At 41.8% G+C, this 288,358-nt stretch overlaps 1 protein-coding gene across 2 annotated transcripts; it reads left to right on the top strand.

Annotated features, from left to right (window-relative positions):
• Nucleotides 1–64,217: 64,217 nt before the first annotated feature.
• On the top strand, nucleotides 64,218–215,809 carry CNR1 (cannabinoid receptor 1). 2 transcript variants are annotated; one of them, XM_073675689.1, is made up of 2 exons: nucleotides 64,218–64,969; nucleotides 211,809–215,809. In XM_073675689.1, the coding sequence occupies exon 2, from the start codon at nucleotides 211,867–211,869 to the stop codon at nucleotides 213,253–213,255; it is 1,389 nt and encodes a 462-aa protein (XP_073531790.1). In that variant the 5' UTR covers nucleotides 64,218–64,969; nucleotides 211,809–211,866; the 3' UTR covers nucleotides 213,256–215,809. The 2 variants fall into 2 exon arrangements, with proteins under 2 accessions (XP_073531790.1, XP_073531791.1); XM_073675690.1 differs by lacking the exon at nucleotides 64,218–64,969 and adding an exon at nucleotides 65,673–65,803.
• Nucleotides 215,810–288,358: the final 72,549 nt, after the last annotated feature.

The following is a 288,358-nucleotide window of genomic DNA, read 5'->3' as shown; positions in this document are numbered from 1 at the left end:
GTGTATTTGCAGATTCATGGTTGAGGAATGTGCGGATCCGGGAGATATTTTGAAGTTGAAGTAGGCAGCAAGTGGAAAGGACTTGGACCTCAGGTTTGAAGGAGAGATCAGAGTCAAGCATGCAAGAGAGAGTAGGCAGCCATTGACTTTGATGAATGAGTCAGTTGGGGGGGTTGAATGAGATGGTGGAAAGATGATGACTTTGGTTTTATCCATGTTAAGTTTTTGAAATCTAGCAGAGAAGAAAGATGACATAGAGGACAGACATTGTGGGATTCTGGTAAGGAGGTGATATCAGGTCCAGAGCGGTAGATCTGTGTGTCATCAGCATAGAGGTAAAATTGAAAGCCATGAGACTCTATGAGCTGTCCCAGGACAAAGGTGTTGATGGAGAAGAGCAGGGGTCCTACAGTAGAACTGAACCTTGGAGGATACCGACAGATAGAGGGTGAGGTGAGGAGGTGGAGTATGAGTGGGAGACACTGAATGTCCGGTCTGTTAGGTATGAGGAGATCCAAAAGAGGGCCAAGTCTGTGATGCCAGGAGGTAGTCTGTAGTAAAAGGCTATGGCCACTTTATTGAAAGCAGATGACAGGTCCTCCAGGAGGAGGACAAAGTAGTGTTGCTTGGATTTGGTGGTTAGTAGGTCGCTGGTGACTTTAGTGAGGGCAGTTTCAGTGGAATGGTATGGTCGGAAGCAAGATTACAAGAGGTCAAAGAGGGAGCAGGTGGAGAGGTAGAAGGACAGAAGGACAGTTCAAAATGGACATGTTGTTCCAGTAATTTTGAGGCTTATGGGAGAAGTGATATCAGGTGATAGCTAGACAAAGAGGATGGGTCAAGAGAGGGCTTCATGAGGTTGGGTGTGATTGAGGTATGTTTGAAGCATGAGGGGAAGACACCTGTTGTTAGTGACAGGTTGAAAAGGTGGGTTAGAATGAAGACTGTGGTAAGGTTTGGAATGAGGTGGGATGGGATTGGGGCAAGTTCACAGGTGGTAAGATGTGATTTGGAGAGTAAAGAGGAAAGTTGATCTTCCGTGATGATGGTTGTGGAGGAGAAGAGTTGAGTAGTTATGAGATGGGTGTGTGGAGACTTTAGGAAAAAGCTTTGCCTTATGTTGTCGACCTTCTGCTTGAAGAATAAGGCAAAGTCTACAGCTGAGATGAGTGGAGAGGAAGGGGAACTGGGGGATGGAGGAAAGAATTGAAAGTACTGAACAGCTGTTTAGGGATGTGAGACAGGGATGATATGAGAGATGAGAAGTAGGTTTGTTTTTCTGCAGTTAGTAATTGTGCAGCATTTTGACAAATTCTGTTACTGGACAGGCTACTCGACTCCCTCGCTTTGGCAGCAGCACAGCGGTACGCCTTGTAGATGAGGGCCAGGAAGAGCAAGTGCTCCAGTGGATGGCAAGGTTACATCAAGTGGCCTCTCCTCCTCTTCCTCCACCTTAACATCACACACAGTACAGTCCTCAGACGTGGAACCCCAATTACCCTTGTTTCCACCTGCGTAACAACTCTCCAACATGACTGAGAGGAACCACAGATGGACGAGTCTGCAGAGCTGTTCAGATATTATATTCCATGGACCTCAGAGGTGTGCTCCAAAGATTCACTGACTCAAGAGAAAGAAAGCATTTGCACAGATGGCCAAAATTTTTTTCAGTTAGATTCAGGGCCGGACGAAGTAGGGTCCAAACAGAATCCAGACCCTCCTCACCAGACGTTAACCCCCAGGTGTGCAGGTGATCCTGATGAGACTCAGATAAATGAGGTGCACGTGGACTATAGTGTGCTGTCAGGGCAGGAAGACGAGGAGGGTGACTCTCAGGGCGTGGAGTGGGAGAACAGAGAGGATGATGATGAGGTTGTAGATCCCACTTGATGTCATCCCAGAGTCATGCAGCTGAGTTGCTCACCAGAGGAGGTGGAGGAAGAAGACAAGGAGGTTACGTAGTGGCTTCCCGCACAGACACGGATTTATGCAACCATGATAAGCACTTTACCTCAGCGACAACTATGGCTGTGGCCAGAGCGGTCGTGGGTCTGCAGTTTGCAGGGGCGGCAAGGGTTGCCTAGTCTGGGCCTTTTTTGAGACGGCAACTCACGTTATCTGCCAACTTTGCAAAAAATGACTCAGTAGAGGCAAAAAAGCCAATAAATTTACTAGGACCTGAATTAACTGGCACATGCGCAATCAACATGTGTTAGTCTGGGAATCTCACTGCGCTAAAATACGGACTAGCGGCCTTGCCAACCAACGACTGCTCTATCAACCACATATACTGCATCTTCCTCCTCTGTCACTGTGGCAAGTGTTTTCACACACAACCTCCACTTGTTTACCCGGTACAGTCGGGATGAGTGAGAGCCCATCAGCTGTTGCGAAAGTGGACATGCCTACTGTTTTTGACTGATCTCAGACACTGAGCTCATCACATCATCCTCAATCCACCATAACATCTCCATTAACATCTCCGCCTGCAACTCTCTCACAGTCCAGCAGTTTGTTGTGTTCACCCTACTCCACCCTCTCTCAGTACAGGAGCCAGCCCTCGGTCCCACAGTTTTGGTCACATAAAATATTGTTTACTCCTACACATGCCAAAGCAAAGAGCTTGAACTTCACCATCTCCAATCTGTTGGCAACGGAAATGCTTCTTTTCTGCCTGATGGATACAGACAATTTCTGAAAGCTGATGGCTGTGGCAGTACCTCAGAACCAGTTGCCCAGTCGCCATTACTTCTGTAAGAAAGATGTGCCTGCACTACACCATCATATTGCAGACATCACCCGCTCCTTGAAAAAGCTATGTCTGAAATTGCTTTTTTTATATTTTACTCACTTATATAGTGCCATTAATTCCACAGCACTTTACAGACATTTACAGACATTATTGACACTGTCCCCATTAGGGTTCACAATCTAAATTTCCTATCATTATGTCTTTGGAGTGTGGGAGGAAAACAGAGTACCCGGAGGAAACCCACACAGACACTACCAGCTCTACCCTCACTTACTATATCCTCACCCATCCCTTGTAGATTGTGAGCCCTCGTGGGCAGGGTCCTGTCTCTTCCTGTGACTCATTTTTGTTCAAGATTATTGTACTTGTTGATTGCTGTGCATACCCCTTTTTACATGTAAAGCGCTATGGAATAAATGGTGCTACAATAATAAATAATAATAATTATACTGTTTGTACTCTGAGTCAATTGATGCCACTTTTCCTTGTATCTGCCCCTAATTTGAGCTATTTTGTCAGCTGTTGGGCCCCTTTGAAGGTGTTGTCTATGCGTTTGGTTTTGCCTCCCATTGAATCCAATGGGATTTGGATATGTTTGACGAACCGTTCTTCTAACTGCTCATCTCTAGTCATCCGCACCGGTGTTAGCAGAGAATAGTTTTTATGCTTACAGCAGACTCATGGTTAACTGTAGGGCATCAATGAAGAAATTACATATTGCAGAGGAGATTACAGACTTTTGTAACTTAGTTGTTTTAACTAAACTAATATTAGCAGAGAAAAGCTTTTTATACTTGCAGCAGGCAAATAGTTAACCACAGGTGTGAGCTAAGAAGTAAATGCAGATACTTGATAAAGATGCAGGAGTTTGCTGAAGAAATTATTAGCTAGCTCAGTGGAGTAAAGAGTGAGAAAAACTCCTAATTATGGTAACTCAATGCCATGCTTACTTCTTTAAAAGACCTTAGTTGATTACATCAAAGGAGGTGTTGACTTGCACAAAGAAAACTGGCCATAGGAGATATAATCAAGAACTGGTGCCTGACCAAAGCATGTGAATAACAACAAGGCAGGTGTCACAACAGAGGGCGTCTGTAACCTAATGAATGTCAGCAGTCGATACTCAGTAACTGTAAGTAGGCTTCAGGAGTGTGCAAGAGAAGGCAGTGCGCTATTCTAGTGTATTGCTGTCAATAAAGAGAACATTCAGCGTTGAAAGTCAGCGTGCTGGGCTGTAACAGAATTAATACAGAGACTATGAAAAATGAATAAGGTACTGATGAGTCTGACAGCATTTTATGTGAAGTGTCATTAGTGCAAGCCCACTGTTGGTATTACTGCCAATCATATACCTCTGTTTAATCTTGTGAGAATATCTGAAACCATCAAGCATGTTAACCTTTAATAGATTCTGTAACTATCCAACATGTTGCTTCTTTACGAGTAAAGTTATTTTGAATTGTCTCCTATCTACGTTTGTATCCCTTCTACCATCCTTGAGTGAGGACACAAGCCTCATTCTATCAACAAAAGTGACAGCATCCTGTACATTTTGAAAATGACACACCACTGGAAAAGCACATCTTACAAACTGAAAAGTGTTCATGATAGTTCTGAACATATTAAAGTTTTATCCAACATAAGAAATCCAACAGCTCACCACACGTGTAGTGGCTTCATCCAGGGTGCTCGGCAGCTTTATTAAAGCGTGTCAATGTAATCAAGTAAGAGAAAAGCCGTCACTTAGCTATGAATAAGGAAGTTTTCTTCTGAAACACGTCTGCTGTTTGAGGACCTCTGTTCAGTGGTTTTAGCATGTATAGAATAAATTTACAATATCATAACATCTCCATTAACACAGTTTTGTTTTGTCAGGATGGCTTTTCTATTACTTGATTATATTATAGATATTTATTACGGTATATATTATTATATATAGTATTATATATTATATCATGCAGCAAATATTATTTTATAACTGGCATAACAAATATACCCAAAAGCAACCTTACATTCTATTTTCTATTATTAAACATGTCTAGTGGTTTGAAACTTAGAATTCTTCCAACAAATATTAAGCCACTAATGGAGCCATCAATCCTTTTTTTATATCTTAGTATTAAAAGCGATGTCTAAAACTTTAATACTGATAAACTATCCTTAGGATAAGTAATTGATATAAAATCGGTTATTGTCTGACACCCGACGCTAAAACTTATCAGCTGTTATTGGCTCCGGTGGTGGCCAGATGTTAACAGTGTGTGGCGCAAAGCTGTACACTCTTTAGTGGCCGCAGCCAAGAACTGCATCTAAGCTCTTGTCCAATTAAATATTCTTGGTATAGGTCATCAATATCAGATTAGCAGGGGTCTGTAAACCCTTTTGAACAGGTTATACTGTTGTGAGGGATATGTGCCAGCTGGCAATCTTTGAAACTTGGATTCACAATACACTTTATAATAAGAGAATTACAGAAGCGATGGTATGATCTAGATATATTGAAAATAAATATAAACATCAGTGATATCATTTCCATTTAACTCTCATTCGTACACTTGTGATATCACAGAAGCCGAAAGCTGTTTCCATGACACAAACACACAATTGATGTTATAGCACCTAAATTAGAATATCATCAAAAAGTTAATTTATTTCAGTTCTTCAAAACATTTTTCAAGATGTTGTTATAAAGTATTCCAATTTACTGAGATAATTACTTTTGTGGTTTCATTGGCTGTAAGCCATAATCTTCATCATTAACAGAAATAAACACTTGAAATAGAGCACTCTGTTTGTAATGACTCTATATAATATATGAGTTTCACTTTTTGTATTGAAGAACTGAAATAAATTTACTTTTTAATGATATTCTAATTTAGTGAGATGCACCAATATATAGGTCCCAAATCATACAAACACTTAAAAATCTATATACAATTTATTTGATAAATGTTAAAAAGGGGGGAAATTGAGCAGAGGTTAGTCAAAGGGATGGGTGGGCAGGGTATTGACCCTAATTATGGTCTAATGGTCTCCCTGCCTTACTGCGGAGGCTGGCACCCTACGGGGAATGAAGTAGCATCCCCGCTCGACATTTGCTCACCCTCACTGACACTAGTAAACCCTGCAAAGGAATAGCACCACCGTGAAAAAACAGCAAGCACACAAATAGACACATATGAGGGTCATGAAATGGACTTCTTGATAAGTAATGCACATATATCTAATTAGATGGATAAAGTCATGGGTGTAAGAAAGCCACCAAAAAAGGAGGGGGGAGGGGAGAGATATTGCTATATACACGGATAAGTGATCGTGAATACTCTGGACACTGACCCTAATTCAGAGCCTAGTGGTTTCCCTACCTAGCCACGGAGGTTGGCATCCTAACAGTCGATATAGTGCCCCCACTCGACGTCAGCTAGCCCTCAGTGACCCAGGCAAGAACCTACACGCGAGTGACCCCACAGATATTCAAAATGTAACATACAGATAAATGTGGCAAAAAAGTAACTCAAATAAGAAGTCCAAACCAGTCCCAAAAGTAAAAATGTACATATACTAATGTCAGAAGACTCTCAATGTGTCCTTATAGGTATAACCAATAGGTATAGTGAAAGTGGTTTGGTGACCAGTAGAGATGAGCGTTGTTCTACTCGAACTGTTCGCCAATCTCAAATTCGAGCTGTTTTGGGCGGTGTTCGAGCCGGTCGGCGAACACGAACAATTTGAGAAAAATTCGGCTGTTCGAGGTTATGTTCGATAACTGTTCGTGCACCAAAATCATAACTGGATTTTTTCTCAGTAATGATGAAAATTAATGTTAATACGCAGTTTGAGTGTACAGCGGGGCGGGGGGAGGGGCAGGGGATGGATCTCTGCAGGAACAATGAAGATCTCCATTTTTTTTTCTCTTTCCCGCATTTGCAGTGGGGAGGTGCAATCTGTCAGCCTATCAGCAGCGCACACACGGAGCGAAGTGCTTTTTTTCACACAAGCAAGGGCATGTGTGATTGGCAGTGTATGTCACATGTCCTTGCCCTATAAGACCAAGCCATTTTCCCCGTCGCCACCATTTTCTCACTGCTGCAGCTGCGTGTTAGACGGCACCGCTGTTGCTGTGTGCGCTATACCTTGTTAATTTCAAGCCAATTTTCACACAAATATACAGATAGCTTGGGAGTAGGGAATAGTTGTGATTGCAGTCCTTTTAAGGACTAGGTTACAGCATTTCCTACGACTTTTATCAGGCAGGTCTGTGCTCTTAAATAGATAGATTGTGGGAGTAAAGACTAATTGTAATTGGAGTCCTTTTCAGGACTAGATTACATCAGTTCCTATCAGTTTTTGCCAGGCAGGTCTGTGCCAGTGCTGTGCAAGTTTTTTTCACAGCATTTGGCTGAATCTAGCAAAGCTAATCCTTTTTGGCCTATTGCAGAGTGTGTTAGTCAGTGGAGTAGCCTATCTGTGTTGCAAGATATACCACCTGTGTATAGAATACCATTTTTTTTACTGCACCTAGTGAAGTAAAATCTTTTGGGCATAGCATCATTCTATTAGTCCATCTATACTGACCTCCATCAGGTTGCAAACTGAATATAATTTTTTTCTGCATCTAGCTCTGAAAAAATATTTGGGCTTCTAGCAGTGTGTGGGACTTGGTCTATTAGTCCATCTATACTGACCTCCATCAGGTTGCAAATTAAAAATAATTTTTTTCTTCATTTAGCTCTGAAAAAATATTTGGGCTTCTAGCAGTGTGTGGGACTTGTTCTATTAGTCCTTCTATACTGACCTCCAGCAGGTTGCAAATTGAATATAATTTTTTTCTGCATCTAGCTCTGAAAAAATATTTGGGCTTCTAGCGGTGTGTGGGACTTGGTCTATTAGTCCATCTATACTGACCTCCATCAGGTTGCAAATTAAAAATAATTTTTTTCTGCATCTAGCTCTGAAAAAATATTTGGGCTTCTAGCAGTGTGTGGGACTTGGTCTATTAGTCCATCTATACTGACCTCCATCAGGTTGCAAATTAAAAATAATTTTTTTCTTCATTTATCTCTGAAAAAATATTTGGGCTTCTAGCAGCGTGTGGGACTTGTTCTATTAGTCCATCTATACTGACCTCCATCAGGTTGCAAATTAAAAATAATTTTTTCTGCATCTAGCTCTGAAAAAATATTTGGGCTTCTAGCAGTGTGTGGGACTTGGTCTATTAGTCCATCTATATTGACCTCCATCAGGTTGCAAATTAAAAATAATTTTTTTCTGCATCTAGCTCTGAAAAAATATTTGGGCTTCTAGCAGGGTGTGTGACTTGGTCTATTAGTCCATCTATACTGACCTCCATCAGGTTGCAAATTGAATAAAAAAAATTTCTGCATCTAGCTCTGAAAAAATATTTGGGCTTCTAGCGGTGTGTGGGACTTGGTCTATTAGTCCATCTATACTGACCTCCATCAGGTTGCAAATTAAAAATAATTTTTTTCTGCATCTAGCTCTGAAAAAATATTTGGGCTTCTAGCAGTGTGTGGGACTTGGTCTATTAGTCCATCTATACTGACCTCCATCAGGTTGCAAATTAAAAATAATTTTTTTCTTCATTTAGCTCTGAAAAAATATTTGGGCTTCTAGCAGTGTGTGGGACTTGTTCTATTAGTCCTTCTATACTGACGTCCAGCAGGTTGCAAATTGAATATAATTTTTTTCTGCATCTAGCTCTGAAAAAATATTTGGGCTTCTAGCGGTGTGTGGGACTTGGTCTATTAGTCCATCTATACTGACCTCCATCAGGTTGCAAATTAAAAATAATTTTTTTCTGCATCTAGCTCTGAAAAAATATTTGGGCTTCTAGCAGTGTGTGGGACTTGGTCTATTAGTCCATCTATACTGACCTCCATCAGGTTGCAAACTGAATAAAAAAATTTTCTGCATCTAGCTCTGAAAAAATATTTGGGCTTCTAGCGGTGTGTGGGACTTGGTCTATTAGTCCATCTATACTGACCTCCATCAGGTTGCAAATTAAAAATAATTTTTTTCTGCATCTAACCCAGCCAATAGTTTTGGCCTAATACCACAGTTTGGCCACTCAGCTCTGCTCGGTTACCATCCATTGTTTTTTTGTGCAAACAACTCCAGAGTTGTGAATTAGTTAACCACCAAAATGAGTGGAAAAAGGCCTGCTGCTGGTGGAAAGGGGAATAGGCGTGTTGGGAAGGGGAAAAAAGGTTGTGTCCGTGGGGTAGGTGCAGAAGAAAGACCATCTTCCAGCCAAACTAAAATGTCTACTTCTTTTAGCGGACAATGTGATAAGATCCCTTTCTTACGGCCACGCCAATCGCTACAAATTCCAGATGAGGCACAAAAACAGCAGGTGCTTCAACGGATATCAAGTGCTCCTTTAAGTGGGCTCTCCTCCACATCAACTTCAACATCACAAATACTCCAGTCCTCAAAGGTGTCACCCAAATCGCACTTGCTTCCTCACAGCTCCCAAATCTCCAGCTGCCCGTCTGAGTATGAGGTAGAACAGATGGTTGAGTCTGCAGAGCTGTTTACTCATACTATAGCCTGGGAATCAGAGGTCGACTCCAGCGCTTCTGTGAATCCAGACGAGGAAATGATCTGCACTGATGCCCAGAATCTTTATGAGTCGGATCCAGGACCAGACGCAGAAGGTTCTGACCATAATGTAGACCCTCATTCCCAAACTGTAACTCCTGTTGGTGGAGACAATGAGGAAGACGATGATAAGACTCAAATACCTGATTGGAGCGACAACTTTAGTTTTTTGTCAGGGCAGGAACAGGTTGGCTCTGAGGACGACGGGTGTGATAACGCACAGGGTGATGATGATGAGGTCGGAGATCCCACTTACTGTCAACCCACAGTCAGCCAAGAGATGAGGTCAGCAGAGGAGGTGGAGGAAGATGCTAGTGACGACGAGGTCAGGTTGCGCCTTCCTGGACAGAGACGTAGTACTGGAAGCACGTCAACAACTGCAAACACACAACTCTGCCTCTCACCACAAGTCGTGGTGGCTCTTCAAGTCGCATGGGTGCTAAGCCTTGCATAGCCTGGGCATTTTTTCAGATCGATAAAGATGACCCAACTCGTGTTATCTGTAACATTTGTCAGCAAAAGCTAAGTAGAGGCCAAAAAATACATAGTTTGAGTACTTCATGCATGAACCGGCACATGGACATGAAGCATAAGTTGCAGTGGGAAGCTCAGTGTGCTACAATGCGGTCTAGCCGGCCGGGCCAACCACCGTCTGCCATATCTTGTGCATCCGCGGCCTCTTCATCCTCTGTGACTGGGGGGACAGCAGTCACAACTGTTTTGGGGCGCAGACCTGCCACCTCTTTACCCGCAACAGCCAGCGTGATGGCAGGTCATCATTTTCTTTGGAGGTGGTAACACCAGCTGGTCTTGAGCGCTGTCCGACATCGATAGCACCACCTTTGGATCAAGGCAACCTAACATGTCCGCCTGCATCTTCCTCACAGACCGGCAGTTTGCCGGGGACACCCTTATCAACCCCGTCTAAGCACAATAGCCAGCCCTCGGTCCCTCAGATGTGGACAAGTAAAAGACCATTTCTTCCTAGCCATGAGAAAGCTAAGAGGTTGAATTTCACCATCTGCAAGCTCTTGGCTACAGAAATGCTGCCTTTCCGCCTGGTGGACACAGAGGATTTTCGAGACCTTATGTCCGTCGCAGTGCCCCAGTACCAGATGCCCAGTCGGCACTACTTCTCAAAGAAAGGTGTGCCTGCGCTCCACCAGCATGTCGCACACAACATCACCGCTTCTTTGAGAAACTCTGTGTGTGACAGGGTGCATTTCACCACAGACACTTGGACGAGTAGGCATGGACAGGGGCGTTACATGTCGCTGACTGGGCACTGGGTAACTATGGTGACAGCAGGACAAGGGGCTGCTGTCCAAGTCTTGCCGTCCCCACGAGTTGTGCGTCAATCCTCTTTATGTCATTTTTCCTCCACTGCTTCTGCCTCCTCAACCTCCTCTCGGTCTTCCACCTGCACCCAAAGCCTGTCTGGTCATGCCACAAGCTTTCTAACTGCGCAGAAGGGATCCTGCACACCTCCTTACTATGCTGGCAGTAGGGCTCAACGTCATCAGGCGGTTTTTACATTGAAATGTCTGGGAAATGTGAGTCACACAGCTGAGGAGTTGTGGTCAGCTCTGGAGAACCAATTTCATGAATGGTTGTCTCCACTGGACCTGAAACCAGGGAAGGCCGTGTGCGACAATGCTGCAAACCTGGGTGCGGCCCTTCGCCGGGGCAATGTCACACACGTGCCTTGTATGGCTCACGTGTTGAACCTGGTTGTCCAGCAATTTTTAGCCCACTATCCCAGACTAGATGGCCTTCTGCAGAGGGCACGGTCGCTGTGTGCTCACTTCCGCCGTTCGCATCCCGCAGCTCAGCGACTTACATCTCTACAGAAGTCGTTGGGCCTGCCACTTCACCGGCTAAAATGCGATGTGCCTACCCGGTGGAATTCAACTCTGCACATGTTGCAGCGACTGTGGCAGCACCGACAAGCCCTGGTGCAATACGTTCTGACGTATAGCCTGGGCCAACGAGATTCAGAGGTGGGGCAAATCACGCTGGAGGAGTGGTCTCAGGTCAGGGACCTATGCACCCTTCTGCACAGTTTTGAAATGGCGACGAAGATGTTTAGTGCTGACGATGCCATTATCAGCATGACTATTCCGGTGATTTACATGCTGGAGCACATGTTAAACAGAATTCGGAGTCAGGTGGTGGCACAAGAGGAGGTGGAGGAAGTAGAGGAGGAGGAGTTGTATGCGGAAGGGCTAACATCTGCAAGGTCCAGACGGTCGGCAGCACCAGGGCGGCAGGCATGTGAGGGTGGGGGAGATGATTTTACCAGGGCGCATGGTAGCAGCCAAACTAGTGAGGAAGGTGCAGGAGCCCAGGAAGAAGTGGAGGACGAACTGATGGAAGACTCGTCAGATGAGGGAGACCTTGATCACATTTCTGTTGTGCGAGGTTGGGGGGAGAGGACAGAGGAAGGAAGCATGATTGTTACCTCGCCACCAACACAACAGGGACTTGGTGCTCCTGGATGCGCAACACACATGAGTGCCTTCTTGCTGCACTACCTGCAACATGACCCTCGAATTGTGAGAATTAGAAATAATCCTGACTACTGGGTTGCCACACTGTTAGATCCCCGGTACAAAAGTAAATTTGCAGAAATTATTCCTGCCATAGAAAGGGATGCACGCATGCAGGAGTATCAGCAGAGACTGTTGCAGAATCTTACATGTGCTTTTCCACAAAATACCAGTGGTGCACGTAGTGAATCTCACAGTTCCAACTTGCCAACCGTGGGACCGTCAAGTGTTCAGCACTCAAACCGTAACAGAACCACAGTATCTGCTGGTAACATCAATTTTGCGGAATCATTTCACCACTTTTTTAGCCCATCCTTTGCAAGGCCACAGGAGACAAGAAGTCTGACACATAGTCAACGCCTAGAGACGATGGTACAGGAGTATCTCCAAGTAAACATTGAAGCCACGACTGTGTCACTGGACCCTTGCTCTTTTTGGGCTTCCAATCTGGATAAATGGCCGGAGCTAGCCACTTACGCCTTGGAGATCTTGTCATGCCCCGCAGCCAGCGTTCTGTCTGAACGTGTGTTCAGCGCTGCTGGTGGTGTGCTGACAGATAAGCGCACGCGGCTCTCCACTGATAATGTAGACAGACTCACGTTCATAAAGATGAACAAATCATGGATCCGAAACGACTTTTCTACCCCTGTGTCATCCTGGGGAGAGTAAAAGCTTGATGATTGGTTAAAATCACCCTACCAACCGTTTTAAGCTTTCAAATTACTAATCATGTTTATCTGTATCTTGACTGGAAAATAATTTGGGCTTTGTAGCAGTGTGCAGCACTGATCCTATTAGGCCATCTATAATAAGCTTCACCAGATTTAAAATTAAAAATAATTTTTAGCTGCATCTAGCCCGGAAAATAATTTTGGGGCTCCGAGATGCGCAAGACATATAAGTGCCTTCTTGCTGCACTACCTGCAGCATGACCCTCATATTGTCAGAATTCGAAGTAATCATGACTACTGGGTTGCCACACTCTTAGATCCCCCAAACTTTTCGATCAACCTTTTCATTTTAATAAAGACCAAAAAAATGGTCATTTTTGAAATTATAAGCATTAGCAGGTTGTTAGAAACTGAAATCAAACAGTTTTCAACTCAAAACTTTATTCTAGGTGATGTTACATTTTCACATAGGACCCCTTGTTCGAAAGGAGCTTCTGAACTCTCTCGTCCATTGAATTTGTCAGGTTTTGGATGGTTTCTGCTTCAATTGTTTTGCATGAGGACAGAATACCCTCCCAGAGCTGTTGCTTAGATGTGAACTGCCTCCCGCCATCATAGACACTCCTTTTAATGATGCTCCAAAGGTTCTGAATGGGGTAGAGGTCAGGGGAGCATGGGGGTCACACCATAAGTTTGTCCCCTTTTATGCCCATATCAGCCAGAGATGCAGATGTTTTATGTGCAGCATGAGATGGTGCATTATCATGCAGAAAAATGATCTTGCTGTGAAATACACGGTTCTTCTTCTTGAACCATGGCAGGAAGTGCTGTTTGAGAAAATCCACATACATTATGGAGTTCATCTTTAGCGCCTTCAGGGATCCTAAAGGGGCCGACAATCTCTCTCCCCATGATTCCAGCCCAAAACATTACTCCACCTCCTCCTTGTTGGCGCTGTAGCCGTGTTTGCGTGGGGTGTCCATCAACGAGCCATCCTCCACTCCATTCATCTGGACCATCGAGCGCTGCACGGCACTCATCCGTGAACAAAACAGTTTTGAAATCAGTCTTCATGTAATGTTTGGCCCACTGGAGCCGTTTCTGCTTGTGTGAAGTGGATAGAGGAGGTCGACAGGATGGCGTATGCACAGCTGCAAACCTCTGAAGGACCCTGCATCTTGTTGTTCGGGGGACGTTGGAGGCACAAGCAGCTTCAAAAACTTGTCTGCTGCTATGACAAGGCTTTTTTGCCGCTGCTCTTTCAACCTGACGTAATTGCCTGTAGGAAAGAGTCCTCAATTTGCCCTTATCAGCACGCACACGTGTGTACTGTGAATCAGCTACATACTTCTTGATTGCCAAGACACTTCATCCTGATCATCGCACAATGTTGATTGTAGTCATGCCTTGACCTAAACACTCCACAATTTGTTGCTTCTCAGCAGCCGACACATCCTTTTTCTTTCCCATTTTGGCAGAAAATGTAGGCTGCTTAATAATGTGAGAGAGCCTTCTTAAGTAGTCTTGCCTTTCATTGGACACACCTGCCAAACTAATTAGCACAGGTGTCTGCAATTGCTTACAGTGATATAAAGAGCCCTGACACACATCACCATCAATGAGTTTAACTGACAAACAAACAAATTCTTCCCTTATCACTCCTAAACACTTTTTGCATAATAATTTGGAACGCGGTGTACATGTGCTTTTCCACAAAACACCAGTGGTTCACGTAGTGAATCTTACAGTTCTAACTTGCCAACCGTGGTCTGTATGGAATTGTTCAATAAAGGGCCCAAAATTAAGATAACATAGATGGGAGAGGTCTCTATGAATAGGAATTCCTAAGTATTTGATACCCTGTGAGGGCCAGGCAAAGGGAAAGTTGGACTGGATGGAATCCTATATGGATTTAGGGAGGGAGACATCGAGGGCCTCAGACTTCGCTGCATTGATTTTAAAATTTTACCATGTAACAAAGTGATCTATTTCAGCCATAACAGCAGGGATGGATATATGTGATTGAGTGATATATACTAGGACATCATCAGCAAATAGACAGCACTTGTACTCGGTGCCTCCCACCTCAATCCACCTAATATTGGGGTTATGGCGAATTGATGAGAGCAGGTGCTCCGTCACTAGGATGTATAAGAGAGGGGACAGAGGACATCCCTGCCTTGTCCCATTGGTGATTGTGAAAGGTGATGAAAATGTTCTGACGCACCCCCTGGGCCTTGGGACACCCGGAGCCGGACCCTTTTTGGTGGATGCTGGTGGTTGTAGTCTTCGTGGCGGCGATCCGGTTCCGTGGCTCAGGGCGGTCAAACCAGTGGCGGAACTATTTATGTGGTTTTGATGTTTAAATGTCCGACTACGCCACCCGTGGATTGCGGTCAGAGTGAACCACCGCTACAGGGCAGACCGCTAAGGCTGGTGTTGTGGGTGCAGCAGAGCGTAGCATAACTCCCCACGGGAGGAGTATAGCCTCAGGGCAGTGTATGCGGAGGATGGGGGTGATGGTGCAGGGCAGCAGCAGTAACGACACGGAGTCAGTGATGCAGTTCAGGGCCTTTACTCACAGTTCTTATTATCCAGACCACGTCTGCAGGTAACGGCTGCCCACGTCGTACTGTGCTCACCAGGTGAGGGGCTCAGACAACTCCCAGATAACTTTGGAGCGCTTCACAGGACCCCCTTTGTGTGTCCTTTGTCTGGCCTTTCTTACCAACACTTCTGTCCGGCTGCCTCGGGCCTCCTCTTGGTAAACTTGGCGCCAGTTTCCCTGACCCTATGTGGTGCCTTCCTAGCGGGTGGAGCAAGGGGCTGCGCCACATAAAATGTCAGAGCCTCCGGTTTCTAGCTGAGGGTCGTTTCCTGCCTCCACTAGTTCGGGGACCGGTCTCCCCCTTTGGCCTGACCCCTCCACGCAGGTGGATTCGGGCGTGCGGTGGCGACTCGCCCGTCCGCACCCCTGGGATCCCTTCATTCCTCGTTCCTGGAGCCTTCTCCGCTCCTCTTCCTTCCTTCTCCCTCTTGCAGGCCTGGGCCTCTGTTACTAGGCCTGCCTCCGGAGCAGAGCTCATGCAGAGCCCCTGCTCCCTGCCACTTCTGCTCAGACTTCTCTGCACTGAACTAAGATGGTGCCCACCTTTTATACTCCCTTCTCAATGCACTCAGGAACTGCTTCCTCCCTGCTCCTGCACTGCAGGGTTCCCCTTCCTCAGTGTTCCCTCCCCCCACTCCAGCCAGGGACAGGGACTGTCGTGCCCATCTCAGGGGCATATTGGTCGCCCTGCCCCACGGCAATGTGGTGTAATGCATGCAGGTGTCGGGTCCTGATCCACACTCCATCCTTATCTGAGAGTGAGATATCACACCTCTGGGTGAGGTGCAATACGTCTGTAGCAACCGAGCCCTCGGTGCTACAGTTCCATTTATCTTCAGCCTAGGTGACGTATTGTGATACAGGGCCGTGATTTTGGCTATAAAAGGGTCCCCTAGACCCCTACCCCAAGCTTTTTAAGAGAATCATATATGGCGTGCCAGGAGACTCTATGGAATGCTTTCTCAGCATCCAACGAGAGTATCTACTTACAAATTTTTAACTGCATCTAGCCCAGGAAATACTTTGTGCCTAGTAGCAGTGTCTGCTAGTCAGCGGATTATCCCGGCTGTTAAGCAAGCTACACCACCTGTAGTTTGGACACTTAATTTTTTCAAAGGAAATGCTTCGGGACCACGGGATACTTAGTGAAGAGCATCAGGAGGCACCCCAAGGCATAGGGGCTGGGACTGGCACTAGGATGCCTTGCGGTGGACAGCCGAGCTCGATCCTTATAAAAGCTTTTTAACTGCAGCAGCTTTAGTGGACGCTACTGGAGCTGGAATTACGCGGCTGCTGGCATGAGACTTGCCCTCCAATAGATCCTTGTAAATGGATTTAAAGTGTATTCATTCAAATTAGAGGGACAATTTAAATTAAAAAGCTTAGAGCTGCCTCCACCACAGGGGGGCTCTCTCGACCCACCAGCGGACAGGCACCAGTATTGGGAGAGGGGGGCTGGCCGTCAGGGTTCACCGCGGCTCTGGCACAAACCCGGCGACACGGAGGTGGCACGGGCAGGAGCGGACTGGCCGTCTCGGCTTCTCACTTTTTGGATTTTAGAAGGGCATGACATGCCTATATCTGTGTCTCCCCCTCCTTTTACTCCTCCACCTCTTTTCTTTTCGCATGACTATATGTACTTGTCACTTTTCCATGTGTTAGTTGTGTCTTCTGAGCAGTTTGTCAGCTTTTGGACACCTTTGAAGGTGTTTTCTATGTGTTTCTATGTGTTTTTGTTTGCCTGCCATTGGTTTTAACGGTGTTCGAAGGTGTTCGACGAACAGTTCGACGAACAGTTCGGCGAACACACGGGTGTTCGACGAACCGAACCGAACTCGAACACTACGGGGGTGGCTCAACACTAGTGACCAGATCAAAATAATGTTAAGGATCCCTAAAAAAGTATAGCACCTATAGGGGTATATTGCACAATCCCTATGGCCTTGAAACACCCCAGAATAAACTTAAAACATCTTGCCCATTATTCTGAAGGTATTAGAGGAAATATACCTTTACACGGACTATGTCCATATTATCATGCTGTATAGTTCCTCGATAACACGTATAATCCTATTGCACATGCCCAATGGCCTCAAGAAGGTAGATATAGTAAATGTATCCTGCAATGCAGACGAATCAGACCTGGATAATCAGGTTAGTACAGAGGTGCTCTTATCCAACAGACTTATATGCCCAAGGAAATATATATGTATTCAGGGAGTTAGAAAAACAAGCTCATGATCAGACCACCACATTGGTCATACATAGACACAGGAACATCTTAAAGAATGATGGCCCAAAATAAGGCATAAAAATAAATGTCTACAAAGTACTTATCCTCATTAGTGTTCTCATTTTCATCCCTACGTGTTTCCCCCTTCTAATGATAGGGGTTCATCAGGGGATCCATAGGCGGATTATAATGAGGGCAATCTGGGCTATCGCCCGATGCCCGGGTCTCAGGGGCTCCTATAGCCATATTGCCCTCATTATAATGTTTTGTGCCCCTTCCAAATGACAATGTAGCAGACGCGAACATGCAGCACACTCTGCGTGGCCACGTCTGCTTTACTCACATCACACAGAGCCCCTGGTGTTCCCAGCTGTCTTCTCCTGCAGCTCAGGACCTATGCGGTGCTCGGTGCTGGCTCCGCCTCTCTGCTGATCTTGTGCTGCCTTTCAATGCTTCCCATTCCCGCCTGCTGGCAACTCCTGCTGATGGTAAGATGCAAACAGCATCCTGTGCTGTGAGAGAGGGAATTGGGCATGTTACCCTGGGAGCTGCAGGGCATGTTACCCTGGGAGCTGCAGGGCATGTTACCCTGGGGGCTGCAGGACATGTTACCCTGAGGGCTGCAAGGCATGTTACCCTGGGGGCTGCAGGGCATGTTACCCTGGGGGCTGCAGGGCATGTTACCCTGGTGGCTGCAGGGCATGTTACCTTGGGGGCTGCAGGGCATTTTACCCTGGGGCTACAGGGTATTTTACCCTGGGGGCTGTAGGGCAATTTCCCCTAGGGGCTGTAGGGTATGTTATCTTGGGGGCTGCTAGTGGCTGCATAGTATATTATTCTGGGGACTACAGATTAATGTTATCCTGTGGGGTTCGGGGCTGCAGGGAGCTATGTGCGAGCTCATACTGTATATAGAAGGCTATATGGGGATTCATACTGTATATAGGGAGCTATGTGCGGGCTTCATACTGTATATAATGAGCTATTTGTGGGCTCCATACTGTATATAGGGAGCTAGGCAGAGGTGTATCTAGGCTTTCTGGCACCCGGGGCAAGAATTCAGTTTGGCATATAAGATTTCCACACTTAGTCATGTGCACACTTAGTCATGTGCCGACAAGCTGCTCTCTCTAATTCTCTCAATGTTCAGTAAAAACTGAGAGAAGCAGTAAGAGAAGCTCGTTGCCACATGACCGTAAGTATGAAAATCGCATATGAGTGAAGTGACCATGTGATGCAAGCAGAGCTGAATCCTGACAGTGAGTATATTACACACTGTTAGGATTGGCTACCGGGCTTCATTTTATAATTAAAGGGCTTTTCCAGGTTTGAGATTAAAGTCTGCAGTCAGTATGTGACTGTAGGCCTCTGAATTCTCACAGCGCATGCACTGCAGACTTTTAGGATTCTCCCTTGCACAAGTATGAGATTTGTATCCTTCTGGCCACATTCCAACTAGATGTGTCCAGCTTTGCTCAATTCATTGTCATTGAGTGAGGTCACGCATGTCTAGACGGCACGTGATCACATGTGTGCAAATCGCTGGCACCAGAGAATCCTGACAGTGTGCAGTGCACACTGTGAGAATTCAGAAGTCTACAGTCACATAGAATGACTGCAGACTCATCACAATCTTGGACAACCCCTTTAATGCTCCTAACAAATAAAAACTTGAGAATCAGTCAGTGTCACAAAAAACATTTACATCCAGGTACCGTATAGATGACGTTGTCTCTGGAGTCGTACTCTTTCTTTTCTTCTTCATCTTGTCCAGACTCCATGATGAAATGTTCTCATCCACAGCTCCGTCTCCGCAGACTTCCATCTTCTCTGGTCTTCTGGAGGACATTTCAACACGATGCCCTTAAAGATAGCAGTGTCAATATAATGATCCTAAATAAAAATATCTGCCCTACACTGAGCCCCTGTATAAATAATTGACGCTCACTATATTCCCTGCACAAAATATGACCCCCACACGGTCCCTCTTATGGTACATGCTTTCCACACTGCCCTATCCTTTCCATACTGGCCCCCTCTTCACAGTGTCCTCTCACACTGTATTCCCCCTATAGAGCCCAGTTTCTGTACTATGGTCCCTCGTCTCACTCCCTTCCTTGGCTTACTGTCCCCTCCTAGCTGTGCCCTTGCACTGTCCCCCCATACTACACCCCCAGCACTACTCAGTCTCTATTCTGTGCCCACTCACACTTTTCTCCCCCTATTATTTCCCCCTCCACTCCTCCTCCTCATACTGTCTTCTCTCACATCCCCCCTGATAACCATACTGTCTCCTCACATATTTACTTCCTCACACATACCCCCAATTCCCAATACTGTGTCTGCACACATCACATCACCCTCGCTCCCCATACTGTGTCTGTATACATTCCCCTGCTTCGCTCCCCATATTGCGTACTCACCCATTCTCCCCATTCTATGTCCGCACCAATCATCCACACACAAAATCTCTCCCACCCCTCTCCCCACACTAAATCTCCCCCCAGCCATACAATAAATCTCCCCCTCACTAAATCTCCCCCTGGCCATGCAATAAATCTATCCCCCAGCCATACAATAAATTACCCCCCATAGCAAATCACCCCCCATAATAAATCACCCCCCAGCCATACCATAAATCACCCCCATAGTAAATCTCCCCCCAGCAATACAAAAAATCTCCCCTGGCAACATCATAAATCACACCCCTTAGTAAATCTCCACCAGCAAAACAATAAATCACCCCCCAGCCATACCATAAATTACCCCCACAATGAATCTACTCCTCCGTTACATTTTCGGTGTCTTCAGCTCTGGAGCACAGAGCACTTTCCACCAATGTGCGTCTCTGCAGCGCCGGTGAGTGACGTCAGCAGTGTGATCACATGACCTGATCACGATGTTGGTGTTGCTCTGACTTGGAGGTCAGAGCATCAATTGTACTCGCGTCTGAGAGACGCGAGTACAATTGATCACTGGAAGCCGACACGCTGCAGCTTCTCTGATCCGGGTGTCAGATTGACACTCAGCTCAGAGAATGGCCGACTCTCAGTCCGGGAGGGGCGGGAATTCTGCTGCCGCCAGGGGAGACACCTCGGACCGCCACATTAGACGGCCCAACTGTGCCCCTCTGCCGGCTGCACCCGGGGCACATGCCCCAGCTGTCCCTCCCTAGATACGCCTATGGAGCTATGAGCGAGCTCATACTGTATATAGGGAGCTATGTGCATGCTCATACTGTATATAGGAGGCTATATGGGGGCTCATATTATATATTGGGGGTATGTGAGCACTCGGATTGTATGTAGGAGCCGTGTGGGGGCTCATATTGTATGTGCGGGGCTATGTGTTGGGCTCATACTGTATATAGGAGGCTATGTGGGGGTTCATACTCTATATAGGGGGACTTTGTGGTGTCATATTGTATGTAGGGGGTTGTGTGTGGATTCACACTGTATAAAAGGAGTTATGTGGGGGCTCATACTGTATCTATGGGGCTATGTGAGGGCTCTTACTGTATCTAGGTAGCTATGTAAGGGCTCATACTGTATATTGAGGCAATATGAGGGCTCATACTATATGTACAGGGCTATGTGGGGGCTCATACTGTATATAGGAGGCTGTGTCGGGCTCATATTGTATTTGGGGGCATATTGCTTGGGTCTGTGTGCTGTTATTCATTGCAGTACGGCTTATGTTCCCCTTTTCTTGTCCTGATTGAAGAAATTCCCTGATGAACCCTTGAATGACCAAAAGAGGGGGAAAACGCATCGGAAGAAGATTCCATTAAGGTAAGTACACAACTGTTCTGGCCATATAGGGTCTATACATATATAGGATAGTCCATGTTCATAGAAACATTACTATGAGGTATATGGATTTTTTGTGGTGTTAATTGCACTGCTACTTGACCGGCCTTTTATGATCAGAAGGGTTATTCTTTGTTTCACAAGGACATCATATACAGTTAGGTCCATATATATTTGGACAGAGACAACATTTTTCTAATTTTGGTTCTAGACATTACCACAATGAATTTTAAACAAAACAATTCAGATGCAGTTGAAGTTCAGACTTTCAGCTTTCATTTGAGGGTATCCACATTAAAATTGGATGAAGGGTTTAGGAGTTTCAGCTCCTTAACATGTGCCACCCTGTTTCTAAAGGGACCAAAAATAATTGGACAATTTACTCCAAGGCTATTTCATGGACAGGTGTGGGCAATCCCTTTGTTATGTCATTCTCAATTAAGGAGATAAAAGGCCTCGAGTTGATTTGAGGTGTGGTGCTTGCATTTGGAAGGTTTTGCTGTGAAGTAAACATGTGGTCAAAGGAGCTCTCCATGCAGGTGAAACAAGCCATCCTTAAGCTGCAAAAACAGAAAAAACCCATCCGAGAAATTGCTACAATATTAGGAGTGGCAAAATCTACAGTTTGGTACATCCTGAGAAAGAAAGAAAGCACAGGTGAACTCATCAATGCAAAAAGACCTGGGCGCCCACGGAAGACGACAGTGGTGGATGATCGCAGAATAATCTCCATGGTGAAGAGAAACCCCTTCACAACAGCCAACCAAGTGAACAACAGTCTCCAGGAGGTAGGCGTATCAATATCCAAATCTACCATAAAGAGAAGACTGCATGAAAGTAAATACAGAGGGTTCACTGAACGGTGCAAGCCACTCATAAGCATCAAGAATAAAAAGGCTAGACTGGACTTTGCTAAAAAACATCTAAAAAAGCCAGCACAGTTCTGGAAAAAATTCTTTGGACAGATGAAACCAAGATCAACATCTACCAGAATGATGGAAAGAGAAAAGTATGGCGAAGGTGTGGTACAGCTCATGATCCAAAGCATACCACATCATCTCTAAAACACGGCAGAGGCAGTGTGATGGCTTGGGCATGCATGGCTGCAAGTGGCACTGGGTCACTAGTGTTTATTGATGATGTGACACAGGACAGAAGCAGCTGAATGAATTCTGATGTATTCGGAGCCATACTGTGTGCTCAGATCCAGCCAAATGCAGCCAAACTGATTGGTCGTCGTTTCATACTACAGATGGACAATGACCCAAAACATAAAGCCAAAGCAACCCAGGAGTTTATTAAAGCAAAGAAGTGGAATATTCTTGAATGGCCAAGTCAGTGACCTGATCTCAACCCAATTGAGCATGCATTTCACTAGTTAAAGACTAAACTTCAGACAGAAAGGCCCACAAACAAGCATCAACTGAAAACCACCGCAGTGAAGGCCTGGCAGAGCATCAAAAAGGAGGAAACACAGCATCTGTTGATGTCCATGAGTTCAAGACTTCAGGCAGTCATTGCCAACAAAGGGTTTTCAACCAAGTACTAGAAATGAACATCTTATTTACAATTATTTAATCTGTCCAATTAATTTTGTCCCTTTAAAAACAGGGTGGCACATGTTAAGGAGCTGAAACACCTAAACCCTTCATCCAATTTTAATGTGGATACTAGTGTTGAGCCACCCCCGTAGTGTTCGAGTTCGGTTCGGTTCGTCGAACACCCGTGTGTTCGCCGAACTGTTCGTCGAACTGTTCGTCGAACACCTTCGAACACCGTTAAAACCAATGGCAGGCAAACAAAAACACATAGAAACACATAGAAAACACCTTCAAAGGTGTCCAAAAGCTGACAAACTGCTCAGAAGACATAACTAACACATGGAAAAGTGACAAGTACATATAGTCATGCGAAAATAAAAGAGGTGGAGGAGTAAAAGGAGGGGGAGACACAGATATAGGCATGTCATGCCCTTCTAAAATCCAAAAAGTGAGAAGCCGACATGGCCAGTCCGCTCCTGCCCGTGCCACCTCCGTGTCGCCGGGTTTGTGCCAGAGCCGCGGTGAACCCTGACGGCCAGCCCCCCTCTCCCAATACTGGTGCCTGTCCGCTGGTGGGTCGAGCGAGCCCCCCTGTGGTGGAGGCAGCTCTAAGCTTTTTAATTTAAATTGTCTCTCTAATTTGAATGAATACACTTTAAATCCATTTACAAGGATCTATTGGAGGGCAAGTCTCATGCCAGCAGCCGCGGTAATTCCAGCTCCAGTAGCGTCCACTAAAGCTGCTGCAGTTAAAAAGCTTTTATAAGGATCGAGCTCGGCTGTCCACCGCAAGGCATCCTACTGCCAGTCCCAGCCCCTATGCCTTGGGGTGCCTCCTGATGCTCTTCACTAAGTATCCCATGGTCCCGAAGCATTTCCTTTGAAAAAATTAAGTGTCTAAACTACAGGTGGTGCAGCTTGCTTAACAGCCGGGATAATCCGCTGACTAGCAGACACTGCTACTAGGCACAAAGTATTTCCTGGGCTAGATGCAGTTAAAAATTTGTAATTAGATACTCTCGTTGGATGCTGAGAAAGCATTCCATAGAGTCTCCTGGCACGCCATATATGATTCTCTTAAAAAGCTTGGGGTAGGGGTCTAGGGGACCCTTTTATAGCCAAAATCACGGCCCTGTATCGCAATACGTCACCTAGGCTGAAGATAAATGGAACTGTAGCACCCTGAGGGCTCGGTTGCTACAGACGTATTGCACCTCACCCAGAGGTGTGATATCTCACTCTCAGGTAAGGATGGAGTGTGGATCAGGACCCGACACCTGCATGCATTACACCACATTGCCGTGGGGCAGGGCGACCAATATGCCCCTGAAATGGGCACGACAGTCCCTGTCCCTGGCTGGAGTGGGGGGAGGGAACACTGAGGAAGGGGAACCCTGTAGTGTAGGAGCAGGGAGGAAGCAGTTCCTGGGTGCATTGAGAAGGGAGTATAAAAGGTGGGCACCATCTTAGTTCAGTGCAGAGAAGTCTGAGCAGAAGTGGCAGGGAGCAGGGGCTCTGCATGAGCTCTGCTCCGGAGGCGGGCCTAGTAACAGAGGCCCAGGCCTGGAAGAGGGAGAAGGAAGGAAGAGGAGCGGAGAAGGCTCCAGGAACGAGGAATGAAGGGATCCCAGGGGTGCGGACGGGCGAGTCGCCACCGCACGCCCGAATCCACCTGCGTGGAGGGGTCAGGCCAAAGGGGGAGACCGGTCCCCGAACTAGTGGAGGCAGGAAACGACCCTCAGCTAGAAACCGGAGGCTCTGACATTTTATGTGGCGCAGCCCCTCGCTACACCCGCTAGGAAGGCACCACATAGGATCAGGGAAACTGGCGCCAAGTTTACCAAGAGGAGGCCCGAGGCAGCCGGACAGAAGTGTTGGTAAGAAAGGCCAGACAAAGGACACACAAAGGGGGTCCTGTGAAGTGCTCCAAAGTTATCTGGGAGTTGTCTGAGCCCCTCACCTGGTGAGCACAGTACGACGTGGGCAGCCGTTACCTGCAGACGTGGTCTGGATAATTAATAAGAACTGTGAGTAAAGGCCCTGAACTGCATCACTGACTCCGTGTCATTACTGCTGCTGCCCTGCACCATCACCCCCATCCTCCGCATACACTGCCCTGAGGCTATACTCCTCCCGTGGGGAGTTATGCTACGCTCTGCTGCACCCACAACACCAGCCTCACTCTGACTGCAATCCACGGGTGGCGTAGTCGGACATTTAAACATCAAAACCACATAAATAGTTCCGCCACTGGTTTGATCGCCCTGAGCCACGGAACCGGGTCGCCGCCACGAAGACTACAACCACCAGCATCCACCAAAAAGGGTCCGGCTCCGGGTGTCCCAAGGCCCAGGGGGTGCGTCAGAACATTTTCATCACCTTTCACAATCACCAATGGGACAAGGCAGTGATGTCCTCTGTCCGCTCTCTTATACATCCTAGTGACGGAGCACCTGCTCTCATCAATTCGCCATAACCCCAATATTAGGTGGATTGAGGTGGGAGGCACCGAGTACAAGTGCTCTCTATTTGCTGATGATGTCCTAGTATATATCACTCAATCACATATATCCATCCATGCTGTTATGGCTGAAATAGATCACTTTGTTACATGGTAAAATTTTAAAATCAATGCAGCGAAGTCTGAGGCCCTCGATGTCTCCCTCCCCAAATCCATATAGGATTCCATCCAGTCCAACTTTCCCTTTGCCTGGCCCTCACAGGGTATCAAATACTTAGGAATTCCTATTCATAGAGACCTCTCCCATCTATGTTATCTTAATTTTGGGCCCTTTATTGAACAACTCCATACAGACCACGGTTGGCAAGTTAGAACTGTAAGATTCACTACGTGAACCACTGGTGTTTTGTGGAAAAGCAAATGTACACTGCGTTCCAAATTATTATGCAAAAAGTGTTTAGGAGTGATAAGGGAAGAATTTGTTTGTTTGTCAGTTAAACTCATTGATGGTGATGTGTGTCAGGGCTCTTTATATCACTGTAAGCAATTGCAGACACCTGTGCTAATTAGTTTGGCAGGTGTGTCCAATGAAAGGCAAGACTACTTAAGAAGACTCTCTCACATTATTAAGCAGCCTACATTTTCTGCCAAAATGGGAAAGAAAAAGGATGTGTCGGCTGCTGAGAAGCAACAAATTGTAGAGTGTTTAGGTCAAGGCATGACTACAATCAACATTGTGCGATGATCAGGATGAAGTGTCTTGGCAATCAAGAAGTATGTAGCTGATTCACAGTACACACGTGTGCGTGCTGATAAGGGCAAATTGAGGACTCTTTCCTACAGGCAATTACGTCAGGTTGAAAGAGCAGCGGCAAAAAAGCCTTGTCATAGCAGCAGACAAGTTTTTGAAGCTGCTTGTGCCTCCAACGTCCCCCGAACAACAAGATGCAGGGTCCTTTAGAGGTTTGCAGCTGTGCATGCGCCATCCTGTCGACCTCCTCTATCCACTTCACACAAGCAGAAACGGCTCCAGTGGGCCAAACATTACATGAAGACTGATTTCAAAACTGTTTTGTTCACGGATGAGTGCCGTGCAGCGCTCGATGGTCCAGATGGATGGAGTGGAGGATGGCTGGTTGATGGACACCCCACGCAAACACGGCTACAGCGCCAACAAGGAGGAGGTGGAGTAATGTTTTGGGCTGGAATCATGGGGAGAGAGATTGTCGGTCCCTTTAGGATCCCTGAAGGCGCTAAAGTTGAACTCCATAATGTATGTGGATTTTCTCAAACAGCACTTCCTGCCATGGTTCAAGAAGAAGAACCGTGTATTTCACAGCAAGATCATTTTTCTGCATGATAATGCACCATCTCATGCTGCACATAAAACATCTGCATCTCTGGCTGATATGGGCATAAAAGGGGACAAACTTATGGTGTGACCCCCATGCTCCCCTGACCTCTACCCCATTCAGAACCTTTGGAGCATCATTAAAAGGAGTGTCTATGATGGCGGGAGGCAGTTCACATCTAAGCAACAGCTCTGGGAGGGTATTGTGTCCTCATGCAAAACAATTGAAGCAGAAACCATCCAAAACCTGACAAATTCAATGGACGAGAGAGTTCAGAAGCTCCTTTCGAACAAGGGGTCCTATGTGAAAATGTAACATCACCTAGAATAAAGTTTTGAGTTGAAAACTGTTTGATTTCAGTTTCTAACAACCTGCTAATGCTTATAATTTCAAAAATGACCATTTTTTTGGTCTTTATTAAAATGAAAAGGTTGATCGAAAAGTTTGGGGGATCTAAGAGTGTGGCAACCCAGTAGTCATGATTACTTCGAATTCTGACAATATGAGGGTCATGCTGCAGGTAGTGCAGCAAGAAGGCACTTATGTGCCTTGCGCATCTCGGAGCCCCAAAATTATTTTCCGGGCTAGATGCAGCTAAAAATTATTTTTAATTTAAAATCTGGTGAAGCTTTAGTATAGATGGCCTAATAGGATCAGTGCTGCACACTGCTACAAAGCCCAAATTATTTTCCAGTCAAGATACAGATAAACATGATTAGTAATTTGAAAGCTTAAAACGGTTGGTAGGGTGATTTTAACCAATCATCAAGCTTTTACTCTCCCCAGGATGACACAGGGGTAGAAAAGTCGTTTCGGATCCATGATTTGTTCATCTTTATGAACGTGAGTCTGTCTACATTATCAGTGGAGAGCCGCGTGCGCTTATCTGTCAGCACACCACCAGCAGCGCTGAACACACGTTCAGACAGAACGCTGGCTGCGGGGCATGACAAGATCTCCAAGGTGTAAGTGGCTTGCTCCGGCCATTTATCCAGATTGGAAGCCCAAAAAGAGCAAGGGTCCAGTGACACAGTCGTGGCTTCAATGTTTACTTGGAGATACTCCTGTACCATCGTCTCTAGGCGTTGACTATGTGTCAGACTTCTTGTCTCCTGTGGCCTTGCAAAGGATGGGCTAAAAAAGTGGTGAAATGATTCCGCAAAATTGATGTTACCAGCAGATACTGTGGTTCTGTTACGGTTTGAGTGCTGAACACTTGACGGTCCCACGGTTGGCAAGTTGGAACTGTGAGATTCACTACGTGCACCACTGGTATTTTGTGGAAAAGCACATGTAAGATTCTGCAACAGTCTCTGCTGATACTCCTGCATGCGTGCATCCCTTTCTATGGCAGGAATAATTTCTGCAAATTTACTTTTGTACCGGGGATCTAACAGTGTGGCAACCCAGTAGTCAGGATTATTTCTAATTCTCACAATTCGAGGGTCATATTGCAGGTAGTGCAGCAAGAAGGCACTCATGTGTGTTGCGCATCCAGGAGCACCAAGTCCCTATTGTGTTGGTGGCGAGGTAACAATCATGCTTCCTTCCTCTGTCCTCTCCCCCCAACCTCGCACAACAGAAATGTGATCAAGGTCTCCCTCATCTGATGAGTCTTCCATCAGTTCGTCCTCCACTTCTTCCTGGGCTCCTGCACCTTCCTCACTAGTTTGGCTGCTACCATGCGCCCTGGTAAAACCATCTCCCCCACCCTCACATGCCTGCCGCCTTGGTGCTGCCGACCGTCTGGACCTTGCAGATGTTAGCCCTTCCGCATACAACTCCTCCTCTTCTACTTCCTCCACCTCCTCTTGTGCCACCACCTGACTCCGAATTCTGTTTAACATGTGCTCCAGCATGTAAATCACCGGAATAGTCATGCTGATAATGGCATCGTCAGCACTAAACATCTTCGTCGCCATTTCAAAACTGTGCAGAAGGGTGCATAGGTCCCTGATCTGAGACCACTCCTCCAGCGTGATTTGCCCCACCTCTGAATCTCGTTGGCCCAGGCTATACGTCAGAACGTATTGCACCAGGGCTTGTCGGTGCTGCCACAGTCGCTGCAACATGTGCAGAGTTGAATTCCACCGGGTAGGCACATCGCATTTTAGCCGGTGAAGTGGCAGGCCCAACGACTTCTGTAGAGATGAAAGTCGCTGAGCTGCGGGATGCGAACGGCGGAAGTGAGCACACAGCGACCGTGCCCTCTGCAGAAGGCCATCTAGTCTGGGATAGTGGGCTAAAAATTGCTGGACAACCAGGTTCAACACGTGAGCCATACAAGGCACGTGTGTGACATTGCCCCGGCGAAGGGCCGCACCCAGGTTTGCAGCATTGTCTCACACGGCCTTCCCTGGTTTCAGGTCCAGTGGAGACAACCATTCATGAAATTGGTTCTCCAGAGCTGACCACAACTCCTCAGCTGTGTGACTCACATTTCCCAGACATTTCAATGTAAAAACCGCCTGATGACGTTGAGCCCTACTGCCAGCATAGTAAGGAGGTGTGCAGGATCCCTTCTGCGCAGTTAGAAAGCTTGTGGCATGACCAGACAGGCTTTGGGTGCAGGTGGAAGTCCGAGAGGAGGTTGAGGAGGCAGAAGCAGTGGAGGAACTTTGACATAAAGAGGATTGACGCACAACTCGTGGGGACGGCAAGACTTGGACAGCAGCCCCTTGTCCTGCTGTCACCATAGTTACCCAGTGCCCAGTCAGCGACATGTAACGCCCCTGTCCATGCCTACTCGTCCAAGTGTCTGTGGTGAAATGCACCCTGTCACACACAGAGTTTCTCAAAGAAGCGGTGATGTTATGTGCGACATGCTGGTGGAGCGCAGGCACACCTTTCTTTGAGAAGTAGTGCCGACTGGGCATCTGGTACTGGGGCACTGCGACGGACATAAGGTCTCGAAAATCCTCTGTGTCCACCAGGCGGAAAGGCAGCATTTCTGTAGCCAAGAGCTTGCAGATGGTGAAATTCAACCTCTTAGCTTTCTCATGGCTAGGAGGAAATGGTCTTTTACTTGTCCACATCTGAGGGACCGAGGGCTGGCTATTGTGCTTAGACGGGGTTGATAAGGGTGTCCCCGGCAAACTGCCGGTCTGTGAGGAAGATGCAGGCGGACATGTTAGGTTGCCTTGATCCAAAGGTGGTGCTATCGATGTCGGACAGCGCTCAACACCAGCTGGTGTTACCACCTCCAAAGAAAATGATGACCTGCCAATCACGCTGGCTGTTGCGGGTAAAGAGGTGGCAGGTCTGCGCCCCAAAACAGGTGTGACTGCTGTCCCCCCAGTCACAGAGGATGAAGAGGCCGCGGATGCACAAGATATGGCAGACGGTGGTTGGCCCGGCCGGCTAGACCGCATTGTAGCACACTGAGCTTCCCACTGCAACTTATGCTTCATGTCCATGTGCCGGTTCATGCATGAAGTACTCAAACTATGAATTTTTTGGCCTCTACTTAGCTTTTGCTGACAAATGTTACAGATAACACGAGTTGGGTCATCTTTATCGATCTGAAAAAATGCCCAGGCTATGCAAGGCTTAGCACCCATGCGACCTGAAGAGCCACCACGACTTGTGGTGAGAGGCAGAGTTGTGTTTGAGGATGCAGTTGTTGACGTGCTTCCAGTACTACGTCTCTGTCCAGGAAGGCGCAACCTGACCTCGTCGTCACTAGCATCTTCCTCCACCTCCTCTGCTGACCTCATCTCTTGGCTGACTGTGGGTTGACAGTAAGTGGGATCTCCGACCTCATCATCATCACCCTGTGCGTTATCACACCCGTCGTCCTCAGAGCCAACCTGTTCCTGCCCTGACAAAAAACTAAAGTTGTCGCTCCAATCAGGTATTTGAGTCTTATCATCGTCTTCCTCATTGTCTCCACCAACAGGAGTTACAGTTTGGGAATGAGGGTCTACATTATGGTCAGAACCTTCTGCGTCTGGTCCTGGATCCGACTCATAAAGATTCTGGGCATCAGTGCAGATCATTTCCTCGTCTGGATTCACAGAAGCGCTGGAGTCGACCTCTGATTCCCAGGCTATAGTATGAGTAAACAGCTCTGCAGACTCAACCATCTGTTCTACCTCATACTCAGACGGGCAGCTGGAGATTTGGGAGCTGTGAGGAAGCAAGTGCGATTTGGGTGACACCTTTGAGGACTGGAGTATTTGTGATGTTGAAGTTGATGTGGAGGAGAGCCCACTTAAAGGAGCACTTGATATCCGTTGAAGCACCTGCTGTTTTTGTGCCTCATCTGGAATTTGTAGCGATTGGCGTGGCCGTAAGAAAGGGATCTTATCACATTGTCCGCTAAAAGAAGTAGACATTTTAGTTTGGCTGGAAGATGGTCTTTCTTCTGCAGATGTTACTGTTGCTTTAACACCTACCCCACGGACACAACCTTTTTTCCCCTTCCCAACACGCCTATTCCCCTTTCCACCAGCAGCAGGCCTTTTTCCACTCATTTTGGTGGTTAACTAATTCACAACTCTGGAGTAGTTTGCACAAAAAAACAATGGATGGTAACCGAGCAGAGGTGAGTGGCCAAACTGTGGTATTAGGCCAAAACTATTGGCTGGGATAGATGCAGAAAAAAATTATTTTGAATTTGCAACCTGATGGAGGTCAGTATAGATGGATTAATAGAACAAGACCCACACACAGCTAGAAGCCCAATATTTTTTCAGAGGTAGATGCAGGAAAAAAATATATTCAGTTTGCAACCTGATGGAGGTCAGTATAGATGGACTAATACAACAAGTCCCACACACAGCTAGAAGCCCAAATATTTTTTCAGAGGTACTGTAGATGCAGATAAAAATTAGTTTTAATTTGCAACCTGATGGAGGTCAGTATAGATGGACTAATAGAGAAAGTCCGACACACTACTAGAAGGCCAAATATTTTTTCAGAGCTAGATGCAGAAAAAAATTATATTCAGTTTGCAACCTGATGGAGGTCAGTATAGATGGATTAATAGAACAAGACCCACACACAGCTAGAAGCCCAATATTTTTTCAGAGGTAGATGCAGGAAAAAAATATATTCAGTTTGCAACCTGATGGAGGTCAGTATAGATGGACTAATACAACAAGTCCCACACACAGCTAGAAGCCCAAATATTTTTTCAGAGGTACTGTAGATGCAGATAAAAATTAGTTTTAATTTGCAACCTGATGGAGGTCAGTATAGATGGACTAATAGAGAAAGTCCGACACACTACTAGACGGCCAAATATTTTTTCAGAGGTAGATGCAGAAAAAAATATATTCAGTTTGCAACCTGATGGAGGTCAGTATAGATGGACTAATAGAGAATGTCCGACACACTACTAGAAGGCCAAATATTTTTTCAGAGCTAGATGCAGAAAAAAATTATATTCAGTTTGCAACCTGATGGAGGTCAGTATAGATGGATTAATAGAACAAGACCCACACACAGCTAGAAGCCCAATATTTTTTCAGAGGTAGATGCAGAAAAAAATATATTCAGTTTGCAACCTGATGGAGGTCAGTATAGATGGACTAATACAACAAGTCCCACACACAGCTAGAAGCCCAATATTTTTTCAGAGGTAGATGCAGAAAAAAATATATTCAGTTTGCAACCTGATGGAGGTCAGTATAGATGGACTAATACAACAAGTCCCACACACAGCTAGAAGCCCAAATATTTTTTCAGAGGTACTGTAGATGCAGATAAAAATTAGTTTTAATTTGCAACCTGATGGAGGTCAGTATAGATGGACTAATAGAGAAAGTCCGACACACTACTAGAAGGCCAAATATTTTTTCAGAGCTAGATGCAGAAAAAAATTATATTCAGTTTGCAACCTGATGGAGGTCAGTATAGATGGATTAATAGAACAAGACCCACACACAGCTAGAAGCCCAATATTTTTTCAGAGGTAGATGCAGAAAAAAATATATTCAGTTTGCAACCTGATGGAGGTCAGTATAGATGGACTAATACAACAAGTCCCACACACAGCTAGAAGCCCAATATTTTTTCAGAGGTAGATGCAGAAAAAAATATATTCAGTTTGCAACCTGATGGAGGTAAGTATAGATGGACTAATACAACAAGTCCCACACACAGCTAGAAGCCCAAATATTTTTTCAGAGGTACTGTAGATGCAGATAAAAATTTGTTTTAATTTGCAACCTGATGGAGGTCAGTATAGATGGACTAATAGAGAGAGTCCGACACACTACTAGAAGGCCAAATATTTTTTCAGAGCTAGATGCAGAAAAAAATTATATTCAGTTTGCAACCTGATGGAGGTCAGTATAGATGGACTAATAGAGAAAGTCCGACACACTACTAGAAGGCCAAATATTTTTTCAGAGCTAGATGCAGAAAAAAATTATATTCAGTTTGCAACCTGATGGAGGTCAGTATAGATGGATTAATAGAACAAGACCCACACACAGGTAGAAGCCCAATATTTTTTCAGAGGTAGATGCAGGAAAAAATATATTCAGTTTGCAACCTGATGGAGGTCAGTATAGATGGACTAATACAACAAGTCCCACACACAGGTAGAAGCCCAAATATTTTTTCAGAGGTACTGTAGATGCAGATAAAAATTAGTTTTAATTTGCAACCTGATGGAGGTCAGTATAGATGGACTAATAGAATGATTCTATGCCCAAAAGATTTTACTTCACTAGGTGCAGTAAAAAAATTGGTATTCTATACACAGGTGGTATATCTTGCAACACAGATAGGCTACTCCACTGACTAACACACTCTGCAATAGGCCAAAAAGGATTAGCTTTGCTAGATTCAGCCAAATGCTGTGAAAAAAACTTGCACAGCACTGGCACAGACCTGCCTGGCAAAAACTGATAGGAACTGATGTAACCTAGTCCTGAAAAGGACTCCAATTACAATTAGTCTTTACTCCCACAACCTATCTATTTAAGAGCACAGACCTCCCTGGTAAAAGTCGTAGGAAATGCTGTAACCTAGTCCTTAAAAGGACTGCAATCACAACTATTCCCTACTCCCAAGCTATCTGTATATTTGTGCGAAAATTGGCTTGAAATTAACAAGGTATAGCGCACACAGCAACAGCGGTGCCGTCTAACACGCAGCTGCAGCAGTGAGAAAATGGTGGCGACGGGGAAAATGGCTTGGTCTTATAGGGCAAGGACATGTGACATACACTACCAATGACACATGCCCTTGCTTGTGTGAAAAAAAGCACTTCGCTCCGTGTGTGCGCTGCTGATAGGCTGACATATTGCACCTCCCCACTGCAAATGCGGGAAAGAGAAAAAAAAATGGAGATCTTCATTGTTCCTGCAGAGATCCATCCCCTGCCCCTCCCCCCACCCCGCTGTACACTCAAACTGCGTATTAACATTAATTTTCATCATTACTGAGAAAAAATCCAGTTATGATTTTGGTGCACGAACAGTTATAGAACATAACCTCGAACAGCCGAATTTTTCTCAAATTGTTCGTGTTCGCCGAACGGCTCGAACACCGCCCAAAACAGCTCGAATTTGAGATTGGCGAACAGTTCGAGTAGAACAGCGCTCATCTCTAGTGGATACCCTCAAATGAAAGCTGAAAGTCTGAACTTCAACTGCATCTGAATTGTTTTGTTTAAAATTCATTGTGGTAATGTCTAGAACCAAAATTAGAAAAATGTTGTCTCTGTCCAAATATATATGGACCTAACTGTATGTTTCTTCTTGGACTTTGTTAGGGTTTTTTCTGGTCATATTGTTGAAAAATAATAAGGGGATATATATTTATACCCCCGAGCCCACTAGTATCTATATTGTGAGTATAGAGGAGCTGGGGTGCCATACCATTAAAAACTTAGGGTGCCAATCTCTACTGGCAGGAAGGGAATTGTGAAGGGAAAAACTAGTCCACAACTCCCCCCATTTCTGCTCTTTTTTTATATCAGTGTTTTGATGTGCAAATGTGTGTGTATGTATGTCTTTTAGTGATGAGCGAGCGTGTTCGGATAACATGCTATCCCTGCATGCCTGGATATTATCCGAGTATCTTGTCGTGCTTGCATAATATGTTCGAATCCTTACAATTTCAAGTTTTGCTGTTAGACAGCCGCAACACATGCGGGGATTGCCTGTTTGTTAGACAGCTGCAAAACATGAGAAGATTGCCTAACAGCCACAAAACATGCAGCCGCAGGGACTCGAACATATTATACAAGCATGACAAGATACTCGGATAACACCCGAGCATGCAGGAATAACACGTTATCCGAGCACGTTCACTCATCACTAATGTCTTTATGTATTGAGCTTTTTAAGTAATTAAAGAAATAATTTTTTAGGATTTTTTTTGTTATGGTTTACATGTACAGTATAAGGGCCCTGTAGGTTGATTGCTTTGGTTGTTGGGGTCTAGGTGAGGGCTCATATTTTATATACGGGGATGTTAGCATACTTAATTCTGCTCAATATTAAGTGATACTATTAATGTAAAAAATAATTATAATTAATATGTTAATATTGAGCAGAATTAATTTCAGCCTATTGAGTCAGCCTCCACAATAGTCATGATCTATCATGTAGACCAGGGTTCCCCAACTCCAGTCCTCAAGGCCCACCAACAGGTCATGTTTTCAGGATTTCCTTAGTATTACACAGGTGATAATTGCATCACCTGCACAGGCAATAATTCCATCACCTGTGCAATACTAAGGAAATCCTGAAAACATGACCTGTTGGTGGGCCTTGAGGACTGGAGTTGGGGAACCCTGATGTAGACCATTGTGAAAATTAATTGCCCACCCCTGCTCTATTATGTATAGCGCTATGTTATGTATAATTCTGTACATAAGGGAAAAGTGTGCTACGCGCACCACTATCTCTTTGAGGGGGGGGGGCACGCCTTCTAAACTGCCCGAGGCCCTGGCTACTCTTAATACACCCCTGAGGGGATCCATACAAGTGGAGGAGGTTTCATAAATGGGCACTCTTCTCAATGGAGGTGATGGTGCGCTGGTCTGGAACACACTCAGCATTCAACATTTATATTACCCAGGAGGCTCACCATTTCCAGGTTAATGCCCACCCCCTAAGTATAGTTTGGCATTAAAACCCGGCCCTTTATCATCCATGAAATCTACACGTGGTGCAGATACAATATAGTACATACTTCCATCCTGATGATCATCATGGGGCCAATCGCCGGAACACCAATCCAGACATACTGGAGCACAAATGCGCTCCACATCCTGGTCACATGACCATAACACCGCCGGTCATGTGACCGGAAGTACACACAGCACAATAAAATCTCCTGTGCTCCACACAGGAGCGTAAGTGGGGGTCATGCTACTGGAAATGTGCAGAAGTCTTCCCTGGACAACACTAAACACCGCAACATGTTACAGCACCTTACCTATCAAAAACAAAGTTGTGATGTCCCAGCAGCTTGTTTGCCTAAATTCCACTGGCAATTTCATGATAATTTACCAGATTAGACCATTTTTTTAAATTTAGTAATGGAAAATTCCTAAGTGTTGTACGAAGATTGTCATTTTTCACATTAGTCATTGCCCTTTTTTGGGCACAAGATTTAAATTCCAAATTAACTTATTATTTAATTTTGGGCATGCCAGAAAAATGGCAGTAGAAGAAGGAAACTCAAAAAAATAGGGATACTATACAAACTCTGTGTAAATTTTGCCCTGAGTTAATTTTGAACTCAGAACCACGGTGCTAATTACTGACAATCATGCTCTCAAGTGTGATTTTACAGCAATTACCTGGCTTGTGGTGTCACAGATGCCTACCAGTCTGAAACACTGTAAATTCCTTCACTTCATATACTGAACAAATGCATATAGACATATGGACCCTACAAAAGAGAAGATATATACATAAATATATTTAGGACCTATGATTGAGTATGCAATTGTATACAGTGTGTTGAGCCTTTACATTCATCACGTATATAGGGAGATTTTCCAATGTGCACTCTTAATAAAAAGGGGAAATGAGATGAACAAATCAGGGCGGGTGCCTAGGGCGGCAGGCTGTGGGGGGCGGCGCCATCATGAAGGAAATTTTTTTTTTTTAAACCCCCTTCCCTGTCCCCAGGCCAAGTAGCAAAACCAGTATTTTTTTAAGGAAGGAAGGGGAATTTTGATATGTGAGCGCACATCAGCTCCCTGCAACGAAAAAGTGGACTATTAATAGCCCATGTGGAGTTGCGATGTTTCAATTACAAATAACCTTTCTCAAGCCACTCCACATGGGTTACTAAAAGTCCACTTTTCTTTGCATAATTTGGAGTCCTGAATGCTTTTCATTTTTTATTCATCCTACAGCTGGACAATTGTTTGGAAGGCTTTGCACCCACCTTTTGATCTTATTGTGCTGTTCCATTTTTTTCTATAGATACATAGATGATACATGGAGAGATAGACATTAGATAGATAGTAGATAAAAATAATGGAAGCAACACTTCCTGACTCCTTTTGTTTTTTTTATCTGTATCTATGGTCTATAAACCAGTAGTAGATCCAGAGGTTTGCACCAGAATCTGGTGGCCTTAGTGCTGCTTTACTTTTTCTGGATAGACAGTAGATACTGTAATAGGACACTGGAGGGGGGAGGGGAGTACAGTATTCGGGGCAGTGAGGATAAGGAGAAAAGCAAAGTCCATAACAAAGAAGAGTTCATAAGTGCTCTTGAGGAGGAGACAAGATCCAAATCCAGGGCCCTTCACCTCACTAGAAGACAAGACTATGTCTGCTTCCTTGTATTGCCGGCCCCCACACTGCCATACAGCCAAGTCTACAGTGCCGCAGGGGGATAGCTGACTGCTGTGTCTCAGGAGACAGGAGGAAACAGTAACTGTTGGAGAAGCTGATTGGTCAGTTGTGCTGCACTCCTGATCTCCTCTCCCTCTGCTGATTGGCATGGCAGTGGAAACAGGGAGGCAGAGCTGCAGGGAGTCGGAGCTACAGAGGTATGTAGTTATAAATACCACCTGTTGGGGAAGCCCTTAGTGTGTGACTGTGTGCAGCTGGCTAGACATTCGGGGCAGAATGCTTATGATGGTAGTGCCTAGTGACGCCCCTGCCTGCTGTTCTGTAGACAGCAGGCTTAGTGCCACCTGCTGTCTACAGAACAGAGGCAGTAGTGCAGGGAGATTGTGTCTCCCTTCTCTACCACAGAGGTTAACTATATAGGCGTGCTAATATAGTTTATAGAAAAGGTAGCTCCTGGTGGGCCCCTCAGATCGCGGAGCCTGGGTAAACCGCCCCATCTGCTCCCCCAGTACCAAAGTTCCTGGGCAGCTTATCTCCAGAAGAACAATGTGATCCGCAGTCCAAAATCAGACATGCAGAAATTGACATCTTCCATGATGCACTGATCTCTTGGGGGCCAGTGGCAGTGGCCTGAGGTGAAGGTTGCAGACAAGGAAGCATGAGAGACTATTATATTTATGCACAGGATTTTGTTTACTGTTGTTTTGAAAGATGAGCAAACTTAACGGACAGTAGGTACAGTGCTACTTGATATTTCTCACTTATGACATTGCAAGAGCTTTTGACTTGATGGTTAAACACGCCGGCACAATACATGGTTTATTCAGTATGATTTTACAGTGAAATTACATTTCTTTCTTTCTACTTCCAGCAATATGGATTCAGCAGCTACTTCCTCAGATGCTCCTATAAGGTAAGACTAGAATTCTTTTCCTAAATCTTCCATACTTGGTTTGCACCTATCAGTCCATCACCGGTACAAGACAACACTCTCAGCCAACAGCAGTCTCAGGACACCTCGCAGATCTGCTCCATCGCTGCTCCCTCTGTGGCTTCTCCTCACTTCCCACTGAGCTGTACTCACTTTCTCCTGGATCAGTACTTCTGCCATTTTTGAATCTCTCTGTTTCTCCAGGACTTGCTGTCACTGACACAAACTGTACTTCAGTTATTGGCACTCTGGTTCTCCAAGCCTTTACAACCCTCTAAATAACCCCACAGATTAAGAACTAGCTATTAACTCTTCTCTGTCCAGATGCCTATTATCCCTTAGGGTATTTTCACATTGCGTTCGTGGGTCCCGTCGGGGCATACGTTCGAAATCCCATGGGGTCCGGACGTATGCACTGGTGGGGCCATAGACTGTAATGGTGACAGCAGAGCGAATGTGCACTCTGATGTGCACCATTTTCGGGAGCGTACGCATAGAGGAGGAAGAGATTTAGCATGTAGTTGACTATGTCTGGGTGTCCCCTTCTTGTAGGCGTACACTCCCAAAAATTGTGCACGTCAGAGCACACGATCACTCTGCCATCACCATTACAGTCTATGGCCCCGCCGGTGCATACGTTCGGACCCCATTTTGCAAGGGTTTTGGACGTATGCCCCGATGGGAACAAAGAGCGCAATATGAAAGCACCTTTAAATTCACATGAAAAGGTACTACAATTTAAAGAAAACATCATACGCTACATTAATATGCTGTGAATACATCAGAGTTACTGTATATAGCATAAAAGAACATAGTATGAGATCAACACCAGCAGATCTTCAGGGAGTGTCAACTATCTTCCACTCCTTTACACAACCTCTACTGATCCTGAGAATGAAGGATCAACAGCGCTACTGTTCTGCTCTGAGCGCAGTTTTGTAGGTAAAATAGTGCAGGAGATGCAACACTGCAGTTCCTTCATTCTCAGGATCAGCGTAGATCCCAGAGGTCAGAGGACGGTAAAGTTATGTCAAATATTTGTTATAAGGTAGGAAAACTCTTTAACCCTCCGTCACATACAATATCGGTTCTAACGAGTTCACATACAATGTGACTGTCAGGCGCAGGCTAGAAAAATACCTATAATATCTAATGTTTGCAATTTCAGTGCTCTAAAAGTGATCAGTGACCTTCATAGGGATGTAATAAAAGAGACTACACATAATCAGGTGCAAAAAAAACCCATTTACTTAACATAAAACTAATAACTCTGAAATACAAACATTTCAAAACTCCCGCCAAATAGTCCCCAGTTCGACTCTGTCAAAAAACTCTACAAAGAAAATTTATGGAAACAAACTTAATTTTAAGGTACCTTAAGTACTATTAAACACATATTCAATCAGAATTAGATCCTGAAGTTTCCCCAGAAAAATTACACTTGCAGAGCAAAGAGCAAGAATTACACATCATTTTTGCATGTGTCAGGCAGATTGCATTATGATATTTGTGACATTCATAATAAGAAAGCCTTCTGATTCCGCTTTCCATGGTGCAGGTGGTGCATCTCCTTCTTTTGGGAGGTGGTGCAGGTGGTGAATTTTCACTATCATCCTCTGGGCGGAATCTTTTGAGCTGAACTTGAAGGCGAGAGGGGATACCGATTGTTTTCATACTTCTCCTGCGTAGCTCTCCAAGCACTAGTTCATGGGCCAATTTTTCAGATAGAATCGTCTACGGAGTGGTTCAAGCTTGTTTTCAAGGTAAATGACTTGTGAATTTATACCACCCAAATTCAACATAGCAAAAAATATGACCATTGGCCAACGTTTGGCATTTCTGCTGACGTTGAAAGTTGAGCACATCTGATCAGCTGTATCAAGACCCCCTTTGGTAGCATTATAAAATGTAATTATCTCCGGGGTTTTTTGTGCCTCAGTCCCAGGATCGATGGCATCATGATCATGAAGTGTTGATAGAAGAAGTACAATTTTTTTTTGTTTGTGGTACATAGGAAACCAAAACCTTTCCATTATGGAATGCAAACATACTGCTGTACTGTTGTCTCCCTTTCACACTTACAAACTGTGTAGGCAATTATTTTTTATTTTTTCTTACAGTTCCGACATATGAAAGCTTCTGCATTTTCAGATAATCAATCAAATCACAATTTGAAAACCAATTGTCAGCTGATATATTATGACACGATCCAAATAAGGGCTCGGCCAGTCTTTTTACAACATCACTGGGTTTGTTGCTGACACAGTAAGGACCTTCTGGTTGTTTTCCTGCATAAACTTCCAGGTTGTAAGTGTAGGTCTTACTGGCATCAACAAGGGCATACATTTTTATTCCATATTTGTTAGGCTTTGATGGAATATATTGACGAAAGGCACATTTACCACGAAAACCAGGGAGCATTTCGTCAATAGTGAGATTCTCCCCAGGGCAATAGCTTTTTTTACAGTTTTCAACAAATTTTTGGAACATATCACGAATTGGAGCAAGTCGGTCATGTGTTTTACGTTCGGTTCGGGTAGTTCTGTCGTCAAACCGAAAGCAACGAATTAGAAGCTTGAATCTGTTTATGGACATAACTAGGCCAAATTTTTCAACTCCATGCCCATCTTTACTCCAAAGTTCCTCCAAACTTTGTCTATTTGCCCTATAAGCTCCTGCAAGGTATAATAATCCAAAAAAAGCACGCAGTTCTATTTCATCTGTGGCCTTGATGGTTCTGTTGCAGATGAGCTTGCCCTTTATAATGTCAATATATTGGTTGGTATATGTGACAATAGAGTCCAGAATGTCATCTGTGAATAAACTATTCCAGCATTCAACTGCAGTTTTTGCATTACTTGCAGTTCCTATAACTGCAGGAAGGTGAGTAATAATGTTTTGAGGTTCCCTACGTTTTTTCTGGAGTGGCTTCTTGTTCCATTGTTTTTTTTTATCTTTTCCCATATAATAAGATTCTACATCTTCATCCTCATCACTGTCACCATCTTGCTCTGTTTCAGAATCCACTTCACATACTTCCACCTCATCATGAGAATCAATCTCACTTTCCTCTCCTAAATCCTCATTCAGTGTGGGGTCTGCATCATCTAACAGCATGTTTGTTACTTCCTCAACATCAAGGTTTTTTGATAAATTGTACATTTTCCTCTCCATTTCAGCAGATAATCTGAAGCAAGAGAAGGAATATGTGTTAGGGAACTACTGTATATGCCTGAGCAGCACACTTTCTTTTTTAATCTGCCTTATTTCTATGAAATATCCTCACACTTTGTGCTATACATGCATAAAACAAGCTAAATAAACAATTGTGATGAATAAAAACATAAAATACCAACCTTATTGAGTGTGACGTGTTCACATACAATGAGCCTAAGAGATTAGCGCAGTTATATCTGTACTCCTGAAGCTCTGCAATCCAACTGTGGTATGAGGTTTCACAGAGCTGCTAGAGACAGGAGACTACCTGGAGGGAGGGGATTTCCTCACAATCTGGTGAGAAGGAGAATTGAAAGTAAAAGAGATGTGCCTGTCAGGCCTATTGTATGTGACGGAGAGTTAAAAGTATTACTCCACATTAGCTATCAGTAATGTATTTTCAGTGAAAACATTAAAATACTTACCGGTCGCTGTCTTCTGTTGCTTGCAGCGCTACGCTGGTCCCTCTCCTGCGTAAGGGTGTATACACTGTGTTCCAAATTATTATGCAAATAATATTTTCTCAGATTTTCCCAAATTACCTATATGAATTGCAGTCATTGTAATTTTCCAGTAAAATAACTATTAGAGTACAATTGAAAGGTTTTTGTACAAACTGCCTATGATAACAGTATATTTTTAAAAAAATAAAAAACTCAAACTGCACTCAAAATGCATGTTCCAAATTATTATGCACAGCAGAGTTTTCAACCTTTTCATTTTAATAAAGAACAAAAAAATTGTCATTTTTGAAATTATAAGCATTAGCAGGTTATTACAAACTGAAATCAAACAGTTTTCAACTCAAAACTTTATTCTAGGTGATGTTACATTTGCACATAGGACCCCTTGTTCGAAAGGAGATTCTGAACTCTCTCGTCCATTGAATTTGTCAGGTTTTGGATGGTTTCTGCTTTAATTGTTTTGCATGAGGACAGAATACCCTCCCAGAGCTGTTGCTTAGATGTGAACTGCCTCCCGCCATCATAGACACTCCTTTTGATGATGCTCCAGAGGTTCTCAATGGGGTTGAGGTCAGGGGAGCATGGGTGCCACACCATAAGTTTGTCCCCTTTTATGCCCATAGCAGCCAGAGATGCAGATGTGTTATGTGCAGCATGAGACGGGGCATTATCATGCATGAAATTATTTCGATGGTCCAGATGGATGGAGTGGAGGATGGCTGGTTGATGGACACCCCATGCAAACACGGCTACAGAGCTAACAAGGAGGAGGTGGAATAATGTTTTGGCTGGAATCATGGGGAGAGAGATTGTCGGCCCTTTTAGGATCCCTGAAGGGGTAAAGATGAACTCCATAATGTATGTTGAGTTTCTCAAACAGCACTTCCTTCCATGGTTCAAGAAGAAGAACCGTGCACTCCGTAGCAAGATCATTTTCATGCATGATAATGCCTCGTCTCATGCTGCACTAACACATCTGCATCTCTGGCTGCTATGGGCATAAGAGGGGACAAACTTAATGTGTGGCACCCATGCTCCCCTGACCTCAACCCCATTTAGAACCTCTGGAGCATCATCAAAAGGAGTGTCTATGATGGCGGGAGGCAGTTCACATCTAAGCAACAGCTCTGGGAGGGTATTCTGTCCTCATGCAAAACAATTGAAGCAGAAACCATCCAAAACCTGACAAATTCAAAGGACGAGAGAGTTCAGAAGCTCCTTTCAAACAAGGGGTCCTATGTGCAAATGTAACATCACCTAGAATAAAGTTTTGAGTTGAAAACTGTTTGATTTCAGTTTGTAATAACCTGCTAATGCTTATAATTTCAAAAATGTCATTTTTTTTATTCTTTATTAAAATGAAAAGGTTGAAAACTCTGCTGTGCATAATAATTTGGAACATGCATTTTGAGTGCAGTTTGAGCTTTTTATTTTTTTAAAAATATACTGTGATCATAGGCAGTTTGTACAAAAACCTTTCAATTGTACTCTAATAGTTATTTAACTGGAAAATTACAATGACTGCAATTCATATAGGTAATTTGGGAAAATTTGAGAAAATATTATTTGCATAATAATTTGGAACACAGTGTAGAGATATGTGTGTTGGTGATGACTGTGAGTGGAGGCCACACCTGTAACAATGACATCAGTGACATCTGACCACTAGATGTCAGTGACACTCACTGTTGATCTAAATTTTATTAAGTGTTAGCAAAACAATACTTGAATAATTTTATGAATGCTGCAATGCAAATAATAGACAAACTGTGCAGTGAAAATGCAATTTTGCTGCTTGAGTTATAAAATACTTTCATTGCATCATTGCTCTGCCACTCAAGCTGAGGATGGATAAAGTTTGTTTGGTGGAGAGGGGTTGGGATGCCAGGGAGACGGAGCTGGGACGTGATGCACGTGGTCTGGGAGCTGCTGGTTAGTGTTGAGCCACCCCTGTAGTGTTCGAATTCGGTTCGGTTCGTCGAACACCCGTATGTTCGCCGAACTGTTCGTCGAACTGTTCGTCGAACACCTTCGAACACCGTTAAAACCAATGGTGGGCAAGCAAAACACATAGAAACACATAGAAAACACCTTCAAAGGTGTCCAAAAGCTGACAAACTGCTCAGAAGACACAACTAACACACGGAAAAGTGACAAGAACATATAGTCATGCGAAAAGAAAAGAGGTGGAGGAGTAAAAGGAGGGGGAGACACAGATATAGGCATGTCATGCCCTTCTAAAACTAAAAAAGTGCGAAGCCGACATGGCCAGTCCGTTCCTGCCCGTGCGACCTCCGTGTCACCGGGTTTGTGCCAGAGCCGCGGTGGACCCTGACGGCCAGCCCCCCTCTCCCAATACTGGTGCCTGTCCGCTGGTGGGTCGAGCCTCCCCGCGGATAGTGGGGGAGTAACATCTGCAGAAGAAAGACCATCTTCCAGCCAAACTAAGATGTCTACTTCTTTTCGTGGACAATGTGATACGATCCCTTTCTTACGGACACGCCCATCGCTACAAATTCCAGATGAGGCACAAAAACAGCAGGTGCTTCAACAGATATCAAGTGCTCTTTCAAGTGGGCTCTCCTCCACCTCAACTTCAACATCACAAATACTCCAGTCCTCAGAGGTGTCACCCCAATCGCACTTGCTTCCTCACAGCTCCCAAGTCTCCAGCTGCCCGTCTGAGTATGGGGTAACACAGATGGTTGAGTCTGCACAGCTGTTTACTCATACTATAGCCTGGGAAACGGAGGTCTGCTCCAGAGCTTCTGTTAATCCAGACGAGGAAATGATCTGCACTGATGCCCAGAATCTTTATAAGTCGGATCCAGGACCAGATGAAGAAGGTTCTGAGCATAATGTAGACCCTCGTTCCCAAACTGTAACTCCTGTTGGTGGAGACAATGAAGAAGACGATGATGAGACTCAAATACCTGATTGGAGCGACAACTTGACATTTCGGTCAGGGCAGGAAGAGGTTGGCTCTGAGGACGACGGGTGTGAGAACACACAGGGTGATGATGACGAGGTTGGAGATCCCACTTACTGTCAACCCACAGTCAGCCAGTCGATGAGGTCAGCAGAGGAGGTGGAGGAGGATGTGACTAGCCCAGGGGATGGGGATGACTCGGTACCCGGGCCTTTGCCTGGCCTTGGGGATGTCGCGGTGGTCGGCTCCCGGGCCCGTACCCTGGGGTCACTCTTTAAAAGGGTGTATAATTAATTTTATAAGAGTTCGTGACGCCACCTGTGGTATCTGGTGAGAAGCACCAGCGCTGCAGCAGTCCACTGACGCCGGTGATAAGGCAGCTTGAAGGTATAGCTCCCCACAGGTGGAGCTAGGCCTCAGAAAAGCATATGCAGGGGGAATGCAGGACAGGCAAGACCCAGCTGGGTCAGAGCAAGAATGGGAACGGACATGGTAGTCACTTCAGTACCTTTTACTGGTGGAAATTCAGGCACATCCCGGAGCACTGTAGGGTGAAGGGTGCATATCAGGATCCTCCCCAATGAGCGTGTGTAGGGCCTCCTGTTTCTTGCCTCTGCGTAGTAAGTTTCTGACCTGCCTGGAGCTAGGCCTAACTTTGTCTCTGTCCAGCGCTGGCTGACCTTGTGGTAGGGCCTTGTCTTGGAGTTCATGCTCCCAGAAAGCGGGGTCTAAGCATCTCCTGGCTCTGTTACGTATCATCACCTTAGTGATCCTGGGACTTGTAGTTCTCCAGAGATTCTGGTTATGCCTTACCGGGTCATAGAGATCCCGGTAAGCTCGGATCCGGTGTCCGGTAAATGCTTCGGGGTGAGCTGGTTAAGCTCCTCTGCCCCTTATGTACTAACTCGCCACTCGCCTTTGGCCTACTCGGGCCCTCACTAGGCTATACACACTAATGGCAGCTTGCCGTGCTTCACCGATCTTATGACACCGGCACACCTTAAGCTCTAACTGGGCTCCCTGAATCTAGCTAGCAGGAGCCTTGTGCTCCACTGCTGAACTATTAACTGAGTTCTGTAGACTAGACTGAGCTCCACTGCAGACTGACCTCTCTTAGGCTTCTCTACTGCAGGAACTCTTCAGAGGAACTGAACTGCCTAGCTCCACCTTCCCTATTTATATCCCTAACGGGCTCCTCTGCTGGTCTGAGGTGGAAGGTGGAGATGTGTGAATATTTATGGGGGCCTCTTGAGGAGGATTCCATCAATGCACTCTTCTAGGATCTGTGATACCAAGCGCAGTGGGGCGTCACAGATGCTATTGACGACGAGGTTAGGTTGCGCCTTCCTGGACAGAGACGGAGTACTGGAAGCACGTCAACAACTGCATCCTCAACCACAACTCTGCCTCTGACCACAAGTCGTAGTGGCTCTTCAGGTCGCATGGGCTCTAAGCCTTGCATAGCCTGGGCATTTTTTCAGATCAATAAGGATGACCCAACTCGTGTTATCTGTAATATTTGTCACCAAAAGCTAAGTAGAGGCCAAAAAATCCATAGTTTGAGTACTTCATGCATGAACCGTCACATGGATATGAAGCATAAGTTGCAATGGGAAGCTCACCCTTGCTACAATGCGGCCTAGCGGGCCGGGCCAACCACCGTCTGCCCCATCTTGTGCATCCGCGGCCTCTTCATCCTCTGTGACTGGGGGGACAGCAGTCACACATGTTTTTGGACGCAGACCTGCCACCTCTTTACCCGCAACAGCCAGTTTGATTGGCAGGTCGTCAGTTCATTTGGAAGTGGAAACATCTGCTGGTGTTGAGCGCTCTCTGACATCGAGGGCACCACCTTTGGATCAAGGCAACCTATCATGTCCGCCTGCATCTTCCTCACAGACCGGCAGTTTGCCGGGGACACCCTACTCAACCCCTTCTAAGCACAACAGCCAGCCCTCGGTCCCTCAGTTGTGGATAAGTAAAAGACCATTTCCTCCTAGCTAAGAGGTTGAATTTCACCATCTGCAAGCTCTTGGCTACAGAAATGCTGCCTTTCCGCCTGGTGGACACAGAGGATTTTCGATACCTTATGTCCATCGCAGTGCCCCAGTACCAGATGCCCATTCGGCACTACTTCTCAAAGAAAGGTGTGCCTGAGCTCCACCAGAATGTCGCACACAACATCACCGCTTCTTTGAGAAACTCTGTGTGTGACAGGGTGCATTTCACCACAGACACTTGGACGAGTAGGCATGGACAGGGGTGTTACATGTCGCTGACTGGGCACTGGGTAACTATGGTGACAGCAGGACAAGGGGCTGCTGTCCAAGTCTTACCGTCCCCACGAGTTGTGCGTCAATCCTCTTTATCTCGAAGTTCCTCCACTGCTTCTGCCTCCTCAACCTCCTCTCGGTCCTCCACCTGCACCCAAAGCCTGTCTGGTAATGCTACCTGCTTTCTAACTGCACAGAAGGAATCCTGCACACCTCGTTACTATGCTGGCAGCAGGGCTCAACGGCATCAGTGTTTACTTTGAAATGTCTGGGAAATGTGAGACACACAGCTGAGGAGTTGTGGTCAGCTCTGGAGACCCAGTTTCATGAATGGTTGTCTCCACTGGAACTGCAACCAGGGAAGGCCGTGTGCGACAATGCTGCAAACCTCGGTGCGGCCCTTCGCCAGGGCAATGTCACACATGTGCCTTGCATGGCTCACGTGTTGAACCTGGTTGTCCAGCAATTTTTAGCCCACTATCCCGGAATAGATGGCCTTCTACAGAGGGCACTGTCGCTGTGTGCTCACTTTCGCCGTTCGCATCCCGTAGCTCAACGACTTACATCTCTACAGAAGTCGTTGGGCCTGCCAGTTCACCGGCTGAAATGCGATGTGCCGACACGGTGGAAATCAACTCTGCACATGTTGCAGCGACTGTGGCAGCACCGACAAGCCCTGGTGCAATACATTCTGACGTATAGCCTGGGCCAACGAGATCCAGAGGTGGGGCAAATCACGCTGCAGGAGTGGTCTCAGATCAGGGACCTATGAAGTTGACGCGCCCCCTGGACCGTGGGGTACCCAGAGCCGAGCTGGTAGACGCTGGGGGTTGTAGTCACTGTGGCGGTGACCCTGTCCGTGACCCAGGGCAGTCAATCCAAGGGTAATTTGTGAATATGGGTTTTATAATGTCCGACTACGCCACCTGTGGAGTGCGGCCAAAGGGGCCGCCGCTGCGGAACAGTCCTCTGCAGCTGGTGGTTTTGCAGCAATGGTATTATTACTCCCCACAGGAAGAGTGTAGCTTCAGGGCAGTGTGGGTGGATGATGGTGGTTGTAGTGCAGGGAGTCAGTAATGAACACAGAGTCCGTGTGATGCAGTCTCAAGATCTTTACTCACAGTTGTTGCAGTCCAGATTACAGGTACCAGAGCAATCTACCACGTCGTGCTGTGCGTACTCAGTGAGGGGCTCAGTCCACCCCCAGATAGCTCCGGAGTACTTAGCAGGACCCCCTTCTTTGTGTCCTTTCTCTGGACTTCTCCCTGCACCTCACACCCAGTGACACTTCTATCCGGTATCCTCGGGCCTTGGCGGGCGACGTATGTTCCGTCCCCTGGGTCCTATGTGGCTACCTTCTTAGTGAGACTGGTGTGGACTTTGGCCTGCAGTACATGAAATGCTGCAGCCTCCGGTTTCTAGTTGAGCCTTGCTGTTTCTCCGCTAGTTGAGGGACCGGTTCCCCTTATCTGGCCTGACCCCTGTACCTCCTCGTAGCAGCGGGCGTACGGGTGGCCTTCTGCAAGGCCCGTACCCCTAGGGTCCCTTCGGTTCCTGGAGCCTTCCTGCTCCCACTCCTCTCTTCGCTCCTTCAGTCCTGGGCCTCCCAGGCTAGGCCCGCCTCCGGAGCAGAGCTCATGCAGAGCCTCTGCTCCTGTCACTTCTCCTCCTCTGACTGGCTTGCTCTTTCTAAGATGTCTTCCTATTTATACTCTCCCTGTCATGTGCTCCCCTAAGCTGCTCCCCTAAGCACCCACTACATAGGACCCTCCCGCCAGCTAGGGACCTGGGACTGTGCTCTCCCTTAGGAGCAATCTCGCCCTACCCCCACTGAGGGTATGTGTTGGATGCAGGTGTTAGGGTAACGACCCATACGCCTTTCTTACCTGAGGGTGAGATACCACACCTCTGGGTGAGATGCAGTAACTCTGTGGCGACTGAACCCTCAGGGGCGCCACACACACTTCTGCACAGTTTTGAAATGGCGACGACAATGTTTAGTGCTGACGACGATGCCATTATCAGCATGACTATTTTGGTGATTTACATGCTGGAGCACACATTAAATAGAATTCAGAGTCAGGTGGTGGGACAAGAGGAGGTGGAGTAAGTAGAGGAGGAGTCTTATGCGGAAGGGATAACATCTCCAAGGTCCAGACGGTCGGCAGCACCAAGGCGGCAGGCATGGGAGGGTGGGGGAGAGGGATTAACCAGGGCGCATGGTAGCAGCCAAACTGTTGAGGAAGGTGCAGGAGCCGAGGAAGAAGTAGAGGACGAACTGGCGATGGGCATGGAAGACTCATCAGGTTGGGGGAGAGGGCAGAGGAAGGAAGCATGATTCTTACCTCACTACCAACACAACAAGGACTTGGTCCTCCTGGATGCGCAACACACAAGAGTGCCTTCTTGCTGCACTACCTGCAACATGACCCTCAGATTGTCAGAATTCGAAGTAATTCCGACTACTGGGTTGCCACACTCTTAGATCCCCGGTACAAAAGTAAATTTGCCGATATAATTCCTGCCATAGAAAGGGATTCACACATGCAGGAGTATCTGCAGACACTGTTGCAGAATCTTACATGTGCTTTTCCACAAAACACCAGTGGTGCACGTAGTGAATCTCACAGTTCTAACTTGCCAACCGTGGGACTGTCGAGTCTTCATCACTCAAACCGTAACAGTAACACAGTATCTGCTGGTAACAGCAATTTTGTAGAATCGTTTCACCAATTTTTTAGACCATGCTTTGCAAGACCACAGGAGACATGAAGTCTGACACATAGTCAACGCCTAGAGAGGATGGTACAGGAGTATCTCCAAGTGAACATCGAAGCCATGACTGTGTCACTGGACCCTTGCTTATTTTGGGATTCCAATCTGGAAATATGGCCGTAGCTCACCACTCACGCCTTGGAGATCTTGTCATGCCCTGCAGCCAGCGTTCTCTCTGAACGTGTGTTCAGCGCTGCTGGTGGTGTGCTGACAGATAAGTGCACGTGGCTGTCCACTGATAATGTAGACAGACTCACGTTCATAAAGATGAACAAATCATGGATTCGCAAGGACTTTTCTACCCCTGTGTCATCCTGGGGAGACTAAAAACTTGAGGATTTGGTAAAATCACCTCACCAACATTTTAAGCAACTGTGGGGCAATTGATGCCACTTAACCCTAGAACGCATGACCATAAAAATCTACACTTTCACATACCTGGGGCCTTTTAGGCCTGTGTGCAAATATCATGGAATAACTCAAACTCATAGAATCATAGAATCATAGAATCATAGAATGGTAGAGTTGGAAGGGACCTCCTGGGTCATCTGGTCCAACCCCCTGCTCAAAGCAGGATTCACTAGATCATCTCAGACAGATGTCTGTCCAGCCTCTGTTTGAAGACGTCCATTGAAGGGGAACTCACCACCTCTCGTGGCAGCCTGTTCCACTCATTAATCACCCTAACTGTCAAAAAGTTTTTTCTAATATCTAATCTGTGTCTCCTCCCATTTAGTTTCATCCCATTGCTTCTAGTCTTTCCTTGTGCAAATGAGAATAAAGATGATCCTTCTACAATGTGACAGCCCTTGACATATTTGTAGACAGCTATTAAGTCTCCTCTAAGTCTTCTTTTTTGCAAGCTAAACATTCCCAAATCCTGCAACCGTTCCTCATAGGACATGGTTTGCAGACCAGTCACCATTCTGGTCGCTCTTCTCTGAACTTGCTCCAGTTTGTCTATGTCTTTTTTAAAATGTGGTGCCCAAAACTGTACACAGTATTCCAGATGAGGTCTGACCAAAGAGGAGTAAAGACCGATAATGACTTCACGTGATCTAGACTGTATGCTTCTGTTAATACATCCCAGAATTGTATTTGCCTTTTTTGCTGCTGCATCACACTGTTGACTCATCTTCAGTCTATGATCTATTAGTATACCTAAGTCTTTTTCACATGTACTGTTGCTTAGCTCTATTCCTCCCATTCTGTATATGCTTTTTTCATTTTTATTGCCCAGATGTAGTACTTTGCATTTTTCCCTGTTAAAAACCATTCTGTTGGTTGCTGCCCACTGCTCCAGTTTATTTAGGTCTTTTTGAATCCTCTCTCTCTCTTCTCTAGTATTAGCTATCCCTCCTAGCTTTGTGTCATCAGCAAATTTAATCAGTTTACCCTCAATTCCTTCATCTAAATCATTGATAAAGATGTTGAACAATACAGGTCCCAGGACGGAGCCCTGTGGTACCCCACTTGAGACATTCATCCAGCTGGATGTGAAGCCATTTACAACCACCCTTTGAGTCCGATCACTAAGCCAGTTATGAATCCACCTAACAGTTGCCTGGTCCATTGCATACTTGGTCATTTTTTCAATAAGGATGGTGTGAGATACTTTGTCAAATGCTTTGCTGAAGTCAAGATATACTATATCTACAGCATTTCCCTGATCCACCCAGTCAGTGATTCTGTCATAGAAGGAAATTAAGTTAGTCTGACATGACTTGTTAGTTACAAACCCATGCTGACTCTGGTTAATCACTTCATTCTTATCCATGTACTTACATACATGTTGTTTAATAATTTGTTCAAAGATCTTTCCTGGTATAGAAGTCAGACTCACCGGCCTATAGTTCCCTGGGTCCACCTTCTTCCCCTTTTTGAAGATAGGAACAACATTTGCTCTTCTCCAGTCTTCTGGGACTTCTCCTGTTCTCCAAGAATTTTCAAAGATTATGGAGAGTGGTTCTAAAATTTCTTCTACGATCTCCTTCAGTACTCTGGGGTGTAATTCATCTTGACCTGGAGACTTGAACTCATTTATGTTAGCTAAATATTCCCTCACAATCTTTCTGTTTACAGATAACTTGGATTCCTCTATTCCTTTAAAAGGACAGTGAAGATCAGTTGATGTTACATTTTCTTTCTGAGAGAAAACAGATGCAAAATAGGAATTAAAAAGTTCGGCCTTCTCAAAATCCTCTCTTACCATTTCTCCATTTTCATCCTGTAAAAATCCTATAGCATCTTTGACTTTTCTTTTACTTTTGACATACCCCCAAAATCCTTTTTTATTGCTTTTGACATCTCTTGCAAGCCTTAATTCATTGTCAGCTTTAGCTAACCTGATACGTGCCCTGCAGGATCTGCAGACTGCATTATAATCTTCTTTAGATATGCCTCCCTCTTTCCATTTAATAAACATTTCTTTCTTTCTTTTTAGCATGTGTTTAAGTTCTGTGTTCATCCATCCTGGTTTCCTTAAATGCTTCCCATTCTTCCTACTTTTCGGGATTGTTAACGATTGTGCTTTGAGAATCTCATTTTTAAAAATTTCCCATCCTTCCTGGACATTTTTGTCCTTAAGGACATCCAGCCATTGGATCCCTCCTATTCTCTTTCTGAGTCTCTTAAAATCTGCCTTTCTAAAATCTAACCTTGAAGTTTGAGTCTTCACATGTCTTCCTCCTCTAGTTATCCAAAATTCTATAATAGCATGATCGCTGCCTCCTAGGGTCCCAGCCACCTTTACCTCCTCAACCATTTCCTCCCTGTTTATAAGGATTAGATCCAAAGTAGCAGATCCCCTCAAATGACAAACAACTATATACATGAATAATACCCAGAGTTTCAAAATTCGAACTAAAGTAATCTTGCAGAAAATAGAAAACAATTAACAGGGCGGGCCTGCGAGGCCCCAGGTATGCGTTCTAGGGTTAAGTGGTGTCTGTGCCACAATTTTGGGAAAAAACGGAGACTCTTTTTGGAGTCCCCTTGCTGTGTCTTACGTGACGTTGGCATCATCAATTCCAGGTGGGTTTGGTCGCCCCCCCCCCCCCTTTTAACTGTAAGAAACTACATGCACTATGGCTTGGGGTAGCACAGATGGTTGAGTCTGAAGAGCTGTTTACTCAGAGGTCTGCTCCAAAGCTTCAGTGTCTGCTAGTCAGCGTAGAATTTTTAACTGCATCTAGCCTAGGCAATACTTTGGGCGTAGTAGCCCAGCTGCGAAGCTAGCTGCACCGCCTGTGTATCTAATAAGAATTTTTAAATGCATTTAGCCTAGGCAGACTGTAAGGACCCCCAACCAAACCCAGACTCTGAGCCCCCCTACCGCCCCCCTTTCCTTGACAATACAATAATGAAACTCTTACAACTAGATGGGTGAGGATCGGTCACAGCTTTATTAACCCTTTATACTCATTCCATTAGAAAGGCATTTTATTTCTAAAATAATTCAGCTTGTTGCAGCATGCCCTGGGTCTCCACTCCGGCAAGTTGGCCAACAAGTGTAACTCTCCAACATGTCCTTTCTATTTCCAGGCCGCGGAGGATCCTGCATACTAGTATGCAGGACTCTGACCCCCACTCATCACTCTTAACGCTTGTTCCACTCCGTCCTGGAGTCCTGACAGGAATATGTCCAGTCCAATATCCATTAAGTGAACACCGTCGTGCCGTATGAGGCCTGCTTTATCTCCTTCTAGTTGTCTGTGTCGTACCACTACGCCGCCTCTGTCTCTTCTAAATTTTGCCATCCGAATCTTTATTACCTTGTCCGTTTGATGGCCGTGATTGTCTCGCGCACCTTGCCATACCGCTATCAGCACAATCTCTGACCATACTATAGTTAGTTTTGTGAAAAATTCTCTGAAGCGCTCAGTGTCTAGTTTCATTACTGCCATTAGTTATGCGCTCTTGTGATGACCTAGGTTGTTTCCCCCGGCCTGTATAACTAAGATGACCAGACCTCTTGCTTCTCTCCCTACCTTGATAACCTCCATTAGTACCTGTGGCCATAGCAGGCCTCTAATACCTCTCCAGTTGAAATATGTGTTATGAAACTCTAATTTCCTCCCGCCTGGGCGGACTTTCGCCCTTTTTTCTGCCCAATATATATACCAGTGGCCTATCACCCACACTGTTGGCTTAGCGTCACCTGTAAAAGAAACAAACCACGTTAGGATAACAAGTCCGGTCTTATGTATCTCGCCAAACACGTGGATCGCCATCTCCCTATCCGTTTCTGACAGTCCTGCTCTTGCTGCTTCCGTGGCCGTGCCTATGCGGAATGAGTGTGTCTCGTAATCTTTGGGGTGGTTCCCTGCCGATGTTATGCATTTATTAAATATAGCTTGGAACTGGTATTTTGATAATGGCGTTCCATCAATGTGTGATAGAAAGAAATTACTTTGTGATCTGATGGTTATATATATTTTTACTATTGTTACCCGACTCAGTGTACCGTTTGTGGGTTGTAGAAGTACCCAAGTGCCCCTGCCCGCTGGAACCGTTTTCGATTGGTGTATGCATAGACGTATTGCATTATTGGCTATGACTACGTCCTGGTGTAATAAGCCTCCACTGGTGGTAATTTTGGATTGAGGGACTAATTCGCTTATGCATAGCACCCCGAAGAAGGCGATCGCAAATGCAGTAGACAGTAGTGTTGCTTCAAATTGTGGGTGTCATGTTAATGGTGTTAGGGATATGATGTGAGAAATCAGTTTTAGTGACATGGGACGGGACGTCTACACTCCTGACTTGGCTGACCCCTTTTCCACCCTTTTATGGATTGTCTGATGATGAATCTTTGTCACATCTCCCCAATTCAGTAGTTGGAAGTGAAATGCTCCTCCGGTCAGACACCGCTGCGCTGACGCCCCTGATATGCCCCTCATCATTAGCTGGTGGAGAAATTCTATGGTGACTTGTGATCTGGCTTGTTCACATTGGTCAACCCGTCTGCCTGCTACTAGTCATGTCCACTCTTCCCATGCCTTACCGTAAGCTTGCCACGTCGACGGGGCAACTGACGCTCTGATTAATGGCATCAACTATTCGCCACTAGATCACATAGGGAGGGTGGGCAACTGTTGCCCGATGGGTGGGCGTTGGGGAAGAGCTCTGCGAAAATCTGCCAATTGAACTGTGATAAAGCGATAGCAGCAGCTTTAGACCCCTCAGCGTCGTGGCTAGCGCGGACCCATACATTGTGTTTTAGGCACAGGAATGCTAGCTGGCGTAGTAGGCCTAGCACTGGGAGAGACGATGATGCCATCTTATTAATGCAGTGCGCTAGGCTGGTGTTTTTTGTTATGAAGCGTATATTTTTGTTAGCCAGGCGCGCGCCCCATATTTCTATTGCTACCACTATTGGGAAGAAAAATTATTTTCAGGGCTAGATGCAGCTAAAAATTATTATTAATTTCAAAGCTGGTGGAGCTTGGTATAGATGGCCTAATACAATGAGTACCACACACTGCTACAAGCCAAACTTTTTTTCAGAGCTAGATGCAGAAAAAAATTATATTGAATTTGCAACCTGGTGGAGGTTAGTAGAGATGGACTAATAGAACAAGTCTCACACACTGCTACAAGCCGAAATATTTTTTCAGAGCTAGATGCAGAAAAAAATTATATTGAATTTGCAACCTGGTGGAGGTTAGTATAGATGGACTAATAGAACAAGTCCCACACACTGCTACAAGCCGAAGCCCAAATATTTTTTCAGAGCTAGATGCAGAAAAAAATTATATTGAATTTGCAACCTGATGGAGGTTAGTATAGATGGACTAATAGAACAAGTCCCACACACTTCTAGAAGCCTAAATATTTTTTCAGAGCTAGATGCAGAAAAAAATTATATTGAATTTGCAACCGGATGGAGGTCAGTATAGGTGGACTAATAGAACAAGTCCCACACACTGCTAGAAGCGGAAATATTTTTTCAGAGCTAGATGCAGAAAAAAATTATATTGAATTTGCAACCTGATGGAGGTTAGTATAGATGCACTAATAGAACAAGTCCCACACACTGCTAGAAGCCTAAATATTTTTTTCAGAGCTAGATGCAGAAAAAAATTATATTGAATTTGCAACCTGATGGAGGTCAGTATAGATGGACTAATAGAACAAGTCCCACACACTGCTAGAAGCCTAAATATTTTTTCAGAGCTAGATGCAGAAAAATTATATTGAAATTGCAACCTGATGGAGGTTAGTATAGATGGACTAATAGAACAAGTCCCACACACTGCCAGAAGCCTAAATATTTTTTCAGAGCTAGATGCAGAAAAAAATTATTTTGAATTTGCAACCTGATGGAGGTCAGTATAGATGGACTAATAGAACAAGTCCCACACACTGCTAGAAGCTGAAATATTTTTTCAGAGCTAGATGCAGAAAAAAATTATATTGAATTTGCAACCTGATGGAGGTTAGTATAGATGGACTAATAGAACAAGTCCCACACACTGCTAGAAGCCTAAATATTTTTTCAGAGCTAGATGCAGAAAAATTATATTGAATTTGCAACCTGATGGAGGTTAGTATAGATGGACTAATAGAACAAGTCCCACACACTGCCAGAAGCCTAAATATTTTTTCAGAGCTAGATGCAGAAAAAAATTATTTTGAATTTGCAACCTGATGGAGGTCAGTATAGATGGACTAATAGAACAAGTCCCACACACTGCTAGAAGCTGAAATATTTTTTCAGAGCTAGATGTAGAAAAAAATTATATTGAATTTGCAACCTGATGGAGGTTAGTATAGATGGACTAATAGAACAAGCCCCACACACTGCTAGAAGCCTAAATATTTTTTTAGAGCTAGATGCAGAAAAAAAATATATTGAATTTGCAACCTGATGGAGGTCAGTATAGATGGACTAATTGAACAAGTCCCACACACTGCTAGAAGCTGAAATATTTTTTCAGAGCTAGATGCAGAAAAAAAATTATATTGAATTTGCAACCTGATGGAGGTTAGTATAGATGGACTAATAGAACATGTCCCACACACTGCTAGAAGCCTAAATATTTTTTCAGAGCTAGATGCAGAAAAAAATTATATTGAATTTGCAACCTGATGGAGGTCAGTATAGATGGACTAATAGAACAAGTCCCACACACTGCTAGAAGCCTAAATATTTTTTCAGAGCTCAATGCAGGAAAAAATTATATTGAATTTGCAACCTGATGGAGGTTAGTATAGATGGACTAATAGAACGATGCTATGCTCAAAAGGTTTTACTTCACTAGGTGCAGTGAAAAAATTGTATTCTATACACAGGTGGTGTAGCTTGCAACACAGATAGGCTACTCCACTGACTAACACACACTGCAAGAGGACAAAAAGGATTAGCTTTGCTAGATTTAGCCAAATGCTGTGAAAAAAACTTGCACAACACTGGCACAGACCTGCCTTGCAAAAAGTGATAGGAACTGATGTAACCTAGCCCTGAAAAGTACTGCAATTACAATTAGTCTTTACTACCAACCTATCTATTTAAGAGCAGAGACCAGCCTGATAAAAGTCGTAGGAAATGATGTAACCTAGTCCTTAAAAGGACTGCAATCACAACTCTACCCTACTCCCAAGTTATCTGTAGATTTGTGCAAAAATTGGCTTGAAATTAACAAAGTATAGCGCACACAGCAACAGAGGTCCCGTCTAACACGCAGCTGCAGCAGTGAGAAAATGGTGGCGATGGGGAAAATGGCTGGGTCTTATAGGGCAAGGACATGAGACATACACTGCCAATGACACATGCCCTTGCTTGTGTGAAAAAAAGCAGTTCGCTCCGTGTGTGCGCTGCTGATAGGCTGACAGATTGCACCTCCCCATTGTAAATGCGGGAAAGAGAAAAAAAATGGAGATCTTCATTATTTCTGCAGAGATCCATCCCCTGCCCCCCCCCCGCCCCGCTGTACACTCAAACTGTGTATTAACATTCATTTTCAGCATTACTGAGAAAAAATCCAGTTATGATTTTGGTGCACGAACAGTTATCGAACATAACCTCGAAGAGTCTAATTTTTTTCAAATCGTTCGTGTTCGCCGAACGGCTCGAACACCGCCCAAAACAGCTCGAATTTGAGATTGGCGAACAGTTCGAGTCAAACACCGCTCATCTCTACTCCTGGTGGATGAGAAAAAAAGGAAGGTAGGCGCAGCGGTTTCATGCTCCTGTGATTGGTGACGTCTGGGACAATAATCTTCTGTTTCTGTTCAATGAAAAGCGTGGGGAAGTGCAACAATGGGATAACATTAAAAAGAGCCGGCCATCTTGTGAAGTGTGACATGGCGCCCGTGAAGGGTAAAGCACCCTATGTTTTAAACAAGGATAAGGTACCTCATCTTCTTCTTCTTATTTTAAATTCTCCCTGACCAGTCCAACGAGTTAGTTAGGGTCTGCTAGGTGCTGAGACCAATCTAAATGACTAGTCTCTATGGGACGGTGTCAGTGAGGCACGAACTGTGTTCATCTTGTCAACGACTGTTGATAGCGCGGTGCGAAGTTCAGAAAGGCCACAGTCCGTGGTGAACCTCCCAAGTCACCCACATGTCTGGATTGAATTTCCCGCAGAGCATGCTAATCAAATTAATTTGCTATCATCTGTGTTCTTGTAAATGGGAATTGAAAATGGTTGTTTATCTTATATGTTATTCTTGTTAGTTTAATTTGGGTTGCAATACGCCTAGCTGTACAGCTAAGTTTGGTCATTTTGGGATCCTCGAAAGTTTATTGATTGGGAATAGTATTTAGATTGTGAACCACGAGAAAAGATACATATTACGGCTTCCCCTTAGGAACTAGCCCTGTTTAAGTCCGGACACATTTAGGGGAGAGGGGTGGCATTATTGGCCCAAGGGAAGACATCCCCTTACTGGGACCAGGGATATGTGTCTATTCTCCTGGTAAGAAAAATAAAACACAATTCTTTTTGTACGAGTTGTTGGATTCAAAATTTTAGTGTTTATTTTATTCACTTTTCTTCTCCATACAAACAGGGGCGAGTTTTGTTACAATAAATCTTGTTATTGTTTTACCACCATTTTTTTTTCTTTTGAAGCTCATCTGTTCTGTCAGTGGCATCACTGTATCAAAACGGAATCTTACCCCCGCCGTTAGTAGTCAGGGCCTTTTACACCTGCATCAAGTGACCGCAGCCCTTTCTTGCTGGCTCACACAGTGGACCATTGTTTTCTTACTTAATGTAAGTGTATGAGAGCCTCACTTTGAATCCCATAGATTACATTAAGAAAGTGACTTCTGGTCCCCACAGAAATGTTGCGTGAGCCGACTGGTCACAGCTGTGCTCACATGATGTAGAAGAGGACGGCTGCAGCACTGGAAATGACTAAAGACAGCAAATGGTAAGAATTTTAATGTATACACTGAATGTACATTATTGATATATAATGGATGGAGAAGTAAAAAGAAATGCTGTAGCTGTACTTTAACTGTAGCTTAGTTAGTTTTAACGAACTAAAAAGACCCGTCACCAGGTCAAGGTTTTGCTGTTATTTTTTCCTAGAGTATTTAATTTTTTTTTAAGCCATCATGTGATTCCAGTGTTACACCTCAAAGAATCTGTGAGATCTGTATGGTGGACTTATAGATAGATAGATAGATAGATAGATAGATAGATAGATAGATAGATAGATAGATAGATAGATAAATAGATATTGTTGCTCAGGGGAGAAGCAGGAATAAAACAAGAGCTAAAACTGGTGACAGGTTCTCTTTATTATTAAATCACTATCTTTGCATACCTGTGAATAAACCTGTAAATCCTACTGAAGGTACCAATATCATGAAGAACTGGGCTTACATGAATGATGGGTCACAGGAATCCCCAGGTGCTACACTCATTTTCCCAAGTTTATTGAACGTGCTCTGATCATAAATTTCTCATGTGTATGGCCAGCTTAAGCCCCAGAAGGTATGATCCAATATACTTTAAAAATAACAAACATCCTTTTTCACCCAAGGTGGTGATCACACTGAATCTGTATGGGAGTTACAGAAACAGTTGAGCAGGCAAACACCTCTCTAAGTCCTTGTCCTCTTGTGGCAGCTAGTAAACGCCACATCAGATGAGACAAAGTTTAAAGGGCTTGTCCACCACTCGACAAGCCTTATGAATCCACCCTAGTTTGCTTAATGAAATAAGAAAAGAATACTTCCCATTCTGGAGTAGGTGTGGGTTCTACACCTACTGTATCTGACCTTTATGGCATAAGCTACGGGAAAAATGTCTAAAAGTAGAATACCATTTTAAAGTGAAACTTTAGAATCCAAGTAAGTTTTATATAAAAATATCATTGTTTGGTTAATTACAAGTTATTATGATATGACTACTAGTTTGTGAAACTGCCTAATTCCAATCACTTGCTTGCAATGCAGCAATATATTGAAGAATGGTTCATAAAAATATTAGTAGATTAGGAAAATATTTGGGTAATCCTAAAGAGATGTGCCCTCTGTCAGTTTTGTGGTGAACTGCACAGCCAGCCTGCGTCAGTTTTCTGGGAACCTAATAGCTGGGGTCGTTTTTATTGCAGCTTCACATGTCCACTGTAATCGGAATGTTACTGTTATGACACAGTGTGGGGTTTTTAATGTAGAACTGAGTAAACAGATGTGATCAATTATAGGACATGACAAACTTCCGACCTAATTCTGTTTCAGAGAAACTAGGTGATCAATGTCATGAAGGGGCAAATTGGAAAAGAATCAGTATCACCGGATGGAGAATTAACATCTCCCTATAAGAGCTCCTTTTGGAGATTGGACTTTTGAAACTGATTTTGTGAAGATGTATTATATTCCTGAAACCTGTAGGCACAATATTGCTAGATACTACAGCTCTTTTAGCCACAATTCTGTTGCAAAAAAGAGCTATAGTATCCACTCATCTTCTGACTACAGGTTTCAGGAATATAATACATCTTCATAGAAATATCAATTAAAAAAAGCATACACTGTGTAACAGGTGTAAGGTACTACTGTAACAAAAACACAATATCAACACATATAAGGAAGGACCCAAAATCACACACTAAACATACTGGTCTCTGGCATGATGAGCTCTGAGAGGTCGGTGTGTCTGGGGAACTATGTGTATAGGTCATACCCTAGTCATGATGAGCTCTGAGAGGTCAGAGTGTTTGGGGAACTATGTGTATAGGTCATACCCTAGTCATGATCAGCTCTGAGAGGTCGGAGTGTTTGGGGAACTATGTGTATAGGTCATACCCTAGTCATGATCAGCTCTGAGAGGTCGGAGTGTTTGGGGAACTATGTGTATAGATCATACCCTAGTCATAATCAGCTCTGAAAGGTTGATGTGTATGGGGAACTATGGGTGTAGGTCATACCCTTGTCATGATCAGCTGTGAGAGGTCAGTGTGTATGTGGAGCTATGTGTATAGGTCATACCCTAGTCATGATCAGCTCTGAGAGGTCGGTGTTTATGGGTAACTATGTGTATAGGTCATACCCTAGTCATGATTAGCTCTGAGAAGTCAGTGTGTATGGGGAAATATGTGTATAGGTCATACCCTAGTCATGATCAGTTCTGAGATGTCAGTGTGTATGGGGAACTATGTGTATAGGTCATACGTTAGTCATGATCAGCACTGAGAGGTCGGTGTGTCTGGGGAACTATGTGTATAGGTCATACCCTAGTCATGATGAGCTCTGAGAGGTCGGAGTGTTTGGGGAACTACGTGTATAGGTTATACCCTAGTCATGATGAGCTCTGAGAGGTCGGAGTGTTTTGGGAACTATGTGTATAGGTTATACCCTAGTCATGATGAGCTCTGAGAGACCGGTATGTCTGAGGAACTATGTGGATAGGTCATACCCTAGTCATGATCAGCTCTGAGAGGTCAGTGTGTATGAGGAACTATGTATATAGGTCATACCCTAGTCATGATCAGCTCTGAAAGGTTGGTGTGTATGAGGAACTATGTATATAGGTCATACCATGTCATGATCAGCTCTGAAAGGTTGGTGTGTATGGGGAAATATGTGTATAGGTCATACCCTAGTCAAGATCAGCTCTGAGAGGTCAGTGTGTATGGGGAACTATGTGTATAGGTCATATCCTAGTCATGCACAGCTCTGAGAGGTCAGTGTGTATGGGGAACTATGTGTATAGGTCATACCGTTGTCATGATCAGATCTGAGAGGTTGGATTGTTTGGGGAACGACTGTTATGATCTGCAACATGAACTAAGGAAAGATAGGGGAAAGCTGTCCCTACAGTAAGACTAAGCTGAATCCCTACGATGTAGCGGGCTGCCTGTTCCTAGCGAACAGACCCGCCTTAGTCCTCGGCTAGTCTGAAAGAAGACCTATAGCATTAAGGGTCCCTAAAAAGAACTAAGGTCTGGGACAAAAATAGGACACCTCCTAAACAGAGAAGTTGTTGCAGAAAACAAAAAGACAAACTGACAAAAAGTACTAGAGGTCCCCGAAGGACCAAGCGAACTGACAAAGAAAGGCACCAAAGCACCAGGCTAGAGAAACAGTCAAACACTGAAGTCCAGCACAGCCAGAAGGGCGGAGCTGGAATATAAAGGCAGATGGTCACGTGACCGCAAAACAATAGATGGAAAAAACAAACAGGAGGGTTCTAACAACTACGTGTATAGGTTATACCCTAGTCATGATCAGCTCTGAGAGGTCGGAGTGTTTGGGGAACTATGTGTATAGGTCATACCCTAGTTATGATCAGCTCTGAGAGGTCAGTGTGTATGGGGAACTATGTGTATAGATCATACCCTAGTCATAATCAGCTCTGAAAGGTTGGTGTGTATGGGGAACTATGGGTATAGGTCATATCCTTGTCATGATCACCTTTGAGAGGTCGGTGTGTATGGGGAACTATGTGTATAGGTCATACCCTAGTCATGATCAGCTCTGAGAGGTCAGTGTGTATGGGGAAATATGTGTATAGGCCATACCCTAGTCATGATCAGCTCTGAGAGGTCACTGTGTATGGGGAACTATGTGTATGGGTCATACCCTAGTCATGATCAGATCTGGGAGGTCAGTGTGTATGGGGAACTATGTGTATAGGTCATACCTTAGTCATGATCAGCACTGAGAGGTCAGAGTGTTTCGGGAACTACGTGTATAGGTTATACCCTAGTCATGATGAGCTCTGAGAGGTCGGAGTATTTTGGGGAACTATGTGTATAGGTTATACCCTAGCCATGATGAGCTCTAAGAGATCGGTATGTCTGAGGTACTATGTGTATATGTCATACCCTAGACATGATCAGCTGTGAGAGGTCAGTGTGTATGGGGAGCTATGGGTATAGGTCATACCCTTGTCATGATCAGCTCTGAGAGGTCAGTGTGTATGGGGAACTATGTGTATAGGTCATACCCTTGTTATGATCAGCTCTGAGAGGTCGGTGTGTATGGGGAACTATGTGTATAGGTCATATCCTAGTCATGATCAGCTGTGAGAGGTCACTGTGTATAGGGAACTATGTGTATAGGTTATACCCTAGTCATGATCAGCTCTGAGATGTCGATGTGTATGGGGAACTATGTATATAGGTCATACCCTAGTCATGATCAGCTCTGAGAAGTCCGTGTGTATGGGGAACTATGTGTATAGGTCATACCCTAGTCATGATCAGCTCTGAGAGGTCAGTGTGTATGGGGAACTATGTGTATAGGTCATGTCCTAGTCATGCTCAGCTCTGAGAGGTCAGTGTGTATGAGGAAATATGTGTATAGGTCATACCCTAGTCATGATCAGCTCTGAGGGGTCACTATGTATGGGGAACTATGTGTATAGGTCATTCCCTAGTCATGATCAGCTCTGAGAGGTCAGTGTGTATGGGGAACTATGTGTATAGGTCATACTCTACTATCCCTATGAAATGTTCTGTCAGCTCATGTGTGATGAGGACTGGAGGAGGAGATGCTTACTTTAGCATGCACTAGTAGATCACTGCCAGTGATGGGTGGGATGTGTGGGAGTAATGAGAACACTTGTGCACTGCATCCTATAGAAGGCAATAAATGAAGCGTAGTGCCTAGAAGAATGACTATCCCTCCTGTAAGTATACATGGCCTTATATTCCCATCTATGGTCCTTGCGACCCTTAGTCTTCTTGGTTGGCTTGTATCTGATGGAATTATGTACAGGGTAAATAGAAAAGAGCACTCCTGCAAAGAAGGGCATGACAACTTCAGGGTGTGGGAGCTGATAATTGGAGGCTGCTTTGGGATGGGTGTTACTGTTGTGTAGTGCTGTGACTGTACAGGCTCCTCTTCTCCCATGCCTCACACATCTCCTAGAGTAGTTGGTATTGCAGTCTGCGCTAGGGATTGTTCCGGTGCCAGGACTAAAACAGATTAACACGTGATGAAGAGCAGCTTGATAAATGGGACCTGAGAGCACTGGGACCAAAAGGAAAAACACAAAGCAGAGGAGAGGAGCTGGGAGTGAAGGAGGGAGCTGGCTGAGCAGAGGGGAGCAAATCAGCTGCAAGCAAACAGCAGACAAGCACAAAGACAAGTGTCAGTGACACAGGCGACTCTCTTTTTTACAGGGTGGCAGAACATGAATGCCAGTAAGTACCAGGCAATCCCACATAGCAGGGTGTGTGACTTGAGCTGAACAAGATCTCCAGTACAGATACATGAAGTGGATAACGACGCCTTATCTTTTCCCCAGAGCTGTGGGCATCTTTTGCTTTCAGCCAGTGAGGTGTGAGCAGGCAGTGTTTGTGCATACCCGGCTATAACTAAGGTCTGTGCCCGGGGCACTGCTCTGTGGCATTAGCTTCCAGTGCTCCCTCTGGGGGGCAGCAGTTCAGCACCACATTAGTGGACAGCGCAAAAGCACAAGCATAGTGCCTGCAAGTAGATCAGAGCCCTGCTGGAAGGAGAGCTGGATCCTGAACCGAGGGACAGGAGCTTCATACATGGAGAAAGGCTCCAGACACTGACATGTGAACAGGGGTAAGAGCTGCTCTACCATTCATCTAGCCATCTATCACATCCATATCCATGTGCTGCTGTTTGGACTATGGTTTATCTCAGATTGCTGTTGTATGATTATCTTTTAGGAAGCATGTTACAAATTAGAAACTTTTATCCTAGATAGATTTTCATTAAAATTCTATTCAGCTGGATGGAAATAACAAGCAGAATGCCACCAGCAGCAGAAGAGCTGGATGAAAATCAGCCCATTAATATTAGATTAAAAAGATATTCCCTCACATTCCTTTTATCTGGGAATGATTTCACCCCATGTGTTTCTTCTATATGTATATATATATACACATATATACACACATATATATATATATATATATATATATACACACACAGATACACACAAATATAAATATATATGTGCATGTATATACATACACATATTAGTAGATTATAAATATATATATATGCATATATATATATATATATATATATATATATATATATATATATATATACACACACACACACACACACACATATTGGTAAGGATTCTGTTATGTAATCTTATGCGCCTAATATAAATATGTATCATTCTAAACAATCAAAAGAGTACATTTATTTATTTGGGTTTGATATATTTTGTATATCTAGAACCTAAGCCACGATATCAGATATTATTAGGTAGATTTTGGACTTCTTTTTCCAGAAAAAAAACCAACAGTTTGGGTTATCCAAGATATCTTGCATTATTAATATGACACATAATGAAGGAGTCAAGGACAAGACAAGCAGAGAGAACTGCAGACATCACTTGAGTACAATTATTACTGTCATATGTGGATTACAAGGGAAAAGGTAAAGGTTCCTGTTACATTTAAGGCTATAATTTACTATGATATATTTAATACTAATCCCTAATATGCATAGAGCTCAGTGATCAAGTTTGAAGCAATCTTATAACACATTCACAAGAGTTTGGCATGTTTTCCTCCTGACAGATTGGAATATTGTAGATTTAGCTGAAATGTCTCGATTGGGCATCTGTTAGTAACTGGTGAATGGGAGGTTTCAGAAAGGAGTCTTGCTTCTACTGTGAAGTCTGTGGAGTTCATCCTATTCTATTCACACCTCTAGAAGCTGAGAACTGACATTAATGTTTGATCAAGGCTGTGGGGCTGGATTCTAGAAGGGATAGGGGTTTAAGAGGATTTAAGAGCCACATACTTTGAAACTAAAAGACAAGGAGAATTCTCGAATTCACCTTTAGAAATATATAGATATATATACTTTTATGGTTTTTAGGTATTTATGTTTTCACGGGAACCTTTACACTCATTGGATTCTAAGTAATTGCCATAATTTAGAGATATCTATAGAGGTATATAATGACCTGCATTGCTGGGTTTTCTAAACTATGCTCTTTGACATGATATATTATTTGAGGGTTGATCACTATGAAGCCATGCTATTAATACCATCAGTAACACTTGGTTCTGAAATGTTAAAGTTAAACATACAAATTCAGTATATATGTTATGTAAAGTAGAACCTTGCTTTGCCCTGCTGTTATTACATATACAGTAGTATGTGTATTGCTTGACATTGGAAACATTATTAAGTTTTGTATTTGTGTAATAACCACATTTTTGTCCTTTTTTTATTTATTTTTTATTTCTTTTACATACAATTTGTGTTCAATTATTATAAACTGATCTGTTTGGTTAAAATATAATCCATATCCTCTGAGGGTTTAAATGCTTCCTTAGAAAAAATGGCATAAGCCTTTGCTTTACCTTGGTTAACTACTGTTTGGAATATAAATGATAAGCTAATGATAATGTTATAGTGAGCTATGGTATTTTACGCTGCATGACAATAAATGGCATCTGATGAGGCTAAAATCTATCACGATATAGTCAATTCACATAGTTATTCATATAACATAGCTTTCAATTTGTATATATATTTTGTTGGTGTTGATGGTACATAGACTCATACTGTTAATTCACTGTTTTCCTATACTGTCATCCAGCTTAATACATAATAGATTGAATTAATTCCATGCCTTTACCACCTTGTATATATTGCTATGTAATATATATCTGATATAAAATACATTCTTCGCCCCCTTGTAAATCCTGTATACGGTAGCTGTGTTGATCATCTTTAGCAGAGTATGCTTTTGATGTTCCTGTGTGATGAATGTGATAATTAGTTTTTTGCATAACATGTAAATACATGGTGCAGCTGTTGTGATCTAGTTGGACACATATTGACGAAGATGCTCTTCATTATCTACTGTTAAGAGAAATGTTAGTTTTTGGGAAGGGGAGTTGACACAGTGCTTGTCTCATTTAAGATCATTACTTGGTTCTCTATTTTACGATTATTTCAAGTGCAACCTTTGCCATATGTGCCTTAGAGTCTATGTTATCTATATGGTCACTGGAGTATAAATCTACTCCAGAATAAGCTGCCAATAAATTTACACTTCAATGTATATTAGATTTTTTAACATGAATTGCGAGATACTCTGTGTATGTGGTTTTTCCAAACTTGCCTAACCATCACCATACAATAAAACTAGTTGCTATGTGTCCTATATCAATACTGATGTGTAAAATTGCTGAATAGCCCCAATATTGCAATACCAGATATACAAATAGTTATTAGATATCAATTGCTTTCTTTACATATATCAAATTAACAGCAAATGGAAAACCCTTTGTAGTAAATAAAAAGAAAACTGAAGGATAAATTTATAAATAAGTCAGTATTTCATGATTAAAAAATAAGAGTATAAGAGTCTATGGGACTATTCCTTTGCCAAATGCAAAAAGTTGTTTAAAGTGGTAAATTGTTTTATATGGAAATGAAGCTCAACTTAGTTTATGTGATATTAATTTCACATATTGGGTCCTAAAATGTCTTATTTAAAAGATATGTTGAGTGTTTGTGCTACTTCCTATGAAATGTAGGATTTTTAAAATGTTACTATAGTGTAGATTATTAGGAACCTGTATTTATTTGGATGTTCTTTGCTCTAAAAAAGGGTTTATGCAGTTATGTGCCAGTAGACAATAAATTAGACCCATCTACTTACTCGTGATGGTAGGAATAGCTGCAGTAGTATATAGTGGACTCCCCATAACATAGGCTTTCCAGGACATAGGTTGGATAATAAACATGTAGTTACTAAAAACTAACTAGTCATTCAAATTGAAAATTCAATTTGCAAATAAACAGAACCATTACATCAATACTGTCAAATATTTTCTGATACATATTGTATGTGGGAGTGTTATTACCTTTACCTTTTACTTCCCAGAGAGTGTTGCCTGTACTATAAGAGTCCCTTTGCCATCCGGTACCTCCACAAGGAAAAACAGTACCATACCCCCTGCCTGACCTATTAAGTTCTACAACTTTAACTTACTAGAACTGCATGGTAACTACAAAAAGGCAAAATAAACCATTTACTTTTGTGAGTTTTTTCCTAAATCATTATTAAATGATAGTTTTATAATGACTCTCTGGGGCAAGATAATGCATTTGGTTTACAGCCATCGCTATGTAAAATTAGAGACAATACTTTGTGATTTAATACCTTTCTAAGCAACATCTGTTTTTTTTACCTGTTATTCTAGGAGAGTCCACAATATCTTATGGTCAAGATAAAATAATCCATGAGGTTTCCATATCATTCGTAACCATTTATATTTATCCTGTAGCTCCAACACTTTTTATGGTGCTTTCCAAATAGTAAATCCAAAAGACGAATCAGGGAAAGCAAAGTACATATTGAATGACAGACATTGCGGGCAATGTTAACTACTATTTTGTTAGACGAGGAGGCACAAGGTTTGAAGGCCTCTCTCTTTAGTACTCTAATCTAATCATTGCAATAAAAAGTCTCCCTTTATATAGAGGAGTTTGTCGAACCTATGAATATGTTCTTTTTTTTATTCAGGAGCATTTATACTTTGTATAGTATAGTTCCTTCTATCTTACCTATCAGTCATAGCTTTCCTAATTTCTTGATCACTATAATTTTACATATTGTTTTGAAACTGCCAGAAGAAGAAGCAGTAATAGTCCCTGTGGATTTTGCCATGACAATGCCTATGGGAAGAGTGAATAATACACATAGTGGGTGTGAGAGATTATCTTGCTGTTAGAAGAAATACAATAATGAGTATGACATGAATTTTTAATTATCAATATTTTTGTTTACAAATACCAATTTTGCTACTTTGTTTGTTGCGACTTACAAGGAGATTATGATCACACGATGATATAGATTATAAGTCAATAAAATCAAGATGCTAAAGAATGATGTTTTATGGACTTGTGTTATAAAAAAAACTGATAGGTAAATAGATACAACTATTATCGTATCAACCTATACTAATATATATGTATATATGCAAGTTTAGTAGTCATAGTAATACAAACACCTAGAGCTCACACGCAGGAAACAAGGGATTATGTGTCTGCTTAATAATTACTGCACCCTGCATCAGGGGAGCGAGCATTGGATGCTCTATGTATGTTTGTATGTATGTGACAATATATTGCTTTTGAAACCTGAAATCATTGTAACGCAATATCAACAGTCATTTGATCCAACAATTCGACTTCAGTCATATATTATGGCGAGTAAACAATATCTCTTTTATGAGCATATTTTTACTTAAAGAACATATTTGCGAATCAATAAGCAAAACAGATATTCCTATATATAGATCATTTACAGTAATGTAATTGGGCACATCAACAATAAAGGCATTTAACTACAGGTATCATGGATCTTCCCTGACTGATGATCATTTTCAAGATGTATGCTAAAGACATTAGTGATTTATAGGGGACATTTTCTCTATGGATTTCTGGTTTTATAAGTGGCATGTGTTCTCAGTTAACTGGTGCCTTACATACCAATCAGGCATTTAATTGAGCTATTAACATAGCATATAATAATCCATCATAGCCCTTATCACATTTTTTGCCATTATCAGAAACTATTTAGCTTTTTCTATATTAACGTCATTCTTTATAATTCCTATGTCTGCATATGGAAACTGCAAAATAGAAATAATAAGGTCTGGTTATAATATACAATATATGAGTATAATCAATGTTTTTCTTGAAAATATTTTTTTCTATCAATTTTTTTTTAAAATATATGTTTTGTTAGTATTAGAACATTAGAATACTTTATTTTCACAGATGAGTAACAGCTTTGGAAGTATAATAGAACTTGAAATACTTCTAGTAAAAGAGCAATGTAACCAATAACATTAAAAGCAATAGCCTAATATTTAAAGGTCACATTGTACCATGAAAACATGTGGGACCCATGAAGGTGTTTTGTGGTATCTACACCCAAGATATTAGCTGCACATCCTTCTTGTTAGTTGTAAAATGTGGCCTCCATGGATTGGATGCACGTTAATGAGCTATGAGTTCTCTTGACCTTGTTGCTGGTTCACTGGCTGTCCTTCCTTGTACCACTATGATAAGTGCTAAATAGAGTTGATCAAAAAGTTTCAAATTTGAATATGTCAACTTCGCCAAATCTTCCCAAAAAATTTGATTCTCAATACTGCAAAAGCTCTAGTTGCCCTGAGAATAGGTGTAGAACACTAGAAGGTCTCCTAGGATTGTATTGGACCCATTTTGAGCTCTTTAATGCAAACTACTTTATTAAACCTGTGTCAGCAGGTTTTTGCTATGTAGTCTGAAGACAACAGAACATAGAGGCTGAGACACAGAGTTCAATGATGTGTTGTTTATTACCCAGTGTGGTGGTGTTTACTTATAGCGTAGCTTTTATCATCCTTGTGATTAGTATTGCCTGGACTACACTAGTCTGACCATGCCTCCTCCCCTGTGATAAACAGCTCACTGTCTATAGAGTATGTACTCAGAGAGCCTGGTGTGGGCGGGGTTAGCTTTCTCAGCTCTGCTGCATTCTACATCTAAAAGCTCTGATTGTGTCAGAACTGCTGCACACAGTAAACTACATGGTTGGAATCAGGGTCTCTTTTCCTACATTATTCTGCTCTTAGATTATATAGCAAAAACTTGATGACAGACTCCCTTTAATCAAATTGACCCTAACCTATCTGCATAGGAGAACACAGATGGTAACTGGTGGTAAATAACTGAATTCAGGCAGCATGCATGTGTCTAATATTATTATACTACATCAAAGAAGTGTGTTAAAGGAAAGGATTTTTTTAACAGCCACACTTTGTGAGATAACCAGTTGCATTTAAATTTCTGGATTCTGGAAATTTAAAAAAAAAAAAAAATTATATATATATATATATATATATATATATATATATATATATATATATACAGTACAGACCAAAAGTTTGGACACACCTTCTCATTTAAAGATTTTTCTGTATTTTCATGACTTTGAAAATTGTACATTCACACTGAAGGCATCAAAACTATGAATTAACATATGTGGAATTATATACTTAACAAAAAAATGTGAAACAACTGAAAATATGTCTTATATTCTAGGTTCTTCAAAGTAGCCACCTTTTGCTTGGATGACTGCTTTGCACACTCTTGGCATTCTCTTGAAGCTTCAAGAGGTAGTCAACCAGAAATGGTCTTCCAACCATCTTGAAGGAGTTCCCAGAGATGCTTAGCACCTGTTGGCCCTTTTGCCTTCACTCTGCGGTCCAGCTCACCCCAAACCATCTCGATTGGGTTCAGGCCTGGTGACTGTGGAGGCCAGGTCATCTGGCGTAGCACCCCATCACTCTCCTTCTTGGTCAAATAGCCGTTACACAGCCTGGAGGTGTGTTTGGGGTCATTGTCCTGTTGAAAAATAAATGATGGTCCAACTAAACGCAAACCGGATGGAATAGCATGCCGCTGCAAGATGCTGTGATAGCCATGCTGGTTCAGTATGCCTTCAATTTTGAATAAATCCCCAACAGTGTCACCAGCAAAGCACTCCCACACCATCACACCTCCTCCTCCATGCTTCCCGGTGGGAACCAGGCATGTAGAGTCCATCCGTTCACCTTTTCTGCGTCGCACAATGACACGGTGGTTGGAACCAAAGATCTCAAATTTGGACTCATCAGACCAAAGCACAGATTTCCACTGGTCTAATGTCCATTCCTTCTGTTCTTTAACCCAAACAAGTCTCTTCTGCTTGTTGCCTGTCCTTAGCAGTGGTTTCTTATCAGATATTTTACCATGAAGGCCTGCTGCACAAAGTCTCCTCTTAACAGTTGTTGTAGAGATGTGTCTGCTGCTAGAACTCTGTGTGGCAGTGACCTGGTCTCTAATCTGAGCTGCTGTTAACCTGCGATTTCTGAGGCTGGTGACTCAGATAAACTTATCCTCAGAAGCAGCGGTGACTCTTGGTCTTCCTTTCCTGGGGCGGTCCTCATGTGAGCCAGTTTCTTTGTAGCGCTTGATGGTTTTTGCAACTGCACTTGGGGACACTTTCAAAGTTTGCCCAATTTTTCAGACTGACTGACCTTCATTTCTTAAAGTAATGATGGCCACTCGTTTTTCTTTACTTAGCTGCTTTTTTCTTGCCATAATACAAATTCTAACAGTCTATTCAGTAGGACTATCAGCTGTGTATCCACCTGACTTCTGCACAACACAACTGATGGTCCCAACCCCATTTATAAGGCAAGAAATCCCACTTATTAAACCTGACAGGGCACACCTGTGAAGTGAAAACCATTTCCGGTAACTACCTCTTGAAGCTCATCAAGAGAATGCCAAGAGTGTGCAAAGCAGTCATTAAAGCAAAAGGTGGCTACTTTGAAGAACCCAGAATATAAGACATATTTTCAGTTGTTTCACACTTTTTTGTTAAGCATATAATTCCACATGTGTTAATTCATAGTTTTGATGCCTTCAATGTGAATGTACACTTTTCAAAGTCATGAAAATACAGAAAAATCTTTAAATGAGAAGGTGTGTCCAAACTTTTGGTCTGTACTGTATATATATATATATATATATATATATATATATATATATATATATATATATATATGGCTTCCCTACCTGTGACACACAAGCCTAGGTTTCAAGACTAATCTTTAGTAGTGAAATTAGGGGACAGTGTATTAAACTGTCTACCTGGTTTGCAATTGCAGTGTGTGAAGATTGAAAAAATACTGCTATTAAGGTGCTGAGCTGTGATTTTACTGCAATGTATCTCAAATCAATAAATTCACAGTCATGCTAATTATGCAGATACAGTATCTCTATAACACTGGGAATCTTTGGGTTAGTATTCACAGATTAACAATCACTCACATATTCCATGTGCTTCAACACTAATGCAGTAGTACAACACAATCTAATTTGGCCCTTTTTTAGCCCTTATGTGGAATTAGTTGTGCGCACTGACCTCCTATCTTTACATTGTAAAAGCATAAAATGGTGCTGGTGACTGGCTCTCATCTTTTATACTGGCTGCGATAGTCTGCCCTGATTGGCTGCCCTAGACTATGTGATATGATAGCTGATGGGCATTATGGGGAAGCCAGCCTGGCAACGTTAGACTTCTTTAGCCAGCCCAGTGACTCTTCAGCAACGTGTGGCACATTTTTTTGTGGATGATATGTGCAAATCGGAACTGTTCAAGTTTGTGGGAATCTGCAAGTTTCAGGAAATTTGACTCAAAATTGATTCTCTATGGATTGCTTTGATAATTTCTGGTACTAACCACTACACAACAGGATCGCCCCACATGACCTGCCATTTTAAAACATTTTCTGACCTAGTTATCTAGCCATCCCAATTTATCCCTTGTCAAAAAAACACAGATCTTTATGTTTTCCTACTTTTCTCCTTCAATATATCAAGAACAAACAGTCCATTTGCTGCCTAATAAATCCCACCTCTTAACAGATGGAAATTTAACTAGATAATCAATGCGATACATCTGTCATTGGTTATAGACATATAGAATGTTTGTCTATTTTCCTTACTTAATTCAAGGAAGTAGCACCACAATCTCTAGTGGGTGCTAGATCCTTTAAGGGTAACCAGTAAAGATTAACAGATTTATTAGAGTAGATTTGAATTCTACTGGATTATATATAAAATCAGCATTTTTGATAATATGAATTTTTGTAAATTTGCTGGTTGTGGATTCACCAAATTGGTGGCTGGTTGGCCGCCACTTTGCTGAACAACAGATGGCTGGCAAAAGATTAAAAAACTATACTTACCTCACTGCTCACTTGTCTTACCCCTCCGCTGCTTTGTCAGGTTCTTCTTTCCCTTATCACAAGCAAGCCGTATTTCTTGGCCTTTTCACTCCAGAGCATAATAAGGGATATTCAATTCACAGAAAATATCTTTACTGAAAATCAAATTTTCTGGGAAAATTTGCATGATTTGTTGAATTTGAATTTTGGCAGATCCTCGTATCATTAATACCCATCTTATTAATCTCTACAAAAATATCCAAAGCAAAGATGAGGCAGCACATCCAATTGGTGAAAAAGATTAAAGCATACTGTATTCACCTATTCAAACTAAGTTTCTACTCTCCCTATGAAGCCTTTTCACCAATTGTATGTTGCGGCCTCAACTGTTTTTTCATAACATATGTTTTCTGGATATTGTGTGCAAAAGGTTAGGCAGGTGTGAACAAAATGCAGCAAAGTAAGAATGCTTTCAAAAATAGAAATGCTAATAGTTTATTTTTATCAATTAAAAAAATGCAAAGTGAATAAACAGAAGAGAAATCTAACCATAGATCTTCTGTGGATGTGGATTTGCGGAAATTTTTCTTTCTCTTCATGTAATCCCAAAACAGTCTTGATAATATTGAGATATGGCTCCTTTTTCTTCTTTACACTGGAGATATTTTTTAATGACATTGGATGTATGCTTGGGGTCAATATTCTGTTGCTGAATAAATTTGGAGCCAATAAGATGCCTTCCTGGTGGTATTGCATGATGGATAAGTATCTACCTGTATTTCTCAGCATTTAGGACACCATTAGTCATGACCAAATTGCTAACTCCATTCGCTGAAACGCAGCTCAAAGTTTGCAAGGGACCTCCACCATGCTTCACTGCTGCCTGCAAACACAATATTGTACTTCTCTCCAGCCCTCTGCAATATTGTACTGCTCTCCAACTACCTTCTGTTACGGCCAAATATTTCAAAATTTGACCCATCAGGTCAGAGAACCTGCTGACATTTTTAGGTACCCAGTTTTTGTGTTTTCATGCATAGTTGAGTCACTTGGCCTTGTTTCTATATCAAAGGTATGCTTTTTTGGCCACAATTCTCCCATGGAGACCACTTCTGGCAAGAGTTCTCTGAACAATAGATGGATGTAACTTTGTCCCACTAATTGCTTGGTACTTATGGACATATTTTGACTTCCAAGGAAAGTAAGCATAGTATGTCTTTCTCTTTCTGCACTAAGTTTTCATGGCCGACCACTCCATCTATGGTCCACAACAATGCTCTTTTCCTGGTATTCTGCATCTTATTATCTCAAATTTCATTCTGCAACAGCACAATAAACCAAAACATACAGGTAATGTCATTAAGAACTGTCTTTAGATTAAAGAAGAACAAGGTGTCCTGGAAGTGATGATGTGGTCCTCAAAGAGCCCTGATCTGAACATCATTGAGCCTGTCTTGGATTTCATGGAGTGACAGAAGGATTTGCACAAGCCTACATACATATCCACATATCTGTGGTTTTCCAAGATGTTTGAAACACTCTCCCTGCCAAGTTCCTTCAAAACGTATCTGCAAGTGTACCCAGAAGAATTGATGCTTTGATGCTGGTTTGAAGGCAAATATTGATTTGATTCATAATTCTTTGTTATTCATTCACTTTGCTTTGTTAATTGATAAAATAGACTATTAAAACTTCTATTTTTAAAAGCATTCTTACCTATAGGTATATATATATATACCCACGTGGTCAAAATTATTGGTACCCCTCGTTTAATGAAAGAAAAACTCACAATGGTCAGACAAATAACTTGAATCTGACAAAAGTAATAATAAATTAAAAATCTATTAAAATGAGCAAATGAAAATCAGACATTGATTTTCAACCCTACTTCGACAGAATTTTTAAAAAAAATTAAACTCGTGAAATAGGCCTGGAAATAAATAATGGTACCCCTGAAAATAATGTGACGAAAGGGACATGTTAAATCAAGTTGTGTCCACTAATTAGCATCACAGGTGTCTACAATCTTGTAACCAGTCAGTGGGCCTGTATATAGGGCTACAGATACTCACTGTGCTGCTTGGTGACATGGTATGTACCACACTCAGCATGGACCAGAGGAAGCAAAGGAAAGAGTTGTTTCAGGAGATTAGAAAAAAATTATAGACAAGCATGTTAAAGGTAAAGGTTATAAGACCATCTCCAAGCGGCTTGATGTTCCTGTGACTACAGTTGCACATATTATTCAGAAATTTAAGATCCATGGGACTGTAGCAAACCTCCCTGGACGTGGCCGAAGGAGGAAAATTGATGACAAATCAAAGAGACGGATAATACAAAGGGTAACAAAAGAGCCTAGGATAACTTCTAAAGAGATTAAAGGTGAACTTCAAGCTCAAGGAACATCAGTGTCAGATCGCACCATCCGTCGTTGTTTGATCTAAAGTGGACCTCATGGGAGACGACCAAGGAGAACACCATTGTTGAAAAAAAATCATAAAAAAACTAGACTGGAATCTGCCAAACTACATGTTGACAAGTCACAAAGCTTCTGGGAGAATGACCTATGGACAGATGAGACAAAAATGGAAGTTTTTGGCAAGGCACATCAGCTCTATGTTCACAGATGGAAAAATGAAGCATATCAAGAAAAGAACACTGTCCCTACTGTGAAACATGGAGGAGGCTCTGTTATGTTCTGGGGCTGCTTTACTGCATCCGGCACAGGGTGTCTTGAATCTGTGCAGAGTACAATGACATCTCAAGACTATCAAGGGATTCTAGAGAGAGATGTGCTGCCCAGTGTCAGAAAGCTTGGTTTCAGTCGCAGGTCATGGGTCTTGCAACAGGATAATGACCCAAAACACACAGCTAAAAACACCCAAGAATGGCTAAAACATTGGACTATTCTGAAGTGGCCTTCTATGAGCCCTGACCTAAATCCTATTGAGCATCTTTGGAAAGAGCTGAAACATGCCGTCTGGAAAAGGCAACCTTCAAACACGAGACAACTGGAGCAGTTTGCTCATGAGGAGTGGGCCAAAATACCTGTCGAGAGGTGCAGAAGTCTCATTGATAGTTACAGGAATCGTTTGATTGCAGTGATTGCCTCAAAAGGTTGTTCAACAAAATATTAAGTTAAGAGTACCATTATTTCTGTTCAGGCCTATTTCATGAGTTTAATTTTTTTTTTAATTCTGTGGAAGCAGGGTGGAAAAGCAAGGTCTGACTTTCATTTGTTCATTTTCAAAGATTTTTAATTTATTATTACTTTTGTCAGATTCAAGTTATTTCTGTGACCATTGTGGGTTTTTCTTTCATTAATCGACGGGTACCAACAATTTTGACCATGTGTGTAAACCTTTGAACAATGCTGTATGTATCTATCTATAGATAGCTATATATCTACAGTATAATATATATATATATATGTATATATTGATATATACAGTACTTTGCAAAAGTTTAAATATTTGATATATACAGTTTATACCGTAACAACAGAATATAACTACAAGTAAATCAAACTTCTGTGAAATCCAACTGTCCACTTAGGAAGCAACACTGATTGACAATCAATTTCACATGCTGTTGTGCAAATGGAATATACAATAGATGGAAATTATTGGCAATTATCAAGACACACTCAATAAAGGAGTGGTTCTGCAGGTGGGGACCACAGACCACATCTCAGTACCAATGCTTTCTGGCTGATGTTTTGGTCACTTTTGAATGTTGGTTGTGCTTTCACACTCGTGGTAGCATGAGACGGACTCTACAACCCACAGAAGTTTCTCAGGTAGTGCAGCTCATCCAGGATGGCACATCATTGTGAGCTGTGGCAAGAAGGTTTGCTGTGTCTGTCAGCGTAGTGTCCAGAGGCTGGAGGCGCTACCAGGAGACAGGTCAGTACACCAGGAGACGTGGAGGGGGTCGTAGGAGGGCAACAACCCAGCAGCAGGACCGCTACCTCCGCCTTTGTGCAAGGAGGAACAGGAGGAGCACTGCCAGAGTCCTGCAAAATGACCTCCAGCAGGCCACAAATGTGCATGTATCTGCACAAACGGTTAGAAACAGACTCCATGAGGGTGGTATGAGGGCCCGACATCCACAGATGGGGGTTGTGCTCACAGCCCAACACCGTGCAGGATGCTTGGCATTTGCCACAGAACACCAGGATCGGCAAAGTCGCCACTGTGCTCTTCACAGATGAAAGCAGGTTCACACTGAGCACATGTGACAGATGTGACAGAGTCTGGAGACGTCGTGGAGAGCGATCTGCTGCCTGCAACATCCTTCAGCATGACTGGTTTGGCAGTGGGTCAGTAATGGTGTGGGGTGGCATTTCTTTGGAGGGCCACACAGCCCTCCATGTGCTCGCCAGAGGTAGCCTGACTGCCATTAGGTACCGAGATGAGATCCTCAGACCCCTTGTCAGACCATATGCTGATGCAGTTGGCCCTGGGTTCCTCCTAATGCAGTACAATGCCAGATCTCATGTGGCTGAAGTGTGTCCGCAGTTCCTGCAAGATGAAGGCATTGAAGCTATGGACTGGCCCGCTCGTTCCCCATACCTGAATCCGATTGAGCACATCTGGGACATCATGTCTCGCTCCATCCACCAACGTCACGTTGCACCACAGACTGTCCAGTAGTTGGCGGATGCTTTAGTCCAGATCTGGGAGGAGATCCCACAGGAGACCATCCGCAACCTCATCAGGAGCTTGCCCGGGAGTTGTAGGGAGGTCATACAGGCACGTGGAGGCCATACACAATACTGAGCCTCATTTTGACTTGTTTTAAGGACATTACATCAAAGTTGGATCAGCCTGTGGTGTGTTTTTCCACTTTAATTTTGGGGGTGACTCCAAATCCAGGCCTCCATTGGTTAATAAATTTGATTTCCATTGATGATTTTTGTGTGATTTTGTTGTCAGCACATTCAACTTTGTACAGAACGAAGTATTCAATGATAATATTTTATTCATTCAGATCTAGGATGTGTTATTTGAGTGTTCCCTTTATTTTTTTGAGCAGTGTATATATATATATATATATATATATATATATATATATATATATATATATACACAGTTGTGCTTAAAAGTTTACAAGTTTACATACCCCGGCAGAATTTTTGCTTTCTTGGCCTTGTTTCAGAGAATATGAATGATAACAAAAAAACTTTTTCTCCACTCATGGTTATTGATTGGGTGAAGCCATTTATTCTCAACCTACTGTGTTTTCTCTTTTTAAATCTTAATGTCATCCAAAAACATCCAAATGACCCTGATTAAAAGTTCACATACCCTGGTGATTTTGGCCTGATAGCATGCACAGAATTTGACACAAATGGGTTTGAATGGCTACTAAAGGTAACATCCTCACCTGTGACCTGTTTTCTTGTAATCAGTGTGTGCATAAAAGCTGAGTGAGTTTCTGGGATCCAGACAGACTCTTGCATCTTTAATCCAGCCACTGACGTTTCTAGATTGTAAGTCATAGGGAAAGCAAAAGAATTGTCGACGGATCTACGGGAAAAGGTAGTTGAACTATATAACACAGGAAAGGGATACAAAAAGATATCCAAGGAATTGATAATGCCAGTCAGCAGCAATCAAGCTGTGATTAACAATAGGAAAATCAGGGGCTCTGTAAAAACCAAACAACGGTCAAGTAGACCATCAAAAATTTCGGACACAACTGTCAGGAAAATTGTTTGGGATGCAAAGAAAAAACCCCAAATAACATCAGCTGAAATTCAGAACTCTCTGAAAACTATCAGTGTGGCTGTTTCGAGATGCAAAATAAGGAGGCACTTGAAGAAAAATGGGCTGCATGGTCGAGTCGCCAGAAGAAAGTCATTACTGCGCAAATGCCACAAAGTATCTTGCCTACAATACGCCAAACAGCACAGAGACAAGCCTCAAAACTTCTGGAACAAGGTAATTTGGAGTGATGAGACCAAAATTGAACTTTTTTCCACAACCATAAACGTTACATTTGGAGAGAGGTCAACAAGGCCTATGATAAAAGGAACACCATTCCTACAGTAAAGCATGGAGGTGGATCACTGATGTTTTTGGGATGTGTGAGCTACAAAGTCACAGGAAACTTGATAAAAGTTGAAGGAAAGATGAATGCAGCACATTATCATCAATTACTGGAGGCAAATTTGCACACATCAGCCCGGAAGCTGCGCATTGCACGTACTTGGACGTTCGAACATGACAACGATCCAAAACACAAGGCCAATTCGACCTGTCATTGGCTACAGCAGAATAAATTAAAGGTTCTGGAGTGGCCATCTCAGTCTCCTGACCTCAATGTCATTGAGACACTCTGGGGAGATCTCAAGCGCGCAGTTCATGCTAGACAGCCCAGGAATTTACAAGAACTGGAGGCTTTTTGCCAAGAAGAATGGGCAGCTTTACCATCTGAGAAAATAAAGAACCTCATCCACAACTACCACAAAAGACTTCAAGCTGTCATTGATGTTAAAGGGGGCAATACATGGTATTAAGAACTGGGGTATGTGAACTTTTGATTAGGGTCATTTGGATGTTTTTAGTTGTCATTAAGATTTAACAAGAGAAAACACAGTAGTTTGACAATAAATGGCTTCACCCAAACAATAACCATGAGTGGAGAAAAAGTTTTTCTGTTATCATTCATATTTCCTGAAACAAGGCCAAGAAAGCAAAAATTCTTCCGGGGTATGTAAACTTTTGAGCACAACTGTAATAGAAATTGGAAAAGCACATCACAAAAAGGTATAATATGGGTGCAAGGCCTCCCATACAAAACATCCGATTTTTGTAAAAATGTATATAAAAATAGAAAAAGTAGGCAGCACTCCAATATTTACCAAAAGCAAGAGGACTTTATTTAGCCTAAATGGCGTGGCGACGTTTCAGTTCAAGTGAACCTTTCACAAGCTTGTATTTGCTCTTCACCTTCATACATTTTCTCTTTCAATTACTTACTATCATTGTCTAAAACAACACTTGGCAGGCAGTCAGACTACTGTTAACAATTTGAGAAAAAAATATACTTTATATGCATTAGTTGCTAATATATAAATATAAATATATATATATATATATATATATATATATATAGTAAGGCAGCGCTCGTCATCATACTGGGGGTAACTGGCTTCGCTGCGTCAATCAATGCACACATGCAATGTCTTTACGTTTTTCACACAGTGTTGCAGTTTATTATGGCACTTCATAAACCGCTGTTCACACACAGTTCATCTTAGTCCGCCACCGGCAGGTTTACACACATAAACAATTCATGAGCCAAGTGGCACACCGGCCCACTTGCTCCAGGGTACAGCTTACGGCAAGGTAATAAAGTAGCAATGTTCATATCACAATGTCCATATAGCACCGGGTATTACCTTTGCCGGGTATAGCTGTCTCAGTCCGTTACTCTGCCACCACTGTGGCTCTGCGGCTTCCCAGGTAGGGGTCTCCAGCCGTCGTTCCCTCAAAGGCCACTGACATCCACACAGGATCCAGGCTCTGCCTTCCAGGACTCTTACTCAAGCCGGCTCTCCCTCAAAGGCCACTGACATCCGCACAGGATCCAGGCTCGACCTTTCAGGTACCAGGCTTCACTTCAAAGCCGCTGCCTTCCAAGGCCACTAGCATCCGCACAGGATCTAGTCTTTGCCTTCAGGCTGCCAGGCTTCACGGTATCACGGTATCCCACACACATGGGGATCAGGCCTCACGCCTCTCACACCGAACACACCTGTTTCAAATTAAGCAGGTTTATATATGCTGTGCACAGACAGCCACATACCGACAGGACCTTGCTGATGTCACAGTCATGTGATCAGTCAGCTGTGTGTATAGGTCCTGTGTGCTGTCCCAGTCATGTATACAGAGCTTTACTGTGCATGCAGGACCTGGGTGATGTCACAGTCATGTGACCAGTCAGATAAAGGGGAAGGTACATGGTCCGGTAAGCACATCCTGGACCATTTACAGTAATGCTAGCAACCTGCTGCATTACAATATATATGTATATATATATACAGTACAGACCAAAAGTTTGGACACAACTTCTCATTTAAAGATTTTTCTGTTTTTTCATGACTATGAAAATTGTACATTCACACTGAAGGCATCAAAACTATGAATTAACACATGTGGAATTATATACTTAACAAAAAAGTGTGAAACAGCTGAAAATATGTCTTATATTCTTGGTTCTTCAAAGTAGCCACCTTTTGCTTTGATGACGGCTATGCACACTCTTGGCATTCTCTTGATGAGCTTCAAGAGGTAGTCACTGGAAATGGTTTTCACTTCACAGTTGTGCCCTGTCAGGTTTAATAAGTGGGATTTCTTGCCTTATATATGGGGTTGGGACCATCAGTTGTGTTGTGCAAAAGTCTGGTGGATACACAGCTGATAGTCCTACTGAATAGACTGTTAGAATTTGTATTATGGCAAGAAAAAATCAGCTAAGTAAAGAAAAACGAGTGGCCATCGTTACTTTAAGAAATGAAGGTCAGTCAGTGCGAAAAATTGGGAAAATTTTGAAAGTGTCCCCAAGTGCAGTTGCAAAAACGATCTAGCGCTACAAAGAAACTGACTCACATGAGGACTGCCCCAGGAAAGGAAGACCAAGAGTCACCTCTGCTTCTGAGGATAAGTTTATCCAAGTCACCAGCCTCAGAAATCGCAGGCTAACAGCAGCTCAGATTAGTGACCAGGTCAGTGCCACACAGAGTTCTAGCAGCAGACACATCTCTTCAACAACTGTTAAGAGGAGACTTTATGCAGCAGGCCTTCATGGTAAAATAGCTGCAAGGAAACCACTGCTAAGGACAGGCAACAAGCAGAAGAGACTTGTTTGGGCTAAAGAACACAAGGAATGGACATTAGACCAGTGGAAATCTGTGCTTTGGTCTGATGAGTCCAAATTTGAGATCTTTGGTTCCAACCACCGTGTCTTTGTGCGACGCAGAAAAGGTGAACGGATGGACTCTACATGCCTGGTTCCCACCGTGAAGCATGGAGGAGGAGGTGTGATGGTGTGGGGGTTCTTTGCTGGTGACACTGTTGGGGATTTGTTCAAAATTGAAGGCATACTGAACCAGCATGGTTACCACAGCATCTTGCAGCGGCATGCTATTCCATCCGTTTTGCGTTTAGTTGGACCATCATTTATTTTTCAACAGGACAATGACCCCAAACACACCTCCAGGTTGTGTAAGGGCTATTTGGTTTTTACTTGAACATAGACATGATCGCTAAAGAAATTACTCTATAGCCTGTAAAATGGCTGAAGACTTCTGCAACAGTATGTCTCAACTTACAGTAGGAATTAGTAGGAATTACAGGTTTATTGACAAAACTGCTTTTCTTATTGAAAAAAGATAAATATTCAAGAACTCTATATAAGTGTTATATTTTGAGTCAAGGTGCTTTATAAGCATTCTGTCAGACTGTGGTCTACACTGAAATGAATGGAAGTGTTTCTATTATGAGTATCCAGTATACATGTGACTTGTGAATTTCTTGTTCAGCATAAAAGTGTATTCAAGTGAGTGTATTAATCCAAGTAGCAAAGAAGACAAATGAGGAGTAGCATCATAGGCTAAATTATTTAAAGGAGGAGAGTGATAAGAAAGCAGACAACTATTTGTGTACTGTATACTTGTGTTCAGGTGTGGTGATTGAGATACCAAGCATAGCTCTCCATATGCTCCAAAATGCCTAAAGTTGCAACTTAATTTAGAAAATAAGTTACATTTCATGCAGACTTCCAAAAATAAAATGTTAGAAAGGTTGTCTGATCACTAAGGGTTCGAGACCTGGCAAATGCACCAATGAGCTGTTCCCCGTGCCAGCAGTGTCCGGAACTGCTCAGTTACAGACTTTTGCAGCACAACTCCGTCAACTCTATAGGGTCCACGGTCGGGTACTGTAGATCTGTCACCTATTCAAATCAGGGGGTGGATCTGCAGTACCCGGCCATGGCCACTATTCTATCAATTGAACTTCGCTGTGCAGCTCTGTAATTGAGCAATTTCCGCTGCTGTTGACTCTAATAACAGCTGATCGGCAGGGGCACCAAATGTTGCACCCCCACAGAGCAGAAATAGATGAGCTTTCCTAGGACAACCTAGTAGTGGACAACCTCTTTAAGATTCAATTTGAGTTAGAACATGCTGGCACTAGAGTGTCTTAATACAAAATGATACACAAAAGATATTGTAATCATTAATAAAAAAAATATATTGCAATTCATGTTACATGCCACAACAAATTTATTTTCGGTCTAAACACACGTTCCACTATAACCACTATATTCCACTATAACAGCAGAAATAATAAATCATAATAAACCATAAAGACTGTGATCACAGAACAATAATTCCCTCCTTGTAAATATACTCACATTGCAGTTCACCCACACACCAACATTTAAACAGAGTTAGATAAGCAAACTAGGGTCATATAGAAGATTGTCCCCATTTGGCATTAATTTAGTTCCTACAGTGCCAAATATTAGAGTTTGTAGAGTCCAGCTACATGATACCCACACAGTAGCCACATTATCCTGTCCACATGTGAGAGGGTGGAAGAGAGGTAAGGAAGATGCAGGAACAAAATGAAGATAAGGCAGAGAGACACATACAGACTGTGCTGTTACTTTCTGCTAAGTGTTTTATGTCCCTTCAGTGCTGTATTTCTGGATTCACATTTTTACTGCTCAATACTCCTATTTGATGTCTTCCATGTTGCTGCTGAATATACACTACATGGAGATAGAAGAGCAGGAATTTCTCATGTCTCGTTTTGTGTTGTATGGGAGACTTCATCGCAGCTATTCTCCACACACTAGCTCAGAGACAATTTTATATTAGAGATAGAGTGGAAAATGGTGAGAAATACAGTTTGTAGGTCATATACAGTAATGGATGGATTTTTAATATTACAAAGCCCAAAATATTAATATAAATAGATCGGATAGTATTTAGAGTAAAAGTAAATTATATCTAATGCATAATGCATATATCTATTTTAAAATAAGAGAGAGTTAAAAAGTGATCAGCTGCCTTGGCTGTAGTAAAGGTCTCATCCCAAAATTGTACCCATAGTTTGAGTTGACAGGTATATACAAGGAATATGTACTTATTTCATGAGCGTCAATTGCAGAAAAAATAAATAAATTGAAACAAATTTAATCAATAACCATAACTCATATTAAAAGGCATTTGTCAGTAGGATCAACCCTTCTAAACTGTCTATATGGGCATGTAGGTCATGTGAAGTTGAATAAGGTGATACCTTGATATGTGAAATCTGATATCTTATTCTAGAGCAGGGGTGGGGAATTAATTTTCCAGAGGGGCCACATGAGAGACTGTGACTGTTTTGGAGGGCCGAACCAGTAGGCTGAAATTAATTCTGCTCAATATTAATATTAACATATTAATTATTATTACTTTATATTAATATTAATTGTATCACTTAATATTGAGCAGAATTAAGTATGCAGACATCACCCTATATACCGTAAGAGCCTCCACACAGCCTCCCCATGTCCAGCAGGAGACCCCCATAGCCTCCCCATGTCCAGCAGTAGACCCCCATAGCCTCCCCGTATCCAGCAGGAGACCCCCATAGCCTCCCCATGTCCAGCAGGAGACCCCTATAGCCTCTCTGTGTGCAGCAGGAGACCCCTATAGCCTCCCCATGTGCAGCAGGAGCCCCCCATAACCTCCACATGTCCAGCAGGAGACCCCCATAGCCTCCCCATGTCCTGCAACAGACCCCCATAGCCTCCCCATGTCCAGTAACAGACCCTCATAGCCTCCCCATGTCCTGCAACTGACCCCCATAGCCTCCCCATGTCCAGCAGGGGACCCCCATAGCCTCCCCATGTCCTGCAACTGACCCCCATAGCCTCCCCATGTCCAGGAACTGACCCCCATAGCCTCCCCATGTACTGCAACTGACCCCCAAAGCCTCCCCATGTCCTGCAACTAGCCCCAACAGCCTCCCCATGTCCTGCAACTGACCCCCATAGCCTCCCCATGTCCAGGAACTGACCCCCATAGCCTCCCCATGTACTGCAACTGACCCCATAACCTCCCCATGTCCAGCAACTGACCCCATAACCTCCACATGTCCTGCAACTTACCCCCATAGCCTCCCCATGTCCAGCAGGGGACCCCCATAGCCTCCCCATGTCCTGCAACTCACCCCCATAGCCTCCCCATGTCCAGCAGGGGACCTCCATAGCCTTCCCATGTCCTGCAACTGACCCCCATAGCCTCCCCATGTCCAGGAACTGACCCCCATAGCCTCCCCATGTACTGCAACTGACCCCCAAAGCCTCCCCATGTCCTGCAACTAGCCCCAACAGCCTCCCCATGTTCTGCAACTGACCCCCATAGCCTCCCCATGTCCAGGAACTGACTCCCATAGCCTCCCCATGTACTGCAACTGACCCCCAAAGCCTCCCCATGTCCTGCAGCAGACCCCTATAGCCTCCCCGTGTCCTGCAACAGACCCCCATAGCCTCCCCATGTCCAGCAACTGACCCCCATAGCCTCCTCATGTCCTGCAACTGACCCCAATAGCCTCCCCATGTCCTGCAACAGAACCCCATAGCCTGCCCATGTCCTGCAACTCACCCCCAAAGCCTTCCATGTCCTGAAACTGACCCCCAAAGCCTCCCCATGTCGAGCAACTGACCCCCATATCCTCCTCATATCCTGTAACTGACACCAATAGCCTCCCCATGTCCTGCAACTGACCCCCAAAGCCTCCCCATGTCCTGCAGCAGACCCCTATAGCCTCCCCGTGTCCTGCAACAGACCCCCATAGCCTCCCCATGTCCAGCAACTGACCCCCATAGCCTCCTCATGTCCTGCAACTGACCCCAATAGCCTCCCCATGTCCTGCAACAGAACCCCATAGCCTCCCCATGTCCTGCAACTCACCCCCATAGCCTCCCCATGTCCAGCAGGGGACCCCCATAGCCTCCCCATGTCCTGCAACGGACCACCAAAGCCTTCCATGTCCTGAAACTGACCCCCATAGCCTCCCCATGTCCAGCAACTGACCCTCATATCCTCCTCATATCCTGTAACTGACACCAATAGCCTCCCCATGTCCTGCAACAGAACCCCATAGCCTCCCCATGTCCTGCATCTGACCCCCATAGCCTCCCCATGTCCTGCAACTGACCCCCATAGCCTCCCCATGTCCAGGAACTGACCCCCATAGCCTCCCCATGTACTGCAACTGACCCCCAAAGCCTCCCCATGTCCTGCAGCAGACCCCTATAGCCTCCCCGTGTCCTGCAACAGACCCCCATAGCCTCCCCATGTCCAGCAACTGACCCCCATAGCCTCCTCATGTCCTGCAACTGACCCCAATAGCCTCCCCATGTCCTGCAACAGAACCCCATAGCCTCCCCATGTCCTGCAACTCACCCCCAAAGCCTTCCATGTCCTGAAACTGACCCCCATAGCCTCCCCATGTCGAGCAACTGACCCCCATATCCTCATATCCTGTAACTGACACCAATAGCCTCCACATGTCCTGCAACTGACCCCCAAAGCCTCCCCATGTCCTGCAGCAGACCCCTATAGCCTCCCCGTGTCCTGCAACAGACCCCCATAGCCTCCCCATGTCCAGCAACTGACCCCCATAGCCTCCTCATGTGCTGCAACTGACCCCAATAGCCTCCCCATGTCCTGCAACAGAACCCCATAGCCTCCCCATGTCCTGCAACTCACCCCCATAGCATCCCCATGTCCAGCAGGGGACCCCCATAGCCTCCCCATGTCCTGCAACAGACCCCCAAAGCCTTCTATGTCCTGAAACTGACCCCCATAGCCTCCCCATGTCCAGCAACTGACCCCCATATCCTCCTCATATCCTGTAACTGACACCAATAGCCTCCCCGTGTCCTGCAACAGAACCCCATAGCCTCCCGATGTCCTGCATCTGACCCCCATAGCCTCCCCATGTCCTGCAACTGACCCCCCATAGCCTCCCCATGTTCTGCAACTGACCCCATAGCCTCCCCATGTCAAGGATCTGACCCCCATAGCCAACCCATGTACTGCAGCTGCCCCCTATAGCCTCCCCATGTCCAGCAACTGACCCCATAACCTCCACATGTCCTGCAACTTACCCCAAAGCCTCCCATGTCCTGCAACAGACCCCCATCGCCTACCATGTCCAGTAACTGACCCCATAGCCTCCTCATGTCCTGCAACTGACCCCAATAGCTTCCCCATGTCCTGCAACAGAATCCCATAGCCCCCCATGTCCTGCAACTGACCCCCATAGCCTCCCCATGTCCTGCAACTGACCCCCATAGCCTCCCCATGGCCTGCAACTGACCCACATAGCCTCCCCATGTCTTGCAACTGACCCCCATAGCCTCCCCATGTCCAGGAACTGACCACCATAGCCTTCCCATGTCCTGCAACTGACCCCCATAGCCTCCCCATGTCCTGCAACTGACCCCATAGCCTCCCCATGTCCTGCAACTTACCCCCAAAGCCTCCCATGTCCTGCAACAGACCCCCATAGCCTACCCATGTCCGGAAACTGACTTCCATAGCCTCCCCATGTCCAGCAACTGACCCCCATAGCCTCCTCATGTCCTGCAACTGACCCCAATAGCCTCCCCATGTGCTGCAACTGACTCCCATAGCCTCCTCATGTCCTACAACTGACCTCCATAGCCTCCCCATGTCCAGGAACTGACCCCCATAGCCTCCTCATGTCCTGCAACTGACCCCAATAGCCTCCCCATGTGCTGCAACTGACCCCCATAGCCTCCTCATGTCCTACAACTGACCCCCAAAGCCTCCCCATGTCCAGGAACTGACCCCCATAGCCTCCTCATGTCCTGCAACTGACCCCCATAGCCTCTCCATGTCCAGCAACTGACCCCATAGCCTCCCCATGTCCAGCAACTGACCCCCATAGCCATGAAAAAAAAAACACCTCACTCCCGTTCCTGTTGCCATTGCCCCGGCACTGTGACTTTTCTCCTGTCTCCGGTGCACAGCTCAGCTGAGCTGATGCGATGACATGAAGTCATTGCGTCAGCTGTCTCACTCGCTGATTGGTGGAAGAAGAAGCCGGGGATGCCATCTTCCACCAATGCAATCACCGCTGTCTGCATCCTGAGAATGCTCATAGCGGTGACAGTGGGCGGCAGTGACGGACAGGAGGGGGAGGTTAAGGTGCGGCCAATGGGCCACTGTTTTCAGCCCACGGCTGTCTCGGTCAGCGGGCCGGACAGGGACAGTCACAGGGCTGGATGTGGCCCACGAGCCGCACTTTGCTCCGGCCTGTTGTAGAGAAATCTAGATTTTTCTTAATATGTAAATGACCTTTTTAAGATCCATGGGCCGGACATAGATCTCCCTGAGAATCTGCGTCTAGAGCTTATTTTAAATGAGAGGGGAGTTTACCAGTGGGAGACATGTAGATCAGGAAAGCAGACAACCAGTCATTACATGTCTCACACTAGCAATGCCCTCTTTCATTTAAAATAAATGGAATAAGACATCGGATTATAGACATCAGGGTATCATTTTATTCAACCTTCACGCCCTTATAGAAGGCTTGAGAGGGTTGATCCTACTGACAGATGCCCTTTAATAGGATGAAGCATGAGAATAACTGAAGCCATAGTATCCATATAATGGATGGAACTTGTGTTATACCGTACCTCATGTACACACACACATAGCAGCATATTCTGAAAAGTAACTGGAAATTATAGGTACCTTTTAACAATCTGGTTTTAATAAACCTCTTGTTCCCAACTCTCTGTGAAATGCTCAGTTCCACTTCTCTTCAGTCATTGCTGATTTTTTAAAAGATAATTTGACTTGGAAAGAACAAAAAAAAACACAAAAAATCCAAGTGTCGACTTTCCAGTCATATTTAAACCCGTGTAATACTGCTAGTTATCTACAATAACGTCACGGTATTGCCAGTCACAGTTAGCGGCTCTATAACATTACTGCCATGTGTGTACAAAGACGTGGCAGAATAGCTTTCAACTATGGACTGAGACTCTGACTAAGCTCTGTAGACTGTGTGCGTCAATACTAGTGAAAATATATTTGCCATGCATCAATAAATAGACTATTCTGGACATGTAGAAAAAGAAGATATATTATTGAAAAAAATAAATGAATATGTAATTATGGGAGTAGAAGAAAAAATAAAGGACCCAAATGTATTTCTATGGTCAGTAAGCAGGTCTGAGTACAGATGTAATGAGTATGACATTATTACACAGAGGCTTAATCTAAGAAGTAAAAGACCAATTTTTAACTATAATTACAATAATGTATGGTATTGGAGTAATGGTTGCATTGCAAATAATAATAGAAGGAAACAGCACAAAAATCTCAGTCTGGAGTATATAATATTCCAGGAATAGAGAAGATATGTCAGAGGAATTAAGTAAAAGTCTGTGTTATTCAAGAGAACAGGAGAGATTTCATGGAAACTGCAGTATTGTTGGTTGTGTTTTCTAGTGAGGTTTTTCAAAGAGATACAAGTGGGGGCCTTGCATTGATTTACAAAGAACCAAGGAGTAGTAAAAGATAAAGTAGAATACATTTCAGTAAAAAGTAAAAAACCTAAGAATACTAAAGAGAAAGGAAATATTTATAGAAAAGAAATCAAGGAGAATGAGTTATTAGTATTGACTCTTTGACTTGTCAATGATGAGCTTTGTGAGATTGACTTAGTGAAAGTTAAATCATAACAACCAATGAATATGACTTACCCAATGACTTATAAGAATGGAAAGAGAAGAAGACATATTTGAAGACAGATTGAACCACTCGGTTTTGAGAATTTGAATAAACAGGGTGTTCTTTAATGTGAACCTGACAGTTGATACATGATGCTGCCCAAACCGTGGTCTGATTTCAGACGTATGTATGTTTGACTCTCAGATGCTGCCGAGTTTCAGGGAAAAACATACTGTAAAAGTCATTGAGGACCAAGCAGCGTTGAAGACTAATTGGACAGGAGGGTCCCCAGTGGCTTCTTCCCTCACGCTGGCCCAGATTGACAGGTCTCTGCTTATACGCTCTGTAAGGTTTACTTTAAAGAAAAGTGATAATTATAATTAATGCTCTAAAAAGAGAAGAGGGACATTTTGTAAAATAGAAGAACTAACAAAATGTATTAGCAACTCAACAACTGTGATCAGTGACTACAGTCTTGTGCATTGTTGAATGTTTTTTTGAAAGCTTCTTTTTATTACAGTGGCTTTCAAAATGATTCACGATCATTGGTATTTTTCATGTTTTACTACCTCACAACCTGTAATTTCTCTGTTTTTTGAGGGTTTGCATCAGTTCATGTAAAGAACATTCCTACAACTGTGAGCATTTGGTTTTCTTTTTATTGTGAATCAAACAACAAATAAGGCAAAATAACTCAAAACTTCAGTGTGCCTAATTATTCACCCCCTTTAAAGTCAGTACCTTGTAGAGCCTTCTTTTATGGCCATTACAGCTGCAAGTCGCTTTGCATAAGTCTTTATGAGCTTTCCATATCTTGCCACTGGGATTTTTGCCCATTCCTCAAGGCTGAAGTGTTCCAGCTCCTTCAAGTGAGATGGTTTCGTCTGGTGAACAGCAATCTTCAAGTCTGACCACAGATACTCAATTGGATTAAGTTCTGGACTTTTACTAGGCAACACCAAACCATTTACACATTTCCCTTTAAACCACTCGAGTGTTGCTTTAGCAGTATGCTTTGGGTCATTGTCTTGATGGAAGGTGAACCTCCGTTCCAGTCTCAAATCACTGACAGACTGAAACAGGTTTTACTCAAGAATATCCCTGTATTTTTCACCATCCTCCCCATCAACTCTGACCTTTTTCCCTGCCCATGCTGCCAGAAAACATCCCTACAGCATCATGCTTCCACCACCATATTTCACTGTGGGGATTGTGTTTTTGGGGCTATGATCTGTGTTGGTTTGGCGCCAGACATAGCGTTTACCTTGGTGGCCAAAAGATTCAATTTTGGTCTTATCTGACCACAGCACCTTCCTCCATACATTTGGGGAGTCTCCCTCGTGTCTATTGCCAAACTCAAAACAAGCCTTACAATTTTTGTGTGTAAGTTAAGGCTTTTTTCTGCCCACCCTTCCATAAAGGCCACCTCTATGGAGTGTATGGCATATTGTGTTCATATGGACAGATACTCTAGTCTCTGCTTGAAAACTCTGTTAGTGTCAGGGTTACCTTAGGCCTCTGTGCTGCCTCTCTGATTAATGCCCTCCTTGCATGGGCTTAGAGTTTTGGTGGACGTCCCTCTCTTGGCAGGTTTGTTGTGGTACCATTTTCTTTCCATTTGATGATAATGGATTTGATGGTGCTCTGGGGGATCATCAGAGATTGGGATATTTTTTTAAAACACAACCCTGACTTGTTCTTCTGAACAACTTTGTCCCTGACTTGTTTGGAGATCTCCCTGGTCTTCATGGTGATGTTTGGTAAGTGGTGCCTCTTGCTTAATGGCTTGCAGCTTCTCTGGCCTTTCAGAAAAGTGTGAATATACTGACAGACCATGTGACACATGTTGCACACAGGTGGACCTCCTTTCACTAAGCATGTGACTCATGAAGGTAATTGCTAGCAACAGAAATTTTTAGGGGCTTCATAGCAAAAGGAGTGAAATACATATGCACATGACAATTTTTAGTTATTTGATTCCATAAATTAAATTTATGCCCATATTTTTATCACTTTACTTCACCAACTTAGACTATTTAGTGCTCTTGCATCACACACAAGTCGATTACAAAATTATTTAAACATAGGTTGTAATTAGTGATGAGCGAGTATGTTCGGTTAACCCTATGGCGAGTATGCTCGGGCGAGTACCGAGTATCTTCAGTGTGCTCGGTGATATGTTTAAATCACTCTCGTGTACATGATTTGTGACTGTTTGACAGCTTTAATACATGTGAGGAATGCTTGCACGCGGGAGTGATTCAAACATACTGAGCACGCTGACGATACTCGGTACTCGCCCGAGCATACTCGCCGAAAGGGTTAACCGAACATACTCGCTCATCACTAGTTGCAATGTAACAAAATCGGTAAAAATCCATAGGGGGTGAATACTTTCGCAAGCCACTGTACATATTCTGATGACTGCTGTTCCTCCCCAACGTTTGCACAATAGCTCTAGTTATTCTGATTAGTTTCCAGATATAAGGACAAGCTCACCAGGAATTCAGGGCATGCAAGGACTGAATGTTTATAAAATGCAATCAAATATCCTACCATTTTTGTCTATATCCTCCTATATAAATGTATGTGCCTCCATATTTGCAGTCTACACATAAACATTGTGTTGTCTGATTCTTCAGTCATATTTCCTTTAATCTATCCCTTGTATTATACTACAAAATATACAGTACAGACCAAAAGTTTGGACACACCTTCTCATTTAAAGATTTTTCTGTATTTTCATGACTATGAAAATTGTACATTCACACTGAAGGCATCAAAACTATGAATTAACGCATGTGGAATTATATACTTAACAAAAAAGTGTGAAACAACTGAAAATATGTCTTATATTCTAGGTTCTTCAAAGTAGCCACCTTTTGCTTTGATGACTGCTTTGCACACTCTTGGTATTCTCTTGATGAGCTTCAAGAGGTAGTCACCGGAAATGGTTTTCACTTCACAGGTGTGCCCTGTCAGGTTTAATAAGTGGGATTTCTTGCCTTATAAATGGGGTTGGGACCATCAGTTGTGTTGTGCAGAAGTCTGGTGGATACACAGCTGATAGTCCTACTGAATAGACTGTTAGAATTTGTATTATGGCAAGAAAAAAGCAGCTAAGTAAAGAAAAATGAGTGGCCATCATTACTTTAAGAAATGAAGGTCAGTCAGTCCGAAAAATTGGGAAAACTTTGAAAGTGTCCCCAAGTGCAGATGCAAAAACCATCAAGCACTACAAAGAAACTGGCTCACATGAGGACCGCCCCAGGAAAGGAAGACCAAGAGTCACCTCTGCTTCTGAGGATAAGTTTATCCGAGTCACCAGCCTCACAAATCGCAGGTTAACAGCAGCTCAGATTAGAGACCAGGTCAATGCCACACAGAGTTCTAGCAGCAGACACATCTCTTCAATAACTGTTAAGAGGAGACTTTGTGCAGCAGGCCTTCATGGTAAAATAGCTGCTAGGAAACCACTGCTAAGGACAGGCAACAAGCAGAAGAGACTTGTTTGGGCTAAAGAACACAAGGAAGGGACATTAGACCAGTGGAAATTTGTGCTTTGGTCTGATGAGTCCAAATTTGAGGTCTTTGGTTCCAACCACCGTGTCTTTGTGCGACGCAGAAAAGGTGAACGGATGGACTCTACATGCCTGGTTCCCACCGTGAAGCATGGAGGAGGAGGTGTGATGGTGTGGGGATGCTTTGCTGGTGACACTGTTGGGGATTTATTCAAAATTGAAGGCATACAGAACCAGCATGGCTACCACAGCATCTTGCAGCGGCATGCTATTCCATCCGGTTTGCGCTTAGTTGGACCATCATTTATTTTTCAACAGGACAATGATCCCAAACACATCTCCAGGCTGTGTAAGGGCTATTTGACCAAGAGGGAGAGTGATGTGGTGCGACGCCAGATGACCTGGCCTCCACAGTCACCAGACCTGAACCCAATCAAGATGGTTTGGGGTGAGCTGGACCGCAGAGTGAAGGCAAAAGGGCCAACAAGTGCTAAGCATCTCTAGGAACTCCTTCAAGATTGTTGGAAGACCATTTCCGGTGACTACCTCTTGAAACTCATCAAGAGAATCTCAAGAGTGTGCAAAGCAGTCATCAAAGCAAAAGGTGGCTACTTTGAAGAACCTAGAATATAAGACATATTTTCAGTTGTTTCACACTTTTTTGTTAAGTATATAATTCCACATGTGTTAATTCATAGTTTTGATGCCTTCAGTGTGAATGTACAATTTTCATAGTCATGAAAATACAGAAAAATCTTCAAATGAGAAGGTGTGTCCAAACTTTTGGTCTGTACTGTATATTAGTAAGAAGTGAAGAGAGGATGGAAGGGAATATTACTATGGAGATTTTGACTACTGCGTACAATGGGGAAAATAAGTATTTGATACACTGACGATTTTGCAAGTTTTCCCACCTACAAAGAATGGAGAGGTCTGTAATTTTTATCGTATGTACACTTCAACTGTGAGAGACAAAATCTAAAAAAAAATCCAGAAAAGCACATTTGCATTTGATTGCTTGAAATAAGTATTTGATACAATAGAAAAACAGAACTTAATATTTGGTACAGAAACCTTTGTTTGCAATTACAGAGGTCAGAGACGTTTCCTGTGGTTCTTGACCAAGTTTGCACACACTGCAGCAGGGATTTTGGCCCACTCCTCTATACAGATCTTTTCCAGATCTTTCAGGTTTCCCAGCTGTCTCTGGGCAACAATGAGTTTCAGCTCCCTCCAAAGATTTTCTGTTGGGTCTGGAGACTGACCAAGCCACTCCAGGACCTAGAAATGCTTCTTATGGAGCCACTCCTTAGTTGCCCTGGCTGTGTGTTTTAGGGCATTGTCATGCTGGAAGACCCAGTCATGACCCATCTTCAATGCTCTTACTGAGGGAAGGAGGTTGTTGTTCAAAATCTCGCGATACATGACCCCATTCATCCTCCCTTCAATATGATGCAGTCATCCTTTCTCCTTTGCAGAAAAGCATGATGTTTCCCCCACCATGCTTCACGGTTGGGACGGTGTTCTTGGGGTTGTACTCATCCTTCTTCTTCCTCCAAACACGGCGAGTGGAGTTGATACCAAAAGTTCTATTTTGGTCTCATCTCACCACATGACCTCCCATGCCTCCTCTGCATCATCCGGATTTTCATTGGCAAGCTTCAAATGGGCCTGGCCTGTGCTGGCATGGGCAGGGGGACCTTGCGTGCCCTGCAGGATTTTAATCCATGACGGCTTAGTGTGATACGGTAATATTTGAGACTGTGGTCCCAGCTCTCTTCAGGTCATTGATCAGGTCCTCCCGTGTAGTTCTGGGCTGATTCCTGACCTTTCTCAGAATCATTCTTACCTAACGAGGTGAGCTCTTGCATGGAGCCCCATACCAATGAAGAGTGACAGTCATCTTGTGTTTCTTCCGTTTTCTAATAATTTCACCAACAGTTGTTGACTTCTCAACAAGCTGCTTATATATTGTCCTGTAGCCCATCCCAGCCTTGTGCTGGTCTAAAATATGTCCTGGTATCCTTAGACAGCTCTTTGGTCTTGGCAATGGTGGAGAGGTTGGAGTGTGATTGATTGAGTATGTGAGCAAGTGTCTTTTATACAGGTAATGAGTTCAAACAGGTGCATTTAATACAGGTAATGAGTGTAGAGTAGGAGGGCTTCTTAAAGAAAAACTATGAGCGCCAGAATTCTTGCTGGTTGGTAGGTGATCAAATATTTATTTCATGCAATAAAATGCAATTTAGTTATTTAAAAATCATACAATGTGATTTTCTGGATTTTTTTTTAGATTCTGTCTCTCACAGTTGAAATGTACCTACGATGAAAATTACAGACCTCTCCATGTTTTGTAAGTGGGAAAACTTGCAAAATCGGCATTCTATCAAATACTTATTTTCCCCACTGTAGATGCTGTAAACACATAAGATAATTTGGATGGGTGCACTGAAGATCCGCCTTACATAAAATTATGCGTTACACACCAGCCTTTCTTATTTAATAAAAATGGTGCTTTCAGGGATGTGAAAAATATTATGTTAGGCAGTGATTGCCATAAAATAGCAAAACATCTATTACCTTGGAATCCTGTCATTCCAGTGTTGCTGCTCTGGTTTTCCTCACCTGTCTCAGTTAATGTCTCTGCAATTGACATAAAGTGTATGTTTGTATATTGGCGTTTTTATGCACTTGCATATTAATTTCATACTTAAGGTGTGCTGGCCCTTTTATTTTTTATATCTCTGCAATTGTCATGTGCTGTCTACACACATGACCACTGTAGCCAACTATTGGCTGTTGAGATAGATGGTTTGAAACCTCAGAGGCTAGTTATTGGCTAAAGTGATGATATGTGTAGATGGCATATGACATTTGTAGAACTGTAAGGGGTGCACTGGCAGATACATGTAACAGCACCCTAAAACATCAGTGAAAACAGAGCTCTCAAGTGTGTGTATAGTGTTTGCTTGTAACTGTCCCGTAGGCTGCTGTAAACCTCTGAATGGTACATATTTTGGAAAACCTTGGTTACAGAATGAAAATAATGACTATGGGCTTAAAAAATAAAACTTCCTTTACTAATAACAATGAGTATTGATCTTAACATTCACAGTTCTAGGTATTTACAGATTCTATTTGCAACAGATGTATCTCCATTCTGTTTGCAGGTGGCAACACATTACATAACAATTGCCGTTTGGCTTCACAGTATAGCACATCTGGTCCCAGGGACGGCTCCAGGTTATTGTTTGTTCCTGAGTGAAAGAGTCTCAGAGAGACCCTTTAACACATACCACAATTCATGATAAACAGATATGGCAGAGAAATATAGCTATAGTACAATCACACCCCCAGGGTCTAGCCTGCGGCCTCATTCTTCACATATTGCAGTCCCCCATGACCCAACCTGCCCCCTTATCCTTAACATATATCTACCCCCCAGGGTGTAGCCTGCCCCCTCTTTCACATATATCACCCCCACTTCATCCTTTAGCTTACAGTCAGAAAAGTTGGGCACACTGGAAGAAGAAATTATAAACACCATGAGCCCAGGACGTCGCCGAGCTACTGCCTGAGCTGAGGCGTAAGGGGATCCTCCATGCTACTTCCTTGTTGAAATCTCACAGCATGGCCCACCCCCCGATGCTGCTGTATGTCCATAAGGAGGAAGTGATGGGTGGCAGCAGCAGGATGAGTCTTCCCCCAAGAGCAGGACCGGACCCAGCGAAAAATGGATTCCGGCGCGTAGCGACTTGCAAGTGACGCGGATGGTGTCCCCAACGGCGAGTGGGCTCCCTGTTTGTCCAGGGTCCTTGCACTTGCCTGGGTGTGCTGGGTGGTGAAGCCAGCCCTCCAATCTTTCTCTCACTATGTCTTCAATATGGCTTCATCATAGTCCCGCAGGGCCCCTGTGCTAGTCCAGCATTTCTTCACTATCTCCTTAAACACGGCAAACACTTGGTTCCCAGTCCCACTTTACCAAAGGTGCTACTTCCAATCCACAGTAGCAATTGGACTCTTCTTTTCTTAACTGAACCAATCCCTTCTCTCATTCTCTGTTCTAGGGAATACTGGATTTTCTCTCCTTTTCTCTCTTTGTGCTGTAACATCTCCGAAGCTCCAATTTTTCCTTTACAAATTTTGCCACTTTAAAATCCAATTGCTTCTCTCTTCCTATTACAGATGTCTCTCTCACACACACTAAGACCTATGCTGAAATTCTCAACTATACTCCCCCCTATATTAACTAAACTCCTTCTCGTTTCTTTCTGCATCTTAATTAGCTATTAACTCCTTCTTAGCTAGTGTGTTATACATATAGGTACCATATGCAGACCATAACAGGCAAATAAATCCATGCACTGCGATTAGTTAAAGGGAAGACATATACTGTAATACAATTCTGTATTTAAAACAATTTTATACTTCTAATCCTTTGAGGGTGCTGGTTCATCTGCCGCTCTTTTACAAAAGTAAGCAAAGTTTAGCCGGAGCAGTAGACTGGTAGTGCTTGAGTGACAGTGCATTCATTAAGAATGTATTGCATTTAGTTTTTTATTTATAACATTTACTGCCTTTGGAACACCCAAGGCAACACTACAACAAAAGAATGTTGCTAAATAGTTTCAGAAAACCATAGAATTTGTTGTCATTGAAATCTCATTGCATTTTAGAATTGTTTTTTTCCCACCCTTTTTCTCAATCTTTAAGTTTAATTCTATCACAGAATGCAGCAACATCTCATCTATCTACTTAGCTGTAATATTTAGCATGAAATACGGTTTGTGTAAGCAGCAGCATACATATGATTGACATTGCCTTTTTTTTAGTTTAATAAAATATTTACAAGACTGAACCAATACCAAGAAAGAAGATTTGAACAGAAATCAAGAGGAGGCACTTTGTGGTCACCCGCAGTACACAGCTTGTGCTCTTTGGATGCCCTTCAGATGCTGTTAAAGCTTCTGACTTTCTACAATCCTAAATGTGCTGAGGGATTTGAATATATCGGCTGCAGAAGAAAGTGAGATTTAAGTATAAATGAAATCCTTTCTATCCAGTCACATATCAACTGATCAAATTACAAATAATATTTTTCCTAATTATTTTATTGCAATTTGTTCTATGGATTGAAGTGCATTATAAGTGGTCAGCAAGTAATCTATGTTTATATACCAGGCATGACTATTTTGGCAAACTTAAATTAGTCACAAGCTTAGCTCCAAACCTATGAACCTACTCAACATTTGTGGCTTAGCTTTTAAGAACCTTTCTTATACTGTGGGGAAAATAAGTATTTGATACACTGAATAGATAGACAGAATCTAAAAATAAAAACCTGAATATCACATTGTATGATTTTTAAATAATTAAATTGCATTTTATTGCATGAAGTAAGTATTTGATCAACTACCAACCATCAAGAATTATGGTTCCCACAGACCTTTTAGTTTTTCTTTAAGAAGCCCATCTACTCTGCACTCATTACCTGTATAAAAGACACCTGTCCACACACTCAGTCAATCACACTCCAACCTCTCCACCATGGCCAAGACCAAATAGCTGTCTAAAGACACCAGGGACAAATTTGTAGACCTGCACAAGGTTTGGATGGGCTACAGGACAATAGGCAAGCACCTTGTTGAGAAGTCAACAACTGTTGGCGCAATTATTAGAAAATGGAAGAAACACAAGATGACTGTCAATCTTCCTCGGTCTGGGGCTCCATGGAACATCTCTCTTCGTGGGATAAGGATGATTCTGAGAAAGGTCAGGAATCTGCCCAGAACTACATGGGAGGACCTGATGAATGACCTAAAGAGAGCTCGGACCACAGTCTAAAACCATTAGTAGCACACTACGCTGTCATGGATTAAAATCCTGCAAAGCACAAGTACCCCCCGCTCACGCCAGCACATGTCCAGGCCTTTTTAAAGTTCGCCAATGACCATCTGGATGATCCATAGGAGACAAGGAAGAAGGTCATGTGGTCAGATGAGACCAAAATAGAACTCACCGTGTTTGAAGGAAGAAGAAGTATGAGTAGTACAACCCCAATAAAAGTGTCCCATCATGAAGCATGGTGCGGGAAACATCATACTTTTGGGGTGCTTTCCTGCAAAGAGGACAGGGCGACTGCATCGTATTTAAGGGAAGATGGATGAGGTCATGTATCATGAGACTTTGTCCAACAACCTCCTTTCCTCAGTAAGAGCATTGAATATGGGTCTTGGATGGGTCTTGCAGCATGACAATGACCCAAAACACACAGCCAGGGCAACTAAGGAGTGGTTCCATAATAAGCATTTCAATATCCTGGAGTGGCCTAGCTAGTCTCCAGACCTGAACTTTGGAGGGAGCTGAAACTCAATGCTGCCCAGCAACAGTCCCGAAACCTGAAAGATCTGGAGAAGATATGTATGGAGGAGTGGGCCAAAATCTCTGCTGCAGTATGTGCACACCTGACCTTTGTAATTTCAAACAAAGGTTTCTGTACCAAATATTAAGTTCTATTTTTCTATTGTATCATATACTTATTTCATGCTATAAAGTGCAAATTAATTATGTTAAAATCATACAATGTGATTTTCTGGATTTTTTTTAGATTCTGTCTCTCACAGTTGAAGTGTACCTACGATAAAAATTACAGACCTCTCCATTCTTTGTAGGTGGGAAAACTGGCAAAATCGGCAGTGTATTAGATACTTATTTTCCATACTGTATAGTAAAGCACAAATTAATGGCTATGCAAGTTTTGGACAACTTTTCAAATTGTGATTGTCCTGGACCCCCATAATTCACTGCTCTCACGATAAGAATTACAGTGTGAATGCTCATATCAAACATTTACATAAAGCTGCATTCACATCTATGTGACTAGATTTTATTATTATTTATTTCTTTTTAGAGCACCATTGATTCCATGGTGCTGTAGATGTGAAAAGGGTTTACATACAAAATACAAGTATAAATTACAATGAACAAACTAACATTGACGGTTTGAAACAGAGTGGGAGAGGGTCCTGCCCATGCGAGCTTACAGTCTACAGGATAATGGGGAAAAAGACTGTAGATTGGTGGTTTGCAGCAGCTCCGAAGGTGGTCAGGTGGCTGCGGTGTCATTTTAGACTGTAAGCTTTCATGAAGAGATGAGTTTTCAAGTTTCATCTGAAAGTTCCAAATGTGGTGGATAATCGAACTTGTTAGGTCACGTAATTCCAGACGATGGGGAATACTCAGGAGAAGTCTTGGATGTGATTGGGTGAGGATTGTATGAGTGTGGAACAGAGAACAAGGTCTTGGGAGGACAGGAGCAGAGATTATGTGTGGGAAATTATCGGGAGATTAGTTCAGAGATATATGGAGGAGACAGATTTTGGACGGCTTGGTAGATCAATGTTTGTAGTTTGAATTGGATACGTGGGGGAATTGAGAGCCAATGAAGGGATTTTCAGAGGAGTAGCAAGGAGAGAGGTGGAGTTAAGGCTGAACTGGTGAGGTGTAAGAGTGTTAGCAGAGAGGCTAGGAGGATATTGCAGTAGTCGAAGTGGGAGATGATCAGGGCATTCACTAACATTTTAGTAAATTCAGGAAAGGACGGATTCTGGGAATATTTTTGAGCTGGAGGCGACAGGAAGTGGCAAGAGCTTGAATGTGTGATTTGATGGACAAGACAGAGTCAAGTGTTACTGTGAGGCAGCAGACTGCCGGTACAGGGGAAAGTGTGATGTCATTTATTGTGATAGATAGATTGGGTAGGGGAATTAGGTGAAATGGAGGAAAGATGTTGAGTTTGATGAGTTGATCGGAGAGCACAAGGAACCATTGAGTTGAATGGATTGATTCACACATCTGTGAAAATCACAGATCTGAGTGTAAGGTTACATTCCCACGATGAGCTGTTGGTGATTTTTTGATGATGTAGATTTTCTGAACCATTTCTGCACACATTAAGAAAGATAGGTTACTTGCATTTTTTTTTGAAAATCTGCAACATCAAAAGCTCACCAATAGCTCATCATGGCAACATAGCCTAAGATCGGTAATACTCAGAGCATGTGTTATTCTGACTTGCCTTTTCTGATCAGACTCAGTCATACAAGGTACTGGATATCCATAAAAAATTGGAAGACTTTCGATTTGCTGCTGCTTTGCTTTCATGTCCAACAGATCTATGGCTTAATGATAATAAGTAAAAACATGACCTTCCAGAAGTCTTTTTATTGGCTTGGCGGCAAGCATGCCTCTTCAGTGAATAAAAAAAGGAAAATAAAAAATTGGAAGCAACTAGGATGCAGCTAGAATGACACCTGAGAAAAAAATCAGTCTGTTTCTTTCAGAGGACTCTCACAGGGGTGTGTGAATATAGCCTTAAACTTATCAAAACTACAGAGAGATAACTACCTACGTAATAACCAACAAAAATGAACTAGTTATTGTTAATCAGCTTAACATTCCCAATTGTTTTCTAAACAAGATAACTGCTGATAGAAATACACTTGTTGTTTATGAAATTATTGCATAACTGGTGCAACATCATTCATTCATTTTGTTGAAGATCATATTTTGGATGTTATATTCTACAACAATTAATGATATATTTAATGCAAAAAACTATTTTATAGCAAATGTGAACAGAACCAGGATGGATATTATTATTGCATATTGTTTTATGAGTACATTTACATACAAAGTAACTGCATATATGCTATGTATGTGTCATACCAATATTTTATTATATAAAAACCGTACCAAATGTTTATGACATAATTTGAAGCGAGCTTTTATGAGATCACAAAAAATTTATATTCTAAATGTGTGCTTTTAGCTGTGAAGGAGAACACTAACTGTGAATTTAACGCCTGAGCAATCTTAGTAATAATGAATAAACAAGCATAACACGGCATATGTAGTCAGAAACATTGTTTTTTTAGAAAAGCACAATGCTTAATGATAAAGATGTCTTCTTACAAGACAGCAGCATCGTAAATTGTCACTTTACTCTAGGGTTGGGATTATTTAGGGGTTTACTAGGAAATCCCCAAAATGACATAGGTACCCCATCAAATTAAGCTTGCAGCAAAGCTTGTGCATACTATGTAGATTGGTACCTCTTATGCTCATATCTGAGGGAGTATGTGTCATGGAGGTACACCATACAGGTTCTATATGTCATATTAAAGTGGGAAAGCCAATGCATGTTTTTCTTCATGAATAGTATGCACCCACTGTATATAATGCTCCTTGTATTCATTAAGTAGGACTCAGAGAATTGTTAGTATTAGTATAGGGATATAGTGGCATTACTGAGAAGGTTCCCAATAGAATGTTTGAAAAGGGACACACTCTCTTCTATGTATCTGCCTCTGTTATCAACTCTACAAATGAAAGAAAAAATTGTTCAAAAATGGTTAATGGCTGCAAGGGCATAGATTCCAAGTTGGAATGCTACAGTAACCTATTCTACATGTCAGCATTACTATAAATACACAAAAGAGTAGCCTATATCGGATCCATTTCTATGACAAGAAAACAAAACTCCTGATTCAATATGCAGACAAAAGACTGGGTGCCACCCCATTGAACAAAGGAAGCATGATGTTTTCAATAAAAACAAGTTTTATTAAAAAAATAATTAAAACATGATCACATGTAAATAAACAAACATGGTAGCTAAACTATAACTGATGGGTAATACAAAGTATGAGCAATAGTGAATTATATACAGTGCATTGTGAAAGTATTTGGCCCCCTTGAACTTTTCTACCTTTTGCCACATTTCTGGCTTCAAACATAAAGATATAAAATTCTATTTTTGGGGGGGAAGAATCAACAACAAGTGAGACACAATCGTGAACTGGAACAAAATTTATTGGATATTTTAAACTGAAAAGTGGGGCGTGCAATATTATTCGGCCCCTTTACTTTCAGTGCAGCAAACTCCAGAAGTTCAGTGAGGATCTCTGAATGATCCAATGTTGTCCTAAATGACTGGTAATGATAAATAGAATCCACCTGTGTGTAATCAAGTCTCCATATAAATGCACCTGCTCTGTGATAGTCTCAGGGTTCTGTTTCAAGTGCAGAGAGCATCATGAAGACCAAGGAACACACCAGGCAGGTCCGAGATACTGTTGTGGCGAAGTTTAAAGCCGGATTTGGATACAAAAAGATTTCCCAAGTTTTAAAGGAGCACTGTGCAAGCAATCATATTGAAATGGAAGGAGTATCAGACCACAGCAAATCTACCAAGACCCGGCCGTTCCTCTAAACTTTCATCTCTAACAAGGAGAAGACTGATCAGAGATGCAGTCAAAAGGCCCATGATCACTCTGGATGAACTGCAGAGATCTACAGCTGAAGTGGGAGAGTCTGTCCATAGGACAACAATCAGTCGTAGACTGCACAAATCTGGCCTTTATGGAAGAGTGGCAAGAAGAAAGCCATTTCTCAAAGATGTCCATAAAAAATCTCGTTTGAAGTTTGCCACAAGCCACCTGGGAGACACACCAAACATGTGGAATAAGGTGCTCTGGTCAGATGAAACCAAAATCGAACTTTTTGGCCACAATGCAAAACGATATGTTTGGCATAAAAGCAACACAACTCAACACCCTCAAAACACCATCCCCACTGTCATAAATGGTGGTGGCAGAATCATGGTTTGAGCCTTCTTTTCTTCAGCAGGGACAGGGAAGATGGTAAAAATTGATGGGAAGATGGACGGAGCCAAATACTGGACCATTCTGGAAGAAAACCTGTTGGAGTCTGCAAAAGACCTGAGACTGGGATGGAGATTTATCTTCCAACCAGACAAATGATCCCAAACATAAAGCAAAATCTACAATGAAATGGTTAAAAAACAAATCTACAATGAAAAACAAAAAAAGGGCTTTCGGTAAACTTAAACAAGAAGGCAGCGAGGAAGCGCTAATATCTTATAGGGAAAAAAACAAAATCTGTAAGAAACAAATAAGAATAGCAAAAGAGGAGACAGAGAGACTAATTGCCAAGGAAAGTAAAACGAATCCCAAACTGTTCTTCAACTATATAAACAGTAAAAGGATTAAAACTGATGGAGTTCGCCCATTGAAGAATAACCTGGGTAAAATCATAGAGGGCGATGAGGGTAAAGCAAACCTACTCAATAGCTTCTTCTCCACTGTTTTCACAAAAGAAAACAATTTATCGGAGGAAATGCAGAGTGATAAAGTAAACCCTCCGCTAAATATCACCCACCTAACCCAGGAGGAAGTTCAGAAGCCCCTAAATAATATCAAAATAGACAAGTCACCAGGCCCGGATGGCATACACCCCCGGGTACTAAAAGAATTAAGTAATGTGATAGACAGACCGCTGTATCTTATATTCAAGCACTCTTTATGGACAGGGACTGTCCCACTAGACTGGCGCCAAGCAAATGTGGTACCAATAATCAAAAAGGGGTCTAAAAGTGACCCTAGGAACTATAGACCAGTCAGCTTAACGTCTGTTGTGGGTAAATTGTTTGAAGGATTTCTTAGAGATGCTATTGTAGAATATCTTAATGATAATAACTGTCTAACTCCATATCAACATGGATTCATGAGGGATCGTTCCTGCCAAACAAACCTGATCGCCTTCTACGAGGAGGTGAGCTCACAGCTGGACCGGGGAGAGTCAGTGGATGTTGTATACCTTGACTTCTCCAAAGCGTTTGATACCGTGCCACACAAAAGGTTGGTATATAAAATGAGAATGCTTGGTCTGGGGGATAATGTGTGCAAGTGGGTAAATAGCTGGCTGAGTGATAGAAAGCAGAGGGTGGTTATCAATGGAGTAAGCTCAGGGTGTGTCAGGGTTACTAGCGGGGTGCCTCAAGGGTCTGTCTTGGGCCCTATATTATTTAATATATTTATTAATGATCTAGTGGAAGGGTTGCATAGTAAAATAGCAATATTTGCAGATGATACTAAACTTTGTAAAGTAGTTAATACACATGAGGATAGGGCACAGCTACAGGAGGATTTAGATAAATTGGGGAGTTTGGCCAAAAAGTGGCAAATGGGGTTCAATGCCGATAAATGTAAGGTCATGCACATGGGAAAGAAAAACAGCAGTCACCCATACATATTAAATGGGAAACCGTTGGGGAAATCTGACATGGAGAAGGACCTGGGCGTCTTGGTTAAAAGCAAATTAAATTGGAGTGCCCAGTGTCAGGCAGCAGCTGCGAAGGCAAATAGAGTCATGGCATGCATCAGAAGAGGAATAGGGGCATATGATGAGAACATTGTTCTTCCTCTGTATAAAGCGCTGGTAAGGCCGCACTTAGAATATTGTGCACAGTTCTGGTCTCCGGTGCTCAGGAAAGACATATTGGAGCTAAAGAGGGTACAAAGGAGGGCGACTAAGGTAATAAAGGGAATGGAGGGACTAGAATACCCAGAGAGGTTGTCAAAATTAGGCCTATTTATGTTGGAAAAGAGAAGGCTTAGGCGAGACCTCATAAACATGTATAAATACATCAGGGGGCAGTACAGAGATCTCTCCCATGACCAGTTTATACCAAGGATGGTGACAAAGACGAGGGGGCACACTATGCGTCTGGAGGAAAGGAGGTTCCTGCACCAGCATAGAAGGGGATTCTTTACGGTCAGAGCCGTGAGACTCTGGAACTCTCTGGGAGAGGAAGTGGTGATGTCCAACTCACTTAATGAGTTCAAGAGAGGCCTGGACGCCTTTCTTGAGAACAATAAAATTACATCTTATGCTTAGTTAATTAATCCAGGGATTTAATCTGACTGCCAGATTGGTGTCGGGAAGTGAATTTTTCGTCAATGATGTAAATTGGCCTATACCGCATGGTTTTTATTTGCCTTCCCCTGGATCAACGCTGCGGAATAGCTGCAGTGCACAAGAAATAGGCTGAACTGGATGGACGCTTGTCTTTTTTCGGCCTTATAAACTATGTAACTATGTAACTATGTAAACGTATCCAGGTGTTAGAATGGCCAAGTCAAAGTCCAGACCTGAATCCAATCGAGAATCTGTGGAAAGAACTGAAAACTGCTGTTCACATGTGTCCTCCATCCAACCTCAATGAGCTCGAGCTGTTTTGCAAGGAAGAATGGGCAAGAACTTCAGCCTCTCGATGTGCAAAACTGATAGAGACATACCCCAAGCGACTTGCAGCTGTAATCGCAGCAAAAGGTGGCGCTACAAAGCATTAACTCAAGGGGGCCGAATAATATTGCACGCCCCACTTTTCAGTTTTTAATTTGTTAAAAAAGTTTAAAATATCCAATAAATTTCGTTCCACTTCACGATTGTGTCCCACTTGTTGTTGATTCTTCCCCCAAAAAATAGAATCTTTATGTTTGAAGCCAGAAATGTGGCAAAAGGTAGAAAAGTTCAAGGGGGCCAAATACTTTCACAATGCACTGTATGGATATATATCAGAACAGGCAAAAAAATATATATACAGCCAATATTTATAAATACAGCAAGGTAAGTAACCCTTTATAGTAATCCCTATCTCTGCATGTACAACCGGGTCATGTAATTCTCACTCAAACAACTGCCCATGTGAGCTAGCCTAAGACATGAGAACCATGCACCTGAAAGTGCAAAATGCATGCAGATAGCACGTGCAAGGGAAAAAGAACCTCAGTGCCTGTAAAGACCTGATATGACATGACATAGCCAAACTAATACATACCCAGCTCAAGTAAACCATCCATGAACAACGCCTTATGACATGTGACATACAGTTATGTCATATGTCATGTCCCTGCCATTGATGTGAGCATCTGATTTATTCAGCCATCACCTGCTTCTAACAGCCGTGTTGGAACAGAGCGGAGCAATTTCTCTTGCGGGTACGCTGAGTTTTCTGTACAGATTTTTTCCTTAGTCTCGCATTAGATGCAGACAATCCACAAGTAAAAACCAAACATGCGTTTTCAGTGTGTTTCCATGGCGTAAATGCACTAAAAAATGCAATGAGAAATCGCAAGTAACCTAATTTACATAATAGGAGCAGAAATGGTGCATCAAAAACTCACCAAAGGCTCATTGTGGGAATGTAGCCTAAAAAATTGTGTTTTAGCACCAAGAACAAGAGAAGTATGTTACATTTACAGAGTAACTCACTATTTCGGTAGATTATGATGAAAGCAAACAATATTATCACTGTAAAAAGAATAAAGTTGCAATATGGCTTTGCAGTATAAGGCATAACTAACTCATATTTTTCAGATATACTGAGCGTAGTTCTAAGATTATCTTCTGTTGAGTTGTGAAAAACAGAAGAGAATAACTTTGGCTTTCTCTTTTCTCTTGAAAACATCTAACATTAATTGGAGCTGCTTAAGTGTTTCTTCCCATTGAGAAAAAAAATGAAAAAAGGTTACAAGATCTGTAATGATGTAATGTGTTAAATTGGGAGGAGAGCTGATCTTTTCCTGAAAGGAAATTCAGTAAAGTAATAATTGAATTGCTTTCCTGTTTTAGCATTAGTATAATATGACAAGATTTATATACAGTATAATTTGGAAGGAGAAAAGGATTGCGTGGTGCTCTATTTTTCCATTTCTGTCCCCCCCTTTCTGACTTCTTATGAAATTTTATTTATAGATCATGTGGAACAAAGTCCTTCAATTCTCAGCATATTCAGCAATGTCCATTTGTGCAGGGTATATATCAGACAGTAATTACCTTTCTTCCCCATCTTGCTGGTATCAGCAAAAATTATTTTTTCACCAATGGATAAAGTTAGCCAATGATAAAGGTAGCAATATCTAAATAATATGTATAATAGCTGTAATACACTGTATCGTTTATATATTCATAAGCAAAGTCCAATGAACTCTGGAGAGATTTGTATAGAAACGTATACATGACAAAATGCTGCATGCTCAGTCAGGAATTTTATGACTTTAAGGATGTACCAAGGCAAATTAGTCCCTATAGGTTTGTACCATAGAGCTGTAGGCACTTTGTGTGCCACCATATGGTGTCTTAAAACAGTTCTATTAGGGAGATATTCTGCTCCAATAGCAGTGTTTCTAGAGTAGAATAACCATGTAATATGGATTTTTAGGAAACAAATTTTTTTTATGTTGGATTCATAAAAAAGTCTTACAACGAAGACACTATGTATGGAATTTGGGGCATACAGATGTAACATATGGCCTTGTAGGCTATGGATTATGAGCAGTCTATAACAGCCATAATGCGGTACTGAGCTTGAGGCCGTTAGGACTTATAATAGATCATTTAGTACACTGTATAAATGTACAGCCAATGTTGCTTACGGAAGAATTGCTATCACTCCTGCTAAGTCCTGGAATCGATGAACGTTCTTCACTCTGTTCTTTTTATTACAGATACAAGCCATTTCCTGTCTTAATATCTAATGGTTTGTGGTTTATTATGGCTGCCATTGTCAATAATGAGACAGGGGTTTTGAATTTGATATTTTAACCTATTGTGATATTTTGAGAGATTTAAGAAAAGGGTACTTCGATCTTGACTTCCATTCCCTGCACATGTATAACCTGTTTTAATTAATATTTCACTACTTGTTCGTTGAATCATCTAGTAGCATCTTGAATAGATACGCTGGGGATAGAGAAGATGTCAGTAATGAAACATACTGTTTAGTAAGGTATGAAATCAAGTGAAAAATGAAAAACATGATATAATGGTATATGAAAACTGGTAATAGTAATAACATATGGCAGAACACATTTTAAGTGAAATGCTAGATACAGGTGAAAAGGTCTAACCATAAAAATACTATTACGGTATATTATATCTTGCCCTAGGGCCTTATGTATCACAATTAGCTCTCCCTGGGTGCAACCTATTAATTAGTATATAATTAGTATATTTATGAATTGATTTGTGACAGTTTTGTGGCATAAAAAAGTTGCAAATGATAATGCTTGCCTTATTTGTGCAATACTTTGCAGCTATTCTCACCTCTATACAGAATTGGGTTGAGTATGGCCAAACATTTAAAGCACCACTCCAGCATTTTTTTTTATTGTAGCATTGGATTAGTGCTACTGATTAAAGTTCCCTGTCCCTAGTCTTGTATTTACCAGCCGTCGTCTTCATCTGTTCCTGGCACCCCTCCAGTCGGTCTTCAGCTGTTTGTGACCTGCTGGATCACTCTCAGGTGTTTGCAACTCAATGTAAGTCTATGAGAGTGAGAACGAGGCCAGAATGAGACTCTCATAGACTTACATCGAGAGCTTGTGACCATTAACTCTGACTTTGGGTCAGTCAGAAGTAGAGATGAGCGGTGTTCGACTAGAACTGTTCGCCAATCTCAAATTCGAGCTGTTTTGGGCGGTGTTCGAGTTGTTCGACGAACCCGAACGATTTGCAAAAAATTTGGCTGTTCGAGGTTATGTTCGATAACTGTTCGTGCACCAAAAGCGTGTCCTGCATGTCTGGCGCTATTTAGAGCACCAATCATGCAGGGATTGTCTGCCACTCACTGTAATGTCACAGCCATGGTGGTTGTGGCATTAGAGTGATTGCCCAAATCGATGGGAACTGTGCTCACAGTGAAACATGAAAAGCCGGCAATTCAGCAGCGGCATACACCGGTACCCGACAATTTAGAACTGAAAGAATAGAGTTTCACACATAGATTAGATAGATAGAAACATGTCAGTCACATATATAAGAAGTACAGTGACAGTGTTGATTACTGTACTTGTCATTTAGTGTAAAGGATTTATAAAAAAAAATATTAGTGTTTTCATGCACTGTCTCTTTAAAAAAGCCGGCCGGCAATTTAGCAGCGGTACCCGACAATTTAGAATGGAAGGAATAGAGAATCAGACATAAATTAGATAGATAGAAACATGTCAGTCACATATATAAGAAGTACAGTGACAGTGTTGATTACTGTACTTGCCATTTAGTGTAAAGGATTTATTAAAAAAAATATTAGTGTTTTCATGCACCGTCTCTTTAAAAAAGCCGGCCGGCAATTCAGCAGCGGTACCCGACAATTTAGAATGGAAGGAATAGAGCATCACACATAGATTAGATAGATAGAAACATGTCAGTCACATATATATGAAGTACAGTGACAGTGTTGATTACTGTACTTGTCATTTAGTGTTAAAATAAAGGATTTATTTAAAAAAAAATTAGCGTGGGGTTCCCCTTAATTTTAGGCTCTAGCGGAGGTTAAGCAGACGGCTGGGGCAGATGTTTGAAGCCTGGGAAGGGGGTAATACCCATGGAGCTTCCCAGGCTACTAATATCAGCCCCCAGCTGAATGCCTAGCCTTTACTAGCTATTAAAATGGGGGACCCCCCAAAAAATTGACGTGGGGTCCCCCCTATTTTAATAGCTAGCAAAGGCTAGGCAGACAGCTGGGGGCTGATATTAATAGCCCAGGAAGGGTGCCATGAATATTGGCCCCCTCCCAGGCTAGAAACACCAGCCGTCAGCCGCCCCAGAAATGGCACATCCATAGGATGCGCCAATTCTGGCACTTAGCCTCGCTCTTCCCACTGCCCTGTAGCGGTGGCAGTGGGGTAATAGGGCTGGGGTTGATGTCAGCTTATAATGCCAGCTGACATCAAGCCCAGGTTAGTAATGGAGAGGCGTCTATAAGACACCCCCATTACTAACCCCATAGTCAAAGTTAAAAAAAAACACAAACACCCAGAATAAAGTCCTTTAATTGAAATAAAGACACAATTCTTTATTGTTCTAAATTAAACCATACTTACCGTCACGCCCATTCCAGCTGAAGCCAACGATCCCCTGCAATAAAAGAAAAATAATAAAGCAACATCATCCTTACCTTTCCATGGTTCCCACGACAGCTTCAGCTCTGCTACATCGAGATGACAGGCTGGACCGCAGCAGAACGCTGCCATCCAGCCTGTCATCCCGCGGACACTGAGAAGCGCAGGCATGCTTGCGCTCCTCAGCGTCTCTCTGTGACGGCATCCAGATGAGCCGAGGTCATGTCCAATGAACTCGGCTCACCTCATGCACGTCACTGACAGCGTGGGAAAATTCTCACGCTGAAGCGCTGAGTGCAGGAGAATTCTCCCACGCTGTCAGTGACGTGCATAAAGTGAGCTCAAGTCCAATGAACTCAGCTCACCTCATGCACGTCACTGACAGCGTGGGAAAATTCTCCTGCACTCAGCGCTTCAGCGTGAGAATTCTCCCACGCTGAAGCGCTGAGTGCAGGAGAATTTTCCCACGCTGTCAGTGACGTGCATGAGGTGAGCCGAGTTCATTGGACATTAACTCGGCTCATCTGGATGCCCTCACAGAGAGACACTGTGGAGCGCAAGCATGCCTGCGCTTCTCAGTGTCTGCGGGATGACAGGCTGGATGGCAGCGTTCTGCAGGTCCAGCCTGTCATCTCAATGTAGCAGAGCTGGAGCCGTCCTGGGAACCATGGAAAGGTAAGGATGATGTTGCTTTATTATTTTTCTTTTATTTCAGGAGATCGTTGGCTTCAGCTGGAATGGGCGTGACGGTAAGTATGGTTTAATTTAGAACAATAAAGAATTGTGTGTTTATTTCAATTAAAGGACTTTTTTCTGGGTGTTGTGTTTTTTTTAAATACTTTACTAGAAATTCATGGTGGTCATGTCTAATATTGGCGTGACCCCATGAATTTCGGGCTTAGGGCCAGCTGATAATGCCAAGCTGGCCCTAACCCCTTTATTACCCAGTGAGCCAACGCATCAGGGCCCTGGATGAGTTGGTTACAGCGCCAGAAGATGGCGCTTCTATGAACGCGCCATTTTCCGGGGTGGCTGCGGACTGCAAATTGCAGCGGGGGTGGCCCAGAAAGCTTGGGCCTCCCTGCGCTGCGGATTCCAGCCCCCAGCTGCCTAGTTGTACCTGGCTGGACTCAAAAACAGGGCGAAGCCCCACGTCAATTTTCTTTAAATTATTTCATGAAATAATTAAGAAAAAAAGGGCTTCCCTATATTGTTGTGTCCGGCCAGGTACAAATAGGCAGCTGGTGGTTGGGGGCAGCCCGTTCCTGCCTGCTGCACCTGACTGGACACAAATATAGTGCGAAGCCCCACGTCAATTTTTTTTAAATTATTTCATGAATTTCCTGAAATAATTTAAAAAAATTGAAGTGGGGCTTCGCACTATATTTGTGTCCAGCCAGGTACAGCAGGCAGGAACGGGCTGCCCCCAACCACCAGCTGCCTATTTGTACCTGGCCGGACACAACAATATAGGGAAGGCCTTTTTTTCTTAATTATTTCATGAATTTCATGAAATAAAAAAAAAAATTGAAGTGGGGCTTCGCACTATATTTGTGTCCAGCCAGGTACAGCAGGCAGGAATGGGCTGCCCCCAACCACCAGCTGCCTATTTGTACCTGGCCGGACACAACAATATAGGGAAGGCCTTTTTTTCTTAATTATTTCATGAATTTCATGAAATAATAAAAAAAAATTGAAGTGGGGCTTCGCACTATATTTGTGTCCAGCCAGGTACAGCAGGCAGGAACGGGCTGCCCCCAACCACCAGCTGCCTATTTGTACCTGGCCGGACACAACAATATAGGGAAGGCCTTTTTTTCTTAATTATTTCATGAATTTCATGAAATAATTAAAAAAAAAATACGTGGGGCTTCGCCCTAGTTTTGTGTCCAGCCAGGTACAACTAGGCAGCTGGGGGCTGGAATCTGCAGCGCAGGGAGGCCAAAGCTTTCTGGCCCCCCCCGCTGCAAATTGCAGTCCGCAGCCACCCCGGAAAATGGCGCGTTCATAGAAGCGCCATCTTCTGGCGCTGTACCCAACTCATCCAGGGCCCTGGTGCGGTGGCTCACTGGGTAATAAAGGGGTTAGGGACAGCTTGGTATTATCAGCTGGCCCTAAGCCCAAAATTCATGGGGTCACGCCAGTATTAGACATGACCGCCATGAATTTCTAGTAAAGTATTTAAAAAAAACACAAACCCAGAATAAAGTCCTTTAATTGAAATAAACACACAATTCTTTATTGTTCTAAATTAAACCATACTTACCATCACACCCATTCCAGCTGAAGCCAACGATCTCCTGCAATAAAAGAAAAATAATAAAGCAACATCATCCTTACCTTTCCATGGTTCCCAGGACAGCTCCAGCTCTGCTACATCGAGATGACAGGCTGGACCGCAGCAGAACGCTGCCATCCAGCCTGTCATCCCACAGACACTGAGAAGCGCAGGCATGCTTGCGCTCCTCAGTGTCTCGCTGTGACGGCATAAAGATGAGCCGAGGTCATGTCCAATGAACTCAGCTCACCTCATGCACGTCACTGACAGCGTGGGAAAATTCTCACGCTGAAATGCTGAGTGCAGGAGAATTCTCCCACGCTGTAAGTGACGTGCATGAGGTGAGCAGAGATCATTGGACATGAACTCACCTCATGCACGTCACTGACAGCGCTTCAGCGTGAGAATTTTCCCACGCTGTCAGTGACGTGCATGAGGTGAGTTCATGTCCAATGATCTCTGCTCACCTCATGCACGTCACTGACAGCGTGGGAGAATTCTCCTGCACTCAGCGCTTCAGCGTGAGAATTCTCCCACGCTGAAGCGCTGAGTGTAGGAGAATTTTCCCACGCTGTCAGTGACGTGCATGAGGTGCGCCGAGTACATTGGACATGACCTCGGCTCATCTGGATGCCGTCACAGCGAGACACTGAGGAGCGCAAGCATGCCTGCGCTTCTCAGTGTCCGCGGGATGACAGGCTGGATGGCAGCTTTCTCCTGCGGTCCACCTGTCATCTCGATGTAGCAGAGCTGGAGCTGTCCTGGGAACCATCGAAAGGTAAGGATGATGTTGGTTTATTATTTTATTTTTATTACAGGAGATCGTTGGCTTCAGCTGGAATGGGCGTGATGGTAAGTATGGTTTAATTTAGAACAATAAAGAATTGTGTGTTTATTTCAATTAAAGGACTTTATTCTGGGTGTTTGTGTTTTTTTTAACTTTTACTATGGGGTTAGTAATGGGGGTGTCTTATAGACGCCTCTCCATTACTAACCTGGGCTTGATGTCAGCAGGCGTTATAAGCTGACATCAACCCCAACCCTATTACCCCACTGCCACCACTACAGGGCAGTGGGAAGAGCGAGGCTAAGTGCCAGAATTGGCGCATCCTATGGATGCGCCATTTCTGGGGCGGCTGACGGCTGGTGTTTCTAGCCTGGGAGGGGGCCAATATTCATGGCACCCTTCCTGAGCTATTAATATCAGCCCCCAGCTGTCTGCCTAGCCTTTGCTAGCTATTAACATAGGGGGGACCCCACGTCATTTTTTTGGGGGGGGTCCCCCATTTTAATAGCTAGTAAAGGCGAAGTATTCAGCTGGGGGCTGATATTAGTACCCTGGGAAGCTCCGTGGGTATTACCCCCTTCCCAGGCTTCAAACCTCTGCCCCAGCCGTCTGCTTAACCTCCGCTAGAGCCTAAAATTACGGGGAACCCCACGCCAATTTTTATTTTAATAAATCCTTTATTTTAACACTAAATGACAAGTACAGTAACCAACACTGTCGCTGTACTTATTATAAATGTGACTGAGATGTTTCTATCTATCTAATCTATGTGTGAAGCTCTATTCTTTCTGTTCTAAATTGTCGGGTACAGATGCTGAATTGCCGGCCGGCTTTTTTAAAGAGACGGTGCATGAAAACACTATTATTTTTTTTACTAAATCCTTTACACTAAATGACAAGTGCAGTAACCAACACTGTCGCTGTACTTATTATAAATGTGACTGACATGTTTCTATCTATCTAATCTATGTGTGAAGCTCTATTCTTTCTGTTCTAAATTGTCGGGTACCGCTGCTGAATTGCCGGCCGGCTTTTTTAAAGAGACGGTGCATGAAAACACTAATATTTTTTTTACTAAATCCTTTACACTAAATGACAAGTGCAGTAACCAACACTGTCACTGTACTTCTTATATATGTGACTGACATGTTTCTATCTATCTAATCTATGTGTGATGCTCTATTCCTTCTTGTCTAAATTGTCGGGTACCGGTGTATGCCGCTGCTGAATTTGCCGGCCGGCTTTTTTAAAGAGAGTGTCTTCTGAGCAGTTTGTCAGCTTTTGGACACCTTTGCAGGTGTTTTCTATGTGTTTCTATGTGTTTTTGTTTGCCTGCCATTAGTTTTAACGGTGTTCGACGGTGTTCTAAGGTGTTCGACGAACAGTTCGACGAACAGTTCCTCGAACATCCCGGTGTTCAACGAACCGAACCCGAACACTATGGGGGTGGCTCAACACTAGTCAGAAGTTGCATTCGCAAGATGGTGGCGTGGGACCAGAGTTGCACCGTGAACAGCTGAAGATGGCAGCTGGTGAGTATAAGACTAGGCTCAGGGAACTTACATTAGTAGCACCACTCTAGCTCTGAAATAAAAAAAAAATGCTGGAGTGGTGCTTTTAAGCCTGCTCAGTGATCGTATATTTTGTTTTCTCTTTATCATATCCTAGGATGTTCTAAATCCAAACTGAAGAAATGGGCCAGCATACCTGTTGGTATAAGTGCAATGTGGAGGTGCACGTTCACTATGTGGCCAGTAACAGACAAAATCTAGAATATAAACAAATAAGTAAGTAAGTAAATAGTAATAGTACATGTAAATAATAAAGTGTACTTGGTTAACACTATTTTGATCAAAAAAGCATATAAGTCATCCCATCAGGATGGTTCTATCTCTAGTATTTTACTTCTCTATGTGCCAGCAGGCCTCAATAGATGGGGGCAGAGCAGGACCCAGTCCTGACTATTTTCACCTGTGTGTGGAAAGTTATATATACAAGATGCAGAGCCTAAAAAGGGGGGAGCATGCCCCTATATGTACAGGATACAAGAAACTAAAGCAAAGCCAAAGAAATGGGCCAGCACGCATGTTGGTATAATTGTAATGTGTAGGTGCACAATCACACTATGGCCATTAACAGACAAAATCTAGGATAAAAAGAATGAGCAAATACCTTGCATTAAGTAAATAAGTAGGGCAGTAAACAGTAATAGTACATGTAAATAATTTGGTTGACACTATTTTGATTAAAAAGCGTAAAAGCCATCCCACCCCAGCAAGGTGTACCCAATCAGGATGGTCCGATCTCAAGTATTTCACCTCTCTATGTGCCAGCAGGTCTCAATAGACAGGGGCAGACCCCACTGTATGATGTGCTAAGTGTTTTAAGATAATTGTGGCTCGTAAAAAAATTGGTAATGTTTAAAAATAAAAACGAGTGTGAGTAACACAGCTCTGCTGAAAAAGAAGAATGAACCAATGGTATCCTTTTAAAGTATTAATTAATACATTGACAAAAAAACTGGGCTATGAGTTTCAGCTTTGGACGAGTGCCTTCCTCAGGGAGCTCTGTATGATCAAATATCAGAGATTTGTATACAAGGTGAAACAGGAAAAGGAAAATATATTGAACCTATGGGTCAAAGGTCACAATATCAGAAAGGATGAGCTGCTGCTGATTCTTCCGTATCCAAGGTATTGTGCCTAGTAGTAGCACTTTTCATATAGGCAGGCATCCTACCTCTAGCAATTTGTCCATGTATGAAGTGCACAATTTTTTGTTATGGTTCTGCATTATGTAGCACCCTGTGTTTTTCTATTTCTCTTTCAGTGACTAGTAATACATTTGCTGCATTTTACTCCATCTAGTTCCTGTTTATGACTGATATATGAATCATAAATATTCCTATATTGTATTTTTTTCCAACACAGTAAATAAAAGAAGATTATTTTCTGTAACATAGTCACATTGCCCCGCCACATGGGGTCCTAGGTGTTTCAGGAGCTCTTTGCTATGATGGAATGCTGGGCATATTACAACAGGCCATAACACAGCATTTACATTCTGCAGCTATTGTAGACCTGCTGAGCATCATTCATCTCCCTTCTTCCATTAAAACAATTGTATTTTATTGCAGCGTTATCTAGGGACAGCTAACTGCAGATGCCAAATCTTGTCTTATCTTTATCATGTTCACGATCTCTTTTAGAAGCTTCAAATAAATTACAGGACTGGCAAAGCAATTCCATCTGACTCGATTTCTATTCTACGGGAAGGGACATATAGGAATAGGAATTCATAGCAGAAATGTTTAGTGATATTCACACACAATTGCAAAATGATGTATTGGGAACTTGCACATTTATGGGTCAAGATGTGGGTCCTGTTTGAGGGTATTAGGTCCATTTCACTTTGCCATTTTAATAATAGTGCTGAAACAATTGATTAAAAAAGAAGACCTTTACATATAGATTGATGTGCCCATAAATACGTCAAAAAATTATTCTTTTGACACACATTTGGTCAGAATTAGTGATGAGCGAGCATGCTCAGGTGTTTTCTGAGTATCTTCAGCATGCTCAGGTGTTATGTTTCAGTCACTACAATGCTCATGATTTGCGACTGTTTGACAGCTTTAATACATTGAGGAATGCCTGTTTCATAGGCATTCCTCACATGTATTAAAGCTGTCAAACAGTCGCAAATCATGCACACAAATTGACTAAAACATAACACCCGAGCACGCTGAAGATGCTGGGCAAGCACCCGAGCATTCTCACCGAAAGGGTCAACAGAACATACTCGCTCATCACTAGTCAGTATACATTAGGATTACACAGTGCCAACTAAATTGATCAGCACAGCAGGATACGAACCCTTTTGCTGGCAAAACAACTCTGATCCATTAAGGCTATGTGCCCACGTAGCGTTTTTGTAGCGTTCTTGCGGCCGCGAAAACGGCGCGAAAATGCTTGTAAAACAGTCTGCCATGCAAAGCAATGTGAATTCGGATGTGCTGTGCACATGATGCGTTAATTTGCGCGCCGAATTTGCATTGGTTTGCAAAACACAGCATGACCATTTCTACCGCGATTACGCTGCAGCGTAATCGCGGTGCGTGTGGTACCTGGGATGAAGAGGAGACTACAACTCCTCTTCATCCGGGCTACCACGTGGTGAAAAAAAGAAATAAAAAAGTTAAAAATAAACAAAACCTCTCCGGCGGCCCCCGGTCTCCTCCGGTCTGCTCCTGGCCACGTCTTCTCTCTTCAGCGTCCCGCAGTGTACTGTCAGGACCTGCGGTGACGTCATTTAGTGACCTGATGGTCACGCGACCGCTGACGTCGGCGGTCAGGTGATGGTCGCGTGACCATCACCTGACTGACGTCACCGCAGGTCCTGACAGTACACTGCGGGACGCTTAAGAGAGGTGAATATACAGGTTTTTTTTTTAAAGTTTTAATTCTTTTTTTTTTACTATAGATGCTGCATTTAAAGCATCTAAGTTGTTCACACATTATAAATCCATGCCGGTTGCATGGATTTATATTGTGTGATCAACTTGTCAAGCACTTTTCCATGTGATGCTCAAAATCGCTAGGAAAACTGCTTGAAAAAACGCATGCAAAAACGCATGTAAAAATGCTTCTCTCTGGCAGAAAAAACGCATGTAAATCTGCATGCGTTTTTTCTGCCAGAGAGAGGCAAAAACGCTCTGCATCAAATCTGCTACGTGGGCACATAGCCTGAGGCATGGACTTTTGAAGATCTCTGCAGGCGTTTTGTGGACCTTCACAGGTCAAGTTTTCCAGCACATTTTAAAGATGCTTTATCCACATGTTGTAAAAGAAAACATGATTAATCAAATCCGATTATTTTGTCCATTTCTCTATGGTCTAGTTCTCATTTGCCTAATGTTGCTGAACACAGGTAACCGTGGGTATTCCGACAAGTCTGTGGCTGCACAGCACTATAAAAGTAGTACAAGATGCATTGCATTTTCTGAAACTTTTTTTTATCATAATTAGTTTTTAGTGTTGAGCGAGTATGTTCTGTCCGAGTATGCTCGGGCCGAGCTCCGAGTATTTACAGCTGCTCGGTGATATGGTTGAATCGCTCCCGTGTGCATGATTTGCGACTGTTTGACAGCTTTATTACATGTAAGGAATGTCTATTTCTTACACATTCCTCACATGTAATAAAACTGTCAAACAGTTGCAAATCATGCACATGGGAGCGATCTAACCTTATCACCGAGCAGCTGTAAATACTCGGAGCTCAGCCCGAGCATACTCTTGGAAAGGGTTAATAGAACATACTCGCTCAACACTATTAGTTTTACATTTTATTTGTGTAGCATTAGCTTTGCTATGGGATTGGACCAGACTAGATTAACTGTTACACCTCATGTGCATTATTAAACTTTGGTTTTTTTGTATTCTGTAGCTGTGCAACCAAGGTTCACCCAAAGCTTTACTTCATTGAGCCACTTTTGGGCATACTGGGAAGAGCTCACAATACCTGACATTTTAGATTTGCTTTAACCTAGTGTCATCACAATTTGGCACATGACAAAGTTGCTCAAATCTTTACTTTTTGCCCATTTTTCCTGCTTCCAACACATCAATTTCAAGAACTGTTTGTTTCATGCTTAATATGTGGTGAGCCACGAGGGAGGTGCCAAATGTTGCAGGGGGGCCAGCTGGTGCATGTAATTCCATTGGCAGCAGATTTTAATGTCACGGTAGCTGAAGTGGGCTGCTGGACCCCTAAACGCTTCCCCCATGTCCACAACAAATGTCAATAGTGTGAGTTACGGAGATGGTATAAGTCCTCCTGGAGGTACTCCTGTAAAGGTGGTGCAGGTGTTGGAGCGCCCTTGATGTTCATGCATATACAAGCAACCAGACACATGTGAAGTTGCAAACATAACATTTTACTGGTGGAGGTAACATGGTATAGTCTCTCTTAAAGGCACACTGGCTGTAGTTCACAGTATAGGATACACTGAGTATTTTGAATATAAAAGGAGGTTTCCTCTCCTTGTGAAGCAAGCAGGTTTAGGGCCTCTCAAGGCGTCTGGAGTACAGTTCTCTTCACTTGCTATTGGAGAAGTTGTTATAAGAAAGCACTGTCAAAGTAATATGATGATGGAGGGACCTTCATGGGTTTGCTCCCTGTAGCGACATGCTAGTAGTTTGGAGTTACTCACGGTTTTAGCGCTACCATTCCCTTCTGCAGGGGGTAGGGTGGACAAAGTTTGTGGTGTGGAGGTCATATTGCACTGTTTCCATCTGGAAGCGCATAGAAAAACCATTATGCAGGAGAGCACTTTTTCAGCCTTATTTCTCCTGACTGCATATAGCTTCACTCTTTGTGAAGACAACTATATAAAGAATGATGCCTCCTCAGCGTGGACTGGAATAGATTTTGGGAGTAGTGGAGTTTCCTTCTTCTCCCTTGATTAGACGAAATAGGACTGAACTGGTTTGTACCAGCTCACAGGAAGTGTGTCAGCACAGAGCGGGGAGACTGAATACCTAATTTTCAAACGCATACATTAACCAATAGATGGCAGCAAAATACAAAGCATAATTCACATTTTTCAGTCCTCAGTATATGCACATTACAACACTTAATGTACTGTATTATGTACAGTACAGACCAAAAGTTTGGACACACCTTTTCATTTAAAGATTTTTCTGTATTTTCATGACTTTGAAAATTGTACATTGACACTGAAGGCATCAAAACTATGAATTAACACATGTGGAATTATATACTTAACAAAAAAGTGTGAAACAACTGAAAATATGTCTTATATTCTAGGTTCTTCAAAGTAGCCACCTTTTGCTTTGATGACTGCTTTGCACACTCTTGGCATTCTCTTGATGAACTTCAAGAGGTAGTCACCGGAAATGGTTTTCACTTCACAGGTGTGCCTTGTCAGGTTTAATAAGTGTGATTTCTTGCCTTATAAATGGGGTTGGGACCATCAGTTGTGTTGTGCAGAAGTCAGGTGGATAAACAGCTGATAGTCCTACTGAATAGACTGTTAGAATTTGTATTATGGAAGAAAAAAGCAGCTAAGTAAAGAAAAATGAGTGGCCATCATTACTTTAAGAAATGAAGGTCAGTCAGTCCGAAAAATTGGGCAAACTTTGAATGTGTCCTCAAGTGCAGTTGCAAAACCATCAAGCGCTACAAAGAAACTGGCTCACATGAGGAACGCCCCAGGAAAGGAAGACCAAGAGTCACCTCTGCTTCTGAGGATAAGTTTATCTGAGTCACCAGCCTCAGAAATTGCAGGTTAATAGCAGCTCAGATTAGAGACCAGGTCAGTGCCACACAGAGTTCTAGCAGCAGACACATCTCTACAACAACTGTTAAGAGGAGACTTTGTGCAGCAGGCCTTCATGGTAAAATAGCTGCTAGGAAAGCACTGCTAAGGATAGACAACAAGCAGAAGAGACTTGTTTGGGCTAAAGAACACAAGGAATGGACATTAGACCAGTAGAAATCTGTGCTTTGGTCTCATGAGTCCAAATTTGAGATCTTTGGTTCCAACTATCATGTCTTTGTGCGACGCAGAAAAGGTGAACGGATGGATTCTACATGCCTGGTTCCCACCATGAAGCATGGAGGAGGAGGTGTGATGATGTGGGGGTGTTTGCTGTGACACTGTTGGGGATTTATTCAAAATTGAAGGCATACTGAACCAGCATGGCTACCACAGCATCTTACAGTGGCATGCTATTTCATCCGGTTTGCGTTTAGTTGGACCATCATTTATTTTTCAACAGGACAATGACCCCAAACACACCTCCAGGCTGTGAAAGGGCTATTTGACCAAGAAGGAGAGTGATGGGGTGCTACACCAGATGACCTGGCCTCCACAGTCACCAGACCTGAACCCAATCGAGATGGTTTGGGGTGAGCTGTACCGCAGAGTGAAGGCAAAAGGGCCAACAAGTGCTAAGCATCTCTGGGAACTCCTTCAGGATTGTTGGAAGACCATTTCCAGTGACTACCTCTTGAAGCTCATCAAGAGAATGCCAAGAGTGTGCAAAGCAGTCATCAAAGCAAAAAGGTGGCTACTTTGAAGAACCTAGAATATAAGACATATTTTCAGTTGTTTCACACTTTTTTGTTAAGTATATAATTCCACATGTGTTAATTCATAGTTTTGATGCCTTCAGTGTGAATGTACAATTTTCAAAGTCATGAAAATACAGAAAAATCTTAAAATGAGAAGGTGTGTCCAAACTTTTGGTCTGTACTGTATCTCCTAACTCACAGTGCCCAAAGCAATTCTGGCACACTGAAACAGATCTACTACCACACAACGACCGTCTCACTCAGCAGTAGTAGAATGGGTACCTTAATACCACAATATATCTCTCCTCTGTGGCATTGCCAGACAATGATCTGTGTTATTCATTTAATCAGTCAGTGATTTTACTACTATGGCTGATAAGAATATACATATCAATACACATATTTATATCATGTACATGTGGATAGTCTTGACCATGGGAGTTCCCATCTGATACTGAGGAATAGTAATCATCACCATTTGTATTGGTACTATCATTATTGTCAAGCGCCTAACATTTTGTTAGTTGTACCTAATTTGCCAAAATTTGATATATTAAATTCATTAGGTCAAGTCTAGCTAACAATGAAGGCGTTATCAGATATTTACTGAACCTACAGAAATATATTAAGAAGTAGCTTCCGCAGCAATTCTTTTATAAAGTGTCCTTTAGCAGATGGATAATTCTAATAATACATGAGCACAGAGCTTCAGAGATTTTTCCAATATTCTACCAATATTCAGCAAATACGTCAGACACAAGACACAACACAGTAGTAACACTGCCAATTACAGGGAAATATATAATATAAAGTCCTCGGAAAAAGATTTAGTAAGAAGTAGAAATATTGTTGAAAAGCAAGAATGCTTTAAAAATAGAAGTGTTAACAGTTTATTTTATCAGATAACTAATTGGAAAGTGAAGCTCAATATTTGCCTACAAGAGTACCTAGAAGAATTAATGCTGTTTTGAAGGCAAAATGGAGTAACACCAGTTTTTGAAGGAACTTAGCAGTGAGATTATTCCAAACATCTTGGAAACCTAAATACAGATTTGTGAATGTAGACTTGCACAAATCCTTCTGTCTCTTCATGTAATCCCAAACAGACTCAATGATGTTGCGATTAGGGCTCTGTGTGGGGCCATATTATCACTTCCTGGACTCCTTGTTCTTTCCACTGAAGAGAAGTTCTTAATGTTATTGGTTGTATGTGTGGGTTTTTTATCCTAATGCAGAATACATTAGGAGCCAATCAGATGATTTATGGTATTGCATGATGGCCTGGTATCTGTATGTATTTCTCAGCATTGAAGATACTATTGATCCTCATCAAATTCCTACATTTGCTGAAAAGCAGCCACAAACTTGCAAAGAAGCCCTACGTTTCACTATTGCAGACAGTCAGTATTGTACCACTCTCCAGCTCTTCAGTGAACAATCTGCCTTGTTTTACAGCATAATATTTAAAACTTTGCCTATCAGTCCAGACCACCTGCTACCATTTTTCTGCACCTCATCTTCTATATTTTCTTGCATAGTTGTGTCACCTGGCCTTGTTTCCCTCTCAAAGGTATCGTGTTTGGCTGCAGTTTTTCCATTAAGACAACTCCTGGACAGACTTTTTTGAATAGCAGTTTGTTGTTTCAGGGTCCAACTATTTTGTGTCAGTACTGAGCTGATAGCATGGCTGGGCATCCTTGAAAAGAAGTAGGCATGGTGTATCTGTAAGGGTGTGTCAGGGACTGTCATATAACTTCCCCTGAAGACATTTGTGAATATTAATATACAGCTGTATTGTATGGTATAATGTAAAATGCATAGAGTGTTATAGGTACTGATGCTGCTGTGTGGGTACTGTATTGGTAATGCTTAAGGTAACCTGGTACACTCAGCTCAGGGGTAGGGACGAATAGAATATAGTTTAGCGTTTAGTTAATAATAGATGGAACAATAGGGCAGCTGTAGGCATTATTAGTGTACAGTATAGGAACAGAATGGGACACAGTTAAATATTTGGGACTAGCCCAGCATGATCTGCGTGCACTGTTATCAGAGTTGCCCATTTCTTGTTGTTCAAAAAGAGTTTGATTAGCACATTTTTAATCTCCAGTCTGTTATGAAGCTTTGCCTAACCAATGGAGGCCTGGATTTGGAGTCACCCCCTAAATTAAAGTGGAAAAACACACTACAGGCTGATCCAACTTTGATGTAATGTCCTTAAAACAAGTCAAAATGAGGCTCAGTATTGTGTGTGGCCTCCACATGCCTTTATGGCCTCCCTACAATGCCTGGGCATGCTCCTGATGAGGTTGCGGATGGTCTCCTGTGGGATCTCCTCCCAGACCTGTACTAAAGCATCCACCAACTCCTGGACAGTCTGTTGTGCAATGTGACAGTGGATGGAGCGAGACATGATGTCCCAGATGTGCTCAATCGGATTCAGGTCTGGGGAACGGACGGGCCAGTCCATAGCTTCAATGCCTTCATCTTGCAGGAAATGCTGACACACTCCAGCCACATGAGGTCTGGTATTGTCCGGCATTAGGAGGAACCCAGGGCCAAGCGCACCAGCATATGGTCTCAAAAGGGGTCTGAGGTTCTAATCTCGGTACCTAATGGCAGTCAGGCTACCTCTGGCGAGCACATGGAGGGCTGTGCGGCCCTCCAAAGAAATGCCACCCCACACCATTACTGACCCACTGCCAAACCAGTCATGCTGAAGGATGTTGCAGGCAGCAGATCGTTCTCCACAGCGTCTCCAGACTTTGTCACGTCTGTCACATGTGCTCAGTGTGAACCTGCTTTCATCTGTGAAGAGCACGGGGTGCCAGTGGCGACTTTGCCAATCCTGGTGTTCTGTGGCAAATGCCAAGCGTCCTGCACGGTGTTGGGTTGTTAGCACAACCCCCATCTGTGGACGTCGAGCCCTCATACCACCCTCATGGAGTCGGTTTCTAACTCTTTGTGCAGACACATGCACATTTGTGGCCTGCTGGAGGTCATTTTGCCGGGCTCTGGCAGTGCTCCTCCTGTTCCTCCTTGTACAAAGGCAGAGGTAGCGGTCCTGCTGCTGGCTGCTGCTGCCCCCTCCACGTCTCCTGGTGTACTGGCCTGTCTCCTGGTAGCGCCTCCAGCCTCTGGACACTCTGCTGACAGACACAGCAAACCTTCTTGCCACAGCTCGCATTGATGTGCCACCCTGGATGAGCTGCATTACCTGAGCAACTTCTGTGGGTAGTAGAGTCCGTCTCATGCTACCACGAGTGTGAACGCACAACCAACATTCAAAAGTGACCAAAACTTCAGCCAGAAAGCATTGGTACTGAGATATGGTCTGTGGTCCCCACCTGCAGAACCACTCCTTTATTGAGGGTGTCTTGATAATTGCCAATAATTTCCATCTATTGTATATTCCATTTGCACAACAGCATGTGAAATTGATTGTCAGTCAGTGTTGCTTCCTAAGTGGACAGTTTGATTTGACAGAAGTTTGATTTACTTGGAATTATATTTTGTTGTTTAAGTGTTCCCTTTATTTTTTTGAGCAGTGTATATATCCTAGACAACTCATTTAATGTTTACCTTGTTTTCTCACAGATTTTGTTTATATCCCAGGAGCGATGACTAGCCCTGGTGTATAACTTGACAGCCTATCACTAACTGCCATGGTGACATTTCCATCTAATTGCTGCTAGGATATGGCATTATTTTTGATTAGCAGGAGTCCAACTGCAATGACCCCAACAGTCCTGAAAAAATGGGTCATAGAACTATCCAATAACTGCTGCACTTTCATTGACTTGGATGGAGCTAAGTTGCATTCTTACATAGCAGTGCAGGGGAAATTTCAATGAACGTCTGTCCCTTCATTTTTGTTAGAACTCTCCTGTTAGTTTTTTTTTAGTTTGCTGGTCACATGACCATTTTTGCCTATTTAATCTGGCTCCGCCCTCCTGGCCTTGCTGGACTTCATTGTATTTACTACTCTTGAGCTAGCTTGGTGCTCTGTTGCCGTTCTCTGTTAGTTTTGCTAGGTCTTCTGACCTCTATGCTTTTTGTTGTGTGTTTGTCTTTGACTGCTACTATTTCTGCTAGGAGGTGTCCAACTTATCCCAGTCCCCAGTTCTTGTAGGGATCCCTCCCTCACATCTATAGGTCTTCGCACAGACTAGCCGAGGACTTTAGCGGGTCTGATCGCAGGATCAGGTTCCCCGTTACATCGTAGGGATCTACTTTAGTTCTATTGTAGGGACAGATCTCCTGTCTTTCCTTACTCCCTGTAGCAGATCATAACAGTAAGTCCAGCCCTAAAATAAAAAAAAAAATTCTCTAAGGAAAGACCTCCAGTTTTCCATCATGGTCTCGGTTCAAGATTTGGCTCAACGCTTGCAGGGACTCTCTCTGGAGGTGGCCAAGCTCCAACAACACGTGAGTAGCTGTTCTGGAGCACATTTTGTGGAACCAAAGGTACATCTGCCTGATTTATTTTTTGGCGAACAACAAGATTTTTTTTCTTTTAAAAATGCTTGTTTATTGTATTTTCGTTTGAGACCCGGATCCTCTGGTGATGAATCACAGCACATAGGGTTCATAATGTCACTTTTGCGCAAAGATCCTCAGGGATGGGCCTTCTCTCTCCAACCTAGTGATCCGTGCTTTAGATCAGTGGATAGTTTTTTTTCTGCTTTGGGTTTGTTGTACGATGATCCTGATCGTGTCTCATCTGCTGAGTCTGAATTGAGACGTTTGAGGCAGGGATCAGGTAATGTGGAAAAATATTGTTATCACTTCCGTCGGTGGTCTGCCCAGGTGGGGTGGAACGATTCAGCTTTGAAAAGCTTGTTTCTTGCAGGGCTAGGTGAAAGGGTTAAGGATTTACTGATTGCTTATCCCACACCTGGAAACCTGCAGGAGGCAATGCAATTAGCTATACGGGTGGACAGGAGACTGCGTGCAAGGGTTAATGAGAGCAAATACTCTGCTATGTCAGCTCCGAGTCCTGAGAGGGTCTGTGCTGACAATGGAGAGCCGATGGAGATTGGGGCGATGGCACCCCGCTCTCAGGAAAAAGACCGCAGGCTTTCTGAAGGCTTGTGCTTCTATTGCGGAAATTCTGGTCATTTTATTAAGAACTGTGTGCTTCGTATGAAGAAAGAAAAAAAAAATGGTCAGTCATGCATGTATTGCCTGTTTAAATTCTAAGGGAGTATTCCTATCTGCCACTACTGCTGCTCAGGATGAATTAATTGAATTTCGGGTATTTGTGGATTGTGGTTCTACTCTGAATGTGATTGATGGGGGATTCTTGGAAAAACTTAGATTAGAACCTAAAACTTTGTCATCCCCTATTGCTGTGGTTTCTGTTGATGGCTCTCCCTTGAAGAGTGTTACTCATAAGGTCTGTGAATTTCCCCTCACTATTAATGGTATTCATCAAGAGAATTTGGTGGTATTGGATAATTTGCCTTCTCCAGTAATATTGGGGTTACCCTGGTTAAAATTGCACAATCCTGTACTGGATTGGTCTACCAATGAAATTAAGTCCTGGAGCCCTAAGTGTTATGACAAGTGTTGTAACGGACGTATTGCTGCGGTGGAAAAAGGGGAATTAACTGTACCTATTCAGGATTTTTGGAGAGTTTTTTCTGAGGAGGAGTCACAAATTTTGCCTCCCCATAGAGACTATGATTGTACCATTGAATTTGTCCCTGGAGCGACTCTTCCTAAAAGTCATTTATTTAATCTTACTATTCCTGAGAGAAAGGCTTTGGAGGAATACATACAGACAAGCTTGGCCGCCGGTCACATTAGGCCTTCCAAGTCTCCTGTGGCTGTTGGATTTTTTTTTGTAAAAAAAAAAGATGGCGGTTTACGTCCTTGTCTGGACTTTCGTGAGATTAATAAAATTACTGTACGCAATCCTTACCCACTGCCATTGATTCCTGATTTATTTAACCAGTTAGTGGGGGCCAAGTGGTTCTCTAAAATTGATCTCCGGGGGGCATACAATTTGTTGCGCATGAAGGAGGGTGATGAATGGAAGACTGCTTTTAACACTCCTGTGGGTCATTTTGAGAATCTGGTGATGCCTTTTGGTCTTACCAATGCTCCAGCATTTTTTCAGAATCTTATTAATGACATCCTTAGACCTTTAATCGGCAAAAATGTGATTGTGTATTTGGATGACATTCTGATTTATTCGCCTGATCTGGAGTCTCATTGGCGAAGCGTACGTGAGGTATTACAGTTATTAATGGACAATTCGCTTTTTGCTAAGCTGGAGAAATGTGAGTTCGCTGTACAGAGAATTAGTTTTTTGGGCTACATTATCTCCAGTGAAGGTTTTGAGATGGACCCGGTTAAAGTTCAAGCTGTGCAGGAATGGCCTAGGCCTATTGGTTGGAAATCGATACAGAGGTTTTTGGGTATCGCCAATTATTACGGAAAATTCTTAAAACAATTTTCAATTATTGTCAAACCGCTAACCGATCTCACCAGGAAAGGTGCTAATGCGGTTCAGTGGACTTCTGAGGCCATTGAAGCTTTTGTGTTTCTAAAGGAGAGGTTCATCTCTGCTCCCATCCTTATGCAGTCTGATGTGATTAAGCCGTTTTTGGTTGAGGTTGATGCTTCTTCGGTGGGGGTCGGTGCGGTGTTGTCTCAGGAAAACAAGGATGGAGTACATCCCTGTGCCTTTTTTTCAAAAAAATTTTCTGAGACTGAACTTAATTACGATATTGGTAATCGGGAATTGCTGGCGATTAAACTCGCATTTGAACACTGGCGTCACCTCTTGGAAGGTGCTGAATTTCCCGTTCAGGTTTTCACTGATCATAAAAATCTGATCTATCTTGATGCTGCCAAGCGCTTGAATGCCCGTCAGGCTAGGTGGGCACTTTTTTTCTCTCGGTTTAATTTTTCCCTTACTTACATCCCGGGTACCAAGAATGTTAAAGCGGATGCTTTGTCTCGCAGCTTTTCTCCCATGGTCGGTGTTGAGGAGGAAGAGGAGAGCATTTTACAAGAAGGTGTTGTGATTGCTGCTTTGGACTCCGTTTTGGAGGATGAGATTCTTAAAGCTCAGGAGAATGCCCCATCTAACACTCCCCATGGGAGGCTGTTTGTGCCTAGGACCTTTAGGAGAGATTTGTTTGTTGAGTGTCATGAGTCTCGGTTGGCAGGTCATCCAGAAATTTCTGAGACCAAGAGACTTGTGAGTCGCAGTTTTTGGTGGCCTGGATGGCAGAAGGAAGTCACTAAGTGGGTGCGCCAATGTACTGTGTGTGCTAGATCCAAGTCTTCGCATGCTCCTGCTGCGGGGTTGCTTTGCCCTCTGGAGGTTCCTAGTGCACCTTGGACACATCTGGCTATGGACTTTATTACTGACCTTCCCCCCTCTGAAGGTTTCACGGTCATCTGGGTGGTCGTGGACCGTTTTAGCAAGATGTGTCACTTGGTTCCCTTCATCAAACTGCCTTGCGCTAAGACACTCGCTAAGGCCTTTGTCAAGGAAATTGTCAGACTACATGGTGTTCCTACTGACATTGTTTCTGATAGGGGACCTCAGTTCGTGGCTCGTTTTTGGCGTGCCTTTTGTGACAGGTTGGGAGTTCATTTGCCGTTTTCATCCGGATATCATCCTGAGTCTAATGGCCAGACAGAAAGGAAGAACCAGGATGTTGAGCAGTTCTTGCGTTGTTTTGTGGCAGACAATCAAGAGGGGTGGTCTGAGTTTCTGCCACTTGCTGAATTTGCTCTTAACAACCATACATCCTCTTCTGCTGGGTGTTCGCCTTTTTTTGTTGTTCTGGGAGACATCCGTCTTTTGGGTCATTCTCCAAATTGGTTTCGGCTGTGCCTGAGGAGGAGAGTTTTTCCGGTGATTTGGAGAGAGTTTGGACGGATGTGCGTGGTAATCTTCAGGAGGCTAACAAAAAATCTAAGAGGTACTTTGATAGGACACAGCAAGAGGTTTTGTTTGCTGTTGGTGACATGGTTTGGTTGTCCTCTAAGAATCTGCGATTGAGGATTCCTTCTAAAAGTTCATAGGGCCCTTTAAGGTGCTTCAGATAGTTAACCAATCTGCTGTTAGGTTGGAGGTTCCTACATCCTGGAAGATTAACCCGGTGTTTCATGTTTCTCTGTTGAAAAAAGCTGATGTGTCGGATGGTGACGCCTCTGCCACTGTTCCTCCGGTGGTGGAGGACGGGGAATATGAAATTTCCCGCATCCTAAATTCTAGACGGTATAGAGGGAGTTTGCAGTATCTCGTCGCTTGGAAGGGTTTCGGACCTGAGGATAACTCATGGGTGAGTGCGGATGATGTTTCTGCTTCCAGACTTGTCAGAGCGTTTCACAGGAGGTTTCCTGGTAAGCCTGGGCCTAGGGGATCCAGAGGATCCTCTTAGAAGAGGGGGTACTGTTAGAACTCTCCTGTTAGGTTTTTTTTAGTTTGCTGGTCACATGACCATTTTTGCCTATTTAATCCGGCTCTGCCCTCCTGGCCTTGCTGGACTTCATTGTATTTACTACTCTTGAGCTAGCTTGGTGCTCTGTTGCCATTCTCTGTTAGTTTTGCTAGGTCTTCTGACCTCTATGCTTTTTGTTGTGTGTTTGTCTTTGACTGCTACTATTTCTGCTAGGAGGTGTCCAACTTATCCCAGTCCCTAGTTCTTGTAGGGATCCCTCCCTCACATCTATAGGTCTTCGTACAGACTAGCCGAGGACTTTAGCGGGTCTGATCGCAGGATCAGGTTCCCCGTTACATCGTAGGGATCTAGTTTAGTTCTATTGTAGGGACAGATCTCCTGTCTTTCCTTAGTCCCTGTAGCAGATCATAACAATTTTCAGTTTCCAGGTTCCAGAGGTTTGACCACCACTACCAGAATTTTATGGTAAATCCTAAAGATAAGCCATACCAGTTATAGCTAGAACCAACATTTTAAAACCTTACTGACTAACTACCTTTTTTGATTACTTTAAATTTTTATCTTATTCCAATGGCAATATTTTTTTTCCCTTTCAGATGTGAGACTTTGATTTTTTTGTATATCTAGTAATTTTAAGAGTGACACCATTCACTTCACCAAATAATGTTCTGAAAAATTGGGATATTTTTTAATCAATGGAAGTATGAGAGTTTATTTTTTGTGGACTGAGCTGTCATTTTTTTGACCAATTTGAGGCTCCTATGACTTTTTGATACAAGTGTTTTGTAGAAATGATTAAATTGATTCATTGCAAATTAAAATAGTCGATTTCTATGAACTTCGCAGGTCCCGGTAAATTCATGCATTATTAGTGCTAATCGCTAAAAAAATGCCCGGTGCCTTTTTACACATTGCTGACGATTTCATAAGCCTCAGAATGCTAACATGAGCTAAGGCGCAACTGCATGGGCTTTCTCATGAATGCCTTGCAGCTATTACATCACATGGTACAATGCAGCTAATCAGGAGGAACTATCATAGCCTTAACCAAAGTCTAAGAAAGGAATGCAGCAGTCATTTTAGGGTGATTTTAGGATAGTGAGAGAATGTCAGATCTCACAGCTCAAAAATAGAGATAGGAAGATCAAGCCCTTAAACATTAGACAAGTATTCCAGCCAGTAATGTATTGTAAAACTGCAGCAGTGAAGAAGATGAGAATGGTAGTACAGATGAGATGGGAAAATAGAGATTGGAGATGTGCCAGCATCTGTGCAAGACTCATTGTGGTTGAACAGTGATATATTGTAGCTGGAATTTGTGATGCTGCATTTGCATTACAATTAGATATTATTTTCTCAATTTTAAAATGTTCTCAATTTTAATGCACTAGAAAGCAGAAGCAAAAGAGCGCAATTGTTTTATGCAGAAAAATAAATCTGAAATCAGAATCAGATGATGTGCTTGTTTATCACAAGCGATTGAATGAGTTTCTGCATTTATTCTGAAATGATTTTTGGGAAGAATAATTGTTTTTTTTAAGATACAAAATTCCTTAAAATTCAAACATTTAATTGTGACTGACTAACTCGCAAAGTGAGTGTGTCGCAAACAATTTTACATCCATACACGCTACACCAATACCCTGCTGCAGGTGCTACCTTTTTTGTTGTATACCTACCCAGCATTTATTTTCTCATTCTTGAGAAGTGGGTTGAATTTTTTTTTTGTATTTACTTCATTTTGTTTTTAAGATATAGACATTTAGGTTTGCATGTTTATTTTTGCACTTTTTTGCAATTTGAGAACTGTACATGGCACTCATATACTGTGACCTTTCTGTATGTGTAACTAGCATTTCTTATTACATTCTCTTTGGCAATAGTTGAATAATTAGGGTTGAAATGATTGTCAAAGGTTAATTATTGTTTTGTACAAACTGTAAAATGTAGCAATGGATGAGGTAGTGTAAAAGAAAAAAAAAATACCACGGTTAAGAATATAGGAACCAACAGCAGAAGCACCACCACCACTGGCACCAGGTGACGGGCTTAAAGTACTACCAAGCACAGGTCACAATTTTATAATTTTAAAAAACTTGAAAAGTTTGGCAGTGCACTTTGTTTTTAAATGGACTGTTAGTAACTTTCATTTCTACTCTGGTTATCATCTATTTCTATGGTGAGTTCACTTTGACATTACAAAGGCTGTGTTTGAGCTAAAAGGATTGGATAAAGTTCACGGAGACCTCAGAGTGCTACATCTTTTCAATGTTTTTTGGAGTGCCTCTGATTTGTGGAAAATGTATTCTCCATGAATCAAATTTATTAGAAAAATTTTCTAAACTTAGCGATTTTGAATTTCTAAAGATTCGGTAATCTCTAGTTTTTTTATTTTCTTTTTCTCTACAGAGCTTACCTTTTGCATTAAAAAAATTATTATTCACTTCACATGCACATCCCCCCAAAATAATTTTACTAGAAATGAGGAGGACACAAAGACGCACAGAATACTTGAGTAACAGAAGGCAAAGATTTTTTTCTTAATTTTGTCTTTTTTGTCCAGATATCAACCCTCAATCCTTAATTCACCCCATGTGCTGCTCCAAAATGTTGATTTTACTAGAAGTAAAGACTAAAGAAGATGTAGATAAATACTTGAAAACTTGATTCACAGTAAACAAAGAATTTTGTTTTAAAAAAAAAACCACCTCATATTCACCATCAATGATGGTATTATTAATTCCTTTACCCCAAAAGCCTGTTTTCATCTTTCATGACCAGGCCAAATTTTACAACTCTGATCACTGTCACTATGTGAAGTAATAACTCTGTAACGTTTCAACATATCCCACTTAGTCTGAGACTGTTTTCTCATGACATATTGTACTTTATGATAGTGGTAACATTTGTTTGATATTTTTTGCATTTATATGTGAAAAAAACACAATTTTGGCAAAAATGTGGCAATTTTCAAAAATGCAGCAATTTTCAAACTTTTAATTTTTGTGCCCTTAAATCAGAGAGTTATGCCATTCAAAATAGTTCATATATAACATTTCCCTGATGTCTACTTTACATCAGCGCAGTGTTTTAAACATATTTTTTTTTAGGAAGTTATAAGGGTTAAAATTCACCAGTGCTTTCTCATTTTTCCACCAAAATTTACAAAACCATTTTTTAGGGATCACATCACATTTGAAGTGACTTTGAGGGTTCTATATGACTGAAAATACTCAAAAGTGACGCCATTCTAAAAACTGCACCCCTCAAGGTGCTCAAAGCCACATTCAAGAAGTTTATTAACCCTTTAGGTGCTTCACATCAATTTTTGGAATGTGGAAGAAAAAATTGAACATTTAACTTTTTTTCACAAATATGTTACTTTAGACACAATTGGTTTTATTTTCGCAAGTGTAACAGGAAAAAATAGATAAAAAAATTAGTTGTGCAATTTCTTATGAGCATGTTGATACACCATATTTGAGGGAAAACTACTGTTTGGGTGCATGGAAGGGTGTAACATTCCTGGTGGCGTGCTTGAATGGTGCACCATCTCCCACCATGCAAGACCGCAATCTTACCTGTCAGTCCATGCTGCACTCTTTGTTTCAGTTCCTGCTGTGTCCATGTCTCTTGTCTGATTGCTTAGGGCGTCGGCGCGGATTTCTGCTTGTTTCTTATAGCAACTGTGCGCACAGTCCTAATGAGTCCCCAGCCTATTGCTGTGAGTCACTGGATACTTAAACCCCCTCCACCCAGTAGGAGGTGCCTGAGCAAAACCTTCACTCAGTTTGTCTTTGCAACTGAGTTGACAGGTCCTGTCCTGTATCTAGTCTGTTCTGCCACCCTGGGGGCTGAGTACCCAGGGCCGCTACCTGTACCTGTGACTTCTAGTCAGTTTCTGCCACCCTGGTGGCTGAGTTCCCAGGCTTGTTTCTGTATCTTGTTCCTGGTTCAGGTCCTGTCTGAACAGTGTCCTAGTCCGTTACTTGTTTGTCTCTATGTCTGTATCTTCCCTTTTTCCTGCAGTATCTGAACCTGCACCTAACTCCAATTTTTTGTCTCTGTACTTCTGTTTGTGAGTTTTGTGTCCACTCGCTACTTCATTGTAAGTACCTTGTGTGTATCTGGTTCTGCTCGTTCTGTTTCCCTGCCTCTGTATCTAACTCCTGTGTTCCAGCTATCTTCTTGTGTTCTCAGTCTGTTCCATGTGAACAGAGCCCTGTCCTGTCTACCGCATCTGAGGGTTTTGCTTTGCTCTGCTTGCTCACCGCACCTGCGGTTTTGCACTGCTTTGCTTGTTCACCGCATCTGCGGGTTTTGCTCTGCTTTGCTTGTCTACCGCACCTGCGGGTTTTGCTCTGCTTTGCTTGTTTACCGCATCTGCGGTTTTGCTCTGCTTTGCTTGTTCACCGCATCTGTGGGTTTTGCTCCGCTCTGCTTGTCTACCGCACCTGCGGCTCCGTTCCTGTATCCCAGTCTGTACTGGTCCCTATCCTGCCTGTGTTTCTACCTGCCAGTACCCGCCTCTCTGTATGTTAGCCGTGCCTGTGCCCACCTGTCTGCATGCCAGCCGTGCCTGCCAGTGCCCACCTGTCTGCATACCAGCTGTACTTGTCTGCATACCAGCCGTATTTTCCAGTGCCCAACTTGTCTACATGCCAGTCTAACCTGCCTGTTCCTGCATTCCCCGGTGTGGGTCAACAGCTGTGACCGGGGTCTGACCTGGAGTAACACCTGGTCCCTCTGCTCGGTTCCTCCCTGGTTCACGGAGTCGACTGAGCCGCCGTGTGACCTTGGTCGGATCGGGTTGATACTTAGTTGCGCCCCTCCAGGCACTCCTCGGTTCATGGTACAGTGGGATCACTAATCACACTCACGCCAGTCAGTCCGGGCGCGAGCGTAACACAGGGCTTGTAAGGGAAGGAGTGCTATTTGACTTTTTGAATGTAAAATTTGCTGTAATAATTAGCGGACTCCATGTCGCATTTGTAGACTCCCTGATGTGCCTAAACAGTGAAAACTACCCACAATTAACACCATTTTGGAAACTAGACCACTCAGGGAACTTTTCTATATGTGTTGTGAGCACCTTGAACTCCCAGGTGCTTAAAATAAGTTTATAACATTGAGCCGTGAAAATAAAAATATCACATTTTTACAACAAAAATTCCAATTTGTTGTGCAATTTCTCCTTAGTATGCCGATACCCAATATGTGGAGGAAAACTACTGTTTGTGCAAACAGCAGGGCTTGGACAGGAAGGAGCTCCTTTTGACCTTTTGAATGCAAAATTTTGCTGGAATAATTAGCTGACACCATGGAGAGCCCCTGATGTGCCTAAATAGTAGAAACCCACCACAAATGACACCATTTAGGAAACTAGACCCCTCAGGGAACTTATCTAGATGTGTGGTGAGCACCTTGAACTCCCCCCCAAACTTCATAGAAGTTTATATCATTGAACAGTGAATATAGAAATTTCACATTTTTCCCACAAGAACGTTCTTTTAGTAGCAATTTTTTTTATTTTCACACTGGTAACAGAAGAAAATGGAACCTAAAATTTGTTGTGCAATTTCTCCTGAGTACGCTGATACCCCATATGTGGGGTTAAACTACTGTTTGGGCACACAGCAGAGCACAGAAAAGGAAGGTTGGTTTGGAATGCAGACTTTGATGGAATGGTCTGCGGATGTCATGTCGCGTTTGGAGAGCCCCTGATGTGCCTAAATAGTGGAAAACAAAGTGACCATTTTGGAAACTAGACCGCTCAAGGAATTTATCAAGTTGTGTGGTGAGCACCTTGAACCCACAGGTGCTTCACAGAACGTTAATCTGTGAAAATGAAAAAAATATATTTTTCCCACAAAAATGTTGTTTTAGCTCCCAATTTTTTTATTTTCACAATGATAGCAGGAGAAAATGGACCCCAAAATTTGTTGTGCATTTTCTCCTGAGTACGGCAATACCCCGTATGTGGTCGAAAGCTACTTTTGAGGAACAGGGGAATGTTCAGAAGGGATGGAGCAAAATCTTGGTGTTCAGATTTTGATGGACTGGATTGACGGTGCTATGTCACATTGACAGAGCCCCTAAGGTGCCAGAAGAGCAGAACCCCCATAAAAGACCATATTTTACAAACTACACTGCTCAATGAATTCATATAGGTGTGTAGTCAGCATATTGACACATGTGCATTACAGAGTTTTATACCATTGGGTGAAAAGAATAATTACATTTTTACCACCAAAGGTTTATTTTAGCCCCTGATGTTACATTTTCACACTGTGAAATGGGTTCAATATGGCACCAAAATGTATCCCACATTTTCTGTTGAATATTGAAATACCCCATATATGGCAGTACAGTACTGCTCAGCTACACGGCGAGACTCGCAAGGGATGGAGCACTATTTGCCTCCTGTAGTGCAGATTTTCATAGAATACTTTGCGGATTCCATATATAGAGCCCCTAAGTGCTAGAAGAGCAGAATCTCCCTTAAAATGAACCCACTTTGGAAATTATGCCCCTCTGGGAATTTCTCTACTGGTATGGTGAGGATTTTAACTACATGGGTGTTTTCAAGCTGCCGTTGTAGTGTAGTATGTTGTAATCCCCAGTATGTTATAGTGACCAGTACATTGTAGTGATCAGTACATTGTAGTGACCAGTATGTTGGCCCAGCTCATGCTTCTGGAGACATGCACCTCTAAACTAGGTGGGATCTCATCGCTACAGAAATGCCAAACATGTGGACACTAAATGTGGTTTAGGCACACTGGGGCTCAAAATTTCTTTTGGGGGCAAGGAGCCATTTCGCTTTTCCAGAGCCTTTGTGCTACTAGTAATGTGGAAGCCCTTATATTTCCATTGACAGACGACGGATCTGAGTTGGAGCTTTTTTGTGTATTAATTTGAAGCTTTTGCTAGTAACATTTTACGTAAAATTTTGGATCACATTTATCTGGTGCTTTATGCTGAGCACTTATATCAGGGTTTCCATTTAAATCTCCAAGTGATGAGATTGAGATGAAACCCCCAAGGGATCCATTCACTATAATGAGGCAGCAGAGTTACTCTGGACTGCGTCTGGCCTCTGTTCAGCGGTGTTCTTTTTTTCAGAGGTGTACAAAACTATGGCTGACTGCACTTTTTTGCACACCTAATAAAAAGACAGATATCGCTGAATCAAAGTCAATTTCTGCAACGGGCCACTGTATTCTCTGGCTGTTGCAATCTTTTGCAAAGTGGGAAGTTGTGCAGAGCATTTTTCTTTTTGCAATGTGGGCGAAAATGCTAATTGTTTGAATTTTTTGAACCTGCTAGGTTCTTGACATTTGACTCGAATGCAATTTCCAGCAGATCATTCTATCATATAATAATCACTATTATTTCCTTTATATTTGTAGCATTGTTGTACAGTAGACAACTTGAAGTATAATAGAACTCCGGAATACAAATTAACAACATGATTCATATTCACAGCATAAAATAGCTAATTATGTAACACCATATTCTCTATGATCTCACCACTATGAAATTTATATATAGCAGATAGCTATAAGCATAAATTAAAGGATGCAGACTTTATAATCAATAAAATAGAATGTTATTTGTTAGAGATTAGTGACCAACAGCCAATTTAATCGCACACTGCACTGACAGACTTTTAAAACTTTAAAAAAATTAAAAAATGCAAAAATTATCTCTCTTTTGTGATCAGGCAGACTGTAGTCTCGCTGTGTTTAAGTCCAGAACTATCAAAATTTCCTGAACATGGGCTTACTGAAAAGGCACTGGCCTGATCATGCATTTTATGTATAATTAAAGCAAGGGCCAGGACTTGATGACAGCATTCATTCTTGTGACACTGTCCTGACAACTTTGCAAGTGGTTTTCAATGGTGTCCATAAAATGGGAAACAGAGTCAGGGTTTTATTCCGGGCTTGATTACTCTCTTCAACCATGTGAGGGAGTCAGTGTGGAAATTTAAATAACAATGCAGCCTATTTTATGTTTTCAGTTATTGGCAGGGCAATAGAATGATGGTAATCAGGAAGTGCTGACTTTTTTACAACCTTTTTTTTTTGCAGGATTTTTTTCCATTCTTTATTCTTTAATAGGGACCCAATCCCATTGTCCTACCAGTGGTAATTCACTCCAGTCAATGCCGAGAAGATACTCATTTGAACGAAATGGAAGCCCTGAATATTTGTTTAAAATAATCTAATACTTTTTTGAAGTATAGAAATCAGTTGATGAGAGTTATGATGGTAACAATGACAACAACCAGGCACTTCTTATTGTTAGAATTGGTATGATGCACATGTCAGAACAGTTGTTTGTGACATCTACATTTTGTGAGGTAGACAGCCACAATTGGACTTTTAAATTCTCTTTTGTATTTTTTAAACTCAATTATTACCCCTTTCCAAAAAAATACTGATCAAGAAATGTAAAAAAAAAGTGAAAAAAAAAAAACAGTAGCGGCAACTGGCCACAGTATAGTGTGGCATGTACAGATATCAAATTTTACAAATAAATTAGTGTGCAAAAAAACAGTTTGTGACACACACACTTTATGAGATAGACAGTCGTAGGTAAATATCTAGAATTTTTTAAATTCTCATTTGCATTTTGTAAGCACAATTACTCCCCCTCTTCCCAAAATGTAATAAACAAGAAAGTCTGGGTACATGGGAAACGAAACAGTGCAGCAGACAAGAGTATCCTCAGTACCAGAAGAGTAGTTACATGACCACAACTCCAGTGACGTAGGACACACTCCCACAAGGTCAGCCAAACCAGGCTCAGACCTCATCACCATGGAGTCCGAATACAATAACAAATGGATGTAATAAGAGTCTAAATAAGGAAAGAGGGGAGAAAAGGGAACAAAGGGATGGAAAAGGGAAAACCGAGGTAGAAAACAAAAGACAGAGGAAAAGACATAAGGAAAAAGAAGGAGATGGAAAATGAGGAAGACAAACATCAGAGCAAATATAATGCTCAAAAATGTAAAGCAATTTCCATGCTCAATATATTGCAATAAATCATCCATATTTCATATAAATAAATTGTCTTCCTTCATTTCCTGTTCTCCAAAGTCTTCCTCTTGAAAGAAGTAATCTACTAAAAGAAAAAACACAAAAATATGACTAAAAAACATACACTGACAATATATCCAGGTCAGAGATCATGACCGACAATTATGTAAATTGAACTTGATATTCAAACCTCTAGGTTGAAAACTTTCCAACTCGTATATACATTTCAGCTCTTTTTCCTTTAGGAGTTTAAGTCTGTCACTACCCCTCCTCTGTATAGGTACGCTATCTATAACTCTAAACCTCAATTGATTAACCGAGTGCCTGTTGTCAATAAAAATGTTTTGGCACCGGTAAATCAATGAGACCAGTCCTAGTAGTACTCTTATGCTTGGAGATAAGAGTTTGAGTCTCCATTGCCGTCTTACCCACATAGATTGAACCACAGGGACAAGAAATTAAGTACACAAACTTGAAGAACATGTGTATCTCTATTGAATCAAGTGGCGTCTCCCAGTATGGGGATGATAAAAAGAATTCCCTTTAATCATATTTCCACAACAAGCAGATCCTAAACAAGGAAAATTCCCAAGTCTAGGTGTGCTAAGTGTGGTTTGTGTCGACTTGTTAATATACCAAAATCAGACTTCAAATCTTCAAATTTAAATCAGACTTCATGCTTCAAATTTAGATCCCGTTTGTATGACAGAAGTGGTTGAGATGTGGAATGGAGGTCCATCTTCTTCAGTGATGAGTCTCGCCTTTGTCTTAGACACAATGAGAACAATTTGAAAACCACATAAGCATTACCATGAAGAGGCCTTCATAAGGGAATTCACACCAGTACTACTCCTCCATCATCATCTTTTGGGTGTAAAGAGTGTGAAGAAAAATACAGAACAAAACAATACAGAACAATGTACATTGCATATTCACTGCTGCTGATTACTGGAGTTTCAAACGTTTTACTTTCATTAGAAGTTGATCTACGATGTCCAGGAGTGCCAGAAGTTTACAATGAACAGTATCACATCACACCAAAATTTTGGTGTAAAAAAATTGGTCTGAAGTGAACCAGTTAAGTGATGGCATCAAGTTAGACAAAGTGTCTAAAGATGCTCCAAATTTCTCCTGTAGTGTAAAAAACCACACATCTAGCCTCGATCTATACTGTCTTTTATTATTTGAGACAATAATAAGCCCTTAACAATGAACATCATACATGAGGCAGCTCCTGAGTTCGCTGCTTTTCTGTCAGTTGATGGCTGTGTTATTCACCCATCATTTGCCATTAACTGCCGAGGATAAAGCAGAGCTCTACCCACCGCTGTTAACCTGTTGAATGCCTCAATTATTCTCAGACAGTGGCATTTATGGGGCACAGCCCAGGGGCCGCGCTGTTCTGACCGCCCATCACCTCTCCCCCGGATGTGATCGCAGGGCACCAATGGGTTACCATGATAGCCGAGAGCATATTGAAGACACCCGAGACTGTCATGACGATGCTCCTGTCTACATAGAAGACCGTGGTTTGTGCTACAGCAGTGCTGTGGTATTGCTGTATTATATACAGTAAAGACCAAAAGTTTGGACACACCTTCTCGTTTAAAGATTTTTCTGTATTTTCATGACTATGAAAATTGTACATTCACACTGAAGGCATCAAAACTATGAATTAACACATGTGGAATTATATACTTAACAAAAAAGTGTGAAACAACTGAAAATATGTCTTATATTCTAGGTTCTTCAAAGTAGCCACCTTTTGCTTTGATGACTGCTTTGCACACTCTTGGCATTCTCTTGATGAGCTTCAAGAGGTAGTCACCGGAAATGGTGTTCCAACAATCTTGAAGGAGTTCCCAGAGATGCTTAGCACTTGTTGGCCCTTTTGCCTTCACTCTGCGGTCCAGCTCACCGCAAACCATCTAGATTGGGTTCAGGTCTGGTGACTGTGGAGGCCAGGTCATCTGGCGTAGCACCCCATCACTCTCCCTCTTGGTCAAATTGCCCTTAAACAGCCTGGAGGTATGTTTCGGGTCATTGTCCTGTTGAAAAATAATGGTCCAACTAAACGCAAACCTGATGGAATAGCATGCCGCTGCAAGATGCTATGGTAGCCATGCTGGTTCAGTATGCCTTCAATTTTGAATAAATCCCCACAGTGTCACCAGCAAAGCATCCCCTCACCATCACGCCTCCTCCTCCATGCTTCACGGTGGGAACCAGGTATGTAGAGTCCACCTATTCACCTTTTCTACGTCGCACAAAGACACGGTGGTTGGAACCAAAGATCTCAAATTTGGACTCATCAGACCAAAGCACAGATTTCCACTGGTCTAATGTCCATTCCTTGTGTTCTTTAGCCCAAACAAGTCTCTTCTGCTTGTTGCCTGTCCTTAGCAGTGGTTTCCTAGCAGCTATTCTACCATGAAGGCCTAGAAAGGATATACCACAGAAACGCCCGCATTATAGTGTCAATCACAAAATGCTAGTATGCAGACATGGGAATGGAGCTAAAAAGGGCATCGCAATAGAACATAGAAAAATTAGAGAAGAAAACTGAGCGACAACAGAGCCCCAAATAAGCATAGAATTTTTTTTTTGTTAAGTACATATATAATAAAGTTACATAAATACCATAGAGCTTAAAGGCACAAAGTGCCACATGTGTGAATAAAAGAACAGGACACCATAAACCCCTCAATAACCCTGTATGGTTAACAATTTAGAGATGTATAGTAATGACATCAAGAACACATATATCAAAGTGTCATCGTCAAAAGGGACAATTCCCAAGTACCTGATTATATGTAGTTAACAGAATAGACCATAGCTAACTATAAGCATATAGTAAAAAATAATTAGTGTTCAATAGGGTAGAATTATTTTGGGACTACAGGAAAAAGTCAAAGGGCAGTAAGCCGATAGATAGGGAGAGCATATAGATAACCAATAGTTACCCAAGTAACAGGTACCGATGATATCTCCAAGAGGGAAAAGGGGGGAGTTGGTGTCACCCCTACGCGCGTTTCGGCAGGCCTTCATCAGGGGGCATGGGGGAAAACAGCACTGGGGCCTCTTAAATAGCCAGTCTAATGAATATCAGATGGTGCACAGCTGCTGGGGTGTGTGTGTACCCGAGGACCTGAATGACGCTTCTCGAGTCATAGTAGGCGGGGCGAGCCGCGGCGTCAACATCATGTGACGCCCACGTGATGGTCAGCTGACCGGCACGCAGGTCCTCTCATAGAGATGCAGAGAGCCGCAGCACGCATCGCCTACATGACGCGGAAGCGTTCGTGGTCGCCAGGCAACCCAGCAAGAGATAGGTAATTATATAGGATAGCTAAATAGCAGAGCCTATACTTAATAAACAGCAGATAGAACCTAAACGTTCTGAGCAAGGTGGATGTAAATGGACCAAAACTAATAGATAAGTAGAGATATGAGACTATATTGATGACCATGCAGCATAGCAATGAATATGCAAATATAATAAAAAACAGAATAGTAAGCCCAAAAGTGGGCCAGCAATATATAATAGCTAATACATTGTCACTAAATTAATAAAAGTAGTAAAATATTGTAATCAGGCATTCATAGATACTGTAACAATCACATAGGTATATAGTATCAAGAGCCAATATAAAGATATCATTAGCCAGACAAGATTAGCATAAAATTGGGACCAAATAGCCCGCAAAATTACAAAAAGTTGATTTGCATAGCAACAATACTATAGATTAAATAGTGAAAACAACATGACCATAGTATACAGAATCACAACAGGCTAACATAAAGAATAAGTAGCCACATGAAGAACATTTTTTTAAACACAGCTGTCATTAATCACTGAAAGATGAATCCGCCAAAGGGAGCATGACCATAGAAGCGGCAGGTATGAAATATGCACCGGATAGAGAGGCTAGAATGAAGACCATAGTGTGTTGACCACGTAAATGGGTGGAATAAAAATAACTAAAGCATGAATAAAAATGTGAAACAAATTAGCAACACATAACACATAAATTGCGACACAAATGTATTTACGGAAGGATAACCACAACCAGGAAACAATCATAGAAAAGGAGCAAGACTAAGAGACTCGTTCAAGCCCTTTGGATGGACCGTGTCTGATAGCCATATCCAACGGGCCTCCATTTGGGCCAAACGTTGGCTCATTTTACCGCCACGAATAGCGGAGGGGAGTAGATCTATACCCCGAACTCTCAACCCAGAATTATCACAATTGTGATGGAGTTTAAAGTGACGGGGAATGGTCCTGAACGTGGAAACATCCGTGTGGCCTGCCGCAGACTGAATGCCCAGAACATGCTCACGAACTCGAATTTTAAATTTGCGGGAAGTAAGTCCCACATAAATAAGGCCACAAGGACAGGTGGCAAAATAAATCACATATCTCGACATACAGTTAATGGACTTACGTATATCATATGTCTTGGTACGAGATGAGTTGAAAAATTGGGTGGCATGTTCAATGTTAGAACAGGCAATGCAGCGGCCACACGGCCTGCATCCAGGCGCAGGACCAGACCCGTCAATGAATGCCCTCCCCCGAGTGGGTTGATAATGGCTATGGACCAAAAAGTCCCGAAGATTTTTTGACCTCCTAATAGTAATATTGGGAGAAGGGGGTATAAATCTAGAAATAATAGGATCAGTTTGAAGAATGGGCCAAGCCTTGGTAAGACAAGAACGCATACGGGCAAATTAAGAATGATATTGTGTGATAAATCTCGCATGATTCTGCTTATTAGTATTAGCTCTATTTTTATAGAGTAAATCGGATCGTTCAGAATGTAGTGCCCGATTGAACGCCCTTTTGACAGAACGCCCACTATAGCCTCTCTCGAGAAACCGTGTCTTAAGGTCATTAGATTGTTTAATGAATTCCCGATCATCAGAACAGATTCTACGTAATCTGAGAAACTGACCCATAGGTACTGAACGAATCATGTACCTGGGGTGTGCCGAAGAGGCATGTAGTAGGCAATTGGTGGCCGTGGTTTTTCTAAAAATACTTGTCTGAAGGAATTCACGTTCATCTTTTTGAATAGTTACATCCAAGAACGTAATTTTATTCTTGTCGTATTGAAATGTAATGTAAATATTAAGATCATTTAGATTAAGAGACTGCATGAAGAGTACCATGAAGGCCTGCTGCACAAAGTCTCCTCTTAACAGTTGTTGAAGAGATGTGTATGCTGCTAGAACTCTGTGTGGCATTGACCTGGTCTCTAATCTGAGCTGCTGTTAACGTGCGATTTCTGAGGCTGGTGACTTGGATAAACTTATCCTCAGAAGAAGAGATGACTCTTGGTCTTCCTTTCCTGGGGCGTTCCTCATGTGAGCCAGTTTCTTTGTAGCGCTGGATGGTTTTTGCAACTGCACTTGGGAACACGTTCAAAGTTTGCCCAATTTTTTGGACTGACTGACCTTCATTTCTTAAAGTAATGATGGCCACTCGTTTATCTTTACTTAGCTGCTTTTTTCTTGCCATAATACAAATTCTAACAATCTATTCAGTAGGACTATCAGCTGTGTATCCACCAGACTTCTGCACAACACAACTGATGATCCCAACCCATTTTATAAGGCAAGAAATCCCACTTATTAAACCTGACAGGGCACACCTGTGAAGTGAAAATCATTTCCGGTGACTAGCTCTTGAAGCTCATCAAGAGAACGCCAAGAGTGTGCAAAGCAGTCATCAAAGCACAAGGTGGCTACTTTGAAGAACCTAGAATATAAGACAAACTTTTAGTAGTATCACACGTGTTAATTCATAGTTTTGATGCCTTCAGTGTGAATGTACAAGTTTCATAGTCATGAAAATATAGAAAAATCTTTAAATGAGAAGGTGTGTCCAAACTTTTGATCTGTACTGTATATAGTATAAGCGATCAGATAATCATAGGTTTATGTGCCCCAAGGGGACTGCACAAAACAATAAAAAGTCTAAAAAATGTTTTAAAAAATATAAAAAAAAAAAAAAATCAAATAAGCCTCTTTTCCCCATTTAAAATAAAGATTTAAAAAAATAAAACGTACACATATTTTGTAGTGTCACATCCATAAAAGTCTGATCTATAAAAATATAAAACCCTGATTTGTAAAAACTATAAGGAGAGATAAAATCAAAACACCAGAATTACAGGTTTTTAGATGCAACAGCTCGACAAAAAATTACAATAAGAAGTGATCAAAACATTGTATATACACCAAAATGGTCGCCCTACAAAAAACAAGCACTCAAACAGCTACATCGACTAAAAACATGAAAAAAATTCTTTATGAATTTCTGATTTTGTTTCATCACTAAAAGAAAAACCTATACAAATTTGGTATTGCCATAATCGTTCTGACTTGGAAAGTCATATTTCCAGGTAATTTTTCTGATCAATGAATGGCATAAAAAAATTCAAAATGTAGAATTGCATTTTTTTCGCGATTTCACACCATATGGAATTTGTTTCTCTGTTTGTACAACTCCTTCCACAAAAAAATATCCCTCATATGGCTATGTGAACTAAAAAATAAGAAAAAATAGCTCTTGAAAAAAGTAGATGCATAAATTAATGGCTAAGGCTATGTTCTTATAGCATTTTAGGGTCCTTTTTTTGGCTTCTTTAGAACTTACGTCTGAAGCCCTGGAAAACGGGATTTGGATGTTAATGTTCGGTTTGGGCCATTGATTGTAATGATATAGAGTTAGTCACATTACTCCCTCTACATCATAACAATTAACGGCCCTGTGAACACAAACATCCGAATCCCATTTTCCAGGGCTTCAGAGGAAAGCCACAATGGAGCCACTGACAGAAGTCAAAAATGCTACTGGACATAGCCTAAAGAGCATTAGAATGTGACAGCTTAGTATTATCATTTCAGAGTCAACTGATTAGTTTTATTTCTCTATTAAAAACTCGTTTTTTTCTCTTTCCATTTTCCTACATATTCAAAGATTTATGCCTCATCTCTAGTTTAGCCAAATTTATGCAGTTTAGGTATAAAACTGGACAAAAAAGAAAGCTAAATCTTGCTTGCTCATACTGAGAACATTTTCCATTCGTAGTGCTCAACAGATTTTAGCAGAATAGCAGGAAAATCAATGAAATCTACAAGTACTCACTCGCTACATTTATAAACAGTGATTTGTGAATGTAACTGCACAAGGGTTGGCTTTAATATTAAGTTTGTCATAGGATTAAGAGGACACTATAACTGTCGTGTCTTTCAGTAGTACATTAAGTGTTTTTATTACATTGTTTTATGTGTGTATAAGAATTGTTCATGTGCAACAACAAAGGAATCAATGTGACTTCTAAGATGTAGAAAATGAAGGAATTCTTGATCTTATATATCTTTGAGACTCTAGTGAAATTGAGAGCAACAAAGGAAGAAAAGATTGTTTTTTTCTAGGATATGTGGTGCATTTAATAAACTTGGCTACATCTCTTCCACTGAAGGAGATAATTTTGTCTTTAGTTGACAACAATTTTGTTCATTACCAGAGTCACTGTTTTTTGCATTACCTATATAACTTAAAACATAATAATTAACATATAAAACACGTACGTGAAAAATTGGTATGGGTGTCATCACTGTTTTCCATCAGTGTGTCATCAGTATTTTTCCGATATGGACAAAGAAAGAATGAAATGACTCCTATACTTTGCAATGTTAAACATATACTGCACATGGATGGCATATATAAAAAAATGGACATGTCTTCATGTTTTTCACACAGACATGTGAAAACAAGAACATGTGAAGATTACCATAGGTTATAATGGGTACGTGAGGTAGCCTTGAAAAAATGGATGCCACATGCACCGGAAATACATACATGTGAAGGGGACATAAGAAACACATAGCTAAAGGGAATCTGTTACCAGATTTTTGCTACTTAATTTGAGAGCAGCATTATGTAGGGGCAGAGGCCATAATTCAGCAATGTATTATATTCTCCAAATTTCCTACTTATTTTTTTTTATTTCAGCCATTTTAGAGATGAACAAGTATGCCAAATTTTGATTTGCCAGATTTACTCTAATCAAGCCAGGAAATGGAATTTGATCGAGGGGTTAAAAAATAAAAAAATATTGTACATTTTTAATCCCCACCTGTCCTGGCACCGCAGCTCTCTACCCAGTCATCTGTCGGCTTGCTTCCTCCCTCTGGTTCCAGCCTTCTCTTCTGTCTTCAGTCTTCCTCATTCTGAATGTATGCCAGCATAGGACCAAGTGGGGAACTGTGGCGCCAGGACAAGTCAGTCAAAATCTGGCAAATCAGAATTTATTGTAAAATCCAAAGGGAATTTGATTGTCCTCTAATCTATTTGCTTATCTCTTAGCCATGTAGTTAAAAAACTGACAAAAATAATTGCAACTTTCATGTTCTGAAGCTGATCAAATTTATACTATACTGTATAAGATCACACATTTTTGTCACTGACTGCAAGCACGGAAACATTAACAGCTTCCCGACTGCCCACTGTACATAAACGTCAGCGCTGCCTGGGCTCTGTGCAGCGCCGACATTTATAAACGGTCAGTGGTCCTGCAAGCGCTGCGGGTGCAGTGCAGAGCGACAGCTCTGACAGGGGACATCATCGCGACCTAATTGGATCAGGTCCCAATGATGTTAACCCTTTGCTATCTTCTAGATGACGCGATCTATAGCGATTGCGGCATTTAGAAGATAGTGAGAGGAGAGGGGGTCATCCACTTACCTCTCCGACGGCCCCCTGATGTCTGAGAGGACCTGCTGTTGTCATGGCAGCCGGGGGTCACATGACCGCCTCCGGGTCTGCCATGTACGGTGTCCTGCTAGACTCAGCCTGCAGCTGAAGTCTAGCAGGAGACAATGACAGTGTAAAACTGTCAGCAGAGCTCTCATGCAATGCAATACATGTCTATTGCATTGCATGAGAACTGTGATTAAAAAAATAAAAATTAATGTCCCATGCAGGGACTAAGTAAAAATGTAAAAAAAGTCCAAAAAATGTTTTCAAACTGTTAAAAAAAATCACAAAATAAATAAAAATAAATAAATAAAATATTAAACCAATAAATCCGTATATTTATGCAAAAACAAAAAAAAGGACACATATTTGGCTATCGCCGCGTCCAAAACAACCTGATCTATAAAACTGTCACACTAATTAACTCCTTCTGTGCACACCGTAAAAAAAAAAAAAAAAAAAAACGGAGCAAAAAACTATACTTTTTCATCATATCGCCAAACAAAAAGTGGAATAAAATGTGATCAAAAAGCAAAATGGAAATAAAAATGGTACCGCTGAAAACATCATCTTGTTCCGCAAAAAAAAGACACCATACAGCTCCATCAGCCGAAAAATAAAAAAGTTATAGCTCTCACAATAAAGCGATGTAAAAAAATATTTTTTCTATAAAATAGTTTTGTGTAAAAGCGCCAAAACATAAAAAAATATATATACGGTAAGTGTAGTATCGCTGTAAACGTACTGACCCAAAGAATATCACTTTTACCATACGCAGAATGGCATAAAAAAACCCTCAAAAAACAATTCCTAAATTGTTGGTTTTTGTTCATTTTACCTTCCAAAAAACAGAATAGAAAGCGATCAAAAAATGTCACGCACCCAAAAATGGTACCAATAAAAATGTCAACTCATCCAGCAAAAAACAAGCCCTCGCATGACTCTGTCGGCCAAATATTGAAAAATTTTAGCTGTCAAAATATGGCGATGCGAAAACTAAATTTTGCAAAAAAAAGCGTCTTTTAGTGTGTGACAGCTGTCAATCTTAAAAACCCGATATAAATCTGGTATCGCTGTAATCGCACCGACCCGAAGAATAAAGTAATCTAATCAGTTATACCACATGAGGAACGGCGTAAAAATTAAATAAAACCAATTCTTCACCTGCTACTGATTTGATTATTATGTCTCCCAAAGATCGCAGTAAGGCTCTGCTCACATTTATCCTGTGCTCTGCGCTGAGCACTTGCACAAGAGTTTCCATGAAAATCTCTGAAATACGTGATTCAGACGGAACCCATGATGGAAGATTCCCTGTAATGAGGCAGATACAGGCACTGTGGATGCCGTCTGGCCTGTGATCCCACGGTGTCAGTTTTTTTGCGCGTGCATAAAAGTGCAGTTGGCCACAATTTTGTGCACTTCTGAAAAAAAGGACACCGCTACACAGAGGCCAGACGGAGTCCAGAGTCTGTCTCATTATAGTGAATGGATCCCGCAGGGGTTTCATCTGAATTACATCACTTGGAAATTTAGATGGAAACCCCGATGTAAGTGCTCAGCCTAGAGCGCCGGATAAATGTTATGTAAAATGTTCCCAATAAAAGCTTCAACTCAGTCCTCAAAAAAAAGCTAGTCCCCACTCAGGTCCGTTATCTGTTAAAAATATAAGGGACTTCCAAGTTACTGGTAGCAGAAAGGCTCTGGAAAAGTGAAATGGCCCTTGCCCCCCAAAAGAAATTCAGAAAATGTTGTGCTCCCAAATCCAAATGCCTCCCTCCCTTCTGAGCCCCACAATGTGCCTAAACTTCATTTAGGGTCCACATGTTTGGCATTCCTGTAGCGATGTGAGCTTGCCTAATTTACAGGTGCATGTCTCCAGAAGCACAAGCTGGGCACAATGTACTGGTCACTACAACGTACTGGTCACTTCAAAGGCAGTTTGAAATTTTCACTCAGCAAAATCCACTGCTGCTTGTTTCTGGAAAAGACCCATGGAGTTAAAATCATCACTACACCTGTAAGTAAATTCCCAAAGGGGTATAATTTCCAAAATGGGGTCACTTTAGGGGGGATTCTGCTTTTTTAGCACTTAGGGGCTGTGTATATGGAGTCCGCAAACTATTCTACAATAATTTGTTCTCCAATTGTCAAATAGCGCTCCGTCCCTCCCAGATCTCGCTGTATGGCTAAGCGGTATGGTACAGCCACATATGGGGTATTGCCACGTTTAGAAGAAATTGTTTGACACATTTCGGCACCATTTTAACCCATTGCCCTATGTGAAAATGTAAAATCTGAGGGTAAAACATTTTTTGGTGGTAAAAATATAATTATGTTTTCTTCACTGCCCAATGGTATAAATTTAAAAATTAAAAATACTCACTACTTCTCTAGATGAATTCCTTGAGAGGTGTAGTTTACAAAATGGGGTCAGTTGTGGGGGTTTCTGCTGTTTCGGCATGTCAGTGACTCTTCAAATGTGACATGGTGTCTGCAACCTATTCCAGCCAACATAGCGCTCCTTTCTCTTCCGAACCCTGCCGTACACCAAAGCAGTGGTTTTCGGTGTACTCAGGATAAATTGCACAACAAATTTCATGGTGCAATTTCTCCTGTTACCCTTATGATAATGCAAAATTAGGGGATGAAAAACATTTTTTGTGAGAAAAATGTGAAAATGTTATTTTTACTGCTCAATTTTATAAACTTCTGTGAAGCACCTGGGGGTGCAAGGTGCTCACCACACATCAAGATAAATTCCATAAGGGGTCTAGTCTCCAAAATGATGTCACTTGTGGGTGGTTTCCACTGTTTAGGCACATCAGGGGCTCCCCAAATGGGACATGGCGTCCGCTAATTATTCAAACAAATTTTACATTCAAAAAGTCAAATGGCGCTCCTTCCCTTCCGAACCCTGCAGTGCGCCCAAACAGTGGTTTTCCCCCACATATGGGGTATTGGCATACTCAGGGGAAATTGCACAGCAAATTTCATGGTGCAATTTCTCCTGTTACCCTTATGATAATGCAAAATTAAGGGATGAAAAATGTTTTTGTGGGAAAAATGTGAAAATTTTATTTTTACAGCTCAATATTATAAACTCCCCAAATGCAACATGGCGTCCGCTAATTATTCAAAAAATTTTACATTCAAAAAGTCAAATGGCGCTCCTTCCCTTCCGAACCCTGCAGTGCGCCCAAACAGTGGTTTTCCCCCACATGTGGGGTATTGCCATACTCAGGAGAAATTGCACAGCAAATTTCATGGTGCAATTTCTCCTGTTACCCTTATGATAATGCAAAATGAAGGGATGAAACACGTTTTTGTGGGAAAAATGTGAAAATTTTATTTTTACAGCTCAATATTATAAACTCCCCAAATGTGACATGGCGTCCGCTAATTATTCAAACAAATTTTACATTCAAAAAGTGAAATGGCGCTCCTTCCCTTCCGAACCCTGGAGTGCGCACAAACAGTGGTTTTCCCTCACATATGGGGTATCAGCGTGCTCAGGAGAAATTTCACTACAAATTGTGTAGTCCATTTTTCCTGTTACCCTTGTGAAAATAAAAAAATTGTGTCTAAAGTAACATTTTTGTGAAAAAAGTTAAATGTTCATTGTTTTCTTCCACATTCCAAAAATTCCCGTGAAGCAACTGAAGGGTTTATAAACTTCTTGAATGTGGTTTTGAGCACCTTGAGGGGTGCAGTTTTTAGAATGGTGTCACTTTTGCATATTTTCTGTCATAAAGGCCCTTCAAAGTCACTTCAAATAAGATGTGGTCCCTAAAAAAATGTTTTTGTAAATTTTGTTGGAAAAATGAGAAATCGCTGGTCAACTTTTAACCCTTAGAACTTCCTAACAAAAAAAATGTTGGTTCCAAAATTATGCTGATGTAAAGTAGACATGTGGGAAATGTTATTTATTAACTATGTTGTGTGACATATCTCTCTGATTTAAAGGCATGAAAATTCAAAGTTTGAAAATTGCTAAGTTTTCAAAATTTTGCCAAATTTCCGATTTTTTCACAAATAAACGCAAGTGATATTGAAGAAATTTTACCACTATCATGAAGTACAATATGTCACGAAAAAATATTCTCAGAATCAGGGGAATCCGTTGAAGCGTTCCAGAGTAATTATTTCATAAAATGACTGTGGTCAGAATTGAAAAAAATAGTGGTTAAACTAATGCAAAACACAGTAAACTTGCAATATGCTGTATGTGTACAAGTTTAACAGAGAAAAGTATTTATGGTCCCTTTCCAAAAACTCAATATATTTTACTGAATAAACAACATTATTTCTGAAAGTACTTCAGATGATTTAATTCTATTTTAGTTACAGGAATCTCTAATCATAGTATCTGGATATATCCCGGCTGACATAATGAGACACCCAGTTGAGAAAATAATCACAGCAGCATGTAGCCAGAGAACTTTATACCACAACAGTGAAGCCTAAAACACATTTCTAAATGAGAAAATAATAATAATGTAAAAAACAGTATATAGTATTCCAATGCATCAGCCCACATGGGCTGATGCATTGTAATACAACTCCCACATGGGCTGACACTGCGGTCTAGGTCGCCACACTGCACACATCGACGGTCCATGTCCTGGAAAAAGGATACAGGGAAATAGTCGCACTCCACGGGATTTATTACTACCATTCAGACCTACCCATGTACAGTTATATGAAAAAGTTTGGGCACCCCTATTAATCTTAAGCTTAATGTTTTATAAAAATTGGTGTTTTTGCAACAGCTATTTCAGTTTGATATATGTAATAACTGTTGGACACAGTAATGTTTCTGCCTTGAAATGAGGTTTCTTGTACTAACAGAAAATGTGCAATCTGCATTCAAACAAAATTTGACAGATGCATAAGTATGTGCACCTCACCAGAAAAGTGACATTAATATTTAGTAGATCCTCCTTTTGCAAAAATAACAGCCTCTAGTCGCTTCCTGTAGCATTTAATGATTTCCTGGATCCTGGATGAAGGTATTTTTGACCATTCCTCTTTACAAAACAATTCCAGTTCAGTTAAGTTTGATGGTCGCCGAGCATGGACAGCCTTCTTCAAATGATCCCACAGATGTTCAATGATATTCAGGTCTGGAGACTGGGATGGCCATTCCAGAACATTGTAATTGTTCCTCTGCATGAATGCCTGAGTAGATTTGGAGCGGTGTTTTGGATCATTGTCTTACTGAAAGATCCATCCCCTGCTTAACTTCAACTTTGTCACTGATTCTTGAACATTATTGTCAAGAATCTGCTGATACTGAGTGGAATCCATGCATCCCTCAACTTTAACAAGATTCACGGTGCCAGCATTGGCCATACAGCCCCAAAGCATGATGGAACCTCCACCAAATTTTACTGTGGGTAGCAAGTGTTTTTCTTGGAATGCTGTGTTTTTTTGACGCCATGCATAACGCCTTTTGTATGACCAAACAACTCAATCTTGGTTTCATCAGTCCACAGGACCTTCTTCCAAAAAGAAATTGGCTTCTCCAAATGTGCTTTTGCATACCTCAGCCGACTCTGTTTGTGGCGTGCTTGCAGAAACGGTTTCTTTCACATCACTCTCCCATACAGCTTCTCCTTGTGCAAAGTGAGTTGTATAGTTGACCGATGCACAGTGACACCATCTGCAGCAAGTTGATGCTGCAGCTCTCTGGAGGTGGTCTGAGGATTGTGCTTGACTGATCTCACCATTCTTCTTCTCTGCCTTTCTGATGTTTTTCTTGGCCTGCCACTTCTGGCCTTAACACGAACTGTCCCTTTGTTCTTCCATTTCCTTACTATGTTCCTCACAGTGGAAACTGACAGGTTAAATCTCTGAGACAGCTTTTTGTATCCTTCCCCTGAACAACTATGTTGAATAATCTTTGTTTTCAGATCATTTGACAGTTGTTTTGAGGAGCCCATGATGCCACTCTTCAGAGGAGATTCAAACAGGAGAACAACTTGCAAGTGGCCAATTTAAGTAGCTTTTCTCATGATTGCATACACCTGGCTATGAAGTTCAAAGCTCAATGAGGTTACAAAACCAAAAAAAGTGCTTTAGTAAGTCAGTAAAAAGTAGGTAGGAGTATTTAAAACAAGAAAATGATAAGGGTGCCCATACTTATGCACCTGTCAAATTTTGTTTGAATGCAGATTGCACATTTTCTGTTAGTACAATAAACCTCATTTCAAGGCAGAAACATTACTGTGTCCAACAGTTATTACATATGTCAAACTGAAATAGCTGTTGCAAAAACACCAATTTTTATAAAACATTAAGCTTAAGATTAATAGGGGTGCCCAAACTTTTTCATATAACTGTATATACCCCTGTGCTTAAGAATACATGGGCTGCTTTTTGAATTGTGTCGGTCAGCCGAAACCTTAATTCTACATACATGTGTACATATATCAATAATATATAAATATATAAAGACCGAAACGTCAAAAAATATTATATACACTATATTTTCTTTCATTAAGATCTCTAAAAAGAGTGCCGGATTCTGCTATTTTTTTCAGTTCAGAAGTATGTTATCCAACTCTTGCCGGCATGTCTGCAGCACTGGTTTTCAAGTTGTTCAGACTCAGAGCCTCACAATAAGTATCTTAGTTAATTACCTTTGTTGTATGCCAGCATTAAGTTACCTATATGTGAATCCTGTGGATTACAAATGTTGTCCCAGTATCTAAGGTTAGATTACTTTCCACTTATTTACATAACAGGAAGTAGAAAGAAAACTCAAGAAAGTGAAAAGACAACTGGGTTAGTAGCTGATTGAAGATGAGCAAATTAATTTGAATGATTCTCTTTGAATTTTTTTAAATTCATATGATTCAAAATAATTTTTTTTTTTGTAATTTGCTCATTGCTGAACTGTGGAGATCTGGCAAAAAGTAAAAACATATGAAAAAACCAATAGCTCAAACTGTTGAGCTGCCCTCGCTACTCACTGGTCACCATCGGGTCCTCCGTGCATCTTTTTGCATCCCTGGTGTATTGCATTTACAATCTCTTCACTCCTGTCCGGACTTTCAGGTGCAACCAGGCTTTGGACGTCCCTGTGCGTCTTAAGGTCGAAACATACCATGTATTGTCATGACATCAGCGATATCTGAGGCCTAGTCATGCCCCAAAATCTCAGCCTAAAGTGAAGTAAATTGTTGGTTTTTGTTTATTCTGCCTCCCAAAAATCGGAATAGAAAGTGTTCAAAATGTCATGTGCCCGAAAATTTTACCAATAAAAACGTCAACTTGTCCTGCAAAAAATAAGCCCTTACATGACACAGTTAGCTGAAATATTGAAAAATGATAACTCTCAAAATATGACGATGCAAAAACTAGCCTTTGCAAAAAAGGCGTTTTTAGTGTGTGACAGCTGCAAAACCTAAAACCCCCATATATATGTGGTATTGCTGTAATCGCATCGACCTGAAGAATAAAGTCGTCTAATTATTATAACGCATGAGGAGTGGCATAAAAAGTAAATAAAACCATTTCTTCATCTGCTGCTGATTTGTTCATTTTGCCTCCCAAAGATCGCAGTATGGCTCGGCTCACATTTATCTTGCGCTCTGCACTAAGCACTTACATTGGCTTTCCATGCAAATCTCTGAAATATGTGATTCAGAAGGAACCCTTGGTAAAAGATTCCCTGAGGTAGATGGAGGCACCGTGGATGCCGTCTGGCCTGTGAATCCACGGTGTCCATCTTTTTATTAGGCATGCATAAAAGTGTCGTCAGCCACAGTTTGTGAATCTCTGAAAAAAAGGACACCACTAAACAGAGGCCAGATGGAGTCCAGAGTACTCTGCTGCCTCATTATAGTGAATGGATCCCTCGGGAGTTTCATCTGAATTACGTCACTCGGAGATTTAAATGGAAACCCAACATCAGTGCTCAGCGTAGATCACAGGATAAATGGGAACATTTTACATAACATTTTGAATCACAATAAAAGCTTCAATTCAATCCACAAAAAAAGCAAGTCCCCACTCAGGTCCGTCATCTGTTAACGGAAATATAGGGGGATCCATATTACTAATAGCACAAAGGCTCTGGAAAAGCAAAATGGCCCTTGCCCCTAAAAGAAATTCAGCAAATTCTGTGCTCCCAAATACAAATGCCCACCTCCCTTTTGAGCCCCACAGTGTGCCTAAATCGCAATTAGCGTCCACATATTTGGCATTTTTGTAGTGATAAGAGCCCACCTAATTTATGGGTGCAGGTCTCCAGAAGCACGAGCTGGGCATAACATACTGGTCACTACAACGGAAGTTTTCAATTTTTGCTCAGCATCATCCACTGCTTCTTGTTTCTGGAAAACACCCATGTAGTTAAAATCCTCACCACACCTGTAGATAAATTCCCAAAGTGGTATAATTTCCAAAATGGGGTTACTTGAGGGGGAATTCTGCTTTCTAGCACTTAGGATCTCTGTGTATGGAGTCTACATACTATTCTAGGAAAATCTGCACTCAAGGAGGCAAATAACGCTCTGTCTCTCCCAAGTCTCGTCATGTGGCTAAGCAGTACTGTACAGCCACACATGGGGTATTTCTGCATTCTGAAAAAATTGTGTGACAAATTTTGGTGCCATTTTTACCAATTTCCCAGTGTGAGAATGTTAAATATGGGGCTAAAACAAAACTTTGGTGGTAAAAATATAATTATTCTTTCTTCAACGCCCAATGGTGTAAAATTCTGTGATGCACATGTGGTGTCAACATGCTCACTGCACCTCTAGATGAATTCATTGAGAGGTATAGTTTGTAAAATGGGGTCTGGGTTCTGCTGTTCTGGCACCTTAGGGGCTCTGCCAATGTGACATGGCACCGTCAAACTAGCCCAGCAAAACATGAACTCCAATATGGCGCTTCTTCCCTTCTAAGCTTTGACCTGTGCCTCAAAAGTAGTTTTTGACCACATATGGGGTATCAGCGTATTCAGGAGCAATTGCACAACTTTTGGTGTCCAATTTTTCCTGTTACCCCTGTGAAAATAAAAATATTTGATTAAAAGATCATTTTTTGTGGAAAAAAGGTGATTTTATATTTTTATGGCTCTACGTTATAAACTTTTGTGAAACACTTGGGGGTTCAAAGTGCTCACCACACATCTAGATAAGTTCCTTAAGTGGTCTAGTTTCCAAAATAGGGTCACTTGTGGGGGTTTTCCACTGTTTAGGCACATCAGGCTTTCTCCAAATGTGACATGGCGTCTGCTCTCAATTCCAGCGAGTTTTGCATCGAAAAAGTCAAATGGTGTTCCTTCCCTTCCACGCCCTGTCATGTGCCCAAACAATGGTTTTTCCCCACATATGTGGTATCATCATACACAGGTGAAATCGCACAGCAACTTTTAGGGTCCAATTTCTTCCGTTACCCTGGATTAAGTAAGATCAGGAATAGGATAAAGAGAAGAATGGACTAAGATACAGGTGGGTATCAAAAATATATATAGTTTATTTAAATGCAGATCAGTTGTTAAAATCCGTTTAAAAATAGGTCATAAAAGAGCTGCTTGTTCACTTTTAGCGAGACTTAGCCTGTGGGGGGTTCCTGTGGGGGAATCCAAAAAGGATAAATTAGAGATCGGGTAAGGATATAGTATGAGTGTTCTAGATTGGGTGCACAATTGGGTAGGAAGTACCTGTTATTATTATTTATTATTATAGTGCCATTTATTCCTTGGCGCTTTTACGTGTGAAAAAGGGGTATCCATAGCTAAAACAATTACAATAATCTTGAACAAAATGTGATGGCGACTGGTACAGGAGGAGCGAGGACCCTGCCCACGAAGACTCACAATCTACAAGGGATGGGTGAGGATACATAAAGTGAGGGTAGGGCTGGTTGTGGAGCAGTATGGTGGGTCTAGCTTCCAAAATGGGGTCACTTGGGGGGGATTTCCACTGTTTAGGCACATCAGGGGCTCTCCAGTTGCGTCCGCTCTCAATTCCAGCAAGTTTTGCATTGAAAAAGTCAAATGGTGTTCCTTCCCTTCCACGCCCTGCCATGCACCCAAACAATGGTTTTCCCCCACATATGGGGTATCAGCGTACTCAGGAGAAATTGCACAACAACTTTTGGAGTCCAATTTCTCCTGTTACCCTTGTGAAAGTAAAAAAATTGGGGCTAAAATATAATTTTTATGTAAAAAAGTGATTTTTTTTATTTTCACGGCTCTACGTTATAGACTTTTGTAAAACACTTGGGGGTTCAAAGTGCTCACCACACATCGAGATAAGTTCCTTAAGGGGTCTAGTTTTCAAAATGGTGTCACCCCCACATATGGTGTATCGGTGTGCTCAGGAGAAATTGCACAACACATTTTGGGATCCATTTTATCCTGTTACCCTTGCGAAAATAAAAAAAATTGGGTCTAAAGTTAAATTTTTGTGAAAGAAAGTTAAATGTTCATTGTTTTCTTCCACATTCCAAAAATTCCTGTGAAGCACCTGAAGGGTTAATAAACTTTTTGAATGTGGTTTTTAGCACCTCGAGGGGTGCAGTTTTTAGAAAGGTGTCGCTTTTGGGTATTTTCTGTCATAAAGGTCCCTCAAAGTCACTTCAAATGTGATGTGGTCCCTAAAAAAATTGTTTTGTAAATTTTATTGGAAAAATTAGAAATCACTGGTCAAATTTTAACTTTTTTAACTTCCTAACAAAGGAAAATGTTGGTTCCAAAATCATGCTGATGTAAAGTAGACATGTGGTAAATGTTATTTATTAACTATTTTGTGTGACATTTTCTACAGTCATATTAAATAAATTTTACTACTATCATGAAGTACAATATGTCACGAAAAAACAATCTCAGAATCAGTGGGATCTGTTGAAGCATTCCATAGTTATTATTTCATAAAGTGACATTGGTCAGAATTGTAAAAATTGGCCTCGTCATTAACATGCAAACAGCCTTCAGGGGTAAAGGGATTAAGCAATGTTACTATTACAGTGATTTCCAAAACAATACCCATTACAAATGCAAATCAGTTGTTACATCTTGTGTAGCTGGCATACTGGTGTAGTGACTACAGAGAGAAAATTAAGTTTTATTTTCACTATTATGGTGCAGTCAGAGAGCCTTTTAACATGGAGGATGATCGCATTGCAATGCCCGTTGGCCATTGGCTCTCCTGATTTGAGCGTGACAGCTGCATAGAAATACATGCTATCAAGCTTGGGTCAGGAGAGCAGACGGCCACTCCGAGTATTGCAATGCGATCGTCATCCATGTTATACAGCTGTCTAACTGTGCTTTTAAGGTAGGTTCACATGAGCATGTAAAAAATTGTTTAGAGTTTCATCCAGAAAAGTGGGATGATTTTTTCCTCACATGTGCAGTTCATATGCAATGTGTTTTTTACAGCAGTAGTTATAAATCATTTACACGACCATCTACAGTTTCCTATGCTACAAAATTACAGTGTACAGTATCTGTAAAAATCAGATGCTGTCCTATAGCTCCTTATGGCATCCATTTTTTTTTGCCCATCCATAGACTTGGATGGGTGAGTGTCATCTGATTTACAGTAGAAACTAGTGCATTTTGCGAGTTCTTTCACATGCAGATTTTGTCAGTGAAAAAATTCGCTCATCTGCACTACCCCATTGACTAACATTGGTTCGAGTGTTGTGCGTTTTTTCTACAGACAGCACTCAGACTTAAAATACGGTTGCATGAACGAGCCCTCGTTGTCACCGCTCACTGCATAGAGAGCATGTTGTAATCACTTCCTTACACTTTGATTGCCAGCCTTCTCTATACACATGCACTGCACACACTTCACAGAGCAGGCTGTCAATCAAAGTGGAGGAGAGTGATTACAGACAAGCTCACTGTGTAGTGAGCGGTGAGAGTAATCTCTCCCCTGCACTAACCTGGTGACTTGGACTTGAAGCTAGCAGTAATGGGGAGAATAAAATCAGTGAGCCAGTTAAACAGGGTTTAAACACTATGTACTGACTGCAAAAATGCTGTTCACTTGGGAGTGACCTGAGGTATCACAGGAACCATTTCTATTGAAAGTCCAGCTGGTTTATTTCATCCCTTATAAACCACATCACAGGAAAAATTAAATACAGCCCTTGTCCGGCAGAAAGTAAAACATAAAGTAACAAGTCCATACAATAGTGCAGGGTAGCCCACCTGGCTTAGAGTCCAGCTTCTTAGTCCTTTAGCAAAGGCACTCAATCCAGGAGATCTGAACACCTCCATATACAAAGACATGTATGAGACAAACAGGTCTCAATTTACAAAGTGAACCACACCCATGAGTGGAGATATGGTGAGCAGCCATCTCTCCCAACTCTTCAGCTGCTCACAATCAAACTATCATGACCAATTAACCTCTTTTAGTTCTATATGTGCTAAATAGTGTTGAGCGAGTATGTTCTATTAACCCTTTCGCCGAGTATGCTCGGGCCGAGCTCCGAGTATTTACAGCTGCTTGGTGATATGTTTGAATCGCTCCCGTATGCATGATTTGCGACTGTTTGACAGTTTTAATACATGTAAGGAATGTCTATTTCTTACACATTCCTCACATGCAATAAAGCTGTCAAACAGTTGCAAATCATGCACATGGGAGCGATTCAAACATATCACCGAGCAGCTGTAACTTCTCGGAGCTCGGCCCGAGCATACTTGGAACAGAGCATACTCGCTCAACACTAGTGCTAAAGCATTTCTCCAGGTTTATCCCCCATCCACTAGGTGTCCTACAGCCACCTTTCTTTGCATATTAACCGTATATAGTTGCAGGTAAATAGTGGTTCTTTACATGTCAGGTTACCTTTAACTCTAAATATCAGTTAAAAGGGGCAGAGGGATTGATTCATTTTTTTCTCCACAGTATGGGCTTTTGAAGTTTGCAAATTTCCCCTTCAGTCAATGGGGCATTAACAGAGTTTCAGGGATACATGGGAGGATAGGGGCAACGTTTGCTACATACAATACTCTGGTGCTACTACATGTCCTAGGACAACACAGCTCCCAGGATGATGTTCTCTTCTTGCATGCTACAGTTTTCTTCCTCCCACGATGCTTTAAGGACAAGAAATGATGAGAGTGTGGAGTTGTCAGCATGACAAAATAAGATCAGCAAGTTCTGGCCTTCTCTTTTGGTTTCTTTTTCCTGTATGATGCTACCTTCTTATGATTTGACAGTGTCATAGAGGGGAAAAAGTAAACACCCCCAGGGGAAAAAGTTAACACCCCCTTGTTTGATGGGCAAATTTGCATATAAATATATGAATTTCAAAAGTCCATATCTCTGCAATGCTGTGGAGAAGAAAAAAAAGTTTATCAGTCCCGCTACACTGTTTTATTGATATATATAGTTTAAATTTAAAAAATATCATGATCCTTATGTTTTACTCTCCTCCCTGTCTTCACAGCTGTTACAGAATTATGACTCCAAGTGAGCCTAGAAATTAGAGTGCAAATTTATTCACATGTCCCATTATATTGGATACAATAGTTTTCTGTGGCTGCTGAATGGGAGAGGGAGTACTCCCTCTTACCTGGTGTCGTCTGCAGCTCTTCTTTTGAATAGCCGGGCTTGTGCGACATCACATGTGCATAATGCCACAGTGATGATGTTGCACAAGATTGGCTAATCAAAAGAAGATGCATTTGCAGCACCAGGTAAGAGGCTATACTCCCACTCCCATCCAGAGACCAAAAATAACTGCAATAGGCTATGGGAAGGGCCAGGGAAATTGATTTGCACCAACTCTATTAGAAAGTCAACCGCTGTCTGGGCATACCGGGAGTCAACATTTTTGCAACAGCAAACATCTTTTTGCAACACAGACATTATCCTTTTTACTTCAGAATGAAGTCTCACTTTTTTGCAATCATTAAAGCAATGAGAGAACACAATTAATGTAGGGAGAAAAAAAAAATACCTCTCTGCTCACTTGTCCCGCGATTGTAGTACTCCATCTGATCCTCTGTGCAGCTCCCTCCGACACCAACTTTGGCTCTTATGGCTTTTTAACGCAGTGTCGGAGCATCCAGTGTCCAGGCCTCTAACTTCATGATGTGTATCGGAAGCTCCGGCACTGAGTGAAGATGCAAAAAATGCTGAAGATGATGTTGCACACAGTGCTAGAGGGAGCTGAGTGGAGGAGCAAAAGTAAGCGTTGCACCAGGGACACAAATGAGCAATGATGTAGATTTATTTCAACCCTCTTTCCATCTCTATAAATCAGTGGCCATATGACATTTTGATGATGAATTTAGAGGAAGCATATCATGAAAAAATGGGAATGGGGTGAATCTGTATTTTTTTGGTAAAATTCAAAACTTACTCAATTCAACTCAAATCATTTTGATCATTTAAAAATGTATATTAATAAGTAGCATATGCTTTTTATTTGTAAAGCTAAGTTCATACATCTGTGTTTGAAAAGCGCCCAGATGCAACACTGATGGCACGTGTTCTGTCTGTTTGAATTGTGCAACCTATCAGTCAATAAAATTGGTGAGTCTGTTTCGCAAATGGGACCAAACTTGGACATAGATCAGTTTTTTACTTTCAGCCTGCAAAAAAACAAAAAAACAAAAAGGTGAAGTAGACTATAATGTGTTGGTTTGCTATCTGTTAAAATAATCAATGGTATACATATATAAAAATTATATGTGGCTAATTCATAATGGAAGTACATTTTAATGTTGGATTAGCACATACAGTTTTTTTGTTATTTCAACCAAAACCAAGAATGGATAATAAAAGAAGAATAAGTATATTTTAAGGCTTTATATTTAAACATAAATGTCCTACACACAGCAAAGCTGAAATATTGATCATATTAATTATATTAGTTTTTACTTTTTTTGGTCCAATTTGTATGTTTTAGCTTTTTATATATTTAACGTAATATCTAAATGACAATTCAAATTTTTCATGCAGAATCATAGATAAACTGAATAATTAAAACTAATATTTTAATTATTACATAAAAATATTGCAGCATTAGTTTCCAGATTACTTGTAACCCAGCATTTAAGTGGGTTTCTACTCACATGAAGACATTCTGTCTGACCCCATAAAGAGCAGGACTAGTGGGTGAGTGTTTGATGCCGTAAGGCTTATTCAGATGTCAGTATTGTCTACGTATTAGAAAGACAGGCCAATTATTTAGATCAAACTTTGATTTTTTATTTTATTTATTTAATTTACTCATTTATATAGAGCCATTAATTCCACAGCGCTTTACATATATTATTGGCACTGTCCCCATTGGGGCTCACAATCTAATTCCCTATCAGTATGTCTTTGGAGTGTGGGAGGAAACCAGAGAACCCGGAAGAAACCCACACAAACACGGGGAGAACATATAAACTCCTTGCAGATGTTGTCCTTGGTGGGATTTGTACCCAGGACCCCAGAGCTGCATGGCTGCAGTGCTAACCACTGAGCCACCGTGCTACCCTTGATAACATACAAGTGTGGTCTGATTGTTAAGGACTGTCAGAAAGGAAAAGGTGGAGAAACTTTTTTTTTCTCCACTTTTGAGAAAAACTAATGACACTCGGACCAGACTCTGCTCAAAGGCTAAACATAATGGTTCCGTTTTTCTTGTAAGTGGAAAATACTGACATCTGAATGAGCCCTACACTCCCCTAACCGGCCTCTCCATTCAGAATACCTGGTCACTGACAACCCTCTGATAAGAAGAATTGCTGGATTAAGAGTTTTCTGTCTCAGTGTGTTTCACATGCTGTTTACTCATTACAGGCACATCAGGAGACACTTTTATATTCACATTAGTCTCTGGATTCAGGGGCGGACCTACCGCCCGTGCAGCCAGTTCATTGAACGGGGGCCCCGAGGGAGAGGGGGCCCCTCCAGCCTCCAGCAGGGCCGCCATCAGGGCATGACTGCCCTGACTCCAGCATGGGGCCCGGGCTGTCGGGGCCCCCTCGGAGCCCCGTTGGGGCCCCCGTCTTGTGTGTCTCCTCATGGGGCCCCCCCGCAGGACCCCCCGCCGTCACATGACCGGAGATGTCCCTGCGCTCAGCATGGGCCCCCGGCCCCATGCTGAGCGCAGGGACATCTCCGGTCATGTGACGGCGCCGGCACAATACTTACCCCTCCCCGTGCCTCCGCAGTGTCTTCCGCGTCCTCTGACTGTGACATCTCAGGTCAGAGGGCGCGGTGATATGCTTACAGCGCGCGATCTCTCCTGAGCTGTCACAGCGGGAAGACGCGGGCGACGCTGTGGAGTCCGGATCAGCATCAGGTAAGAAGTGAGGTGAGTATTTGATTTTTTTTTTATGTATGGGGGCATGGGGCATTATATGGTGGGGTGAGAGTGGGTGTGACGTCCTGCATGGGGCATTATATGGGGGGGTGACATACCGCATGGGGCATTATATGGTGGGGGGAGAGTGGGTGTGACGTCCTGCATGGGGCATTATATGGGGGGGGTGACATACCGCATGAGGCATTATATGGGGGGGTGTGACATACCGCATGGGGCATTATATGGTTGGGGGAGAGTGTGTGTGACGTCCTGCATGGGGCATTATATGGGGGGGTGACATACCACATGGGGCATTATATGGTGGGGGGAGAGTGGGTGAGACGTCCTGCATGGGGCATTATATGGGGGGGTGACATACCGCATGGGGCATTATATGGGGTGTGTGTGACATACTGCATGGGGCATTATATGGGGTGTGTGTGACATACTGCATGGGGCATTATATGGGGCTGTGTGACATACCGCATGGGGCATTATATGGTGGGGGGAGAGTGGGTGTGACGTCCTGCATGGGGCATTATATGGGGGGGTGACATACCGCATGGGGCATTATATGGTGGGGGGAGAGTGGGTGTGACGTCCTGCATGGGGCATTATATGGGGGGGGTGACATACCGCATGAGGCATTATATGGGGGGGTGTGACATACCGCATGGGGCATTATATGGTTGGGGGAGAGTGTGTGTGACGTCCTGCATGGGGCATTATATGGGGGGGTGACATACCACATGGGGCATTATATGGTGGGGGGAGAGTGGGTGAGACGTCCTGCATGGGGCATTATATGGGGGGGTGAAATACCGCATGGGGCATTATATGGGGTGTGTGTGACATACTGCATGGGGCATTATATGGGGCTGTGTGACATACCGCATGGGGCATTATATGGTGGGGGGAGAGTGGGTGTGATGTCCTGCATGGGACATTATATGGGGGGGTGACATACCGCATGGGGCATTATATTTTGGGGGGAGAGTGGGTGTGACGTCTTGCATGGGGCATTATATGGGGGGGTGAAATACCGCATGGGGCATTATATGGGGTGTGTGTGACATACTGCATGGGGCATTATATGGGGGTGTGACTTACCGCCTGGGGCATTTTATGGTGGGGGGAGAGTGGGCGTGACATCCTGCATGGGGCATTATAAGAGGGGGAGGGGGGAATTGACATCCTGCATGGGGCATTATAAGAGGGGAAGGGGGGAAGTAACATCCTGCATGGGGTATTATGAGAGGGGGAGGGTGAATTGACATCCTGCATGGGGCATTATAAGGAGGGTGGGTGTGTGACATACTGCATGGGGCATTATAAGGAGGGGGGGTGACCTCCTGCATGGGGCATTATAAGGGAGGGGGTGGTCTGACATACTGCATGGGGCATTGAAAAGGGGGGAAGTGACATCCTGCAAGGGGCATTATATGGGGGGGGGGTGACATCCTGCATGGGGCATTATAAGAGGGGAAGGGGGAAGTGACATACTGCATGGGGCATTATATGGGGGGGGTGACATCCTGCATGGGGCATTATAAGAGGGAGAGGGGGGAATTGACATCCTGCATGGGGCATTATAAGAGGGGAAGTAACATCCTGCATGGGGTATTATAAGAGGGGGAGGGTGAATTGACATCCTGCATGGGGCATTATAAGGAGGGTGGGTGTGTGACATACTGCATGGGACATTATAAGGAGGGGGGGTGACCTCCTGCATGGGGCATTATAAGGGAGGGGGTGGTCTGACATACTGCATGGGGCATTGAAAAGGGGGGAAGTGACATCCTGCAAGGGGCATTATATGGGGGGGTGACATCCTGCATGGGGCATTTTATGGGGGGTAGAGGTGACATCCTGCATAGGGCATTAAAAGGGGGTGTCATCCTGCATGGGGCATTATATGGGGGGAACAGCCAGCATGGAGCGTTACATGGGGGCCAATATTCTGTATGGAGTGTTATATGGGGGACAGTATCCTGTATGGAGCGTTATATGGGGACCAGTATCCTGTATGGAGCATTATATGGGGACCAGTATCCTGTACGGAGCATTATAAGGGGGTCAGTATCCTGTATAGAGCATTATATGGTGCCCATAATACTATATGGAGGACTATACTGTCCGGTCTGCACTGTGATCTGTGAGGATTCACCGGTTTCTGAGCTATTGTAGAATTTACAATAGATATCGCTCGTGTAATGGGGCATTATAAGGGGGGAACAGCCTGCATGGAGCATTATATGGGAGCCAATATTCTGTATGGAGCGTTATATGGGGGTCAGTATTCTGTATGGAGCGTTATATGGGGGACAGTATTCTGTATGGAGCGTTATATGGGGGCCAGTATTCTGTATGCAGTGTTATATGGGGACCAGTATCCTGTATGGAGTATTATATGGGGACCAGTATCCTGTATGCAGCATTATATGGGGACCAGTATCCTGTATGGAGCATTATAAGGGGGTCAGTATCCTGTATGGAGCATTATATGGTGCCCAAAATACTGTATAGAGGACTATACTGTCCGGTCTGCACTGTGCGCTGTGAGGATTCGCCGGTTTCTGAGCTATTGTAGAATTTACAATAGATATCGCTCGTGTAATTGGGCATTATAAGGGGGGAACAGCCTGCATGCAGCGTTATATGGGAGCCAATATTCTGTATGGAGCGTTATATGGGGGTCAGTATTCTGTATGGAGCGTTATGTGGGGGACAGTATTCTGTATGGAGCGTTATATGGGGGCCAGTATTCTGTATGGAGCGTTATATGGGGGCCAGTATTCTGTATGGAGCGTTATATGGGGGCCAGTATTATGTATGGAGCGTTATATGGGGGCCAGTATTCTGTATGGAGCGTTATATGGGGGTCAGTATTCTGTATGGAGCATTTTATGGGGGTCAGTATCCTGTATGGAGCGTTATATGGGGGCCGGTATTCTGTATGCAGTGTTATATGGGGACCAGTATCCTGTATGGAGTATTATATGGGGACCAGTATCCTGTATGCAGCATTATATGGGGACCAGTATCCTGTATGGAGCATTATAAGGGGGTCAGTATCCTGTATGGAGCATTATATGGTGCCCAAAATACTGTATAGAGGACTATACTGTCCGGTCTGCACTGTGCGCTGTGAGGATTCGCCGGTTTCTGAGCTATTGTAGAATTTACAATAGATATCGCTCGTGTAATTGGGCATTATAAGGGGGGAACAGCCTGCATGGAGCGTTATATGGGAGCCAATATTCTGTATGGAGCGTTATATGGGGGTCAGTATTCTGTATGGAGCGTTATGTGGGGGACAGTATTCTGTATGGAGCGTTATATGGGGGCCAGTATTCTGTATGGAGCGTTATATGGGGGCCAGTATTCTGTATGGAGCGTTATATGGGGGCCAGTATCATGTATGGAGCGTTATATGGGGGCCAGTATTCTGTATGGAGCGTTATATGGGGGTCAGTATTCTGTATGGAGCATTTTATGGGGGTCAGTATCTTGTATGGAGCATTATATGGGGGCCAGTATCCTGTATGGAGCATTATATGGAGACCAGTATCCTGTATGGAGCATTATAAGGGGGTCAGTATCCTGTATGAAGCATGATATGGTGCCCATAATACTGTATGGAGGACTATACTATCCGGTCTGCACTGTGCACTGTGAGGATTCGCCGGTTTCTGAGCTATTGTAGAATTTACAATAGATATCGCTCATGTCATGTAGTAAGTGAAATCCTTGGCCTTGTACTATATATATATATATATTTCTCTGTGGTATCTGTGCATCATAAATCATGGTATGTGTTAAAGGGGCCCACTGAAACTCTGCCTCTCAGGGCCCACAAAAACCTGGAGCCATCCCTGGGGGTAAGTATAACAAGTCTTATTTTTTTTAAATACAATTAATTAACTAGGAGTGGGGGGAATCAGAGATGCACGGGGGGATGAGAGATGCACGGGGGGGGCCCTTCATGCCCCCTATAAAGGGCAGGGGGGGCCCCCAAAAAATTCTTGCACAGGGGCCCACTACAGTCTGTGTCCGCCCCTGCCTGGATTCATACAGTGATTGACCCCGCCAACTACAATGAGTGCCATAGACTCATCATGACTTGCTTTCTATCTTTTTTTTTTTACCTTGAACAATAATATATTTTAAAAGACAATTTTCAAAGAGATTCAATGGGTCTAATCCATTGCTGTCCAAATACTGATGTGTTGCTTTCTTATAAGTGTGGATGTGGTATCTGTCCCATGTGTGCTTATATATTTCTACATGGTTCTTTTTACATGCATCTGGTCAGTATATCTATCCCTCAATACAGTATGTCTATAAGGCCGGGGTCACACGACTGTATACTCTCTCTGTGAGAGAATTGGATCGATTATGTTAACAACACTGCTCAAACTCTGCTCCTTGTTTGATCAGTGTGTCAGCTTAGTGTGATCCTATTCTTTTGGATGGGGAAATCTGAACACAGGTGTGGAGAAGATGGAGAACTTAATTTCTCCATTGTCTGAGTCAGTGGATGCTGGGCTGCACTCAGATGACATCCGAGTGCAGTCCGATGTTTTACACGCACCCATAGACTTGTATGAATGCGTGTCATTCGATTACTGGATCCACTTGCAGCATGTTGCGATTTTGTTCCCATGCCGAATTGGAGGCATGAATTGGCGTGAGAAAAAAAATGCAGAACGGCACTGCCTCATAGTATTACATTGGGCCGAGTCCTATCTGATAAAACATTGGTAATACTCGTCCAATGTATACTCTCATGTGAGCAAGCCTTAATTTTTTATGGCTAAATAAAATCCATAAATCAACACCAGCCAAAAAAATAGTTGTTTAAAAAAGTCAAATAAAGATGTGTCCATCCTTAACTTTTCTTGAAGTGTGCTCAGCTATATAATTTGTCATGATACCAATTTACTGCAATCTCATGCCATCCAGCAAATGTATACATTTAAAATGGAAGCCTATGGATGACAGATGGCTGAGGAAAGGCTGGCAGATGCTATTTGCAGGAGGCATCTGTTATAGCAATCTAGTTGGATATACATTTTATTTCATATTTAACTTCTCATATCATACATCTTAAAGGGAACCTGTCACGTCAGATAACACTATTAACCTACGGATAAGGGGCTAATCTGCAGGTTAATAGTGTTAGGAAGGTGCCCGGCTGCTGTACTGAAAGTGCTGGCTTTCAGTTATACAGGCCTAGAGTGGCTTCAGTCAGTGCCCATTGCTAGCACGCCTCGGCGCTTTGACTGATAGCTGGCTCTGCACTGACGCTCTGTTAAGCCTGCAACCAGTCAAAGTGATGGTGGTGTGCTTACGGCCGCAGCTCACTGTGCTGTGAGTGGTGACTGTAGCCACACCGGCACACCTGTATGACTGAAAGCCGGCGGCTCCCAGGAGCAATAAAGTTCATTATCTCCGTGATTCAGTACACTGGCTGGGTACCTTTCTATCAATCTGCAGATTAATGTTATTTTCAGGTTCAGGTGTTATCCGACGTTACAGGTTCTCTTTAAGATATGTTGGGTTTGGAGAGCAGTTAAGGAAGGACACATCTGTATGTGTGTGTGTTCCTACCACTTGACATTACTATGACAGTCTATGAAGGTTGGCCCCCTGATGAAGTCAACAGCCACATTTGAGGACTTGCATAATATTAGTTTTACCACCTCGCAGCAGTACAGAGCCTTCACAATGCATGTGAAAACAAACATTTTTAATTACGATTGAGAATAATAGAATCATTTATATATTTTATATATACACTCATGGCCAAAAGTGTTGGCACCCTTGAAATTGTTCCGGAAAATGAAGCATTTCTCCCAGAAAATTATTGCAATTACCCATGTTTTGTTATACACATGTTTTTTCCGTTGTGTGTATTGGAACAACACAAAAAAACAGAGAAAAAAAAAGGAAAATTGGACATAATTTTCACACAAAACTACAAAAATGAGCCAGACAAAACTGTTGCCACCCTCAACTTATTATTTGGCTGCACATCCTTTGGAATAAATAACTGCAATAAATCGCTTCTTATAACCATTAACAAGCTTCTTACACCTCTCAGCTGGAATTTTGGACCACTCATCTTTTGCAAATCCAGGTCTCTCATATTTGAAGGGTGCCTTCTCCAAACAGCACTTTTAAGATCTCTCTACAGGTTTTCAATAGGATTTAGATCTAGACTAGTGATGAGCGAGCATGCTCGCCACTGCCCGGTACTCGCCGGAGCATCTCAGTACTCGAGATGCTCGGAGCTCTCCGAGTACTTGCGCGATGCTCGGGCGGGAGCTCGGGTCCCCGTCCTGCATGTTTGGCGCTATTTAGAGCACCAATCATGCAGGAATTGTCTGCCACTCACTGTAATGTAAATAAAACATAAAAATCACTGCACACGTAGAGAGGTATGGTATGCTTTAGGTGAAACTTTATTTGAAGGGTGATGCTTGAGGCAACTAGTCGCCTCAAGCATCACCCTTCAAATAAAGTTTCACCTAAAGCATACCATACCTCTCTACGTGTGCAGTGATTTTTATGTTTTATTACTGACGGAACCACTGGCTCCCTTCACTGACGGCTGGTGTTTCTAACCTGGGAGGGGGCCAATATTCATGGCACCCTTCCTGGGCTATTAATTTCAGCCCCCAGCTGTCTGCCTAGCCTTTGCTAGCTATTAAAATAGGGGGGACCCCACGTCATTTTTTTTTGGGTCCCCCATTTTAATAGCTAGTAAAGGCTAGGTATTCAGCTGGGGGCTGATATTAGTAGCCTGGGAAGCTCCGTGGGTATTACCCCCTTCCCAGGCTTCAAACATCTGCCCCAGCAGTCTGCTTAACCTCCTCTAGAGACTAAAATTACGGGGAACCCCACGCCAATTTTATTTTTAATAAATCCTTTATTTTAACACTAAATGACAAGTACAGTAACCAACACTATCACTGTACTTATTATATATGTGACTGACATGTTTCTATCTATCTAATCTATGTGTGATGCTCTATTCTTTCTGTTCTAAATTGTCGGGTACCGGTGTATGCCGCTGCTGAATTGCTGGCCGGCTTTTTTAAAGAGACGGGTGCATGAAAATCGGAGGGCACTAGTGTGTTCCAAGTCCCCTGCTATGTTTTTCATGCACTCTCCTATATACCTTGCCTGCCTGTCTGCCTATATATTCTGCCTGCCTGATGTTTAATTGAGCACTGTTCCCATCGATTTGGGCAATTTTTGACCTTCTGCAGACCGCCGGGGGGGACAGCCAGAAAAATGCTCGTGTTTCCCATAGACTTACATTAGGCTCATTGTTCTGGTCGAGCACCCAAGTATTTCAATGTGCCCGACCCGAGCTTCGAGCACCCGAGCATTTTAGTGCTCGTTCATCAATAATCTGGACTCATTGCTGCCACTACAGGACTCTCCAACACTTTGCTTTCTTCCATTTCTGGGTGTTTCTTGAAGTATGCTTGGGGTCATTGTCATGCTGGTAGACCCATGTCCTAGGACACAAACCCTGCTTTCTGACACTGGGCATTACATTGTGACCCAAAATACTTTGGTAATCTTAAGATTTCATGATGCCTTGCACACAATCAAGGCATCCAGTGCCAGAGGCAGCAAAACAACCCCAAAACATCTTTGAACTTCCACCATATCTGACTTTATATATTTAAGTTTGAAAATAATATATGGGCCCATAAAATTGCTCTGAAAGGTTGTGAAATGGTAATATAACAGCTATGCATATACTTCAAAGTAATAATAATAATAATAATAAAAAAGTAATGTTAGAGGGCTTTTATCATGATAATAAATCTATTCTGGGCACACATACAAAAATGCATATTTTTTCTGTTGCAGTCTTACTTGTATAGACTGATCCTTTGTCTGCATATTGCTGTTAATGATAGTTTATGCAGTAGCAGTGTTCTCCAGCTCTGGTCGAGCATGCGCAAACCTTTCCTGTAGTAAATGAATTATGTGTCTGGAGACTGGGAAGCGCACATCAAGCATTTTGAATAGAGCACAGAGTGCATATCAGCCTGCTCATATGAGGGAGACAGACAGGGTTGTTATATACAGCTGTCTGTACTATCTCCGAGAACATACAGTGAACACTTCTTCCGTGACTGATGGCTTGTACTGCGCGTTGTTCTATAAAGACATCTGGGTGCGCGGTACAACTCATCAGTCACTCACAGATTTGTGCAGATTTGCCTTCTGTGCAGTTTTACGAGCGCTACTCAAAATTGGTTATGATGTCTACATCCCGGTGTCAGCACACATAACCCATTTACTAAAAAAAACATTTGCGCATGCTCAACCAGTCTAAGAGATAAACTCTATCATTAGCAGTAGGAAGACAAGTGATCAGGCTATATAAAAAGCATACAATAGAAAAATTAAGCATTTTTTTTAAATGAATTGCATTTGAAAAGTTTGTCTTTCCAAAAATTTTTTTTGCACAGAATGGATTTATTATCGCAGAAAAAAATCCCTTTAACTTTTTGTATATTCTCCTGAAGTTTTCCTTTCTTGGATTTATACAATGTCCCTCTCAGGATCACAGTGATCAATTTCTTGATAGGGCGGTCTGCAAGGAGTCATGTTGTATTTTTTTTTTGTCACATTTCTCCAATATCTCATCCTTGTTAGCACTTAATGAGGTACACAGCATTGCTGGAGGAGCATGTTGTGATGTTGGAAGTCCCAGTTATATGTGTGACACTTGACAACTGATTAATGCCGCTGTCAAATCTTGTTAAAGGTTTTTAGTTTTCCTCTCGTTGTCCTTACAACTGGAAGGAAATTTTCTTTCAATTGATTAGTGTTATAATACTTTACTGGTCGTAATATAAGGCCATCAAGTTCAACCTATTATTCCACACGGAAATCAAAACAACCCTTATAAAATACTTACTAATTGCCTCATATTAGGTAAAAAAAAATACCTTCCCAATTCTAAAGTATGATTTAAGGTATCAGCTTTACTTTTCTAGCAATAACTTGTGGTATTATTACTTTCACAAAATGCATCAAGGTCTCTTTTAAATTCTTTCAATGAATTAGCAAATTTATCTGAGAGTCCCATAGTCTCACTGCTCTTACAGGAAAGAATCCCCATTTATATTTTATATACAGTCCTAGGTGTAAACACATCATTCCTATATATTCATTGAGTTAGGTCTCATTTAGATATTAGGGATTTTTATCATATGCCAAAAATGGTCAAAGTTTCATCAAAGTTCTTGAACAGAGTGTCATCAGAATTTGGTCACTTTTTACCATCAGTTTGGTCTGAGTTTTATCAATTTTTCTTAAATGAGAAAAAAGGTTTCTCAACCTTCTCATATCATACAGTCCATGAAAAACGATCCAGGTGCTGTCCAATTTTTTCAAAGACTCTTTGAATTACATTGGTAATTTTTGTCTGAGAATTGGATCAAGATCGCCGGACATGTCTCCATGATTTTTTGCGGACCATGCGGATATGCGAACAGCTCAATGGACTATAATAGATATGCAATCTTTCTATGAAAAACATGGATAGAAGTTGAATGAGAAAAACTGATGTGTAAATCAGCCTACATTAGGTCACTCCTAAGCCATTATTTTTAATACCATAACTTAACCACTTAATACCAGGACATTTACCACCGGTCCTGGTCTGGCACATTATTGTTTTTCTTCATACATGCGTTTTAAAGAGAATATAAATGAAATATGTGTCTGTTTTTCTTTTTTATAACCACAGAGTACCACTGAAACACATTTTAAAATTTCTAACAATTATTTTTATTTATCGGAAACAGCATTTTATGGGGATGGGGCTAGTAACAGCTATTATGATTGTCAGTGACTTTTTAATTCATTTATTAATTTATGTATTTATTTTTCATTTATTTAATATATTGTTGGCTCCCTGTAAGGTCATAAAAGACCCTTTGAGGGAGCATTTCAACTAATTTTAAATACTTTTTTTCTGATTTGCCCAGTAACTGATTTGCAATCCCCAGTTGCAGTGGAAATTCTGCTTCCAGGCTGCATAACAGAACTGACTGGGTCTCCTAGGACCCAGCAGCTCGTGCTCCATCCTTACACCCAGCAATCACATGGTTCTGGATCTGGAGAAGGAAGAGCTGTTAGTGTTTCCTATTATTGTATACATAGCACTTTATAATGGCTATGTATGTATACAGGGATCAAGAAGGCAGAGGTGGTAACACACCATCTCTGCCTTCTTTATGAGGAGTCCAGCTGTGTCTGACAGCTTGCTCCCTACTCCTTTGCTTGAAATATCTTGTGCATCTGCTGTTTTATACAGTGACATTTTAGAACATCACTGCATAGTAAAATGTGGACAGCCCGGACTTTCATATCCTATGAATGATCCATATGAAATTAATAAAGGATTAGAGTCTGAATGCTGAGACATCCTCACTGATGGCATTGAAGTGAATGTGACCGTTTTGTTTAACCTGCGGAGCATTCGGTGATGAATGGCACTGTGTGGGAAAAAAAGGCAAGATGGCAGCTTCAATATTGTGGCGGTTATTGCATACTTTTGATCAACAGAGCTCTCAATTTTGCTGATCACATGGTTTTACAATGACCTAGTAATACTGTATGTAATACAGAAACCCCTTTAACTATCTAGATGGTCATTATGGCAAAATGAAAATAGCCCCATGCAAATTATATCTTCTGCTTTTCTGATCTGCAAAGTGTTAAAAATAAAAATTATTATTATATGCTTCAATAAGGTCCAACCCTTAATGATCATATGAATACCATTTCTTTAGACTTCAGTGTTTCTTTCTTCCAGGGTCTTCAGACTTATTGATGCAGTGTTTCTCTGACTGTAACTATCCATCTTCCTACTGGTCATCCTACTCCTCATTTCCCTTCCAAACGTCAGCCCTTAATAGCGCATCTGATATTTCTCGTCTGCAATACATAACAACCAGCTGAACCACAAGGGAAGGATAAGATTATGCAAACGATTCATAGCCTTGAGCTGGCATCTTCCTGTTATTGTATTTTGTTACCTCTCTCATTTCAGAATCCTATGCGTTTATAGAGGTTTTAGATGGCATATGCATAATAATATTTCTCTACTGCCAAGCTAAATATTGCAGCAATTCTTAATACCTGTACAGTACTCAGTGTTTTAGTCGGGGGAATCTAATTAGAAACCATATTAGAAAACCATCTCAGTTTGATTCCTTTTCTTGTTGGGTTAATATAATTCAGTGATGTTATGTATGGCAATATATTCACATCAACACACATTTTATTCAAATGTGATATGCATGTTTCTTTAAATCAAAGAAGCAAAATGAAGCTTGATTTATACATGGAGAAAGGGAGCATTTAATTGCATTTCTTTAAGGGGAGAATTTGATGCATCCTAACGGGACCGCACATTGTCATACTAAGTATAAGGCCTCATGCACATGACCATATTTTCCGTCAGAGTGGATGGCGAGAAAACATTGTATCGCACTCTGACCAGTGTTATTCTACGGAGCCATGCACATGGCTGATTTTTTTCCTCGGATACAGCTAGTCCAGTGAAAAAAATGCAGCATGCCAGAGTTTGATCTGATGCTTGGATCGCACGCGGCCGTGCAAGTCAATGAGTCTGTGGAAAAGTTCAGACTGCACTTGAATGACATCTGAGTCCATGAACTGACAGAATGGAGAAGATGTAGCCATTTTTTTCTCTATCTTCTCCTAATCCAAGAGAATCAAATCACACTATGATCACACTCTGATCAAACTCTGATCAGAGTGTGGTTTGCATAATCGACCCAATTCTCTTGGATGAGAGAATATACTCTGGTGTGACCCTAGCCTTATACAGGTCTATGTTGTGGACCCATAATGCGGGTTGAGTATCTTCTTACAGATCTACACATAGCCTGGACATAGAGATACAGGGGTGGAATGTGAAGTTAATTTTTTACATACCCCCACTTGCCATGACTCATTTACAATATTGATGTCTTCTTATCTAGCAAAGGCGACTTTGGACCTCATCAAGGAAGGGGGTCTCCCTCTATAACAATGCACTGGATTACAAAAAATTTTATAGATTTATATTTTTAACGGTTTTGTACTCTGATGTTTTTCATTGTTTTATCATCTAGTGGTATGGTGCCCCAGTTATTGTGTCAACCCTTAAAAGGGTTGTCCACTATTATGTCTACCCCTTCTCACTCTGAATGTTTGTCAGCTGCAGCACTCCCTCTTGATTACTTATATGTTTGAAGGCAGGGACAGTGACGCCAGTGCTGATTGGGCGCATGGCTCAAGTGACATTGCAACCTCACGTGAGCCCCAGGAACGTGAGTGCTGATACCACTGAAACTGCGCTGGCACGAGAGTTGAGTATAACTGTTTTTATTTTAACAGGGGCAAACCTTCAGAATGAGAAGGGGTTGTCCAAGTAGTGGACAACCCCTTTAAAGCATCATTCCTGCATTTTTTTTATTACAGCACTGGAGTGGTGCAACTAATCATTGTTTCCTTACCTCAGTTTTATACTTGCCAGTTGACATCTTCAGCTCTTCTTGGCGTCTCTCCAGTCCCGCCATCTTGTGACTGCAACTTCTGACTAACAGAAATAATGGTCACAAGCTCTCAACGCAAGTCTATGAGATCCTCATTCTGTCCTCATTCTGGCACTCATAGACTTACATTAATGGGGTTGTCCGGTCGAAACTGATAAGTTTGTTGTCAATCTGTGTGACTGCAGACTTATGAATCCCCCAATACAAGTTTATGGCGCGAGGCCACGGCCACTTGTCGTGGGTATGTATAACTCATACATACCCTCCGTTACCAGGTCTGAAACTGGTGAATGCTGCAGTGCACAGTGCGTGCTCTGGGGGGACTCATAAATCTGCAGTCACACAGAGTGACTGTAGACTTATCTGTTTTGATCTGACAACCCCTTTAAGTTGTAACTTCCAGATTCCAGCAAACACTTGAGCGAATCGGCAAATCACAAACTGCTGGAGACCGTCTGGAACGATAAAAGATGATGATGATGGCTGGTAAGTATGAACCTAGGTGCAGAGAACTTAGATTAGTAGCACCACTCCAACGTTGCAATAAAAAAAATGCTGGAGTGGTGTTTTAAAGCAGTCTTAAAGGGTTAATTATGACTCTCTTTGTTCCGGACACTTGGTCCAGACCATGAATAAGACCTTCGTTCTTAGTGTCCTTGAAAAACTTTACTTCTGTCCACCCTTGATGAAAGGAAGCTTCATGTAAGCAGTAAAAGCAGTGACAAAAATGAAAGTACAAAGCGGCCCCTACCTGACATCATAGTAAAAGAGATCAAAATCTTTTACCCATGACTATTGTGAAGTCCTTTGATTGATTTAAATAATATTAGCAATTTATTAATAATTATTTCTATATCTTAAATTTAAAAACATTACAGCAAAGTAAATCTAAGCATGTTACATTAAGGGTTCGCTCAGACTTGCGTATAAAAAAATCGGTTCTATTCTCATCCAGAAGACTGTGACAATTATTTCTCACTTGTCGTCTGTGTGCTGTCCATTTGCAATCCGTTTTCTTACTCAGCAGCTATTAATCTTCTCCAGGAACATTTACAGTTTCCTATGCTACAGAACTGCAATGTGTCTGTAATAATCGGATGTCATACTGATTGTCCATATGGCAGGCGATTTGTTTCTCTCCTTTTTTTGGAGTTAAATCTCAGCATGCTGTGTTTTTTTTCTTATGCCAAATACAGCTCAGAAAAAATACGCAGATCGGCACAGCATTGTGTGAGTGCAATCCGATTTTTTATTGGATTGCACTCGTCCGATTTATACGCAAGTATATTGCTGAGAAGCAAGTTCCCACCCTTCAAGCCTTATACTTAGAGTGTGTGATACAAGGAACACATCCGAATGAGGAAACAAAGACTTGTTCGATTATTAAAGCAGTATGTAGGCTTACATGTGATGTGCTAACACTGGAAGTACAAGAACCTCCCTCAAAGGATTTTTCAAATCTGCTATGAAAGCCATAAAATCCTTACAGTCCTCCTGGGGATACTTGCCCTTTTTGAAGATTCATGAGTCTTGCAATGGTGATTTTTATGATTAGATCCAGTTTGGAGGTTTTAAGTAATTTTATGCAAATATAAATGTTTAGTCTTTAGAAGAACTTGCATCATATTAAAGTATTGCTATTTTAATGCCAAAATTATACAAGTGAGTAAACAAATGATTTACAGTAGTATGATAATAGTACATTACACAATAGGACAATGGTGTTGAGTTTTTTATTTTTACCAAGGAAGGTGCAGGGCAGGCAGCATATATGTGTTGAATAGTTATTGAATATCTGCATTCTGTGACATCACTACCCATGTGTTCGAACATTAATATACTTTATGTCCGTAGACACTAGCTTCTATTACCCAGCGATAGAAGAAAAACGCTTCATACTCTTTTGTGTTGCACCCTGTAAATAGCACCTACACGTATTTCTGGTTAGTGCTGTTTTGATAAATAGGGAAATTCTGCAATTACATTCACTGTCCACTCATAGATTGCAAGAATCATTGTATCTACTTTGAATAAGAGCCACAACACTACATTTCTTGAAGATTTGATTGTTTGCAATTTTTGTCTTTACCACTTAAGTTAACGGAAAAAAATTGTAACAAATCCATCATCAATTTGCAACAGAATTGACATGCCCATCTGGGAGGATGAACAAGATCTTCAAGAACCAGAGCAGCACTCACTATCCATAAGGTAGGAAATTAAATAGCCACAGCCCAACAGAGACTCCTAAAAGTAACCCTCTCCTGCAGTCAGTATGTATCCTACCTGAATGGTTGTATATCTTCCAATTTGTGTGTAAACATATAGTATAGGATACTATAATCAGTTATGCAAATGACCTTGTCAGGGAGGAATAGGACTAGAACACTAGTGCTACCTACTGGAAGTAGAACTCTTAAAAAAGTTAATATCGACCTTTAACAAGCCTTGCCACATGACTTGAGATAAAAGCCAAACCAGAATCTTAATTTGCAGACACATGTACAGGTGCTTCTCAAAAAATTAGAATATCATCAAAAAGTTAATTTATTTCAGTTCTTCAATACAAAAAGTGAAACTCATATATTATATAGAGTCATTACAAACTGAGTGATCTATTTTCAAATGTTTATTTCTGTTAATGTTGATGATTATGGCTTACAGCCAATGAAAACACAAAAGTCATTATCCCAGTAAATTAGAATAACTTTACACCTGCAAAGGCTTCCTACCCATTTAAAAAGGTCCCTTAGTCTGTTTCAGTAGGCACCACAATGATGGGGAAGACTACTGATTTGACAGATGTCCAAAAGGCAGTCATTGACACACTCCACAAGGAGGGTAAGCCACAAATGTTCATTGCTAAAGAAGCTGGCTATTCACAGAGTGCTGTATCCAAGCATATTAATGGAAAATTGAGTAGAAGAAAAAAGTGTGGTAGAAAAAGGTGCACAAGCAACCGGGATAACCTCAGCCTTGAAAGAATTGTTAAGAAAAGGCCATTTAAAAATTTGGGGGAGATTGACAAGGAGTGGACGGCTGCTGGAGTCATTGCTTCAAGAGCCACCACACACAGACGTATCAGGGACACGGGCTACAAGTGTCGAATTCCTTGCGTCAAGCCACTCATAACCAATAGACAACACCAGAAGCGACTTATCTGGTCCAAGGAGAAAAAGACCTGGACTGTTTCTCAGTGGTCCAAGGTGTTGCTTTCAGATGAAAGTAAATGTTGCATTTCATTTGGAAATCAAGGTCCCAGAGTCTGGAGGAAGAGTGGAGAGGCCACAATCAAAGCTGCTTGAGGTCTAGTGTGAAGTTTCCACAATCAGAGATGATTTGGGGAACCATGTCATCTGCTGGTGTAGGTCCACTGTGTTTTATCAAGACCAAAGTCAGAGCAGCCATCTACCAGGAAATTTTAGAGCACCTCATGCTTCCCTATGCCGACAAGCTTTTTGGAGATGGAAATTTCATTCTCCATCAGGACTTGGCACCTATCCACACTACCAAAAGTAACAATACCTGGTTTAAAAACAACAGTATCACTGTGCTTGATTGCACAGCAAACTCGCCTGACCTTAACCCCATAGAGAATCTATGGGGTATTGTCAAGAGGAAGATGAGAAACACCAGACCCAACAATGCAGACGAGCTGAAGGCTGCTATCAAAGCAACCTGGGCTTCCATAACACCTTAGCAGTGCCACAGGCTGATAGCCTCCATGCCACACCACATTGATGCAGTAATTGATGCAAAAGGAGCCCCGACCAAGTATTGAGTGCATTTACTGAACATATATTTCAGTAGGCCAACATTTCGGATTTTAAAAACATTTTTCAAGCTGTTGTTATAAAGTATTCTAATTTACTGAGATAATGACTTTTGTGATTTCATTGACTGTAAGCCATAATCATCAACATTAACAGAAATAAACACTTGAAATAGATCACTCTGTTTGTAATGACTCTATATAATATATGAGTTTCACTTTTTGTATTGAAGAACTGAAATAAATACATTTTTTGATGATATTCTAATCTTGTGAGAAGCACCTGTATCTGGTGAGATCTGAGAACTGATTTGGGGGTACTCTTCCACTCTTGTGGAGAGTGATATGCCTGACATGCCAGGGTAAGGAGACTTATAAGCCATGCAAGAAAGTGAGTGTGGAAAAGTAAGTACAATGGCAAAATATCTGCAGTTGGAACTTCTCACTTCAACAACTTATGACTTGCAACTCAGGAACACACAGAATAGTAATTACAAGAGGTGAACCAGTGGCGTAACCGAAAGTACTTTGGCACCATTATAAAATATGTAGTAGGAAACCAATGATGTTTGAATGACTTACCTTTGTATTTTTTAGCTTGGTGATTGACAATGCTACTTATCAGAAAGTTCAGGAGTAGAAGAGAAAGGCAGTTGTGCTTTGATAACATAGCTGTTTAAAAAAATATAAACCCTATATTAAACTGTAATTGCTATCGTTATAGCCCGATTTGAATATCTTATTATTACAAACACTGAATTACAAATTGAAAAAATATAGAAGCAGATTTGATCTCTCCTGTTTAGTGATGGACGAATTCCTGACTGTTCTGGTTCAGAGGATTCAGAACAGTTTATTAAAAGTTCTGTTCTGGTACCCCAACCCGAACACAGACCCCATTCACATTAATGGGTGACCCGAACATCGGGTATTTGCATGGCAGCACTGCAAACACTGCTTCTGATCGCAAACGCTGCCAGATGACAGTGTGAGCCCACAGCTGTGACCGGAGGTAAAAAGTTTACCTCTGGTCACAGGCGTAGGCAGATGGGACTGCTACACCCATCAGCCTATGCCCACCGTCACAAATAACAGAGAGTGCAGGCATGGCTAATGGGAGTATTCATCTGCTGGTGCCTGAAAAAAAAATGGCGTGGGTTCCCCTGTATTTTTGATAACCAGCCAGGCAAAACTGACAGCTGCAGGTGGGAATCCTCAGCTGTCAGCTTTAGCAAGGCTGGTTATCAAGAATAGAGGGGTCCCATGCCGTTGTTTTAATTATTTAATGAAATTATTTAAAAAAATGTCTTGGGGTCCCCCCATTTTTATCAACCAACCAAGCTAAACAGACAGCTGGGGGCTGGTATTCTCAAGCTGGTAAGGGCCATGGATATTGGCTCCCCCCAGCCTAAAAATAGCAACCCACAGCCACCACAGAAAAGGTATATCTATTAGATGTGCCAATTCTGGCAGAGGATAGCGTGGCAAACACCCAATGTTTGGGCCCTTATTCTCATCCTATCATCTGACAGCGTGGGAACTGCAGTGCTCTGACTGGTTGTATTAATATTACCGCCTATCAGAGGCAGTGTTTGCCATGCTGTCATTCAGATGACAGCGTAGCAAACACCCAATGTTCGGGCCCTTATTCACATCTTATCACCTGACAGCATGGGAACTGCAGAACTCTGACTGGTGTTATTAATCTTACCACCAATCAGAGCCGCCGGGGAACACCCAGTGTTTGGTGTTCGAGGTGCCAAAGCCGAACAGTAACATGGACTTCCTGGTGAAGTCTGTGTTTGGGGTCCGTGCCCGAACAGTGGGTGTTTGGTACGGATCCCGAACTTTACTGTTCGGGTTCGCCCATCTCTAATACTGTTCCATAATACGATTTCATTTTACAATAGTGTAAGGGGCAGGACCTTACTTTAACACTTTGTATTGAGACTGAAGGGCTGAATTCCCTTTTCTGCATAATAAAAATCAACATTGGGGTCTATTTTGTGTCTGAATTACTGTGGAATCTACAATTTAGGTTTTCATTTTGATTTTAATAAATATTCCTACACATCCAATGTGTTCTATTTGCATTTTACCACCAGACTTATCTACTCTGTTAGGTATTGTTCATGCTCTAGTCTATTTGCACTTCTTTTTAAGGCTGTGTGCCCACGATGCATTTTTTAAGCGTTTCCGCAGCGGCAAAAACGCTGCAGAAACGCTTTAAAAATGCATGGTAGAAGGCCTGCCATGTTCCCCAATGATAATCCGCATGTGCTATGCACATTCTGAGGAAATTTCCGCTGCGGATTATCATTGCGAAAAAAAAAGCAGCACTACCAATTATTTTGCGGAAGTGCTGCGTTTTCACCGCCATTGACTTGCATTAGATCACATGGATTACGCTTCACTGTATATGTAGATGCGCATTCCATGCGTTCTAATGTGCGGATGGTACCCAGGTCTAGAGGAGAAGAGACTCTCCTCCGGACCTGGGTACCATAGAAAACTGTTAAAAAAAGAATAAAATAAAAAATAAATATATACTTACCTTCTGGCGGCCCGCGGTGCGCTCCTCCTCGCATGCCGGCACTTCGCGATGGAATGAAGGACCTGCGCTGACGTCATAGTCATGTAACGGGTCACGCGACGCTGACGTCGGCAGGTCCTTCAGTGTACCGCTGCCAGCAAGCGAGAATGGAGGCAAAGCAGGACACCGGGGGCCATCAGAGGGTAAGTATATATGTATATATTTATTTTTTTATTTTTTGACATTCTCTCGGGTCACACTATATAAATCCATGCCATTTGCATGGATTTATATAGTGTGACCAAGTTGACAAGCACTTTCCAAGTGATGCTAAAATCGCTTGGGAAGCGCTTGTCAACCCGCATGCGGAAATGCAAGTGAAGAACGCTTCACATCCGCATGTCCCTGGCAGGAAAAATGCATGTACAATCCGCATGTACAATCCGCATGCGTTTTTTTCTGCCAGGGAGATGCAGAAACGCTCAGGAAAAAATCCTGAGCATTTCTGCATCGTGGGCACATAGCCTAAATGCTGTATCCACTCATTTCAAATAAAAAAAACAGATACACACCTCCACACAGGCATGATTCCAGCAATTTGATCCAAGGGAAGTGTGAGCACTACAGCCTACTAGCCATTGATTGGCTGCAGCACTTACGTGGCATAAAAATGCTGACACAGTCAGAGCTGACTTTGCTAGAATGGTGTGGGAGATGAATGGGGCAGGACAGCTTTTACAAAGTGGTTGTCCAAATACTGGACAATGTCTTTAAAGCAGAAGTGGTTTGATCATTAATTACTTTATTATTTGCTAGCTCTGTCTTTGAATAACACAATGCCCTGTAATATTAGGCTCTTGTGTTAAAATAATGTGATGTTAGATTGTTCAATGGAAATTTTATTTTGAAAGTGATGAAAATGCTACAATGGTAGTAAGTGTTACTTCTGAGAATAATACATTTATTATCACATGCAAGCTGTGATTGAATTACATATTACCATTGTTTTATTTACACTATAGAACTTGAGGATAAAATTTAAATTATCGAAAATTCTCTCAATATTTTCTTTGCTTAATGCATACAATACACATTCTGACCTCATATCTCTCCAAAAAAGCCCATTTGTATCAAACATAAGGGAAAATTTGTAAGATTTGGTTACTTACAGATATCCAGCCACACATTGCATTGACCTAAAAGTGGATGTCCACAATTTAACACTAGGCAATGTACAGCTAACATGTATAACATAAAATATATATAATTATTTATTTAGGTCCAGAAATATTTGGACAGTGTCTGAATTTTTGTGATTTAGGCTCTGCATGCAACTATTTTGGATTTAACATGAACAACTGAGATGCAATTGAAGTATAGACTGTCCAGCTTAATTAAAGGGGTTGAACAAAAATACCCTGTGAAATGTTTAGGAATTTCAAAATTTTTTCTACAAAGTCTCCTCATTTCAGGGGCTCAAAAGTAATTAGACAAATTAACTTTACCTTAAATAAAATATTCATTTTTAATACTTTGTAGAGAATCTTTTGGAGGCATTGACTGCCAGAATCTGGAAGTCATGGACGTCACTAAATGCTGGGGTTCCTTCTTTGTGATGCTTTGCCGTGCCTTTACTGCAGATGACTTCAATTTTTGCTTGTTTGTGTGTCTTTCTGCCTTAATTTTTTACTTAAGCATGTGAAATGCATGCACGATAGGGTTGAGATCTGGTTATTGACTGAGCTATTGAAAAACATTCCACTTCTTTGCCTTAAAAAATACTCCTGCTTTGCTTTCACAGTATGTTTTGGGTCATTGTGAATCTGTACTCTGAAGCGCCGTCCAAGCAACCTTGATAAATTTGGATAATTCTGAGCAGAAAATATAGCCCTGTACATTTCAGAATTCATCCGACTGCTTCTTTCTGCAGTCACATCATCAATAAAAACTAGTGACCCAGTGTCATTGGAAACAATGCATGTCCATGCCATCACACTGCCTCCACCAGGTTTTACAGAGGATATGGTATGCTTTTGATCATGAGCCATTGCAAGCCTTCTCCATACTGTCTTCTTCCCATCATTCTAGTACAGGTTGATCTTAGTTTCATCTGTCCAAAAAATACTTTTCAAGAGCTGAGCTGGCTTTAGATTTTTTTGGCAGTCTAATCTGGCCTTTCTAATTTTAAAGCTAAATTAATGGTTTTCACCCTGGGTTTAACACTCTGTATTTGCTCTCATGAAGTCTTCTCTTTATAGTAGCCTTAGATACAGAAACATCCACTTCCTGAAGAGTGTTCTTCACTTGGGTGGATATTGTGAAGGGATTTCACTTCAACATTGAAAGGATTCTGGGATCATCCATCACTGTTGTTTTTCGTGGACATCCAGGCCTTTTTGAGTTCCCAAGCTCGCCAGTGAACTCTTTTTTTGCAGAATGTACTAAACTGCTGATTTGGCCACTCCTAATATTTCTGCTACTTTTCTGATGGATTTCTTCTTTATTCAGCCTAGTGATGGTCGATTTTTCTTCCATTGATAGCTCCTTTGACCGTATGTTGTGAGTTCACAGCAATAGCTTCCACATGCAAATTTCAGACCTTTTACCTTCTTAATTGACGAGGGATTAACAAGGGAATAGCCCATATAGCCCCAACAGCTTTTGAAATAATTGTCCAATTACTTTTGGTCCCTTTAAAAAGAGGCAGCTAAATATTAAAGAACTGTAATTCCTAAACCCTTACTTCAATTAGGATGTGAATAAGCTCAAATTAAAACTCAGAGTCTGCACTTTAAGCCCATATTGATTATATAACTGTACCTTGAATATCTTTTGGTGAACAGCTAAAATGGCAAAACTTATGCTCGAACATATACAGCCATGGCGAAAGTGTTGGCACACTTGAAATTTCTCCCAGAAAATTATAGCAATTACACATTTTTGTTAAACACATGTTTATGTTGTGTTTTTGGAACACCACAAAAAAACAGCGAAAAAAAGGCAAATTGGACATAATTTTCCACAATACTCTGAAAAAGGACTGGACAAAATTGTTGGCACCCTGAACTTAATATTTGTTTTTGCACACCCTTTGGAATAAATAACTGTATTCAATCACTTCTTACACCTCTCAACTGAAATTAAGGACCACTCTTCTTTTGCAAACTACTCTGGGTCTCTCATATTTGAAGGGTGCCCAACAGCAATTTCAATATCTCACCACAGGTGTTAAATGGGATTTAGATCCAGACGCATTGCTGGCCACTTTAGAACTCTCCAGCACTTTGTTTCAATCTAATTCTGGGTGCTTCCTGAAGTATGTTCGGGGTCATTGTCTTGCTGGAAGACCCATGACCTAGGAGTCAAACCAATATTTTTGATGCTGTGGCCCAGAATCGTTTGGCAATCTTCAGATTTCATAATGTCTTGCACACAGTCAAGGCACTCAGTGCCAGAGGCAGCAAAACAGCCTCAAAACATCTTTGAACCTCCACAATATTTGACAGTAGGTACTGTGTTATTTTCTTTGTAGACCTCATTCTGTTTTTGGTAAACAGTAGAATGATGTGCTAAACCAAAAAGCTTTATCTTGGTCTTATCTGTCCACAAGACGCTTTCCCAGAAGGAGTTTGACGTTATCAAGTACATTTTGGCAAACTGCAGTCTAGCTTTCTTATGTCTCTGTGTCAGCAGTGGGGTCCTCCTGGGTCTTCAGCCATAGTGTTTAATTTCATTCAAGTTTCGATGGTTTGCGCTGACACTGATGCACTCTGAACCTGCAGGACGGCTTAAAATTTCTTTATCTAAGAATTACTGTTTCTCCTTGCGGAGAGCGACATGTTAAGCATGTCAAGGTGAGGAGACTTTTCAAGCTGCAATGCTCCTCTGGGAAATATGCAAATTGTCTCTTCAGAGAGGAAGAGAACTAGAACTATAGTGCTACCTATTGGAAGTAGCAATCCTAAAAGTCAATATTGACCCTTTAACGAGCCTTGTCACATGACTTAGGATAAAAGCCAAGACCAGAAACTCAGTTTGCAGACACTGTGTTTCGGGGTACTGCCCCTCGTCAGTGAGTTCTGGTTTGGCTGTGTGAGAGGCGTCAGACCGGTATCGAAGAAGTAACGTTTCTCCTTACGGAGAGCGACATGCTAAGCACGTCAAGGTGAGGAGGATTTTCAAGCCACAATGCTCTTCTGGGAAATATGCAAATTGTCTCTTCAGAGAGGAAGAGAACTAGAACTCTAGTGCCACCTATTGGAAGTAGCAATCCTAAAAGTCAATATTGACCCTTTAACGAGCCTTGTCACATGACTTCGGATAAAAGCCAAGACCAGAAACTCAATTTGCAGACACTGTGTTTCTTTTTTTTTTCTTTAAAACCATTCAAGTTAGTTATAAACAACTCAATATAAACTAATCAACTTAAACGTCGTTGTTTCAAACTCTCATCATCATGGTTCATATTTATTCCAGTATAACAAACCAAAAACACAGAAAAGACATCCTAAATTCTCTAGGAAAAAAAGAACCTTTAACTAACCATCAATAAAACTCACTGATATTTGATCAGGTGCTGCCATTTTTTAAACTTCCAAATGCCCTCTGCATCAGAACCACCATCGCCTTTGCTGTCTAATTTATAAATCAAGAATAACCTAGAAAGGATCAGACTGACACACTTATTTGCAGATAGATGCTTCTCTTTGAAAAGTCCAAAATTCCTCACATCCCACAAACTCTGCATCACACATGCCATAATTAGCCATAATACTCTATTTTTCACATGCCTACACGCACCAAATCCAAACATCGCAACACACCAATCAATAAAACTCACACCCGCTAACTCTTTACACAAACCACCTACACTCTTCCGCACACTGTATGCATAATCACAGTCCCACAACATAGTATGCCACACAGTTTCACATCCACATCCTTCTCTCGGACCCACATCCTTCTCTCGGACACACATCCGTTCTGGTTAGACCTCTTCTCTTCTGAGCCTGTCTCACAGGCAAAATATTGTGCAAGGACATCCATACAATATCCCTTTGTCTATTAGACATCCCATGCGTTCCCAAGCTCTTCCATGCAACCGAAACTTCATTCCCTCTCAACCCCACAATATTACTCTCCACCTCATTCTTACATATTATTTCCATCACATTCTTAGCCATTCTAAAATCATTCATTGGCACACTAAGTAAATCATGCTTCCTCACAAACTTTTCAATCACCTCATACCAGACCGGACACTTGAAAGCAACAGGCACTCTAGCATCCCTCTTTCTCCAACATAATCCATATGACATCCAACCAGCTGAATAACTTGCCTTATACGCTCCCTTATTCTCTTTACTCAACAACATAACTACCGTTTTGATATACTGAAGCCCCAGAAAAATCTCAATGTTTGGAAAGGCCATGCTACAATGGTGACAAGCCTTGAAAAGAGTTTCTCTATTAAGTTTCTCCATTTTACTGCTTTAGAAAAAAGTAAAAACTAACTTCTCCACTCTTTTGATTTTTCCATAAGACGGTGGAAAAACTGTTGCAATAAAAAGCAAAATCGGAAGAATCACCGCTTTCATGATCAAAATCTTACCACTCAGGGTCAAGTCTCTCAGATGCCAAAAATGTAACTTATGTTCTATGCGTAATCCACACTCCTCCCAGCTCGCCTTACCTTCCAAATCCTTATTAAATAATACTCCCAGCACTTTGATAGCACCCTCCTCACACTTTACCCTCTCCATTTTAACCCTGTCAACCCCAAAACATTTAAAACTACATTTTTTCCAATTCACTCTAAAGCCAGATGCACCACAGAAAAAATCTAAAAGCAACTTAACCCTACTCATAGACGCAACACTTTCACTCACATACACAGTGTCATCCATATATCCAAGAACTTTCACATGCTTCTTACCACTCCTAGGTGCCAATAATCCTTTTTTGTCTTGCTTCCACCTTTTTCTTTTCATATATTCAGTCTAGTCTTCTCTGTGATTGGTATTTTCTTGATTGTTTTCATGTGTTTTGTGTATCCGTGATTATATGTTAGTATACTTAAGTCCAGTTCAGAATGTTCTTTTTCATAGGCAGTGTTCAAGAGTTTTTTTTTACTCGAAACGCATATGGCATTTTTTATACACACCACCCCATAATATATGATTTGTCGTCTGAAATGTCAATTTTTTGCTTTTTCTACAAATTTTTAAAAGTATTTGCCAATAAAGATTGTTGAATTTTAATCAATTGCCCGGTGTGTTGAGCTGGATCCATCTTCACTTCCTCATTGACCAATAATCCTCGCACCATTTTATCACGTCTCACCAAGCACAACAAAGGTTCAATCACACATACAAACAAGACAGGGGACATGGGACACCCCTGCCTTACACCAGACATAATATTCACTTTCTCATTCAACCATCCATTAACAAGAAACTCACTTGACACATGATCATACAAAGACATCCCCTTCACAATTTTTTTTTAGGAAATCCCATTTTCTCCAGAACTTTAAACCAAAACACATGTGAGACCCTATCAAACACTTTCTCAAAATCAATTGCAAGAACCATACACTTCTATTTCCTCACCATGCAGTCTCTTATCAAATCCCTTAATAGTAACAAGTTATCACTCATACTCCTTCCAGGCACAGCACACACTTGATCCTCACCCACAACACTACCAATCACTTCACGCATACGATTCACCAACAATTTGCAGTCGATTTTGTTATCTGAATTCAACAACGTTATAGGTCTCCAATTCTCTGAACATTTTCTCTTACTTTTCTTGTACACCAGCATAACCACATCCTCCTCAGTCAAATCAGCGCCCAGAAAATCCCATGCTTTCACATAGAATTCTACCGGCAATCCATCTTTACCCGGTGTCTTATTCTTTTTAGCACTCTTCATCATGTTTTCCACTTCATCCATAATCACATCATCATTCAAAATATCTCATTCATCACTATCCAACTTATTCTCTAACCTCAGCACGTCTGAAACAATACCAGAATCAATCAATTTTTTATCATATAACTTGCTATAGAACCTATTCACCTCCTTTATCACATTTTCACCTGGCACACACAAACCGTTCCTTTTCACAACTTTATCCATATCAACATTACTCCCATTCATTTTCTTAAAAAAGAACCTCGTGCACTTTTCCTCTTTCTCAAAATGTTCTATTTTGGTACGATAAATGATTTCTTTCCCTTTTTCATTCATAACTAGTGTTGAGCATTCCGATACTGAAATATCGGGTATCGACCGATATTCACAATATCGGAGTTCCGATACTGAGTTCCGATACTTTTAGAATATCGAATACCGGAATCGGAAGTTCCCATAATGCCTGCACTCTGCAGTGTCTCTGAAGGATGACAAGCTGGATGGCAGCGCTCAGCTTACTGTACTTGTCATTTAGTGTTAAAGGATTCATTAAAAAAAATAATAGTGTTTTCATGCACCGTCTCTTTAAAAAAGCCGGCCGGTAATTCAGCATCTGTACCCGACAATTTAGAACAGAAAGAATAGAGCATCACACATAGATTAGATACATAGAAACATGTCAGTCACATATATAAGAAGTACAGTGATAGTGTTGGTTAATGTACTTGTCATTTAGTGTTAAAATAAAGGATTTATTAAAAAAAAAATTGGCGTGGGGTTCGCCGTAATTTTAGTCTCTAGCGGAGGTTAAGCAGACAGCTGGGGCAGATGTTTGAAGCCTGGGAAGGGGGTAATACCAACGGAGCTTCCCAGACAACTAATATCAGCCCCCAGCTGAATACCTAGCCTTTACTAGCTATTAAAATGGGGGACCCCCAAAAAAATGATGTGGGGTCCCCCGTATTTTAATAGCTAGCAATGGCTAGGCAGACAGCTGGGGGCTGATATTAATAGCCCAGGAAGGGTGCCATGAATATTGGCCCCCTCCCAGGCTAGAAACACCAGCCGTCAGCCGCCTCAGAAATGGCGCATCCATAGGATGCGCCAATTCTGGCACTTAGCCTCGCTCTTCCCACTGCCCTGTAGCGGTGGCAGTGGGGTAATAGGGCTGGGGTTGATGTTAGCTTATAATGCCAGCTGACATCAAGCCCAGGTTAGTAATGGAGAGGCGTCTATAAGACACCCCCATTACTAACCCCATAGTCAAAGTTAAAAAAAAACACAAACACCCAGAATAAAGTCCTTTAATTGAAATAAACACAATTCTTTATTGTTCTAAATTAAACCATACTTACCATCACGCCCATTCCAGCTGAAGCCAACGATCTCCTGCAATAAAAGTAAAATAATAAACCAACATCATTCTTACCTTTCCATGGTTCCCAGGACGGCGTGTTTCAACACTATTCATAACACGCTTTAATTCACTCTTTGTCTCAACCAGAAGATCAGACACATCCATCCCACTAGCTCCACACTTTCTTAACCAGTCTATCTGCCTGTTTAAATCATTAAATCTGCTCTGATAAATAGCAGCTTTTTTATAGCCCCATTCCCACCCAGTCCCACCATTCAAGCACACATGCAAAATTCCTCTTACATACTCTCCACTCTTTATATTCTATTTTTAATTCATTCATCACATCCTAATCTTCTAACAATCTTACATTCAACTTCCATATCCCACCCCCATACACATCATCAGTTACACTAAACACACCTCTCAAACACTCATGATCAGAAAAAGGTACAACATTTTGTTCAAAATTCATACACAACATATTTTTGGAAAACAAAATTTGATCTATTCTGGATACAATACCACCCCTATCAGCATGGTATGTTGGCGGTGGTGAGATGCCAAATTCAAGAACAGCAGCATCTAGAAGGGAGAAATCAGAAATAAGATGGGAAAACTTTTTACCAGTTATGTAACAATTCCCTTCTGTGATGCTATTAAAGTCCCCAACTAAAACTGTAGGCATTTTGCCCGGAAGAAACAAACTTAATTTTACCAAAAGAGCCAGCCGCTCCTTTTTTTTGTCCTTTCCTGATGGACAGTACAGATTAATAATTCTAACCCGCCTCCCCCTATAGCTAACATATGCAATTATACATCTACCCACCTCTACTACCGTGTAGCTATCAAAACTAATCTCCCTGTTACCCATTAATATCCCTACATCATCATTCCTATTAACACATGAGCCGGACCATACATGCTGTCCGTAAGGCCAGTTTTTATCACTTGGAGAGTTCACAATCTGCATTTCTGAAGACAGATCTATTTTGCCTGACATTCAGGGACGCAAAGCCCCAACCAGCCTGGGGAGCCATAACATGATGGTATTATATACATGAAGACAAACAGGCCACTTCCTCTTCAACCGTTTTCGTCTTCCATCTGGAACTGCAACTCCTCTAATCTGTTTACGTCTGCGGGAATGCCTAAAAAAATCACTGGTGTCAGGAGAGAAGACATTCTGAGGGTAGCTACGTTCACTCACTGGACTTAAAACATCTTCACCCGTGTCTGCCCAATCAGTTCAGGGCTTCTTACAGGAAGTTCCAGGCTCTTTGACCTCCACAACTGGCCAACTCCTACTCAGTGGCTATCCAAGATACACTGGGGGACTTACCAAGAGAACCTTCCAACTCCCCCTCCCCACAGACATCAGAATGATGAGGGAGTTAACACTCAACTTCAGCAAGTTCCAAACTCGGCACCTCTGGGCTGGGAGACTCCATTTTGGGCAAGGCCTCCTCATGTGCATCCATGATTTCAGGTTCATCATTAAGATCCAGGCCTGTAACCTGTGAAATGTCAACAACAGCAGCAAGGGGCGCAGCCGCCCCACCTGAGGCCTCAGCATAAGACCTAGGACTGGTCCTGGCCTTACAGTCCCGATACTTATGGTCCTCCTCACTACAAGCATTGCACATAACAGGATTTGTGCAGTCTCTTGTCATATGGCCAGAACCATTGCAATTCCTGCAAGTTGGCATCTCCCCACAACTATCCTGGGTATGCCTGAAATTCTTACACCTCCAGCAGTATATCAGGGCATCTTGGAAAAAACAAAAAACACTATTCTTCCCAATTGAAAAATTAAGAGGGGGGGTAATGGATGCCTCCGGGGCATTGGGGGTCTATCCCAAATCTCTCAAAAAATTTGTACTTCCCGGTCCAAAGCCCTTCTCCATTCAGGACCCTGTGGGAGTACTAAACATAAATGCAATGTCTCTTTAAAAATAAAGTAATGTCATCCAGGCAAACAAAAGGGTTGTGCATAAAAATTACAAGTGGGACACCCCCCTTAGAGTAAAGCACAGTAAATGTAAGACCTTCCAGCAAAGGATTTGCAACTCCATTTGTCAGGGCAGTAAACAAATTCCGGCAAGCAGCCATAGAAGATAGTACCAGCACATACCTGCCTTCTCTCCTGAACTCCTGCAGGCATATTATCTCAGACTTGTGAATCTTCAGGATGTTATAAAATACCATGTTGACCAAATATCCCAATGAAAAATGCAACTTCTTAACTTCAGCAATTTCAATCCTGAATCCATTTTTGACCCAGCTATCACCGGTCCCAGAGAATTGAAGCTTGACTCCCATTATCCACAGCTTCCAGAATCTCCCTCCCGATACCTCCTGGCTATCTCCCAAAAGCAGCGACTGGCTTAAGCCACCGAAATGGCGATGCCGGAAGACCAAGAGACAGCACTCAAGGTGTTCAGAAGACTTTGTACCTCATCAGTGCAAAGCGTGAGTTCTGGTTTGACTGGATGAGAGGCGTCAGACCGGTATCTAAGAAGTAACGTTTCTCCTTGCGTAGAGCGACATGCTTAGCACGTCAAGGTGAGGAGATTTTTCAAGCCGCAATGCTCCTCTGGGAAATATGCAAATCGTCTCTCGTTCTCTTCCTGTCTGAAGAGACAATTTGTAAAATTTCTTTGGAACTTTATTGGGGCTTCATATCTACCATCTGGACTATCCTGCATTGCAACCTTTCATTAATTTTTCTCTGCCGTCCATGTCAAGGGAGATTAGCTACAGTGCCATGGGTTGTAAACTTCTTGCTTATGCTAGGCACCATAGACAAAAGACTATCCAGATCTCTGTAGATGGACTTGTAAACTTCAGATCATTGATATTTTTCAAAAATTTTGGTTTTCAAATCCTCAGACAGTTTTCTTCTCTTTCTGTTCTCCATACTTAGTGTGGCACACACAGACACACAATGCATAGATTGAGTCAACTTCTTCCCTTTTTTTCTAGTTTCCAGGGTGATTTTCATATTGCCCATACCTGCTACTTGCCACAGGTGAGTTTGAACGAGCATTACATGCTTGAAACAGAATTGTTTACCTTCAATTTTGTCAAGGTGACAACAATTTTGTTCTGCCCTTTTTTGGAGTTTAGTGTAAAATTATGTCCAATTTGCCTTTTTTTTGCTGTTTTTTGTGTTGTTCCAATACGCAAAAAGGAAATAAACATGTGTATAACAAAACATGTGGAATTGCAATATTTTTCTGGGAGAAATATGTCATTTTCTGGAACAATTTCAATGGTGCCAACTGTATATATGCAAGAACAAACAAACACAGTTTTTAAAAAAAGCAGTTAGGTGAAAGCATGTACCTTCTTTTTACAAGACCCAGCTGTCAGATTTTGTTAGGTAGTCTAGGTAGTCTTAAGCAACACCATATTAACATAAGATACATGTTAGCAGCTTGTCACTTTTTACAGTATGATCCCATCCAAATATTTTACCAACAATCACATTTTTTATCTTTAAACTTCTAAAACAGTCTATATGATGTGAAAAATAAGTAAATAAATCAACATATTTGATGGTAAGAATTTCCAAAATATGAGGTAATTTTAAAAGTAAATTAATAGGAAATAAAAACAAATATGTAACATACCAGTTATAAATGTAAACTTCCTTTACATATACTTAATTTAATCATGTATCTGGGTGGCTGAGTCTCTCTGTTCCATACTTTTAAGAGTTAAAGAGGTTGTCCACTGTGGCACCCGGCTATCACAGGTACCACAGGACCCAAAAGGGTGCATGGATGGACTTCTCCACAAGAGGCCCTCATTACATACAAACACCTCCACCCTTTCACCTCATACCACCAGAGGGAGCACGTTACTGATATATATATGGAGGGTGGAGCCAGGCAGTTCAGTCAGTCAGAAGTTCAGTTAGTCTGAGGAGAGCATGCTGACGCTGAGAGTAGCGAAGACACAGCATGTCTGCTGCAGTATTGAGGGCCCCGAGTGTGGCCGGAGGCAAAGAGGAGAGGAGAGAGGAGTTGAGGGGGCAGAGGAGCATCATAGGCTCACCCCGAGTATACAAACCGGACACCGGGTCCGCGCCTACAGGGTCCCTATATACCCAGTAGGGATCACCGGCATACCAGGAGGACTACCAGTCCCTGGCCGACCTGAAGCTAAACCCATTACAGGACCAGGAACCACGAAGGCCCCGGCACCCAGGGATAGTGGTTGCCAGTGGAAGGTCCTACTACCAAGCGACAGGTGAAGAGAGCAACACGACACAGAAGCTAGGTCCAGTTGCAGGCTGGCTAGGAGCTTAGAGAGAGGGAGACACGGACCAGGAGGCCCTATACCCGCTCACTGGGGAGAAGTCCTGAAGTGAACCCTTCCTACCGTGTACCCTGGACCGTACCTGACATCCGCACCAGTAAAGGTATTGAAGCGAATCCCCTGTCTCTGTCAGTTACTCCTGCTGCGCCATCCCGACTGCACTACAAGCCCCAGCATCACCACCCACCGTCAAACTCTACACTGCCCTGAGGCCCGCTCCACCTGTGGGGAGCTGTTCCATCCTAGCTGCCTATCAACTGCCTCAGAGGTCTGCAGCAGTGCTGGTACAAATGACCAGAAACCACAGGTGGCGTCACGATCAAACTACAAATCCCATATAAACTATCCCCTTTTTGTTGACCGCCCTGGGCCACGGACCGGGCCAGCCACTGTGACATATTCCCCCCCAGCATCCATAGGCCCAGACACCGAGTATCCCACTGCCCTGGGGGCGCGTCATCCACTACTCAGATAACCCCTTCCCAATCACTATGTTTCCTCCAAGTAAAATAATAACAGTTAAACATTCCTTTGGTGCCGATGTCATTTCAACGGTGTTGACACTGGCTCTTCCAGGACTCGTGTGTTTTCATGTCACGTGATCCCTGCATCCAATCAGTGGCTGCTTCACTCTCTCCTCCTTCGGACATATCAGACATCCGGAGGAAGTCAGAGAGTAGCCAGAGAACTGACTTTCTCTGCATGTCAGTTAAATCCGGAGGAGGGAAGAGTGAAACGACCGCTGATTGGCCTAAGGAATCCTGACTTAAAAATGTCACGTGAGCCCTTTTAATTCCAGTGGCGACACCGATGTAGTGGCGACTACACCAGAGATGAGTATAGCTGTTATTATTTTACTTAGGTGAAACCACTTTAAATAGAACCTTCCACCTTAAACAATAATTTTTCATTTAAAATAAATATTGCTGTAAAAAAGGGCCAATGGACTAATAAATATATATATATATATATTTTTTTTTTCTTTACGGCATTACAGAAACATGGGCCTTTGAAGGCTACATGAAAATTTCCTATTCAGCCAAAGGGACGTTAACTGAGATTCTTTTTGAGGAGTTCACTTTTTCGCTGAGAAAGGAGAACTTGAGTTTTCAAGCATAATGCCAGTAACGTTCTGTCACATATAGCAGGTATTTTTACAGAGAGCTGTATGTAGCAGCTGCTGCTCACACAATGCTCGCACACTGTAGCTCTTCTCCTCTACCAATACTGTAATCACAGTACTGCACAGCACTTCTCTCCTGGTGCTATAATGACAAATAAGGAGTGAGAAGTTGTTAGCGTGACCAGGTATCAATACCTGTAGGAGTTCCATCGCACTGTATGTGACAAATTCCCCTCAAATGATGCTCACATGCTGTAGCTCTCCTCCTCTCCTTGCATTGTAATGACATTACCTTACAGTGCAGCTCTCCTCCTCTTCCGGTGATGTAATGACAGCATGTGACTGGAGTGAGGAGTTTTCAGCATATGCAAGTGAGAAAAGATCATTCTGAAAAAGTCTCTCCTAACCTTCTCTACTGGTGTTTCCTTTTTTTCCAAGCATGATGCTGCCATCATATGATTCGGTAATGTCATACAGGGGAAAAAGCAAGCGCCCTTAGTGAAGAATCGGTGTTAACTCCCCTTAGTTGATTTGTACAATTTGCATATAAACTAAAAAAAGATGTTTCTGCCATACTGTAGAAAAAAAACCATTAATCAGCCCCTCTACCCATTTATACTGGTATATAATATAAAAAATATTGTGAAAGGTCCTCTTTATGTGTTAAGTATTATCTCATTCTCTGACTTGCTCAATTAGCATCTATTGGGGGCAAAGCAGACCCTCCACTGTTGATAATCTTGGAGAACTTTCTTATTGCTCCCACCTCCTCCAAGACACTACCATGGTCTCTCAGTTTCACAATTTTACAACGTGGTCCCTCCACAAGGGTAACATGCTACGTGATCGAAATTGAAATACAGATTTTTATCTGAACCGCAAATGCTATTATCTCTATTAGCAAATGTTTTTCACAATTTTCTTTAACTTAAGGTGCTGACAGGCTTCATCTGGTGGAAGTATGTTAGACTTAGTATCCTTAATGACATTATAGTTTAAAATAAACTCATTGCTGAGCCTTATTTTACCACCTTTGAAATTGTTTAGAGCTCACCAAATGTTCTACTTTTTATACAATTCCAGCCTGGATTGAGAAACAGTAGGATTGCGGTATAATATAGACTGTGGACAGACATCGAGAGAAGGTTTTCATTTAATTTTCTATCCACATTGAGTTTTTTCTCCTTGTATTCCTGCATTGGTAAGTGTTCACACTGGACATTTCTCTTTTTTGTTTTTATGTTTTGTCCTATGGAGCAGCTTAGCCCTTTTTGCAAGTATGATAGTATACACTGCAAAGCAATGAAAATTGCACAACCACACACAATACAATACCAATGTAAGAAGTAAATACTAAAGTAGTTGTATGTCTTAAGGAAAGTATACTAAATATATAGCATTAAATTGATTGTCCGATCTAAAGCTGCAGTAAAGTTTGCAGACACAGTCACCAGAGAAAACAAGGATTCTATCAAAACTGTACCAAACGGTCCAGTAAATGACACACATCACTAAAATCAGGCTTTCTGACATTAAATTGTGCTGCTCTCAGATTACATAGCAACAACCTGCTGACAGATTACCTTTAAAACCACTTTAAAAAAATCATATTTTCTCTTTTTCTTCAATACACCCCTTCCTTCCTTCCTCTCTCTCTTTTCCTTGTTATTATGTTGTGATGTACCTAAAGAGGATGTCTGGTCTAAAAATACATGTCTGCAGTAACTCTATGTGACTGCAGACTTGTGAATCCTCACATTGCGCGCACTGCATGCTGAGAGGATTCTTCGGTATCAGCGGTCATTCAACTCATTGTAAATTGTCCTCTGCTCAAATAATTATTAAATCTGCCTATTATTAGAATTGTGAAATGTGCAAATTCTATGTTTAATAAAATATTTTCTAAAATAATAAAACGGCATATGCTCAAGCTTTTTGATATACTTTATTATGTTACAATCTTGGAGAGCAGAATAAAGGCTGATGAGACCATCTACATCAATAGATGTTAATGCACACATCCTATTCACTGAGAGCAGTCTGTACAGTCAAACCTGCTCAGTATGTTAACCAATATTGCAAAACATCCCCATATAATAGAATCTTGATAATACCGTTGATGTAAATCAACATTTTCACAAGTACATTTAGATATATCTATTTTCTTGGTAATTGTCTTTAGTTTAAATAACTTACTATATTAGAATTTTAACATTTTGCAATGAATATGTAAAAATTGCTGGATTGCATCATTATTGGAGATGTCTGAATTGTGCTAAGGACAGGAATAATATTTTCTGTCCTCGAACTTGCTGTCCATTCAGTAATCTCACTGGGGGATACATTGTTGAGAGCTATTCCCAGTCTTTGACTGAAATTTTAGAACATTAGTAATAATGCATATGCAATGAATTTCATATTGTTATTATTTTACACTCAAGTCTTTGTACTATACACAATTTCATAGACATGACTGCATTTAGTTAATTTCTTATTCAAAGAAAATTACATAATTAAGAAAAAGGTCATGTACAAATTTGCAATTATTTTTTTTATTGTTCATTTGCTTCCTAAACACAAAATTAAGAAACTTTTGAAATAATCTTTATATTATTTTGCTACTGCAGAGGGTCTGTAAGTCTTAATCCATCAGAATGCACTTATCTTTAATGTCTCTCTGTCTACTCTTCCCTCTTCCCTTCTCTTGGGGTTAGAGATAGAAGCAGGGTGTAAGTATGTGTTATACACAGTAGATAATAGTGTAGAGGAGTGCTCCCCAACCTTTCTTACCTTGAGAGCCACCTTCAACTCTGAGAAATAGTCATGAGCCGCATACAGTGCCCCCATTACTGGTATGATAACAAAACTTACCCACAGAAAGCATACCAAGACTATGTACCCAGATCCATTGTATGTGGTATGCTTGCATCCAAGGTTTCACACTTTACCCCCATTTGGTATTCCTCCATCAAACAAACTCACAACACTATTCAATCAAGCTTCAATCACCATTCTAATTGGCATCATCCTACCTCCAGCTTGCCATATTTATCCCCTCTGCCTGTATATGTGCATCAATATCAGAATTTTGCATCACCATCTGGAGACTTGCTCTTAGCAACTTACTAGACCTCGTGCTAAGGCATCAAGCTGACAGACATGAGCCACACATCATGGACCCACGAGCCACATGTGGCTCCCGAGTTACATGTTGGGGATTCCCTGGTGTAGAGGATGGGAGCATTCATGCTCCAAAGTCCCCCATATACATTAGATGGCTGTCGGCTGAATGATGGTTCAACTGATTGTCTGGCCGGCAGCTATTTTGGGTTTTTTCTCTCATACACAGTGGCACTCATTTGGCTGTTGTCATTATCAGCAGATTTGGCCGACATTAGCCTAATGTGTCTAGGCACCTAAGGAAGCAGGGAGAAAAGAGGCTGTAGACAAGAAGGAAAGCACATGAAAGAGACAATAGTGCAGAAAAGAAATTTTGCTGACATATGAGAGCCAGTGAAGCACCATGAGAGAACAGCGCCATGGCGCATAGAACTCACATTCGCAATGTATTACAGGGAAGGAGACAGCCTCAAGAGAAATCTAAAAATAAGAGTACACTACATATCAGGGAGTCTGAAAATCAATGATGGAATAAAAAATGAAGATTGAAACTTTTAAACTAAAAGTAACCATTATTATGAAAAACTCTCTTATTTTCTTACAAAAGTGCCTGTAGCCTTTATCCCTTGAACGACTGGGTTGATTTCCATTTTTGCATTTTTGTTTATTCCCCCCCTTCTTCCCAGAGCCATAACTCTTTTAATGTTTTATCCACATAAACGTATGAAGACTAGTTTTTTTTGTTGGATGAATTGTATTTTTTTAATGACACCATTCAATTTACTACATAGTGTACAGGAAAGCAGGAAAAAAAATTCCAAGGGGCGAGAAATTGCAAACAAAAAAATGCAATTCTGATCTTTTTTGGGAATTGTTTTCATGGTGTAAATTCTATGGTATAAATGACCTCAAATTTTTAGTGGAATTGCAGTGAATATAAAAACACAATTATGGCGTTCTTGAATTTTTTTTGTTTATGGTGTTTACCAATTGGGTTAATTCTTTTTATATTTTGATAGATCTGACTTTTCTGAATGCAGCGATATCACATATCTGTATTTTTTATCTTTTCTTTTAAAGAGCTAAAAGGGAGGTGATTTGAAATTTTATGTTTTTATATTTTTTTCATATTTTTTAAAACTTTTTTTTTACTTTTCACTTTTCTTAATAGTCCCTTTAGGGGACTTGAAGCTGCACTCATCTGATCGCTTGTGCTATCTTCAGCGATACAACACAATCACTGTATATAGCAGAAATCATGGTCTCCTTTGAAGTTTGGCCACAGGAAGGATTTCAAAGGAACTCCAAAATTACAAGCAGGGAGGCCTTCAGGAGACACGTCCCCATGCTGGCGCTTTTTAAATGCCGCTGTGGGCTAGAGGCAGATCCTGGCTGTAAAAAAGAGCCACGACCTACCAGTGTTTAGGGTGGGCTCACCCCTTTATCATGTATGGCCCATGTTGAAAAGGGGTTAAAGAAGATCTGTCATCAGATTTCACAATAAAAACTGCACAAATTATTAAATTGATCTTTTAGCCCTGATTAGTCGGCTACTCTTTTTTTTTCTTTTTAAATCCATGTGACTAGAACTGTATAATACAGTTTAAAAGTTTACCCATCTATTAAAATGGACTCATAAGAAGTTAATTTTAATTTCAGATGGAAAAACGTTCAAATACAGCCATTCTAACATAGATTTTCAAAGTAAATATGCTAGCTTCATCAGATCTGATTTTTATTTAATAATTTGCTTTGTGGAGACACATCTGCTTTAATAGGTCTATTTTGATTATTATAAGTTACGATTTTATATTTTGGCTAACTACATTTTTTTCAGCCAGATCGACAATACTGTCTGTAATACTGTGCTAAACAAGTTCAGACTAGACAAATAGAGGACCTGAGTCTGACATAATAATGTGCCTCTAAAACACCAAGCCTCAAAGTTTATTCTAAACTGACTTTAAAGCTATTAGAATATATTTTTTATAGGTTGGTAAATCTGTTAATATGTCCTATATGCAATAAACACAATCAACCTTAAAGGGGTCTTCTGAAGTTTTTCAATTGTTTTCATTTGTTAAACAGCATAAAAATAAGCAAGTTTGCATTTGATCTGCTTTTTTTATCTGCTGTCATGCAATGAATGCTTTAATCTTTTATAGTGTAGAGCTGGTTTCAATAAAGGTTAGCCTCCAGACCCTGGCTGAAAGTGTGCAGTAATTACATTTCAGGTTAACTCATAACATCCCAGTGAACAAAAATTTTGCTTTGGTTCCATTTTCTGAGACATGTAACTTTTAGTTTTATGTCAATGGCACTTTGTGAAAGCTTGTTTTTTTCTGTGGTATGTTTTCACTTTTATTAGTACTATTTTAGTACTATTTTGGGAAACATGCAAATTTGTAATTATTTTGTATACTACTTTTTCTGTGATGTGACATGACCAAAAATGCCAATGTAGGTATGTTATTTTTTTTTCTTTATTTGCTGTATGGGGTGCTTAATTAGTAGCTTTCACTTATTTTTTTTAGTTTTAGTCTTCAAGGGTAGTGCTGAGCGAATTTGTTCGGCATTTCAAATTCGGGTTCGTGTTCGGGGTCCCGGTTTGTTTGCGCAATAAAATCGGCTCTGCCCATGAACATCCCTGATTTGCCACGCTGTCAAGCAGATGTTATCTGAATCACCCCATGATCGCAATGTATCATATAAATAAACAGCATCTTTGATAGTGGCATCTGAACTGTTAAACAGCAATGAGAAGAGTTGATTCCTGTCACTACTGCTAGTATTTGGTGCTAGCCCTATAACACAGCTGGCACATCTGCAACTAACATCAGGCGTTTTGGTATGCGTTCGTCAGGAAGGGGTTGAGATGCAAATAAAAGCTTGGATATTGTATGTACAGTTGAAGCATGGCCCATTTGCTTTCTCATGGAACCCCAGCCTAACATTGGGAATGGTCTTATTGTCTCATTTATACACTGCACACAATAAACTTAAGTATCAATCAGAAATTAAAACCTCTGATGCAAAACAACAGTCATTTTAGGCTGGTATAAAATCTATTCAGGGTCTGAATGAGCCGTCAAGTGCAATTGATACAATCTTTATCCATGTGTTATGTGTCAGCGATGTAACAAGGATAACATTAAATTTTATATCATATTAACATTTGATAACAATGGTTAGTGCTAGTGATGAGCGAGCATGCGCGTTACTCGAGATTTACGAGCATGCTCGGGTGTTTTCCGCTTATCTTCAGCGTGCTCGAATGTTATGTTTGAGTCACTCCGTGTGCACGATTTGCGACTGTTTGCCAGCTTTAATACATGTGTGGAATGCCTAACAAACAAGCATTCCTCACATGAATGTTATGTTTGAGTTACAAATCATGCGACTCAAACATAACATTTGAGCACACCGCAAATACTCGGCGCGCACCCGAGCATGCTCGTTGAAAGGGTTATCAGAACACGCTCGCTCATCACTAGTTAGTGCCATTTAAACTGTTTCGTCTTTTTGAGCAAGTTATAGTGTGTAGTTTTTGTTGTTGTGCCAAATTTTGCACCAGATGCCAATAATCCTATTATACTGGGTCAACCATTGTGCCATTTTCCTGGTATTAGTCATGGACAATGAAACAAAATATAAGCATTTATACCATTGCATAAGGATTAGAGGAAACTGAAAACTCCATTAGATTTTGTCTGGCTAACTTCCAGTTAGGAATTAGAAGCAGCCGCTGTAAAGATCGATATTTATAAAACCTCATTATAAGACAGCAAGGGTATGGTTACAGAATACCAGTCGCCACCTGCAGATCTGCTGACAATATTGCTTCCTATATGCAGAGGGATAATAGTTGCAATATATAACAGTATCATGGGTATAATTGTAAAAACTGACACGTGAATATATCACTTGTATATTATAGAGCTTTTTCGATTCACAGCTCACTCGGTGCGTCTTTATGACAATAATTGTGCCTTCCTCTGGTTCAGCTGTTTTAAATAGAAATTGAAATGTGGTTTTGCTGCAAAACAAAATTTGATAAATGGTTTGTGGGCTAATGGGACAGAGAAAGAAGGCATGCAAGTTTATGAATATTTTAACAGTGGAGGATTTGGATCTCTTGAATAATTACTGAGCCCTACTGTGTGGTACCTATGGTTTTATATTTGTAATGTACAGTAAGTACAATACTCATTTTCGGAAAAAGAATACGGCAAGAGGATACAATTGTAGATAACTCATACATTAAGGTTATTGCCTTTGCTCATCTCACTCATAGTTATACTAGAGAGAGCATATAAGAACAAGCTCTATGCAAGTCTGATACGAAAACGAGAGAGAGCATTGAGTAAGAAGCATTGTAAAGAAACACTATGGAGAAAATGCATTGTACAAATCTGATTGTGCAGACTCCAGGCATGCATGCTTATACGCTCAGCACTCCTCCAAAGCAGATGATATTTCATAGCTTTTGTATAAACCTTACTGAACATCAAATACTTGGACATATTTTATGCATCTCGTAGGACACGGCGTGCAGAACCTTTCAGGCAAGATATAATTTTAAGTATATCACAAACTGGCATAGCATGCAGGTTGGCCAGAACAGAAAGTGTCTCTCGCTCTGACAGTCCCAGCTTATCCATGCTTTACATGGATGGCTATTTATTTTAATGGCACACATGTAATATCACATTTTCCCAGCAGCACCTGAAAAAATGGTTGCCAAGGTCTACATACCCTTTACAGATCAGTGCTTTTATTTCAAAATAATTGCTTTGTACTATGGGGTACTTGTATTACTTTTCTGTGACAGATTGCACTCCTGACTTCCTCTTAAGCCTTTGGAGAAGACATAAACTGGAATATAAATAATGTGTGTGTTCCTTAAACAGTCATTGCTTGTGCTACCTGCCGGCAAAGAGTCAGGGCTGTAAGACAGAAAATGCCAATAAGAATAAGCTTTTTATGCAGTTCCCACGTTAGTGTGATTTCATGTATTTTCTATGTATTCAAACACCTCCAGTAATATGCAAATATCAGCTTCTACCAATAATATTAGGGCTTGATCACACGTTACATTTTTGCCGCATTTTTGCTGTGTTTTTTCAGTGCGTTTTTGTTGTGGGAAAAAAACTTATTTTTTTACACTTTCTGAAATGTCATGCACATGCTGCTAATTTGAACCTTCAAAACTTTTTTTGTTTGTTTTTTTCAAATCTGTAGAATGTCATTTCTTTCAGCATTTTTGCAGCGTTTTTCCTCAAAACCAAAGAAATGAGCCGGAGCATAAGAAGTTATATGTGCAATGTGTAAGAGCACGTTCACACTGTGGCCATTTAGCAGACCAAACCCAAGATAAAAACAAAATGAGCATATACCCTGTAGTAAATAAGTGAATTGTAAAATGACATGTAATAACAGGGTACCTAGTTAACAGTATTTTGATCAAAAAAGCGTAAAAGCCATCCCACCGTGACAAGGTATACCCAATCAGGACAGTCCTGTATTCTAGTATTAAAATCTCACCTAGTGTTAGCCAACCTCAATATAGATGGGGACAGAGCAGGATCAAAGCCCGACTGTTCAGACACCTGAGAATAGGACGCTATATAGATTTTGAGATAGATATTTCATCTTGTCATGGGCAAGCCATGAGGCTTGGTTGTCGAATGATCTGGAATCAGATACCAAGAGAGCTCGTCATAAACAAAGAGGTAAGACAAAGATGTAGTCAGGTCACTATCTGAGGACAGGATTCCAGGAAGATAGCGGATCAAGACAGAAGGGCTAGGCAAACAAATGGTCAGAAGCAAGGTCAAAGGTTGGGTAACAAGAGATATGAGACTGAGCACAGGAAAAAAGGCACACAGACACCATCGAGCATAAGCGACAACTGGCAGTAATTGGAGGCAGAGAGCTAGCTACTTAGCCAGGTAATCACTCTGAACATGAGACAAATGGGGAAAACCCCGCAAGCCCTGGCAACTGGACTGTCACTCAACACACTGACAGTTCTGCATGCTCTGGCCTCCGATTGGATGGCTGAGCTGTCCATCACCATACTGACAGCTCAACACGCCCCTGTCACTCGCTGCGTCCAGACACATCTATGGGAAGAATCATGACACATAACTTCTTATTGGCAGGTGTCTGCACAGTAGGGCCTGTATCCTGCTCTGCCCCTATCTATATCGAGGTTGGCTGACACTATCTGGGGTTTTAATACTAGAAGATAGGACCATCCTGATTGGGTACAACTTTTCGCGGTGGGGTGGCTTTTACGCTTTTTAAAATCAAAATAGCGTTAACTAAGTACCCTATATTATTTACATGTACTATTACTATTTAATTATCTGCTTACTATAGGGTATATGCTCATTTTTTTTATCTTGGGGGTTTTTTTTGCAGCATTTTTCTTGCCAACACTGTGTTTTTTACAGTTGAAAAATCTGCTGCAAATACTAAATGTGTACACATAGCCTTACATTTCAAACAAAACAGGTTTTATGTAAAAGTTAATAATTCTTTAGAATCTGGAAGAGAAGCACAAAACAAATTTTGCTTTTATTACAGCTTTTGTTTCTTTCTGAAGGCTGGCTTTTCAGAAATAATTGAAAATATACAGTCATTTTGTTTTATAAGTGCTTCTCAATCTTTGTATTATTGTTGTTGATGTCATTATTTCATTGTAGACTTCACAAACCTGCACTGATTTTCCACTATGTTTGACTAAGGGCTCATTTAGAAGAGTGTATAATAGTTCAGTGTGTTGTCCATATGCAAGACCAGGCAGCATATGGATTTTGCTATATGCAACCTGCGCTAGGGGTGCCAGGTGTGGAGACATCTAGTCAGTTTCAGTTGACTTTCCAATACGCCACTCTTCTCAAGGAGAGCAACTTTGCTGTCATTAAGCCTAAGGGCTTATTCACGCCTCAGTATTTTGTCAGTATTTTGCATCAGTATTTGTAAGACAAAGCCAGGAGTGGAACTTACAGAGAAAAACTATAATTGAAAGATTGACTTCTCTTCTGTGTTTTGGAGACACTCCTGGTTTTGGCATATAAAAACTGAAGAAATCAAAACTGCTCATGTGTGAATAAAACCTAACACTAATTTGATGCCAGAGACAAATCGTTTCCAAGGCACCAGAGAGATAGTTCTATTCCTTTATTCTTCCAAAACGCATCATAAAAGCAACGTTTTGGCCAGCAAGCGGCCTTTTTCAAGCATAAACAAAATGGCAGATGAAGACACTCCTGGTTTTGGCATATAAATACTGATGAAATGCTGATCAAAACTACTCATGTGTGAATAAAGCCTAAGACTGATTTGATGCCACACAGCCAAGCAGTAATAAGGTTGCTTTTTCTCTATGTGCTTGGCTCAAGTAATTATTGGCCAATTGTATGAGCTGTCCTTAAGGTGCAGAGGGAGATGGATGACTTCCGTTGCATGCCCAAGTGCCCCAAACTATTTGAAGGCATAACTTGTCAACTCCAGAACTGCACAAAGTATGAAGGAGGTCCTCAGTTAGTAGGAAGCTAAAATAGTGTGAGAGGGGGGTCCTCATTCAGTTAGGGGCTAACACAGTGGGGAAGATTGGCCCACCCACCAACTAGTAAATGGGCCTTCCTTTTTAATGGACTTTAGGCTACACTAGCAGCGCACGCTTTACAGTAAAGTAATATTTGAGCATATTTTTCCCTTTCAATATTTTTTTATGCTGACAGAATGCGCTTGTTAAAAATATTGAATCTGCTGTTAATGTCCCTCCCCACCTCCCCTCTTTCATGTATAGCGCTGTGACGCTGATGCCAGTCCCATGATTGTATATCTGCTTAGTGGTGATGTTAATACAGCAACACACGTGTCTTCGTATACAATCAGTGAGCTGAGCGGCTTGTGCCGACTACATCAACAGGGTCACTGAGCTCAGGAGATGCCTGTAGCTTCATGTGCACTGTTGAACTGACAGACACTGCTGCAACTGGTAGATATTCACTAAAGCAGCGGCCGATATAATTATTTATTCTACTATAGGGGAGAGTGATAATTACTGAAAGGGTAGAATGTGCTTATATTTACGGGTCATTTTACTGCAAGGCATTGCTAAGATTATACCCAATGGGAGGCTTCATTTTATATTTATACTCCAGGGGACATCAGTATACTGCAAAATGTATATATGATTAGACCCTGTGGAGGAAAAGGATTTACTGCAAGGGGTCAGCATGCTTACACATACATAAATATATTTGTAAATGCTTGCCTATATGTCTGTAAGATGTGCTGCCTGTTGAGTGTCGCTATGTATGTTTGCATCAGTGTGCATAAGTAAAAATGTACATGTATTTTTAAATATTCTCAAATAGGATATATTTACTAAGTCTGTAACATAAATTGGGACGTGGGCATTGAAGGAAATAGCACCTATGCGAGCCATACATGTCAAATAGGCTGTATTGCCATGGCAAATTATTGATTTTCTCAGGTATTTTCTTGCAGCATGCTCTGGGAGTAGCTTTTTTACAAAGTCTATTCTGTAGATTTCACTACATGGAAAAAAACACCAAATAAGGAAGGAATCCTAAATCAATTTTCTAAGATATAAAAAAAAAGTATATGTCTAAGGAAAATTGAGTAAAAATTCAATTATAGGCACTAAAGGGCAGTTTTGCACAGGGCATCATTCAGCGTAAGTCCAGCCTTGAATATTGACAACACACTGACCAATGTGGTAGTTCACATAAACGTTTTACACATGAACCGATGGCATGCATGTAAATGTAATGTATTACTTTGATCCATATTTTGCATCAAACTCACTCATTATAAGTCAATGGATGCGCAAATTTGGATCATATACCATCCGGGTTAATGTCTGTAAGAGTATATAGTACTTATATCTAGTAACAAAAAATTGATGACCTATCCTTAGGAGAGGTCGTCGGTATCGGATTGGTGCGGAACACTCCCATTAATGGTCATTTAATCTGTAAATGACTGAAACTAAAGACTGGTCTGATAATATGCTGATCAGACATGATATCTACTTTCTACTGCTGTCTACTAGTTTTAATACAGTATGGATGAAATCGAATATTATTTCCATGTATTAGACAAAGTCTCACCACTGTAACTAACACAAATCAACGGTAATTTGATCTTCTTTTAGTATATACGTTATTATCATAGAAGATGTTTGAACAGGTATTTTAAATCTACCGTCATTTCACATGTGGATGACTATCTAGTACCTGACATGTCTACCTATAGACCTAAACTGTCCTCACCAAGAAAGCATGGTGTAAGAGGATTCCTGTATCAGCAAGTAAATGCATTTTTGTGTAATGAAAACAATTACAATTTTCTAATATACTTTCTGCATTATTGCCACAGCTTTCAAGATCTCTGCTTGCTGTCACTCAATAGGAACTTTTATTGTTTACTTTTTGTGCGCAGTCAGACTATCTCATCCAGTGGCTCTCTCGACCCAGGCGTGACAGCTTCATATTTTTCTATGCATATATTTCTATCTTACCCTTAGAGTATAAAGACCTAGCCTGGTCATGTGATGGATGCAAAAAAATATATACTCCAGCTTAATGTCTTCGTCTCTACTAAGATAGGACATAATCTAGTAGGCCTGTGATATCTGCTTTAACAGGATTAACCCACAAATACCATTTATCACCTAATCACAGGATAGATGGTATGATAGTTTAGGGGCCAGCTGTAGGGACCTCTACAGTCTTAATAACATATGCCCTATGTGAATGGAGTGGAAGTTGTGCTTGTGTGACCACTGTTCCATTCGCAGTCTGTCTATTAGAGTGGTCGTGCCATCAGTCCCATGGACCCATATAAGTTAAGTGGCGGTTACTCATAAGAACTACCACACCATTCACACACGGAACCCCTGTTCTTGAATTGATGAAGAATGCATCAGTCAGACTCCAGTGATTATAAGTCTACACCTAATGGTGGATAGGCAATAAGTGTTATGTGTGGAATGATCCCTTTACTTAAGGCTTAATGAAATACAGTTTATCGTTATCCCCAGTTCTATGATTACTTACCATATTTTTCTGTTGTTCACTACAGGTGGTGATCATCCACTTCATTCTTTCCTCTGGAAGAATTTTTATTTAAGTCCGAGGTAATGAAGTCTATCTTGGATGGCCTGGCGGACACTACATTTAGAACAATTACCACTGACCTTCTCTATATGGGAGCAAATGAAGTTCAGTATGAAGATACAAAGAGCGATATTTCAAAGCTGGGTTATTTCCCACAGAAAATGGCTTTATCCTCCTTTCAAGAGAAAATAATTGATGGGCAAAGTACTCAACATCTGGATGTATTTAATGGAACTGATATTTTCAACAATACTATAACTTCTTTTAAAGACCGTGAAGACAATGTACAGTGCGGGAACAACTTCATGGACATGGAATGCTTTATGATTCTTACCCCCAGTCAGCAGCTAGTTATTGCTGCCCTTTCCATTACCTTGGGTACATTTACTGTCCTGGAGAACATGCTTGTGCTGTGTGTCATCTTGCACTCGCGTAGTTTGAGATGCAGACCCTCTTATCATTTTATTGGCAGCTTGGCAGTGGCCGATCTTCTAGGCAGTGTCATTTTTGTCTACAGTTTTGTTGATTTTCATGTTTTTCATCGGATAGACAGTCCTAATGTTTTTCTGTTCAAACTAGGGGGCGTCACGGCTTCATTTACAGCCTCAGTTGGCAGTCTGTTCCTTACTGCAATAGACAGGTACATCTCAATACACAGGCCTTTGTCTTATAAAAGAATAGTCACCAGGACAAAAGCTGTCATTGCATTCTGTATGATGTGGACCATAGCTATAGTCATAGCTGTTCTTCCTCTGTTAGGATGGAATTGCAAAAAGCTCAAATCTGTATGCTCTGATATTTTCCCCCTTATCGATGAAACATATCTAATGTTTTGGATCGGGGTAACCAGTGTTCTTCTGTTGTTTATAGTGTATGCATATATGTATATATTATGGAAAGCACACAACCATGCTGTGAGAATGCTGCAACGTGGCACTCAAAAAAGCATCATAGTTCACACATCAGAAGATGGCAAGGTGCACATCACTAGACCAGACCAGACTCGTATGGACATTAGGTTAGCCAAGACACTGGTACTAATACTAGTTGTGTTAATAATTTGTTGGGGTCCTCTTCTTGCTATTATGGTTTATGATGTTTTTGGGAAAATGAACAAGACAGTAAAGACAGTGTTTGCCTTCTGCAGCATGCTTTGCTTGCTCAATTCAACTGTGAATCCCATCATCTATGCCCTTCGAAGCAAAGACTTGAGAAATGCATTTTGTAGCATGTTCCCTTCATGTGAAGGGACTGCGCAGCCTCTTGATAACAGCATGGAGTCAGACTGTCAGAATAGACATGCTAATAACAGTAATGTCCACAGAGCGGCAGAAAGCTGCATTAAAAGCACCGTTAAGATTGCCAAAGTGACCATGTCTGTGTCCACGGATACAACTGCAGAAGCAGTATAAGACAGTCATAATGTCAAAACTCAATCCAGGAAAAAGCTTGCCCCCTTTAACACTGCTAAAATGCAGAGGAATATATCTAGTAGCATGTCTTCTATCTATAAAAACTGAAATAATGGGACATAACGTCAATTGACAGTAACGTCAATGCCACTTACAATTAATTCTCTTACTCCCCTTAGTTTAGAAAAACAAGAGCACTAATTTTATTATACAAAACTATTTTTTAATTATATAGTTTGATAGTTTGATTTATTTTGAAAACGAAGTGAACTGAACAATTCAGATATAGATTTACATTTTTTAAAGCATTGTTTTGTAGTCTTTGAATATCTGTGTTGTCCTTCTGGACCTTTTACTTATGTATTGTACTTGTCAAAAGGAAAAGAAAACAATACTGGGAGACTTTTTTTTTTAATACCTCACATTACTTGTACAAAAATTTACCCTGAAATAAAAGGAGTTAGAGGTAATCTTCTAGTTTGATCATCATAAGAAAAAAAATGGATATGATGTACTATACTTGCACAATACATGGTAACCTTAGTATGCATTTGGGCTTTTTATGGAATATAGAATGCTGTTTGACATTGAGCATCAGTATAAAGCTAATTAGAGGGGGAGTGGGACTATAACGGATATACAGTTAAATAACTTCCCATTGACAGGCACGGACAATGAAGGCCAATGAGTTTGTGCAAAGAAACACACTGTACAATGGTATTGTGAATATTAATGTACTTTTCCTAGAAATAGGTTAGCATCGGTAATATACTGTACTGATATCCGTCATGTCCTACATGTACAGGATATCTCATGTAATCTATTCAAAAACTACAACCTTGTAGTAGGTTTGTTCTAATGTCACAACTAATTGTATTTTGTATGTATAAGTCAATGTAACGTGCATGTCTCTTTGTAAATAATGAAATAGGTCATCGTATTAACAAATGACCGCTACTATGACTACGTATAACTTATAGCTCTTGTTGCACTATTTGCACATGAATTCAGTTTCTAAGATTGAGTTCTTATGAGGATTCAATAGGACTAAGAATTACTTTGTAATTCCTGTATTAGTTATTGAGACCTCTGAACAATAGTTTGCGAAAGAACTGCTTTTTTTCTTGTCTGAAAATAAATAGCACATTAATATTCCCCAAAGTAAAAGGTAATATGTGAAGTTTTTCCACTCACATTAGAATTTATGTGCAACCTGTATATTGTCAATTTATTAGAAACGCCAATCGTTGGAAAGTAATAGCATTAAAACATGAATCCTTGATTAGATTTTCCATTGGCTAATACATGGATCGTTAGCTGCACTTTAATACAATGGTACATATAGTTTCTTGATACCGTTGATACAATACAAGCACTATATTAAAATCCCTATTTTTATATCTTTGCATAAATTCCAAAACATTTGCACATTTTCCCCATTGCAAGAAATCACAGCCAACCTGTTGTTATGTTCAATTGGTCACACTGAACTTCCCAGTAGGTCACATTTGACTGTTCATGGGTATATGATATTATTAATGTTCAGCTTAGTGAGATAACCTAATTATAATATGATAATGCAAACTAATTATTATTATTATTTTTAGAGCACCATCGATTCCATGGTGCTGTACACGAGAAGGGGTTACATACAAATATAAGTTACAGTAAACAAACTAAGAAAGGAGAGGTTCCTGCCCTTGTGGGCTTACAGTCTATAGGATAATGGAGAAGGAGACAGTAAGTTGGGGGTTTACAGCAGCTCCGGTGGTTGTGAAGTGGCACCTAGGTCATTGGAAGCTGGAAACTTTCTTGAAGAGATGGGTTTTTAAGTTCCATCTGAAAGTGGTAGATAATCGGACGTATTGAGGCACAGAATTCCAGAGGATAGGGGAGAATTCCAGAGGATAGGGGATACTTGGGAGATGTTTTGGAGGCCATTGAGTGAGGAACATAAACGTGTGGAGGAGAGAAGATACATCATGTACCCATTTATTTATTAAAAATATTTGACATGTGGAGTAATTATAATCATAAATCTCCAGAATATAAAGTTATAATGTAATAAAAAATAATTTTTACAGTTGGGTTTCATTAAAAATGTTGCACTGCTTGGTTTTAAAGGCCTTTTGTTTCCCTTATCGATCAACTTTGATGTGGTCTCTCTGGCCATAAATCAGCTTAAGAGAAGCTGAGAAAACGATAAAGTAAGACAATTACAAACTCGCTGTCAAACTGTCATGGAAGGCTGCCTGATGGATTCTCAGTTAATGAAATCTGCAACCAGCAATAGACAGGAAAACACAGAGGCTATAGAAAGCAAACGGTGCAACATTTTTAAAAGAAACCCAATTGCAGAATTGCAATTGACCTAATACAGCCTTCTCAGGTACAGTTTTGGTATTTCCCATAGAGTATGCTGCTATAGAGTCCAGTATATGGCACTATTTTGACATACGGCCAAGAGCCCAAATCTCTGTTGGAGGTGATTGAGTGGGGGTAATTGTCATAAATGTAGTTCAAAATATATTTTGAGTAAGAAATAAATCATAAACCACTCTTACAATCTTACTTTATTTCTACATAATTGTATGTGATGGTATGAGATTAAGGGTGGACTTCTTTCATCTATTCACCTGGGGAACTAATCAACAATATTGCATATATATTTTATTAATTCATTTATATATAAAATACTTATTTCCAAAGGGGCAATTCTAGATATCTTAAATGATTATAACTATTAAGTGCTAAATGTATTTCTAAAATTTTATATTTCCCTGCAAAAAAAGTCCAATAACAAAAACATCTTTCATGAAATCTTCTTGCATATTTAGATTTACATTTGCAAATTTATGCAATTGTTGTGCTGTGGAGGATTTTTATTTTTTTTTCTTAATTTTATCTATGGTGATATTTTACACTAACGAAAACTGAAACAGATTGAGCTTCATAGCTTCAATGAGATTACAGGTACATGTGATTTTTTTTTCATTATTGCACTGATGAAAGTATCAAATGACACAAATATAGGTAAAATTTGCCATAAAGAATTTTATTATATTATTTATATGCTTATTAAATCATTTATTTGGTGTACATAGCATAGCAGAATAGTGCATTGTTAAATTATTACAGTCACATAATTTTATTCTGTATTTTAGTTATTTAATTCTCCTTTTGAAAAACAAAACCTTAATTGTGATGTATTTATAATATTTCAACATACTTTTCGGTAGAATGGCCCCTTTTTATTTGAGTAATAGATATCACTTAGACTGGAAATCCTTTATTTGTCTAGAAGAAAAAAATAATTCTACTTTTCTAACTCTCAGTGGCATAAAGATAGTGTGACTAATAACATTGGCTCATTGAGGGCAAATATTTTGCCTATAGTTTAAATAATTTTTTTGGCCAAGTGCAGCTGGGAAAGATGAGAATTAAAGAGGCGACATATACTGTACTTTAGACATGTCTTCACCAGCAACTCTGAAAGCAGAACTGCTTACAAATAAGTAAAAAGGAAGCTACATCCTTATAGACTTTAATATAGAGTCTGCTTAGATCACACTGTCTGCATAATGCCTAACCAGGGCCTGCAACACACATTAACATTGGCATGATATTGGCATGATGAGCCACACATTGTAAGAGCTATCGCCCTGATTCATCAAATCAATTATACCAGAATTCTCACGTAAATCACCTTGAAAAGTTGTAAAAATGTTGCAATTTTTGGAGTTTTTTCACACCAGTTTGGCCCAATTCTACCAAAATGGGGCAGGATCAGGGTGTGATGCCACTGCCCATCTAATGTATGAGCTGTAGTGTAGCTTACATCAGAAATCTTAGTCCAGTTACTGTAACTAGAACAAGATTTGGGGTGAGGCGCATAGGAGTGCATGCCACATTTCAGAATAGCTTGATTTAATAGAAGGCATGCACCTATTAATGAATCAGGTACCTATGACTCCAGCATACCCCCTCATCAAGATCGGCGTTAGCAGCGCTGGTATTGATGAATCAAAGCCTATATGCACTTACTTTATCGAGACCAAGTCTCTCCAGGCAGGGTTGCCATTATGGAAGTACATGTAGTACTATTGTTAAGGACCTTAACAAATCAAACCAAACAGACATTCGGCTATCATCTACTGTCCACCAATGATAGTACGAATACCATTATGACAAAATTGAGCCCCTATATTATAAAAATACTATGAGCTCCAGTTACGTTTTGTTTGTACCTTTGCCAGGGATGCACAAATTTTACTGTATAACTAACACAAAGTACAGTAATTAAATTATGACTGTTCCACCCCCACATAGAGGATCACAAATAAAAAGATTTCCTGACACTGAAATGTCCCACAACTAACCTATAACAAACATCAAGAAGAATCAACTGAAACAGACAATGATTAAAAGGGTTGCCCGGTATTTCTTTACAAATATGTTGAGGGACATGATTTTGTGTCAGTTACTAATATATATTGGGTCGTTTGTGACCTATCCAGCTCCTTCTGTGAACGATGGGACTAGCATCCGAATGAAAGCCACTTCCAGGTTCTGAATGGCTCTCACTGGGGATAAAATAAAGATGTTCAACTGCTGATATGATTGTAAAACCCCCCAATTAAGTTGAAACCAAGCCCACCCATAAATTTCATTGAATGGCTGCAGGTGGGCATGGTTTTGATTGCATCGGACATTAGTGATTTTACTTGATGGGTGAACACACACTTAATAGAGATCCATTTTAGATCCAAATGATCCGGATCACCCAAAAAATCTGGATTGTCCATCAGTAATATGTAAGTATTAAACTTATTAAAGGATCGCCCACTTTGTGAATCATCGATCACTTGTTAGTGTTACCTTCCTAACAGACTGTGCAGCACTTCTGTTCTCAAAATGGCTGCTTATAGAGGAGCATGTGATTAGACCTGTCCATCAACCTCCTCCAATCAAAAAATAGCTTTCTCATAAGCAGTGTTTTTCAATTGGAGGAGGCTGGTGGATAGAGCTGGTCACATACCCATCTATAAGCAGTTATTTTGAGTACAGGAGCACTGTGCAGTCTATAAAAAAGGCAGCACAAATAAGTGAGTAATTCAGAACCAGAGATCATTGCAGAACCTCAAGTCATGGGCGCACCTATAAAAGGTGCAGGGATTGTGATCGTACCTGGGACCTGGAGACTAGGAAGCCCCAAAAGTCCCTTTGCCCCATATGGAAAGACTTTTGCAATTAAAGACCTGTGTTAATTGAGAACTCCATTGGAGATTTTACATTGGGGCTCACAAGCTTCAAATTACGCTACTGCCTGTAATACTCATATGTTAGCAAGTGCCACAAAAAAAAATTGTTGCCAGTACATTTTGTTAAATTATAAAGCTGACAACCACTTTAAATAAAATTATTATTTTTTTATTAATGCTCACCTTATGGTCCCACAGTACCACACGTATCAGCACATAAGAAACATAAAACTATATGCACTTTTAATTCCAGACTGTTAGCCATCAATGCTGACCTGCCATCAGCATGGGCACCAACCTGATCTTTACAGATATAACAAGCTCAAATGTTGTCTCTGGCCTTAACATATCCATGTGTGTGTTCCACATAGAGCTCATTAAAAAAAACATTGTAATCTGAAGGACTCCCTAATGAATGCTAGCAATGAAAAATTTGGTAGAGCAGCATTAAATGAAAATCCTCTTGTAATGAGGTAACTTCTCTATCCATTTTCTTATAGTTTTCTCAATATACTGTATGTTTTTTCAATTATCTACACAGTTGTTATTTCCGTATAAGTGTTATTTGCTCTTTTACTTAAACATCTGACCTTCCCTGTATTTCCACAGAATGAGAAATACTAATGTGCACAATTTTACCACCTTTACTAGCTTACTAGTGAGCAACGTATTAACCATCTATAGTCATTTAGCCAGGTGTATCGTAAGGCCTATTTACATAATTCACAGAACTGCACGTATGATTGCCCCCACAATCTCTAGACCTTTACTGACTATGCATTTTTCCATCACTTCTTGAAGTAATGTTATTGCTTATCTTTTATCTCACATATATACTGGGTTGCATTAGAGATATGCATGTTGCAAGTTCAAAATTAGTTGAGATATAAAGTATGCCATGTGATTTAAGGTTAAAAACGTATTAAAAAAATTAATAAAACATCTTGCCCACGTGGGCATTGACAATGGTATATGTAATTATCCACTAGGTGTACAGCAAATTAATAAGTTTAAGGAATAGAGCTTTTTTGAAACTGTTTTCTTGTACATGCAACAAAACTTTTACAGGTTGTTTTCTATAACTACGATTTAAATAAATCATGGGACAATGGGGCTGTCTGGCACTTTACCTAGTGCTGGATCTTGTGACAAATTGTATCGTGTGATATATATTGACATCTGTTCATGATTCATTTCCATGCTAAATCCTTTTTGGGGGCTAAGCTAGTGTTATGCTAAAAACCAGCTGCAGTACCTAACTTAATGTAGTAGTGTTCGGTGTGGACTCTGTATGGTGTTTTTAAAGAATCATTTTCTCAAATATTGTTTTCATTTTATATACTGGGCCTTATTCAACATCCTTCCCACCTTAGTTATGACTGTTTGAAATTATTCAGTGTTAACGTATGATTGACATTACTTTTCCTAAAAGGTGTACTCATTTTTAGATAAAGGATTAAAAGTCTATACAAATTCATTAACATTAAATTCATTAACAATCAGCAAACGCCAAACTTAGAACAACTTCTAAAATGTATTCTTAGAAAAAACGTCCCTATGTCTGCAAAAAATGCTAAATATTAGCTCATTTAAATATATACTGCTAAATGAACAGCTCATTCATTGTCCGATGTGTGGGAATCCCAAAACTATTTATAGATAACCATGGAAATATTCTTCAAATATCATAGTAGTACACTAGACTTTACTATAGTACTATAGAGCATATTCATCAAAAAAGTAAGTCTACTAAGGTTGTGACACTTAAAATTGTTAATGTTTTCCACCTCCAAAAATATTAGAACCTTGCTCAATGTCTTAGTGTTTTTTAGCTTGTAATAAGATTGCTCTCAGTGGGAAGAACAAGATAATCTTGTAGTTATGATACATTTTAATGGCTAACAAAAATAAAATAAATGATGTTACAAGGCAAGCTTTCCCTTCCTCAGGCATGATATGGTAAGGCATATGAAGAAACACAAATATATGCACACACAAATAAGAAAGAAAAAAAAAGAAGGAAAAAAAAAGGGGGAAATAAAAAATAAAAAATGGAAAAGCAGATACATGGCATAATAAATTGACAATTAAATAAACAAACAAACTGAGCTTAGAGAGGGAGTCCTTAATTGGATTAGATTAGTGGTGTGAAAGTTTTATGGTCCCGATATCCATGTAAGATCAGAGGCCTGGTGCTCTCACTGTCTCTGGAGAAGATTCCTCAGATTTTGTAGTGAGACATAAATCTTCCTGACAGATTTATTCCTGTGTGGAGTGTGCCAAAGACCCTAATCAGTTTATATTCCCAGACCCTTCAATGTTTTTGTGATTTAAAGTTGCCTTTTAATATGACAACTTTCATATTGTTAATGTTGTGTCCTAGACCACAGAAATGTTTGGCCACCATTACCTGGGTTTTTTTCATCTGTAATGGAATGGCGATGAGACCTCATCCTTGCTCTCAATTTCTGTCCTGTTTCTCCCACATAGAGACCCCCAACAGGCATATAGTGCACATTGGAAGAGGAACATGTGAATGTCTCGGGAATCTTATATTCCTGCTGTGTGCCGGGAATCTGTATCCTGTCTTTGGTCTCTACATAGGTGCAGGTTTTGCAGCTCTTCACATTGCAAGGAAAAGTTCCTCTTGGTGTATCTGAGGGCATTGAACTTCAGATCATGATGTTTCTTAAATTTTGAGGTTGCCTGTAGCACAGCAAGGGAGGGTCTTTGAATATTGTTTTTAGCCAGTCATCCTTGTGTAGGATATGGTGAATATTTTAGCAGTTTTTCTCAGTACCTCAAGCTGTGGGTTGTAGGTCACCACCAGAGGTACACGATTATTTTCCTCTTAGCTGGTAAGTTGATGTAGATGAATGGAGTCAAAATTAGCTACAAATTTATTATTGCCATGAGCCTATATTTTTGGGCTAAAATTATTAGTTTAACATAAACCAATCAAGAGTTTGATTAACTAATAGAAAAGTTTCACATTTTTAGCAAGATTTGCCAAAAATGACAAGTTAAGTACCATTGTTATAAACATGGTACATTTCTAGACTGTCTGTATTGTTTTTTAGACAGCTTTAATAAATGTGCCCCATTATTTTTCAAACTTGACAATACATGGAAAACTTTTGAAGTGTATAACCTGACCATGATTAAAGAAATTATGGCCTTTGGCTGATATCATCTGCTAGCATGGATGTATTATTGCCTCAATGGATAGGTCACATTTCTTATGTCTATATTGTTAATATTGAAATTAGTTAAGAATTGACAAAATTTGACTACATCTAGAATATTATTTTAACTAAACAATTTCTGTTTTAAAACAAAAATTGATAAATAAACTAATATGAAATAGAGATGTAAATCAAACCTTCTTGTCATCTGAGGGACATTACCCTTGATGATTAGGTTTATTGACATACATCATGGTTATAAGTATGCGACTTGCAAAATCTAAGTAGTCTATAGTTGTTATTCTGTAAGAATGAGTACACCTTTCTAACACATCTCACTATATCCAGGTATCCATAAATCATTATCATCTTTTCCTATCTGTCTGTGAAGTGTAATAGTTATGGTCGTGTCTACTCAAGTGTTGATTGTCCATACAAAATAAATGATCATACAATGTATAAATTTATATTTGAAAAATAAAAAGAATTGTATATTTGTATCATACAGAGATTATCTTGTTGTTGCAATTGCTGTAAATGTTTTCTTACACCGGCCTTTTGATAAACTTGTTAGGATGGTTTAAGGTGGACAGACAAGTCATCTGCTCTCACAAGACTGAATGTATGTAAATATGATAGATATACAAGTATATTGACTGATCCAGATGACAATGAAGCTCATTGCAAACACAATTTCCAGATTAGGGTTGGACATGATAAGCATTGTTACAGTCTTCTGAATTTTGTTGTATCCTGTACATCTGCTAAAATGCTCAGAAAACAAAGCCTGTTATTCAGTCAATAGAAATAGACATTAAAATAGCCCAACTTCTATTTCCACAGCTACAGTAAGTACATTGAGTGGGGTTCATTGAAGGTGAAGAGACAATATCAGCTCTCAGTCCTAGCTAAGTCTTATTCGTATTCACAAAGACAGGACTGTGCTGCAATGGCTTACTTCACTCTTCATATTTATGGAGATTATTTAATATTGTCTGTGGTTCGAACATTAAACTTCCTTTGAGAAGAATATTGTGTAATTTGATGTTTGTTCAGCTGGTAACACCCTGTGTAACTGCTACAATATCTTTTGTTCAGTAACCTGTTTCAACCGATGTACACGAGTATTAGTATAAATGTCTTTTAAAGTATTTTCATTCTCTGTAGAAAGTGTATTTCTGTACCAATTCCAATGTAAAACTGCCATACCATATTTTATTTATACTCTACTGTAATTAAACTTATTTCAAGAAACATAATAGTGTGTTATATTTTGAATTTCGATCAATTGCATTAAACTTGTTCCCTACTCTGGTTATCATGTTTTATAGAAACACCAGATATACTATGAAGATGGAGGGTGAATGATGTTAATGCTGGTGTTAATTATTTAATTTCTGTTACACTTCTGGTGCTAAAATACTCCATGTGCAATGATGGTCATAACTTGGTTCTTTTTACACTTGGGATCATTCTTTAACCCCTTCACCCAGTCCATTTTCCATTTTTGTGCTTTCGCTTTTTGCTCCCCTTCTTCCTAGAGCCATAACTTTTTTATTTTGGTCAATATGGCCATCAAAGGGATTATTTGTTGCAGGACAAGTTGTAGTTTTGAATGACACCATTGGTTATACTATATCAATATATTGGAAAATGGGGAAAAAATTCCAAGTGCAGTGAAATTGCAAAAAGAGATGCAATTCCACAGTTGTTTTTTTTTTACCATGTTCACTAAATTCTAAAACTAACCTGCCATTATGATCCAAGTCATTATGAGTTTGTAGATACCAAACATGTTTAGATTCTTTTTTATTTAACTGGTAAATAAAAAATCTAAAGTTTGTAAAAAAAAAAAAAGTCGCCATTATCCGAGACTCCATTTTTTGGGATGTGGGGCTGGGTGAGGGCTTATTTTTTGCACGCCTAGCTGATGTTTTTATTGATACCATTTTAGGGTAGCTACAATGTTTTGGTCACCCATTATTGCATAGTATTGCAATAAAAATATGGAAATAGTCAGCTCACCCACATCAAAAGTTCTACACACAGAAGTCAGCAGTGCCGCAGGAGAAAAATCCAAAAACGAGAGATAACCAAGCATCCCAAACTTCTTAAAAAAAATTATTTTAATGAAGAATCATATAAAAATGAAAGTGAACAACTTTCAAGAGAAAAATGCTACAGACAAGCACTGTAGCACTTCTTAGTGCTTATTCACATTTGTCTCTTGAAAGTTGTTCAGTTTCATTTTAATATGATTCTTCATTAAACTATATTTTTTTAAGACGTTTGGAATGCTGAATTATCTCTCTCTTTCGGATTTTATTTCAATGTTGCGGCGACCAAAAAACGTAATTCTGGCGTTTTTTTTTCTCATTACGCCATTTACCGATTGGATTAATTCTTTTTATATATTGTAAGACAGCGGTGTTCACACCGTGCAGTAACTGAGGCAGTGACCCAAGCAAGTCCAACATAAACAGCTTTTATTCAGCAGACTCACGGGTAAACAAAAAAGTCCTCCAATTCGCAGCCAGGTTAACACAAGTCCATAACAACGGTTGCTGGGGGTAACGGCCCCGCCCGCCGTTCAGAGCCTGACAGGTGCAGACCTTCCCCAGGCATGGGTTCAGCTACTCACAGGTCCGCAGAGCTTTCCTGTTATGCTCCTAGCAGGTCCCAACACTGAACAACACTAATCCTTAATGCAGGGTTTTTAAAGGACCTGTGGCAAGAGCCACTGGAAAACCCGGGTTGGAGGGAGGAGGCCGCCCCACTGCCTTCCTGTAGCCTCCTCCAAGAAATGAAGGCCCTGCCGGGTTTTACTTAATCTGCCTTAGACAGATAGCCTGACCAGGTCAATGCTCACCTTTGTTCCTCCATTGCAGCCGCAGCTGTGTCTGTGACTGCAATGCACTCCAATGGGTTTAATAGGTTTCTGTACACATTCTGGGGGATATATACCGTCCCTCGTATACGATCCCGGTCACAGCCTCACATATTCCCCCCCTCTGTTCAAACTTGTGGGGTTGAACATTTGTCACCATACAGGGTGCCCGGGACAGGGCATCCACATTTGCCTGCGACTTCTCAGGGCGATGTTCTACAGAGAAACTGAAATTTTGCAATGACAGGAATCACCTGGTGACTCGTGCATTCCTCTCCTTGGCGTTCCTCATCCATACCAAGGGTGAGTGGTCCGTCACCAAGCGGAACTGACGCCCGAGTAATTAATAACATAGCGATTCCAAGGCCCACTTAATAGCCAAACACTCCTTCTCTACCACGCTATAGTTTTTCTCTGCCGGGATAAGCTTTCTACTCAAGTAGGTGATCGGGTGCTCTTCACCATTCACTTTTTGTGACAATACCGCCCCGAGGCCTACCTCCGAGGCATCTGTCTGTACAATAAGGTTTCCTTGAAGTTGGGGCTGATGAGGACCGGCTGTCCACACAGGGCCAACTTCATGAACTGAAAGGCTTCTTCTGCCTGAGGATTCCACCGAACCATTACCGATATTTTTCCTTTCAAGATATCAGTCAGGGCCAACGTTCTCCCAGCAAAATTAGGTATAAACCGGCGGTAATACCCAAGGATGCCATGGAACGCCCTCATCTGTTTTGTACTTAACTGTTTAGGCCATCTTTTAATGGCCTCAACTTTATTGATTTGGGGCTTGATATATGATCGGCCAATCACATACCCCAAATATCGGGCTTCCTCTAGCCCTATCGCACATTTTTTGGGGTTTGCTGTTAACCCTGTGGCTTTGAGAGAATCCAGCACTGCTTGTACCTGGGATAGGTTCTCATGCCTGTCGGTGCTAAAGATGATAATATCATCTAGATTCGCAGACACGTACTCCTGATGAGGCTTGAGCACCATGTCCATTAGCCTCTGAAATGTAGCCAGGGCCCCATGTAACCCAAAAGGTAAGACGACATAGTGATATAGACCCTCCGGAGTTATGAAGGCGGTCTTTTCCTTCGCCGATTCCGTGATAGGTACCTGCTAGTAACCCTTGGTGAGATTGAGCGTGGTAAAGTACTGGGTCTGCCCTAGTCTCTCAATCAGCTCATCCACCCTGGGCATTGGATAAAGGACAAACTTCGACACTTCGATCCGTCTGGTTTCGGGATCAGTACAATGGGGCTAGCCCACTCACCCAGTGATTCCTCCATGACGCATAACTGGAGCATTTGTTTTACTTCAGCCGAGATGGCTTGCCTCCGGGCTTCGGGTACCCTGTACGGTCTCATTCATACCTTTACCCCAGGTTCAGTGACAATGTCATGTTGGAGAACCGTAGTCCTACCCCGTAGCTCTGAGAACATGTCGGTATTCTGCTGCATCAGCGAGCGAGCCTCCCATCGCTGCTGTTTAGTGAGAGCATCACTTATCCTGACCTCTCCCCCGGACACATCCCGGGCTGAAGCTAGAGAACTCTCTGGCGGCATGTCCGGAGTGATGTCTGTAGCTAAATACTCTCGGTCTTTCCAAGGTTTTAGCAGGTTTACATGATAAAGCTGCTCAGGTTTCCTCCTTCCGGGCTGATACACCCAGTAATTTACCTCCCCGACCTTTTCTCGAACTTCATATGGCCCTTGCCACTTGGCCATGAGCTTACTCTCAGCTGTGGGTACCAGTACTAACACCCGATCACCTTTCTTAAAAGAAATGACAGTGGCTTTTTTATTATATGTACGCCTCTGTGCTGCCTGGGCATATAACAGATGTTCTTTCACGATGGGCATGACCGCCGCAATCCGGTCCTGCATGCTAGCCAAGTGTTCAATTATACTCCTATGTGGAGTCGGCTCTTGTTCCCACGTCTCTTTGGCTATGTCCAACAGACCCCTAGGGTGTCTGCCATACAATAACTCAAAGGGAGAGAAGCCAGGGGTACCTCACGGATGGCAAACATCAAATAGGGTAGCAACATGTCCCAATCCCTTCCGTCCTTAGAAACCACCATTTTTTAACATGGACTTGAGGGTTTTATTGAACCGTTCTACTAGCCTGTCGGTTTGAGGGTGGTACACCGAGGTGCACAATTGTTTTATTTTTAGCAGTTTGCACAGTTCCCTTGCCACCTTGGACATAAAAGGGGTCCCTTGATCCATCAGGATCTCCTTAGATAGTCTAAGGCGACAGAACATGGCAAACATCTCAGTTTCGCCGAGGTGTGGCATAGCGGTATAGCCTCTGGGTACCGGGTGGCATAGTCGACGACCACCAGTATATGTTGGTGGCCACGAGTGGATTTTACAATGGGCCCTACCAAGTCCATTGAAATCCGCTCAAAAGGTACCTCTATCACTGGCAGAGGTACCAATGAGCTACGGAAACTTGCGGTGGGTGTGGTCAACTGACATTCGGGGCAGGATTCGCAGTACTTTTGGACCTCCGCGTAAATCCATGGCCAAAAGAACCGCTGCAAGATACGCTCTTGCGCCTTTTTAACCCCTAAGTGTCCACCCAGCAGGTGTGTGTTTCCAACTCCAGAACCGCCCGACGGTACGACTGAGGTACCACTAACTGTTCCCCGAACTCATCCCTGATTTTATCTACTCTATAAAGCAACTCACCGTTGACCACCATGCGAGGAAACACAGTATCTGCACCGAGCTGTTGAGCTACGCCATTTACCTCTAGCACCCTTTCCCACGCCTGAGTCAGGGTGGGTTCCTGTAGCTGAGCTGTCCCAAACGTGCCCCGAGACACTTCCAGCTCGGGGATCGATGGGGTTTCCATGACCACTCCTGCCAGCACCTCTACGGGAAACCTATCGGGGTCGCACTCTGTCCCTAGGTTGGACACCCCTAGGTACCCCTGACTCATGTTCTTCGGGTATAGCGTCCGTAATAAATGTTGGGAGAGTGTTTTTTGTTTTTCCACAGAGTCCAGAACAGGGGCAAGTCTCTTCCCAACACAGTCCCATAGGGAAGAGTTTTTACCACCCCCACCACATGTTTCATGTCGCCACATGGCGTGGACAAAACTACCTCCGCGGTCGGGTACTCTCGGAGGACCCCATGGATACACACAACCCCGACTATCTGTCCACTGGGGTTGTCTCCTGTCACCAGCAACCTATGTACCAAGGTCACTAGGCTCCCCGAATCCAGGAGGGCCTCCGTGGGGTACCCATTAACCAGTACCTGGCACAGTTGGGGTTCACTGTCCGGGGGGGTCGGCACTCGCAGTGCAGATGGTCTGGGCATACATGGAGACCCGGCGGTTATACCCGCAGTCCCTGGGCTCAGTAGTTAGGGGGCAGTTAACAACCACATGTCCCGGCCCCTGACACCGCCCGCACCTGAGGGTGGAGGCACGGTTAGTTCTTGTGACAGTTTGGGAGGGAACCGGTCTCCCACCACTCTCACTCCGGGGAACCCCTTCTGCACGGGTACGGTGCTGACTGTCCTTTGCAGAGGGACGCGACCTCTTTCCCGGTTCCTGGGTTGGAAGGGTTCAGCGTGACAGCCACGGGGGGGCAGAGTCCCGTATAAATTCCTGAGTGGCCTAGTAGCACTCAATCAGGCTGACCATCTGGTCGAGGGTGCCGGGGTCCCCTTGCCCCACCCAACATTGGATAGCAGCCGGCAGAGTCCTCACCAGCCGGTCAACCACCACCCTCTCCACCATCTGGGCTGGAGTCAAAGTCTCAGGCTGGAGCCACCTCTTTACCAGCTGCAGAATGTCATAAGCCTGAGACCGGGCGGGTCGGGTCTCCACATAGGCCCATGAAAATACACGCTGAGCCCTCATGTATGTATTGAACCCCAGTCGGGCAAGGATCTCACCTTTGAGCCTCTGGTAGTCCTGGGCGTCCTCCGGACTGAGGTTGAAGTAGGCCTTCTGGTCATCGCCGACCAAAAACGGAGCCACCACTTCGGCCCACTGGTAGGCTGGTAGGTTTTCCCGCTCTGCTGTGCGTTCATAGACGGACAGGAAGGTTTCCACGTCATCCTCCGGTCCCATCTTCCTCAATGCTGAGCGAACCTTGTCCCGGGCCTCTCGACGTTCCAGGACTGGTGCCATTGGCGTCTCCCGCAGGGCTGTGAGCTGCTGCACGATCAGCTCATTGGTGTGCTGCTGCTGCTTGAGCTGCTCCTGCTTGAACTGCTCCTGCTGCTGCCCGCTGCGTGAGGACCAATTGCCTTAACAGCTCCTCCATTTTGTCCACGGGGTTGGGCTGAAAGGTGGCGGGCCAGATTGTGGTCATGCAGATGCCGCTGGGGTATGCCTCAGTCACAATGCCCGCCTTCTCCACCAAGCTGTAAGGCGGTGGTGTTCACACCGTGCAGTAAGTGAGTCAGTGACCCAAGCAAGTCCAACATAAACAGCTTTTATTCAGTAGACTCAGGGGTAAACAGAAAAGTCCTCCAGTTCGCAGCCGGGTTAACACAAGTCCATAACAATGGTTGCCGGGGGTAACGACCACGCCGGCCGTTCAGAGCATGATGGGTGCAGAGCCTCCCCAGGCGTGGGTTCAGCTAATCACAGGTCCGCAGAGCTTTCCTGCTATGCTCCTAGCAGGTCCCAACACTGAACAACACTAATCCTTAATGCAGGGTTTTTAAAGGACCTGTGGCAAGAGCCACTGGAAAACCCGGGTTGGAGGGAGGAGGCCACCCGACTGCCTTCCTGTAGCCTCCTCCAAGAAGTCAAGGCCCTGCTGGGTTTTACTGAATCTGCCTTAGCCAGATAGCCTGACCAGGTCAATGCTCACCTTCGTTCCTGCATTGCAGCCGCAGCTGTGACTGTGATTGCAATGAACTCCAATGTGTTTAATAGGTCTCTGTACACATTCTGGGGGATATATACCGTCCCTCGTATACGATCCCGGTCACTGCCTCACATATTCCCCCCCTCTGTTCAAACTTGTGGGGTTGAACATTTGTCACCATACAGGGTGACCGGGATAGGGCATCCGCGTTTGCCTGCGACTTCCCTCGTATACGATTCCGGTCACTGCCTCACAATATTGATATTGTGGTTCTGAATGGGGTGATACCAAATATATGTATATTTGCTTTTTTTTATTGTTTTAGTTTGAATGAGGTGAAAGGGGGGTGATTTAAACTTTATATTTTTTTTATTTTTTTATTTATTTTTAAAAACTTCTTTTTTTACATTTTACCTGCTTCAATAGTCTCCATGGGAGACTAGAAGCTGTGATCATCTGGTCGGGTGTGTGTAGCTGAAATGCTCAGTTGCTATGAGCGCCGTCCACTGGGCGGTGCTCATAGAATCCTGGTAATGATAACAGCAGTAGCCTCCTGCAGACCCCGGGTTGTCATGCCAACCCATTGGCGATCTACCGATGAGCAGAAGTAGTGATGTCCTTCCGCCGCGGCCATGTTAAATGCTGCTGTCAAAGATTCACAGCGGCATTTAACATGTTAACAGCCACGGGTGGATCGCAATTCCATCCGCGGCTGTTAGGGGCACATGACAGCTGATCAGATCAGCTGTCATGCCCCGGAAAGGTGCGGGCTCATCGCCGGAGCCCGCGCCATAGGGAAAGGGACGTAATATGCCATACATGTACGGCACATATCGTGGAGCCGGCACTGAGATCCCTGCTGCCAGCAAAACCTACAAAAGACAAAAATATATCTCATACCCTACCATCATTATATATAAATGTAAAGCAAAGTTGCATAATAAATATAGGGTACTTAGTGAACTATTTTTGATCAAAAAAAGTATACAAGCCGTCCCACCAGCGGCAAGGTGACCCTAAATTGGGACGGTACCTATACTGCCTATATTAAAAACCTTACTGTATATCAAAGTTGAAGTAATGCATATAAAAGGGTAGACAAATAGGACCGGGTCCCAACTCCAGACCACCTAGGCCCGTGGTAAGCTACATATATACTAATCAGCTCAACAAAGGGGATGCCACACCCTTAAATTGCACAGAATGCAAACAAGACAAAAAACCAAGCAATGTGAACTGAGGTCTAAGATGGTAGACATGCAAGAAATAGGAGCATGTTCACACTAGCAAAAAGAAGCAAAACCTACAAAAGACAAAAATATATCTCATACCCTACCATCATTATATATAAATGTAAAGCAAAGTTGCATAATAAATATAGGGTACTTAGTGAACTATTTTTGATCAAAAAAAGTATACAAGCCGTCCCACCAGCAGCAAGGTGACCCTAAATTGGGACGGTACCTATACTGCCTATATTAAAAACCTTACTGTATATCAAAGTTGAAGTAATGCATATAAAAGGGTAGACAAATAGGATGAAATTACCTTTATTCCCACCCCCCCTTCCAAACATAGGAGTGGCACGGGAAATGTTTCAGTCACAGTTATGTGCAAAGAGAGTGATGGCTGTCACCATGTAACCATGATGTGTATACAGCCATAGAGAAGACAGAGACTGTAATAAAAAATTGACTTCTATACAGGAAGTACAAATACGGTGGCATGTAAAATTTGAACACCCTTGCTCAAAATTACTGTTATTGTGAACAGTTAAGCAAGTTGAAGATGAAACGATCTCTAAAGGCCTAAAGTTAAAGATGACACATTTCCTTTGTATGTTAGGCAAAAAAATATATATATATACAAATATATATTGTCATATATTTTTTTCATTTTAAAAATTACAAAAAGGAAAATGGGCCAATGCAAAATTTTTGGCACTCTTGGAGATTTTTGTGCTCAGATAACTTTAACCAAGGTTTCAGACCTTAATTAGTCTGTTAGTTTTATATCTTGTTCACTATCATAGTTAGGAAAGGTCAGGTGATGCAAATTTCCCAGCTTTATGAAAACCCAGCCTCCTCTAACTTTGTGCCAAAAAACAGCAGCCATGGGTTCTACTAAGCAGCTGCCTAGCACTCTGAAAATGAAAATGGTGGGCGCCAACAAAGCAGATGAAGTCTATAAGAGGATAGCCAAGTGTTTTCAAGTTGCCCTTTCCTCAGTTCGAAATGTAATTAATAAATAACAGTTATCAAGAACAGTGGAGGTCAAGATAAGTATCAAGTAAAATTTCAATGAGAGCTGCTCGTAGGATTGCTAGAGAGTCAAATCATAACCACCGCTTAACTGCAAAAGACCTTCAGAAAGATTTAGCAGAGTTGTGGTACATTGTTCTACTGTTCAGAGACACCTGCACAAATATGGCCTTCATGGAAAAATCATCAGAAGAAAACCGCTCCTGCATCCTCACCATAAAATTCAGCAACAGAAGTGTACAAAAGAACATCTAAACAAGCCTGATGCATTTTGGAATCAAGTCCTGAGGTTAAAATAGAACTCTTTGGCCACAATGATCAAAGGTATGTGGGGAAAAAAGGGCACAAAATTTCAGGAAAAGAACATCTTGCCAAGAATTAAACATGAAGGTTTATCATTCATGCTTTGTGTTTCAGCCAATGGCACAGGGAACATTTCACGGTTAGAGGAAAGAATGGATTAAATGATATTTCAAGAAATTATTGATGCAAACATAACACCATCTGTAAAAAAAGCTGAAGTTGAAAAGAGGATGGCTTCTATAAATGGATAATGATTCTAAACACACGTCAATATCCACAATAGACTACCTCAAAAGGCGCAAGCTGAATGTTTTACAATGGCACTCACAGTCCCTTGATCTGAACATCATTGAAAATCTGTTGCTATATCTCAAAATAGCAGTGCATGCAAGACGACCCAGGAATCTCACAGAACTTGAAGAATTTTTCAAGGAAGAATGGATGAAGATCCCAAAAACAAGAACTGCAACACACTTGGCTGGCTACAAATAGTGTTTACAACCTGATACTTTCAAAAGGGGATTCTTCTAGGTACTAGCCATGCAGGCTGTCCAAACTTTTGCATCAGCCCATTTTTATTTTTGTAATTTTTAAAATGTAAAAGAGGAAAATATTTTTTTTTTTACTAAAATACAAAGGAAATGTGTCACCTTTAACTCTTTAATTTTAGGCCTTTTAGAGATAATTTCATCTTCAACTTGCTTAACTGTTCCCAATAACAGTCATTTTGACCAACGGTGCCCAAACTTTTACATGCCACTGTATGTTTGTCTGCCATCTCCCCACTCCCGCAGCTGCGTGTCTTCATGCAGGTGCTCTACTATGCAATGATGTTTGACAATGTTATTGCAGATTAAAACATGGACTGCCTGGATGCTGACAGACAATGGGTGATCCAGAAGAAGTTAAGAAAACATATGAAATTAGCCTAAGTTTTCTATAGGAGTCCAGCTAAATAGCGTACAGATTATAGGTTAATCAGAATACCTGGAGGAAATGAACAGATGGAGAGAACATACAAAGAACAATTGGCTTGATTAGAGCCCAGCACTACAAGTCATCAAGTTTAATCATGTGCAAAGGTTAAGCTTTCATGTATCATTAAGCCAGTTTTTTTTATTCCCAACCCAAAAATGAGTCATCCCAGTGATTATGAGATTTTTTTTCATGATATATTGTATTTCTTGTTCATGGTAAATTTAGGTCAACATGATTTACCTTTATTCATGAAAATTTAGAAAAAAATCACAATTTTTGAAATTGTAAATTTTATCCACTTGAGGGGAATCTGCCACTACATTTTGGCCATATAATCTGAGAGCAGCATAATAGCATAATGTAGAGGCGGAAACCCTGATTTAAGCAATGTTTCCATTCCTAGATTTCTTAATATAATTGCAATAAAATCACTGTTTTAACAGAAGGAGATTATGACTAGACAACTAGTAAACCTGCTGGCATGCAGTCTTCAATATTCATGAACTCTCTATAATCCTGCCACCACCACTAATTGGTAGCTTTCTGCCTATGTACAGTCTACGGGCAAAATTTAAATTTGTCTTTCTGCATGAATATTCACAGAAAATTCAATTTGAAGATATTCTCCACAAATTTAATGTCCCTTAGTATGCTCTGGGGTCTGGTGAGATAATAAACGTAAGATGTATAAAAGAGGATAAATCCTCATACTCACTTTACCGCTCTCCAATGTGGCCACACTTCACTATCACCTGTCACCTGTGAGCTGTAACCTTGCAAGTTCCTGCGTAAAACTGTCCTGAAGGTCATGATAGCCAGAAGTCCCTACTGGCGGGATTTCAGCACTGGCGGCAACAGTAAGAAGATGCAGTAAGACGTTGCAACTGGATGGGTGATGATGAGGCATGGAGGGGCCAGATGGTGAGCGGTAAAATGAGTATATAGATTTTTTTTATTTTTTAAATATGGCTACTTATGGTGCTGAAGCATTTGAGTAGAATTTTGAGTATATTTAAATTCCATTTGAATGTAATTGCTATGCAAATTGAGTTTCTGGTTCTGGGTTATATCCTAAGTCTTTGAAAATCTGTTGCTATATCTCAAAATAGCAGTACATGCAAGACGACCCAGGAATCTCACAGAACTTGAAGAATTTTTCAAGGAAGAATGGATGAAGATCCCAAAAACAAGAACTGAAACACACTTGGCTGGCTACAAATAGTGTTTACAAGCTGATACTTTCAAAAGGGGATTCTTCTAGGTACTAGCCATGCAGGCTGTCCAAACTTTTAACAATAAAGCTTGTTAAAGGATCACTATTGACTTTTATGATTGCTACTTCCTGTAGGTGGCACTAGAGTTCTGGTACTCTTCCTCTCTGAAGAGACAATTTGCATATATTAGTAGGAAAACAATATAGTGTGAGAATTAGGCCATGCTCACACTATCAGTATTTGGTCAATATTTTACATCAGTATTTGTAAGCCAAATCAGGATTAGAGCAATCAGAGTAAAAGTATAACAGAAAGACATCACCACTTCTGCAATTTTTGCAGTCTCCTGGTTTTGGCTTGAAAATACTGATGTAAAATACTGACCAAATACTGAACGTGTGAACGTGGCCTAACTAAAGTAATTTTCCATAAAAATTCTGAAACTACTTAAGTTTAGTGTTGAGCCACACCCCCTAGTGTTCGAGTTCGGTTTGGTTCGTCGAACACCCGTATGTTCGTCGAACTGTTCGTCTAACTGTTCGTTGAACACCTTCGAACACCGTTAAAACCAATGGCAGGCAAACAAAATCACACGGAAACACATAGAAAACACATAGAAAACACTTCAAAGGTGTCCAAAAGCTGACAAACTGCTCAGAAGACACAAATAACACATGGAAAAGTGACAAGTACATATAGTCATGCGAAAAGAAAAGAGGTGGAGGAGTAAAAGGAGGGGGAGACACAGATATAGGCATGTCATGCCCTTCTAAAACCAAAAAAGTGCAAAGCCGACACGCACAGTCCGTTCCTGCCCGTGCGACCTCCGTGTCGCCGGGTTTGTGCCAGAGCCGCGGTGGACCCTGACGGCCAGCCCCACTCTCCCAATACTGGTGCCTGTCCACTGGTGGGTCGAGCGAGCCCCCCTGCGGTGGAGGCAGGTCTAATCTTTTTAATTTAAATTGTCTCTCTAATTTGAATGAGGACACTTTAAATCCTTTTACAAGGATCTATTGAAGGGCAAGTCTCATGCCAGCAGCCGCGGTAATTCCAGCTCCAGTAGCGTCCACTAAAGCTGCTGCAGTTAAAAAGCTTTTATAAGGATCGAGCTTGGCGGTCCATCGCAAGGCGTCCTACTGCCAGTCCCAGCCCCTGTGCCTTGGGGTGCCTCCCCGATGCTCTTCACTGAGTGTCCCGGGGGCCCGAACCATTTCCTTTGAAAAAATTAAGTGTCCAAACTACAGGTGGTGTAGCTTGCTTAACAGCTGTGATAATCCGCAGAAGAGAAGACACTGCTACTAGGCACAAAGTATTTCCTGGGCTAGATGCAGTTAAAAATGTGTAATTAGATACTCTCGTTGGATGCTGAGAAAGCATTCCATAGAGTTTCCTGGCACGCCATATATAATTCTCTTAAAAGCTTGGGGTAGGGGTCTAGGGGACCCTTTTATAGGCAAAATCATGGCCCTGTATCGCAATACGTCACCTAGGCTGAAGATAAATGGAACATTTTCATCACCTTTCATAATCACCAATGGGACAAGGCAGGGATGTCCTCTGTCTCCTCTCTTATACATCCTAGTGACGGAGCACCTGCTCTCATCAATTCGCCATAACCCCAATATTAGGTGAATTGAGGTAGGAGGCACTGAGTACAAGTGCTCTGCATTTGCTGATGATGTCCTAGTATATATCACTCAATCACATGTATCCGTCCCTGCTGTTTTGGCTGAAATAGATCACTCTGTTACATGGTCAAATTTTAAAATCAATGCAGCGAAGTCTGAGGCCCTCGATGTTTCCCTCCCCAAATCCATACAGGATTCCATCCAGTCCAAGTTTCCCTTTGCCTGGCCCTCACAGGGTATCAAATACTTAGGAATTCCTATTCATAGAGACCTCTCCCGTCTATGTTATCTTAATTTTAGGCCCTTTATTGAACAACTCCATACAGACCACGGTTGGCAAGTTAGAACTGTAAGATTCACTACGTGAACCACTGGTGTTTTGTGGAAAAGCACATGTACACTGTGTTCCAAATTATTATGCAAAAAGTGATTAGGAGTGATAAGGTAAGAATTTTTTTGTTTGTCAGTTAAACTCATTGATGGTGATGTGTGTCAGGGCTCTTTATATCACTGTAAGCAATAGCAGACACCTGTGCTAATAAGTTTGGCAGGTGTGTCCAATGAAAGGCAAGACTATTTAAGAAGGCTGTCCCACATTATTAGGCAGCCTACATTTTCTGCCAAAATGGGAAAGAAAAAGGATGTGTCGGCTGCTGACAAGCAACAAATTGTGGAGTGTTTAGGTCAAGGCATGACTACAATCAACATTGCCAAGACACTTCATCCTGATCATCGCACAATCAAGAAGTATGTAGCTGATTCACAGTACACACGTGTGCGTGCTGATAATGGAAAATTGAGAACTCTTTCCTACAGGCAATTACGTCAGGTTAATTCGAGGGTCATGTTGCAGGTAGTGCAGCAAGAAGGCATTCCTGTGTCTTGCGCATCCAGGAGCACCAAGTCCCTTTTGTGTTGGTGGCGAGGTAACAATCATGCTTCCTTCCTCTCCCCTCTCCCCCCAACCTCGAACAACAGAAATGTGATCTCCCTCATCTGATGAGTCTTCCATCAGTTCATCCTCCACTTTTTCCTGGGCTCCTGCACCTTCCTCACTAGTTTGGCTGCTACCATGCGCCCTGGTAAAACCAGCTCCCCCACCCTCACATGCCTGCCGCCTTGGTGCTGCCGACCGTCTGGACCTTGCAGATGTTAGCCCTTCCGCATACAACTCCTCCTCCTCTACTTCCTCCACCTCCTCTTGTGCCACCACCTGACTCCGAATTCTGTTTAACATGTGCTCCAGCATGTAAATCACCGGAATAGTCATGCTGATAATGGCATCGTCAGCACTAAACATCTTCGTCGCCATTTCAAAACTGTGCAGAAGGGTGCATAGGTCCCTGATCTGAGACCACTCCTCCAGCGTGATTTGCCCCACCTCTGGATCTCGTTGGCCCAGGCTATACATCAGAACGTATTGCACCAGGGCTTGTCGGTGCTGCCACAGTCGCTGCAACATGTGCAGAGTTGAATTCCACCAGGTAGGCACATCGCATTTTAGCCGGTGAATTGGCAGGCCCAACGACTTCTGTAGAGATTTAAGTCGCTGAGCTGCGGGATGCGAACGGCGGAAGTGAGCACACAGCGACCGTGCCCTCTGCAGAAGGCCATCTAGTTCGGGATAGTGGGCTAAAAATTGCTGGAGAACCAGGTTCAACACTTGAGCCATACAAGGCACGTGTGTGACATTGCCGCGGCGAAGGGCCGCACCCAGGTTTGCAGCATTGTGGCACACGGCCTTGCCTGGTTTCAGGTCCAGTGGAGACAACCATTCATGAAACTGGTTCTCCAGAGCTGACCACAACTCCTCAGCTGTGTGACTCACATTTCCCAGACATTTCAAAGTAAAAACCGCCTGATGACGTTGAGCCCTGCTGCCAGCATAGTAAGGAGGTGTGCAGGATCCCTTCTGCGCAGTTAGAAAGTTTGTGGCATGACCAGACAGGTTTGGGTGCAGGTGGAGGACCGAGAGGAGGTTGAGGAGGCAGAAGCAGTGGAGGAATTTCGAGATAAAGAGGATTGACGCACAACTCGTGGGGACGGCAAGACTTGGACAGCAACCCCTTTTCCTGCTGTCACCATAGTTACCCAGTGCCCAGTAAGCGACATGTAACGCCCCTGTCCATGCCTACTCGTCCAAGTGTCTGTGGTGAAATGCACCCTGTCACATACAGAGTTTCTCAAAGAAGCGGTGATGTTGTGTGCGACATGCTGGTGGAGCGCAGGCACACCTTTCTTTGAGAAGTAGTGCCGACTGGGCATCTGGTACTGGGGCACTGCGAAACACATAAGGTCTCGAAAATCCTCTGTGTCCACCAGGCGGAAAGGCAGCATTTCTGTAGGCAAGAGCTTGCAGATGGTGAAATTCAACCTCTTAGCTTTCTCATGGCTAGGAGGAAATGGTCTTTTGCTTGTCGACATCTGATGGACCGCGTGCTGGCTGTTGTGCTTAGACGGGGTTGAGAAGGGTGTACCCGGCAAACTGCCGGTCTGTGAGGAAGATGCAGGCGGACATGTTAGGCTGCCTTGATCCAAAAGTGGTGCTATCGATGTCGGACAGTGCTGAACACCAGCTGGTGTTTCCACCTCCAAAGAAAATGATGACCTGCCAATCACGCTGGCTGTTGCGGGTAAAGAGGTGGCAGGTCTGAGTCCCAAAACAGGTGTGAGTGATGTCCCCCCAGTCATAGAAGATGAAGAGGCCGCGGATGCACAAGATGTGGCAGACGGTGGTTTTCCCGGCTGGCTAGGCCACATTGTAGCACAGTGAGCTTCCCACTGCAACTTATGCTTCATATCCATGTGCCGGTTCATGCATGAAGTACTCAAACTATGTATTTTTTGGCCTCTACTTAGCTTTAGCTGACAGATGTTACAGATAACATGAGTTGGGTCATCCTTATCGATCTGAAAAAAGGCCCAGGCTATGCAAGGCTTAGCACCCATGCGACCTGAAGAGCCACCACGACTTGTGGTCAGAGGCAGAGTTGTGTTTGAGGATGCAGTTGTTGACGTGCTTCCAGTACTACATCTCTGTCCAGGAAGGCGCAACGTGACCTCGTCATCACTAGAATCCTCCTCCACCTCCTCTGCTGACTTCATCGACTGGCTGACTGTGGGTTGACAGTAAGTGGGATCTCCAACCTCGTCATCATCACCCTGTGTGTTATCACACCCGTCGTCCTCAGAGCCAACCTCTTCCTGCCCTGACAAAAAACTAAAGTTGTCGCTCCAATCAGGTATTTGAGTCTCATCATCGTCTTCCTCATTGTCTCCACCAACAGGAGTTACAGTTTGGGAACGAGGGTCTACATTATGGTCAGAACCTTCTGCGTCTGGTCCTGGATCTGACTCATAAAGATTCTGGGCATCAGTGCAGATCATTTCCTCATCTGGATTCACAGAAGCTCTGGAGCCGACCTCTGATTCCCAAGCTATAGTATGAGTAAACAGCTCTGCAGACTCAACCATCTGTTCTACCCCATACTCAGACGGGCAGCTGGAGACTTGGGAGCTGTGAGGAAGCAAGTGCGATTGGGGTGACACCTCTGAGGACTGGAGTATTTGTGATGTTGAAGTTGAGGTGGAGGAGAGCCCACTTAAAGGAGCACTTGATATCCGTTGAAGCACCTGCTGTTTTTGTGCCTCATCTGGAATTTGTAGCGATGGGCGTGGCCGTAAGAAAGGGATCTTATCACATTGTCCGCTAAAAGAAGTAGACATCTTAGTTTGGCTGGAAGATGGTCGTTCTTCTGCAGATGTTACTGTTGCTTTAACACCTACCCCACGGACACAACCTTTGTTTCCCTTCCCAACATGCCTCTTCCCCTTTCCACCAGCAGCAGGCCTTTTTCCACTCATTTTGGTAGTTAACTAAATGACAACTCTGGAGTTGTTTGCACAAAAAACAATGGATGGGAACCGAGCAGAGCTGAGTGGCCAAACTGTGGTATTAGCCCAAAAGTATTGGCTGGGTTAGATGCAGTAAAACAATTTTATTATATACACAGGTGGTGGAGGTTGGTATAGCCCAAATATTTTTTCAGAGCTAGATGCAGATAAAAATTATTTTGAATTTGCAACCTGGTGGAGGTTAGAATAGATGGACTAATACAACAAGTCCCACACATTGCTACAAGCCCAAGCCCAAATATTTTTTCAGAGCTAAATGCAGATAAAAATGATTTTGAATTTGCAACCTGGTGGACGTTAGTATAGATGGACTAATAGAACAAGTCCCACACATTGCTACAAGCCGAAGCTCAAATATTTTTTCAGAGCTAGATGCAGATAAAAATTATTTTGAATTTGCAACCTGGTGGAGGTTAGTATAGATGGACTAATTGAACAAGTCCCACACACTGCTACAAGCCCAAGCCCAAATATTTTTTCAGAGCTAGATGCATAAAAAATTTATTTTGAATTTGCAACCTGGTGGAGGTTAGTATAGATGGACTAATAGAACAAGTCCCGCACACTGCTACAAGCCCAAGCCCAAATATTTTTTCAGAGCTAGATGCAGATAAAAATTATATTGAATTTGCAACCTGGTGGAGGTTAGTATAGATGCACTAATAGAACAAGTCCCACACACTGCTACAAGCCCAAGCCCAATTTTTTTTTCAGAGCTAGATGCAGATAAAAATTATTTTGAATTTGCAACCTGGTGGAGGTTAGTATAGATGAACTAATAGAATAAATCCCACACACTGCTACAAGCCCAAGCCCAAATATTTTTTCAGAGCTAGATGCAGATAAAAATTATTTTGAATTTGCAACCTGGTGGACGTTGGTATAGATGGACTAATAGAACAAGTCGCACACACTGCTACAAGCCCAAGCCCAAATATTTTTTCAGAGCTAGATGCAGATAAAAATTATTTTGAATTTGCAACCTGGTGGAGGTTAGTATAGATGGACTAATAGAACAAGTCCCACACACTGCTACAAGCCCAAGCCCAAATATTTTTTCAGAGCTAGATGCAGATAAAAATTATTTTGAATTTGCAACCTGGTGGAGGTTAGTATAGATGGACTAATAGAACAAGTCCCACACACTGCTACAAGCCCAAGCCCAAATATTTTTTCAGAGCTAGATGCAGATAAAAATTATTTTGAAATTGCAAGCTGGTGGAGGTTAGTATAGATGGACTTATAGAATGATGCTATGCCCAAAAGGTTTTACTTGGCTAGGTTCAGTAAAAAAAATTGTATTCTATACACAGGTGGTGTAGCTTGCAACACAGATAGGCTACTCCACTGACTAACACACACTGCAAGAGGCCAAAAAGGATTTGCTTAGCTAGATTTAGCGAAATGCTGTGAAAAAAACTTGCACAGCACTGGCTCAGACCTGCCTGGCAAATAGTGATAGGAACTGATGTAACCTAGCCCTCAAAAGGACTGCAATTACAATTATTCTTTACTCCCAATCTATCTATTTAAGAGCACAGACCTGCCTGATATAAGTGATAGAAACTGATGTAACCTAGCCCTCAAAAGGCTGCAATTACAATTAGTCTTTACTCCCAACCTATCTATTTAAGAGCACAGACCTGCCTGATAAAAGTCGTAGGAAATTATGTAACCTAGTCCTCAAAAAGACTGCAATCACAACTATTCCCTACTCCCAACCTATCTGTAGATTTGTGCGAAAATTGGCTTGAAATTAACAAAGTATAGCGCACACAGCAACAGCGGTGCCGTCTAACACGCAGTTGCAGCAGTGAGAAAATGGTGGCTACGTGGAAAATGGCTGGGTCTTATAGGGCAAGGACATGTGACATACACTGCCAATGACACATACCCTTGCTTGTGTGAAAATAAGCAGTTCGCTCCGTGTGTGCGCTGCTGATAGGCTGACAGATTGCACCTCCCCACTGTAAATGCGGGAAAGAGAAAAAAAAATGGAGATCTTCATTATTTATGCAGAGATCCATCCCCTGCCCCTCCTCCCGCACTGCTGGGGCTGCGTATTAACATTAATTTTCAGCATTACTGAGAAAAAATCCAGTTATGATTTTGGTGCACGAACAGTTATCGAACATAACCTCGAACAACCGAATTTTTTTCAAATTGTTCATGTTCGCAGAACGGCTCGAACACCACCCAAAACAGCTCGAATTTGAGATTGGCGGACAGTTCGAGTCGAACACCGCTCATCTCTACTTAAGTTATACTAATCTGATATCAGTTAGAACAATTGCAGAACTCCCCCAATGCCCGCAACTGATGCTAACCATGATTCTATGTGTAATTAAAAAAATTGTATTATATTCTGATTACTAAAGATGAGCGGATCGATTCGGGGCCAGTCGATCTTCAGTTGAACTTCCTGAAATTCGCTGTTTCATGCAAATTTGAACATTTTGAGTTTCCATTCGCAATTCACAAAAAAAATTGACCTTCATCATTTCCCACACTACTGAAGCATCAGAGAGCAGGAAAACATATTTTTACATTGTCGTATGGGCTTCCCCAAAATGCCCTGTCTTTATGATATCTTATGGATTTTCAAACCTTGTACAATGGTGTTCAGTACCTGAGTCATTTGAAATCAGTGGTTCCAATAGAGCACAGTTTGTACAGCGGAGTCATTTTCCATCTCCAGAGTCATGGGGTAAGGCCACATTCACAAGTTCAGTAATTAGTTAATATTTTACATCAGTATTTGTCAGGTGTTTAACAATCAGAAGAAAAGTATAATAAAACCACTTACACCACTTTTGTATTTTTCACCCACACCTGGTTTTGGCTTACAAATACTGATGTAAAATACTGACCAAATACTGAGCATGTGAATGTGGCCTAAGTCTCTCTTTCTCCTGTAGAGTGTAAGTTCCATGGTTAATGGGTTTCTCTCTCTCACTTGCCTGTAAAGTGTAAGCTCTTATTATCAGTGTTGACTCTCATTTCCTCCGGATGTATGTGATTTGTCCAAAGGTGGGGAGAGTGAAGCGGTTGCTGATTGGTCGAGGGATCATAAACAATTGGTCACAGCAGGGTAATGTAACAATGTCACGCGAGCTCCGGGAGACCAAGAGCTAACACTACTGGAAAGGCGCCAATACCGGAGGTAAATATATATTTTATTATTTTACTGGGAGCGCAAACATACAAATTGAGAAGGGGTTGTCCGAATAGTGGATAGCTCCTTTAATACTGTCCTGTGTTAGTTTTATATCACACTAGTAATGCCCCACCTCCCCTCTTTCATGTAAAATAATTTCTGGAGGCAGATTCTCATGCAGATCAGTGTTTAACCCTTAGATCTTAACAGTTCATTTATATGTAGGAAAAATGTGGCTTTCTCTGGAAAAAAAACATCAGATCACAGATATCAATGTATAATTTTATTCAGCTTCCTATGACCTGCATGCCCATATAGATGGCTTAGAGGGTTGATCCTACTGACAGATTCCCTTTAAGGCAGGGGACAGGAAAAATTCAGAATCGAATGCTCCAGTCAGCAGTAACAGCAGCAGCTCTGCAGTCAGTAATGCTAGAAGTAAAAAAAAGAGTGCATGCAGTAAAGAAGGAGAAAAGGAGAGGTGCGGAGGACCAGACAGCAGGTTGCATGGATGTGAGAAAGGTGAGCGTTGAGATATTATTTTTTTTTGTTGTTTAACAGTTTGCCTGGCTCTCTATGGTTCAGAAAACTGTTGGTTGCCATTGGCCACCATTTTGCTGAATTACAAAATGTCCAGTCTGAAAAATATACATTTTTGTAAAATACTCTAATTCAATTCCATTAAAAAAATGTTTACTCATTTCTATAGGTAAGTAGATTTCCCTTGTTGCTTAAGTGGTTCTCATCATGTTAATTATTATGATAATTATGAATTTAAGACAATAGAAAGAAAATGTCAGCCATTGCATAGACAAGGTCACTGCCACACTCAATTGAGCTGATAATTAGTTTTACTGTTGTGCTTTATGTGACAAAAAGTTCATGAAGTAAGAAAAAGGTGGAAGTAAGTCAAAGTCAAAATTCAGGTTGGCACGAAGAGAATTGAAGGATATGCACCGCATTATGCTCTTCTGTTTGAGAAATCATCATCGGAATTTACAAATTTTAAAATTCTAAATACGTATATTTAATTTTCTGTATATATACATTTTTAAGGATTGTCTTAAAAATAATTCATATAATAAAGATTAATGAAACAAGAGTCCAATCTGAAAACAATGAGAGAAACACATTTACAGCCTATAGAACTGACTGGAGATGAGATGACTGATTCATGGAGAATCGAGTTTGAAAAATTTGTAGTTTCTCGTGAATTCAAACATTTTGAGATTTGATTCTTAGTTTGAAAAAACAAAAAAACCTTGTCATGCACTATTTCCCGCACTGCTTAAGCATCAGAGAGCAGGCAAACGTAATTTTGCATTGCTGTGTGGGCCTTCCCATAATCCCCTGCAGCTATGACATCTTACGGATTATCATACCTTCCACAGTGGTGGTCAGTACCTGGGCCATCACAGATCAGTGGCTACAAGTGGAGCACGGTTTGTACAGCAAATTTCAACAGATTTGCTCATCTGTAGAATTAACACATAAGAATTCCTCTACATCATAGATATCAAACACTCTTTCAGTTTATCAGTTTTTAACTCCAGTGTTTTTGGGTGGTTAAACATTTTTCCTCCAGAAAAATTTACTATTTCATGGTGGGTGTTCAAATAAATGGCCACACTTGAATGGATAGGACCACCAATACTGCTATTTGCAACATCTCTCTGCACTTTCTGTTATGCATAGAGAGAGATTCCAACCTGGGTTTAACGCTATTCCAACCATGTGACTTAATTATCAGCCGTAATGCATGAATTTCAATAGAAAAGGTAGTTCTTTATAGGAACAAGGAACAAACTATTTTCCAAATACAATATTAATTATTTGGTCATTCTCTATTTTCTCTGTAATCAGCTCCTTGAAGCATTCTTTGTTTGAAGCTGATTTTCTAGTGTCACATCTTCCTTGACAAGTCTTGCAAAACTTCTTTCTACAGCACCATCTGCATTTCAGTCTGCCCAAAACTGTGTGCTGCAAACTTGAATTTGTGATTGAGAACTGGCGTTAACAAGTCAAAAACACCTACACTAAATCTGCATGTGAGGAGAGAGCGGGAAGAGAATGATGCTGGTGTAAGCTACATTAAGAACGCAGCATATTTCCATAAATTTTAGTGTCATAGTAAAGAGGTCTGGTTGTGCAAAGTTAGGAAATATAAATCTGTGATCAATGTGCCAGTATTGTATAATAAAAATAGCATCACATATCCTTGCATCACAAATTAAATAAAATAGCAGCCAGTGAATCCATTTTTGCCATAAATTCATAACTTTGCACTTCATAACTGAGCTGTTGATATATACGAAAAAATTTTTTGTGTTACTAGAAAGCATCCTTTAAAATTTGCCACTTTGTATAATCTTTCACAGTTTAACACAAAACGTTAATTGGAAACTGGAACAAGCTAAAAAAAAAAAAAGCTGCAAGTCTGGAAAAGCAAGAAAGCTGCAGTGAAATCTACAACAAATTGTTTATTTTCTATGGATTGACTAAAATGAAAAAAATAAATTAGTATGCTCACCGTCATGGCACTACTTTAACCCCTTAAGGACCGAGCCACGATGTAGTTTAATGACCAGGTCTCATTTTTTAAATCTGATCAGTGTCACTTTATGAGATAACAACTCTGGAGCGCTTTAATGGATCCCAGTGATTCTGAAAAGGTTTTTTTATGGCATATTGTACTTCATGATAGTGGAAAAACTTGTTCAATATGACTTGCGTTTATTTGTGAAAATATCACAAATTTGGCAAAAATTTCACAATTTTCAAACATTTAAATATTTTGCCCTTAACCAGCAAGTTATGTCACACAAATTAGTTAATATATAACATTTACCACATGTCTAGTTTACATCAGTACAATTTTTAAAACATAATTTTTTTTTTCTAGGATTTGGAAGTTAGAAGGGTTAAAAGTTGAAAAGCAATTTCTCATTTTTCCAACAAAATTTACAAAATCATTTTTTTAATGACCACATCACACTTGAAGTGACTTTGGGGGGCCTATATAACAGAAAATATCCCAAAATTACACCATTCTAAAAACTGCCCCTCTCAAAGTCGTCAAAACCACATTTAAGAAGTTTATTAACCCTTCAGGTGCTTCACAGGAATAAATGCAATGTGGAAGGAAAAAATGAACATTTTACTTTTTTTTGCAAAAATTTTACTTTAGCCCCAATTTTTTAATTTTAACAAGGGAAACAGGAGAAATTGAACCTCAAAATTTGTTGTGCAATTTCTCCTGAGTACATCGAAACCTCATACAGTACAGACCAAAAGTTTGGACACACCTTCTCATTTAAAGATTTTTCTGTATTTTCATCACTATGAAAATTGTACATTCACACTGAAGGCATCAAAACTATGAATTAACACATGTAGAATTATATACTTAACAAAAAAGTGTGAAACAACTGAAAATATGTCTTATATTCTAGGCTCTTCAAAGTAGCCACCTTTTGTTTTGATGACTGCTTTGCACACTCTTGGCATTCTCTTGATGAGCTTCAAAAGGTAGTCACTGGAAATGGTCTTCCAACAATCTTGAAGGAGTTCCAGAGATGCTTAGCACTTGTTGGCCCTTTTGACTTCACTCTACGGTCCAGCTCACCCCAAACCATCTCGATTGGGTTCAGGTCTGGTGACTGTGGAGGCCAGGTCATCTGGCGTAGCACCCCATCACTCTCCTTCTTGGTCAAATAGCCCTTACACAGCCTGAAGGTGTGTTTGGGGTCATTGTCCTGTTGAAAAATAAATGATGGTCCAACTAAACGCAAACCGGATGGAATAGCATGCCGCTGCAAGATGCTGTGGTAGCCGTGCTGGTTCAGTATGCCTTCAATTTTGAATAAATCACCCCCACACCATCACACCTCCTCCTCCATGCTTCCCGATGGGAACCAGGCATGTAGAGTCCATCCGTCCACCTTTTCTGCATCGCACAAAGACACGGTGGTTGGAACCAAAGATCTCAAATTTGGACTTATCAGACCAAAGCACAGATATCCACAAGTCTAATGTCCATTCCTTTTGTTCTTTAGCCCAAACAAGTCTCTTCTGCTTGTTGCCTATCCATAGCAGTGGTTTCCTTGCAGCTATTTTACCATGAAGGCTTGCTGCAGAAAGTCTCCTCTTAACAGTTGTTGAAGAGATGTGTCTGCTGCTAGAACTCTGTGTGGCATTGACCTGGTCTATAATCTCAGCTGCTGTTAACCTGCGATTTCTGAGGCTGGTGACTCGGATAAGCTTATCCTCAGAAGCAGAGGTGACTCTTGGTCTTCCTTTCCTGGGGCGGTCCTCATGTATGCCAGTTTCTTTGCAGCGGTTGATGGTTTTTGCAACTGCACTTGGGGAAACTTTCAAAGTTTTCCCAATTTTTCGGACTAACTAACCTTCATTTTTTAAAGTAATGATGGCCACTAGTTTTTATTTACTTAGCTGCTTTTTTCTTGCCATAATACAATTTCTAACAGTCTATTCAGTAGGACTATCAGCTGTGTATCTACCAGACTTCTACACAACACAACTGATGGTCCCAACCCCATTTATAAGGCAAGAAATTCAACTTATTAAACCTGACAGGGCACACCTGTGAAGTGAAAACCATTTCTGGTGACTACCTCTTGAAGCTCATCAAGAGAATGCCAAGAGTGTGCAAAGCAGTCATCAAAGCAAAAGGTGGCTACTTTGAAGAACCTAGAATATAAGACATATTTTCAGTTGTTTCACACTTTTTTGTTTAGTATATAATTCCACATGTGTTAATTCATAGTTTTATGCCTTCAGTGTGAATGTACAATTTTCAAAGTCATGAAAATACAGAAAAAACTTTAAATGAGAAGGTGTGTCCAAACTTTTGGTCTGTACTGTATGTGGGGGAAATCTACTGTTTGTGCGCTTGGCAGAACTCAGAAGGGACAAAGCACTGTTTGGCTTTTTGACATAAAAATGGCTGCAATTGAGAGCGAATACCATGTCGCATTTGGAGAGCCACTGATATGCCTAAACATTGTAAACCACCCACAAATGACCCCATTGTGGAAACTAAACTCCTCATGGAATGTATCTAGATGTGTGTTGAGCACCTTGAACCCCCAAAAATTTATAGCGTAGAGCCATGAAAATAAAAAAAATCAAATTTTTTCCCCAAAAATGTTTTTTTAGCCCCAATTTTTTTATTTTCACAAGGGTAACAGGAGAAAATGCACAGTTCTTCTAAGTGAGCTAGTACCCCATATGAGGTTGAAAAGTACTTTTGAGGCACAGTGCAAAGCTCAGAAGGGAAGAAGCGCCATATTGCAGTTCAGAGTTTGCTGGAATGGTTTGAGGGAACCTTGTCACATTGGCAGAGCCTCTGACATGCCAGAACAGGAGAATCACCGATAAGAGACCCCATTTTACAAACTACAACTCCCAATAAATTCATCTAGGGATGCAGTGATCATGTTGACACCACACGTGCCTTACAGAAATTTATACCATTGGGCGGTGAAGAAAGAATAATTAAATTTTTACCACTAAAATGTACTTTTAACCCCAAATTTTTAATTTTTATAATTGCTAATAGGAAAAAATGGACCACAGTTTGTTGTGCAGTTTCTCCTGATTGAGCCAATGTCCTATATGTAATCCAGAACTACTTTTCAGGCACAGTACAAAACTTAGAAGGAAAGGTGCATGATATAATTATATTATATTATAGTGCAGATTTACTGTTATGGTTTGTGGGCACAATGACCCACTGGGAGAGCCCCTGAGGTGCCAGAACAGCAGAACCCCGCATAAGTGACCCCATTTTACAAACTAGACCTCTCAAGGAATTCATGTAAGGATGCAGTGATCATGTTGATACTACATGTGTGTCACAGAATTTAATACTATTGGGCAATGAAAAATTAATTAAATTTTTACCACAAAAATTTTGTTTTAGCCCCTAATTTGAATTTTCACACGGGAAGATGGGTAAAAATGGCACTAAAATTTGTCACACAATTACTGATGAAAGTGGCAATAACCCATGTATGGCTGTACAGTACAGCTTACAGACGGCGAGACTCAGGAGGTATGCTATTTGCCTCCTGGTGCGCAGATTTTCCTACAAGAGTTTGCAGACTCCATATACAGAGCCCCTAAGTGCTAGAAGTACAGAATACCCCCCTCAAGTGACCCCATTTTGGAAATTATACCCCTGCCAAACACATGTATGCTAAATGTCCTTAACAATCACCCCTACCAAAGCCATGGAGGTTGGCACCATAGAGTCACGACAATGACGCCCCTGGTCATCATCGGCTCTCTCTAGTATTCCCTTACCTATCTAACAACAGGAAAAATACATATATACCTTAAACAATCATGAGACTAAATCAAACAGACAGATTAAACAATATAAAGGTCTGGAACCCAAGACCTAATTAGCAATTGTCATGACTCCAGGGTGCCAACCTCAGCTGCTTAGATAGGGGTCATAATTTAGGGAAAACCCCACCTCTTTATATTTTCTTCACATAGAATCATATTATGGTATATATAGAAATGACAACCATCCTTTTGATTTAATTCCCTGTTTGGGAACGGGACTTGTGTTTTAGACTCACTGATTTATGTATTGTGTGTTCATTAAGGGTATTTTTAATGCGCATCAAATAAATAGTGTTTTTATGGGGAATTTTAGTATGGTAATTAGTCTCTGATGTCCTCTTTATAGATCATTACTGTAAGATATTTATTTTTCTTATATAAAAATGTGTATATATTAGTGTAACATATATATTTTTTTATTATTATTTTGTCATTTTTTTTTTAATATTTTAACTTTTTTTTTAACTTCTTTACTCAGTTCCTCAATGTGACTTTCACTTTTTATACTTTGATCGCAGGTATAATGCATTGCAATGCACCAGCTTTGGTCTAAGAAGCTTTCCATAGCTCGGTGACCTGTGGGTCATCATGATGTTCCCAGGCCACTATGGGAGCAATCAGGACCCCACAATGGCGCCTATCTGAAGGGAGAGGGTAGCTCTCTCCATTTGCCGGCCTCCTAAATGTTGCAATCATTCTAAATAGCAGCATTTAGGGGGTTAAACAGCCAGGAGCGATGTTGACACTGTCCCTGGCTGCTAGTGCAAGAGCTCGGTCACTAGCAGCGCCGAGCTCCTGCTGTGATTGGGTGGGAGGTGATTGGCTAACCGATCACAGCACCCTCAGTGCAAGGACTGATTGCATTGTCCCCGCACCTCTTCACATGCCACTCAGCTGTCAGTGACAGCTGTTGGAAAGAACTGTCACTGTGTGTTTACACACAGTGTCATTTTGAAGTCATGGCAGACATACCTTGTCATGATGTGAGAACTGACACCCATTCATGATGTGCTATGTCCATCATTGAGCATTAAGGGATTAATAATAGTAAACCAGACACAAAATGAGAGACATCTGCGCTAAAAGCCTTCAAAGGAGGACAGGCTATCAGAGAAAAAAAAAAGCTGCAAACAGGTATGTTGCACACCCTGTCAAATGTGTGCAAACTTAAATAAGATACACTCAAGAAACCGTAAATAGGTACATGCCTTTGCTCTGGTATGTCCTTCCCAGGAACACGTAGGACCCACAACAAGTGTGCTAAATTGCAAAAAGACTTTATGTATAGATCAACAGCACAATAGTAAAAAAATAAACCAGTTGCATGTTACTTGTGAGAAAAAACACCAAATTGGTGTAAGAAATCACAAGAGAAAAAAAACAGTCCAAGCAAACATTAAGAAACAGGAGAATGTGGAGTATCAATGGTTCAGAATGAGTACATTCTGTTTATTAATCAAGAGCACATTAGGTATATATGTATATGAACACCAATAAAAACAATAAAAAACAAAAAAAGGCTGTATATGTGCACTGTACACTGAATAGCAAGCTTTGGGGTTAGTGACAAACCAGGCTACAAATAGGTGAATTATAAAAATTTAAGTATGGAGATCTGCCTATTTTGCCCACCGTTGCCATCATAGCATAGGTGCCAATTTCTGTCAAGTTACACATTAAAAAACTCAACAAACATAGTGAAAAACACTACACACTAACAAAGTAGGTAATTGCCCTATTCGCCGATATGCAGTCCAGCAAAGTTCTTAGTTGCATCCACTTGAAAGAAGAGCCGCACTCGGCGGGTGTGCGGAGGTCCTTGGCGAAATAAAGAAGCAAGTAGAGCTGCAATATAGCGAACAGGCAGTCCCAGCCCGAGGCTTGCCTGAATGCAAAAAAAGGTAATGCGGCCACAGGTACAGCAGCATGTGATGTCACACAGTCAATGGAAGCCGGTATAATACGCCAGTTCTAGTCCTTATGCATTTCGGAAAACTCGGTTTCCTTCGTCAGAGGAGAGACTGCATATTGACATAAATATTTTAGCAATTTTGCACACTTGTTGTGGATCCGACATGTTCCTGGGAAGGACATACCAATGCAAAGGTATATACCCATTTTTGGTTTCTTGAGTGTATCTTGGTTAATAATAGTAGGCTGATCCACAGGCAGTGTCTGTTTCCTGGCCTCCAGCTATGAAGTATTGTTACATGTTGCAGCTGCAACTGTGATTGGCTGAGACTTCATTGCATGAAGCCGGGTGTACAGAAACCAGTAGGGGACCTGGCTACTGTTATCACAGGAGTATATTGGGGTAAGTAGAGTGTTCATTTTTTTTATTTTACTCCTTTGGCTTTTTTTTTCATTTTAAACTCATATACAAAATAACTTAAAGGCCACGGCACCACTATCAGTATTTGGTCAGTATTCGGTCAGTATTTTTTCTCAGGAGTGGGAGACAAAATCAGGGATGGGTGATAAATGCAGAATTAGTGCACTTGTTCTATTATACCTTTTCTCTGATTGTTCCTCACCTGGTTTTGGCTCCCAACCCTGAGAAAAAATACTGACCGAATACCGACGAAATACTAATAGCGGAGCTGTGGCCAAAGGTTTTTTTCAAGTTCAAGCTTCAGGAGTGCACCTCACTACAGCCTCCTGGTTACCTACTTGCTGGAAGCCAAGTGCTCCTAATTTATTGACAGGTTGAATGATTGAATGCTGGTCCGAGTTATTCACTCTCTAATGCAAACAAAGGCAGCTTCAGTTATGTAGCATCTGAGGAGCACAGAGGCTGTGAATCCAATCAGCTTCAGAATAGTGCTTACTAGCTATATAGCAGAGCTTGCAAACACCATGCTCCTTTCCAAGAAAACCAGTAACTGCTGATAGACTACAAACAATCAGTAGATTTGGTTTTCAGTACCATCTCTATGCTGATGACACCCAATTATGCTTCGTCTCCTGACCTCACCCCTGAATCATTACAAGACAGTAGCGATTGTTTTTCTGCAGTCTTGAACATTATGCTCTCCTTCTATCTGGAACTGAACCTGTCAAAAACTGAATTTCTTGTGTTTTCTCCCTCCACTAACCTACCTATGCCCAATATTGCCATGTCCGTGTGTGACTCCACCACTACTCCCCAGCAACAAGCCCGCTGTCTCCGGGTCATACTTGATTCAGATCTTTCCTTCTCTCGCCAGATCCAATCACTCACCCACTCATCTACACCTCAAAAACATTTCTAGAATTTGACCTTTTCTTAGTTTTGACTCTGCAAAAACTCTTACTGTCGCTCTGATTCATTCTCGTCTGTACTACTGCAATTCTCTACTAATCAGTCTCCCTCTTACTAAACTCTCCCCTCTTCAATCTGTCCTGAATGTGGCAGCCAGGATCATATTCTTCGCCAACCGCTACACCGATGCCTCCACCCTCTGCCAGTCGTTGCACTGGTTACCCATCCGCTACAGAATTCAATATAAACTCATCACCCTCACCCACAAAGCGCTCCATCCTTCAGCACCCCTCTACATCTCCTCCCTTGTCTCAGTCTACCACCCTACCTGTGCCCTCCATTCTGCTAATGACCTAAGATTAATATCCTCAATAATCCGAACCTCTCACTCCCGTCTCCAAAACTTCTGACGTGCTGCCCCAATTCATTGAAACGCACTACCCAGGACTCTTCGTTTAGCCCCCAATACCCACAGTTTTAAGGGTGCCCTACAAAAAGCATTTCTTTAGCGTGGCCTATCGCCCTACCTCACTTATCTAACTATCCCTTTTTTTTCCCCCATACAATACCTCCTTCCAAATCAGAATCCTCATATCATCTGTTCACACACTCTCATGTACTTAACCGCTTTGCGACGGCCCACTGTAGATAAACGTCGGCGCTTGCTGGGCTCTGTGCAGCGCCGACGTTTAAAAACGGTGGGCGGTCTCGCAGCGCTCAGGACCCCCAGGGTCCTGCAAGCGCTGCGTTTGCGGTGCAGAGCGATAGCTCTGACAGGGGACATCATCGGGACCTGATCCAATCAGGTCCCAATGATGTTAACCCTTCGCTATGTTCTATATGCCGCGATCTATAGTGATCGCGGCATATAGAAGATAGACAGAGGAGAGGGGGTCATCTTACTTACCTCTCCGAAGACCCCTGATACCTTCCAGGACCTGACGTTGCTATGGCAGCTGGAGGTCACATGACCGCCTCCAGCTCTGCCATATATGGTGTCCTGCCTGGCTCAGCCTGCAGCTGAAGCCTGGCAGGAGACTCTGACTGTGAAACAGTCAGCGAAGATCTCATGTAATGTAATACATGTCTATTACATTACATGAGATCAGTGATCAGAAAAATAAAAATTAATGTCCCATACAGGGACTAAGTAAAAATGTAAAAAAAAAAGTAAAAAAAAAAGTTTTTAAACTGTTAAAAAAAAATCACAAAATAAATAAAAATAAATAAATAAAATATTAAACCAATAAATCCGTATATTTATGCAAAAACAAAAAAAGTACACATATTTGGTATCACCGCCTCCGAAACAACCCGATCTATAAAACTGTCAAACTAATTAACTCCTTCTGTGCACACCGTAATAAAAATAAACAAAAAAATGGAGCAAAAAAATATGCTTTTTCATCATATCGCCAAACAAAAAGTGGAAAAAAATGCGATCAAAAAGCAAAATGGAAATAAAAATGGTACCGCTGAAAACGTCATCTTTTTCTGCAAAAAAAAGTTGCCATACAGCGCCATCAGCCAAAAAATAAAAAAGTTATAGCGCTCAGAATAAAGCAATGCAAAAAAAATATTTTTTCTATAAAATTGTTTTATTGTGTAAAAGCGCCAAAACATAAAAAAATATACAGTAAGTGTAGTATCGCTGTAAACGTACTGACCCGAAGAATAACACTGCCTGATCACTTTTACCACACGCAGAACGACATAAAAAAAACCCTCAAAAAACAATTCCTGAATTGTTGGTTTTTGTTAATTTTACCTCCCAAAAAACGGAATAGAAAGTGATCAAAAAATGTCACGTACACAAAAATGGTACCAATAAAAATATCAACTCGTCCTGCAAAAAACAAGCCATCACATGACTCTGTCGGCCGAAATATGGAAAAATTATAGCTCTCAAAATATGGCAATGCAAAAACTAGATTCTGCAAAAAAAAGCGTCTCTTAGTGTGTGACAGCTGTCAGTCATAAAAACCCGATATAAATCTGGTATCTAAGTAATCGCACCGACCCGAAGAATAAAGTAATCTCATCACTTATACTGCACGAGGAACGGCATAAAAAATAAATAAAACCAATTCTTCACCTGCTACTGATTTGTTTATTAGGTCTCCCAAAGATCGCAGTAAGGCTCTGCTCACATTTATCCAGCGCTCTGTGCTAAGCGCTTACACCAGAGTTTCCGTGTAAATCTCTGAAATATGTGATTCAGCCGGAACCCATGTCGGAAGATTCCCTGTAATGAGGCAGATATAGGCCACTGTGGATGCCGTCTGGCCTGTGATCCCACGGTGTCATTTGTTTTAGGCGTGCATAAAAGTGCGGTTGGCCACAGTTTTGTGCACTTCTGAAAAAAAGGACACCGCTAAACAGAGGCCAGACGGAGTCCAGAGTAACTCTGCTGCCTCATTACAGTGAATGGATCCCGCAGGGGTTTCATCTGAATTACATCACTTGGAAATTTAGATGGAAACCCCGATGTAAGTGCTCAGCCTAGAGCGCCTGATAAATGTTACGTAAAATGATCTCAATAAAAGCTTCAACTCAGTCCTCAAAAAAGCTAGTCCCCACTCAGGTCCGTGATCTGTTAAAAATATAAGGGACTTCCAAGTTACTGGTAGCAGAAAGGCTCTGGAAAAGCGAAATGGCCCTTGCCCCCCAAAAGAAATTCAGAAAATTTTGTGCTCCCAAATCCAAATGCCTATTCTACAATAATTTGTTCTCCAATAGTCAAATAGCGCTCCGTCCCCCCCCAGATCTCGCCGTATGGCTGAGCGGTACGATACAGCCACATATGGGGTATTGACACTTTTAGAAGAAATTGTGTGACACATTTCGGCACCATTTTTACCCATTGCCCTATGTGAAAATGTAAAATCTGAGGGTAAAACATTTTTTTGTGGTAAAAATATAATTATGATTTTTTCACTGCCCAATGGTATAAATGTAAAAATAAAAAAATACTCACTACTTCCCTAGATGAATTCCTTGAGAGGTATAGTTTACAAAATGGGGTCACTTGTGGGGGTTTCTGCTGTTTCGGCATGTCAGCGACTCTTCAAATGTGACATGGTGTCTGCAACCTATCCCAGCCAACATAGCCTCCTTTCTCTTCCGAACCCTGCCGTACACCAAAGCAGTGGTTTTCCCCCACATATGGGGTATCGGCGTGTTCAGGAGAAATTGCACAACAAATTTCATGGTGCAATTTATCCTATTACCCTTATGATAATGCAAAAGTAAGGGATGAAAAACGTTTTTGTGGGAAAAATGTGAAAATTTTATTTTTACAGCTCAATATTATAAACTTCTGTGAAGCACCTTGGGGTTCAAGGTGCTCACCACACATCTACATAAGTTCCCTAAGGGGTCTAGTTTCCAAAATGGTGTCACTTGTGGGGGGTTTCCACTGTTTAGGAACATCAGGGGCTCTCCAAACGCAACATGGCGTCTGCTAATTATTCAGACATATTTTACATTCAAAAAGTCTAATGGCGCTCCTTGCCTTCCAAACCCTGCAGTGCGCCCAAATAGTGGTTTTCCCTCACATATGGGGTATCAGCGCGCTCAAGAGAAATTGCACAAAAAAATTTTGGGGTCCATTTTTTCCTGTTACCCCTGTGAAAATAAAAAAAATTGGGTCTAAATTAACATTTTTGTGAAAAAAGTTAAATGTTAATTTTTTTCTTTCACATTTCAAAAATTCCTGTGAAGCAACTGAAGGGTTAATAAAATTCTTGAATGTGGTTTTGAGCACCTTGAGGGGTGCACTTTTTATAATGGTGTCACTTTTTGGCATTTTCTGTCATAAAGACCCCTCAAAGTCACTTCAAATATGATGTGGTCCCTGAAAAAATGTTTTTGTAAATTTTGTTGGAAAAATGAGAAATCGCTGGTCAACTTTTAACCCTTATAGCTCCCTAACAAAAAAAAATTTTGGTTCCAAAATTGTGCTGATGTAAATTAGACATGTGGAAAATGTTATTTATTAACTATTTTGTGTGACATATCTCTCTGATTTAAGGGCAGGAAAATTCAAAGTTTGAAAATTGCAAAATTTTCAAAATTTTCACCAAATTTCCAATTTTTTCACAAATAAACGCAAGTGATATCGAAGAAATTTTACCACTATCATGAAGTACAATATGTCACGAAAAAACAGTCTCAGAATCAGGGGGATCCGTTGAAGCGTTCCAGAGTAATTACTTCATAAAGTGACAGTGGTCAGAATTGAAAAAATTGGCCCTGTCACGAAGGCAAAAACAGGCTCTGGTGCGAAGTGGTTAATAGACTTCTGTGTCTGTACTTGTTCACATACTGGTTGGTGACTGGTTCATTTAGCATTATGTGACTACCCTATTTATTACATTGATGGTTGACCGTACAATACAAGCAATTGTTACCATCCACCTTTCGTGTCTCCCCTATTTCCTCATAGATTGTAAGCTTGGGAGCAGGGTCCTCACCTCTCCTGGTATCTGTTGATTTATGTGATTATTGTTATTCTGTAATGTCTTTTATTGTCTGTACAAGTCCTCTCTAAAATGTAACGTGCTGTGGAATATGTTGGTGCTATAGAAATAAAAATTATTATTATTATTATAAAGATCATTTGAATGCCAGGAAATTAGCCCCAAACTATACAATTAAAAATCCTCCGTTCTTGAGAATGTAGAGGATTTTTTTAAATAAAAGGCAAAATGCAAAATTGCTTGCTTTTACAAGCATTTTACAATTGTACCCATTTAAGACAATGTCAAAAACCCTTAATGTATTCAGAATGAGAATCTATAACAATACCAAGCACATGAAATGCAGATATTTCATAATCAATATTTACTGTTATAATAATAAAGATGAGAATTATTATTCACTAATTATTTTAGGCATGTATGACAATGAGAACATATATCAGGCTGGTGATTTCTGAAATTCACAGTTAAAATACTTAAAATACTTAAAGCAAATTTCATTGGGTTGTCCTATGTGTTAGGATATGTTCTAAGAATTTTGTAATCATGCAATGGAACTTGGTGATAAAAACAAAATATATGGGCCCCCGAATCATCAAACAAAATTTTGGTATAAAGCTGAAATGGCACAAAAATTTTAACAACTTTTGGCATTTTTATACCATTCCTAGCCAACACTGCTTACATTTTGAAAAGTGGGCATTTTCTGCCACAAATTGAGCATTGTGCCATGCACTGACAGTCTTTTTCATTCCTGCTGATCATTATCATGCCGGTTGTCCTAGGGAAGAAAACAGTGTCTGGCAGAAACAAAAACTGACAGTCTTCTTCATCCACATCTTGCTGTGCATACATTGCCCAAAGGAATGATGGATCTTGCACTCAATGTCAGGTGGGAGAGGCAGGTCACGGAAAGAAGAGTGACCTGTCAATCACTGACAGGAGACTGGACTGAGAAAGGGGAAGATAGGCAGCAGAACTCTTAGTATACAGTCCATGTTCAGTGAATATAGAATTTTCCTGCACTAAAATAGGAGATGATAGTTGGTGCTGAAAAAAAAAACTGTCTATCCAAGAGATTTTGCAGTAGAATGCCTGTGCCTCCCTCTAGCTCCTTCCTCCTCCTCCTCCCCTAGAATTTTATGAGCAGTAACTGCCATCCCCATCTCAGTAATGGGATAATCTGTCTTCAATGAATACAGATTTTATCACTGAACAGAGTTTGTGAATAATCAGACCTTGAGGCGAAAGCAGCAGATTTGTCTCATAAGAAAAGTTACATATTTCTTATTTTAATGTGTATTATTGATTTCTGAAATAAAAATTAAAACAGTTACTCTTTAAATGATTGTGTTAAGTATTGAGTTAACATTAGTAAAGTAAAATATCGCTTTACTGTCATTACAATTGGCTGATAATGTTTATGTAAAAGGAACTGATACCAGACATGTTGGCTACTTCATTATTAATAATGATTCAGAATTTACCATCCTTGACTCTTTATTGACCTGATCAAATGTTGGAGATAAAATACATAAAAACTGATAGCAATGGCAAGTCGATTACCAACATTCTCGCAAAGATAAATATAGTATGTGGAAATAATACATTTACTATCCCATTTGAAATGCTACAGTAACACAGAGGATGACATAACATACTGTATGTAACCAGATGTGTAAAAAGCAGCTTCTAATTGTCAATTAGACTACAAGTAACGAACTGACGTTATAAATGTCATAGATATAGTCCATAATTACTGGTGGATTGAAACAGAATTGTTTATTTTATATATATATATATATATATATATATATATATATATATATATATATATATATATACAGTACAGACCAAAAGTTTGGACACACCTTCTCATTTAAAGATTTTTCTGTATTTTCATGACTATGAAAATTGTACATTCACACTGAAGGCATCAAAACTATGAATTAACACATGTGGAATTATATACTTAACAAAAAAGTGTTAAACAACTGAAAATATGTCTTATATTCTAGGCTCTTCAAAGTAGCCACCTCTTGCTTTGATGACTGCTTTGCACACTCTTGGCATTCTCTTGATGAGCTTCAAGAGGTAGTCACCGGAAATGGTCTTCCAACAATCTTGAAGGAGTTCCCAGAGATGCTTAGCACTTGTTGGCCCTTTTACCTTCACTCTGCGGTTCAGCTCAGCCCAAACCATCTCGATTGGGTTCAGGTCTGGTGACTGTGGAGGCCAGGTCATCTGGCGTAGCACCCCATCACTCTCCTTCTTGGTCAAATAGCCCTTACACAGCCTGGAGGTGTGTTTGGGGTCATTGTCCTGATGAAAAATAGATGATGGTCCAACTAAACGCAAACAGGATGGAATAGAATGCCACTGCAAGATGCTGTGGTAGCCATGCTGGTTCAATATGCCTTCAATTTTAAATAAATCACCAACAGTGTCATCAGCTAAGCACCCCCACACCATCACACCTCCTCCTCCATGCTTCATGGTGGGAACCAGGCATGTAGAGTCCATCTGTTCACCTTTTCTGCGTCGCACAAAGACACGGTGGTTGGAACCAAAGATCTCAAATTTGGACTCATCAGACCAAAGCACAGATTTCCACTGGTCTAATGTTCATTCCTTGTGTTCTTTAGCCCAAACAAGTCTCTTCTGCTTGTTGCCTGTCCTTAGCAGTGGTTTCCTAGCAGCTATTTTACCATGAAGGCCAGCTGCACAAAGTCTCCTCTTAACAGTTGTTGTAGAGATGTGTCTGCTGCTAGAACTCTGTGTGGCATTGACCTGGTCTCTAATCTGAGCTGCTGTTAACCTGCGATTTCTGAGGCTGGTGACTCAGATAAACTTATAGTCAGAAGCAGAGGTGACTCTTGATCTTCCTTTCCTGGGGCGGTCTTCATGTGAGCCAGTTTCTTTGTAGCGCGTGATGGTTTTTGCAACTGCACTTGGGGACACTTTCAAAGTTTTCCCAATTTTTCGGACTGACTTACCTTCATTTCTTAAAGCAATGATGGCCACTCGTTTTTCTTTACTTAGCTGCTTTTTTCTTGCCATAATACAAATTCTAACAGTCTATTCAGTAGGACTATCAGCTGTGTATCCACCAGACTTCTGCACAACACAACTGATGGTCCCAAACCCATTTATAAGGCAAGAAATCCCACTTATTAAACCTGACAGGTCACACCTGTGAAGTGAAAACCATTTCCGGTGACTACCTCTTGAAGCTCATCAAGAGAATGCCAAGAGTGTGCAAAGCAGTCATCAAAGCAAAAGGTGGCTACTTTGAAGAACCTAGAATATAAGACATATTTTTAGTTGTTTAACACTTTTTTGTTAAGTATATAATTCCACATGTGTTAATGCACAGTTTTGATGCCTTCAGTGTGAATTTACAATTTTCATAGTCATGAAAATACAGAAAAATCTTTAAATGAGAAGGTGTGTCCAAACTTTTGGTCTGTACTGTATATATATATATATATATATATATATATATACAGTGCCGGCAAAAAAAAATCTTTACAAGTTCAATGAAACCACAAAATCTTAATATTCAAGTGGATTCAAGTGTTTTATTGTGAATATTTTATTACAATTAGTATTTTGTCATGTCACCCTTACATTTTATCACCATCTGCAGTCGTTTAGGCATGGATTCAGCAAGGCTGGCTAAGTATGTGGAGTCCATGTTTACCGACAGTGTCTTCAGCACCTCCTTTAGATTGTTGATGTTGCTGGGTCGTGTCTCTTGAACCTTGTTTTTCATTAAATTCCAGGCATTTTCTATGGGGTTAAGGTCAGGGGAATTACCTGGCCACTCTAAAATGTTAATGTTATGGTCACTGAGAAACTTTATCACGGCCTTGGCTTTATGGACAGGGGCTCCATCATGCATAAAGTAATCACACTGATGTATGACCCAAAAAGTAAGCATGTGTTCTTCCAAAACAGTAATATAATTGCTTGCTTCATAGTTACAATCTTGGGAAGGAAGTACAAACCTGCCCTGCCAATGCTTCCACTGAATGCACCCCACATCATCACACTGTCAGGGTGTTTAACAGTCTTAACTGTATATTTTGGGTCATACCATGACACGGTACTCGGACGACGCACAACCTTTGAGCCTCCCCTGACCAGCCTGAAAGTGCTCTCATCACTAAACATCACTTTCTTCCACTCTTCAGATGTCCAATCTTGATATTTCTCACAAAAGGCAAGCCGTTTCTTCTTCATTGCTGCTGTGAGCAGGGGCTTCTTTGCGGCACAGCAACTTGGTAGACCCAGGTCCTTCTGCAGACGGTGACGAATTGTCCTAGTTGTGATGTTCTGGAGGAGCATAGGGTACTTTTTTTTTATTTCAACGGCAGTTATAGAAGGATGTGACATCACTTCACGCTCCAGAAGCTTATCAGTCCTTGGTGAACTCTTCTTAGGTGCCCCAGAGCCTGACATCCTCTGCGGTACCATCCCAGGAGGCAATGATGCCGTCGACCGCTTCAGTTGATAAATTGCTTCTCTTGACACTCCCAGATCTCTAACTACAGCAATCACTGAATCCCCCTTCTCGAGCAGAGTCAAGGCACGGGATTTCTCTTCCATTTTAAGCTTCTTTCAACCCATTGTGGGAGATAATAAAAAACTGAGGAAGATAATAAAAGACTGCCTAATAGCAAAACTGGCTGAGCTGCACATAACAACCAATCAGAGTGCAGCTTTCGCTTGACCAGAGAAGTGAAAACTGAGCGTTGATTGGTTGATATTTGCAACAAAGCCAGCTTTAATATTAGACAGTTTTTTATTATCTTCCCCATTGTGTACACTTTTAAAAAGTGAAATTATGATGTGGATTTTATATGTAAAGTTTTTTTTTGCTGCGCAAGTGTAAAGATTTTTTTTGCCGGCACTGTATATATATATATATATATATATATATATATATATATACATACATACATACACACCCACACATATATATGTATACACACCGCGTGCAGAATTATTAGGCAAATGCGTATTTTGATCATTTTGATACTTTTTATACATGTTGTCCAACTCCAAGCTGCATAGGCTTGAGAGACAACTACCAATTAAGTAAATCTGGTAATGTGCATCTCTGTAATGAGGAGGGGTGTTATATAGGGTGTTGATGTCATTAGACAAGGTGTGCTTAATTATTAGGCAACTTCCTTTCCTTTGGCAAAATGGGTCAGAAGAGAGATTTGACGGGCTCTGAAAAGTCCAAAATTGTGAGATGTCTTGCAGAGGGAAGCAGCAGTCTTGAAATTTCCAAACTTTTGAAGCGTGATCACCGAACAATCAAGCATTTCATTGCAAATAGCCAACAGGGTCGCAAGAAGCGTGTTGGCCAAAAAAATGCGCAAAATAACTGCCCATGAATTGAGGAAAATAAAGCATGAAGCTGCCAAGATGCCATTCGCCACCAGTTTTGCCATTTTTCAGAGCTGCAACGTTACTGGAGTATCAAAAATCACAAGGTGTGCGATACTCAGGGACATGGCCAAGGTAAGGAAGGCTGAAAAACGACCACCTTTGAACAAGAAGCATAAGATGAAACGTCAAGAATGGGTCACAAAATATCTTAAGACTGATTTTTCAAAGGTTTTATGGACTGATGAAATGAGAGTGACTCCTGATGGGCCAGATGGATGGGCCAGTGGCTGGATCAGTAAAGGGCAGAGAGCTCCACTCCGACTCAGACGCCAGCAAGGTGGAGGTGGGGTACTAGTATGGGCTGGTATCATCAAAGATGAACTTGTGGGACCTTTTCGGGTTGAGGATGGAGTGAAGTTCAACTCGCAGACCTACTGCCAGTTTCTGGAAGACAACTTCTTCAAGCAGTGGTACAGGAAGAAGTCGGTATCGTTCAAGAAAAACATGATTTTCATGCAGGAGAATGCTCCATCACATGCATCCAACTACTCCACAGCGTGGCTGGCCAGTAAAGGTCTAATAGAAGAAAAAATAATGACATGGCCCCCTTGTTCACCTGATCTGAGCCCCATAGAGAACCTGTGGTCCATCATAAAATGTGAGATCTACAGGGAGCGGAAACAGTACACCTCTCGGAACAGTGTCTGGGAGGCTGTGGTGACTGCTGCACGCAATGGTGATCAAGCAACTGACAGCATCTATGGATGGAAGGCTGTTGAGTGTCATCATAAAGAAAGGTGGCTATATTGATCACTAATTTTTTTGGTTTTTGTTTTTGCATGTCAAAAATGTTTATTTCTAAATTTTGTGCACTGATATTGGTTTACCTAGTAAAAATAAACAAGTGAGATGGGATTATATTTGGTTTTTATTAAGTTGCCTAATAATTCTGCACAGTAATAGTTGCCTGCACAAACAGATATCCTCCAAAGATAGCCAAATCTAAAAAAAGCCCACTCCAACTTCCAAAAATATTAAGCTTGGATATTTATGAGTCTTTTCGGTTGATTGAGAACATAGTTGTTGATCAATAATAAAAATAATCCTCTAAAATACAACTTGCCTAATAATTCTGCACACAGTGTATATATATTTAAAACAATAAATAAAACATTTAAAAAAAGTAAAAAATATAAAAGACATTGCAAGGAGGGAAAGAAGGTGGAAGAAAAAAAGAATATCTTCTCCTGTTGATGTTTTTCCCTTATTTTTTCTACTTTTTTCCATTTTCCTCTTTTTCTTCCTCCCCTGCCCCCATGGTTCCAAATAGAGAGCTCGAGGACATATAGGCAGTGTCATTACTAAGATCTAAAAGGAAAATATTAAAATCTGAAAGGAAAAAAGGATAAAATACATAGAGATATTACAAATACAGAACAAATCTTATTTTTTCATTTAGCACATCAGGGGATATTGTTCCCACTGCAATGATCACTATCAATACCACTGATCTTGAAAAATCAGGGGTCTAAGAGATGAAATATCTTAAAATGTTTAGGTATGGTCTTTAGCAAAGAAATGTCCTCCACCTCTCTTCCGCAACAATGTCCCTAACATATTCCCTTGTTCAAATACCTAGCTCTTGTGATGTGAGACCCACGAATATCTTGGAGCACAGACATGTGACTTAATACACAACATATGAAGTACTGCATGAAATATACAGTGGTGGCCAAAAGTATTGGCACCCCTGCAATTCTGTCAGATAATACTCAGTTTCTTCCTGAAAATGATTGCAATCATAAATTCTTTGGTATTATTATCTTCATTTAATTTGTCTTCAATGAAAAAAACACAAAAAGAATTGTCCTAAAGCCAAATTGGATACAATTCCACACCAAACCTAAAAAAGGGGGTGGACAAAAGTATTGGCACTGTTTGAAAAATCATGTGATGCTTCTATAATTCGTGTAATTAACAGCACCTGTAACTTACCTGTGGCACCTAACAGGTGTTGGCAATAACTAAATCACACTTGCAGCCAGTTAACATGGATTAAAGTTGACTCAACCTCTGTCCTGTGTCATTGTGTGTACCCCATTGAGCATGGAGAAAAGAAAGAAGACCAAAGAACTGTCTGAGGACTTGAGAAACCAAATTGTGAGGAAGCATGAGCAATCTCAAGGCTACAAGTCCATCTCCAAAGACCTGAATGTTCCTATGTCTTCCGTGCACAGTGTCATCAAGAAGTTTAAAGCCCATGGCACTGTGGCTAACCTCCCTAGATGTGGACGGAAAAGAAAAATTGACGAGAGATTTCAACGCACGATTGTGCGGATGGTGGATAAAGAACCTCGACTAACATCCAAACAAGTTCAAGCTGCCCTGCAGTCCAAGGGTACAACAGTGTCAACCCGTACTATCCATCGGCGTCTGAATGAAAAGGGACTGTATGGTAGGATACCCAGGAAGACCCCACTTCTTACGCCGAGACATAAAAAAAACAGGCAGGAGTTTGCTAAAACTTACCTGAGAAAGCCTAAAACGTTTTGGAAGAATGTTCTCTGGTCAGATGAGACAAAAGTAGAGCTTTTTGGGAAAAAGCATCAACATAGAGTGTACAGGAAAAAAAAGGCATTCAAAGAAAAGAACACGGTCCCTACAGTCAAGCATGGCGGAGGTTCCCTGATGTTTTGGGGTTGCTTTGCTGCCTCTGGCACTGGACTGCTTGACCGTGTGCATGGCATTATGAAGTCTGAAGACTACCAACAAATTTTGCAGCATAATGTAGGGCCCAGTGTGAGAAAGTTGGGTGTCCCTCAGAGGTCATGGGTCTTCCAGCAGGACAATGACCCAAAACACACTTCCAAAAGCACTATAAAATGGTTTGAGAGAAAGCACTGGAGACTTCTAAGGTGGCCAGCAATGAGTTCAGACCAGAATCCCATAGAACACCTGTGGAGAGATCTCAAAATGGCAGTTTGGAGAAGGCACCCTTCAAATATCAGGGACCTGGAGCAGTTTGCCAAAGAAGAATGGTCTACAATTCCAGCAGAGCATTGTAAGAAACTCATTGATGGTTACCGGAAGCGGTTGTTCGCAGTTTTTTTGGCTGAAGGTTGTGCAACCAAGTATTAGGCTGAGGGTGCCAATACTTTTATCTGGCCCATTTTTGGAGTTTTGTGTGAAATGATCAATGATTTGATTTTTGCTTCATTCTCTTTTGTGTTTTTTCATTGAAGAATTAAATGAAGATAATAATACCAAATAATTTGTGATTGCAATCATTTTCAGGAAGAAACTGAGTATTATCTGACAGAATTGCAGAGGTGCCAATACTTTTGGCCACCACTGTAGTTGGTGATAGCAAATTCCCTGATCCCATCAGCCGATGGGTTATGGGCCATCAGCTGATGAAAAGGAGGTTGCTCTCACTATGTTGTTACAAGCCAGGGAATTCCCACACAGATAGCATCCCCATTTTTGTCTCCTACATCCCCAAAAATGTTTGGATTTAGCCACATTGTGGCTTCTATTCAAATGATTCTTGCTCCTTCTTGCCATCATATCCACTCACAATTTAAAGCGGAAATGGACATTGTTTTGTAATCATCTATCTTGTTTGTTTTTTTTAAAGAACTAAGAAGTTTATCACATGGTATTGCTATGTCTCTACCATACCCATTTTAACGGCTATACCCTCTATCCAAGAATCTATGCTTAATCTCTGACCTGTTCTTCAAATCTCTCATTAATCAAGCAAGTATGTCTCACCCTCAAATATTGAATTGCTTTAATCGCAGATGCATATATGCTGAAGAGGAATGCAATAGGGAATTCACAGAAATCTCCTTATGGTAGATGTCAGTTTGAATTTGACCATCATCCTCAACCAAAATTTCAGTAGTAATGCCACCTGTTTTTTATGACATTTAAGGGTGTGCTTAATGTTAAAAGGGTTGTTATTCAGCCTACGCATAAAAGAGCCAAGTTCTATCTCAAAGCCTTGCCAGACCACAAGCAAATCATCGATATAATGGAACCAGCACTGCACATGGTCAGCGGCACATACCCCTACACAACGGAAAGATTTCCCATTTTGAGGAGTAAGTAAAAAGTCGGGATCTTGGGGAACTTGACAGTCAAACCATCTAACATCTTCTTGGGAATAATATGCAACTCAAAGACCCAAAGCAATATCTGCTGATGTTGTTGCGAGAAGAATTAAAGGGATTATTGGGAAGGGCCAAGTAGTTCTCTTTATTCTTGAATTGTTTAAAGGCTTCTTTCTCATATATATCCATTGCCCAAACAAAATTACCTCTCTTGTCAGCCATTTGAAAAACAACATCATTTCATGATTTGAGCTCCTTGAGGGCTTTCCTCTGTGCAGGCATAAAATTATCCCCCCTTACTCCATGTAAGATCTTTTTAAAATCATTCATCACTAATTTAGTAAAGATGTCAATCTGTGGGCACACTGACAATGGAGGGAAAAAATATTTATATTTTTTCTTTATTTCACTGTGACTTTTTATGTTTCATTATATTGTCGTATTGTATTTAATTATCATTATTATCCATATTTCACTAATGATACTGTATTATGACATTACTTTCATTGTTTCACCATTTACTACTAAAGCTGATCATAATTGCACCTTGCACTTAGCACTTTTTCTCACTAGATGTCACTCTAATTGTATCGCAATGATACTATGCAAAATGATACTATGCAAAATAGCATGCGCACTAAACCCTGCATCGTTGCATAATGTAAAGGACTCTTAACACTGCCAGCACGCATCACTGACGTCATGAAGTTGCACTGGAAGTGAGTGCCAGAACAAAGTGCACCTGTGGTGTGTGAATGGCATCGCATGTGCCACCTGATTGACCCATATGTGAGCAATATTGGACATACAAGGGACACAGAAGAGGTTAGCAGACACACTCCCCTTGAGAAAGCACTTGTGTGAAATGCGCTTTGAGGCACTCGTGGTGATCCTTATACTACATTATGGGTAAACAGTAACATTTTATTATCCATACAAGTATAGTTTTGGTTTTTCCTACTTGGGTCAATATTAGATTATTTATATGAATGGCAGCCATCTTTAGTATGTTATAGAAGTGCATATTAATCCTGTTTACTAGGATTTACCATTCCTCTTTACTTGATTCTTTTTCTTTGAACCTTGTGTTTGTAAAGTATATTTATAAATGCTTTCAATTTTGCTCAATAAAATGTACTTTATATTTTATGTGTAAGTGGTATATTGAATATCTTGGTTTTCATATATTGGTACTTACTACTTTGCTGGCATGCCCAGTGTTGCAATCTGAAAAAAAAATAAAAATTTTGATGCAATTTTCAAAAATATATGGTAGTTTAATAAAAAAAAGAATACAAATGGTTGCAATGTGTGAACAGCATCTTAATACACTGATCATTATTCACAATTCAAACTATGCTATAATCAGAAAAGACCAAATAGATACTTGAACCAACATTTTCTCTAATATCCCCACTTTCAAAACATTTAAAAAAAAAAAAAAAGAGAGACGTGGTAAATCATCTGCTGCCATTCCCAGTCCTGCGATGTAGACTCACATGGAGCAAAAGGCAGAAATTAAATGAAGCTGCTTTCCTTTATTGCAGATGACCTTGAGGAAGCATGGGCCCACTTCTCCCAGCTGAAGTCTTCTTTCTTGTATACACAGCATTGCCCTGGAATCAAGGTGATTCTGATGAAGCTGAGCAGTAGTTTGGAACCACTGCTCCACCAGAATTCTTTCATCCCTATCTTAAACCCATATTAGATTATTATTATAATAACTGGAGCAGTATGAACTTAACAGTGATACAGTTCAAGGATAGTTATACTTTAATGGGTAATGGAGACACTTCTCAGGAGCTCACTTACAACTATATGTTCAATATTTTGCATGAAATAAATGTTAAAGATTTACAGATGAGCAAAAATGTTTAAATTAATATTCACTAGCCCCATCCAATTTTTTTTTAATTAATTTGTTGCAAATTAGTTTGCAGTGAATCCCAAATACTACAATTGTTATGAAAATACTTTTATAACACTCTGAGGTCTCCTATGACTTTATTTAAACCATTTCAAACTCTTTACTTCCAAGCAAAAAAAGGCTCATTCAGATGTCCATTTTTTCATATGAGTGCCATGGTATTTGTTTTTTATAGATAACACTCAAACCTATGATAGTCTATTTTTTCCTCAGACATAGCCATTCGCTATGGCAATTAGAGGCCTAACAATGGTATTTGCCATATTTCCTAATGTATCAGATACCGCAAGAATATGTATTTTTAACCCGTTAGTGGAGGAGCTAATTTTGACCTTAATGACCAGGCATATTATAAGGTAATAACTCTGGAACGCTTCAACGTAACATGGTAATTATGAGATTGTTTTTCCGTGAAATATTGTACTTCATGATAGTGGTAAAATTTGTTCAATATGACTTGCGTTTATTTGAGAAAATATTGCAATTTGGGCAAAAATTTTGAACAAAAAAATAAAAACTCAAATTTCAAAATTTCAATCTTTATATTTTTAAACCAGTTAGACAGGTTAAAAGTTTTGCAGCAATTTCTCATTTTTTCAAGGGGTAACATTTCTCCTTGTGGAGAGTGACATAACGGCTCTGGCATGCTAAGATAAGGAGGCTTATTCATTGTGCAATGCTCCTCTGGGAAATTTAATATGCAAATTGCCTCTTCAGAGAGGAAGAGGTCTTGAACTCTATAGCGCCACCTATTAGAAGCAGCAATCCTACAAGTCACTCTCGTAGGACCCTTTAACGAGTCTTGCAATATGACTTAGGATAAAAGCCAAATCAGAATCTCAATTTGCAAACACGGTGTTTCGGGCTATTGGCCCTCATCAGTGAAAATAGAAACAGAGATGAGGGGATAAGGCCCCTTAGCTGCCGTCATTTTTATGTGTACTGGCAGTTGTTAAGGGGTTAAACATTAAAAATTGTATCAATAAAAACTACATCTCATTATATAAAAAGCAAGCCCTCAAACAGCTCTGTAAACAGAAAAATTTAAAAGCTGGGGCTCTTACAATTTGACAAACAAAAAAAGTGATTTTTCTAGTGAAAACAATTGTAAAATATAAAAAAGATGTAAGTTGGGTTTCACCGGAGTTGTATTGAACTGCATAATAAAGTAAACATTTCAATTAAACTACGTGGTAAACTCATTAAAAATAAAATCTAACAACACTTTGAGATTTAATGTTTTGGTTCATACTTAATTAACTTGTAAGTTCAAATTATTATAGTAAAAAGTATTGCTCGACTCGCAAAAAACAAGGCCTCATACAGCTCTATTTACAGAATAACAAGAATATTGCAGGTATCAGAATAGGGTGACCAAAAAAAACCAAAAGTTGTTTCTTTGCAAAAGTAGGAAAAGATAAGAAGCTGTATATTTTGGTATTGCTGTGATCGTATCAACCCACAGAATAAAGATAACATGACAATTATACCCAAAGGTGAATCATATTTGGAAAAAATATATACACAAAATAAAGAGTTGTTGTTTTGTTTATTTTGCCTCCCAGAAATAAAAAGTGAATGAACAAAAAGTCCAATGCACCATAAAATGGTAATATTGAAAACTACAGTTAGTCTCGCACAAAAAATGCCCTTGTACAGCTCCACTGATGGATAATAGTAAAACTTATGGCTTGCAAAATAATGTGACAAAATGCAAAAAAATTTTTTTGGTGTATTAACCCCTTTACCCCCAAAGGCTGTTTGCATGTTAATGACCAGGCCAATTTTTACAATTCTGACCACTGTCACTTTATGAGGTAATAACTCTGGAATGCTTCAACGGATTCCACTGATTATGAATTTTTTTTTTGTGACATATTGTACTTGATGATAGTGGTAAAATTGGTTCAATATGACCTGTGTTTTCGCACAAAATAGTTAATAAATAACATTTCCCACATATCTACTTTACATTAGCACAATTTTGGAACCAAATTTTTTTTGTTAGGAAGTTATAAGGGTTAAAAGTTGACCAGCAATTTCTCATTTTTCCAGCAAAATTTCCAAAACCATTTTTTTTAGGGACCACATCACATTTGAAGTCACTTTGAGGGGTCTATATGACAGAAAATACCCCAAAGTGACACCATTCTAAAAACTGCACCCCTTATGGTGCTCAAAACCGCATTCAAGAAGTTTATTAACCCTTCATGTGCTTCACAGCAATTAATCGAATAAGAAAGGAAAAAATGAACATTTAACTTTTTTCACTGAAATTTTAATTTAAACCCAAATTTTTTTATTTTTCAAAGGTAACAGGAGAAATTGGACCACAAAAGTTGTTGTGCAATTACTCCTGAGTAAGCTTATGCCCTATATATGGGGGGAAATCACTGTTTGGGTGTACAGCAGGGCTTAGAAGGGAAAGAGCCCTGTATGTCTTTTTCATCGCAAAATTCACTGAAATTAAGAGCGGACGTAATGTTGCGTTTGGAGAGCCCCTGATGTGACTAAACAGTGGAAATCCCCCACAAGTGACCCCATTTTGGAAACCAGACCCCTTAAGGAACTTATCTAGATGTGTGGTGAGCACTTTGAAGCCCCAAGTGTTTCACAAAAGTTAATAAACTAGAGCCGTGAAAAAAACACTTTTTTTCCACAAAAATGAACTTTTATCCACAATTTTTTATTTTAAAAAGAGTAACAGGAGAAATTGGACTAGAGATGAGCGTTGTTCTACTCGAACTGTTCGCCAATCTCAAATTCGAGCTGTTTTGGGCGGTGTTCGAGCCGTTCGGCAAACACGAACAATTTGAGAAAAATTCGGCTGTTCGAGGTTATGTTCGATAACTGTTCGTGCACCAAAATCATAACTGGATTTTTTCTCAGTAATGATGAAAATTAATGTTAATACGCAGTTTGAGTGTACAGCGGGGTGGGGGGAGGGGCAGGGGATGGATCTCTGCAGGAACAATGAAGATCTCCATTTTTTTTTTCTCTTTGCCGCATTTACAGTGGGGAGGTGCAATCTGTCAGCCTATCAGCAGCGCACACACGGAGCGAAGTGCTTTTTTTCACACAAGCAAGGGCATGTGTCATTGGCAGTGTATGTCACATGTCCTTGCCCTATAAGACCAAGCCATTTTCCCCGTCGCCACCATTTTCTCACTGCTGCAGCTGCGTGTTAGACGGCACCGCTGTTGCTGTGTGCGCTATACCTTGTTAATTTTAAGCCAATTTTCGCACAAATCTACAGATAGCTTGGGAGTAGGGAATAGTTGTGATTGCAGTCCTTTTAAGGACTAGGTTACAGCATTTCCTAGGACTTTTATCAGGCAGGTCTGTGCTCTTAAATAGATAGATTGTGGGAGTAAAGACTAATTGTAATTGGAGTCCTTTTCAGGACTAGGTTACATCAGTTCCTATCAGTTTTTGCCAGGCAGGTCTGTGCCAGTGCTGTGCAAGTTTTTTTCACAGCATTTGGCTGAATCTAGCAAAGCTAATCCTTTTTGGCCTATTGCAGAGTGTGTTAGTCAGTGGAGTAGCCTATCTGTGTTGCAAGATATACCACCTGTGTATAGAATACCAATTTTTTTACTGCACCTAGTGAAGTAAAATCTTTTGGGCATAGCATCATTCTATTAGTCCATCTATACTGACCTCCATCAGGTTGCAAATTGAATATAATTTTTTTCTGCATCTAGCTCTGAAAAAATATTGGGCTTCTAGCTGTGTGTGGGACTTGTTGTATTAGTCCATCTATACTGACCTCTATCAGGTTGCAAACTGCATATATTTTTTTCTTCATCTACCTCTGAAAAAATATTGGGCTTCTAGCTGTGTGTGGGACTTGTTCTATTAATCCATCTATACAGACCTCCATCAGGTTGCAAACTGAATATATTTTTTTCTGCATCTACCTCTGAAAAAATATTGGGCTTCTAGCTGTGTGTGGGACTTGTTGTATTAGTCCATCTATACTGACCTCCATCAGGTTGCAAACTGAATATATTTTTTTCTGCATCTACCTCTGAAAAAATATTGGGCTTCTAGCTGTGTGTGGGACTTGTTCTATTAATCCATCTATACAGACCTCCATCAGGTTGCAAACTGAATATATTTTTTCTGCATCTACCTCTGAAAAAATATTGGGCTTCTAGCTGTGTGTGGGACTTGTTCTATTAATCCATCTATACCGACGTCCATCAGGTTGCAAACTGAATATATTTTTTTCTGCATCTACCTCTGAAAAAATATTGGGCTTCTAACTGTGTGTGGGACTTGTTGTATTAGTCCATCTATACTGACCTCCATCAGGTTGCAAACTGAATATATTTTTTTCTGCATCTACCTCTGAAAAAATATTGGGCTTCTAGCTGTGTGTGGGACTTGTTCTATTAATCCATCTATACAGACCTCCATCAGGTTGCAAACTGAATATATTTTTTTCTGCATCTACCTCTGAAAAAATATTGGGCTTCTAGCTGTGTGTGGGACTTGTTGTATTAGTCCATCTATACTGACCTCCATCAGGTTGCAAACTGAATATATTTTTTTCTGCATCTACCTCTGAAAAAATATTGGGCTTCTAGCTGTGTGTGGGACTTGTTCTATTAATCCATCTATACAGACCTCCATCAGGTTGCAAACTGAATATATTTTTTTCTGCATCTAGCTCTGAAAAAATATTTGGCCTTCTAGCAGTGTGTGGGACTTTCTCTATTAGTCCATCTATACTGACCTCCATCAGGTTGCAAATTGAATATAATTTTTTTCTGCATCTAACCCAGCCAATAGTTTTGGCCTAATACCACAGTTTGGCCACTCAGCTCTGCTCGGTTCCCATCCATTGTTTTTTTGTGCAAACAACTCCAGAGTTGTTAATTAGTTAACCACCAAAATGAGTGGAAAAAGGCCTGCTGCTGGTGGAAAGGGGAATAGGCGTGTTGGGAAGGGGAAAAAAGGTTGTGTCCGTGGGGTAGGTGCTAAAGCAACTGTAACATCTGCAGAAGAAAGACCATCTTCCAGCCAAACTAAAATGTCTACTTCTTTTAGCGGACAATGTGATAAGATCCCTTTCTTACGGCCACGCCAATCACTACAAATTCCAGATGAGGCACAAAAACAGCAGGTGCTTCAACGGATATCAAGTGCTCCTTTAAGTGGGCTCTCCTCCACATCAACTTCAACATCACAAATACTCCAGTCCTCAAAGGTGTCACCCCAATCGCACTTGCTTCCTCACAGCTCCCAAATCTCCAGCTGCCCGTCTGAGTATGAGGTAGAACAGATGGTTGAGTCTGCAGAGCTGTTTACTCATACTATAGCCTGGGAATCAGAGGTCGACTCCAGCACTTCTGTGAATCCAGACGAGGAAATGATCTGCACTGATGCCCAGAATCTTTATGAGTCGGATCCAGGACCAGACGCAGAAGGTTCTGACCATAATGTAGACCCTCATTCCCAAACTGTAACTCCTGTTGGTGGAGACAATGAGGAAGACGATGATAAGACTCAAATACCTGATTGGAGCGACAACTTTAGTTTTTTGTCAGGGCAGGAACAGGTTGGCTCTGAGGACGACGGGTGTGATAACGCACAGGGTGATGATGATGAGGTTGGAGATCCCACTTACTGTCAACCCACAGTCAGCCAAGAGATGAGGTCAGCAGAGGAGGTGGAGGAAGATGCTAGTGACGACGAGGTCAGGTTGCGCCTTCCTGGATAGAGACGTAGTACTGGAAGCACGTCAACAACTGCATCCTCAAACACAACTCTGCCTCTCACCACAAGTCGTGGTGGCTCTTCAGGTCACATGGGTGCTAAGCCTTGCATAGCCTGGGCATTTTTTCAGATCGATAAAGATGACCCAACTCGTGTTATCTGTAACATTTGTCAGCAAAAGCTAAGTAGAGGCCAAAAAATACATAGTTTGAGTACTTCATGCATGAACCGGCACATGGACATGAAGCATAAGTTGCAGTGGGAAGCTCAGTGTGCTACAATGCGGCCTAGCCGGCCGGGACAACCACCGTCTGCCATATCTTGTGCATCCGCGGCCTCTTCATCCTCTGTGACTGGGGGGACAGCAGTCACACCTGTTTTGGGGCGCAGACCTGCCACCTCTTTACCCGCAACAGCCAGCGTGATTGGCAGGTCATCAATTTCTTTGGAGGTGGTAACACCAGCTGGTGTTGAGCGCTGTCCGACATCGATAGCACCACCTTTGGATCAAGGCAACCTAACATGTCCGCCTGCATCTTCCTCACAGACCGGCAGTTTGCCGGGGACACCCTTATCAACCCCGTCTAAGCACATTAGCCAGCCCTCGGTCCCTCAGATGTGGACAAGTAAAAGACCATTTCCTCCTAGCCATGAGAAAGCTAAGAGGTTGAATTTCACCATCTGCAAGTTCTTGGCTACAGAAATGCTGCCTTTCCGCCTGGTGGACACAGAGGATTTTCGAGACCTTATGTCCGTCGCAGTGCCCCAGTACCAGATGCCCAGTCGGCACTACTTCTCAAAGAAAGGTGTGCCTGCGCTCCACCAGCATGTCGCACACAACATCACCGCTTCTTTGAGAAACTCTGTGTGTGACAGGGTGCATTTCACCACAGACACTTGGACGAGTAGGCATGGACAGGGGCATTACATGTCGCTGACTGGGCACTGGGTAACTATGGTGACAGCAGGACAAGGGGCTGCTGTCCAAGTCTTGCCGTCCCCACGACTTGTGCGTCAATCCTCTTTATGTCAAAGTTCCTCCACTGCTTCTGCCTCCTCAACCTCCTCTCGGTCTTCCACCTGCACCCAAAGCCTGTCTGGTCATGCCACAAGCTTTCTAACTGCGCAGAAGGGATCCTGCACACCTCCTTACTATGCTGGCAGTAGGGCTCAACGTCATCAGGCGGTTTTTACATTGAAATGTCTGGGAAATGTGAGTCACACAGCTGAGGAGTTGTGGTCAGCTCTGGAGAACCAATTTCATGAATGGTTGTCTCCACTGGACCTGAAACCAGGGAAGGCCGTGTGCGACAATGCTGCAAACCTGGGTGCGGCCCTTCGCCGGGGCAATGTCACACACGTGCCTTGTATGGCTCACGTGTTGAACCTGGTTGTCCAGCAATTTTTAGCCCACTATCCCAGACTAGATGGCCTTCTGCAGAGGGCACGGTCGCTGTGTGCTCACTTTCGCCGTTCGCATCCCGCAGCTCAGCGACTTACATCTCTACAGAAGTCGTTGGGCCTGCCACTTCACCGGCTAAAATGCGATGTGCCTACCCGGTGGAATTCAACTCTGCACATGTTGCAGCGACTGTGGCAGCACCGACAAGCCCTGGTGCAATACGTTCTGACGTATAGCCTGGGCCAACGAGATCCAGAGGTGGGGCAAATCACGCTGGAGGAGTGGTCTCAGATCAGGGACCTATGCACCCTTCTGCACAGTTTTGAAATGGCGACGAAGATGTTTAGTGCTGACGATGCCATTATCAGCATGACTATTCCGGTGATTTACATGCTGGAGCACATGTTAAACAGAATTCGGAGTCAGGTGGTGGCACAAGAGGAGGTGGAGGAAGTAGAGGAGGAGGAGTTGTATGCGGAAGGGCTAACATCTGCAAGGTCCAGACGGTCGGCAGCACCAAGGCGGCAGGCATGTGATGGTGGGGGAGATGGTTTTACCAGGGCGCATGGTAGCAGCCAAACTAGTGAGGAAGGTGCAGGAGCCCAGGAAGAAGTGGAGGACGAATTGATGGAAGACTCATCAGATGAGGGAGACCTTGATCACATTTCTGTTGTGCGAGGTTGGGGGGAGAGGACAGAGGAAGGAAGCATGATTGTTACCTCGCCACCAACACAACAGGGACTTGGTGCTCCTGGATGCGCAACACACATGAGTGCCTTCTTGCTGCACTACCTGCAACATGACCCTCGAATTGTGAGAATTAGAAATAATCCTGACTACTGGGTTGCCACACTGTTAGATCCCCGGTACAAAAGTAAATTTGCAGAAATTATTCCTGCCATAGAAAGGGATGCACGCATGCAGGAGTATCAGCAGAGACTGTTGCAGAATCTTACATGTGCTTTTCCACAAAATACCAGTGGTGCACGTAGTGAATCTCACAGTTCCAACTTGCCAACCGTGGGACCGTCAAGTGTTCAGCACTCAAACCGTAACAGAACCACAGTATCTGCTGGTAACATCAATTTTGCGGAATCATTTCACCACTTTTTTAGCCCATCCTTTGCAAGGCCACAGGAGACAAGAAGTCTGACACATAGTCAACGCCTAGAGACGATGGTACAGGAGTATCTCCAAGTAAACATTGAAGCCACGACTGTGTCACTGGACCCTTGCTCTTTTTGGGCTTCAAATCTGGATAAATGGCCGGAGCTAGCCACTTACGCCTTGGAGATCTTGTCATGCCCCGCAGCCAGCGTTCTGTCTGAACGTGTGTTCAGCGCTGCTGGTGGTGTGCTGACAGATAAGTGCACGCGGCTCTCCACTGATAATGTAGACAGACTCACGTTCATAAAGATGAACAAATCATGGATCCGAAACGACTTTTCTACCCCTGTGTCATCCTGGGGAGAGTAAAAGCTTGATGATTGGTTAAAATCACCCTACCAACCGTTTAAGCTTTCAAATTACTAATCATGTTTATCTGTATCTTGGCTGGAAAATAATTTGGGCTTTGTAGCAGTGTGCAGCACTGATTCTATTAGGCCATCTATAATAAGCTCCACCAGATTTAAAATTACTAATCATGTTTATCTGTATCTTGACTGGAAAATAATTTGGGCTTTGTAGCAGTGTGCAGCACTGATCCTATTAGGCCATCTATACTAAAGCTTCACCAGATTTAAAATTAATAATAATTTTTAGCTGCATCTAGCCCGGAAAATAATTTTGGGGCTCCGAGATGCGCAAGACACATAAGTGCCTTCTTGCTGCACTACCTGCAGCATGACCCTCATATTGTCAGAATTCGAAGTAATCATGACTACTGGGTTGCCACACTCTTAGATCCCCCAAACTTTTCGATCAACCTTTTCATTTTAATAAAGACCAAAAAAATGGTCATTTTTGAAATTACAAGCATTAGCAGGTTGTTAGAAACTGAAATCAAACAGTTTTCAACTCAAAACTTTATTCTAGGTGATGTTACATTTTCACATAGGACCCCTTGTTCGAAAGGAGCTTCTGAACTCTCTCGTCCATTGAATTTGTCAGGTTTTGGATGGTTTCTGCTTCAATTGTTTTGCATGAGGACAGAATACCCTCCCAGAGCTGTTGCTTAGATGTGAACTGCCTCCCGCCATCATAGACACTCCTTTTAATGATGCTCCAAAGGTTCTGAATGGGGTAGAGGTCAGGGGAGCATGGGGGTCACACCATAAGTTTGTCCCCTTTTATGCCCATATCAGCCAGAGATGCAGATGTTTTATGTGCAGCATGAGATGGTGCATTATCATGCAGAAAAATGATCTTGCTGTGAAATACACGGTTCTTCTTCTTGAACCATGGCAGGAAGTGCTGTTTGAGAAAATCCACATACATTATGGAGTTCATCTTTAGCGCCTTCAGGGATCCTAAAGGGGCCGACAATCTCTCTCCCCATGATTCCAGCCCAAAACATTACTCCACCTCCTCCTTGTTGGCGCTGTAGCCGTGTTTGCGTGGGGTGTCCATCAACCAGCCATCCTCCACTCCATCCATCTGGACCATCGAGCGCTGCACGGCACTCATCCGTGAACAAAACAGTTTTGAAATCAGTCTTCATGTAATGTTTGGCCCACTGGAGCCGTTTCTGCTTGTGTGAAGTGGATAGAGGAGGTCGACAGGATGGCGTATGCACAGCTGCAAACCTCTGAAGGACCCTGCATCTTGTTGTTCGGGGGACGTTGGAGGCACAAGCAGCTTCAAAAACTTGTCTGCTGCTATGACAAGGCTTTTTTGCCGCTGCTCTTTCAACCTGACGTAATTGCCTGTAGGAAAGAGTCCTCAATTTGCCCTTATCAGCACGCACACGTGTGTACTGTGAATCAGCTACATACTTCTTGATTGCCAAGACACTTCATCCTGATCATCGCACAATGTTGATTGTAGTCATGCCTTGACCTAAACACTCCACAATTTGTTGCTTCTCAGCAGCCGACACATCCTTTTTCTTTCCCATTTTGGCAGAAAATGTAGGCTGCTTAATAATGTGAGAGAGCCTTCTTAAGTAGTCTTGCCTTTCATTGGACACACCTGCCAAACTAATTAGCACAGGTGTCTGCAATTGCTTACAGTGATATAAAGAGCCCTGACACACATCACCATCAATGAGTTTAACTGACAAACAAACAAATTCTTCCCTTATCACTCCTAAACACTTTTTGCATAATAATTTGGAACACAGTGTACATGTGCTTTTCCACAAAACACCAGTGGTTCACGTAGTGAATCTTACAGTTCTAACTTGCCAACCGTGGTCTGTATGGAGTTGTTCAATAAAGGGCCCAAAATTAAGATAACATAGATGGGAGAGGTCTCTATGAATAGGAATTCCTAAGTATTTGATACCCTGTGAGGGCCAGGCAAAGGGAAAGTTGGACTGGATGGAATCCTATATGGATTTGGGGAGGGAGACATCGAGGGCCTCAGACTTCGCTGCATTGATTTTAAAATTTGACCATGTAACAAAGTGATCTATTTCAGCCATAACAGCATGGATGGATATATGTGATTGAGTGATATATACTAGGACATCATCAGCAAATAGAGAGCACTTGTACTCGGTGCCTCCCACCTCAATCCTTCTAATATTGGGGTTATGGCGAATTGATGAGAGCAGGTGCTCCGTCACTAGGATGTATAAGAGAGGGGACAGAGAACATCCCTGCCTTGTCCCATTGGTGATTGTGAAAGGTGATGAAAATGTTCTGACGCGCCCCCTGGGCCTTGGGACACCCGGAGCCGGACCCTTTTTGGTGGATGCAGGTGGTTGTAGTCTCCGTGGCGGCAACCCGGTTCCGTGGCTCAGGGCGGTCAAACCAGTGGCGGAACTATTTATGTGGTTTTGATGTTTAAATGTCCGACTACGCCACCCGTTAATTGCGGTCAGAGTGAACCGCCGCTCCAGGGCAGACCGCTGAGGCTGGTGTTGTGGGTGCAGCAGAGCGTAGCATAACTCCCCACGGAAGGAGTATAGCCTCAGGGCAGTGTATGCGGAGGATGGGGGTGATGGTGCAGGGCAGCAGCAGTAATGACACGGAGTCAGTGATGCAGTCCAGGGCCTTTACTCACAGTTCTTATTATCCAGACCACGTCTGCAGGTAACGGCTGCCCACGTCGTACTGTGTTCTTCAGGTGAGGGGCTCAGACAACTCTCAGATAACTTTGGAGTGCTTCACAGGACCCCCTTTGTGTGTCCTTTGTCTGGCCTTTCTTACCAACCCTTCTGTCCAGCTGCCTCGGGCCTCCTCTTGGTAAACTTGGCGCCAGTTTCCCTGACCCTATGTGGTGCCTTCCTAGCGGGTGTAGCGAGGGGCTGCGCCACATAAAATGTCACAGCCTCCTGTTTCTAGCTGAGGGTCGTTTCCTGCCTCCACTAGTTTCGGGGACCGGTCTCCCCGTTTGGCCTGACCCCTCCACGCAGGTGGATTCGGGCGTGCAGTGGCGACTCGCCCGTCCGCACCCCTGATATCCCTTCATTCCTCGTTCCTGGAGCCTTCTCCGCTCCTCTTCCTTCCTTCTCCCTCTTCCAGGCCTGGGCCTCTGTTACTAGGCCCGCCTCCGGAGCAGAGCTCATGCAGAGCCCCTGCTCCCTGCCACTTCTGCTCAGACTTCTCTGCACTGAACTAAGATGGTGCCCACCTTTTATACTCCCTTCTCAATGCACCCAGGAACTGCTTCCTCCCTGCTCCTGCACTACAGGGTTCCCCTTCCTCAGTGTTCCCTCCCCCCACTCCAGCCAGGGACAGGGACTGTCGTGCCCATCTCAGGGGCATATTGGTCGCCCTGCCCCACGGCAATGTGGTGTAATGCATGCAGGTGTCGGGTCCTGATCCACACTACATCCTTACCTGAGAGTGAGATATCACACCTCTGGGTTAGGTGCAATACCTCTGTAGCAACCGAGCCCTCAGGGTGCTACAGTTCCATTCATCTTCAGCCTAGGTGACGTATTGCGATACAGGGCCGTGATTTTGGCTATAAAAGGGTCCCCTAGACCCCTACCCCAAGCTTTTTAAGAGAATCATATATGGCGTGCCAGGAGACTCTATGGAATGCTTTCTCAGCATCCAACGAGAGTATCTAATTACAAATTTTTAACTGCATCTAGCCCAGGAAATACTTTGTGCCTAGTAGCAGGGTCTGCTAGTCAGTGGATTATCCCAGCTGTTAAGCAAGCTACACCACCTGTAATTTGGACACTTCATTTTTTCAAAGGAAATGCTTCGGGACCACGGGATACTCAGTGAAGAGCATCAGGAGGCACCCCAAGGCATAGGGGCTCGGACTGGCAGTAGGATGCCTTGCGGTGGACAGCCGAGCTCGATCCTTATAAAAGCTTTTTAACTGCAGCAGCTTTAGTGGACGCTACTGGAGCTGGAATTACGCGGCTGCTGGCATGAGACTTGCCCTCCAATAGATCCTTGTAAATGGATTTAAAGTGTATTTATTCAAATTAGAGAGACAATTTAAATTAAAAAGCTTAGAGCTGCCTCCACCACAGGGGGGCTCGCTCGACCCACCAGCGGACAGGCACCAGTATTGGGAGAGGGGGGCTGGCCGTCAGGGTTCACCGCGGCTCTGGCACAAACCCGGCGACACGGAGGTGGCACGGGCAGAAGCGGACTGAACGTGTCGGCTTCTCACTTTTTGGATTTTAGAAGGGCATGACATGCCTATATCTGTGTCTCCCCCTCCTTTTACTCCTCCACCTCTTTTCTTTTCGCATGACTATATGTACTTGTCACTTTTCCATGTGTTAGTTGTGTCTTCTGAGCAGTTTGTCAGCTTTTGGACACCTTTGAAGGTGTTTTCTATGTGTTTCTATGTGTTTTTGTTTGCCTGCCATTGGTTTTAACGGTGTTCGAAGGTGTTCGACGAACAGTTCGACGAACAGTTCGGCGAACACACGGGTGTTCGACGAACCGAACCGAACTCGAACACTACGGGGGTGGCTCAACACTAAATTGGACCTCAAAAGTTGTTGTGCAGTGTTAGGGACGTCAGAGAGACGACACCGGGGAGATCACACAATATCTCACCATTGCAGTCACTCTGTCCGGATTTCGTCAGGGATTCGCGAGCACATGAACCCGACTACTCACTATGGAGCTATTAGCAAGCGAGCAGAAAGTGTATGGCATCACACCTCTGGATTCCAACGCATGGAATTTGTGTATACGCCCTGTACGGTTACTGTCAGCTTCACGATAGCCCACTTATTATTATTCGCTGCCACCACCGACCCTCTTTGAAACATAACACAGGACGGGTCGGAAACCTGCGTTCTGGTAGCGTATATGGCTTCAGAGGAGGGAATGATTACAGGACAAAAGAAACAGAACTTTTAAATTTTATATTTAATCCAAAAGGGAGGCAATGTTTAGGAAAAATATACAAGATTTTGGAAAAGGGGACAATTACAGTACAGAATATGCAGTTACACAAGATAAGCAGGATTAAAGTGGAAACTTACTATACAGTTCGCAGGGATGACTCAGTATAGGTGGAGGGGAGGCACTCCAGATTTGACCATTCTCGAACGCGACCCTTTGCTATAATAAATATATACTCCCGGAAATGAGTATGGATCAATCTTCAGTTGGATCTTTTATGCCGAAGAGGGGACCTGCTCACACACCCCATGTGCTGACATCACGTGGGCTGGGCTCCATCCTTCATGTTTCTATTAAAAACTCTAACTTCTTTGATAACTCTTCACTGGTTGATCATAGAGGCCCGAAAGTGATACCACTTTTTCTATTATGAATTTACCTTTACGTAGAGACTACACATGGTATAGTTGCGGTCTGCTATCTTGTTACTTTTGCGCCACAGCCCCCGGGAGGGTCTTACAGTGACAGGAAAATATTCATATTGTTCCCTAGCTGACACTGTCACTAAAAATATAGGTCCCATTATTATCACAAATATGGAACTTACAATATTCAGTATTTTGTATCAGCTCCGGCCATCTGCGAGACCTTTCTTAGATTCCCTTTGATGTCCTGGGAATAGAACTTCCTCAGCTACATGTAAATTGTTGCAAGACTGTGTCTAATAATCCCCTGCCTCGGCCAGGGGGAAATACACTCGCATTTAAGTGGGTTGGTAGCATCTCTCTTGTGCCAGCATTTATTTACAAGCCCCTTCTGCTGTGGGTGATAATTTGCAGAGAGATCGCTCTTTAGATTGTCAGCTCTTCTCTTGTGACAAATTCTATAGGGGAGGGGTGAGAGGGGATTCAGGGAGAAATTATTTTTTTTTTCTCAATATCTCCATGACAAGCAGTTTTTCTAGAGTATGCTGATACCCCATATGTGGGGGAAAACCATTGTTTGGGCACACATCAGGGCTCAGAAGGGAAGGAGTGACATTTTGAAATGCAGACTTTCATGGAATGGTGCCTCTAATATACCTAAATACTTGAAATGCCCAACAAGTGCCTCCTGAATTTATCTAGATGTGTGGTGAGCACCTTGAACCACCAGATGCTTCACAGAAAATAACGTGAAAATAAAAAAAAAAACATTTTTTCCACAAAAATGTTATTTTAGCCCCCAAAAAATTATTTTCACAAGGATAACAGGAGAAAGTGGACCTCAAAATCTGTTGTGCAATTTCTTCTGAGTATGCTGATATTCCATATGTGGGAGAAAACTACTGTTTGGATACATGTCAGGGCTCGGAAGAGAAAGAGTGACGTTTTGGAATGCACACTTTGATTGAATGGTCTGTTGGCGCCTTATCGCGTTTGCAGAGCCCCTGATGTGCCTAAACAGTGGAAATGTCCAACACGTGCCCCCTTTTTGGAACTGATCTACAGTTTCCTGTATGGTATAGTGTAGTGGCTTACGTGAGTAGTGTAGTGTTCATCAGGTTGTCATACCTCAGTTGTGTACTGTTCGTCAGGTTGTCATGCGTCAATTGCGTAAGTCAGAAATGAATTTAGTAGTCCATGGATGTGTGGTACATTCTGAAGCATTCTTTCATACACAAGCCAGGTTTGTCGGGGGTTGATGTCGCATTGATAAATGGTGTCCTTGCGTATTCCCCTTTTGTAACACACTCTGTACTTCTTTTGTGACTTACCTTTTTTCCACTTTGAGGGATCTCCCCCGGGAAATGCTGGCCAGGTGCAATACGAGCACCTTCAGTTCTGGAAGTAATAGAGCCCTCTCCTCCAACCCTACCAAATATCAGGACCTTGATTACTACCTGCTGGAACTGAAGGTACAACAGAGGTCTGACCCGCACATCATGATAGCAGGAAAGTGTTGTGCATTGCCATCTGTACGATGTGCATGGCCAGCTTCTTGTACCACACCTTGGTCTTTCGCAATGCACTGTATGGCTGAAGGACTTGATTAGAGAGATCAACTCCCCCATGTACTTTTTGTACCCCAGAACACAGTCTGGTTTGGTGACCTGTGTAGAGGAACCTCATACAGCAGTTGGGGTACTGCCATCACCAAGTATGGTGGTCAAGAAAAGGACATCCCTCTTGTCCTTGTACTTGACCACCAGCAGGTGGTCGCTACATTGGGCTCTGCTGTCACCCCTTTTGAGCATCTGCCCAATTAGCGTCTTCGGGAGGCCTTTGATTTTTGCAGACAGAACCGCAGGCTGTAGTAACTCGCGCAGAGAGGGACTTGAAGAGTGGGATGCTGGTATAAAAATTATCCACATAGAGGTGATAACTTTGATCCAGCAGTGGGTGCACCAAATCCCACACAATTTTCCCACTCACTCTGAGGATAAGGGGGCATTCAGGGGGTTCAATCCAGGAGTCCATCCCTTCATAAACTCAAAAACTTGTGGGTGTATCCTGAGGTACTCTCACAGTTTATAGAGCTTAATTCTGTACCTGGCCCTCTTACTTGGTAGCTACTGCTGGAATTTAAGTCTCCCCTTAAAATGAATTAGGGACTCATCCATGCAGATGTCCATTTGGGGCACGTACAGTTCAGCAAACTTGTTGTTGAAGTGCTCGATGACCAGCCTAACTTTGAAAAGACGATCAAATTTGGGTTCATCTCATGCAAGACACCATGCATTATCGTTGTAATGCAAGAATTTGTGGATGGCCTCAAAATCTGTCCGGGTTATGATCATTTGGACCACTGGAGTGTTATATAAAGCGTCAACACTCCAATATTGCCGAGCTTCTGGCTTCTTCAGTATCCCCATGTGAAGGACCAGGCCCCAAAACTTCATAAATTCTACTGCGTCTACAGGAGTCCAGTTAGAAAATGATAAGTGGTTTTGTGCCAAAAAATTGTTGAGCATACAAATTAGTTTGGCCCATCATGAGGTTTACAAACTCCTCAGACTTTGAAAATGTCTATTTCTGTGAGGCCGGTGGCTCAAACTTGATTCCTGATGGCGCCACAAAATCAGGAATCAGTGGCTCACAGTTTTCGGGGAGCGAGGTCCATACGGGATCAGTAATGGGGGGCGCTGGTTTGTCTTTCGGGGCGTCTTCGTGGTGGTTCAATGTCACCTGAGGAGGAAGATAAGGAGGGCGAGAAGTGAGAAAAGTAAAGAGAGGTGGGATCCTCTCCCTCACTGTCAGTGTCGGTCGCAAGGAAATCGTACGCCTCCTCCACTGAATAGTGGCTTGGGACAAGCGGGACAACATTTTTTTTTTTAATGTATGTGGTGTTTGTGTCAGTACTTTATTCAATTGTGTGTGTGTAAGAATGCTTAGTGTAAACTTTTTTTTTAAGAAAAAGATAAAAAAAAGCAACTACCGGTGCAAAGAGGGGGAGGAAAAAAAGTCAGTGAAAAAAAAAAAAGTAAAACAGTGAGCACGTGTGCGGACCAGTGATCTGCGTCACTGATCAACGCTCGGGGGCTGCTGGATGTGCACATGGAGGTGATGCAAAGGGGGAGGAAAAAAAATGTAAAACGGTGGGCACGAGTGTGGATCAGTGATCTGCGTCACTAATCAACGCTCGGCAGCTGCAGGCCGCACGAATAAAAAAAGCTGCCAAAAATCAAGTGATCAATTCCTTATCGGCGATCAAGTACTGATCAGTGCTCGGTGGCAGAAAGGTGGGGTGCGGAGGGGGGTAAAAAGAGAGGTGAGGAAGGGAGGATAGGGGAATTGGGGTGGATGAGGAGAGATCAGGCAGGGATCAAGGATTAAAAAATCCACTTACAGTTGTCTTCTGTTTTCTTTCTTCTGTCACAGCAGGAACAGCGATTGTGGTGTCACAGACTTCTGTGGCACCACAAAGACCAGCAAACGATCGGACAGTGTCACTGCCCTGTACAAAAAAAAGTCATTGAAAAAAAAAGTATAAAACAACGAGCGGTGATTTGCGTCACCGATCACTGCTCGGCTGCTGCTGGATGTGCGCACGGAGGTGGTGGGGAGGGAAGGGGAGGGAGAAAAAAAAGTGTAAAACAGTGGGCACAAGTGCGGATCAATGATCTGCCTCACTGATCAAAACTCGGCAGCTGCAGGACGCACAAATAAAAAAAGCTGCCAAAAGTAAAGCGATCAAGTACTGATCCGCGATTAAGTAATGATCAGCACTCAGTGGCAGAAAGGTGGGGTGCAGAGGGGGTAAAAAGAGGGGTGGGGAAGGGAGGAGAGGGGGATTGAGTTGGATAAGGATAGATCAGGAAGGGAATCAGGGATTAAAAAATCTACTTACAGTTGTTTTCTGTCTTCTTTCTTCTGTCGCAGCAGGAGCAGCGATTATGGTATCACACAGCACAGCACACGATCAGACAGCGTCATCATCCTGTACAAAAAAAAGTCAGTGAAAAAAAAGTATAACACAACGAGCAGTGATTTGCGTCACCGATCAACGCTCGGCGGCTCCTAGATGTGCGCATGGAGGTGGTGCAAAGGGGGGTGGGTTGATAAATTGACAGGGACAAAAAAAAGTCCTGGACAACAGCGATCATGGGCGTTGATCAGTCATTTGCGTCACTGACCAGCTCTCGGCCGCTGCAGGACGCACGAAAAAAACCTGACAAAAATCGAGCACCAGCATCAGCCTACGATCGGTTCTCTTACAGCACTGATCCTAGGCTGGACATCAGTGTTTCAGGCAATCTGATTGCCTGAAACACTGAGAAATGCTGTGATTGGCTATTCAGAATTGAACAGCCAATCACAGCCATCGTAGTTGCGCAAGGGAGCCGTGAACCCCTGGGGGAACAACGCCTGAGGTAAGATGGCGCCGGAATTTTAATGTGATCATTTGAATCGCGGTGTGGCATTAAATGTGAGACGCAATAATACATACCTGGTCATTAAGGCCCAGGGAACAGGGACATATTACGCCTCCCGTCAGAAAGGGGATAATTGTACAAATGTAATAAAAAATAATTAAAACCATAAAAATGTGGCTTTATCATAATTGTGCTAACCAACATAAGGAAATTATTAGTAAAGATGAGCGGATCAATCTGAGGAGGATACAGTTAGAATTGAATTTCCTGAAATTTTCACGCAATTTTCACATTTTGGAATTTAATTCCCAAAAAAGACCCTTGCCATGCACCATTTCTTACACTGCTGAAGCAACCAAGAGCAGACTAATCTCATTTTACATTGCCGCATGGGCCTCCCCATAATGCCCTGCGGCTATGACATCTAGCGGATTACCATACCTTGCACAGTAGTGATGCATACTTGGGCCATCTGAGATCACTGGTTCCCTCTACTTTGTACAGTAGAGTTGTTTTCAATATCTAGAGTCATTGGGTAAGTCTTTCTCTCCTGTAGAGTGTAAGCTCTTATGGTCAACCGGGTCCTCTCTCTCCTCACTCCCACATGTCTTTTTGGAACAATTACAAGCTTTACAGTACTGATATTCATGCAAATTTCTTCGCCACAAATCAAATTTTGGGGGAAAATTCACTTGACATACAATCGTGACCAAAAGTTGAGGCTGACACAAAATTTAGGTTTTAAAAAGTTTGCTAGATTTTTCAATCACGTTTCTATGCTTTTATGTCCTTGAATGTAAATAATCAACTTTATTAAAAATCTCAATAACAATAACTCAATAACAAGTTATTGAAATAACTCTGACAACCGAAAATTAGTTAAAATATTTTTTTATTTTTAATAAATTCACAAAAAGAGGGCTTTGCAGTACATTATTCAATAATCACTATTAGTGTTGAGCCACCCCCGTAGTGTTCGAGTGCGGTTCGGTTCGTCGAACACCTTCGAACACCATTAAAACCAATGGCAGGCAAACTAAAACACATAGAAACACATAGAAAACACCTTCAAAGGTGACCAAAAGCTGGCAAACTGCTCAGAAGACACAACTAACACATGGAAAAGTGACAAGTACATATAGTCATGCGAAAAGAAAAGAGGTGGAGGAGTAAAAGGAGGGGGAGACACAGATATAGGCATGTCATGCCCTTCTAAAACCAAAAAAGTGCGAAGGCAACACGGACAGTCCGTTCCTGCCCGTGCGACCTCCATGTCGCCGGGTTTGTGCCAGAGCCGCGGTGGACCCTGACGGCCAGCCCCCCTCTCCCAATACTGGTGCCTGTCCGCTGGTGGGTCGAGTGAGCCCCCCTGCGGTGGAGGCAGGTTTAATATTTTTAATTTAAATTGTCTCTCTAATTTGAATGAGAACACTTTAAATCCTTTTACAAGGATCTATTGAAGGGCAAGTCTCATGCCAGCAGCCGCGGTAATTCCAGCTCCAGTAGCGTCC

Source organism: Phyllobates terribilis, unplaced genomic scaffold (assembly GCF_046119375.1).
Source record: "Phyllobates terribilis strain yellow unplaced genomic scaffold, ASM4611937v1 Scaffold_3__8_contigs__length_932513732, whole genome shotgun sequence".
Taxonomy (NCBI): domain Eukaryota; kingdom Metazoa; phylum Chordata; class Amphibia; order Anura; family Dendrobatidae; genus Phyllobates; species Phyllobates terribilis.
This window is presented reverse-complemented; position numbering and strand designations above follow the sequence as displayed.

Bases quoted from the DNA above. Each gene is read 5' to 3' on its own strand.
- CNR1 (XM_073675689.1), top strand. From the start codon at position 211,867: ATGAAGTCTATCTTGGATGGCCTGGCGGACACTACATTTAGAACAATT.